The following is a 288,358-nucleotide window of genomic DNA, read 5'->3' as shown; positions in this document are numbered from 1 at the left end:
AATAGCCAATTTAAAAGCAACTTCATGAAGCCATGAATACAGCCATTAACATATTGTTTGAACTGTGTAAGCTGTTTCCCTGTAATGTGAGTTAAATTATCTTTACACTTGTCTTGGTATTGTTCATAAATTCAATGCTCGCTTGTCATTTAATTCTAGGGAAACAGTAAGGGAGTGATCATAGCATGTTGACGTATATGGAAAATCATTGATAATATTTTGAGTGGAAAAGAAATTTAACTTACCCTTCTGAATGCAACTCAGAACATAATACGAATGCAACTCAAAATATTATCTGAATTACTTTACTTTTATGTTAATATTCTGAAAAATAAAATCCATGATATGTATTTAAACAATCTGATTTTAGAAATCTGAGAAACAAGAATGCCTGCTGTTGAAATGCTTTTAAAGGTTATACTCCTTAATATTAGCCTTCCAAATATAAGGTTTTGTTTTCAGCTGTAGGTAGCACTGTAATTCTTTGTATATATGTGTCATATTATAGGCACACATATCCATATTCCTAATATAATGTTTTCAATCTTTTGATATCTAATTCATTATTCTGTGAAAAGCTGCCTCTTAGTTATGAAACTCACAGAGGTTTTTTGGATCTGAAATCATATGTCTGGTGGTATTTACCCAAAACTCCAGCAATCTGCTAAAAAGTGAAACATCCCTAAAACCCTTCTGTTCAAGTTAGAAGGGACTGGAGTGATCATCTACACTTTCTAATATAAAGAACATTCTCTTCTCCTTGGGGGAAAAAGAGTGTAAAAGAAAGACTTCTATCTTCATTCAAGCATCTGTTAACATAACACCATCTTCTACAATCAGGGATATTTATCTTCCTGATTTTATCTGCTTTAAATGTAACTTACAAGGTCCCTTTTATTTTAGTTCTTTTGACTTTAGAATTTTAGCTTTTCTGACATTATTTTGCTTCTATTATTATCTTTTTTTTTATTGCAATAAAAATCACATATGTGGCACAGTGGTGAAAGAATCTGCCTGCCAATGCAGGAGACAGGAGATGTGGGTTTGATCTCTGGGTTGGGAAGATCCTCTGGAGAAGGAAATGGCAACCCACTCCAGTATTCCTGCCTGGAAAATTCCATGGACAGAGGAGTCTGGCGGGCTACAGTCCATTGGGTGCAAAGAGTCAGACACGACTGAGGAACTGAGAACACACGAACTGTACAGTTCAGTGGTACGTTCACCATGTTATTTGATCCTCACCATCATCCATTTCCTGAATTTTTCTCTTTTCTAAACTGAAACTCTGTCCCCATTAAACACTAAGTCCCCCTGTCCTCCCTTCTTTCATCCCCCACCCGTGGCATCTGCTAATGTACTTTCTGACTCTATTAATTTGACTATTCTAGATACCCTGTATAAGTGGAATCAAACAGTATTTATCTGCATCTATTGTATGTTGAAATCCATTGTTTTTTAATTGCATTTTTCTTTGGGTACACATTTATCTTTTTATCATTTTAAAAACTTGAAAGTGAAAGTTGCTTAGTCATGTCTGACTCTTTGTGACCCCATGGTCTATACAGTCCATGGAATTCTCCAGGCCAGAAAACAGGAGTGGGTAGCTGTTCCCTTCTCCAGGGGAACTTCTCAACCCAGGGATTGAACCCAGGTCTCCCATATTGCATGCAGATTATCAGCTGAGCCACAAGGGAAGCCCAAGAATACTGGTGTGGGTAGCCTATCCCTTCTCCAGCAAATCTTCCTGACCCAGGAATTGAACTGAGTTCTCCTGCATTGCAAGTGGATTCTTTACCAACTGAGCCAGCAGGGAAACCCCTTTAAAACTTGAGTTTACCAGATAGCTTCTTTTGCAAGAAACTGGTTTCACTGGGCACTTCCTTTCCACCTTTCTCCAGAACCATTCCACTATTCAATAAATAGAATTTTACTCTCAGGTTAATCTCCTGATTCTTCTATTAAAACATAAAGGGAAGACTAAAATGGGTTTGCCTGATTTCTACAAAGTATGCTTATTATAGTTGTGTCTGGAAATATCCTGACAAAATTTGTTTTTCTTTTTTTCTGGATCATTGACATTATGCAATTATTGTTGTTGTTCAGTCACTAAGTTGTGTTCACCTCTTTGCGACCCCATGAACTGCAGCATTCCAGTCTTCCCCTGCTACTGCTAAGTCACTTCAGTCATTTCCGACTCTGTGCGACCCCATAGACGGCGGCCCACCAGGCTCCCCCGTCCCTGGGATTCTCCAGGCAAGAACACTGGAGTGGGTTGCCATTTTCTTCTCCAAAGCATGAAAGTGAAAAGTGAAAGTGAAGTCGCTCAGTCCTGTCCGACTCTTCATAAACCCATGGAAGCCCACCAGGCTCCTTCGTCCATGGGGTTTTCCAGGTTTTCCACTCCAGTGTTTTGGCCTGAAGAATTCCATGGACAGTCCCTGAAGTCACAAAGAGTCGGATACAACTGACCAACTTGCACTTTCACTTTTCACTGGTGTAGCATTATGGGAGATTTTTTCATGTTTTTTATTTTTATTTTTGCCTCTGTGTTTTCTGATTGTTCTGCAAAAGAAAAAATTAAAAATTCAATAGTCTCTGTTTTACAAAAAACAATGCATATGCATTTCACACAATTTATATATCACTAATGTTTGTCCTTATCAAACAGTCATGCTTTTAGCCCTGCTGTCTTCTACTGTGCTTTCTTCCGTCCTAAACTCAAGAACCTCATGAATTTCTTTTCTCTGAGAGCTATTTCCATAGAATGCAAAAAGAACCCATGGACACATTCATTGATTTATTTGTTTGATCTCATGTAGTTATTGAAACTTTTTTCCTAAAATTGAACGGAACTCAATTCAAACTGTTTATTTTTCCAAGATAGCCAGGAATTCTTTTTTTTTTTTTTTTACAGATTTCCTCTGATGTCCAGTTGTCATTAGCACTGCTGTCTAATCTATAACTGCTCCATCTTGGATATCCAGAGTTTTATTTTCAGGGTTATTTTGGCATCCTAAATTGCTAGAATTGGACCCCAAAAGGGATTCTAACAGTTTTTATTATTCCTTTTCCCTTCTACCTTCTTGCACTGCCATTTTTCCCTTTGTACTCTAAGGAGAGATCCTTTAGAATGGAAAACACACACACTCCAGCATTTCCTTTATTCATATTCTTGTTCAGGGCCAGACATGGAGAGTTGCAGAGGATGAGGTTGCTCTGTGGTCTTAGTTGAAATTAATACCTTTTTAAAGATGCAGTGGTGAGTAAATAAGTGAGAGCAACCTGTCAGTCATGAAAGCTGTGCCCAGTGGTCCAAGATTATGACACTGCTCCATGCTGGCTGGATCCTGCTCAGAATAATCTGTTGAGACGTGAGCATGTCCCTTTACAGAGGATGGACAGATCACAACACTTGCACACTGGACCAAACAATGCTAATGTAGCATTTTCTTGAAATCTACTGTATTTCAGCAACTTGATCAGACTTTACCTAAATTATGTCATTAAGAAATAAGTATTATTCTTGCCACTTTTTTATGGATTAAGAGACTAAGGTTTAGACACCTTACTTGGTCCAAGTCCTGTACATATAGGGTAGATGAAAGATTATTGTCGTTTAGTTGCTAAATAATGACTGACTCTTTTGCAATGCAAGATTAAAACCCTAGTTTTTCTGAGTCTGATGCCCCTGCTCAAAGCCCCACATGACACTGCTCTACAGAGTACCCTGCCCATTGAAAGGAATTAGGGCTGTGGTATACGAGAAAAGGCTATAGAAGCTGTAGGGCAGATGTGGCAGAAAGAGTACAGGGAAGAAGAAAACTTGTGGTGGGAGAAATGGAAGCTGCCATCAAACATTTTAAGGGTTATAATGTGGAAAAGAGCTTCCATTTGTTCCTTGTTTTATGACTCCAGAGGAATAAAAGGCTTTTGGGGTGGCAGTCACTGAGCCATAGAACAAAGAAAGATCTCCTTAATTCTCAGTGGTACACAGAGGAGAGTTGCTTTTGGAAGAAGCAAGATCCTGCCTTTAGAGGTGTTGCATAATTGGCAGAGATTGAGTGGGAAATATGCATTTGGTACACGATGGGCTATCTTTAAAAATTCTGTTCAGTAGTGAAATATGTATATAAACACACTCTGTAGACTACAGAAAATTGATCTGGAAACTCATCCATTTTAATAGGATTTACACTGGAAGCCGTTTTCCTAATAATAGTGAGAGCAAGCCACAGACATTGTATTCTCAGTTTCCTGAGTGTTCAGAGGTGTGAACTTTTGAGATGTTTGCCATGGTGGTTGGGGTTCTGTGGTTGGAGAAACCTAAGTGATATCTCCTAGAACAAAGTCTGTTACTCTCATTTCATGTGTTACCTGCCCAAGTCTATTTTCTATTGCATTTGCTGGATGGACAGAGTGGGCCAAAGCTGTGTTCATACTAAGTGACCCACTGTGAATGCTTGCTCTTCATTATCCTTTCTGGAGTGGAAATATTACATCAGGATGGCAAAGGTGAAAGAAGAAATTGTTGGCACATCTGCGGTGCTTTCAAACCCTGAGTAGACAGTAGTGACTCAGGACATTTCCTTTTAGCAACCAACTACCTTGGGGATACGCCACATTTTCTATGTATCTCCAGGCAGGATTTCAAGACTGGTATGCCATTTTGCTTTTCGTTTAGAGTGCATAAATTCAGAAGTGTGAATAGCTTACCAGGTAACACAGCAGTATCACAAGAGGTGATGGCTTTTGAAACTGACCACATTGAACTTGAGAAGGTAAAAGCAGGGCTTCCCACAACTGATCTTGACCAGCAACATTGCAGTAACATTGCTCTGAATCGTTTACTCAAAATGACACCTAAAACACAATGATAATATCTTTTCACCAGAAGCTTCCATGTCACTTCTTAATCACAACTAAAAAGAAATAAGAAGACCTTGAAGCTGTTTTAGTTTCAGTACTGTCTGGAATGTACTATGGGATTGAGAAAAAGGTTATGTAAAGATGACTTTGGGTGGGGGCGGTGCTTCCTCAGAATTCCAAGGGAAGAGCAGGGGCAGCATTTAACTCCTTTCAGATCAAGGCAGGTTTTTGCTGTTGTTCAGTCGCTAAGTAGTGTCCAGTCCTTTGCGACCCCATGGACTGCAGCATGCCAGGCTTTCCTATTGTTCACCATCTCCCAGAGTTTGCTCAAACTCATGTCCATTGATGACGGTGATGCCACCAACCAGCTCATCCTCTGTTCCCTCCTTTTTTCCACATGCCCTCAATCTTTCCCAGCATCAAGGTCTTTTCCAATGAGTCGGCTCTTGCCATCAGGTGGCCAAAGTATTGGAGCTTCAGCTTCAGCATCAGTCCTTCCAATGAATATTCAGGGTTGATTTCCTTTAGGATTGATGGATTTGATCTCCTTGCTGTCCAGGGACTCTCAAGAGTCTTCTCCAGTACCACAGTTTGAAAGTATCAATTCTTTGACATTCATCCTTCTTTGTGGTCCAACTCTCACATCTGTACATGACTACTGGAAAAACCATAGCATTGATTATATGGACCTTTGTCACCAAAATGATGTGACTTTAGTCTGTTGTATAGTCTCCTCTAGTATGTTGTTAATGTTTAATTTTTATTTATATTGAGGTATTTATTGTACACAGTCTTTAAAGTCAAATAACATTAAAGTTTGTTTTCTTTCTCACCATCTCATTTTCCACTCTTTGGGTCTGATCATTCTCAACTTGTTCAGCTATTGCATCCAATAATCACCCATGTATCTTTAGTGGCATGATTCCATTACTAGTCTAACATACTTTATGTATTAGATGTTAGGAAAGGCAGAGGAACCAGAGATCAAATTGCCAACATCCACTGGATCATCGAAAAAGCAAGAGAGTTCCAGAAAAACATCAATTTCTGCTTTATTGACTATGCCAAAGCCTTTGACTGTGTGGATCACAATAAACTGTGGAAAATTCTGAAAGAGATGGGAATACAAGACCATCTGACCAGCCTCTTGAGAAACCTATATGCAGGTAGGAAGTAACAATTAGAACTGGACATGGAACAACAGACTGGTTCCAAATAGGAAAGGAGTACATCAAGGCTGTATATTGTCACCCTGCTTATAGTTACATCATGAGAAACACTGGGCTGAAGAAGCACAAGCTGGAATCAAGATTGCCGGGAGAAATATCAATAACCTCAGATATGCAGATGACACCACCCTTATGGCAGAAAGTGAAGAGCAACTAAAAAGCCTCTTGATGAAAGTGAAGAGGAGAGTGAAAAAGTTGGCTTAAAGCTCAACATTCAGAAAATGAAGATCATGGTATCTGGTCCCATCACTTCATGGGAAGTAGATGGGGAAACAGTGGAAACAGTGTCAGACTTTATTTTTGGGGGCTCCAAAATCACTGCAGATGGTGACTGCAGCCATGAAATTAATACGCTTACTCCTTGGAAGGAAAGTTATGCCCAACCAAGATAGCCTGTTGAAAAGCAGAGACATTACTTTGCCAACAAAAGTCCGTCTAGTCAAGGCTATGGTTTTTCCAGTGGTCATGTATGGATGTGAGAGTTGGACTGTGAAGAAAGCTGAGCACCGAAGAATTGATGCTTTTGAACTGTGGTGTTGGAGAAGACTCTTGAGAGTCCCTTGGACCACAAGGAGATCCAACCAGTCCATCCTAAGGAGATAAGTCCTGGGTGTTCATTGGAAGGACTGATGCTGAGGCTGACTCTCCAATACTTTGGCCACCTCATGTGAAGAGTTGACTCATTGGAAAAGACTCTGATGCTGGGAGGGATTGGGGGCAGGAGGAGAAGGGGACGACAGAGGATGAGATGGCTGGATGGCATCACTGACTCAATGGACGTGAGTCTGGGTGAACTCCGGGAGTTGGTGATGGACAGGGAGGCCTGGTGTGCTGCGATTCATGGGGTTGCAAAGAGTTGGACACGACTGAGCGACTGAACTGAACTGAACTATTGATTATAGAAGATGAGAATTTTGCTTTCTTATACCCCTCTTCATGCAGACATATTTATTCTTCTTGGAAACCTGCAGAATAGCTTTATGGTTAAGTCCATATTCAGGGTTTTCATTATTTTGTATTTGTAAGTGTTCACTGCTAAGTATACTTCTGCAAACTTTTATTTTTGCTGTGAATTAGTTGCTGTTTTTTTCTTTTACTCAGCTTTCTGCAAGTTTGTGATTAAGATTCCCTACATCCTTTAACAGAAGCTCTGAAAAATAGCTTTCAATTCTCTTTCTATGCATTTTCCTTCCTGCTTAGCTACAGTCCTGGCATTTGTCTTTGCTGTCATGCAAGGAGATCTCATGTGGTACAACTTCCATTTTTTGGATATCATGCCTAGATCTTTTTGGTTTAATTCTTTGTTCCAATGGAGCATAATATCTATCAATCTCCTTTAAAAAATAAAAAAGGGTGTATAGAAGCAAGATTTTTGGAAAACTTGGGTATCTGAAAATGTGCTTACTTACTCCATTCTAATGTTTGATTAGTATTGAATTGGATTTGAAAAAATTATAGTCTCTCTAAAGGAGGACTCAAATGGTAAGAATCCATGATCCTTGATAAAATTGTGCAGTCTAGTGTGCATTTAAGAAGAAAGTGGCCCGAGGACAAACCCAGGGTCTATTGGCAGCAGCTTCTCTGAATGTCACCAGGAGAAAGTGAATTCATTTTTATTTCTTAGAGTCATTGGCTTTATTTTTTAAGATGCTAGAGTGCTATTATTTCACTGGGTAATAGTGTTGCATATCCACTGGTAGGTAACTGTCCATCTTAGGTAACTATCCATCTCTTATTAGAAGGAAATGGGCCACATCAGGCCAAGGTTTTGAGTGTTACCCAAATAAAATATGGGCCTTTCATTTAAGAAGAGAATGCTCAGGTAGAAAGACTGGGCTTCCTTGGTGGCTCAGATGGTAAAGAATCTGCCTGCAATGCAGGAGACCTGGGTTCAGTCCTTGGGTTGGGAAAATTCCCTGGAGAATATGTTCTAATTCTGAGACTTTTAACCTGAGGTTTTCTGTAGTTCATTTATGTGGGTCCTTGAATTCCCTAGATTTAGACGCAAATGTTATTTGTGTCATTTAGGTACTCTAAGCTTCAGTGACCTAATGATATGCTATGCTAAGTCACTTCAGTCGTGTCCGACTCTGTGCGACCCCAGAGACGGCAGCCCACCAGGCTCCCCCGTCCCTGGGATTCTCCAGGCAAGAACACTGGAGTGGGTTGCCATTTCCTTCTCCAATGCATGAAAGTGAAAAGTAAAAGTGAAGTCGCTCAGTCATATCTGACTCTTAGCGACCCCATGGACTGCAGCCTACCAGGCTCCTCCGTCCATGGGATTTTCCAGGCAAGAGTCCTGGAGTGGGTGCCATTGCCTTCTCCGACCTAATGATAAGGTGAAGATAATATTAATACCACCTCATATGATGGCTGTGATTTTTGGTATTTAAATATTAAAATATATAAAAATATTTAAAGAGACACGTGACACAAAAGATTGAAGAACAACTTAACTCTAATCCCCCTCTTTCCTCCATTTAATTGAAGGATAAATTACACAGAGGTTATGTTTCATGTTGATGTGACATTTCCTTTTAGCATAGCTAAGTTCAGCACACCAGTCTGCTGACTCCTTGTCTAAAATCTTCCCACCTTAGCTTTAGCCAAGTTTATATTTGAGCCTTAACTATCATTATTTCTCACATATTTTACAAGGGAAGGTGAGGTAAAAGTTCTTTGTTCTGAGATTCATTGCCTACAATTAAATGTGGCCTGAAAGATGCTTCCAAAACCAGAAAGTGTGAAGGAAGCAGCATTTAATTTTTCATTATTTATTCTTCTTACCTGGTCATGAGAAATGTGCAAATACAGATAAATTAATGTAGAGGCACTGTTTCCAGTGGTCATGTATGGATGTGAGAGTTGGACTGTGAAGAAGGCTGAGTGCCGAAGAATTGATGCTTTTTAACTGTGGTGTTGAAGACTCTTGAGAGTCCCTTGGACTGCAAGAAAATCCAACCAGTCCATTCTGAAAGAGATCAGCCCTGGGTGTTCATTGGAAGGACTGATGCTGAGGCTGAAACTCCAGTACTTTGGCCACCTCATGCGAAGAGTTGACTCATTGGAAAAGACCCTGATGCTGGGAGGGTTTGGGGGCAGGGGGAGAAGGGGACGACAGAGGATGAGATGGCTGGATGGCATCACTGACTCGGTGGATGTGAGTCTGAGTGAACTCCGGGAGTTGGTGATGGACAGGGAGGCCTGGCGTGCTGCGATTCATGGGGTCACAAAGAGTCGGACATGACTGAGCGACTGAACTGAACTAATACATGTAATATTTTATGTGTATAATATTTACAAAATGTTTTCACATGTTATTTACAAACAACTGACATAGTAAATTATCACTGCCCATGTTTACAAAGGAGAAACTGAGGACAGAGATTTAAAAAGGTTTGGCGTAAGTCACCCAGTTAATAAGGGTTAGCATTGAAACAGGAGCACTTGCCTTCTGATTCCAAGCTCAGTTCTTTCCATCATACCATGTGGCCTCCTAATCACCATTAGTCATGCTGCACTCATTCTCCAGTGATGGATACATTTCAGAGGCAAGGCTGAAACTGGAGTGGGTTTTGCTGTCCTTGAGGGTTTATAGTTATGCCCTGTGCATAAGAAATATGTTCTGTTAGCCTGCCAGGTATGACTAGACTGAGGGCATGTGGCCTCAAGAACTGGCCAGATACAGGATCCCAGGGAATTTGGGCCAATGCAGTCATTCACCAAGAGATCAACTTTACTCCTTCTATTTCAGGTAGGTGTTAATAGTAGATGAGTGTACAAAATACAAGGGACATGAGGCAAATGTGGCAGCAGAGGTTTATGAAATTACTATACTCCTCGAAAGACCCAGCATAATATGCTATAATTCATGTCCAATTTTTTGTCAGCTATATGAATCAATAACAATTTTATTTAAAATGATGTTGTGTCAAGGATTTTATCCCTTGGTTTAACCTAAGAGGTAAATACATAAAAATGTTCTTATATTAAAAATTCCTTTTTATTAATCTTATCTATTTTACTTTAATATTTTTATTAAAAAAAGTCAAAATTTTCCATTGTGGATAAATCTGCCACATACAGGACATGAAGTGATTAGCAATATGTAGTAATATGTAGTGAGCATTTCTGGCTTGCTTGAGATGGGGAAGAAAGTGTTAAATCTTTTCCTTGCTCTTGATTTAACACAGGTGGAACCTCAAAAGGTCTTCAACATGATTAGTGTTATTTTTTTTTAAGTGTGAATTGCAGCCTCAGAGGGAAGGCTGAAGCAGATCCTGATGGACAAAAGGTTTGTATTTCATTCCCATTTGGTCACGGTCATGGCCCGGACTACAGAAGTCGACACTGCTCTGGATAATTAGAGACCTTGACTTCACCAGACGTGGTCTCATTTTCTCATGAATATAGAAATGCCTCTTTAGGAAAGAGCTTGTAATTAAAATTATCCATTTTGGACAGTATTTCTGCTGGTGCCCCTGGATAATTTATCTCCTTTCCTTTTCCATAGCTGTAATTGTTTTGAACATTGTATACATCTAGACTGAAGAAACTGTTTCAAGGAAATGTCTTAGGAAACACAAATAATACTCAGCCTCATGTCCTGCATTTTTTACTTTAAATATTTAACAACTAAAATTTACCCAACCCCTAATTTCTCTCACTCCATTTTTTTTCACAATTTTCTTCAAAAATAAAAACCTCTTGAACTTTTAAATTTTCCATCTATGCTTAAGTACAGTTTTCTCTACCATTGCTTATATTGAACTATGTGGCTTTAATAAATTGAAGAAGGCTTCTTAGGGAGCACCTCCAAATTCCATCTGGTTCTTGGTTTTATGTTGCCTCTGCTCACCAACCAATCTTTGTGGTCTCTTAGAAAGAGCCCAGGCATGTGGTGGGGGTCATGAAGAGAATATGTATAAACCATAAGAATTACAAGCCCCAATTATTTGAGCAATTAAAAATTAACTTTGATTTAACCACTACTTAATCTGTATTGAATGAATGTGCGTCCATGCTCAGTCGTGTCAAGCTCTTTGTAACCTCATGGACTATGTAGCCCACCAGGCTCTTCTGTCCATGGAATTTTCCCAGGCAAGAATACTGGAGGGGTTTGCTATTTCCTACTTTGGGGGATCTTCCTTACCCAGGTATCAAACTCTCGTCTCTTGCGTCTCCTGCATTGCAAGGGGGCTTTTTTACCCCTGTGCCACATTTGTATTGGTGTTTTCCAGTTGTCTATATCTGAAAAATCCGGGTATATTTCTTCAGCATTCCACTTGCTGGAGAGATGAGAGGAGGGCCGGCAGTGTTGGCAAACAGCTAAGCAACTGCTAGACGATCTTGATGGATATGCTGTCAATCTGCTTTGCTATTTCCCCCTAGTTCTGATTGTGGTTCTGAATTCTTTGAAGACTGAGAAGAAATTCCTGTACTTCACAATTGAGCTAACAGCTCAACTAGGGGAAAAATACTGCTGAAATCTGTCAATGAATGTTGCTAACTTATGTTGCATTTATAGACAGGGAGAAAACTAAGCCTAGCAAATCCTTGGGAAGATGTGCAAGCTGGCTGACAGGTGTGACATCTCAGCACAGTAAGTTAAAGCAACACTGAGCAGTGAGTGTTCTCCAGTGAGACTTGATTGGTCACAGATGACAATTCCAGCTCCATGAGGTGTTTCTCCAATGTCTGTGATTAATATCAAATGTCAGGTAAGGCTCACTTCCAACAATAAGGTCTAAGACATACTCAGCTAAAACAACATAGGATTTTCATTTCCCATAACCCAGTGAAGCTATCCAGACATTTCCTGGGGGATTATCCCCAGGATGAATTACATAAAAAGGGCACTACAAGGGCTTTCTTCCTTAAGCAAAACCTCAAGCAGTGCACAACAGAAGCAGATCCTTATCACTTGCACGAGGAACGGTAGGACAGGCCTTTTTATTTTTTTGCCAAAGTTGTTGTGTAGTTCAAGATAGAAGATTCTGAGACAGACTTAGATAGAAAATGAATAATACATGATCATGGAACAATGACTTCAGTCAAAGCCAGAGTTTGGCTACACATATTTAGAGTGGGAAAAGAAGAGGGGTTCTTTGGCTTTTTAGTTATTGGTGCAGTATAATTGATTATAAATATGTGTGTGTATAGATGTATATACATTTTCTTGCTTTTGATGCCTACAATAGCCAAAGGTCTTAGCATCAGCATCAATAAAACGTATGTATTTATTTTGCAAAAAATATTTTTATAGGAGATGCTTCAAGTCAAAAGTATTAACTTAGCATAGTTTGTATAGAAGACATAGATGGTTTTCCATCTTTTGACTCCAGAAAGGGATTATTTTTAAGCCCTAAATTGTGGATGTGTTCCTGCTTCACATGAGCACACTTTTGGGGAGAGGTCATAAGTTGATAACAGAATTGTTTTTATCATTTAATATTTAATTCCTTAGGTTAGTATCTCCAAGGAAATCAAGAAAGTTTGACTTAAACATCCATTTTTTTTGTTGTCCCCTACCTTCTACTTATCACTTCTATTTCTACGCCTCTTTCTTTATTCATCAATAATTCCACAGGGATTTGAAATTGAATAAAGCAGGAGTGTGAAAAGCAGAGACCTTACTTTGCCAACAAAGGTCCGTCTAGTCAAGGCTATGGTTTTTCCAGTGGTCATGTATGGATGTGAGAGTTGGACTGTGAAGAAAGCTGAGTGCCGAAGAATTGATGCTTTTGAACTGTGGTGTTGGAGAAGACTCTTGAGAGTCCCTTGGACTGCAAGGAGATCCAACCAGTCCATCCTAAAGGAGATCAGCCCTGGGTCTTCTTTGGAAGGAATGATGCTGAAGCTGAAACTCCAGTACTTTAGCCACCTCATGCGAAGAATTGACTCATTGGAAAAGACCCTGATGCTGGCAGGGATTGGGGGCAGGAGGAAAAGGGACAACAGAGGGTGAGATGGCTGGATGGCATCACTGACTCAATGGACGTGAGTTTGAGTGAACTCCGGGAGTTGGTGATGGACAGGGAGGCCTGGCGTGCTGCAATTCATGGGGTTGCAAAGAGTCGGACATGACTGAGTGACTGAACTGAACTGTGAATAGTAAAATAGAAATACAAAGTCAAGAATGAATAAATCCCTATTATACATAAAGGAAAAATTGGTTTCAGGAAAGTTTAACAAGCATCCATGACTAGGGTCTGAATTTGAGAGCCTGGCAGAAGGATCTATGCTGTTCTTACTTTAGTCGGGACTGCATTTTTATGATGGAGAAGGCAATGGCACCCCACTCCAGTACTCTTGTCTGGAAAATCCCATGGACGGAGGAGTCTGGAAGGCTGCAGTCCATGGGGTCGCTGAGGGTCGAACACGACTGAGTGACTTCACTTTCATTTTTCACTTTCATGCATTGGAGAAGGAAATGGCAACCCACTCCAGTATTCTTGCCTGGAGAATCCCAGGGTCTGGGGAGCCTGGTGGGCTGCCGTCTATGGGGTCGCATAGAGTTGGACACGACTGAAGTGACTTAGCAGCAGCAGCAGCATTGTTATGATCTGTCAGTGAAATGATAATTGTATGGGATCCTTTGTTGTTGGAGGACGAGCCAATAAATGCTCTGTGATTAGAAGTGACATTGAGAGTTAGGTTGGCTTGAAACCAAGCTTACACAACACCAATATTAGAAATTAAAAAGTTTTTTAAAATGAAAGGGTTGAAGATGGAGGAAGGTCCTAAACTCACCTGTTTCCATAGGCACAATACGTCTACAATGGCACAGGGAATAATTCCCTTGGAAAGGGATCTGAAAATGGGACGAATACAGCTCCTGCAATTTCACGTTTTGCCTATTTGATAGGTAAACATTGTTGTATTGTTTTAGTTTTCATGTCTTGTGTATTTACTAGTAAGTTCGAGAATTTTTGTTTCTGAGAAAATTACGTTTACGTTCTTTACTTTTGTTTTTTCCATATTGATTTGAAGAAACTCTGTATATATTAGAGAAATTAGCTTTTGTCGATTTCAGTTTTAAAGTATTTTCATCAGTTTGATTTTTTTTCTTTGACTATATTTTTGACAACTTTGGCATAGAGAATTAAGGATTATATAGTCTTGTTTGCAATTTTTTGATTAATGGCTTTCCTTGTATGCCTTTTATTGTCTTGTTTGGAAATCCATTTTACTTGGAAAGTCCTCTAGTTGTAATTTTTTTTCCTGTATTTATTTCTAATGTTCTTTATTATTTTTTTTTAACATTTAAAACTTTAAGCAATATGAAGTTTATCTGACTATTTGGAGTGAGGTGAGTATCTAGTTTTATTTTCTTCCATTTGGATATTTTTCCTATTGCCATTAAATATCATTGAATAGTCCATTCTTTTCCCACTAATTTGAAATTCCGCATTTATTATATACTAAATATCTATGTATTTAGGGATGTTTCAAGACTGTATTTTCTTGTTTATTTCTGCATCAGAACTGTGCATCAATACATACTGTAACCTGTATGTATCTTTTGTTACTGTAGGGAAGAATAATAAAAGTATATTTTATTATTAATAAATTAAAATATTTTTAATATAACTAATAAAAATAATTTTTATTATTCGTATTTTTCATAACATTCAAGTGTTTTCTATGGTGATTATTTCTCAAGTAAGGGGCATCTATTTAAGTCATCTCTTACAGTTGTTAAAGTTGTGTCTTTTCTTATAAATTTGATTTCTTATAAATCAAATTATTTATTATTTACGTCCTATTTATTTATTTACGTCCTATTTATTTATTTATTATTTTATTTATTTATTTATTATTTTAATATTTACGTCCTATTTATTTATTTATTATTTACTTAATACTCTTAGAGTTTGCTATTTATTTTAAGAGATTTTTTGATGTGGACCATTTTTAAAGTTTTTACTGAATTTGTTACAATATTGCTTCTGTTTTGTGTTTTGGTTTTTTGGCCCTGAAGCATGTGGGCTCTTAGCTTCCTGACCAGGGATCAAACCTGAACCCTCTACATTAGACGGTGAAGTTTTAACCACTGGACAACCAGGGAAGTCCCCCTCTTATTTATTTTTATATGTTTTTAAATCCATTTTGTTGCTCTTATTACTGAGTTTTTTTTTTTTGTTTTTCTAATTAGGTATATTTGGTATAAAGGAAAGCTTTGGTTTTGAGATATTTTAGCTTAATTTAGCTTGTTAATAAACTCTATTAGATCCAATTGCTTCTAATTTATCCATACTCTTTTGAAGATTTCTTCTAGCTCGTGGCAGTATATGACTGCCTCAAGTTCTGATTCAGCCCGCAAGACTCGGCTCAGTTGTCTGCAAAACTCCTTCCCTTGTGCGAGGGGGCGGCTGTGTTATAACAAAATGAGCACCGAAGTTACACTGAGCACACAGGAGCTGGACTCTGCTTTATATGCCATATCAGCTAGGATTGGGTTCAGGTCCACATATCAGAAAACGTGGAGTCGTTTAAACATTACAAGATGGCTTTTTAATCGAAATATAATTGATTTACAACATTGTGTAGTTTCAGATGTACCCAGGAAAGTGATTCTGTTTTACATCTGAAAAGAATCTTTTTTAGATTCTTTTCCGTTTTCAGTTCAGTTCAGTAGCTCGATAAAGGACAGAAATGGTATGGACCTAACAGAAGCAGAAGATATTAAGAAGAGGTGGCAAGAATACACAGAAGAACTGTACAAAAAAGATCTTCACGACCCAGATAATCACGATGGTGTGATCACTCACCTAGAGCCAGACATCCTGGAATGTGAAGTCAAGTGGGCCTTAGAAAGCATCACTACGAGCAAAGCTAGTGGAGATGATGGAATTCCAGTTGAGCTATTTCAAATCCTGAAAGATGATGCTGTGAGAATGCTGCACTCAATATGTCAGCAAATTTGGAAGACTCAGCAGTGGTCACAGGACTGGAAAAGGTCAGTTTTCCTTCCAATCCCAAAGAAAGGCTATGTCAAAGAATGCTCAAACTACCACACAATTGCACTCATCTCACACGCTAGTAAAGTAATGCTCAAAATTCTCCAAGCCAGGCTTCAGCAATACATGAACTGTGAACTTCCAGATGTTCAAGCTGGTTTTAGAAAGGGCAGAGGAACCAGAGATCAAATTTCCAACATCCACTGGATCAAGGAAAAAGCAAGAGAGTTCCAGGAAAACATCTATTTCTGCTTTATTGACTATGCCAAAGCCTTTGACTGTGTGGATCACAATAAACTGTGGGAAATTCTGAAAGAGATGGGAATACCAGACCACCTGACCTGCTTCTTGAGAAACCTGTATGCATATAAGGAAGCAACAGTTAAATAATGAGTATAATGTGCTGTACAGTAGGCCCTTATTGGTTATCTACTTAGTGTATTGTAGTGTGTTAATCCCAAACTCCTAATTTTATTCTTGCTATGAAATCTGAAGGTGGGAGTCAAGGGCTGGTTGTGTGGTTTATGAAGTCATCTGTGACATCAAGAAAATTGTTCCTACATTCTAAGAAAATGTGCATCAGAAATTATGTCTGATTTCAGGCCAGCAGGAGGAAGAAGAGCTGAAGAAGTCCATGATGCCCCTTCTTTTAAGGCCACTTCTTTAGAATCATCCCAACTTCTTTCATGTACAACCCATAGGGTAAACCTACCCATATGGCCATGGCTAGCCAGAGAAAAGTCTGGGGAAAATGGTTGTGGCTAAACTAGTTGTTAATGAGCCCTGAAATCAGAATGTTTATTACTTAGAAAAAGTGGGTAGAGATGGATTTAACCATCTAAGTCACTAAATTCAAGAGTGAATGTAGGCCAATTCAATTTTTTTTTCCAAAAAGGTAAAAAAGCATTTTTTTTCCCCTGATGACAGAATAATATACTTCTATTGGAAACCATTCGCACAAATCAGAAAATTTGGAGACACGTAACTGATACTCTTGATTCATGGACCTGACATTTCAGGTTCCTGTGCAATATTGCTCTTTACAGCATCGGACCTTGCTTCTATCACCAGTCACATCCACAACTGGGTATTGTTTTTGCTTTGGCTCCATACCTTCACTCTTTCTGGAGTTATTTCTCCACTGATCTCCAGTAGCATATTGGGCACCTACTGACCTGGGGAGTTCCTCTTTCAGTATCCTATCATTTTGCCTTTTCATACTGTTCATGGGGTTCTCAAGGCAAGAATACTGAAGTGGTTTGCTATTCCCTTCTCCAGCGGACCACATTCTGTCAGATCTCTCCACCATGACCCGCCCATCTTGGGTTGCCCCAAGGGCATGGTTTAGTTTCATTGAGTTAGACAAGGCTGTGGTCCTAGTGTGATTAGATTGACTAGTTTCCTGTGAGTATGGTTTCAGTGTGTCTGCCCTCTGATGCCCTCTTGCAACACCTACTGTCTTACTTGGGTTTCTCTTACCTTGGGCGTGGGGTATCTCTTCACAGCTGCTCCAGCAAAGTGCAGCCGCTGCTCCTTACCTTGGACGAGGGGTATCTCCTCACCACCGCCCTTTCTGACCTTCAACGTGGGATAGCTCTCAGCCCTCCTGCGCCCGCGCAGCCACCGCTCCTTGGACGTGGGGTTGGTCCTCCCAGCTGCTGCCCCTGAAGACGCTTACTCCTTGGAAGGAAAGTTATGACCAACCTAGATAGCATATTCAAAAGCAGAGACATTCCTTTGCCAACAAGGGTCCGTCTAGTCAAGGCTATGGTTTTTCCTGTGGTCATGTATAGATGTGAGAGTTGGACTGTGAAGAAGGCTGAGCGCCGAAGAAGTGATGCTTTTGAACTGTGGTATTAAAGAAGACTCTTGAGGGTCCCTTGGACTGCAAGGAGATCCAACCAGTCCATTCTGAAGGAGATGAGCCCTGGGATTTCTTTGGAAGGAATGATGCTAAAGCTGAAACCCCAGTACTTTGGCCACCTCATGCGAAGAGTTGACTCATTGGAAAAGACTCTGATGCTGGGAGGGATTGGGGGCAGGAGGAGAAGGGGACGACAGAGGATGAGATGGCTGGATGGCATCACCGACTCGATGGATGTGAGTCTGAGTGAACTCCAGGAGTTGGTGATGGACAGGGAGGCCTGGTGTGCTGAGATTCATGGGGTCGAAAAGAGTTGGACACGACTGAGCGACTGAACTGAACTGAACTGACATTCTACCACTCAGATGAATTTCCATTGCTATCTCTGAACATTTTTTCGTATATCTCCTTGAATATACAACACATAATTTTACAGAAATGACATTATTTCATACATTCCTTGCTTTCACTAAACCTGCTGAGTGGATTGTATTTCCTTAAGGTATTTACACGTACCTTACAACTGTCTGCAATTCTCTTTCTTCAGAGGTGAGTAAGGCCGTCTTCCTCCCTTTCTCAGCATAGCCAGTTCTTTGCTCCATGGGTGTGGCTAACTTCCTTCCTTCCTGCTTCTCACTATGGCTCGCTACTTCACTTTATTTAGGGTTTTGCGCAAATGTGTTTTTCTCAGTGAAGCCTCCTGAAATCCACTCCATTTGTAACTATATCCATCACCCTCCTTTTCATATTTTAATTTTCTCCATAGAACTTATCACCTTTTAAAATGTTATATACATTTAGTGATTTTTCTATTTTCTGTTTCTTCCCAAGACAATGGAAACTCCATGAAAGTAGGGATTTTTGTCTTGTTCCCTGTTATCCAGCACATAGAATAGTGCTCAGCCCAAAGTAAGTACTCAATAAATCCTTGTTGAGTGAATAAATCCACAGTAGCTCATAACACCTGATCACATCATTAGTTGTGAGGATTAAATGAGAGAACATGGATGAGAACACAGCACAGGGACAGGAGGCAGAGGCTCAGAAGAGGGACACTGAAGCTGCTTTTATTTCCATGTTTCTCTCAGAATACCTGCCATGCTATCTTTAAATTTTTATTTAAATGTTTATTTCACCCTGAAGCTCCATGGACTCTTTAAACCATTCTCATTTGTTTCTGCATCACTGGCATTGATCATGGTCTAGTATATAGTAGGTGGTCTTTAAGTCGGAACTGACATGAATCATTTGTGGCTATTCCTAAATCTGCAAACACTGCCATACTTTCTAATTTCTAAATGCTTTCCCCTGATATCTGTACTGAAATATTTATGAAGCTATTTGGTACTCAGAGGAAATCAAGTTTTAGCACAGCTGAGGCTATCTTCTCTCTCTAGTCAATGGTTTTGTTGAAAGCTCATTTTAATAAATGCACTAGAGAGGCATTTTTGAATAGGGAAGCGTCATTCAGCTTTGTGAAAATGTCCAGGTGGAATAAGTATTAGATGCTTTTGTTATTTCTGCCACTTTGGTTAATGAAGCTGTCCCATTTATAATATAATTAGACCCAGTGCAATCCTCTCACCAAATATAAAGTGACACACACAGGGTCTTGTTATTAAAGCGTTCCCTCTGAAGAGTCACAGGAAACCATTCAAACACAGGGCTTGACATACTGGGGTAAATACATCCAATTAAGAAAATGGTAAGTAATTTCATGAGAGAAATTCTAATTCTTACTAAAGATGTTCGGTATCAAATCACCTTTAATTTTTTAAGATCCAGAGGAAGCTATTGTATAAACATGTTTTTGTTTTCCCTGGATGGGACATTTTTATAAGACTGTGGTAACAATTCTACCTCTAAATACAAATTCAGAATTCAAGGAGAGAAAAAAAGTGTGTCTATTAGTGAGCTCCTAGAGACTAAAGACAAAATTAGTCTTTGAAATTCGGTAGTCTCACTCCTAAGAGTGCAAGATAAGTCAACAAAAAACATAGAGCTCTGCAGAGACAAAATTCAGCTCCTCTTCACGGTCTATTAGGCCAGATGCTTTTCTATCAGTCAGGACTTTCTTTTGTCTCTGTTGCAGAAATCGGTGTTATACATAAAGTGGCAACTCCTCTGAGTTAACTTGCTTTACACACTGATTGCCTGACTTTTTCATCCATCCAGCTCATCCCTCAAACGCCCCTATACACATTTTCCAGAGCAAGTGTTGCTTTTCTCCAGGGCTTGATAAACGTGTACATCTTTCTTAGCCAAAAACGTCTACATACAGTCAAGAAAATGGACTCTGTAGAATTGAAACATGTTGGGCTTTAACTGAGTCACATTTATTTCATCTACTAGACTGAATACCCTGAGTTCTGTATCAATCATTTATAGCTACTGTAGTTGAAGTGTGATAACTGTTTTAAGCCATGCAACACATATTTTGGGGTTTGGCAGAGATGCACACTAAATCTTTACACAGCAAATTTCTAAAGCAGTATGAACAGGTAGGTTAAATCATACTTGAATTTGTAAACTTTTAGGATTTCAGGACTCTGATGTAGGATTTAATGCTACTTATAAGGAAGAGGCAGATATCCTAAGGGCTTCACTGGTGGCTCAGTGGCAAAAAAAAAAATCCACCTACAATGCAGGAGACCCTGGTTCGATCCTGGGTTGGGAAAATCTCCTGGAGAAGGAAATGGTAACCCACTCCAGTATTCTTGCTTGGAGAATCCCATGGACAGAGGAGCCTGGCGGGCTACAGACCGTGTGATCACTAAAAGTCGGACATGACTGAGTGATTAACCACACACCAATATCCTAATGTCATTTCTCCTTTAAAGCTTCCTCTTCTTCTGTTCGAAGATGCCAAGCACCCTTGAGAAATAGTAAGCCTAGTTGAAAAATCTGAACTTAACATCTGAGAGAACCAGATTTAAGTCTCCATCTTGTCATTTACTAGCTTTGTGACCTTTGGTCACATCTTTATCTGAGTCATACAAAATACGGCCAATAACCCCTGTTTCATTGGATGAATGTAAGGGAAAAAATGAGTTTATGTTGCTTGGTTTTTATATACAGCAGGAGCAAAGTAAATGGTAGCTGTTTATTTACCACATTTCTGGGTAAAATTTTAGTATTTCACATGGGGGATTCTCTATAGTAGATGATGTTTTAGTTGACTAAACCAAAAAAAGCTTATTGTAATTTATAGCAGGCTTTATAAATAAAAGGGCTTCCCTGGTGGCTCAGCTGGTAAAGAATCCATCTGCAATGTGGGAGACCTGGGCTCGATGACTGGGTTGGGAAGATCCACTGGAGAAGGGAACAGCTACCCACTCCAGTATTCTGGCTTGGAGAATTCCGTGGACTGTGTAGTCCACGGGGTCACAAAGAGTCAAACATGACTAAGACACTTTGGGCTTCCCTCATAGCTCAGTTGGTAAAGAATCTGCCTGCAATGCAGAAGACCCTGGTTTGCTTCCTGAGTCAGGAAGATCTGCTGAAGAAGGGATAGGCTACCCACTTCAGTATTCTTGGGCTTCCCTTGTGGCTCAACTGGTAAAGAATCTGCATGCGATGAGGGAGATCTGGGTGCGATTCCTGGGTTGGGAAGACCCCTGGAGAGGGGAACAGCTACCCATTCCAGTATTCTGGCCTGGAGAATTTCATGGACTGTATAGTCTATGGGGTTGCAAAGAGTCAGACATGACTGAGCAACTTTCACTTTCATAAATAAAACATTTTAGAGCCATTTTAGTTGTTCTTAAAGCATTATTATTAGTAATATTTACCCTAGTCACTAAATAAAGGCTATTTAATACAACAGATTATGATTCTGTGTTCTATATCTGTTGATGAACATGGCTATTCTTTCTAGAGCCATTCAGAGTGGTTTGTCACATTTGGTAAGAACATTTGTGTATATTTTGTAATAACCTTGAGTTTTTAGTTTGGGGAAGGAGGAAGATGAGAACAAAGTGTTTGGGAGTCACTTGGAAATGAACAAAGTGTGAATAACTTAGGGTGCCTAAAGGACAGAATGACTGAATTGTTTTAAAGGTTGGTATGTAGGCTGTTGAGGGACATTTGTCAAGACAAGAACCAATGTGAGGTTCATTGCACAGAGGAGGAATATGGTAGGGGTGGTTTTGACTTCAGCTGGTCAGGCTGTGGGAGGGTGAACAGACTGAAAACCCACTTTTCTTATTGACAGAAAAGCTGAAAGAAATTACACGAAAATGAGAAAAGACACTTCAGGTCATTCTGCTCTGTTTGAAGTGGAAACTTTAGAGACACAATGCAGACAAAGACTGAACTTTAAGCCTGGGTTGTTCGTTTAAGTGTGTGTGTGTGTGTGTGTGTGTGTGTTATTTTTGCCCTGAGGCATTCCTCTTTAGAGGCATGACAGTGCATCTGAGTTATTTTTTTTATTGGATTTTGTATAATTTCCCCCTCTCACTTCAGCAATGGTGTTATTGATGCAGTGGTCTTGGTTTCTAAGAGTCCTTTCTGGCTTCTATCATGACCTCACTGGCATTTCATCCACACACAGGAAGCCAGAAGAGAACTCCTGTTTTATAGGCAAAATGTCTGCAAAGTCGAGGGCACTCAGCTTTGAGCACAATGGCTGAGAATAATTTCAATTTTATGGTATGAAAACATGAAACGTATCCAGTATTTTTGTCAAAACGGTGTGGTAAAACTACAGCCTCATATCTGGCTGTGTTCAGTTACAAGTATTGTAACGGGAAGCAGAGAGGAGCAAGATGAGGTGGGGGCAGGGGGTCACAGCCCTTCTGGAACAGAGCCCCGCTGGGACTTTGGAAGTATGGGGTGGTTCTGAAACACCACCACAGTGTGTGTGGTGGGCCAGAGGGAGCAAAACAGAACAGTCACATCCTGGGAAAGAGGCAAGGCCCCGATGAAAGAGCATTCTTAGGAGACAAATGAGGGAAGGAAAAGTTAGGTTAAGGAAGCTGGGGGAACCAGCCAGCCGAACTGGTCTGGAAGGATTTGGAGGTGAAGAACTAATTCCTCTGGCGGCTCCTATGCTTTCAGCACACTGGGGAGGAAAAACTGCTTTTGAAAGAACTGGGAGGAATGATCAAAATCACTTAGTGAGCCCCTTCTCTGGTTTTGAATATGTCACCAACAAACTCCCTATATGACTTGGGGTTTATAGTTCACCTCTGAGAGGAGGGAGTCTGAAAGAATGATCATTGAAGACCTCAGGCATTTTGGTTGTCAATATTTATTCGAATTAGTGGATGACACAGACCTGGTGACTTGAAAGAAAAATTAGGAACTTGGTTAGAAAATTCTCAAAGGCCAACTTTGCATATACAATCCTCAAATATTCAGATTTAGATAGAACATGAAGGAGAACATCAGTCAGAAGCCTTCCTCTGTTTTCAAAAGTAATTTTTATTGGAGTATCATTGCTTTTTAATGTTGTGTTACTTTCTACTGTGCAGCAAAATGAATCAGCTATACATATACATATATCTCTTCTCTCTTTTGGACTTCCTCCCCATTCAGGTTGCCACAGTCCATTAAGTAGAGTTCCCTACACTATACAATATGTTCTTATTATCTATAATATTATTATCTTATTATCTATAAGATATCTAGTTATCTATTTTATACATATTGTCAATAGTATTTATGCGTTAATCCCAGTTTCCCAGCTCCTTCCATCCCCCTGCCCTTTGGGCTTCCCTTGTGGCTCAGCAGTAATGAAATCCTCTACGGTGCAGGAGCTGCAGAAGATATGGATTCTATCCCTGGGTCGGGAAGGTCCCCTGGAGGAGGGCATGGTAACCCACTTCAGTATTGCCTGGAGAATCCCATGGACAGAGAAGCCTGGCAAGGCTACAGTCCATAGGTTTACAAAGAGTTGGACACTACTGAAGCAACTTAGCACCCAGTGCCCCTGCCCTTTCCGTGAAAGTGAAAGTTGCTCAATCACATCCAACTCTTTGCCACCCTGTGGACTGTAGAGTCCTTGGAATTCTCCAGGCCAGAATACTGGAGTGGGTAGCTTTCCCTTCTTCAGGGAATCTTCCCAACCCAGGGATTGAATGCAGGTCTCCCGCAATGCAGGCGGATTCTTTACCAGCTGAACTACAAGGGAAGCCTTCCTCTTTACCCCGAAGTCCTCCTTGTTTAGGAGCTCCTTTGATAGAATGTCCATAGCTTGACTTTCTGTTTTCCCAATTCCACCATTCACTTTGGAAAGTTCAGTTTAGGGATGGTCAGAATTTGTACTAATAATGCAAGAGAGATAAGAAGTCCATGTATCTTTCTTCTTAGGAGTTGGGATCATGGGGAGTATGACATCCTTCCCTTTTTGAAAGCAGCAAGCTATCTTGGGAGTAGAGAGTCTTAATTCTGGCCCAGAAAGGCCTTCCATTTAGGAGGTTGCATTGAGCCAGTGAACTCTGAATTCCTTGCAATTAGCTTGCTGTTTGTAGAAAGATAAATGCTAGTTTAAAAAAACCACAACTTTGGACATTTATTTACTGAGAGGATCTTTCTGTTGGGGAAAATATGGCCTCAGAAGCAATTATCTGGCATTTATTGCTGTAGATAGTATGCCTTGCTTTTCAATCTTGATTTACAGGGAAATGTGGAGGAACTTTCCACTAAGCAAGAAATTTTCTTCTTGCCTATTCAATTTCTCATCTTTATTTTCAGGTATTATTAATATTTAGAACATTTTTCTTTAGGTCTATTATCATCTATGAAATTATTATAGAATATAATATAAATTAATAATTAATATATGATATAATATAAATTAGAATAATTTAAAATGAGTTAAGGATTTAAACCCAAATTCCAAGCATGGTTTGTTACTATTTTCACCTCTGAATAGCCATGTTGCCTTAGATAATTACTTCACTGAATGCAGCCTTAAGATGTGTTTTTACAACTCCAAATTCACTGTTTGTTAATGAAAAATGCAGTCAAACAGCTGGTTGGTTGTTCTGCAAAATTGCAAATCAGCAGAATACTTACTCTTAATTAACTGAATACAGAGAAGACCATGTGGTCTTTCTTCAGTGTGTTCATTGTTAAGATTCAGATTATTAAAAAGGCAAATGATACCTATTTGCTGCACTCTGCATAAGGGTGATTGATAGGGGAAAGGAGAGAATAGGAATGAAATTAGATGATTTGAACCTTTAAAAGCAGTCTTGCCTTTTCTTGCACGAAGTGTTTTTTCCCCCTCTGTTTTAAGATCTCCTTTGGAATCTCAGTGGGAATGAAAGAGCCTTCTGAATACTATCTACTTTGAGCTTACCTAGTCCTTAAAGCACCAAGTAATTTCATATAATTCTTATAACTGGGTTCATCCATTATTATTCTGGGTGGCTCACCATGGATGCTTTACCAGATTGCAAAGAAGTCTTCATTTTTCATTTACTTTTATTCAAGTTGAAAGTTTAGAGAAATGTGATGTATATTAACCATCAGCCCACCCTAGGCCTTAACTGACTTGAAAATGCATGAGCCAGGATTTTATTTGGTGGTATTTAAGCCAAGAAAATTTTTTGAAGATTGAAAATTATTCAGAAGTTAAGACATACAGACACTGACATCTAATCATGTTTTAATTTTAAACAGGATCAGAGGAACAAGGTGATATGAAATCATTCAAAATTACCTGAAAGGAGAAGGGTTTCACTCAAAGGTGGAGTGAACTCCAGATGTGTTCATATGCTGTGCCTGAGGGGTTTGGCTAACTAGAATATCCTGAGGCCAAAGTCAAGGTAGCCAAGGGAGAATGCAAATCACAGTAATGGGGAAAATGCAGAAGAACCAAAGACCAAATTGCCAACATTCTTTGGATCACAGAGAAAGCAAGGGAGTTCCAGAAAAACATCAATGTCTGCTTCACTGACTATGCTAAAGCCTTTGAGATTACAACAAACTATGGAAAATACTTGAACAGATGGGAATACCAGACCTGTCTCCTGAGAAACCTGTATGTGGGTCAAGAAGCAAGTTAGAACCAGACATGAAACAATGAACTGGTTCAAAATTGGGAAAGGAGTATGTCAAGACTGTACATTGTCACCCTGCTTATTTAACTTATATGTATAGTACATCATATGAAATGTTAGGTTGGATGAATCACAAGCTAGAATCAAGGTTGCCAGAAGAAATATCAAAGACCTCAGATATACAGATAATATCACTCTAATGGAGAAAGTAAAGAGGAACTAAAGAGCCTCTTGATGGGGGTGAGAGGGAGAGAGAAAAAGCTGGTTTAAAACTCAACATTCAAAAACCTATGATCATAGCATCTGGTTTTATCACTTCATGGAAAATAGACGGCAGTACGGGGGGGGCGGAGTGGAAGCAGTGACAGATTTTATTTTCTTGGACTCCAAAATCACTGCAGATGGTAATTGCAGCCATGAAATTAAAGACACTTGCTCCTTGGTAGGAAAGGTATGACAAACCTAGACAGCATGTTTAAAAACAGAAACATTACGCTGCTGACAAAGAACTGTATAGTTAAAGCTATGGTTTTTCCAGTAGTCATGTACAAATGTAAGAGTTGGATCATAAAGAAAGCTGAGTGCCAAAGAATTGATGGTTTCAAACTGTGGTGTTGGAGAAGTCCTTGGACTCCAAGGAGATCAACCAATCAATCCTAAAGGAAATCAATCCTGAATATTCATTGGAAGGGCTGATGCTAAAGTTGAAACTCTAATACTTTGACCACCTGATGTGAAGAGCCAACTCATTGGAAAAGACCCTGATACTGGGAAAGAGTGAAGGCATAAGGAGAAGGGGGTGGCAGAAGATGCGATGGTTAGATAGCATCACTGATTCAATAGACATGAATTTCAATAAACTCTGGAAGACAGTGGAGGACAGAAGAGCCTGGTGTGTTATAGTCCATGGTGTCACAAAGAGTCAGGCATGACTTAGGCAAACAACAGAAACCCCAGTTTGCCACATTAATGTTCTAGTGTCCTCTTAGCATCAAGCCACACAGGTGTCTATGCAGCACTGTGTGTGTGTGCTCAGTTGTGTACAACTCTTTGCAATCCTATGGAATGGAGCCCACCAGGCTCTTCTGTCCATGGAATTTCCCCAGGCAAGAATGCTGGAGTGGGTTGTCATTTCCATCTCCAGGGGATCTTCCTCACCCAGGTATTGAACTGGAATCTCCTGGTGGTTTAGACATTAAGTCGTGTCCAACTCTTGGGACCCCACGGACTGTAGCCTGCCAGGTTCCTCTGTCCATGGGATTCTCCAGGCAAGAAGACTGGATTGGGTTACCGTTTCCTTCTCCAGATGATCTTCCCAACACAGGGATCGAACCTAGGTCTCTGGCATTGCAGGCAGATTCTTTACTGATATGAGGGAAGCCCTATATATTTTTGGCTGTGCCACAGGCATGTGGGATCTTAGTTCCATGACTAGGGATTGGACCCAGGCCCCCTGCATTGGAAGCACAGAGTGCTAACCACTGGACCAACAGGGAGGTCCCATCTCTTTAAATTGGCAGGCAGATTCTTTACCACTGAGCCACCTGGGAAGCATAAACATAATTACTTCACTTCTTAAGACGATTTAATGGATTCCTATGGCAGTTGAGAAGGGCATGGCAACTTATTCCCGTATGCTTGCCTGGAGAATCCTATGGACAGAAGAGCCTGGCGGGCTACAGTTAATAGGGTCTGCACAGAGTTGGACACAACTGAAGTGACTTAGCGCATACACATGGCAGTTAAGATGGAAATTTAGTTCTTTCCATGGCCTTCAAGTCCCTGCTAATGCCCTCTGCTTTTTTCTCAGCCTCATTAAGAACATCTTGCCCTCTGCCCTCACTCCGGCCACACTGGCATTCTAGACTGTGGGAGCTGCTATGCTGCTTCCTGCCTCAGGGCCCTTGAATATGCTACTCCCACATTAGATAACTCACATCTCTTCCTCCCTTCCTGGGACACCTTTCATTTGTACCTCCAAATGAATGCTCTATTCACATAAAATTGGTTTTATTATTGTTGTTAGTCCAGGATATCATGGTACCTTCAGGGTACTTAATTCAGTTTATAATTATACATAAATATGGTAATTTGATTAATGTCCTCTTTCCTATTTTGCTGTGGAGTAAAGGCCACGACAGCTTTGCTTATCACAGCAACTGCACACTCGTATTGCACATAGATGAAGCACTTAGTAAATGTTAACTGAACGAATATCCTCCCTGTATTGCTGATGTTGTGGGCGACTTGGTTCTTTTTTCTCTTCTCAGAGAGTCTTCAGTCTTCATCTTCAGTAGACTCATTTATCTAGAACAAGTGGCAAATGGAGCTTTATGATGTAAAGAAAGTCTGATCTCAAACTACACATGCACGCACACATGAACGCATGCACACACACACACACACACACACAGACTCTACAGGAGGAAAGCACATATGGGGAAGGCAGATGTTTTCATAATTCCTCAAGTTTTAATTAAATTTGGGATTTTCTCACAGAAGGAAACCTGTTTCCTGTACCATACTTAGTTCTGAGGCATTAACTACCCACACTCCCTCTTTATGCCAAGAGGGAAAAATTCCCTTCTTTTATTTACTGTTAGCCTTGTTGATATTTTCCCCCTAAAAAGCATTTTCTAAGGAAAAAGTAAGAACTGAGATTAATCCATACCGAAGTTCAGAAGGAACAGCCAAGCTGCTGAGCCCAGGTTCACTTCAGCGTGAGGATGGCAGGTTTGTTTCTGATCACATCTCTGATCCATTGGTTGTGACTGCCGGGAGACATGTGTGAGAGGCATTCTGAGGGCACGGCTGGCATCAGAGGGAAAGTGTGCCATGACTGATTCATTCAACACATGCTTACTGAGTGCTGTGCTAGGTAATTAGCAGGGCTGCCAGGAGCGTGGGAGTACAGTCAGCAACCTTGCTAGCCTTTCTCTACACGAGAAGGGCAGATGCAGTCTCATAAGCATTTTGATTAGTCTCCCTCATCTCAAAGCTTATCCTTCTGCCACATGGTTCTCCATCATCATTTTGACTTCCTCACCCTAGAACCAGGTCTACTAATGAATTTCGCTTTGCTGCTGGACAGGAATCAAACACCCTTTCTTGTAAAACCCCCAAATTTTCATGACTTGAGCCACCCAAAACCATCATTCCTCTTTTTTTTTCCTGCTTTCTCTTTTGAGACACATGCTTTAATCCCAATCTAGTTGTACTGACAGAATCATGATGCCTATTGAGGGGCAGTGAATAATCTGACCCTCAGTTCTTGAGCTGTGGTACCTTAGCTATTTATCCAACACCTGTTTCCCTTTCTTTCTTATCAGGGTGGCCAGTAAGTGGCTATTGGGTGGGGATTTTCACACATTTTGCCCTTTCAGGCCTTCTTGCTAGAAAGTGGATGTAATGACTGGAATTTCAGGACTCATCTTGTGACTTTGAGGCTGGAAGTCATGATGGCAAAGCAGAAAGATAGATGGAACCTGGGTCCCTGTTGAACCTAGTGGAGTTACCCTTTGAGCCCTGGATTGCCTACTTTTGGGCATCATTTTATGTGAAAGAATAAAACCCTAATATGTCTAAGCTACTGTGGTCTGGTTTCTATGATTTGCAGCTGAATGCAATTCCTAGTAAAATATGGATTCTTCAGCTCTAATTTCTCCCTGATTCTTTTCTGATGGGCTTCTCCAGGTGAGACCTCACTCTTCACCCAGGAAGGACTCTTACATTCATGCACCTCTCAGTCTGTAAGTTCCATGAGGACAGGCAATATGAGGACAGGAGCTCACCAGTGACTCTTCAGTGTCTAGAACATTGCCTGACACTTAGCTGTTCGATCAAAAAATATGATGTGTGAATGAGTGAATAATGACACAAACTTTGTTCAACTACAAGGCATAAAATATTAAAAAGAATTTGGTGTGTACGTGCTCAGTTGTGTCCAACTTTTTGTGACCCCATGGACTGCAGCCCACCAGGTTCCTCTGTCCATGGGATTTTTCAGACAAGAGTACTGGAGTGGGTTGCCATTTCCTCCTCCAAGGGATCCTCCCCATCCAGGGATTGAACCTGAGTCTCCTGCAGCTAGCTCCTGCATTGGCAGGCAGATTCTTTACCTCTGAGCTACTGGGGAAGCCAAGCAATCATACAATTACCAGAGAGCCAGACTCTCAATGATTAATTGAATATTCTTCTTACCTGAGGGCCAGTAAAACTATAGGAGTTATAGGTTTTGTAAAATAAGAAAATAATAATACTTGACAGTAAAACACAATGTACTTTGACATCTAATAATTTGTAAGAAATTTGATGCTGACATTTGTATATTGTAGTTATAATAATAATGCTTCTTTAATGTATTACAGTTGAAGAACATTTCACACTCACCCTGGCTTAGAGAATAGAAAGTATATTTAAAGTTTTCCACAATATACTCCTGCACTTCGTAACTTTAATATTTGCTGAGTGCTTCCTACATGATCAGCTGAGTTATCATTGTTTCATATGCACTAACAAATTTAATCTGATGGATGAAAACCATGTTATTCCTGTTGTATAGCTGAAGAAACTGAGTTACAGAAAACTTAAGTAGCTTGCTAGTCATAAAGCTAAACAAGCTATATGGCGTTTTATTTGATGTTTTTTGGTGATGTGTACATTTACTAAGGGGCTTCCCTGGTGGCTCAGTAGTAAAGAATCTGCTTTCCAGTTCAGGAAAAGCAGGTTTGATCCCTGAGTCAGGAAGATCTCCTGGAGAAGGAAATGGCAACTCCAGTATTCTTGTCTGGGGACTCCCATGGACAGAGGAGCCTAGCAGGCCAATGTTTATCCATTAGTAAGTGGATAAACAAAAATAGTAAACAAAAATTACTGTTTGTTGATTGCTTACTTGAGTGATTGAATAGTTACTCAGTGTCAGGCAGTAGGCTAAGTTCTGGGAAAGAAAAACTATTCAGTTCCCCACATTGAGGTGCATAACGATCCATGTAGCATGAAGAGTGCTTTGATACAGAGGTGCATCTGTGCTCTTCATCCAGACAAGGTTGGATGGAGAGGAAAGGGGATATTTCTGGGAGAAAATGGCACCTTTCTAGACAGAGTTGGCCAGATAAATGGGAAGAATGGTGTTTAAGAGAAGAATATCCAGAGAAAGACAAATATATGATATTACTTATTTGTGGAATCTAAAAAAAATGATACAAGTGAACTTGTTTACAAAACAGAAACAGACTTACAGACATAGAAAACAATCTTATGGTTACCAAAGAGGAAGAGTAGGGGGAGGGATAAATAAGGAGTTTGGTATTAACATAGATACACTATATATATATATATATATATATATATATATAAAAGATAACCAACAAGGACTTTTCATATAGTACAAGGAACTATACTCAATATCTTTAATAATCTATAATGGAAAAGAATCTGAAAAACAATATATATATATGTATATATAACTGAATCACTTCACTGTACATTTGAAATTAGCACAACATTGTTAATTAACTACACTTCAATTAAAAACTATTTTCTTTCAAAGAGAGAGGGGCATGTGCAAAAGCAAAAGGTGAGGAAGTGTTGACTTATTCAGAAAATGGGAAGTCCTGAATGTGGCAGAGGCACAGTCTGGAACGAGCAGGACAGGGAGAGGTGACTCTCGACTGTGATCCACTGCCGCCAGGTCATCAAGGGTTTCTGTCTTCACCCTAGGGAGCTCAGACACTATTCTGTAAGCAGCAAGGGCCCCAAAAGACAGCAATGTAGTTACCTTTGTATTTTCACAGAATAAATTGACCGTAGTGTGGAGGATAGCACAGAGCAGAGTAACATCTGAAGACTTGGGTTAAGATGAATGAATTAGGTTTCTACCATACTGTTTGAATTCCAATTTAATTGGAATGTGATCCACTATAAAATTTGAATGCCTATCATTATGGAATGCTGGAAAGCTGCATACCTATGAGGCATCTACATGTGGTCAAACATTTCAGATAGGGTCAAATCTCTCTTTTCCACCCCAGTGAGTGAACACAGTGAGGGAACCTAGTGAAGGAGCAGAGAAATGTATAATACAAAGTGGTAAATAATGTCAATTAATTAATTCTACAGGCTTCCCTGGTGGCTCAGCAATAAAGAATCTGCCTGCAATGCAGGAGACATGAGTTTGATCCCTGGGTTGGAGAGATCCCCTGGAGGAGGGCATGGTCATCCACTCCAGTATTCTTGCCTGGAGAATTCCACGGACAGAGGAGACTGGTGGGCTATAGTCCATGGGGTCACAAAGAGTCAGACACAACTGAAGTGACGAAGCAGCAGCAGCAACAGTTAATTCTACATGTATGTGTATTGATTATATATATATGCTATTTTTGAATTTAGGAACTTCTAAAGTCTTGAAAATTCATTACCAAACAGATGACAAAGTGGTGCTAAGGAGACACCCTAGGACAGGCTCAGGAATGTTCTATTGCATGCTGATCTTGCCTTTCCCACATAGCTCCAGCCCTCATATTCAATTCTGGGAATTGCTGACTGCCTTCTCAAATGGATACAACAAAATAACTTTTTCTCAAACCTTCTATGATTGAAGCATTATATTAAAATTTTCAATCCCCCCCAGTTCTTCTCGCACAGAGCAGAGAATATGAAATGAGGAAGGGAAACAGGGCATAAAAAACAGACCAGTCGATGTTATCCATCATTGCCTTTCTCCATGAGACCAGAGTGAGACTTGCAGTTATAATTCTTTATCTGTAGCTCCAAATCCAAAAAGCTCTGAAAAACCAAAGTATTTTCATGGCTGATATGGCAGCAATACCTGACCAAACTCATGTGGTCATAAAACCTGACCCCAGCTGACTGAAGTCTATTTATAACCTGCATTTCACTTGGTGTGAATAGTCACACACTTTTCTGCATAAATATTCATGTGTTTGACATTGTTTGGAGTGTTACCTAATATTCTGAATATGTACTTTATTGCTTTCTTAATGTTTCTTTTTTTTTTAATTTTGAGACTTGTATATCTGTTTGCAGTTGTAAGAAAGAATACATGTAGTATACTCTTCACCTAACTTCCCCCAATGGTCACATTTGTAACTGTAGTATACCATCACAACCAGGAGACTAACTTTGATACAATCCATGGACTTTATTGGGCTTCCCAGGTGGCTTTGGTTGTAAAGAATCCGCCTGCCAATGCAGGAGATGCAAGAGACACGAGTTCGACCCCTAAGTGGGGAAGATCCCCTGGAGTAGGAAATGGCACCTCGCTGCAGTATTCTTGCTTGGAAAATTCCATGGACAGAGGAGCTTGGCAGGCTACAGTCCATGGGGCTGCAAAGAATCAGACATGACTGAACGACTGAGCACATATAGGCTTTATATGGATTTCATCAGTTTTACATACACTCCCTTTAGTTCCTTGCGATTCTACTATGTATAGATTTGTGTGGCTATGACCACAGTCAGATGCAACACAGCTCATCCTAAGGATCTCTTGTGCTACCCTATTATAGACACAGATACCTCCCTCACCAGCCCTCTCCCTAGCCCCTGGCAACCACGTGTATGTTTTCCACCTCTACAAGTTTGTCATTTCTAAAATGCTAGATAAATAGAATTGTACATTATGTGGTCTTTGGTGATTGGCTTTGTTCACTCAGCATAATTCCTTTGGCTATCCATACGAGTTGTTTCATGCTTACTAATATCTGAAAAATTCTAAACTGCAAAACACATATAGCCCAAAGGTTTTAGATAGGAGGCTGTGGGGCTGCACTGAGAGTCTGCTGCTGCAGTTAAACTCCAGCCTGCTCTTTGAACCACTGATGAGTTGGACTGGCAGGACCCCAGGGGCTGTGTTCTGATCAGTGAGTGGGGTCTGGAAATAGTTTGAAACAGATATTTCTGGTGTTCGGTTTGAACGCAGCTCCTGCTGCCCCTGAGACGATTGCCTCCTGTTGCAGCCTAATTATCCAGTGTTCACAGTGTCTGCCTCATTTGCCTTTGCCTGGGTTTCTCATTCTCATTGCATTTCCCTTCTAGGCCTGAATTTTAACCCTACTTTGCAATCTGCTTTCCTGAGTTTTGTTTCTATCAGCCCCTTTCTCCCGGACTGCACCTGGCTTCCTATATCACTTACATCAACTCTGCTCAGCGTGCAGATCTGTGACTCAGGGCTCAGGTTTCCGCCCTGGCCTGTCTCAGGTCTGTGTTGTGTTCTCTCTGACACTCAGATTCTGAGAGTTGGATACAGGGTCTTCCATGGAGAGCTTCTCAGTGTGGATTCTCATCATCATTAGAGTGAGTTTTGATGTCAATCAAATTAAACCTTGAAAGGAGAGTTATTGTTTATATTCTAAAGCAAAAGTTGCCCCATTTAGGCCAATATACAGTTCAAAAGATAGTTTGGTAAATTCTATAGTGGAAATCGTCACTAAATAAAATAAGATAATGTTCTGTTCTTGACAACTGACTTAAACACATCTCTGAGGGCTGTGTGTGTGCGTGTGTGTGTCAGTCAGTCTAAAATGGCTAATGATATTTAGAGAAGAGGAAACGTGGTAGAATGGCCCAGAAAGGGGACTTGATCCCGTTTGTTCTTGGATCCCACTTCTCTTTCGAGCCTGCCACAGTGGAAAACACCAAAATAGTTCCTGTTATGACGTCATTGTCTCAGTCAACTGTAATTCATTTATGTCTTCCTTTTGGAGAAAGCGAAACTCAAGAAGTCATTGTAGGATCATCAAAATTTTATTTCTAGCCCTACAACTGTTATAAAAACACACCTTCAGCTTAAAAGTGAAAAGTTCATATCTAATCATTCATAGAATTCACATAGAATGTGAAACAATTATTTGGGAAATTTTCAGATGCTTGAATGTTTTGCATTTCTACCTGGTGTCTGCCATTGTGCAGAACAGCCTAGTGTTATTCTGTGATACTTTTGGTTAGCACTGACTGGTCAAAATTTTGCTTTGAGAATATCAATAGGGTCCACAAATTTCCTGAAGAAATCAATTAGGAATGAAGAAAGAAGAAAAAAAGGTAATATCTAATTCTGACTTACTTTCTCAGAAAAAATGTTGTTAGTCCTCTTCCCCAAAAGAACAAGCAACATGGATTTGCAAAGAAAGAAAATAAGGGAAAATTAAAAACATATAAGGTAATTTGAGCAATCTTTTAAACATTTGTACAAAAGCAATGGAAAACTGAATAATAAAGTTCTGTATTTTTTTTTAGGGTGGATGGAAGAAAGGAGAAAAAAGAATAAACCAGGTTTTCCCTCTTTAAAAATGTTTTCCTTAAGTTTTTTTGTCTCAATGTTCTACTCCCTCCCAAGTTTCTGACAACTGAAAGTTGTCTCATTCTCCTTCAAAGTCTTCCAGAATACAATTGCAATGAGGTCCTGTCAGTAATTTTTACTTTCAGTTAAAACCACTTTCCTTATGCAAGTGCATTAGCACTGAAGAAAGAGCCATATTGTTAGGCCTTTACTTTTGCTTTTATGTCAAAACTACTTCCTGAGAAGTAATTTTCATTTACTTTGCAAATCGTCCACAGTTGGAAGAGTCGTAAAGTATATAAAGGGAAAAGTACACGAGTCAATACATGTGAGTTGCTGGTTACTCATGTTGGAATAGTGAGGTCGAGGTAAATGAACATGAAAAATAAAGGCTGAAATGTTTCTATTTTTAGCCTAAATTATGGACATAAATGTTTGTTGTGGTTATCATTAGTTTATATTTAAATCCCCACCTAAAGGAGACCTTAGAAGTTTCTCCCTATTGGGAGCTCAGAACAGTGGCTGGCACAGAGTGGTGTTGAATAAATAAATATTTACTGACTAAATGCATGCATGTATGAAGATCTCTGTATTTATTCTTTCTCAGTCCTTTTAAAAATATATCATATGACAGTCCCAGAACCTTGAGGAAAGCAAGTATTAATTTCTGAGTTTGGAACTGAATGTTTATTTATTTTGAAAAACGTTTGGGAATGCTTTGCTTGTGGAATGTTAGTTGCACACGATAAAACATCAGCCTACGTTTCACCCCTACAAAAGTAAAGACTTTTGCTATCTGGTTTAATTATCTAATTAGAATTCAGTAAGCTATGCAGAGGCGTCCCTTTGGGGCTCATTAAATCATCAAGGTTGAGTGTTGCAAGTGAAGGAAACACAGTTTTGAGTGGAGCCGGTTGTTGCCGAAAACTCCTTTGGTTACTACAGCGCAGTCTGGTACCCCGGGGTGGAGGAGGAGATGCGGTGCTGGGCGAGGCGGGGCGGGCGTCTAGGATCCTCTTACAGCCAGCAGGGACTAGGACGCTGCGACCCCGTGGCCAAGGCAGCGTGATGTGCAGGGTCAAACAAGCTTAATCTTTGAAGCCGGCTGACCCCAGCTTCACTGAAGAAACAGGCTGAATCACAACAGCCTCTGGTTTGAAATCCCAGCTCTGATGGAACAGGAGCTTTCCCTGTTGATGCTGCTGCAGCGTTTGCTCCTAATGCTGGGAATTCAAGCGTTTAAGTCTCCAGGGCCTTCGGTTGAAATCCTACCAGCTTGAAAGTCTCACAATTGTTAAAAAAAAAAATCTAACACACAAAGCCGCAAACCCTCTACATTTCATTTGGCCAGCCAGGGGATCATAGTCTTCTGAAAAAAGAACACACAGCCTATCTTTTATAAACTGAGACCTCTGCTATTTTTTTTTTTTCCTGTATTTTAAACTTGTGTTGATTGCCATGCCATGCGTTCATTTCTTAACCAGAAAACAAGAGATGTTTTTCACTTGATATAAAAATGCCTAAGTCTTGATAACATCACAATATGTTACTTCATTATAAAAGGCCAGTTCTTCCATGCTGAGTTATACTTACTATCCACAAAACCACTAGCTGTCAACATGTCTTGTTCCAAATGGTTGTATTTTTTTAAAAAATGCAGGACATTTGTCGTTTTGAAGCTCCTGCCTATATGATAGGTAGCTGCATGAAGGTTCTTTTCATCAGTTGAAATGGTTTTTACTGAAAGGAAATGCATTTCCATGTGAATGTATTGGAGTTTGCAGCCCCACACTGCTGCCTGCTTCCTTGATTTTGGCTCTACTCACAGTTCCTTTTATTGGTTTTTGGCAGGTTGCTGAGGGCATATGTTTTGGACTTTTCTTGCCTGATTTGTGAGATTCTGCTGACATCCAGGAAAGTGCTGCAAAAAAACCTGTTGCTCATATCCAAGCTTATGTGTTTCGTGGCAGAGCCACGAGCACTGAGCTCAAGTTTCTTGACAACAAGTCTTATTTATGGAGAAACAAACATAGGCAGTATTTCGTGGGACCATGCTGTTCTCTTTCTGTGAGTAACATTTGGCATTTCTATGCAAGAGGGCAAATAGGTTTTTAAACATCTCACATTCAAGGGTGTTATGGAGGAAGGGATGCTGTGCTGATGGTGATGATGATGATAACTGCCATTTACTGAGCAGACACCAAACACCAAGCAATTTGCATCCACTCGTCATCACAAAACTGCAAGGGGAATGCTGCTATGCCCATTTTGAAGATGAAGAAACTGAGGTTAAGCAGCATTCCCAGAATCTTATGGAGTGTTGAAGCCAGAAGCTTTGGCCTTCATGTTTCTAAAATTTATGTTTTTTCCCTAAAGAAACCTGAGAGACAAATATTGCTTTTGATTTTTTAATAAAGAAAATCTTGTCCTGAAATTGTAATTCTATTTTGATGACAGTGATTAAACATGTACCATAGGAGTTAGTGCCATGAGGATGCTAAGTCACAGCTAAGATACAGTTTCTATTCCTTAGGGACTCATAGACTAGACCAGTGGTTACTGACTGCTGGTGATTTCACCCCTCCAGGGAACTTTTCTGAAGGTCTGGAGCCATTTTTGATTGGCATGGTGGGTGAACATGTTTGGAGCTAAGTTGGGAGTAGGTTGGGGCTTTCCCTTCTCTGGCAGCTCAAACAGTGAAGATTCTGTGTGCAATGCAGGAAGATGCCCTGGAGAAGGGAATCACTACCCACTCCAGTATTCTTGCCTGGCTAAACCCATGGACAGGAACCTGGCGGGCTGCAAAGAGTTGGACATGACTGAGCAACTAACACTTTTACTTTTGGAGTAGGTTGAGGCTAAGCATGCTGCTAAATATTCTACAATGATCAGACAAATCTCACAACTAAGAATTATCTGGCCCAAATTGTTAATAGTGGTGCTGTTGAGATACTGTGGCCTAGCAGAAGAAAAACACTGAAAACATGGTGGGATTTATGTTGTACTTTAATGATAGTGTGGTAGATTGTGTTATTTGTCCAAAATATTTGCTGACACTCTCTGTTGGGACCTTCCATGTGGGAGAATTATAACTCTTGTCCCATTAATACCAGGCACAGCCATTGGACTTGCCTTGACCAATGAAATATGGGGAGAAATTTAAAGAGTCATCCCTGTTTTCCCTCTGTCCTAAGACTGTCAAGTTCCAGTCAGGGCTCCTTTATCCAGAATCTTAAATAAAGACAGGGCTTCCCTGGAGGCTCAGATGGTAAAGAAAAGTGAAAGTGAAAGTTCTGTCTGACTATGCAACCCCATAGATTATACAATCCTTGGAATTCTCTGGAATTCTCTGGAATTCTCCAGGCCAGAATACTGGAGTGGGTAGCCTTTCCCTTCTTCAGGGGATTTTCCCAACCCAGGGATTGAACGCAGGTCTCTTACTTTGCAGGTGGAATCTTTACCAGCTGAGCTAAAAGGGAAGCCCAAGAACACTGGAGTGGGTATCCTATCCCTTCTCCAGAGGATCTTCCTGACCCAGGAATTGAACCAGGGTCCTCCTGCCCTGCAGGCGGATTCTTTACCAACTGAGCTATGAGGGAAGCCCAGATGGTAAAGAATTTGCCTGAAATGCAGGAGACCTGGGTTTGATCCCTGGGTTGGGAAGATCCCCTGGAGAATGGAATGGCAACCCACTCCAGTATTCTTGTCTGGAGAATTCCATGGACAGAGGATCCTGGCAGGCTACAGTCCATGGGATCACAAAGAGCTGGACATGACTGAGTGACTAACACTTACTTACTTAAATAAAGACAGCATGGAGTAAGATGCAGTCTGCTCCAAAGACTGGAATCATAAGCAAGACCTAAACCCTTGTTGAAAGCTAGTGAGGTTTTACGATTGTTACCGTAACATAATTTTGTCCTTTCTGGCTAATACAGATGTAGTTATTATTTCAACAAGTGACAAGGATGTGGGATTGTGGTAGGAGAATAACCTAGAATAAAAGACTGGAGCCAAGGTATGCTAGATGACAAAGGGTAGATTTTAATTTTATGCATGGGAAGTTTAGTAAGAGTGAGAAAGGAGATTAATTTTGAGATCGGAGGGAAAGGTCATTCAGAAAGGGACACGTACAGGGGGACAGGAAATCAGTTAGACTATGATTATAGTTGAGAAGCAAGAGTCTGAATATGGGCAGGGTTCATGTAAATGAAAAGTTGGAGGATTATGAAGAGTAATTGAGAAGGAAAAAAATTAATGGGCATGAAAATGTATTTACCATGGACAACAAGAAGAGATTTAAAGATGATATCAAGATTTTGAGAGAGTATTTTGGAAATAGGTATCACACAAGAACATCTTTTGAGATGGATAGGATAAATTCCCACCAGAGCTTATTGAACTTGGGATGGGCTTGTCTAGTGGGAGTATTTCACAGGCAGTTGGCGGTGAGGGTCTGGACAGTAGGAATCCTGGTGTAATTTACATATCTGGGCATCATCCTTGTATAAGGATGCAATTTGGACAATATTATCTAGGGATAGTGTCTAGAACTGAAAGAGGAACTTAGGGAAAAGGGAGTTGGGGGATTGGGAAAAATAAACCTGATGGGAGGAATGTCAGATATCTAAGTAGAAAATGCTGCCACAGATGGCTGGTAAGGAGCTGTGTGAGGTGCTTGCCGAGGCAACAACAGTGTAAGGAGGCAAATTAGTGCATGTTCCAGCGTAGGTTTCCATGCCCTGCTCCAGGGAATCTTTCCAACCCAGGGACTGAGCCTGTGTCTCAATCTCCTGCATCGTCAGGTGGGTTCTTTGCCATTAGTGCCACCTGGGAAGCCCAATTAACTGCAAAGAAGTGGTTAAATGCCTATGCTATTATTCTGAAGCAGTTAAGTTTTGGAGAAAAAAAAAATAGTACACAGTTTAAGGCCAGGAATTTATAAACATTCATAATGAATGTTTGAAGTTTGTAAAATGTGGAACTTTGAAGTTTTCTTCAGTGTAAGAATGAAAACTAGAAATAACAATAGCACTTACTTGAAAAAAAATTCTTGACTTATATTGGAAATTTATAATTTTAAACTTTAATTGCTATGTCTTTGCTGTGCCTACCAGTTAGAAATGAGTTTACTATATTCTTTGTTTGGGTATTGGTTGTATTTTTAGGTAAAAATATTCTTCAATTGATTATGACACATTAATCTTTCTTCTCAGTTTTCATATTTCAGAGCAAACTAGCAGATTTTCACAAGTGAAAGGCTTAGCTTTTTGAACATGCCCTTTTCCACTCCCTTCAGAGTTTGCAGGCAATGCATCCTTTAGTTTTGAAGTTTTGCTGGATGGATCAACTAGGTTGGTGTTATGCTACATTTCTTAAGAATAGGTCAGACCACCATCTATTTCTTTTCCTCTGGCTTCACACTTCAGTATGTTAGGGTCCTGGGACATCATGGCAGAGAAATCTCACCCAATGGTCCACCACCAACCTGCTGGTGGCTGCAGGAATTACAGACAGAGTGCTTGAGAGAAGTCACAGGGATGGATGAGATTGCCCAGGGAGAAAAAGGGTGAAGCAAGCTGCTGAGAAGATTGAATCTGCCTTCTTCTGAAAGCAGCACCAACCAAAGTGATTTCATCCAGAATAATAAATAATAATTTCCTTTCATTTCTCAGCCTAATCATTCTTTCACTTGATGTTTACTGTAAATAAAAGTTTAGGGCCTTAGATATGGAGAGTTTAGTATATAGTTCTCTTTCAGGTGCTTAGCAAGTAATTAAGGCTAGTTCTTTGGGGATTCTGTAGTTTACACCAGAGAAGGTTGTTTGAGATTCTATTTTCTGTGCTAAAGCTATCTTATTATCATCATCATAATCATCATCAGTGAAGCATCCTCTCTTATTGCACAGTGAATTGGAATTATAGAGTTAAGTTTGGGAGCCTCGTGTTTCCAGGTCCTCGAGATACAACCCTTATCAGGAGTCCAGCATCCTCACGTGCCCACTGTACAACCCATATTTCATTTCATGTTTCTGACCTTTCTTTTCCAACCCTTTGAAAGTTTTGATTTGATTGGTTAATAAAATGGACTTTATTCCAGGGTTGTGCATTTTCCTGTTAATACAGACCTTCTGGAGATATGGGTTTCCCTGGTGGCTCAGATGATAAAGAGTCTGCCTGCAATACAGGAGGGCAATCCACTCCAATATTCTTGCCTGAAGAGTCCCCATGGACAGTGGAGTCCACGGGGTTGCAAAGAGTCGGACACAACTGAGCAACTAACACTTTTCTGGAGCTATAAAGCCTTAACCCATATAGCTCTCATTAACAAAACAATGTTCAGGAAAACAGAGGAGGTATTTTTTGAGAAGCCTTTAGATCTCCTTTTAATCATACTACTTTAGTGATCAGTGACTTTGCTTCTCCACTCTGTATATGTAAAGAATAGCTGAATACCATTTTGATGTGGGTTGAGCAGAGAGAAAACCAGGACCTGTGATTAACATTCTTGCATTTTAATTATTGATTAGGAGTAATCAGATGACTTAGCTCTAAGCAGATTCAAAATGTTCCATTATAATTCACACTAGAATAGCATTGAAACATGTATATTACCATATGTGAAACAGATCACCAGTCCAAGTTCGAATTACGAAACAGGGCACTCAAAGCCAGTGCACTGGGACAGCCCAGAAGGATGGGATGGGGAGTGAGGTGGGAGGAGGGGTTCGAGATGGGGGACACATGTATACCCATGGCTGATTCATGTCAATGTATGGCAAAAACCACCACAATATTGTAAAGTAATTAGCCTCCAATTAAAATAAATTAATTAATTTTAAAAAACTTTCAGAAGAAAGCAAATAATTCACATGTCTGAATCAAGATGGACAAGGAGAAGCATCAGGGCAGGTCTTGGTGAGGAGAGTGGAATCTCTAGCTTTGTGATTTGCTTAGTTGTCACTGCTCTGCTTCTCTGCCCTGGCAGCACAGTAGGGACCATATGGCAAGTTTGTGGGTAGTGGTGGAGGGATGTACCACTCTTGTGCTTAAATTAAACCAGGGAAACTAAGGAATATGAGGAAGAGAAAAATAAAGGGGCTTTGGTCCAGATATCAAATGGGTGTGCCCCTCCTGAAACCATTCAAGAATTGCTCTTGGGCTAGGAAGTAGCTGGAGCCAAGGCCTAGGAAGGGGGCTATGGTGAAAACATCCAATGTGGGGTCTGAAAGCAGGAGCCCTGAGTGACTGTGTCTGGCTGCTTCACTATTGGAGGAGATCTGCTCTTTGCCGATGATTTGAGACCTCATGAGTTTCCCCCATGAACATGCATCCTTGCAATACCCAGGCCCTGCGTATCTTTGGACATCTAATGGACTAGAAGAGGAGCTCAAATCTCCACATTTGGGAAGCCAGAACGGACAGAGGGAAGTGTAGACTCCTACTATCCACAGATGAAAAAAGAGTACTGAATAGGTTAACTTACCCAAATTCTCACAGAAAGAAAGGAGAGTTTGAGCAATGTAGTTTTTAACTTCACAGTTGGGGCTTTCCACAGTTAATCTGTTTTGTTATAATTGCAGAAAATAGCAGTGCCGCAAATACTAAAATGCAGCTCGAGATTCTCCGGCTGCGTCTCCTCTGTTCTTGGCTGTGTGTGTGTTCTGGGTCCCTCTTGTGGTGGCCGGGGTGGACTGGGCAAGGATGTTGCCCCACAGGGTTCCCAGGGAGGTCTTAAGTTTGCAGATGAGCTGCTGAGTGAAGGTGTTTTCTGGTGATGCTAACAGCATTCAGGTTGAGAGATTTGTGTCATGGTCGAGGAATAAAGCAAAGCTGTCTGAGGAAAATTGAAATAATCAAACGAGAACTTTCTCAGACTCCCACGACCCATCTAACCATGAAGAGCATCTGTACTGTCATGGGCTGCCTCCCCACCTCTTTCATAGATACACTTCTGTGCCCGAAATTAAAAGTAATTTCTCCACTTTTTTACGGGATCCCGTCAACTATCTAGCAAAAGAAATCACTGCTAATTCTCACTGTGATCAAGTTTTTACTGTCTCCTGATTCTTAGCAGCAATCACACTTTCTGTTATTGCCCACATCTTTAAAAATAATCCCCCCTTGACTTCACTTCTTATTTTAGCTACTGCCCCTTTGTAGCATGGAGAAGGCAATGGCACCTCACTCCAGTACGCTTGCCTGGAAAATCCCATGGACGGAGGAGCCTGGTAGGCTGCAGTCCATGGGGTCGCGAAGAGTCGGACATGACTGAGCGACTTCACTTTCACTTTCCACTTTCATGCATTGGAGAAGGAAACGGCAACCCACTCCAGTGTTCTTGCCTGGAGAATCCCAGGGACGGGGAAGCCTGGTGGGCTGCCGTCTCTGGGGTTGCACAGAGTCGGACACGACTGAAGCGACTTAGCAGCAGCAGCAGCCTTTGTAGCAAGCATTTTAAATTCCCTTTTCCCTATTCCTTTTTCAACCCACTCCAATTTGACTTTCCCAGACCACACTACTGAAACTGCTCTTGTCAAGGTCATTAATGCCTTCATGGTGCTAATGCCCAGGATGGATTCTCATTTTAACCTGTCAGGAGCAGTTGATACAGTTGATCACACTTATCTGCCTGAACCATCTTATTCACTTGGCTTCTAAGGCACCACATCCACCTAGTAGTTTTTCTAACATGCTAGACTCTCCTGCTTTTTTGCTTTTTTCTCTTGTCCTTGACCTCCCACAATCAGAGAGCCCCAGAGTTCAATCTTGATCCTCTTCTCTGTCTATGCTTACTTCCTTGATGCTCTAACTTAAGCTCATGACTTAAAATGCCATCTGTCTTCCAAAGACTTTTGCATTTATATGTGACATTCATCTCTCCTATATTAAACTTTCTACTTGAAATCTCCATGTGAAGTTCTAATAGACAGCTCCACCTTTGTGTATCCAAAAACTGAACTTTTGATCTTTCTCCTAAAAACTGCACCTCTCTCCCACTCTAATTCAGTCCATGGCAGCTTCATCCTTCAAGGTACTCAGGCTGAAAACCCTAATTAGTCTAAACTCCTGTCTTTTGTTCGTCTCACATCTAAACATGCAAGATGTATTGTTTGCCCTACCTTCTCGCCCCTTACATTGCCATAATGCTGATGTAACCGAATCATTACTCACCTGGAAGATTGCAATAGACTTTTAACTGGTATCTCAGCTCCTATGTTTTTCCTCTAGAATCTGTCCTTCACAAGGCAGCTAGAGAACTCCTTTAGAAATATAAGTCAGATCATGTTGCTCCTCTGCTCAAAACCCTCCAATGGGCTCCCATTTTAATTAGATGAAAACCTAAAGTCTTTACCTGCACCATTACCTTTCTAGCTTATTTCCTGCTACCCCTCCTTGTCTTATTCCCTTCTAGGCAAACCATCCTTAGAGCTTTTGCACTGGAACAGTTTTTTTCCCCTGTGTATCCCTGTGGCTATCTCCTTCACTCCTTCAAGATTTATTCAAACGCCACTTTCTCAATGAGCCCCCAACCCCCTGACAACACCACTTAGGGGTGTAGCTGCTTCCGCCTTATTCTCAGTACCCTTAATTTCTTTACACTGTTCTATTCCTTCTTTTCTTTCCATAGAATTTCTCAACTTTCAGTTTACCTTATAATTTGCTCACTTATGATATCTGTTGTTTATTGTCTGTCACTTTCTAGAACATTAGCCCCACACAGGGCTCAGGTTATTGTCTGTTTGGTTCACTGATGCTTGAAATTCTTAGAAAAGTTTCTTGGCATATAGTAGGTGATCAAAAATGTTAAATTAATGAGCGCATAAACAATTTCCTTTCCCAAGGACAAGGGCTCCCATGAGGTCAGAAGCTGGGAAAATCAGAAAGTGGAGGAGGGAAGGTGAACAGCAGGATGAGGACCAAGACAAGCCTAAGCCGGCAGGCTTTGTCTTGTGTTGTAGAGGTGGGTTTGACTGATGAAAGTTACCACGCAGCACTGAAAGCCTCATTCCTTCCCCATTCTCCACGGGCTGTGACTTGCAGAATCTCTACTACTTTGATTTTCTGCTTTACATGCATTTCAGTTTGTCGGAATCTCTTTTAAACATATGATGCCCAAAATGAAACACAATATTTCAGATACACTCAACCAGCATCCCATTAATATCATGGGTCATTATCTTGTCTGAGCCTACATGTTCAGCAGTGTAGTCAAAAAGATCTTTAACTTCCCAGGGTTGAATGACACATGACTCAGAAAGAGCCTGCTGTCAACCAAACCCACGAGTTACTTTTGTTTATTCTTTCACACAAAACATACTTCAACAAAATCTGCTTAACTCTATTCTTTTAACCTATGTGTATGACTTTCATATTTTTTTCTATTAAATTTCTCTTTTCAGTTTAGAGTCGTTATCCTAACCTATCAATATCATAATTCATATCTTAGTGAACAGTCCCAACTTTTCATCTTTGGAAATCCGACAATTGAAAAAAGTTGTTAAGGTGTTGGTAAAATGTCATGGACAGAGTTCTTGAGAAAATCTATGCCAAACTATTATAAACCTTTATTTCCATAATAACAGGATCTATTTAATACTCTGGGTATATAGGTTTAAGCTAGCTATTTCTTAATCTTACCCACAAAATTGTTACTGAATAATTTTTCAGCTGTTTTGCTGAAAATCAAATGTACTATGCCTATAGGATTCTGTTGATTTTCCAGTCTAGCATTTTGACCAAAAGAGAAAGTAAGACCAGTTTGGCATAGTTTTGTTAAATAAGCCCATGTGGGCTTTTGAGGAGCCCTTTATATGAACTCACAAACTATCTTTGATTAATTCTGTCTTGCAGTCAGGTTTGCTATTTCCAATTGAAGATTTGATCATCTCCATCACAGTGATATTTTACCTCTGTTTATTTTGCGACTTATGTGTGGAAAGAAATGTTCATATACTTCTTCTAGGTAAATGGTCCTTGTCATTTAAATTTTAATATGTTCTTTTCCATAAATGCATATATGAAATCTTATCATCCAGATTTTAGTGTCATCTTGCTTTTGCTAGTTTGCTTGACTGCTCTTTCCTCATCCCTCCTCCTCCATTCACACTGTCCATTCACTTTTGCTCCAGATACTTCATATTAGCACCTGGTATACGTCTTACAAGGAGTCTTCCTAGCTGGCTGAGTAGTAAAGAATCTGCCTGCTAATGCAGGAGACACAGGAGACGCGGGTTCGATCCCTGGTCTGGGAAGGTCCCTTGGAGTAGAAAATGGCAACCCACTCCAGTATTCTTGCTTGGAGAATTTCATGGACAGAGGAGCCTGGTGGGCTATGATTCATGGGGTCACAAAGAGTTGGACATGACTTAGCATGCATGCATGTACATCTTACATATTTCTGTATAATTGCACATTCATATAATCACAGGTAACTTCCTCAATGAACTCTTAGGCGGCCTATTTCGAAGAGAAGCAGCTTATCTATCCTTCCCTGAGACAGGATATTACCCATAAACTGTCCTAGAAGCATCTATTTTTGTATGAGACCTCATATATTTGTATGAGACCTCAACCTAAAGGTAATAGAATAATTCACTATCCTTTCACTCAATAAAATTCATGGAGCTCCTCCTGTGTCCCAGGAACTGTACTAGTTGTGTAGCAACTCTGGGCCTTGCCAAGGTGCAATCCACCTCTCTATTTTTTCTTTTATCTCTGAAGAAAAAAAAAAAATCTTTCTTGCTTAGAAGGCATTTCTTACTAATTGAATGTTTGTGTCCTCCCCAAGTTCACATGTTGAAGCCCTAACACACCTCCCCTCCCCCCTCCAGCGTTGCTCTGTTTGGAGAGAGGGCTTCTAAGGAAGCAAAGTTAATTGATGTCATAGGGTGAGGCCCTGATCTGATAGGATTAGTGTCCCTATAAGAAGAGACATCAGAGAACTTTCACCAGAGGAAGACAGAATCTGCTAATTGGGAGACACAGATTTCAGTGTGTTGGGGGAGGGTGGTGAATAAGAGTACACTCTGTGGTATACAAGGGAAAATATATTTAATAACATCAATAAAATTATAGTTATTCATTAAATGAATGTTGTTACCTATGTGTCCCACTTTCTTTCAAGACTCAAACATACAGATTTCTCCTCTAATGTTCAGCAATATTAAATATTAGTGTATTATGAGCCAGGGCTTCGCTAATAGCCCAGTTGTTAAAGAATCAGCCTGCAATGCAGGAGACTCTGGTTTAATTCCTGGGTCGGGAAGATCCCTGGAGAAGGGATAGGCTACCCACTCCAGTATTCTTGGGCTTCTCTTGTGGCTCAGCTGGTAAAGAATCCGCCTGCAATGTGGGAGACCTGGGTTTGATCCCTGGGTTGGGAAGATGCCCTGGAGAAGGGAAAGGCTACTCACTCCAGTATTCTGGCCTGGAGAATTACATGGACTACATAGTCTATGGGGTCACAAAGAGTCGGACACGACTGAGCAACTTTCACTTCACTTCATGAGCCAAATTGTGTTCCCCCACATGACTCCCCCTTACCTTGGAATGTGACTGTACTTGGAGATAAGGCCTTTAAGGGCATGATTAAGTTAAATTTGGGTCTTCAGAGTGGCCCCAATTCAATCTGATTGGTGTCCTTATAGGAAAAGGAGATTCTGATACAAAGAGATACCAGCAATGTGAGTACAGACAAAAGCCTAAGAGAGGGCCCAGGGAGAAGGGGTTCCTCTGCGAGTTAAGGAAAGCGGCCCCAGAAGAAACGAAGCCTTTAGATGTCTTTATCTTTGACTTTGGGTTTTCACAGTTGTAAGAAAAAAGTTTCAGTTGTTTAAGCCACTCAGTCTGTGGTATTGTGCTATGGAAGCCCAAGTAGACTTATACAGACTGGGTATAAGGATTGCATTTATTTTGTTTTCCTAACTCTCCCTTCTCCTAATGTTTTGTAGGTACTGCGGTTACCTTCCGGCCCCTTTGCTGTTCAGGGAGATTATTCAGGTCTGCTCTCAGATGCCCTGGGCACAGTATTATTTCTATGAGAATTAAGTACTAGCAAATTCATGTGAAGAATATGATTTTTCTCTCTTGACCAAAAAGCTGGCTATCACAGGGTTAACCAGTCATTTTGAAAAGCATGTAGTGTACAACATTCTATCTATTAAAAATCTGTTCTTCCCAAACAATGCATAACCTTGCCTAGGACACACTCTGAAAGCACTTTTCATTTATTATCATTTATTGTTCTATTTATGTGAGTTTTCCTTCCAAGTTCTGCCTGTAACATTCTCCATCTCTTTTTTATGAGGACAAAATTATAGTGTACCCATCCAGATGGTGGGAGGTTGGTAGAAACAGACCCAGAAGTGGGCCTTAAAATCTTAAACACACACTCAGTCTTCAAGGCCAAGGTGACTCAATGTATCACACAGAAAGTGAAGCCAGTGTCCAGGATGGGGCCATGTAGTACTTAATAAATAAAAATGTAAAGATGGGACCTAGAGTAGGAAATGGCAACCCACTCCTGTATTCTTGCCTGAAAAATTCCATGACAGAGGAGCCTGGCAGGCTACAGTCCATGGGGTCGCATACAGTCAGCCACGACTGAGCGACTGATCGCATAGAGATGGGAAATAGCTGGACTGACTCAGAACTTATTCTCTGGAGCCCAAATCTCCTCAGGGTTCCTGAGCTAAATTCCCACACTTAGTGTATTCTTTGAGCCAGATTCTAATCTGTTCCCTCCTTTACCCTGGAAGCCTTTGCCCCACAGCTGGGGCTCATTTGGTTTGGATTTTCATCTATAAATTGCTGTCAGCGAGGATCTTGAGGAGCTAATTGGTGAAAGTAACCTAAAAAGGGGACCCTAGAAGGGAATGAGGGAAACTGAATTTTCATCATTCCCTTCCTCCAAGAATTGTGTTACCCTTTGCCAAGAAACAACTAGCTTTGAAGCTTGAGTAATCTCTCTTGTTTGAAAGCTAAAAGCCAACTTAGATGAAATGCCATCAAACAAAAGTATGTTTCTCAGTCTTGTTGAGAAGTGTGGAGCGGATAGTGTTTGCGATTCAAAGTCCCACTTGGCCACACTTCAAAGAGGGACTCCAGGCAGAACCGCTAAAAGCTCCGCCAGCACCAGGACACACAGATTTCTAGTCGCTGGGGCCCCAGCTCAGTTCCTGCATCTGAGAAGCATCATAATTGCTGTCCTTTTAATCTTTTTTGCAGCTTATCAAATGAAGGCCACTTCACAGCAGGACACAGGTTCAAAATAATAAAAGCAAAATTTGTAGTGATTTGATTTTCCCTTAAAAAAAAAAATCTTTGCAGTGATACTGAAGCTTAACAAAAGTACAGGAATTTAAATTGGAAAAAGGGGGTTCAGGAACAGCTCAGATAATGGAAAAGCACTTCTGGCAGCTAAGAACTGGTTGTGAAACAAGCAAAGTAGATATGAATGTCAGGTCACAAGCTAAGGTGTACAACCATAAAGCTTTCCATTTTTATACAGCCACTAATTTTAATCTCTAGATTCCACTCCATGAAGGTTTTGTAACTTGATCTCAGTCTATTCAGGGTTTTCAGTGTCCAACTGTCTGTTTAAGGTCACTTGTATACATCCCTCAATTAGGCAGTTTTGAGATAGCCATTGTCCTGTTGGGATGTGGTCATTTGCTCCTATGACTTGCCGTCTTGATGTATCTTGTCCCTATGCCTGACCCATTGCCTCCAGCAGCTCTGTTTACTCCTTCCACATAGAGTCTGGAGCACAGGGACTGTCAGGCCACTTGACATGGCACATGAGAAGTCCTTCCCTAGGTATATAATCGCACTATGGAGATGTACCTGTATCCCGTCCACCTTTGTCCTTTCTTCTAAATACTAAATTTGTTCCATTTTAAATACTGCCTTCATTTCATTTTAGGGTCTTTTTTTTTTCTCTTCAAAATATAAGTGTAGAATGAGTAGAGCTACTCTATGCAAAAGGAAAATGAAACAGAGTAAAACATTTTTTAAAAAGAACATAGCTCTATTATAGTGGTCTACATTGTGAGAAGTAAGTAAAATGTGACAACATAAATAATTAGTAAGAGAAAAATGTGATGGGTTTTGTGACTTTAAAGAAAATGCATCTTGGGCAGGGTGTGATTAGCAGCGGGGCCTGGAAGGATCCTTGGGGGAGAGGAGACTTGGGCTGGCCTTGAATGAGGTATGCATTTCTGCAGGCAGATAAAAAGTGATCGCAAGGGCAATGGACATTCCAAGAAAACCTAGTGGTTTATTCTGGCTCTAGATCTCCAATTTAGATGACTTCCGAGAAGCACAGGCAGGCTTAGGGTCTACTTACAAGTTGGAAGATAACACATGGGGTTTGAGTTTCTTTGAGGTTTGAGTGTGTCAAGGTCAGTTTAGGTTTACCTCTAAAAGATCCAAAACCCTAGATTAGTTTCAGAGCTCTCCTGATCTCTTGGAAGTGCGCCTGACCACAAGACCAGTCTGTGGGTCAGAGCAGATGAGATCAGGAAGCCCTCCTCAACAAACCTCCCACCCACTCCAGATGGAGTTCATAAGTGCCCCCAGCCCAGCCCACCCACCTCTGCAACCTTTGCTTGCCTCCCTCATTGGAGTCATCACTTCGCTCATTTTGTTTACAGGGTCACTTTTCCTGCATGCTCCACTCTCTGAGAGCAATGCTATGTTTTATTCCCAGTGCCCCTTGGTGCCTTCAGCATCTAGTACTTTCCTAGGACCTAGCTTAGGAGGAACTTAGTTGAGTGGAAATGAAAAGACCCGCTGCCAAGCCTACTTCCTGCTAGTCTTTATGGAGCTCTGTATTTTTATATTGCAGAAGGCAATGGCAACATATTCCAGTACTCTTATCTGGAAAATCCCATGGATGGAGGAGCTTGGTAGGCTGTAGTCCATGGAGTTGCTAAGAGTTGGGCATGACTGAAGCAACTTAGCAGCAGCAGCAGCAGCAGTATTTTTATATAGGTTGAAGTGAATCTCATCTAGCTCTTGTGGTATAAAACTGGGTTGAGTTAGACATTCTCTGTTTTCCCCACTTATTTATTTAAAAAATTAAAAAAATTAATACAATTTTTACACGTTACTTTCATTTAGTTATTACAAAATATTGGCTGTATTTCCCATGTTGTACAATACATTCTTCCACCTAGTTGTTTGTGCCTCCCACTACCTCACCCCTGTGTTGCCCTTCTCCATCCTCCCCGCTGGTAACCATCCATTCATTCTCTATATGTGCAACAACTTCTTTTTAGTTATATTCACTAGTGTGCTGTACTTTTTAGATTCCAGACACTATTGTTTTCCTCATTTCATAGATGAAGAAACTGAGCAAATGTAGATTAAGTAACTTTACAAAGATGACAGAGTTAGTAACAACTGGCAGAGCCAGTATCCCAATCCAGTAGCCACCCAATGTCATCCAATACTTATTACGGGTCTAAGCCCTCTACTGCCATGTGTTAGGAGATAGAGCAATGGGTGAATTGGAAGAGTTTCTGTCTTTACCGAGCTTTTATTCAAGAACTGGATGACAGGCTGTACACCAGTAAATAAATATCATAAATCAGACAATAATAAAAGCAAGAAAGCTAACAGCTAGTATAATATAATGAAGTCTGACTGGGTCAAGGGAGGCCTGTGACTACTTCTAGATAATATGGCTGAGAAGTCAGTGGCAGCTGAAGTGAGATTTAAAGAACGAGAAACCACTGCCAGCAGAAGTTCTATGGGGAGAGTGCATGGAAGCTCTGCCCCCTTTCTCCACACCTTGCCCTACACCTTGCCCCGTGTGTCTCTTCCATCTGGCTGTTCCTCAGTTAGATAATATTATAATAAACTGGTTAAAAAAAAAAAGGTGGAGGGGGCTTCCCAGGTGGCACAGCCATAAAGAATCCATCTGCCAATGCAGGAGATGCAAGAGACACAGTTTCAATCCCTGGGTCAGGAATATTCCCTGGAGTAAGAAACAGCAATCTACTCCAGTATTCTTGCCTGGAAAATTCCAAGGACAGAGAAGCCTGGTGGGCTACAGCCCATGGGGTTGCAAAGAGCTGGACTTGACCGAGCAGCTGAGCACAGAACACAGTACAGCAAGTTAAAAAAGAAAAAAGTTACTTGGGCAGGGAATGGGGAAGAGCTTACTCTTTGTGACTGAAGTTTGGGAAAGAGTTGAACAATTGAAAGAGTGGAAAGGCCATGCTTTACATGTAACAGTAAGAGTTTGAATTTATTCTAAGTGCAGTGGGAAAAGTTTTTCACAGGGTAGTCAAAGGATTTATGGTTTATAAACATCACTCTATTTTAATAAGGATGATTTGTGGATGTTGTAGGTGTAGGAGTAGGGAAACCAGGCAGGAGGTCATAGCCCAGTTCTGGTCAGAGGTGACAGCTGCTGGAACCAGGATAGTGGCTCCGTATGGAGAGAAAGGAGTAGGGTGAGAAATATTTTGGAGTTTGAGCCTACAACTCACTGATGGATTGGATGTGGCAAATGGGAAAGAAAGGGAACCGATATATTCCTAGATTTTTTACTTTAGTCACTCTTTGAACATTTGTGTCATTTTATAGAGATGGGGAAAGGACTAAGGGAGGAACCAGTCTTGATAAATGAGATGAAATTCTAGAACTTTTGTTTGAACTGTGATTCTGAGCTTCTTTAAATATGCATCTGGAGTCTCAAGGAGGCAATTGTACATGGAGTCAGGAGCTCAGGGGTCGCTCATGTTAAACAGAAGCTTCTAGACAGTGAGTTTTCACATAATCATAATAAAATTTTTGTGGTTTCATCATTTCTGCTCTGGAGGAGAATCCATTTTTTCAAAAGCATGCCTTGACATAGAAAGTTTATGTTTTATCAAAACAAGTCAATTCTAATTCCCACCACCACCTCAGGGTGGCAGTAATATTAACCAGGAAGATCACAGAGTAAGCAAGCTGAAGGCAGTTGGCAAATGAAATGTGCAGATGTGTGTGCATTGCACTGTAATCAAACTATGCCATTCTTGGGAAAAGTAAGTAACAGCGAGGACTGTATATGGAAGTCAACAAAAACCTCTTAACAAAGAGATTGCTATTAAAATTGGAACATTGAGCAAATACAGAAACTATGTTGGGAGAAGGAAATGGCAACCCACTCCAATATTCTTGCCTAGAGAATCCTGTGGTGAGGAGCCTAGTGGGCTGCTGTCCATAGAGTCTCATAGAGTCGGACATGACTGAAGTGACTTAGCATGCGTGCATGCATTGGAGAAGGAAATGGCAACACACTCCAGTATTCTTGCCTGGAGAATCCCAGGGATGGATGAGCCTGGTGGGCTGCCGTCTATGGGGTTGCATAGAGTCGGACACGACTGAAGCGATTTAGCAGCAGCAGCAGCAGCGGAGACTATGTCTGGTAATGGTGCTGGTGGTGCTAAGTGGCTGCATTCGCGTCTGACTCTTTGCAACCCTATCGGCTGTAGCCCGCCAGGCTCCTCTGTCCATCGGATTCTCCAAGCAAGAATACTGGAGTGGATTGCCATTTCCTTCTCCAGGGGATCTTCCTAACCCAGGAATTGAACCAAGGTCTCTTGTCTCTTGCATTGGTAAGCAGGTTCTTTACCACTAGCGCCACCTGGGAAGCACTGATACCTGAATGCAGCCCTTTCTATGGCAGAGCGGTGTAGAACAGGAGCAGATGGCCTTGGCCAGAGAATTAACAGAATGTGACAATACAAGGTGAAGGTAAATTTAGACCAAATCAGAACAGAACCCATTCTCTCGGCTATATCCAGCAAATAATTGTCATCATATCATGGTGAGGAGGAACTAGAAATTTACATCAAAACCCCTACTATGCATCCTTTGTAATTTTTAAATTCATTTATGCCTAAATTAACTGTATAATAAGATAAATATATATCTAATTCTAGTTTCTGTTCAATCTCTTTGGACTAATCCATTTTGATTTTCTTACTCACTAAGTCCAACATAAAATTACCAGATCTTATTAATGCCATGCTGGCCGTTAAGATTCTGATGTCTCCAGGGTGGGCAGAACTAGTTGGTGAAACATTTCACATGATGCTGTCTTTGCCAGGTTAATTCCTTCCTGGGTATGCTACAAGATTCAACTAATACCTTAAAGCTAGACACAGATAAATTGGTCACATTTCCTGCCTAAAAGCTAGGCGAGAACAGTCATAAGCAAATGAACCTGGGTTGGCTGGATTTTGCCCTGAGAAGAGGGGATGTATAAATGTATATAGTACTTCTAAAGAAAAATGGGCCCAAGAGGACTATCTCAGCTGCCTGGAGAGGCAATCTCCACCTTTGCTGCTTGACATCAAATCTTATAATTAGAGAATCCAGTGATTCCCCCTTTAGACCTTACCCAAGTGGCTAAAATGCTCAGGAAGTCAAGCAGAATTATTTATCCTTGTCAGTTAATGTTTATGGCTCACTCACTGTATGCTGGCCATTTTATTGACAAGGCAACTTTCTATGAACCATGCTCCTCAGGACGTTGAGGATTAATGGAGCAAAACAGAAGATTTGGCAATTTGGCACCTAGCAGGCTGGATATTCTTCTGCATTTCCCAGGATATGGAAAACTTCTGGGACAACGACAAGCCCATTTTCCATAGAGTTCTACGTGGTTTGCATTATTTTATATCACTAATGTGCTCTGCATTTATCTGCCTACTATATATGCCTATCAACACGTGTAAGAAAATATATCATAAAGCCCATTCTACAAAGGAACAAAACTGGAACCCATGTCAGAACTTACCAAATGCATTCGTGAAAGCATGCAGACATATTTATGGGACAAGTTTGGGTATTATTGAGAACTCTTAAATGATACAGACGAAGAGATACCAAAGAGTGTTAGGACATAAAAGCCAAAGGAACCTTTTAGGTGATACAGTCAGATGTTTCTCAAATGTTTTTAAACAGTAGGACATTTTTTTTTGATTGAAAGTTGATGCAGAAGCCTGGTATACAGAGGAAAGCTTTCCCGTATGAGGGTGAAAGGAAGGCCTTGCCTTCTTAACCTCCCCTGAGTCACTTCATAGGATTGGAGACAGTTAGCAGGACCATTTGCAAATCCATCTGCCTGGCATTAGGAAGCTGAGTCTCAGAGGATCCCTGGGGTGAGTAGTCCAGGGTCACATTGTGCATAGTTTAAGGAATTACAGCTAGAACTTGGTTCTACTGACTCCAGGCCCATTACATCACATACTAGGAATCAGTTTTTCCCACATCGAATTATGTGGGATCAGTGAAGAAAGAATTGCATGCTTATTGCTGTTGCTTTTGTATAGATCTTTCTGTTTCAAGAAGGAGTTAAATGGCTAGAAGCGACCACATGCTTTTGCAACTTGGCCTTTTCTTCTGGTTTTGGGTGGAAGTCTACCTTACTTAGCTAAGAACTCAGATTCTTCTAGTCTTGTCTTAGGTAAGTCACTCATGTCTGTATGTACTGCCATGTTTCAGGGACTTGGAATGTTCAGAACAGTTGTGGATATATTGACAGGAAACTGACATGAATGAAATGTGTCAGGAGGGTTTGAACTATGGACTTCTGAACATTGTTCCAGAGAATCCCAAGATGAGGGTTAGAAAGTGGATTCTGAATTATGAGGTTAAACAAGAAACTGTGTTAAAATTTCTTCAGCCCTATTGACAACTCCACAATTCACCCACCTGACTCACCAACATCTCAGCATCCTGTGCTGACCTCCTCCCTTTCCCTGAACCTCATGTGTGTTGGCTGGGGCTGACTTGTCTATTTCAGATGCCCTCCTCCTATGTCTCTTGTCCCTGATATCTTAATATTTCAAATCTCAACTCTTCCTTAAACTTTTCAGATGCCCTTCTCAGCTCTCATGTCCCTTCTGCTATTCCTCCAGACTAGCACTTAGAGATTGCCTCTTATTAGAGTTCTTTGGTGTATATCTGTCTTTTGCCTTCTCAGCTGTGAAGGGCTAAGAAAGCTCTGGAAACGTGTCATATTCATAACATCAGGCAAAATGCTTGCCCATACCACAGGCTCCCAAATGGTTGTTCAGTTGATAAGTTGTGTCTGACTCTTTGCGACCTGATGGACTGTAGCACACCAGGCTTCCTTGTCCTTCACCATCTCCTGGAGCTTGCTCAAACTCATGTTCATTGAGTCGGTGATGGCATCCAACTATCGCATCCTCTGTCATCCCCTTCTCCTCCTGCCTTCAATCTTTCCCAGAATCAGAGTCTTTTCCAGTGAGTCAGCTCTTCACATCAGATTGCCAAAGTATTGGAGCTTGAGCTTCAGCATCAATCTTTCTAGTGAATATTCAGGGTTGATTTCCTCTAGGACTGACTGGTTAGTCAAATATAATTATGCAAAATACATAGAAATAGCCTTTTTGTCTTTTTTTGATTACAAGTGACAATGGGGTTATAAGATGGATAGTAGAGACAATCCCAATTATGGGAATGTTATAAAAATGAGATTTTGAAATTGTATATTTACAAGTAAATAATGGGGATATTCAAGGAATTGAACCTATAAAAAATGTTGCCTGAATTTTGAGTATGTAGAACTTAAGTTGTTCAGCCTGTTTCTGTGGTTCTTTATTGAATTCTCCATTTTTAGAAATTATTTTTGAACATTGCCTTCTCCAATTGATACATAATTTCTTGATTAGAGAATTTTTTTTAATTTTAAAAATTTTATCAAAATTTACTGTTTTACTGTTTCTGACTTTATTTTCCTAGGAATTATGAAGGTATCGACAGTTTATTTTACGTATCTAAATATACATGTTATATATTTTATCTATCTATCATCTGTCTTGGAGAAGGAAATGGCAGCCCACTTCAATATTCTTGCTTGAAGAATCCCATGGACAGAAAAGGCTGTAGGGTTATAGTCTATGGGGTCGCAAAGAGTCAGAAATGACTGAGTGACTTAGCACAGCATCATCTGTCTGTCTGTCTATCTGTCTGTCAATCTTTCTATTTATATGAGAAATAGTCAGCAGCAGGTTTAAAAAACTGTCATTTTGGTTCTTGCTTGATTATAGAATTTAGTAGAAGGATAGTCACTCACCTTTTTGGGCCTTCTGGAATAATTTTTCAAAATAGTATATGCTAATTTGTAACAAAAACGCATATGACATTATAATTAAGGGCATGAACTTTGGAGTTAGACTGCCTGAGTTTGAATCACAATTCCACAACTTCTCAATAGTGTGGACAAGGGCAAGTTGTTTTAACTCTCTGTTTCCTTGATTGTAAAATGGGGATAACAATAGTACTTACCTCTTAGGATTGCTGTAAAGACTAAATGAGGTAATGTTTTAACTGCTTAAAACAGTACCTGGAACTAGTTATACCATATAAGTGCTAGCTGTTATTATTCTAGAACCCTCTTTTTGACTCTCCCTTCCTACCTCTCTCCCCATGATATGCTCTTTGGTATGTTCTTGAGTATCAGTTATGTGGTTGAGATGAGCATGAGTAAATATAGGCATATGCACCTCAAAGAACACTACATATATACTTCTCTAGAGTAGGTGTTAATACTGATGAGAAAGTTCTTGTATCAAGAGTATTGTAGAAGTTTTGATGACCCTGCTCATAACTGGGAGTAGAATATATGAAGGAGTGATTAGAAATGCAGTCACTGCATTAAAGAAATGTTCTGATAACACAGTATGGGCTTTACTGTAGGCAACTTTGGTGTTTTATTAAGGTATAAGCAGAACTGCATATCTCAAACAGCCATTCTAGATTGCAAGGTTTGCTGATGCAAAAGTAGTGCAAATATATACAATTAATGGGTGAATGATAGGGAGAATTGTTTGCTGAATCAGCCTTACACTGAGTTGCATCTGATTGATCATATTTACAGCTCTCTGGAAAACAACAAGACTCCTGCATGTACTGAGATAGTTTTAATGATCCCATTGGTTGCCATCAGTCTGCATAATAAGATTCACCTTCATGGACCTTTTCCCTAAGTTTTGAAACTCTGCAGGTTTTTTCCTTACCCTTTTTATATTTCTAAAGTGTGTGTGTTTAGTAGAGAGATGCTCCAAATTGTACTTGCTGTGCTTGATTGGACATGTGGCTTTTTCACTTTGGGTTTTAAATAGATTTGCAGATTTAGGAGTCTGCAGACTACCTACTGCACTTAACCAGATAATTTAGCACCCATCAACATAACATAACATAACATAACATCCAGTTATGTTTTCTATGCTTACTCATAGATATAAATCCAAATTATATGTTTACTTTTATTTTTAATATTAATATTTACAGAAACAGAATTATGGATCCTTCATGCATAGGGTCAGCCAAGGCAAGAGAAAAGTAAGAAGAAATGGAATATATATATATATATATATATATAATATATACTTATATAATTTTCTTTTTTTTTTTGCATCATAAAATCATGCCGTGACTAAGGAGCCTGACAAGTAGTCACAGGGCAAAAATAGGCAAATGCCAAATACCTGAATAAAAAACAAAGACCTCACATAAATAGTCAGACATCCTGTCTCCATAGTATCAGATAACCAGATAGGTGAAAATATCTGCATAATGGACTGAGTATTCTAGGTTTTATCTGACATGTGATATCATTTAGGGATAAACTGGACTGTAAATAATTAAATTAGCTCTTGGAAGTCTCTGGTGCTGTCTTCTGTGTGTGGGACCCAAGAAGATAGAGGAAAGTTAGCGGATGACCTAAAAGCATTTAGCACTAGGTGGTCTCTACTTATCTACTCACCTTGATGCTACCACTTTAAAGAATGGCCCTACTAAGTTAATTTCATCTCAAAAGATAAACAATTTCTCCCAGAAAATAATTTGCTAACAATTCGCACAGAGTCGGACACGACTGAAGCGACTTAGCAGCAGCAGCATAATATAAAAATTATTATATAATAATAATATAATTATGAGATTATAATAATATAAAAATGTCTGGCAGAAATTTGGTTTTGTTTCTAGAAGAAATCAAGGATAATTTTTATTGTTACCTGGGCTTCCTATGAAAGCTGACCGTGAGTGTTTCTTAGGCGGTCTGAGCCTGGGTTCCTTCCTAAGTCATATAGGTGTAACCATACCAATTTTGGAGTTGTTATGAGGTTAAACAAGAATCTGTGTTAAAATGAGATGATTTTGACCATTATTATGTGTCTGGATCTGACACATAATAAAGGTTCAACAATGGTAGCTGCGGGGTGTGTCACACACCTGGGCCATTGACAAAGCTTTGGGCTAGTGTAGTATAACTGCGCTCAATCATACAACAGCTCTGGCATGAGCGCTTGGTGCTATTCTCGCCCACTACTGAGTCAAGTATGTTTTATTTTTAATAACTGGAACTTGAGGGTGCTCCAATCTGCAGAGTCTTCTGTTGAGAATGCTCCACTAAAGGGCTCTGTCCTTGAGGGAGCTCAATTTAACAGTTGATAGCCCTTCTGTTATTCTCTGCTGCCCAAAGGAATTTCCCTCTCTGTTCCTAGAAGAGGTAAGAGAGGCAGATGCAATGTTTTATCACATTGGGAAATGATTATTGAAGGTAATGCTTACCACTGCATGATTTAATTTTCCAACTTGCCAAGGACTTAGAGGAATTTAAACGTCTAAGTAGTTTCATGTAGTATATATTTTTTCTATTTAAATTAATGATTGGGGGGATTGAATGCCATATGTAGGTAGGTCACTTGTACCTGTATGTACTGCCATGTTTCAAGGACTCGGAATGGTCACACCAGTGGTGGATATATTGCTAGGAAACTGACATGAATGAAATGTGTTGGAAGGGTTTGAACTACTGACTTCTGAACCTTGTTCTGGAGAATCCCAAAATAAAGTTTAGAACATGGATTCCAAATTGTCTTTCCTGTTAGGAAGGAGTACAGTAAAAGAGGTCTTATTGTCACTGTGGAGACCTACTCCCATCACCCTTTCACTGCGAAGAGCAGAAGAATAGGATCTTAGCTATGCTCCAGTTTCGAGACCAAAACTAAACTGCTTGTTTTAACAGAGAAAACTTAACATGAAGAATTGCTGGGCTTCCCTGGTAGCTCAGCAGTAAAGAATCTGCCTGCCAATGCCAGGGATACAGGTTTGATCCCTGGTTTAGGAAGATCCCACATGCCTCTGATAAACTTATCCCTTGGGCTGCAATTATTGAACTTGTGCTGTAGAGCCTGGGAGCTGCAACGAGAAGCCACTGCAATGAGGAGGCCCTGTCCTGTAACTAGAGAGTAGCCTCTGCTCTCTGCAACTAGAGAAAAGCCCTCTCAGCAACAAAGACCCACACAGCCAAAAATAAATATGTAAAAATTGCTAATTTGGTATCAATGAACTAAGTGAAGTGAAGTCGCTCAGTTGTGTCTGACTCTTTGCGACCCCATGGACCTATAGCCTATCAGGCTCCTCCCTCCATGGGATTTTCCAGGCAAGAGTGCTGGAGTGGATTGCCATTTCCTTCTCCAGGGGATCTTCCCGACCCAAGAATTGAACCCGGGTCTCCCGCATTGCAGGCAGGCGCTTTACTGTCTGAGCCACCAGGGAAGCCTTAGTTCATACATCAATGAACTAAGAATGCCCCAAATGAACACTAATGCAGTCCCTGTCCATAAGGCTGGTTTCATGTGTGTGTGACCTCTGCGTTTCCATGAGGTCTTTCATTTAGAAGGGCATCATGCTTGGTGTGCTACGGTCCATGGGGTTGCAAAGAGTTGGATGTGACTTAGCGATAGAGCATGCATGCTTGGTTTAATGCTCTGCTGTTGCTATCTTGGAATTCTTAATAATTTTTAAACAAGGGTATAACATTTTCATTTTTCACTGGACTCGACAAATTATGTAATTCATCCCACCTGCAGGAAAAGGCAATGACCTTTAGGCATGGGAAACAAAGGGAAGAGGCTGAGATGATGAAACAAAAAATTTATGAGGTGTGGATGCCACTTAGCAGTGGTGTCTCTGAGTTCAGAGAATAGACCCTGAGAGTCTGGAGCATAACCTCTGAGAATGGGTGCTGGCTGCCTCACACCAGAGTCTTGGAAGGAATGCCAAGGTGGGGTCAGAATCTCTGAGGTGGCATCATGAAGCTGGTTGCGTCAACGTTAGAACTTCAGACTTCTACTGCTAGAAGGGATTGCTACCGATGGTTTGCAGAAGTATTGTTCAGTGATGCCAATAAAGCCAAAGGCCAAGAGGAGAAGGATTCAAGGAAGAATCCAAGGATTCAAGGAGAAGGAGATTCAGGAAGCAGACAAAACGAGGCAAGCCCCTCTCCCTTCCCCAGTCTTCCCATCTTCCCCTTGGCATCTTCCCCAGAGGCAGATTTTAGCAGGCATCTAGCTGGCAGAGTACCACTGTGGGCTATTGCATCCTCATTCTAGAGTCATGAATGATGTACAAAAAGGTGCGCATGGAGGGAGAGCTTAGTGGCTTTCACAAGCAGAGCAGTAAGAGACTAGGAGAGATGTACAGCATGTCTCAAGTCTCTCTGTCCTCCCAGTGGCGTTGGCAGTAGCCAACAGGATCTGTTTAGGCAGATCTTCTGATGGTCATACAAACCCTCAGAAGACTCAGCTAACATGACCTTTCCAAGTAGACTTAGAATATTTGTAGCTTCATTTTAACCCATGACCTTTATATTTACATGATACATATTTCTGGTTCAGATGTGTGAAATGTTTCGATGCACACATGTTTTTAAAGGGGAGGGAATAGCTCACTGTGCAGAATATAAACTTTCCCTATGAGTGCTTCCTGGAAGGAAACTTTTAAGTAAACATCAGACGTCAGACTTCTCTCTCTGTCTTCTCTCCAGCTTGGAGTTGTGCTTGTGTCAGTGATTGGGCAAAATTTGATAAAGTTTACATTTAGTACATTTAGTACAGTTATAAAATTTGCTCAGTTAAGATAAGGATTATTATTTCATTTCATTTATTTATTTGTTTTTTAAAGATTTTTACATGCACCAATTTTTTAAGTCTTTATTGAATTGTTACAATAGTTCTGTTTTATGTTTTGGTTTTTTGGCCTCGAGACATGTGGGATCTTTGCTCCCCAACCTGGGATGGAAACTGCACCCTCTGCATTGGAAAGTGAAGTCTTAACCATCAGGGAAATTCCTATCACTTCATTTTAAATGAAAAAAATTTTGTATGAAAGGATTCAAAATTCCCATGAGAAGGTTACCCTCCAAGGAGTGGGTGTGTATTTTTTCTTGCCACATCTCACTGAGCTGTTCCATGCCTCCCAAATTACTCTGGTGGCCCAGGCTGTAGCAATGGGAGTTCTGCTCTATAGGTTCAGTGGCAGAAAGGAAATTAGGTTCTGTGATAGCTCTTCACAGGCTTCCAGGTGGCACTAGTGGTAAAGAACTCATCTGCCAATGCAGGAGACACAGGAGACGTGGGTTCGATCCCGAATCTGGAAGATCCCCTGGAGGAGGGCAGGGCAACCCACCCTAGTATTCATGCCTGGAGAATCCATGGACAGAGGTACCTGGAGGACTATAGTCCACAGGGTCACAAAGAGATGGACATGACAGAAGTGACTTAGCATGCACATAGCTCTCTATAAGAGTGGTATCTTCCCCATCCATCCCTTTCCCTATACACTTTACCATCTGAGCCACCGGGGAAGTCTTTCCCTATATGCTTTTTAAAAAACAATGTATATATGTTTTAAGGCAAAAGAGTTTCATCATAATGATGATGTCAACCAAGGTAACTATGAATTTTAGCTTAAGCTTACCTTCATAAGGCTTGTTTCTCCATAAGGCTACCTTCCTAACAGCAGCTTTGAAAACTGGATAAGTCTATGGTTGCTAAAGGGAGAGAGGTACAACTAATATTTGAGGGATAGAAAGAGTCTGGGATAGAATTGTTTTTTCAGAGTTGTTTGCAAATGAAGAACAAGGATAGAATTCGTTCCTATATGTGCCGTCTATCATCAACCACCGTCTTCATCAGAGAGGAGTGGAAGGCACCTTAGAATAGAAGTCAATCTGCTGCCTTGAGCAATCTGATCAGGCCCAGATGACACGCTCAGCTTAGAGCTGTCATTAAGGGGACAAGCAGGAAGGCTGACAGGTTAACTTGATATGCCTGATTTCAACATCATTGTTGGATCAAGGGCAGACACTGCAAGGATGCTGAATTCAGAGAAGCCATTGCTTACAAAATGCCAAAGGTAAGGTCTGAACAAAAATATCTAGGAGAAACCCATCTGTGAAATGCATTTTCTTCATAAAGCACACAATTTACCACAAAGCACAGAAGAATAAAGCCACCCTTCCCGCTGGTTTGCTCGCTTCTCTTTCATTTACCAGCAAGGATCCCCAAATTATATAAACATGTAAAGGTTTTGGTGCTCTTCTGGAGAAGGGAAGAAAGACCCAGCTGAATCAGCTTCCTAAATGACTGCATTATTTTACCCTGATGGCTTTAATTAGAGAAAAATAACTGCATTGAGACCATCTGCATATTCATAATGTAGAACATATGACTGGTTTTCAGGATTTTTGAAAAAGAAAATGCATTAATAACCATGCTTCTTTCCATTCATTTCTCACATTCCAGGCTATTTCTTTGAAAAATAGTGTATTTGAAAAACCTGTTTACTCTTTACATGGGCCAAATGTTCTCATTCCTTTAGGCTTTGCGTGTTGTGTCTGCTACTATTATACATTTCAGCAACAAATGCTAAGACAGAATATGGTTGTTTATGAGGAAGAATGCCCCATAAGTGAGTTCATAATGCTTTGTAGATGTGTATTTATATTAACACATTGTCTTTTGTTAGGCATAACTTCTTGGGTTGTATTAATGGAAAGTCCTGCTAGAATTTCCTGAGAGTATGATGAGGACTCAAGCCAAGAAGGGTGTGTAGTGTGTGTGAATAGGGGCATGTATATGTGCTTGTGTGGATGAGGGTGTGTATATCTTAGGATATGGCAATGTACATCCAGTTTTGACCAAGTGACATAATCAGCAATCATGAAAACTAAAATAATTAAATTTACAGAAATTGTTTCAGACAATGTTATACTAGTAAGAAAATAAGAATTTTTGAAGTTTAAATTCTTAATGAAGTATAAAACAATCTCTAGTAATATCAGAGGAAAATGAAACAGCGATAAAACTTTCAGGGTTTTGTTGTCTGGCTTTTGGGTAGTCACTGGATCAATAAATCCAATTTCTACTATAAGGTAACAAACAAGAGAACAACCAAAGGAATTCACTATTTTTTAAAACAAAGCAGAAAACGGTGTAAACGGGGGGAAAAGATTAGAAAAGAAATGAAACTGTACTCCTCTGAGACCAAGATGCCATGTTTGTAAAGCGGCAGTAAGAAGAAAATAGTGAAACAAAAATTAGGTGGCAGAGTCATGTATGTTGTGAAGAATTGGAGCAAATCCACCTGCTCCCCGGGAGGCTGCTGTGAAGCACGCGTGTCCTGTGGACACGGAGCATCTTAGTTACTCTTGGTCCTCCGAAGGCTCTTTAAAGCCCCCAAGGGCTTAAAGATACAATCTCTTTCTTCTGGTTTGCCATACTTCTTCAAATTTGGCAAGAGGCCTTAGGAGCTTGCTAGCTCAGATGAAATCATTTATAACTTCTTGTCCAGTTTTCAGATAAAAAATCCAATAGTATTTGGATAAGACATTTTTCATTAAAAAGAAAATACTCCAAGGCAGTGATTGACATTAAAATAAACAAACTGCTTATATCACAGTTATACCAGAGTCTCTGTTTTGCAAGAGGAAATGATCTGACACTTCCATTTATTAGTGAGGGCATTGGAGATTTCCAGTCATTCTCAAAATCTACTGTGATGACGATCAAATTGGGAATGGTCTTGCTGTCAAGGACATAGTAAATGAGTGACTTCTTTCTCAAGGAATTGACTTAATTAGAATGAATTTTCTCTTTTTTTCCCCTTCTAGTTAGAAAATCACACTTGTGATTACACAAATATCCTGTTTTGATACAGACTGTATTAACTTAGTTCGGTTGTCATAGCTCTTTGAACAGTAAAAAGGATGTCATCTATGTTTTTATCTGTCTTCTAATTTCTAATAAAGATGATACAAAGTTAATCACTTACATATGGTTTTGAAATTTCCTTCATATTTACTGTCCTTATATCTTACTTAAAAATTCCCTTTGCTTTCCTTTTTACTGTGACTATCAAACTTTTTCACAATGAATTCCATCTGGTGTTTCTTGCACATATAGTGGTGTAATATGAGTATTCTTTTTGCTCTGGGCCCCCTATTGCTTTATTCATCCTATTCATGACTTTTCTCTCTATGAATTATCTCTCAATTATAGCTGATAAAATTATCTCCATTCTTTTTCAGGGTACAGAGTATACTTAGATGTAGCAAAGCCATGTTTTAATAAAATATGGGCAATTCAATCAGTGTGACTCTCTTCCTCTTTCTTTTTAAAAATTTGCTTTGGATTCATGCCAATCCGGAAGTAAACCTGGAAGATCTCCTAATAACTGTTTTCCTTTACTTACTGATTTGTGATAGAATGTGATATACATCTTTTGGTTCTGTGCTTTTAAGAATTCCTTAAAAACCTCCACTAAATCAACTATGAAGTGATGCAAATATTTAAAATAAAATTTCCCTGTTCTTTTATTGTGGTCAAATACTTGTAACAAACTTCACCATTTTAAGTATACAGTATTAATTAGTACATTCACATTGTTGCACCATCATTACCACCATTTATCTCCAGAACCTTGCCGTCACCCCAAACTGAAACTGTGTGCCTGTTAAACAACTCCCCATCTACCAGTCCTTGTTGTTCAGTCACTAAATTATGTCAGACTCTTTGTGACCCCATGGACTGCAGCACACTAGGCTTCCCTGTCCTTTACTATCTCCTAGAGTTTGCTCAAACTCATGTCCATTAAATCGGTGATGCCATCCAACCATCTCATCCTCTGTCACCCCCTTCTTCTCCTGCCCTCAATCTTTCCCAGCATCCAGGTCTTTTGCAATGAGTCAGCTCTTCACATCAAGTGGCCGAAGTATTGGAGCTTCAACTTCAGCATCAGTTCTTCCAATGAATATTCAGGGTTGGTTTCCTTTAGGATTGACTAGTTCGATCTCCTTGCAGTCCAAGGGACTCTCAAGAGTCTTCTCCAATACCACAATTCCAAAGCATCGATTGTTTGGTGTGAAGCCTTCTTTATGGTCCAACTCTTACATCCGTACATGACTACTGGATAAACCATAGCTTTGGTTATGCAGACCTTTGTTGGCAAAGTGATGTCTCTACTTTTAATATGCTGTCTAGGATTGTCATAGCTTTCCTTCAAAGGAGCAAATGTCTTTTAATTTCATGGCTGCAGTCACCGTCCACAGTGATTTTGGAGCCCAAGAAAATAAAATCTGTCACTGTTTCCCCCTCTCCCCAATCTCTTTGCCATGAAGTGATGGGACCAGATGCCATGATCTTAATTTTTTGAATATTGAGTTTCAATACAGCTTTTTCACTCTCGTTTTTCACCCTTATCAAGAGGCTCTTTAGTTTCTCTTCACCAAACTGTGTACCTATTAAACAACTCCCCATCTGCCCAGCCCTTGGTAACCACTATTTTACTTTCCATCTCTATGAATTTGACTATTTTGGGTGCTTCATATAGTGGAATCATATGATATATATATATATATATATTTTTTTTTTTATGTACGTTTTCCCTTTTGAATGGATTTAACAGCATTAAGTAGAAGAACTGGACTCCCCAAACTGCTCCTGCACTTATCTTCAGTTTCCAGCTCTGTCATCACGAGAGAGGTCAAACTTAATACCATCAAAATTTATTTCTGAAGGCCTTGTAAGTGGGTCAGCACTGAAAACGTAAGATGGTCTGGACAACCCATCTTTATTTAAATTAGATTCTATTCGGCAGATGTTACCCTGCCAGCCTAACCCTTGACCAACACTGAGTCAAGTTATGTAAGTTAAGGAAATCAAAATATATTGTAGTAATTAATTAACTGAAATTATTTCCTCTGTATCTTGCATGTGTGTGTGTATACACTGATAAAAGGAAATGATTTTTCATGGTAACATTAATAACTAATTTCTGTAAGTCATAGTACAGATCACAAAGACTTTTTCATACTTTCCTAACAAACATGGTTAATGTTTACTAATTAGCTTATTAATGTTTATTCCCACATTTAGATGCTATAATTCAGGCTCAGTGAGATGAACTCCGTCCCATTCACAAGGCTAGCGAGTGGTGCTACTGGGCCCCAGCGCAGTCCCACTGTGGAGGCTCCATCTCCCTCTATCTTCCTAATTACCCCCCAGTGGCACAGGAAGCTGTGCCTGGGCTGTGTGTGGTCCCAGTCTGATGCACTAATCAGCAAATGCAGTGCTCTCCTTTTAATTTGATCTTCCAAAAGACTTTTCCCTGTGTCCAACACTCTTAAGGACCAGACAATTGACCTACACATTGTGAGGCTCTGGTGAGGGTCAGAAACTTCCCATGTCCAGCAAAGAGCTCCTGGCAGGCTGCAGCAATTAAGGATCAGGAACTCTTTTTCTCTCACCAAAACTGGGTCACATTACAGATAGTGGGGAGAGATAGTGTGGAGCTAGTTCCGAGTGGCAGCTGACCAAGTTCTGCTGCTGGCAACAAACGTGGAAAACGGCTTTATGGTAAAGTCCAATGTGAAACTGCAAATGATTAAAATAATAATGAAAAATGCTGCCAACGGTGTTTATAAAAAAACACTTTCAAATGTGGGGAACATTGTGTAAAGCATATTGGGTTACTCTGTGGTCTTTGAACAGTGTCTCTGTGCCTGGTCTGTACAGGAAACACAGAGAAAGGGCAGAAGCAGAAACCTCAGCTCTGTGCTTTCTTGACTCTTGGAGCCTCACATTCCCAAGAGTATTGTCATAGTGGTTTCAAGTTTTTTGTTTTTGTTTTTGTTTTTTTAAACGGAGCTTGGCAGAGCTGTAGAAGCAACCCATGCTGGACAAGTCTGCTGGCAGAGCTGTGTTCTGCTGGTCGTGCAGGGCTGCCAGGTTGGGGAGCATGCCCAGCTGTGCAGACACCTCTCTCAGCCCCTCCTCCTGGTCTCCTATTTTCAAGAGCACTTTGATCCTCTCTCATTTCCACTCCAAATTGGTCCCTGTGTATACTGTGTCAACTGGCACACTTCTATTAAAGAAATATTTTGCTAATAATATCCTAGCTGTTTTGAATTCTCCACAGCGTCTTCTGTCCTATCTGTGCATAACGGTGATTGTTCTAAATCCTATCATTTAACCTTGCCAATATGAGCTCAACTGGTTCATTTTCTGTTCAATTTGTTTATCACCAAACATCGTGAGTCCAAAGAGTTCAAAGGCTTGCAAAAAGCTGTTTTTATTAAATACCATTTTCTGTTAACAATTTGAAAGATAATTATTAAAAAATGTTTATAGTGGTATTGTGGTATAGTGGTATTTGATAATTTATTAATGTACTAATTTGCCCAATGTGCTTAGGCAAATTGAAATAGTTTGTAATTTGAAAAAGCAAATCTTATCACAAGATACTTTATTTATTTATATTTATTGGATTATAGTTGCTTTACAATATTATGTTAGTTACCTTCATGGAATGGCTCAAAATACTCTTTGACTAGCTGTGCTCCACTGGATGAGTTGCTGGACATTTCTGGACATCTATTCTGCATCAAAAATAAAGAGTGAAGACTTTCACTTGCTTCCAGGCATTAAAATGCAGCAGTTTTATAAATTTATAAAACAAAAAGCAAACTTGAGCTATTGCCTGAGGACTCCTAGCAGTTACATTTCAGATGCTCTTGGCTGTGTGTTTCTAGAAATCAATTTTCTCTTTTGTCCTTTTTCAACTTATTTTGAAAATCAGTCTCTGGATTTCTTCTGTCTCCTTTCCACTGCAGCCCAGCTCCACTTGTTTATTTCTGGAAGCCAGCAGCTTCTAAATTAGCTTTGAAACAAAACTCTATCAGCTACCAAGATCTGCATGTGAAATTTCAGCAGGGGGATTTCATAGAAGAGTAACTTTTAAGGCAGTTAGCTTCTATCCTTTGTTTTCTTTTTTAGACCATTGAACCATTGTCAGACACAAAATTTCTGTGTTTTGTTTGAATTGGGTGACTTGGTTTACATGCATGTTTTATCATTATACATTAACTTTATCTGGAACATGATTTTATAAGAGTTCTGTTTGAGTAAGAATGTTTCTATTATGCCTAGGCCTCTTTTATTCCTATGGAAATGTGCTTTCAAATGTTATAGTGGAAGTCTCTTGGAAAATAGGATTAAAATGAAAGCATCTCATTCTGAAAGCAACTTTTCAATAATACTATGTGTAAGACTTTGATAAGGTTTTTAGGCTTTTTCTATCTCATAGGATGGTTTATAGTTTGAGAGAAAATTCTATTCCCTCGAGGCAGGATACTTTTATATTTCATAAAGGAAGATATCTAGACTTTAAATTCAGTAGCTTTGGATTTTAATCTCATGCTGCCCTTAGCTGAATGATCTTAGACAAGTCATTTGGTCTTTTTGAGCCTCAGTTTTTTACCTGTAAATTGAGGGCAGTAATAATTACTTCCCAAGATTAGAGCTAAATGACATCTAACCGACAGGAGGCATTAAAGAAATGGCTTTGGGATGAATGCTTTTCTGTTAAGAGATGAGAGAGATTTTAGTTCTGCTAGCCTCAGGGTATTATTTTTTCTTTTGTACTTGAAGTAAAAATTCACTGGCTACAATTGTGCGATTTAACTATCACTTAATAAATTTGGCTTTAAATGATATCTACCAGTGGTTTTCTTCATCCCTTTTATCACAGCCTTAGCCTTCTGTCAGCAAAGCAAGTCAGTAATGTAGCGGATACTTTTTTTTTAATCTCAAACAATACTACCAATATATAGTCTGCATTCCCTTTATATGCTCCATTTGCTTATTTGATGGTTTTCAGAACCTGAATCAAAAGCATTTCTCTCTTTTTCTCCCCCTCTCACCTCCATGTATTTCATTTTTCCTCTCATTCAACATTTATTTATTGAATGTTGTTACTGGCCAGACACTGTCCTAGGCCCTGTGGTGAAGCCCTGAACAAACTAGGAGGCCTGCTTTAAATGAGAAGTTCAGAGAGGGTGGCATTTAGGCTGAGCATTCTTGAGAATATTTAATATGACATAAATTTCTACTGAAGGCAATCATTTTTCTGGAATGTAGAGCCTGCAATATGATGTAAACTATGTACATAAACAGTTATGTAATCTCTTTTTTTCTCTGTCTCTCCGACTAGATACCTAAACAAATTCTGATTAGTAGGGGCCTTTCAGGAGGCCATGGAGAGAAGGGAAATTTAAAGATTATATTCTGGACTGATAAGGAAAAAGGAAGGGCAGAAAGTCTCAATACATGCCTATATTTATGGTGCCAGAGTTGAAATTTAAACCAGGACTTGACATTCTTATTTTGGTATAATTTCTTACAAACTGCACTGCTTCTGAAACTTTTGGAGGTCTGCCATGTTTGACTGAGCTGACCAGGGAGGTAGAAAGCATTTACATATTCTGGGAGCCATGCTAAGTGCTGCAAGCAAGAAATGATCCCCGATCTCATGGGGTTTATAGTCAAGTGGAGAAATCAAACCATTCAATTAGTCCTGGAGCCTGTCATGTTTCAGGTACAGAATGTGCTTAATAAGATTTAGTACTTGAGCATATAAACGTCAATGATCTTGTTCATTTATTCATTCTTGAAGGAGAAGGTGATAACATTGCAGGGCACTAAGATATCATTGAACTGATATTCACTGATAACCTATTATGTATCAGGTATTATACTGAAAACTAGGATATAATGCTGATGATATGGACTTGAGTCCCGCTCTCATGTAGGTTACTTCTTGCAGAAGTATAAAGATTAAGTATGTAAATATATAATTATTTGTATAAGGTATGTGAAGTACTTGTGTTTTATTTGCATATGTTATAGCAATCCTGTGAGTAACAGTCCAACACTTAGGATGGTCTCCTTCACCACAGGGTCATAAAGCTTTTACAACATTATCTTATTCTCCATAAGCATTCCAGCAGGAGTGCAACAAAACAGGCATGGCTGCCATTTTCTGCTTGTATCCTGATACCTACATGAATGGGGGCGGTGCTGCCTTCGGACCCCTTTAGCAAGGTTTCTGTAACCTCCAGTCAGATGAGCACACTGCTGCCCTTGGTAACTGCAACTTGGGTCTAAACCAACATTTTCCCTTCTGGACCAGCTGTTAGGCTGCAGAGAAGGAGACACATAAAATTTATGGACTTCATATTCTTGTAGCACATTTCTATTGAGCAATTCAAGGCACTCTGGATTTCTTATTTCCTTTAATTTAAAAATAGCCCTGAGATTTAATGTGGAAATGGTAGTTTTATTGTTTACAAAGTGGAGAAGGCTGAGCACAGGGTCCCTTCCTTCATGCTACAGCTCTGTTCCTGAAAATGGCACCTAAGCAGGTGTTCACACATCACGCAGGTGACAGTCCTGATACAACTGGCAAAGTAAAGAAATCCTATAGTGAAAGTGCTCATGAAATGTACTATTTCTCCTTTTATTTTTTAATTGAAAATTCAACTTCACGTATGCTTTGCCTAAGGAAGTATGATGTGCCTAAACTACATTTCTTAGACTAGAATCGTTGGTAGAAGTTTCAATCCAGGGCTCTTTGCTCTGGATTTTGTTGCAATGTCAGTGACAAATGGAGCTTCCCCAGTGGCTCTGTGGTAAAGAATCTGCCAGCAGTGCAGGAGTTGCAGGAGGAGCAGGTTCAATTCCTGAGTTGGGGAGATCCCCTGGAGAAGGGCATTGCAACCCACTCCACTATTCTTGCCTGGAGAATCCCCTGGATAGAGGAGCCTGGTGGGCCACAGTCCATAGGGTCACGAAGAGTCAGACACGACTGAAGCAACTTAGAATGCAAGCGTGCATGCAGTGGCAAATGAACTTTCATTTGTCTGTAGAAAAAAAATAAGCTTCTAAGGTTGGTCAACAAGACTTTTCAGAATATGGAAATCACTTATACTTCCAGTCTTATTTTTCTACTATTGGCTATTTTTCTTTAGCCAATTAAAGTATATTTATAGTTCCTCAGACCCCAGTGCAGCAGATTGACAGGTAGTTCTGAAAGGTGTGGACTCACTTGCCACCAATAAGCACAAAATGTGGCAGGTGTATAAGGAATTACTCTGCTCTTCTGAGCCTTAAGTGCCTGGGGTGGGTCCCTGGGTGCCCCTGTGACCCTAATCTCTTTGTTGCCCCCTGGGACTCTGCCCTGTAGTGTCCTGTTGGGCTTGAGCCAATTCAGAACCTGACCCTTTCCAGCCAGTCTCTTCTCCTGGCCTTTGGTTCTTATTCCTTCTTAGCTAGCAAAGCTGCTTGTGAATTGCTCTGATTACTCATCCTCTAGCAACATACAGTGCCGGGAGCCGGCATATTGCATATTGAGTGCATATTGCATATTGAGTGCAGCACTTTCCACAGCATCATCTTTCAGGATCTGGAATAGCTCAACTGGAAGTCTATCACTGCCGGGAACCAGCGTGAGGAACTCCGCCCATGACAAAGGTCATGAGGAAGGAGGCTCGGCATACGCAAAGGCGGGATCGAGCCTCAGGAGTCCCCCTGGAAATTCTCGAGCATCTACCCCCCAAACCTGAGTCTGCCTACTTTCTGCTTTGTGCTTTCACCTACACCTCTGACTTTACGGGGGGCTGTCCCCCACTACCTCTCTCTGAAAAAAGAATTAGCTTACAGCTCCAGTTAATAACTCCTGGGTGTGACAGTGTTTAACCTACAAACTCCTTTGGAAATCCTCTAGCCTGCCTGAATAGGTTTTTCCGGCCACATGTGATTGATTGTTCAGAGCCTCCCAACTGTGAGAGGCAGGAGATGTTCTAAACTGTCTAAACACAGATTCTTTTGAGTAGTTAAAAGATTGATTAGAAATTGTATTGGTGAAGGGTTTTTCACTTATTGAGCCAATGTTTGCTGCTAAGTCTCCATACTCCTTACCTACTGTGTCCTTGGCAGTGTATTGATTGATATAATGGGTGTATAGAAATGTAAAATGCAGCTTTGTCCAATGCTTTTTTGGAGGCTGGTGCCTGACTTTGGAATAATCACCTTTAGAGAAAAATAAGTTTCTTAAAATGTTAACAGGCCTCCTGGCCAGAAGATGATGTAATTCACCTGAACTTTTGCATATGATAAGTTTGAAAGCCTGGCTTTGATTAGGACCAGGAACTGCTGTCCTTGCATGACTCCACCCCTTCCCCCATTATTCTTTATGCACAACTTAAGGTATAAAAACTACTTTGGAAAATAAAGTGCGGGCCTTGTTCACCGAAACTTGGTCTCCCCATGTCGCTCTCTCTTTCAAATTCTGGCTGAGTCTCCATCTGGAGTGCGGAACCCGCCATGCTTGCTAATTATGCCTGGGCTTCTAAGATCCGACCGGGGAGGCCTCAGTGTCTCCTCTCCTTCGGGAGAACGGAAGGACGCCTGCGGCCTATGTAAGTGGTGCAAACTTCTTCTCTTGAAGTTTTATTGGTCTTCCCCGTAAACCAAGCTACTCAGCCTCTTTTCTCCACTGAATTTTCCTACTGAGCTATCCTTATTCTATTACTCTTTATATCCTTAATTAACGTTTAATTAAGCAGTTGTTTCCTGACCCTTGCCTAAGCCGTCTCTCCTTCGAATACCCTGGATCAGCTGGGGCTGGACCCCGGCAATACAGCTTCTTTTTTATACCTTCTTCTTGTCTCTAGAACTGTGCTCATAGTATACTCCTGTTTACGATGTCTTAGCCAATGGAACTTCCACATCTTAAAAGGCTCAAGTCACAGGTTGATCCCTCTAGAAATGCTCCCCCAGTCCACAGGGTAGGTAAATTTTCTTCCTTTATTCTTTTACAGGAAGTGGAATTCTAATTTCCTATTTGTATATATATTCATAATAAGATCCTACTTCTAACCCATCCCATTCCCACCCTACTAGACTTTCAGGTTCCTAAGGATAAGGTCCAAAGTATTCATCTTGGCATACCTAACATGCTAAGACATCATTAAATTCTCAATAAATGTCCCTTGGATGACAATGCTCTTTGATTACTAACTAGGATCTTTGTCAACCTGGAAAATCTCTTTGAGAACCATGACTCTTACTCACTGGTCATGAGTTCTCACCACAGATTCATCCCCCCAGATCAGACATTAGTAACACGGGCCTCTAGGAGGCCAGTGATGGACTTGGGGGAAGCTGATCTGGGCTCACAATGTCACTGAAGCTGGCCAGTGCTCCATGCCACAGAGACACTGGGAGGTCAGACACAGATTGGACTCCTCAATCCCAACCTGCTGTGTGGAGTGGGGCAATATAGGGAGAATCCAGACAGGAGGATTGTACTGTGGCTCCACTTACACAATGCAGTCCTGTGAGGAAGCCAGTCAGGCTGTTGGAGCAGGGAAGGCTCTGGCAAAATCTAGGTAGAATGGGAAGAAAGGCTGTCAGGTCAGTAGGAAATGGGGTTGGGCCTAACAGGTTGAGGCAGAAGCCCAAACCACATGATGGAGGTGAGCAAAGGGTGGTGGGAGGGAGAGAGAATGAGAGGAGAGAAGGTGGGGAGACAAAAAAGGGAAATTAAGAGGTAGCAAGGTAAGCAGAGAGAGAGAGAAGGGAGAAAGAACTGAAGAGAAGAGAAGACAGAGGAGAGAAATGGAGATGAGAGAGAGAAGAGGGAAGATAAAAGAGATTAGAAGGGAGAAAGCAGAGAGGGTAAGTGGACACCAGAAGGCTCATCCCTGTACACCAACTGCCTGAACAAAGTCCAGCCCAGGAGTCACCCTAAAGGAGTGGGTCAAATAGCATAATATACCCCTAAATTCAACAATAGCCTTCACTCTACTTTGACACAGACAAATGGGATTTTCTCAGCTCTTGTAGAGTGTAAATAAAAGTATTTTAAGAAAATTTGGCTACATTTAATTAGCATGCTAATCACGATGGTGTGATCACTGACCTAGAGCCAGACATCCTGGAATGTGAAGTCAAGTGGGCCTTAGAAAGCATCACTACGAACAAAGCTAGTGGAGGTGATGGAATTCCAGTTGAGCTATTCCAAATCCTGAAAGATGCTGCTGTGAAAGTGCTGCACTCAATATGCCAGCAAATTTGGAAAACCCAGCAGTGGCCACAGGACTGGAAAAGGTCAGTTTTCATTCCAATCCCAAAGAAAGACAATGCCAAAGAATGCTCAAACTACTGCACAATTGCAGTCATCTCACACGCTAGTAAAGTAATGCTCAAAATTCTCCAAGCCAGGCTTCAGCAATTCGTGAACCGTGAACTTCCTGATGTTCAAGCTGGTTTTAGAAAGGCAGAGGAACCAGAGATCAAATTGCCAACATCTGCTGGATCATGGAAAAAGCAAGAAAGTTCCAGAAAAACATCTATTTCTGCTTTATTGACTATGTCAAAGCCTTTGACTGCGTGGATCACAATAAACTGTGGAAAATTCTTCAAGAGATAGGAATACCAGACCACCTGACCTGCCTCTTGAGAAATCTGTGTGCAGGTCAGGAAGCAACAGTTAGAACTGGACATGGAACAACAGACTGGTTCCAAATAGGAAAAGGAGTACATCAAGGCTGTGTATTATCACCCTGCTTATTTAACTCATATGCAGAGTACATCATGAGAAACACTGGGCTGGAAGAAGCACAAGCTGGAATCAAGATTGCCTGGAGAAATATCAATCACCTCAGATATGCAGATGACACCACCCTTATGGCAGAAAGTGAAGAGGAACTCAAAAGCCTCTTGATGAAAGTGAAAGTGGAGAGTGAAAAAGTTGGCTTAAAGCTCAACGTTCAGAAAACGAAGATCATGGCATCTGGTCCCCTCACTTCATGGGAAATAGATGGGGAAACAGTGTCAGACTTTATTTTTTTGGGCTCCAAAATCACTGCAAATGGTGACTGCAGCCAAGAAATTAAAAGATGCTTACTCCTTGGAAGCAAAGTTTTGACCAACCTAGATAGCATATTCAAAAGCAGAGACATTACTTTGCCACCAAAGGTCTGTCTAGTCAAGGCTGTGGTTTTTCCTGTGGTCATGTATGGATGTGAGAGTTGGACTGTGAAGAAGGCTGAGCACCGAAGAATTGATGCTTTTGAACTGTGGTGTTGGAGAAGACTCTTGAGAGTCCCTTGGACTGCAAGGAGATCCAACCAGTCCATTCTGAAGGAGATCAGCCCTGGGATTTCTTTGGAAGGAATGATGCTAAAGCTGAAACTCCAATACTTTGGCCACCTCATGTGAAGAGTTGACTCATTGGAAAAGACTCTGATGCTGGGAGGGATTGGGGGCAGGAGGAGAAGGGGACGACAGAGGATGAGAGGGCTGGATGGCATCACTGACTCGATGGAGGTGAGTCTGAGTGAATTCCGGGAGTTGGTGATGGACAGGGAGGCCTGGCGTGCTGCGATTCATGGGGTCTCAAAGCGTCAGACACGACTGAGAGACTGAACTGAACTGATACATTATTCACTATATACATTGCATACATTATGTGTATATTATGTATGTATTCTTCAGTAGACACAAATGCAATGTGATTGTTATGCAAACAAAGCTTCAAAACTAATTTCCTAACAACACACTGTACCGCCTGATTCTGCCTTAACCATATTGCTAGATCCCCATTTACAGTTTTGGGTTGGCCAGAGTCCTAGTCACAATCAGCTTGTAGATGTGAGTCTGCAAATGCCTTTCTTGGCCTCTTGGCTTCCCAGGTGGTACCAGTGGCAAAGTACCCACTTGCCAATGCAGGAGATGGTAAGAAACATGGGTTCGATCCCTGAGTTGGGAAGATCCCCTGGAGAAGGGCATGGCAACTCACTCCAGTATTCTTGTCTGGGGAAACCCATGGACAGAGAAGCCTGGCGAGTTACAGTCCATGGGGCTACAAAGAGTCAGATACTGAAGCAACTTAGCATGCATGCTTGGGTCAAAATTTAGAAGGTGATCTTGCAGTTTTTTTAAAATAAAACACAAATTTTATTGTATTTGATGCTACGTTTCTGCTTAAAATTTTTCAGTGGCTATCCATAGCTTTCTTTCTAAAATTTTTTATAATTCATTTTTATTGGAATGTAGCTGATTTACAATATTGTGTTAGTTTTTGCTATACTGCAACATTAATCAGTTAAGCGTATATTTACTCTTTTTCAGATTATTTTGCCTTATGGGTCATTAGAGAGTATTGAATAGAATTCCTTATGCCATACAGTTAGGTCCCTGTCTATTTTATACATTGTGGAATGTATATGTCAATCCCAACCTTCCAATTTATCCTTTTCCTCCTCCTTCCCTTGGCAACCATAAGTTTGTTTTCTACATCTGTGTCTCTATTTCTGTTTTGCAAATAGATTAATTTTACCATTCTTTTAGATTCCACATATAAGCGGTATCATATACTTGTCTTTCTCTGACTGACTTCCCTCAGTATGAAAATCTTGATGCAGTTTCAACATCCAGAAGAACAGCAATGAGTCATTCATTCCTTGCACTCTCATTATTAGATACAAAATAGATCAATACAAATAAAGCTTGCCTGTATTGCAAGGCTACTGTGAAGAAGCGAGACCAGCACTGGGAGCAGTGGCTTATGCGGAGTGCTATTTAATATTGTCTATTATCACTTTTATTTTTATTTGTTTAGTGCTTATACATTATAGTGCAATACTTTACCTGGTCTTTACAAACACCTGTAAGGTAGACAGAGTCAGCGTTACAACCTGGCTGTACTAATGAGGAAACTGGAGTTTTCCCTGAGGTTATACACAGGAAGGAAAGCAGTCCCAGAAGCCCTCCAGTCACCTAGTTCAATGTTGCCTATACTCTTAGGAGCCACAGCCAATGAGACCAGCCAGGGAGAAATGATTATTTCTGAATGGGTCACAAAATAATATAGGGTATATCTCCTGACAGCTCTCTCATAAATGATTTCACAGCTGTGTATTGCTTGATATAATTTAAAAATTTTATTTTCAGCCAGGGTTTATTTCTGTGCTCTTTCTCCATTATCTTTTAAAATTGGGAGAGCAATATGAAAATGTTAAGGCTATGGGGTCACTAAGAACCGGGGTTCAAAATAAAACTGGCTTCAGAACTGCTCCCAATTATATTAGGGTGTGTAAAACTGACATTTGGGGGTGATTGTGTGGTTTTAAAATTATCTTGTGTTATCTTGTGAGCTGAAAAGACCAGGTGGTAAATCAAGGAGTGGAATGAAGACAACCAATTCCTAACTTGCTCTGTGTCTCTTGATAAGCCGTTTAATATCCATACTTCGTTGTCTTCCAAATCGGGACATCAAATCAGGGTGAACATCAGGACAGCAATGGCATGGGGCTCTGTGTTTCTAGCAGTCACCACATAAGCTGAAGCAATCTGTGCATGAGCAATTTTCACATAGACATGTGAGGAGGTTGGATTTAAGGGTTCAGCTTCCCACAGATGGATACAGTCTAAGGTACTGAGGTGGATGTGGTACATAGAGTTTCATTCACTGCTGCTTTGGGGCTTTAGGGGGTTTTCCTAGGGGTCCTGCTATGGGTGTAGCTACTTCCGCAGGTGGATACATATTAATTCTCCCTCTGCGACCTCCAAAGGATTGCTGAGAAAAAGCTTGAGAAACTGGCATCAATTCAGACACAAGGTTTTCCTACACAAGGTCCACAGCCGAGCTCTGGATGTGCCTTGTTCATCTTCTGGAAACCCTAGGAGGCCTTTCCTAAGGCATTTCTGGTGTGTTTTAAATGTGTGTAACCTGAGGGCATAAAGAAATGGAAGTCTAAAGAGACTGCATATCTCTCATAACCATATTCTTCTTCATCAAGATAACCATGATGTTTACACCCTTAAATAAGAATGTTACAAAATTCCACTGAGAGACAGGGTAGTCTCTCGACCCTCCATGATATTATAGCTCCTCAGAACAATCATTTTAGAATAAAATTTGCTCAGGGACTGATTCATATTTCAAATTTATGGTCCTGTCTTTATTGATATTCACTGCCTAGGTGATCTCATCTAGTATTGAGGTTTTAAGTACTGTCTGAGTGTTCACACGCCAATGTTTATATCTCCGGCCTGGACCTTTCTTCTAAACTTCAGATTGTATTTCCAGTCACCTGCTTTATGCCTCTAAAGCATCTCAAACCTAACATGTCCAAATAGAATTCCTGTCTTTTTCCTTCTAAACCTGTTCTTTTCAAAGCCATCTCCAACTCCATGGATGACACCTTCATTCTTAAGTTACTCAATCAAAAAACATGGGATTTTTTTTCCTTCTTTCACAACCCCTATTCAACGTCTCAGCAATTCCTATCAGATTTACTTCAAAAAAAAGGTTTCCAAAATCTGATCACTTTGTGCTAACACCACTACTTGGAGCTGGTCCAGGCCAACATTGCCCGTCAACTATATTATTGTTTTTTAATTTTTTTGTCTGGGCTGGGTCTTAGCTGCAGCATGTAGGACCTTCATCGTGGTATATGGGCTCTTAATTTAGGCATGTGGGATCTAGTTCTCTGACCAGGGATAGAACCTGGGTCCCCTGCATTGGGAGGACAGAGTCTCAGCCACTGGACCACCAGGAAGTCCCCATCTAGATTGCTGTAATTCTGTGTGATCTGTGTGGTCACCACCATTCTGTGTGGTCTGTGTGATGCTTTAAAAATGTAAATCAGAATCAAACTTTCTGGAATCTTCCCAATATATGGACATTAAAACAAAACCCTTACAATAACCTACAATAGCCTATAATATGTGCAACTTTACTCACCTCTCTGTCCTCATTTCTCATTTCTCACCCTCTGTTCTAGGTATAGAGCTACATACTCTTCCTTCACAATGCCATCTCTGTATTTTTTGCTGCCTTTCCCTGAAATGCTCCTTCACTAGATCATCTCAAAGTGACCTTCTGTATTTGTCTTTCAACTTTTAGATTCTGCTAACTGCTTTCTCCCCTCATTGCCACCTTTCGACTAGGGGTTGTAATAAAAGTCTGGAAAAATACATTATCACTTGTGGCTCTTCCTAAATCTCATTTTAGTAAATTGTCCTTTTGTAATAAGCTTCCTTTGAATTATTCTAATTTGAATGTGCTATCTCTTTCCTGTTGTGACCCTGAGTAATGCAATAATTAGTTTTACATTCTGCATTTATTGGTACTGGAAGTGGCCACTGGAAATAGACCTTCCAAATGGGATTCTGACATTAAGTTTCTCCTAAATTCATGGATCACAGGATAATCATCCTACTTGGGAAAAGTGGGTACAGAGATATTTCTATTACCCAGAGTGTCATGATGGTGGTAGAGAATGATTTACAGATGGAGAGCATTGCAGTAGGAGATCACTATGGCAACAGCAGAGATTATAAAGCATGCAGAATAAGCTGACTTCTTTCCCTCAGGGGCTTACTTAGGGAAAAAAGAAATTAAGAGATACAAATTTATATAACACATGTGGAAAACAAGAAGGCCTCAGTGGAAGCTTTGAAGGAGTTCCTCATCTCCCACTGTTGCTATTTGGCTAAGGCACAAACCCAGGATATGATTATAAAAGGTGGGAGATTGCAGCATGCATCAAATTCTCAAGTATGTCTCCAGGTTTCTCATTTGAAAAGAAGCTGGTAGAAAATCTGAGGCAGGGGATTGGGACATTTGAGCAGACGTTGGGCTGAGGATTTTGTTGTTGTTAAGTCACTCATTCATTTCTGACTCTTTGTGATCCCATGGACTGCAGCATGCTAGGCTTCCCTGAAAGACAAATATAGAAGGTCACTTTGAGATGATCTAGTGAAGGAGCATTTCAGGGAAAGGCAGCAAAAAATACAGAGATGGCATTGTGAAGGAAGAGCATGTAACCCTATACCTAGAACCTAATTTGTTCAAACTCATGTCCATTTAGTTGGTGATGCCATTCAACCATCCCATCCTCTGTTGCCCCCTTTTCCTTCTGCCCTCAATCTTTCCCAGCATCGGAGTCTTTTCCCATGAGTCAGGACTCTGATCCTCTAAATTCTCTTGAAATTCTCTTGCCTGAGGAGGTAGTCTCTGCTCTATCTCCTCCCTCTGAATAGTCTTTGCATAAAAATTTTTCAGGGATTTAACCTAAGACAGTTGACTCATAATCTGATGCTGATTTCTCTTAGGACCCAACCTTACCAACTCTCATTCCTTCTAGACCTATATAATGAGAGTTATTTTCCCACATAGCACAGTTTGAGAAATTCAAGACCTGACTCCATGAGAAAAGAGCATATAGAAAAGAAAAGAAGAGTCAACCTATCTCTGTCAGCAGATGTCTGTTTAGTCAAACCCTTTGGGAAGACCCAAAGGACACACCATTCACCAAAGGAGTAAGAAGTGCATTGATGTGGGGACAGCAGATGCTTGAGAAGTTCTATGACAGCTCCTTTTAAGAAAGAGAGGATTTGCCAAACATCAAAACGAATACGCCACAGGTATACATGTGCTCCCCATCCTGAACCCCCCTCCCTCCTCCCTCCCCACACCATCCCTCTGGGTCATCCCAGTGCACCAGCCCCAAGCATCCAGTATCGTGCATTGAACCTGGACTGGCAACTCGTTTCATACATGATATTACACAGTGTTTCAGGTTTAAAAATAAAATAAAATAAAATAAAAAAAGAAAAAGACAAAAAGGGAGTGGCAAAGACATTTTGCAGTAACTCTCCACAAATGACCTATAAACACTTGTTAATTATAATTAAAGAAAAGCAGGTGGACATTACTTTTCAAATACTGGACTGGCAATGATTACAGTGCCCAGTACTGCCGAGAGTGTAGGAAATAAACACTCCTGCACAGTTGGTGGGAGCATAAATTTGTGTGATCTTTTTTAGAAGGCAGCGTTGGCAATTATTAAAAAAAGGTAGCAAGGAATTCTCTGGTGGTCCAGTGGTTGGGACTCTGTGCTTTAACTGCCTGGGCCTGAGTTTGATTCCTGGTTAGGGAACTAAGATCCTGTGAGCTGTGTGGTGCAGCCAAAAAAAGAGAGAGTAACATATGTTTACCATTTCACCTAGAAACTTGCTTTCTAAGGTAGTCTTGCATGAGTACACAAAAATGTGCAAAAAGAATGTTTATAACATTCTTTAAACTATAACATTATTATAACAAGGTTTAAATAGTAGCACTGTTTATAATAGCAAGAAAACTGGAAATAACTTAAATACCCATCAGTAGGGTGTTGGTTCAATAAATTATGGAGCTTTGATATAAATGGAAAACTGAAAAATATTAAGAATGATGGAAACGTACAGTACTAATATGGAAAGAGTTCCAAGATATACTTTTAAATAAAAATGTAAATTGGCAGAACAGTATGTAAATTATGATCTCATTTGCCTTAAGTACATATTGTACATGCATAGATATATTCTAAATGATTTTGGAAGAAACTGTTAATAATGGCTACCTATGTAAAGTGAAACTGGGGACAGGATGGCTGGTGATAAAAAGGAAAACTTGAATTTTCTTTTTGCTATGAGTATAGCAAAATAGCTTTTAATAAACTTTTAAGAAACCTTGCTCCTTGGAAGAAAAGCTATGACCAACCCAGACAGCATATTAAAAAGCAGAGACATTACTTTACTGACAAAAGTCCATCCAGTCAAAGTTATGGTTTTTCCAGTAGTTATGTATGGATGTGAGACTTGGACTATAAAGAGAGTTGAGTGCCGAAGAACTGATGCTTTTGAACTGTGGTGTTGGAGAAGGCTCTTGAGAATCCCTTGTGTTGCAAAGAGATCAAACCAATCCATCCTAAAGGAAATCAGTCCTGAATAGTCATTGGAAGAACTGATGCTGAAGCTGAAACTCCAATACTTTGGCCACTGATGTGAAGAACTGACTCATTGGAAAAGACCCTGATGCTGGGAAAGATTGAAGGCAGGAGGAGAAGGGAATGAGAGGATGAGATGGTTGGATGGACATGAATTTGAGCAAGCTCCGGGAGTTGGTGATGGACGGGGAAGGCTGGCATGCTGCAGTCCATGGGATCACAAAGAGTCGGACATGACTAAGTGACTGAACTGAACTGAAAAAGTTATTTAATGTAAATGGTAAAAACTTATACCACACAAATACTGAATACATTTCTGCTGCTGCTGCTGCTAAGTTGCTTCAGTCATGTCCGACTCTGTATGACCCCATGGACGGCAGCCCACCCAGCTCCCCCGTCCCTGGGATTCTCCAGACAAGAACACTGGAGTGGGTTGCCATTTCCTTCTCCAATGCATGAGAGTAAAAAGTGAAAGTGAAGTCGCTCGGTCATGTCTGACTCCTAGCGATCCCATGGACTGCAGCCCTCCAGGCTCCTCCATCCATGGGATTTTCCAGGCAAGAGTACTGGAGTGGGTTGCCATTGCCTTCTCCGAAATACGTTTCTAAACTGGTACAAATTCCTAAAAAAGTTTTTCCTAAATTATAGTCTTCAAACTTCAAAAAAAAAAAAAAAAAGAAAGAGAGGATTGAGAGGGTGATGCAGTGTAAGGAGTTCACTGACTGCAGCGTGCATAGTGGAAGTCTTAGGTTTGTAGACTATGTTTAATAGCAATTAACTGTCAGAGACGAGCTGAGTGTTATAAGAAATTATAGGATTTGAACGATAAGCACAGAATTTGGACCTAAGGGGTCTGTGACAATACTTGTTTGTTGTGGGAGTTCTCTAGAAAGCATTCTATTAATGGGTTATTTGACATATATAAGTGGAAAAATTATTCGTCCAAAGCACAGAAACCTAACTTGAATCTTTGAGGTGAATTTCATGCCTTCCTATCCAGGTTCTAAATCTAAACTGATTCATACACCTAAAGTCTGTGAACTGAGGAATAGTCCAGGTTCTCCTTCTAGGGGGAGGTGCTGCATCATGCTGCATGTGGAAATTCCGCCACCAGGGGTCAAACCCACACCCCCTGCAGTTAAGGGTAGAGTCTTAACCACTGGACCACCAGGGAAGTCCTCCAGGTCTCTTTAAGGAAAGACATTGTCATATGGATTTATCAATCCCGTAAGTCTCTTCCCAAGACTTCCTTGGGAACTCTGAAACCATTTATTACGGTGACTGTGTGCTGAAAAAATGATACATGCCCACACTTTCTGGGGGTTATTAGACATTGTCTATAAACTAAAGCAATTCTCTAGGACTAAATAGCTTTGTGTCCTAGTGAGCAGGGGCTCATAGAAGCCAGTTAATAGATGCAATCTTGGCTCACATCTAATAGTAGTTCTTGAAAGACTGGGGATAAATACTACTTTTAATTCCTTATCTAGAAAGTTTAAGATGATTAATTTATTTAAGAAGAGAAAAAAAACCGTATATTGGTACCCTTACCTATGAAGTGGGCAATATTATGATAGAAAAGGTCAAGTAGAAATGCCTGAAATGGGCTCCCTGCCTCCATTAATGAGATGATTAACCAAAACCAGTATCTCATTCCTGGGGGTATTATAGAGGTTAGTGTCACTATCACAATTTTGAGAAATGAAATGGTAGTTATACTTACCATGTATTATTGAACATGTCTGTTTGGCTGGTATATATCATGGAGACTAATAAACTATAGGAGTGAGTTTGAGCAAACTCAGGGAGATAGTGAAGGACAGGGAAGCCTATATGCTGCAGTTCATGGGGTCACAAAGAGTTGGACATGACTTAGCAACTAAACAGCACCAACAATAGCAAACATAATCATGTGCTGATTTTATTTGCAGCTGTCTTATCATTCCATTTCAATCAGTGAGGAAAATCAGAAGCATCTACATGACAGGGACTATAGGATAGAGTTACTACCTGGCCCAGGTGATATGTGGACCATGCTCTATGTTATAATATAATCTAGATGGACCTTGATCATCTTGCTATTTTCACTAAATATCTCACTCATCTACTACATAAAGATGACATTGTTAACTGGGTCTAGTAAGTAGAAGCAGCAAGCAGTCTAGATATCATAAAAAGGCTGCATTCTAAAAGGCAGGAATAAAAACTATGAAATTTCAGAGTCTGAAATATGAGTGGTCCAGTAGACATAATGTGACCTTTTTTCTGAAGAAAGGCACAAGTTGCTACACCTTACATGGAACTCATCACTTAGAAAAAGATATTATACCTAGGACCAGTTAGGAATTTGCAGGCAACACATTTGTTTTGGTATAATCCAAGTTTTGGATTTAAAGTTACAAGTTTTGAGGGGGAAAACTTATAGGAAGAATGGGCTCTGTAGTGAGTCTAGACGGTAATGCAGGCTGCTCTGCTATCTGGGCCTCATGATATGGGACACTATAAATAAAGGAAGAATTTATGGCAGATGGAGATGTTCTTTAAGCCTCTGGCAAATTCAATAGGAAGATCAACAGCCTATATACCCAGGGCTCTGGAATAAGGCCATGTCCTTCTTTACTGACAACTATTTTCCATTTGAAAAGCAGCTTCTGGCTTGCTACCAGACACTAAATACTTTACCATGCAAAGTAAAATGACTATGAAATCTGAAATTTCCATTATATCTGAAGTATTATTTGATACACAGAAATTAACATTGGACATAAACAATAATAGTATACTATAAAATTGGAATAGCATATACAAGTCTAGTCCCAAGCATATTCAGTCAACTGCAGAAGTCGGTGGCTCAGACTCAATATTGTACCTGCCTCTACTGCTTTACTATCTTTTACCCATTCACATCTATGACTTCATGGAGAGTTCAAAATGACTAGTGAGTTGTGGAAGCAAAAGCATGGGTCTAATTTGTGGATAGATCCTATGCTTTGCTGGCATCAGCTGAAGGACAGACTTTGCATGACAATCACACTCAGTGGGAACCTTGAAAGACAGTATGATGGAGCTATTATCACTCCATGCAAATACATCTGCCAATGGGACTTCATGTGTCTCCTGAGATGAGAATATGTATTTTTTAGCTAGATGAAGGACAGGAATGAGTAACCGGCAAAACACATAGGCTGTGCTGAATAACTCTCATGTGAAACTGGAGATCAAATTTCCACCTTCTGAATTTCCATCTCTGCCCAGGGAGATTGATTTGTGTGGCTACATCACACGTCTCTCTGATGTTCAGTTTAATAAGGCCAACAGGGATCGTAGATAGATCAGAACTAGACGGAGGTCAATGTGTTGATTCCCTTGGCTCCTTTCTTAAAAGTTCACTTTGAACTAGCTGTGTCTCTTGACTCCACATCACTGTGTATTTCAAGGTTACTGTTTCTACATGAGTCTCTTCTTTCATAATCTGGTAACTAGTCTTTCCCTTGTCCTCGTAGGCCTGCGGGTGATAACAGCTCTCTTCTACCCAACTCTGCGTTAACGAACTCTTGTGGTTCCCATCCATCCCACCTACAGCTTTGTAAATAGAAGCTTAATTTTAAAAAATCCTCTGAAATTTTCCAATTTGAGAGTACCATCTGTTTCCTATTGGAAATATACCTCATGCAGTCATCTTTCCCTCAGCTACACACTGTTTATTATTTAGAGCTCATGCATTTGCAAGTGACAAAAATATTCCAGCTAACCTTGCTGAAGCTAAAAAGCATAGGAATTTATTAGCTTCCATCACTAGAAAGTCCAAGGGATAATGATTCTGCTTTCAGGCATGGTTGAATTCAAGAGCTCACAGGATTCTGGCAGGGCTCTCTCCTCTTGGCTCTTCTTTATTTTCCGTTTTAGGCAAGTCCTTTCCACAAGGTGACAAGTACAGACCCTCGCAGTTCTGGTTTATAGATGCTTCGCAGACTGCAATCCCAGAAAAAAAAGCCTGAGAGATACTGCAAGTGTCCTAACCCCTGTCATGATGTTACTTCAGTGGGGAACTGCTGGGTGAATCTGAGGTGACTTCCCTGGCTGTCACACAAGGCAGTCACATATTATAAATGACAAAACCAGTGAGGTTTGACCGAGGGGTGGCTGTGAATAGAAAAAAAAAAAAACATTGCCTGGCTCACAGGAGTACCATCTCCTCATCCTTAATTGGAGCTCCTTCTATTTGAAGTGGTATAGACTTGAAAACAAGGAAGGATGCTAACATAGATTGAGTAGGGCAAACTGAAGGCCAGCTTCTGTTTTAAATGGAACACTCTTCTTGCTAGAATGCAGCATCACTTGTCTGCCTCAGAACAGCTGATTTAGCAAATCCTTTTGGAATGGCCTCTCAGCCTCTGTCTGATCGCCAAGTTCAATAATATTATAAAGAGGGATTCTCTCGGGTAAACGGTGAAGTAGATCTGTTCTAAGATCTGTTCTTGTAAAAGGCAAGAAGGCCTTTTGGCAACATTACTTTTCTTCTTTGGCAGCCCATGCTGCAAATATGACTTGGAGCAGTTTGTGTGACCTGTTAGGATGAGGAGGACTGGAGGGATTGTCTGGGATGGAGCCTAAATTCCACCCTTAATAATACAGAATACAGCAGCAGAGGGAACAGATAGGTAGGGTGGAGTGAGTTCTTGAAGGGAACAGCCCCCATTAATGTAATTAGCAGAGCCATTGGAAACCTGGGGGTTTCCTATTAAAGGGGGATGTGAGAGTGGCAGGCATGGAAAATAATTTTGGCCTTGGTGTTAGTAGACTGGCGGGAACGGGAAAGAGGTTATTGCTGTCTAGGAAAAGAGTGCCTGGGGTCTAGACAAGGGAATTAACAGTTTATTAGAGAGAAAGTAAGACAAAGAGGTAAAGAAATTGCTCTATTCTGAAAACAGAGTAATATGTGCTAAGCAACGGTAGACAGAATTCATTTGCCTCTTAAATTCCTGTTTGCACACATTAAGCCAGGATCCAAGTCTTAAAGATATACACATGGCATCTTTCACTGAACCTGTCATATTTTGTGACCAGAGATTTTGGCATATTTTACTCAGCAGATGTTTGTTAAATTCTTTATTCATTACTCTGTATTTAGTACCTACTACGACTGAGCGACTTCACTTTCACTTTTCACTTTCCTGCATTGGAGAAGGAAATGGCAACTCACTCCAGTGTTCTTGCCTGGAGAATCCCAGGGACGGGGGAGCCTGGTGGGCTGCTGTCTATGGGGTTGCACAGAGTCGGACACGACTGAAGAGACTTAGCAGCCGCAGCAGCAGGACAAGTAGTATAGTGATACAAAAGAAAAATGTGAGTTTTCCTGTTTGGTAAAATGGGTCATAAATACCTATTCTGTCAATTACTAGCTTTGTGTTTTTGGCCAAATAGCTGAACTTCATGTCTTAAATGCAGAACATAATTCCTACCTCATAGGATTGCTGTGGTATTAAATTAGAGAGTGTGTACAAAGCATCTTCCCAGGTGGTGCCAGTAGTAAAGAACCCGCCTGCCAATGCAGGAGATGTAGGAGACAGGGATTCGATCCCTGGGTTGGGAAGATATCCTGGAGGAGGCCACAGCAACCTGCTCCAGTATTCTTGCCTTGAGAATCCTTATGGACAGAGGAGCTTGGCAGGCTACAATCCATAGGGTTGCAGAGTCGGACACAATTGAAGTGACTTAGCATGCATGCACAAAGCAGCTGGCACAATAATTACTCAGCAAAAGGTTGTTGATATTATTACTGATTCCTTAATGAGAAAGGACCTGCTAAAACCAGGATGTTATCATAGTTAGTTGACAGGTATATCAATATTTATTCCCATGTCTCTCCAACAACCTTAAATATGAACAAAGTGAGCCTGGTAAGGTTGACAGTTTTACTTTCGTAGCCTAGTTGGGAAAGGGGTTTGTGACTTTTCTGTGGTCTTGTTTAATCCCCCATTGGGATTAAAGGGTGGTATATGTTTTGTCTGTCAGTATGGCTCACAGACTGCAGCAGAGGGAACATACACTACCTCTGCTAAGAAATCAAGCTGTGGACTGCAACTTCTGGTTGCCAGCATGGATTTATTTGTTCCTATTTGTCCCGATAGCTCAATATGTTCATTGCATAGTTAAATACCTGTGTAACTTGACCTCTGACCTCCCTTCATCTTGCCACCAGTTAAAACTGCTGTTGCAGAACTAGTTGTTGTTTTATTGTTGCTGTTGTTATACTAGTGGATGAGAGAGACACACTTAAATGGCATATTTTTTCCCTTATTTTAATGGAAAGAGTTAGCTAGGAGGATGTGGCTACAGCAACAGGTTACACACGTATGCCAGGAGGAGGAAATGTCTGAGTTATGGGGAAGTATCTCTATTTTAACTTTTAGGCATACTGTAAAAAGTGGTTACAGCAAATCATGTTCACCCTTGGCTATTGGATATCTCTGGATAGTATTTCAGTTTAAAATTTGACTTCTTGAAATTGTATTTTGAAAGTTGGAGCTTAGAATTGAAGAAAACGTATGGATGTGAGAGTTGGGCTGTGAAGAAAGCTGAGCACTGAAGAATTGATGCTTTTGAACTGTGGTGTTGGAGAAGACTCTTGAGAGTCCCTTGGGCTTCAAGGAGATCCAACCAGTCCATTCTAAAGGAGATCAGAAGGGTGTTCTTTGAAAGGACTGATGCTGAAGCTGAAACTCCAATACTTTGGCCACCTATTGTGACGAGTTGACTCGTTGGAAAAGACCCTGATGCTGGGAAAGATTGAGGGCAGGAGGAGAAGGGGACGACAGAGGATGAGATGGCTGGATGGCATCACCAACTCAATGGACATGAGTTTGAGTGAACTCGGGGAGTTAGTGATGGACAGGGAGGCCTGGTGTGCTGCGATTCATGGGGTCGCAAAGAGTGGGATGCGACTGAGCGACTGAACTGAACTGAACTGAACTGAATGTTTTTCTTGGTCATTTAAGTGTATGGTGGCTGGTGTTTGTGGATTTATTCATTTTGGAAATGATCTGTTTGCTTTTTTGCTAATTCTATTTCAGAGTTACGAATCCTGCTTTCATTTTCTTCTCTGTTACTTTGTGCTTGCAACTTCTTTCTGATTTTCCTAGGTATGAACAAGAGAAATCTTGAGATACGCATCAAAACAACACCAAACAGAAACATAGTTGTGCAAAGCAGAAAGACCTCATTAAAGTTGTGTTTTTTTTTAAGTTACTTAAAAATCAAGAATGACCTTATAAATAATTATAGATATAATAATAAATCTAATAAAAGAATGACCTTATAAAACTCAAAGCATTTTTTGTTTTAATGAATATGTTTATTTCTTTGTTTAAAACTTCCATACTGGCCATTTTCAGGTTGCAAACAAGAGAAGCATGCTTAGTGTATCACAGATCACAGTGTTTATGGGGAAAGGATGTTGAAGTCTATGCAAAATCACTAAAAATCACTAAAAAGCTCAACTGACCTGGTCATTAGTCAGATTTTATGAGCTTGTGCCTATAAATGTTCCATTACTATGGTGTCTCAAATACCTCATCTCTATTACTATTGCTTCTGCTTCTCCTGCCAGGAGGGACCAATTGAGCCTGCGAACCTCAAGTTTTGTGAGTTTAATCCTGTAAATGGAGACAGTCACTGAGACAGACTGTGGGACAGAAACTGACAGAGGAGACGTGGTTCAATGCCCTCTGAACACCTCTTCTGCATCAAAACACCTGGTCCATTTGTGGCTCAAGTGCCATTCTTTGGCCCAATCAGCTGTGGCCAGATGAGCAGGATCACATATACAAAGCATGGAGTCACCATGCCTGAAGGTCCATCTGGTACAAATTATGGTGTGTTATGTCTATTACCTCTTTCTTAGCAGAGGACATGGTCATGGCAAACCTTCAAAGCAAAATACAGTTCTCTGCAGCATACATCATAACTCAACATGCAGAATCTAGAAACTTCCAAGAACTTAAAAACATACCCTACTTTATACCCATTAAGCTGACTTCTATTAAAAAACCAGGAAATATCAAGTGTTGGCAAGGATGTAGAGAAATTAGAACTTTTACGCATTGTGGTTGGGAATGTAAAATAAGTGCAGTTGCTATGAAAAACAATGCCATGGTTCCTCAAAATAATTAAAAATTGAACTGCCATATGATCCAGCAATAGGACTTCTGGTTATATATACAAAAAATATATATACAAAAAAAATTTTTTTCTTATATATACAAAAGAACTTAAAACAGAAGCTTAAAGATATCTGTGCACTCATGTTCATAGCAGCACTAGTCGTAATAGCCAAAAGGGGGAAGTAACCCAAGTGTTCATCAATGGATGACTGGATAAGCAAAATGTAGAATATTCAGACAATGGAATATTATTCAGTCTTCAAAAGAAAAGAATTTTGACACATGCTGTCACATGGATGAAACTTGAGGATATCTTGCTAAGTGAAATAAGCTGGTCACAAAAGAACAGTACTGTACCGTTCCATTTCTATGAGGTACCTACCGTGATCTCATTTATAGAAAGAGAGTAGGATGGTGGTGGCTGGGGTCAGAGGGAAGGGGAAAAGAATGAGAAGTCGTTATTGAATGGATGCAGTTTCAGCTTCACAAGATGAAAAGATTTCTGGAGGTGGAGGGTGGTGATGGTTGCACAGTGATATGCATATAGTTAATGCCGCTGGGCTGTGTGCTTGAAAATGGTTATGGTGGTAAATTTTTTGTAAAAATTTTTTGAACTGTCAAAGTACTCCCACATACCCATAAGGCATGCCCCCTTCCCACCCCGCCCCGACACACAATATCATACCTAGGGAAGAATTAGCCCAGAGTAGTTATAAAGTGTGAAATCTCTGTAACCTGCCTGTGTATGTGTTGGTCGCTCAGTCATGTCTAACTCCTTGTGACCCCATGGACTGTAACTCGCCAAGCCCCTCTATCCATGGAATTATCCAGGCAAGAATATTGGAGTGGGTCACCATGCCCATCTCCAGGGGGTCTTCCCAACCCAAGGATTGAATCCAAGTCTCCCTCATTGCAGGTGGATTCTTTACCACCTGAGGCACCAAGGAAGTCTGTAACCAGGCTGCCTGTGCTCAAATCCTGTCTTTAACTTCTGACAGCTGTGTGACTCCAGACAGCTTAACCTCTCTGGACTTCAGTTTCTTCATCTGTAAAGGAGGATAATAATACTATTTAACTCATAAGGGAAATCACGAGGATTACATGAATTCATACAGCACTTAGAATAAGGCCTGGAACATGCTATGCGGTCAAGAAATGATAACTGTTCTATGAAAGTGAAAGTGGAGAGTGAAAAAGCTGGCTTAAAGCTCAACATTCAGAAAACGAAGATCATGGCATCCGGTCCCATCACTTCATGGGAAATAGATGGGGAAACAGTGGAAACAGTGTCAGACTTTATTTTTCTGGGCTCCAAAATCACTACAGATGGTGACTGCAGCCATGAAATTAAAAGACGTGTACTCCTTGGAAGGAAAGTTATGACCAACCTAGATAGCATATTCAAAAGCAGAGACATTACTTTGCCAACAAAGGTCCATCTAGTCAAGGCTATGGTTTTTCCTGTGGTCATGCATGGATGTGAGAGTTGGACTGTGAAGAATGCTGAGCGCCGAAGAATTGATGCTTTTGAACTGTGGTGTTGGAGAAGACTCCTGAGAGTCCGTTGGACTGCAAGGAGATCCAACCAGTCCATTCTGAAGGAGATCAGCCCTGGGATTGCTTTGGAAGGAATGATGCTAAAGCTGAAACTCCAGTACTTTGGCCACCTCATGCGAAGAGTTGACTCATTGGAAAAGACTCTGATGCTGGGAGGGATTGGGGGCAAGAGGAGAAGGGGATGACAGAGGATGAGATGGCTGGATGGCATCACTGACTCGATAAATGTGAGTCTGAGTGAACTCCGGGAGTTGGTGATGGACAGGGAGGCCTGGCGTGCTGTGATTCATGGGGTCGCAAAGAATCAGACATGACTGAGCGACTGATCTGATCTGGTCTGAAAATGCAATAAATTCAGTTCAGTTCAGTCACTCAGTCGTATCTGACTCTTTGCAACTCCATGGACTGCAGCACGCCAGGCTTCCCTGTCCATCACCATCTCCCGGAGCTTATTCAAACTCACGTCCATCGAGACAGTGATGCCATCTAACCATCTCATACTCTGTTGTCATCTCTTTCTGCCTTCAATCTTTCCTAGCATCAGGGTCTTTTCCAATGAGTCAACTCTTCATATGAGGTGGCCAAAGTATTGGCGTTTCAGCTTCGGTATCAGTCCTTCCATGAATATTCAAGACTAATTTCCTTTAGGATTGACTGGTTGGATCTCCTTGCTGTCCACGGGAATCTCAAGAGTCTTCTCCAACACAACAGTTCAAAGCATCAGTTCTTTGGTGCTCAGCCATCTTTATGGGCCAACTCTCACATCCATACATGACTGCTGGAAAAACCATAGCCTTGATTAGACAGACCTTTTGGCAAAGTAATGTGTCTGCTTTTTAATATGTTGTCTAGGTTGGTCATAGCTTTTCTTCCAAGGAGGAATCATCTTTAATTTCATGACTGCAGTCACCATCTGCAGTGATTTTGTAGCCCCCAAAAATTAAGTCAGCCACTGTTTCCACTGTTTTCCCATCTATTTGCCATGAGGTCATAGGACTGGATACGATTATCTTAATTTTCTGAATGTTGAGCTTTAAGCCAACTTTTTCACTCTCTTCTTTCTCTTTCTTTAAGCCAACTTTTTCACTCTCCTCTTTCACTTTCATCAAGAGGCTCTTTAGTTCTTCTTTGCTTTCTGCCATAAGGGTGGTTTCATCTGCGTATCTGAGGTTATTGATATTTCTCCCAGCAATCTTGATTCCAGCTTGTTCTTCATCCAGCCTGGCATTTTGCATGATGAACTCTGCTTATAAGTTAAATAAGTGTGGTGACAATATACAGCCTTGACGTACTCCTTTCCTGATTTGGAACCAGTCTGTTGTTCCATGTCCAGTTCTAACCGTTGTTTTCTGACCTGCACACAGATTTCTCAAGAGGCAGGTCAGGTGGTCTGGTATTCCCATCTCTTTAAGAATTTTCCACAGTGTTGTGATCCACACAGTCAAAGGCTTTGGCGTAGTCAGTAAAGGAGAAGTAGATGTTTTTCTGGAATTTTCTTTCTTTATCTATGATCCAACAGATGTTGGCAATTTGATCTCCAGTTCCTCTGCCTTTTCTAAATCCAACTTGAACATCTGGAAGTTCACAGTTCATGTACTGTTTGAAGCCTTGCAATACTTTATTGAGTATATAAAGATGAATGACTTCGGTTAAGTGCAAATTGCTTTTCAACCTGAAATAAGGAATTTCTAATTTCCTTGTTTCTAAATAAGAGATTTTCTAATAATGCTAATATTTTAAATGTAAAAGAACAAAAGTTCTTTGCTTTGGGAACACAATGGGTTGGTTTCTTTAGGTCAAAAATGTCCACATATATACCTAGGTATTGTATTCTAATGTGTCTTTTGGTCATGATTATTTACAGTGTTGCCATTCTCTTGAAGAAAATGTATTTCTACATTGGATAGTTTGCTTTCTCAGCTTCAGACATTAGATTTTTTCCAGCTTTTCTCTCTCAGTAATTCTGGATTTGTATTTACTGTAGAATGATTTAGTGAGTTTCAGAAACATGGCTGGGCATATTTAATTTTGCAAACTAAACTAGGCTAGATACAGAAGGATCATATTTACATAATGGCCGCAGTACAGCTAAACTTAAAGCATTTTCCTTTGTATAACAATGACATTCAAATCATTATGACATTCAGAATATAGCCATAAACTAACTCAGTCAGGAGCCTTAGTTAAGTATAACACACTGTGATCCTTTTCTCCCTCAACATACCCGAGGAGGGTCCTGTTTTTCCAATTTTTTCATGTCACCATCCATGCAGGGCATCTCAAATGACTATGTGTGTTTGAGCTTGTTTATGTGTATGAGATTCTTATGTGAAACAAAGTAGTCCGTTTTCCTGATTTCTTTTTGCTTCATTGCAACTATTTTCTCAATCTGTATTATTATTGATGCAATTTAAATGATCTTTAAGAGCTCAGTAAATATGCATGTATAACCTGTAACAATAGTGATTTATATTAACATATACTATGGTTTTAGAACAAGTGTCATGTGATTTTAAAATTGTCTTTTTAGTTATATATATTGAGAATACAGCTATTGTCCTGGCTGTCACAGTAACATATTTTCAATAGTATATGAAAAATCTAAAATTATATGTCTATGTTGTGTTCTTTTTTCCCTTGAGTAATAGCTATAAGCATGAGATTTGGCACCTCCGTTTTCATTCCAATCCCAGAGAAAGGCAATGTCAAAGAATGCTCAAACTACCACACAATTGCCCTCATCTCACACGCTAGTAAAGAAATGCTCAAAATTCTCCAAGGCAGGCTTCAGCAATACATGAACCGTGAACTTCCAGATGTTCAAGCTGGCTATAAAAAAGGCAGAGGAACCAGAGAACAAATTGCCAACATCTGCTGGATCATTGAAAAAGCAAGAGTTCCAGAAAAACATCTATTTCTGCTTTATTGACTATGCCAAAGACTTTGACTGCGTGGATCACAACAAACTGTGGAAAATTCTTAAAGAGATGGGAATACCAGACCACCTGACCTGCCTCTTGAGAAATCTGTGTGCAGGTCAGAAAACAATGGTTAGAACTGGACATGGAACAACAGACTGGTTCCAGATCAGGAAAGGAGTACGTCAAGGCTGTATATTGTCACCCTGACTATTTAACTTATATGCAGAATAAATCATGAGAAATGCTGGGCTGGAAGAAGCACAAGCTGGAATCAAGATTGCCTGCAGAAATATCAATAACCTCAGATACGCAGATGACACCACTATTACGGCAGAGAGTGAAGAAGAACTAAAGAGACTCTTGATGAAAGTGAAAGAGGAGAGTGAAGAAGTTGGCTTAAAAATCAACATTCAGAAAACTAAGAACATGGCATTCAGTCCCATCACTTCATGGCAAATAGATGGGGAAACACTGGAAATAGTGGCTGACTTTATTTTGGGGGGGCTCCAAAATACCTGCAGATGGTGATTGCAGCCATGAAATTAAAAGACATGTACTCCTTGGAAGGAAAGTTATGACCAACGTAGACAGCATATTAAAAAGCAGAGACATTACTTTGCCAAAAGGCCCGTCTAGTCAAGGCTATGGTTTTTCCAGCAGTCATGTATGGATGTGAGAGTTGGACTATAAAGAAAGCTGAACTTTCCCCTTAGGACTGCTTTTACCGTGTCCCACAGGTTTTGGGTTGTTGTGTTTTCATTTTCATTCGTTTCTATGCAAATTTTGATTTCTTTTTTGATTTCTTCTGTGATTTGTTGGTTATTCAGCAGCGTGTTGTTCAGCCTCCATATGTTGGATTTTTTAATAGTTTTTCTCCTGTAATTGAGATCTAATCTTACTGCATTGTGGTCAGAAAAGATGCTTGGAATGATTTCTATTTTTTTGAATTTACCAAGGCTAGCTTTATGGCCCAGGATGTGATCTATCCTGGAGAAGGTTCCATGTGCGCTTGAGAAGAAGGTGAAATTCATTGTTTTGGGATGAAATGTCCTATAGATATCAATTAGGTCTAACTGGTCTATTGTATCGTTTAAAGTTTGTGTTTCCTTGTTAATTTTCTGTTTAGTTGATCTATCCATAGGTGTGAGTGGGGTATTAAAGTCTCCCACTATTATTGTGTTATTGTTAATTTCTTCTTTCATACTTGTTAGCATTTGTCTTACATACCGTGGTGCTCCCGTGTTGGGTGCATATATATTTATAATTGTTATATCTTCTTCTTGGATTGATCCTTTGATCATTATGTAGTGACCATCTTTGTCTCTTTTCACAGTCTTTGTTTTAAAGTCTATTTTATCTGATATGAGTATTGCTACTCCTGCTTTCTTTTGGTCCCTATTTGCATGGAAAATCTTTTTCCAGCCCTTCACTTTCAGTCTGTATGTGTCCCCTGTTTTGAGGTGGGTCTCTTGTAGACAACATATGTAGGGGTCTTGTTTTTGTATCCATTCAGCCAGTCTTTGTCTTTTGGTTGGGGCATTCAACCCATTTACGTTTAAGGTAATTACTGATAAGTATGACCCCGTTGCCATTTACTTTATTGTTTTGGGTTCGAATTTATACACAATTTTTGTGTTTCCTGTCTAGAGAATATCCTTTAGTATTTGTTGGAGAGCTGGTTTGGTGGTGCAGAATTCTCTCAGCTTTTGCTTGTCTGAAAAGCTTTTGATTTCTCCTTCATACTTGAATGAGATCCTTGCTGGGTACAATAATCTGGGCTGTAGGTTATTTTCTTTCATCATTTTAAGTATGGAAAGTTCATAGCAATACAGGCACATCTCAAGAAACAAGAAAAAAGTCAAATAAATAACCTAACTCTACACCTAAAGCAACTAGAAAAGGAAGAAATGAAGAACCCCAGGGTTAGTAGAAGGAAAGAAATCTTAAAAATTAAAGCAGAAATAAATGCAAAAGAAACAAAAGAGACCATAGCAAATATCAACAAAACCAAAAGCTGGTTCTTTGAAAGGATAAATAAAATTGACAAACCATTAGCCAGACTCATCAAGAAACAAAGGGAGAAAAATCAAATCAATAAAATTAGAAATGAAAATGGAGATATCACAACAGACAACACAGAAATACAAAGGATCATAAGAGACTACTATCAACAATTATATGCCAATAAAATGGACAACGAGGAAGAAATGGACAAATTCTTAGAAAAGTACAACTTTCCAAAACTCGATCAGGAAGAAATAGAAAATCTTAACAGACCCATCACAAGCATGGAAATTGAAACTGTAATAAAAAATCTTCCAGCAAACAAAAGCCCAGGTCCAGACGGCTTCACAGCTGAATTCTACCAAAAATTTAGAGAAGAGCTAACACCTATCCTGCTCAAACTCTTCCAGAAAATTGCAGAGGATGGTAAACTTCCAAACTCATTCTATGAGGCCACCATCACCCTAATACCAAAACCTGACAAAGATCCCACAAAAAAAGAAAACTACAGGCCAATATCACTGATGAACATAGATGCAAAAATCCTTAACAAAATTCTAGCAATCAGAATCCAACAACACATTAAAAAGATCATACACCATGACCAAGTGGGCTTTATCCCAGGGATGCAAGGATTCTTCAATATCCGCAAATCAATCAATGTAATACACCACATTAACAAATTGAAAAATAAAAACCATATGATTATCTCAATAGATGCAGAGAAAGCCTTTGACAAAATTCAACATCCATTTATGATCAAAACTCTCCAGAAAGCAGGAATAGAAGGAACATACCTCAACATAATCAAAGCTATATACGACAAACCCACAGCAAACATTATCCTCAATGGTGAAAAATTGAAAGCATTTCCTCTAAAGTCAGGAACAAGACAAGGGTGCCCACTTTCACCATTACTATTCAACATAGTTTTGGAAGTTTTGGCCACAGCAATCAGAACAGAAAAAGAAATAAAAGGAATCCAAATTGGAAAAGAAGAAGTAAAGCTCTCACTGTTTGCAGATGACATGATCCTCTACATAGAAAACCCTAAAGACTCCACCAGAAAATTACTAGAACTAATCAATGACTATAGTAAAGTTGCAGGATATAAAATCAACACACAGAAATCCCTTGCATTCCTATACACTAATAATGAGAAAACAGAAAGAGAAATTAAGGAAACAATTCCATTCACCATTGCAACGGAAAGAATAAAATACTTAGGAATATATCTACCTAAAGAATCTAAAGACCTATATATAGAAAACTATAAAACACCGGTGAAAGAAATCAAAGAGGACACTAACAGATGGAGAAATATACCATGTTCATGGATTGGAAGAATCAATATAGTGAAAATGAGTATACTACCCAAAGCAATCTATAGATTCAATGCAATCCCTATCAAGCTACCAACAGCATTCTTCACAGAGCTAGAACAAATCATTTCACAATTTGTATGGAAATACAAAAAACCTCGAATAGCCAAAGCGATCTTGAGAAAGAAGAATGGAACTGGAGGAATCAACCTACCTGACTTCAGGCTCTACTACAAAGCCACAGTTATCAAGACAGTATGGTACTGGCACAAAGACAGAAATATAGATCAATGGAACAAAATAGAAAGCCCAGAGATAAATCCACGCACATATGGACACCTTATCTTTGACAAAGGAGGCAAGAATATACAATGGATTCAAGACAATCTCTTTAACAAGTGGTGCTGGGAACTCTGGCCAACCACTTGTAAAAGAATGAAACTAGAACACTTTCTAACACCATACACAAAAATAAACTCAAAATGGATTAAAGATCTCAACGTAAGACCAGAAACTATAAAACTCCTAGAGGAGAACATAGGCAAAACACTCTCTGACATACATCACAGCAGGATCCTCTATGACCCACCTCCCAGAATATTGGAAATAAAAGCAAAAATAAACAAGTGGGACCTAATTAACCTTAAAAGCTTCTGCACATCAAAGGAAACTATTAGCAAGGTGAAAAGACAGCCTTCAGAATGGGAGAAGATAATAGCAAATGAAGCAACTGACAAACAACTAATCTCGAGAATATACAAGCAACTCCTACAGCTCAACTCCAGAAAAATAAATGACCCAATCAAAAAATGGGCCAAAGAACTAAATAGACATTTCTCCAAAGAAGACATCCAGATGGCTAACAAACACATGAAAAGATGCTCAACATCACTCATTATCAGAGAAATGCAAATCAAAACCACTATGAGGTACCATTTCATACCAGTCAGAATGGCTGCGATCCAAAAGTCTACAAGTAATAAATGCTGGAGAGGGTGTGGAGAAAAGGGAACCCTCTTACACTGTTGGTGGGAATGCAAACTAGTACAGCCACTATGGAGAACAGTGTGGAGATTCCTTAAAAAACTGGAAATAGACCTGCCTTATGATCCAGCAATCCCACTGCTGGGCATACACACTGAGGAAACCAGAAGGGAAAGAGACACGAGTACCCCAATGTTCATCGCAGCACTGTTTATAATAGCCAGGACATGGAAGCAACCTAGATGTCCATCAGCAGATGAATGGATAAGCAAGCTGTGGTACATATACACAATGGAGTATTATTCAGCCATTAAAAAGAATACATTTGAATCAGTTCTAATGAGGTGGATGAAACTGGAGCCTATTATACAGAGTGAAGTAAGCCAGAAAGAAAAACACCAGTACAGTATACTAATGCATATATATGGAATTTAGAAAGATGGTAACAATAACCCTGTGTACGAGACAGCAAAACAGACACTGATGTATAGAACAGTCTTATGGACTCTGTGGGAGAGGGAGAGGGTGGGAAGATTTGGGAGAATGGCATTGAAACATGTAAAATACCATGTATGAAAGGAGTTGCCAGTCCAGGTTCGATGCACGATACTGGATGCTTGGGGCTGGTGCACTGGGACGACCCAGAGGGATGGAATGGGGAGGGAGGAGGGAGGAGGGTTCAGGATGGGGAGCACATGTATACCTGTGGCGGATTCATTTTGATATTTGGCAAAACTAATACAGTTATGTAAAGTTTAAAAATAAAATAAAATTTAAAAAAATAAATAAATAAATAAAAAAAAAAATAAAGAAAGCTGAGCGCCAAAAAATTGATGCTTTAGAACTGTGGTGTTGGAGAAGACTCTTGAGAGTCCCTTGGACTGCGATGAGATCCAACCAGTCCATCCTAAAGGAAATCAGTCCTGAGTGTTCATTGGAAGGACTGATGTTGAGGCTGAAACTCCAATACTTTGGCCATCTGATGTGAAGAGCTGACGTGTTTGTAAAGACTCTGATGCTGGGAAAGATTTCAGGGAGGAGGAGAAGGGAATGACAGAGGATGAGATGGTTGGATGGCATCACCGACTCGATGGACATGAGTTTGAGTAAACTCTGGGAGTTGGTGATGGACAGGGAGGCCTGGCGTGCTGTCCATGGGGTCGCAAAGAGTCGGACACGACTGAGCGACTGAACTGAACTGAACTGAAGCAGAGGCCATGCTTTACCACATGCTAGTTACATGACTAGGAAAATGAATCTCTCTAACCCTCATTTTTCTTATCTATAAAGTGGGATAATAATATCTATCTCTTAGGATAGTTGTAAGGATTAAGTGTGAGATCATAGACTATGGCTTCCTTTCGGGATGGCTCCCCTTCACAGTGACATAAAGGCAGGACTGATATTCATTCAATTGTCTCAGATAAAATGGACAGTTCATGAAACAATCTCTATGGCCAAAAGAAAGGCACATAAGAAACGGCCAGTCTCATGCCAACTATCTTTTTAGTTTTTTTTCTTTTACACCGCACTAAAGTATAATCTACATGTGATAAAATTCACCCATTTTATTGTACCATTTGATGAGTTTCATAAATGTATACTATTATGAAACATCCCACTGCCAAATCAAGGTATAAATCATTTCATCACTCAGCAAGTTCCTCTGTGTGTCTTTTAGTCAGATCCTCAGCCCCAGCTCTTGTCCATCAGTGATATATTTTTGTCACTACTGCTTTGTCATATTCTAGAATTTCATATGAATTAAATCAAACAGTTTTCTATGTCTCCTTCATTTTATTTAGAATTCTAAATGCTTTTCAGATTAATTCATGCTGCTGCCTATGTAAGTAGTATCTTATGGAAAAAGACAAATGAACTTTTTTGCCAACCCAATAATTCCTTTCTTTCTACATCTAGGTGGTAATCCATTCTATGGATATGGCACAATTTGCTTTTCCATCAGTATTTGACAAGTTTGAAATGTTTCCAATGTTTGGCTATTATGAGTAAAGCTAGTATGAATGTCTGTGACAAGTCTTGGTTTAATGTATGGTTATTTTCATGGGGAGGGAAATAACTCAGAGTAGAATTTCTGGGTCATGTAATATGTATTTAATTTTATTTGAAACTGCTGGACTGTTTTCCAAAGTTGTTGTACCATTTTCCCTTTTAATCAGTGATATATGAGAATATAAGTTGCTGCACATCTTTGCCCATAGTACTTGGTATTGTTAATTTTCTAAAATTCAGCTATTATATTGTGTATTATATGTCTAGTTGTGGTTTCATTTGCATTTCCCTAATGACTAGTGACAAATTGCCAACATGTGTTGGATCATAGAAAAAGCAAGGGAATTCCAGAAAAACACCTACTTTTGCTTCATTGACTACACTAAAGACTTTGAGTTAATCACAACAAACTGGAAAATTCTTAAAGAGATGAGAATACCAGTCCACCTTACCTGTCTCCTGAGAAGCCTGTATGTAGGTCAAGAAACAACTGTTAGAACCAGACATGGAACAAAGGACTGGTTCAAAATTGGGAAAGGAGTACAACAAGGCTGTATATTGTCACAGTGCTTATTTAACCTCCATGGAGAGTACATCATATGAAATGCCAGACTGAATGAATCACAAGCTGGCATCAAGATTGTTGGGAGAAATATCAACAACTTCAGATATGCAGATGATACCACTCTTCCAGCAACAAGCAAAGAGGAACTAATGAGCCTCTTGATGAAGGTGAAAGAGGAGAGTGAAGAAGCTGGCTTAAAACTCAGCATTCAAAAAATGAAGATCATGGCATCCAGTCCTATCACTTCATAGCAAATATGTGGGAAAAGTAGAAACAGTGGCTGACTTTATTTTATTGGTCTCCAAAATCCCTGCAGATGGTGACTGCAGCCATGAAACTTAAAGATGCTTGCTCCTTGGAAGAAAAGCTATGACAAACCTAGGCAGCATATTAGAAAGCAGAAAGGTCTGTATAGTCAAATCTATGGTTTTTCCAGTTGTCATATACAGATGTGTGAGCTGGACCATAAAGAAGGCTGAGCGCCCTAAGAATGGATGTTTTTGAATTGTGGTGCTGAAGAAGACTCTTGAGAGTCCCTTGGAGAGCAAGGAGATCAAACCAATCCATCTTAAAGGAAATCAACCCTGAAAACTCATTGGAAGGGCTGATGCTGAAGCTGAAGTTCCAATATTTTGGCCACCTGATATGAAGAGCCTACTCATTTGAAAAGACCCTGATTCTGGGAAAGATTGAGGGCAGAAGGAGAAGTGGGCAACAGAGGATGAGATGTTTGAATGGCATCACCGACTCAATGGAGATGCGTTTGAGCAAATTCCAGGAGACAGTGGAGGACAGGGAGGCCTGGCGTGCTGCCGTCCATGGGGTCGCAAAGAGTCGTATACAACTTACCCCACTAAACAATGAGTAGTGATTGTTGGTGGGAATGCAAACTAGTACAGCCACTATGGACAACAGTGTGGAGATTCCTTAAAAAACTGGAAATAGAACTGCCTTATGATCCAGCAATCCCACTGCTGGGCATACACACTGAGGAAACCAGAATTGAAAGAGACACGTGTACCCCAATGTTCATCGCAGCACTGTTTACAATAGCCAGGACATGGAAGCAACCTAGATGTCCATTGGCAGATGAATGGATAAGAAAGCTGTGGTACATATTCACAATGGAATATTACTCAGCTATTAAAAAGAATACATTTGAATCAGTTCTAATGAGGTGGATGAAACGAGCCTATTATACAGAGCGAATTAAGTCAGAAAGAAAAACACCAATGCAGTATATTAATGCATATATATGGAATTTAGAAAGATGATAACAATGACCCTATATGTGAGACAGCAAAAGAGACACAGATGTAAAGAACAGACTTTTGGACTCTGTGGGAGAAGGCGAGGGTGGGATCATCTGAGAGAATAGCATTGAAACATGTATATTATCATATGTGAAATAGATCGCCAGTCCAGGTTCGATGCATGAGACAGGGTGCTCAGGGCTGGTGCACTGGGATGACCCTGAGGGATGGGATGGGGAGGGAGGTGGGAGGGAGGGTCGGGATGGGTAACACATGTACACTCATGGCTGAGTCATATGAATGTATGGCAAAAATCACCACAATATTGTAAAGTAATTAGTCTCCAATTAAAATTAAAAAAATAAATGAAAAAAAAGAGAAAACAATGTCCAGTGATGCTAAGCATCTAAACATTTATTTGGTGAAATTTCCTTTTAAATCTTTTCCCCTTCAAAAACTGGGTTGTATGTCTTTCAGTTATTATCTTTTAATTATTCTCTGTATATTTAAAACATAAAATCTTTATCAGATATAGATTTTGCAAATATTTTTTCCAAGTCTGTGGTTCATCTTTTCATCTTCTTAATGATGTATCTTGAGGAGGAAAAATATTTAATTTAATGATATAAGTTAACATTTAAAAATACTTCATACTTTTTACATTCTTTCAACTCTCTTCCTGTTTCAAGATCATGAAGATTTGTTTTCTATATTTTGGAAGATTAAAAATTTAATCCACTATATTTACATCTATAATTCATTTTCAGTTATATGTATATGGTGTATGATAAAGATATAGGCTCATTTTTTTGCATATAGCAATCTAGTGTTCTAAAGCAGTCTAACTCCAGCTTTTTTTAATTAGTATTAATATGCATTACATCTTATTACATATTTTTCTTATTTGTAAATGGTTTCCTGTAGGAAGCATATAGTTGGATTTGTTCATGTACAATTTGACAATCTCTATTTTAATTGCTGTTTTTATATAATTTATATTTGATCTTACTATTCCCATATTCTTGGCAGTATATCACCTGTCATATTTGAAGGTAGCAACTGTTAAAATTTCAAACTATAATTATTTCTCCTTACTATGATTCTAGGCTAAAGAAGCAAATTTATAATTTTTCATTTCACTGGTTTTCTGCAGGACTATAATGCAACCAGTAAGAACCACTATAGTCTGCCTAAGAGTTATATTTCTCATTCTCAATCTCATCATTGATATTCCTGGTTACATAGCTATCTCTGTAACCACTGCTGGCCCCAGGGAACTATTCCCTTTGAGTTGCTGATATCATTCAGCACTGAGGTTCATGTCTTTAAATATGATGATCCCACTGAAGTCCTATGACCCTTGAGGCCCTGAATGTGTGTTCCAGCTTTCCAGATAACTCTCTCTATTTTTATTCTAACTGAAACAAAGCCTGGCTCTAAATGAGTGTTCCTTAAAAAGTAGTCTATGGAGTATTTACATAAGAGTCATCTGGGGTATAGCTTATAGTGTTAGATTTCTGGACTCAAACTCAAGATATTTGAATTTATCTGTGTTTCCAGAAGCTCTCTAGGTAATTTTTGTGCATACTGAAGTTCAAAAACCATCATTCTGTATCATGAACTTTGATAATTAAAGCTATTTAGTATGTATCTATATGTGTAAAGATATTTATTAATTTTACAGTATTATTTTATTTTCAATAAAATCTTCTAATACTAATAAAAGGTTCTAATACTTTACACCTATCTTCCAGGGGTTACTTGTATCCAGTCATTTTGCAGACACCTGTTCTAAACTTGGTGGAGCTGGGTAGGCTGAGTCTATTTTCAATAATTTTATAAGAAAGAAGCAACACAAATGCTCTAAATGAATTGTTGGAGTGTCAATTCTAACCAGGGTAATACCCAGGATACACACCAGAGCAATTAAATATGAATCTGGGATGGGAGTCTGGCATAAATATTTTTAAAGTTTCCTATGCTGCGATTCATGGGGTCGCAAAGAGTCGGACATGACTGAGCGACTGATCTGATCTGATCTGATCTGATGTCATCCCAATGTGCAAAAAAGGTTGAAAATGACACTAGAGCAATGCTTCTTAAATTTTAGCATGCATGAGAATCACCTGGAGAGCTTGTGAAGGCATGCTAGGTGGGGCTGAATTTTGTGTTTTTAAAAAGCTCCCAGGTGAAGCCGATGTTATTGGTCCACAGGTTACACTCAGTAGTACTTCATTCCACTAATGGTACCGCCTCTTTAAACTTTCAGACAGGTCTTCACCTCAGATAATATTACCTAACTTTAAGTAATTAACAAGATTAGCTGATGCCTACATTAATGAAGTATTCCCTTGAGAAGAAAATATTACTTAAAAACAGTTTAACAATAAGCTCTACCTTACATAATTTGAAAAAGACCGTTATCACTAACTGTATATTAGACCATCCTTACCATATTCTGTGACCTAAATTAACATTATGGCCCTGTGATCCTGGCCACATGATGACCAAGACACATCAACAATTTGTTAACCTACATTTTCTCCTCTACTGAAGATTTTAATATCCTATATTCTTGATATAAATGGGGCCTGATTCCTGTGATTAAAGACCTTTTCTTTTTTTTTTTTTTCCTAGATTTAATCCTTTCAAACTTCACTGTATCATTTCTCCAATATCAAAAGTAGACACAGAGAGGAAACAGGAATAAGAAGATTCAGTTCTAGGCTGACTTTGCCATTAATCCCCCGTGTAAATCTGAAAAAAAAAAAAAAAAAAAAGCAAAAAACCGTTTTAAACTTACTGAGCTTCATTTTCTTCATCTATAAAATGAGTGGACAAAATGAATATTTCTAAGTTCTTTTCCAATTCTAAAATTGTCTTCCTATAATTTCACAAAATACTAGATCTAGAGCAAAAAGGTGTTTACTGTGTGAGTATGTGTTGGTTCAGTAATTCAGAACATTAAAAAAAAAAAAAACTAGCTAACATACCTAGCTTTTTGGAGTTCTAGCTTTTACGCTTTTAGAACAGAGCAAATACAATTAAAATGGGTATAGTTTCAAAGTATCTTTGCTTGGTCCATCCATGGCTAGGCAACCTCTCCACAGAATCTTCTTAAAATGATAAAAATCATCAATTTCAATATTCCCTAGTTAAACAAAAGGACTCTGTTGTGCTGGCAGAAATTGTATTCTTCTGTCTATGTGCCAAAAATAAAGTGACTTGATAACATTATTACCCGACTCAAAAATGTTCAGATCAATGATTTTTAATACCTTTATAAATTGGAATTTCTAATCTGTTAGCTCCATGTGGAGCTGCTGGGTAATAGACAGTAACCTATTTGCAAGGGAGAATTGAAATGGTGGGATTTAGTTTATCAGTGATTTTAAGAATTAACAACCTAGTAACACAGAGTGCTTAAGAAAAATTAGAAACATTTTAGATTTTTTTAAAGGTAGATTATAGAATTTGCACTTAATTACTCAATAATTCCACATCTGGATATATTTCCTAGTGAAATAATTAGAAGCATGGCAAAAACTGCATCCATAAAGATGCTGAAGGTAGGTTTATATACACATACAGTAGGAAAGTACTGGAAACAACCTGATGTCCGGTGATAGAGCAGTTAAATGAACTATTTCATCCATATGTGCTTAGTCGCTCAGTTGTATCTGACTCTTTGTAACTCCATGGACTGTAGCCTACCAGGCTCCTCTGTCCATGTGATTTTCCAGGCAAGAATACTGGAGTGAGTTGCATGTCCTCCTCCAGGGGATCTTCACAACCCAGGGATCAAACCTAGGTTTCCATCATTGCGGGCAGATTCTTTACCATCTGAGCCACCAGGGAAGCCCCATTTCATCCATCAGATCAGATCAGATCAATCACTCAGTCGTGTCCGACTCTTTGCGACCCCATGAATCACAGCACGCCAGGCCTCCCTGTCCATCACCAACTCCCGGAGTTCACCCAGACTCACGTCCATCGAGTCAGTGATGCCATCCAGCCATCTCATCCTCTGTCGTCCCCTTCTCTTCTTGCCCCAAATCCCTCCCAGCATCAAAGTCTTTTCCAATGAGTCAACTCTTTGCATGAGGTGGCCAAAGTACTGGAGTTTCAGCTTTAGCATCATTCACTCCAAAGAAATCCCAGGGCTGATCTCCTTCAGAATGGACTGGTTGGATCTCCTTGCAGTCCAAGGGACTCTCAAGAGTCTTCTCCAACACCACAGTTCAAAAGCATCAATTCTTCGGCGCTCAGCCTTCTTCACAGTCCAACTCTCACATCCATACATGGCCACAGGAAAAACCATAGCCTTGACTAGACAAACCTTTGTTGGCAAAGTAATGTCCCTGCTTTTCAATATGCTATCTAGGTTGGTCATAACTTTCCTTTCAAGGAGTAAGCATCTTTTAATTTCATGGCTGCAGTCACCATCTGTAGTGACCTTGGAGCCCAGAAAAATAAAGTCTGACACTGTTTCCACTGTTTCCCCATCTATTTCCCATGAAGTGATGGGACCAGATGCCATGATCTTTGTTTTCTGAATGTTGAGCTTTAAGCCAACTTTTTCACTCTCCACTTCACTTTCATCAAGAGGCTTTTGAGTTCCTCTTCACTTTCTGCCATAAGTGTGGTGTCATCTGCATATCTGAGGTGATTGATATTTCTCCCGGCATCTTGATTCCAGCTTGTGTTTCTTCCAGTCCAGCGTTTCTCATGATGTACTCTGCATGTAAGTTAAATAAACAGGGTGACAATATACAGCCTTGACGAACTCCTTTTCCTATTTGGAACCAGTCTGTTGTTCCTTCTAACTGTTGCTTCCTGACCTGCATACAAATTTCTCAAGAGGCAGATCACGTGGTCTGGTATTCCCATCTCTTTCAGAATTGTCCACAGTTTATTGTGATCCACACAGTCAAAGGCTTTGGCATAGTCAATAAAGCAGAAATAGATGTTTTTCTGGAACTCTCTTGCTTTTTCCATGATCCAGCGGATGTTGGCAATTTGATCTCTGGTTCCTCTGCCTTTTCTAAAACCAGCTTGAACATCAGGAAGTTCACGGTTTACGTATTGCTGAAGCCTGGCTTGGAGAATTTCGAGCATTACTTTACTACCGTGTGAGATGAGTGCAATTGTGCGGTAGTTTGAGCATTCTTTGACATTGCCTTTCTTTGGGATTGGAATGAAAACTGACCTTTTCCAGTCCTGTGGCCACTGCTGAGTTTTCCAAATTTGCTGGCATATTGAGTGCAGCACTTTCACAGCATCATCTTTCAGGATTTGGAACAGCTCAACTGGAATTCCATCACCTCCAGTAGCTTTGTTTGTAGTGATGCTTTCTAAGGCCCACTTGACTTCACATTCCAGGATGTCTGGCTCTAGGTCAGTGATCACACCATCGTGATTATCTGGGTCGTGAAGATCTTTTTTGCACAGTTCTTCTGTGTATTCTTGCCATCTCTTCTTAATATCTTCTGCTTCGGTTAGGTCCATACCATTTCTGTCCTTTATCGAGCCCATCTTTGCATGAAATGTTCCTTTGGTATCTCTGATTTTCTTGAAGAGATTTCTAGTCTTTCCCATTCTGTTGCTTTCCTCGATTTCTTTGCATTGATCGCTGAAGAAGGCTTTCTTATCTCTTCTTGCTATTCTTTGGAACTCTGCATTCAGGTATTTATATCTTTCCTTTTCTCCTTTGCTTTTCGCTTCTCTTCTTTTCACAGCTATTTGTAAGGCCTCCTCAGACAGCCATTTTGCTTTTTTGCATTTCTTTTCCATGGGGATGGTCTTGATCCCTGTCTCCTGTACAATGTCACGAACCTCATTCCATAGTTCATCAGGCACTCTATCTATCTAGGCCCTTAAATCTATTTCTCACTTCCACTGTATAATCATAAGGGATTTGATTTAGGTCATACCTGAATGGTCTAGTGGTTTTCCCTACTTTCTTCAATTTAAGTCTGAATTTGAATAATATGAATGCATAAACTTGCTCAGATGGTAAAGAATTAGCCTAAAATGCAGGAGACAAAGGTTCGATCCCTGGGTTGGGAAGATCCCCTGGAGAAGAGAATGGCTACCCACTCCTGTATTCTTGCTTGGAGAATTCCATGGACAGAGAAGCCTGGTGGGCTACAGTCCATGGGGTTGCAAAGAGTTGGACAGAACCGAGCGATTAACACTTTCACTTTCAAACTGAATTATAATTATACAAAACATTGAAAAATAGTTCTGATATGTTAACTGATGAAAACCAAGTGCAGAATATGTACTATAATAATTATGTTACAAAATCATGAGTATAGAAAAGATAGAAAGACTACAAAATATACAATAGTTATATAAGAGATTATGGATGACTTTTTCTTTTACTTTTCTAGCTTTCCATAATGTTAATGTGTTATCTTTATATCACAGTGGCTAAGAGTACAGACTTTGCAGCCATAGTCCTGTGTCCAAAGCTGGCTTCACCTCTTACCACCTGGGTGAATTTGAAAAATATTATTAACACCTCCTCTCAGTTTACTCATTTATAAAATGGGTATAATTTTAGCAACTTTTTCATACTTTGTGAATATTAATGCTGCTGCTGCTGCTAAGTCATTTCAGTCGTGTCCGACGCTCAGAGGATATGGCATGTAGAAAGCATTATACGTGTTTTCTATTTATCATTGTTTAAAATGTATCATATTTCATCTATAACATGTTCTACTGATAGAAATATACACTTTTTTTTTCTAAATAAAGAGAATATAAAAGTTCTTTTATCAGGTATCTCTAACCAATTGCCCACAATTCAGGAAAAATTACTGGTAAACATATATGTTTTATACATAATCCTCACTCTGTTCATATTCTGCATTTTATATCCTACTTCTTGGAAAGTTTCTTATAGGATATTTAGATAAACCAATTGATTTATAGCTACTCACTTAAATATAAGGCTTCAGTGATTATCACTGGGCTTACTTAGAATGAGACCCTTAACCTGTGTTTTTGCTTGAGTCTCTGAAATTACCAGAGAAACTTCAGTGTCTTTGACATATGATCCTGGTCAGCAAATAAGGAAAACATATTTTTAAAACAACAATTCATTATAGGAAATTTGATTGCAAAGAGGAATATGACTTTGCTTCTTCTAAAGCTCCCTGGAGATGTTTCCATAGTTATAAGGCAATTGTGAAGTTGCTCAGTCATGTCCGAGTCTTTGCGCTCCCATGGACTGTCGCCTACCACGCTCCTCTGTCCATGGTATTTTCCAGGCAAGAATACTGGAGTGGGTTGCTATTTCCTGGAAGGACTAAAACTCAAACTCATTAAAAAGAAGGCAACAAATTTTAAAAATCTTTTAAAATGAGAAAATATTTGAAATATCTGGCAGTAGATGATACCTAATTAATCATAAATATTAATAGTGACATATAGATATTTCCAAGCACATAGTAAAAAAAAATTTACACTGGAAGGAACTTGCTTTTTCCACTGCTTCTTAGTCCTAGTTCAGCTTTTCAGAGGCAACTAGTATGGCTTTTATTTTCAGTTCTTATTGTTATTCTACATACTTAAACAATATGCTGGTACTACTATTTCTTGATTTGTCAGTTTTTCTAATCTGACAAATTTTCTGTTTTACCTGGCAAGTTAGTGCTTTTGTATATGGAATGATTACTGATATATTTTAAATGATTTCCACAATTTTATTTTGTGTTTTCTTTTATTCCAATGCTTTTCCCTTCCTCCACTCTTTTCTGTCCTCTTCAATATATCAAGATTCAAACAATTCTCTCATTTGCTTCAACTAGTTTAGAAGTTATGAATTATATCTTTACTGGCTACTTATAAAAAATTTATATTAACTGATTTTCCAATGTTAAACCAAATTTATGATGAACATAATACCCACTTTGGTCATGATATAGTATTCCTTTGAATATTGCTGCTTCTGAGTTGAGAACTTTAGAATTTTTTGTATCTTTGCTTTTGAGTAAGATTGCCTGTCACTCTCTTCTCTTTTACTGACATTACTTGGATTTTCTTTATAGGCAATGCTAATTCTTAAAATCAGTTGAGAATTGAAACACTTTTTTAATTCTTTGGAAGAATCTATGTACATTAGATATATTCTCAGTGTTCGGTAGAACACAGCAATGAAACAGCCTGGACCTGGAGTTTTTGTGGTAGAAAGTTTCAAATTACTGACCTGAATAATTCCATATTAAAATGTTTTACAAATTATTTAAAGTGTTTTAAGAATTTATCTCTTACAAATTAAAACATTTTTTCTATAAAATCTGTAATAATGTCAGCTTTTTTCACGATGAAGTTGGTTATTTATTTCTCTCTCCATCAACCTAATTTAACAGCTTTTTCAATGACTTGTGACTTTGTAGAACCTCTCCATTATATATTTCTTTTCCATTTGTTAATATCTTCTCTTCTCTTTGTTTGAAATTATTTATCTTCCAACTTCTTGTTCTGGAGGCTTAGCTTATTTATTTAAGTCTACACAGTTTTCTCTACATGGCGATATAGTTGCATTCCGTGAAGTTTGGTATGAATTACTATCATTTAAAGAAGTGGATATGAGTGAAGCAAGAGGAATTGTGTAATGAATACTATGATGGTAAGATCAGATCAGTCGCTCAGTTGTGTCCGACTCTTTGCGACCCCATGAATCGCAGCACGCCAGGCCTCCCTGTCCATCACCAACTCCGGGAGTTCACTCAGACTCACGTCCATCGAGTCAGTGATGCCATCCAGCCATCGCATCCTCTGTCATCCCCTTCTCCTCCCGCCCTCAATCCCTCCCAGCATCAGAGTCTTTTCCAATGAGTCAACTCTTCGCATGAGGTGGCCAAAGTACTGGAGTTTCGGCTTTAGCATCATTCATTCCAAAGAAATCCCAGGGCTGATCTCCTTCAGAATGGACTGGTTGGATGTCCTTGCAGTCCAAGGGACTCTCAAGAGTCTTCTCCAACATCACAGTTCAAAAGCATCAATTCTTCAGTGCTCAGCCTTCTTCACAGTCCAACTCTCACATCCATACATGACCACTGGAAAAACCATAGCCTTGACTAGACAAACCTTTGTTGGCAAAGTAATGTCCCTGCTTTTCAATATGCTATCTAGGTTGGTCATAACTTTCCTTCCAAGGAGTAAGCGTCTTTTAATTTCATGGCTGCAGTCACCATCTGTAGTGATTTTGGAGGCCAGAAAAATAAAGTCTGACACTGTTTCCACTGTTTCCCCATCTATTTCCCATGAAGTGATGGGACCGGATGCCATGATCTTTGTTTTCTGAATGTTGAGCTTTAAGCCAACTTTTTCACTCTCCACTTCACTTTCATCAAGAGGCTTTTGAGTTCCTCTTCACTTTCTGCCATAAGGGTGGTGTCATCTGCATATCTGAGGTGATTGATATTTCTCCAGGCAATCTTGATTCCAGCTTGTGTTTCTTCCAGTCCAGTGTTTCTCATGATGTACTCTGCATGTAAGTTAAATAAACAGGGTGACAATATACAGCCTTGACGTACTCCTTTTCCTATTTGGAACCAGTCTGTTGTTCCATGTCCAGTTCTAACTGTTGCTTCCTGACCTGCATACAAATTTCTCAAGAGGCAGATCACGTGGTCTGGTATTCCCATCTCTTTCAGAATTGTCCACAGTTTATTGTGATCCACACAGTCAAAGGCTTTGGCATAGTCAATAAAGCAGAAATAGATGTTTTTCTGGAACTCTCTTCTTTTTCCATGATCCAGCAGACGTTGGCAATTTGATCTCTGGTTCCTCTGCCTTTTCTAAAACCAGCTTGAACATCAGGAAGTTCATGGTTCACATATTGCTGAAGCCTGGCTTGGAGAATTTTGAGCATTACTTTACTACCGTGTGAGATGAGTGCAATTGTGTGGTAGTTTGAGCATTCTTTGGCATTGCTTTTCTTTGGGATTGGAATGAAAACTGACCTTTTCCAGTCCTGTGGCCACTGCTGAGTTTTCCAAATTTGCTGGCATATTGAGTGCAGCACTTTCACAGCATCATCTTTCAGGATTTGGAACAGCTCAACTGGAATTCCATCACCTCCAGTAGCTTTGTTTGTAGTGATGCTTTCTAAGGCCCACTTGACTTCACATTCCAGGATGTCTGGCTCTAGGTCAGTGATCACACCATCGTGATTATCTGGGTCGTGAAGATCTTTTTTGTACAGTTCTTCTGTGTATTCTTGCCATCTCTTCTTAATATCTTCTGCTTCTGTTAGGTCCGTACCATTTCTGTTCTTTATCGAGCTCATCTTTGCATGAAATGTTCCTTTGATATCTCTGATTTTCTTGAAGAGATCCCTAGTCTTTCCCATTCTGTTGCTTTCCTCGATTTCTTTGCATTGATCGCTGAAGAAGGCTTTCTTATCTCTTCTTGCTATTCTTTGGAACTCTGCATTCAGATGTTTATATCTTTCCTTTTCTCCTTTGCTTTTTGCTTCTCTTCTTTTCACAGCTATTTGTAAGGCCTCCCCAGGCAGCCATTTTGGTTTTTTGCATTTCTTTTCTATGGGAATGGTCTTGATCTCTGTCTCCTGTACAATGTCACGAACCTCATTCCATAGTTCATCAGGCACTCTATCTATCAGATCTAGGCCCTTAAATCTATTTCTCACTTCCACTGTATAATCATAAGGGATTTGATTTAGGTCATACCTGAATGGTCTAGTGGTTTTCCCTAGTTTCTTCAATTTCAGTCTGAATTTGGCAATAAGGAGTTCATGGTCTGAGCCACAGTCAGCTCCTGGTCTTGTTTTTGCTGACCGTATAGAGCTTCTCCATCTTTGGCTGCAAAGAATATAATTAATCTAATTTCGGTGTTGACCATCTGGTGATGTCCGTGTATAGAGCAACCCCATGACCGAGGCCAGGGGTGGTGGTCAGGAGGACCAACCCCACGTCCAAGGAGCCATGGCTGTGTGGGCGCAGGAGGGCCTAGAGGAGCTATCCCACATTGAAGGTCAGGAAGGGTGGCAGTGAGGAGATACCCCTCGTCCAAGGTAAGGCCAATGGTTGCGCTTTGCTGGAGCAGCCATGACGAGATACCCCATGCCCAACATAAGAGAAACCCAAGTAAGACGGTAGGTGTTGCAAGAGGGCATCAGAGGGCAAACACACTGAAACCATACTCACAGAAAACTAGTCAGTCTAATCACACTAGGACCACAGCCTTGTCTAACTCAATGAAACTAAGCCATGCCCGTGGGGCAACCCAAGATGGGCGGGTCATGGTGGAGAGACTTGACAGAATGTAGTCCACTGGAGAAGGAAATGGCAAACCACTTCAGTATTCTTGCCTTGAGAACCCCATGAATAGTATGAAAAGGCAAAATGATAGGATACTGAAAGAGAAACTCCCCAGGTCAGTAGGTGCCCAATATGCTACTGGAGATCAGTGGAGAAATAACTCCAGAAAGAATGAAGGGATGGAGCCAAAGCAAAAACAATACCCAGCTGTGGATGTGACTGGTGATAGAAGCAAGGTCTGATGCTGTAAAGAGCAATATTGCATAGGAACCAGGAATGTCAGGTCCATGAATCAAGGTAAATTGGAAGTGGTCAAACAGGAGATGGCAAGAGTGAATGTTGACATTCTAGGAATCAGTGAACTGAAATGGACTGGAATGGGTGAATTTAACTCAGATGACCATTATATCTACTACTGCAGGCAGGTATCCCTCAGAAGAAATGGAGTGGCCATCATGGTCAACAAAAGAGTCTGAAACACAGTACTTGGATGCAATCTCAAAAATGACAGAATGATCTCTGTTTGTTTCCAAGGCAAACCATTCAATATCACAGTAATCCAAGTCTATGCCCCAACCAGTAACGCTGAAGAAGCTGAAGATGAACGGTTCTATGAAGACCTACAAGACCTTTTAGAACTAACACCCAAAAAAGATGTCGTTTTCATTATAGGGGACTGGAATGCAAAAGTAGGAAGTCAAGAAACACCTGGAGTAACAGGCAAATTTGGCCTTGGAATACGAAATGAAGCAGGGCAAAGACTAATAGAGTTTTGCCAAGAAAATGCACTGGTCATAACAAACTATGATGATGGATCCCATCAATTGCTGAGAGTCCCCCAGGCACAAAGCCCCCCTCATATACAGCCTTGACTGTTGAAAGCTGTCTCACTTAAGGTTATGCCTCTTGCCTTGGGGACTCTGTCCAGTGCCTGGTGGACCTGGGCTACAAATTCCTGACCTTCTTTCCCAGCTCAGGGCAGTACTTAAGGGTCAGCTTCAAAACTACCCCTGGAGTCAGCTTAGGTTTCTGCTGATATTTTATCATAGCTATACTTCCCCTGGGGCTTCCCAGGTGGTTCAGTGGTAAAGAACCTGCTTGTCAATGCAGGAGACACAAGAGATGTGGGTTCAATCCCTGGGTCAGGAAGATCCCCTGAAGTAGGAGATGGCAACCCACTCCAGTATCTTTGCCTGGAGAATCCCATGGACAGAGGAGCCTGGCGGGCTACAGTCCACGGGATCGCAAAGAGCTGGACAGGACTGAGCTACTGAACACAGACACACACACACACACACACACACACTTACTTAATTCCCCTTTTGTCCAATCTTGTTTTTTTCCTCTTCCTTCCATCACATATTGATCTTAAGAGTATGCTCTAAAAATCTCCTGGCAGAGTAATCTCTGTGTCATTCTTCTCAGAGTACGAAACCCATGAGAGAAAGCTTTCTGGAGGAAAGGGCAGTCAACCTGGAACTAAAACAATTCTACATAAAAATATAAAGCAATCTTGAGAAAGAAGAATGGAACTGGAGGAATCAACCTGCCTGACTTCAGGCTCTACTACAAAGCCACAGTCATCAAGACAGTATGGTACTGGCACAAAGACAGAAATATAGATCAATGGAACAAAATAGAAAGCCCAGAGATAAATCCACGCACCTAGGGACACCTTATCTTTGACAAAGGAGGCAAGAATATACAATGGAGAAGAGACAATCTCTTTAACAAGTGGTGCTGGGAAAACCAGTCAACCACTTGTAAAAGAATGAAACTAGAACACTTTCTAACACCACACACAAAAATAAACTCAAAACGGATTAAAGATCTAAATGTAAGACCAGCAACCATAAAACTCCTAGAGGAGAACAGGCAAAACACTGTCCAATATAAATCACAGCAGGATCCTCTATGACCCACCTCCCAGCATATTGGAAATAAAAGCAAAAATAAACAAATGGGGCTTAATTAAAATTAAAAGCTTCTGTACAACAAAGGAAACTATAAGCAAGGTGAAAAGACAGCCTTCAGAATGGGAGAAAATAATAGCAAATGAAGCAACTGACAAGGAACTAATCTCAAAAATATACAAGCAACTCCTGCAGCTCAATTCCAGAAAAATAAATGGCCCAATCAAAAAATGCGCCAAAGAACTAAATAGACATTTCTCCAAAGAAGACATCCAGATGGCTAACAAACACATGAAAAGATGCTCAACATCACTCATTATCAGAGAAATGCAAATCAAAACCACTATGAGGTACTATTTCACACCAGTCAGAAGGGCTGCTACCCAAAAGTCTACAAGCAATAAATGCTGGAGAGGGTGTGGAGAAAAGGGAACCCTCTTACACTGTTGGTGGGAATGCAAACTAGTACAGCCACTATGGAGAACAGTGTGGAGATTCCTTAAAAAACTGGAAATAGAACTGCCTTATGACCCAGCAATCCCACTACTGGGCATACACACCGAGGAAACCAGAATTGAAAGATACACGTGTACCCCAATGCTCATCGCAGCACTGTTTATAATAGCCAGGACATGGAAGCAACCTAGATGTCCATCAGCAGATGAATGGATAAGAAAGCTGTGCTACATATACATAATGGAGTATTACTCAGCCATTAAAAAGAATACATTTGAATCAGTTCTAATGAGGTGGATGAAACTGGAGCTTATTATACAGAGTGAAGTAAACCAGAAAGAAAAACACTAATACAGTATACTAATGCATATATATGGAATTTAGAAAGATGGTAACTACAACCCTGTATGCGAGACAGCAAAAGAGACACAGATGTATAGAACAGTCTTTTGGACTCTGTGGGAGAGGGAGAGGGTGGGATGATTTGGGAGAATGGCATTGAGACATGTATAATATCATATATGAAACAAATTGCCAGTCCAGGTTCGATGCATGATACAGGATCCTTGGGGCTAGTGCACTGGGACGACCCAGAGGGATGGTATGGGGAGGGCAGTGGGAGGGGGGTTCAGGATGGGGAACACGTGTACACCCGTGGCGGATTCATGTTGATGTATGGTAAAACCAATACAATATTGTAAAGTAATTAGCCTCCAATTAAAATAAATAAATTTATATTAAAAAAAAGAATATATTCAGTAAGTGCTCACAGCTCACAGACTTGGAGAGCAGTGTGCACATGTGTCTGTGTGCTAAAGTGGAGGGAAGCATGTGTCACGAGGGATAGAACTAGAAAGGCAAGCTTTCCCAAAATTACACAGAATCTTATCATCTACCTTGAGATGTTCAGGGCCTTAGATCCCTGCTAGTACTATAGCTGTGTGTGCTAGGCACAGCTCATTGATTAGAAGAGCTAGACGGGAATTACTGGGTAGAGTTTCATAGTATAAAGGGAACCAGATTTCCTTCAAATAGTAACGATATTATCATTTCTTGGGTGTGATAGCATTTAGCCAACAACAAATGTTTGCAGATAAAATGATCACAGAATTTCTAACGACCCAATTCCTCATTAGAAGTCCATTTCACTGTTGACTTATCCAGCAGGATTTTGGAAAATGCTTTTATTCTCTGGGGACCATGCAGCCGTTTCCTCTTATGGCTTGCAGGCAAATAGCACCCACAGGGAAAATTCTATTGCACATTGTCAGTGTTCAGATGCAGCCAGATCACTGCTGTGCTTTATTAAAGGCATAAATCTGAACTTGTGCTGAATATGTACAAAGGAAATTTGATTTGTACATCTTTATAACATCAAAGAATGACTCCAGTTTCCAAAGGCGGCCTACTTACTGTCTCATTAAAAGATCAGCACCACAGTAATATTTTCCAGTAGGTGATATCATTGACAGGCCTGCATTCCCTATGTTTTATTTTTTAATTAAAAAAAAATCATCCCCCTATGTTTTAAATGTAGTGGGGAACTCAACATAATCGTAAGTAAAATCCAAGCAAATTCTAGCTTCTTCAATTGTCAATAATTCATCAGATATAGAAAATAATGATTACAAAAACAACAGTCAAAATTAGGGCTTTTGCTAATGCTCTGGGACAACCCAGAGGGATGGGGCGAGGAGGGAGCTGGGAGGGGAGTTAAGGATGGAGGGACACATGCACCCGTGACTGATTCATGTCAATGTATGGCCAAAACCACCACAATATTGTTAAGTAATTAGCCTCCAATTAAAATAAATAAATTAAGTTTTTTTTTTTAAATTAGGGCTTTTGGTGAGAAAAAGACATTTCTGTAAGTGTTTATAGAATCCAAGTAGGGGTGGGTGACAGAAGGAGAATGAAAGAGGAGAAAGAGGAAAGTGAGGAGACATCTATGTGTGCTTGATTGAAGAGGAAAATAATGATGTTTTTTAAAGATTGGAATAAGCTCTTCAAAGATCTGCCACCAGCAGAAAAGTCAGAGCAGTCACTTTGATATAGTGAATTCAGCCGAAAGTAGCAAATCCTGTTGCATAATACAGTCCTTCAAAAGCAGTGTTGCAACTCCTGAGTGATGTAAGGTTAACCTTACCAGCTCAGTGTATCCAGGAGAAAACAATGTTTGTGTACAAAGTTTCATTAAAAAGACCTGTAGGCACAGGGATATTTTGTGGTTTCTATTAGGTTCAGAGTAGCTGCTGCAATAATTGAAAGCACCAAAATTCAGTTGCTCAGCGCAAGAGATGCTATTTCTCACACACAGAGAAATCCTGTGAGGGTTAATCATCTTCTCCCACCTACCTGCAGCGGAGGTTGGGAAATGTGATCCGTGCCTGTGAAGCCGCTTCTCAGTGTCACTTCTGTACTCAAGCAGGTTTTACTGGACAGTTAATTCCGCTCCATGTGAGCCATCACTGACCTCAGAAAATGGCAACAGATTCCCTTTTGATTTACTTTTCTGATCATTTCTGCACTGGAATGCATACGTCTGATCTATGTCTAGTCCTGTGCATCCATTTAGGAATAAATGAATGCAGTTCAATTGAACACAAATTTTTATACTAAATATTATGTGGATCTAAGATTGTAGAGTTACAATGGTCTGTGAATGTTAATAGTAAATAAGATATTATTAGGGTCCTCAGGGAACTCATAGAGGATATTAATACAACCCAATTTCAACACCACCATGTGTAAAATAGCTAGCTTGTAGGAAGCACAGTGAGCTCAACTTGGTGCTCTGGGATGACCTGGAGGAGTGGAATGGTGGGGGTGGGAGGGAGGCTCTAAAGGGATCTATGCAAACATATAGCTGATTCACTCTGTTGTACAGCAGAAACTCACACAACATTGTAAAACAATTATACTCCAACAATAAAAAAAAAATAAAAAACCAATATCAGCACAATGCAGTTAGTACTAGGTGCTTTAAAGTGTATTTTAGGTTTACTGTTTTTTTTTATATTTTAAATATATATATATATTTTTTTTTCTTTGGTGAGTTTTTTTTTTTAATTTTATTTTATTTTTAAACTTTACATAATTGTATTAGTTTTGCCAAATATCAAAATGAATCCGCCACAGGTATACATGTGTTCCCCATCCTGAACCTTCCTCTCTCCTCCCTCCCCATTCATATTTTAATGAAGCATCATTCTTTGGAGGGTTAATTGTCACAGTTGTACTGACATTTGAATTGACTTGGGTCACACGCTAATAAATGAAATAAACTTCATAAGATTTTAGTAAATCTCTAAAATATAATTATATCGAGGACTTGACATTGCACCAAAAATGTCTGATTTTAAAGAAAATGCTTTTCAATTCTCTTTCCAAAGTGGAGGAAGAGCATCAGGTAGACTCAGAGTGGCTAATGTCATTTTTAATTCCATAACACATGGGCTCAGTCTTTTACTGAAAACTAATATTTGATATTTTGTTTTAAAGCACTTTAGTTCAACAACTTCTCCCAGATTGAGGAGAATGACAAGTCACACAGTAGTACAACCACAGCACATACAATAAATAGCTCTCGGCCTATACCATTACTTTCTATGTTCTTCTGTGTTCTTCCCAGCCCAGATTTACTACTCCAAATTCCAATCTCATACTTTTTGACCAAAGATCAAAAGCATTTTGGACCTTCATATGGAATTAGAGTTTGTAATGGAAAGAAATCAAACTCAAAGTCCTCAATCTGCCATTATTTAACTATCTAGTGTCTTAGCAATTTACTTATGTGTGAAAACAGTTTCAGATTAATGAAGAAGCTTCAGTGCCGTATGTGGCCTGTAGTCTGTTATTCTAATGCATTTCTGTATAATTATGTCGTCTATGCAGGGGATACCAATGTAAAAGTCCAGTGGACATAACACATTTCAATAATAGCCCTTTTGTTATTTAGATGTAAACATAATTACTTGTTCAATTTGGAAGTCAGCTTGTTTATGCTACCTTCTGCATGTTTTTAGCTCCTTCTATGCTTTATCTTTCTTATCCTCTTGAATGCAAAGTATTGACAACCTGAAACTTATTTCATAAGCTACAGGCTTAAAACTCTGTGCAATCCTTATGTTTATCAAAACTCTGCTAAGTAAGATAATGTATTGAAAATAAATAGGGTTGGTTTTGGGAATACTTCCAACTTTGAGTCTTTGGCAGGGTTAGACTTCCACTGGAAAATAAAATTAGCCAAAGCTTTAGCTCAAAACCATTTGAAAGATAAAGCTATGGGGATTACTCTAATGTATTCAAGGTGTACATGTACTTTGAGTACAGCTAATAATAAGCTCCCTGGAAAATATGATGAAGACACTGGCAGATTATCAAAGTTCAACAAAATCAGTTTCATGTATATCTGAGACTACCATTTTCAAAATAGATTGGTGGATTTCAAGTTTACAGTTTCATTTGGAATGCTAACTTTGGGAGGCCTTTTTCATAATCACAGGGAAGGGGACAAAAAGATTTGCCCCCCACTTTCAGTGTGTGTCCTGATGCTGTTGTGTCTCAGCATCTGCTTCCCAAGCAAAAGGCCACCCAGGAGCTGGAAGGAAAGGAGCATTCGGAGGAACTTGTGTTGAAATTTGGCTGCAGTACCCGACCTTTTGCTGTACTTTTAAAGGGTGTTGACTAATATTTGAGTGCTAAGAATGGGGTAGATATTCTACCCACCAAACTCAGTCTCTGTTCTGGAGCAGTGTGCATTCTTAGAGTGATCAGTCTTCAGAAGCGACAGAAAGTTGTTACTTCATTGTTCTAAAATACAGAAAAACTAATGTTTCAGGCCATATGAATTCCCACAGTAATCTAGCCTCATCTCAGATTCATAAAAAGGGTTTAATTTTCATAACTGAATATATAAACTGCCTTTCTATTGAGAAATTATATCACTTCTAGCACCACTGACTCAACGGACATGAATTTGAGCTCACTCCGGGAGATGGTGGTGGGCAGAAGAGCCTTGTGTGCTGCAGTCCATGGGGTTACAAAGAGTTGGACACGACTTAACTACTGAACAGCAACAACAAAAGCAGTTGTTTTCAGGGGGTTACGTGAAGGTTGTATGAGTCACTGATGACACTTTTTCAACTTGCACATTCTCTCGTCTCAACAGGCCCTCTTTCTCCCTAAGATTTTGGTGCATCCCTATCCATGGACGGCGTGGCTATAATCTATCACTGTGATCAATAGTTACTTGTAGGAGTGGGTTGTGGCTCCTGGATATTGGAGTGGGAAAAAGCTTGAAAAACAGCTCCTCTGTCTTGGAATAACAGTTCTCAACAATGTCCCGAGCTCTTAATGGATTTATGAAGTTAGTAATGAAGACCTGCTGGCGGAGTTCATTGTTTTTTAAAGCTACCTTATGGAAACTGTAAGCCTACTGACAGTAAAGCTGCTTCAGCAACTGCATAAAACTTGTCTCTCATCTATGGGCTAAAATTTTATCAACTCATGTTGATAAGCTACTATCAATGAGCTATATGAAAGCTCTGATGATACTTACATGTTCCTTGGTGAACAGAAATGGAAAAAAATGAATTTTTATTTAATTAAGTCCATTTCTTTGATTGGTAGATGGTTTCAAAACATGGGGCACAAAGAAGAAAAATAATTCCAAGAGCATGAAGGAATTTAAGATTTTGTCAACCACTGACCTCAAATGAGAGAGAATTCAGCATAGGAGAAGAATCTGTTGATTTCTCTTTAATCAGTAATTTATTAATAGTTACAACTGTATGTATGTTTGGACACAGATATGTATGCTGCTGCTGATTAGTCACTTCAGTTGTGTCTGACTCTGTGAGAACCCATGGACTGCCACCTGCCAGGTACCTCAGTCCATGGGATTCTCCAGGCAAGAATACTAGAGTGGGTTCCCATGCCCTCCTCCAGGGGATCATCCTGACCCAGGGATCAAACCCAGGTCTCCTGCATTGCAGGTGGATTCTTTACCACTAAACCACCAGGAAAGCCTACAGATATGTATATTTCTTCTAAAATTGTATGTGAGAAATAACATCAAATATATTAATTAAGGGGAGAGTTCTCTATATACTGACAGCTGTAATCACTTATTAATTTTAATTATGATCTTTTAAAATTATTCATGTTTTATTTATCTTCATAAATTTGAATTCCACACACTTACTTCTCCTGGGATTGGTGCTGTGTGTGGTGGACTGTGGGAGGTCCAACTTTAGAATGCATTTTAACCAAATTACTCTTATCAGTAAATTCTGCTTCTTACATAAGGTATGTATGATTGACCTTAAAAACATGTTTACAAATGCAAAGCTTCTTACTGTTTTTTGTATAATGGTTGATAAATTAGAATCTGGATACTTGGAGCTTTCTTTCTATTATAGAATTTAGCAAGAATTTCTACCAGCAAATTATTATTAGGAAAGTTGTTGCTGAGACAAGAAAATCATAAAGCAGAGATAGGAGCCTTTGAAAGGGACCAGGCTGTTAACTTTCAGGAAACAGAAAGTTCTTTGTCCTTTTCTCTATTTTCTTCCTAGTTACAATTAGAATTGGAGGGAGAAGCACGAACAGGGCTCTGTCAAATGCAGTGAGAGACACAGGCTTGAGAAAGGTGACAAAGGTTTGAGATGAACAAACATTTGGGTGTGTTGGTTTGATCTCCAAGGTATCAGTAAGAAAACAATGAAAGGAGACCGACCTGTTGACTTTCCTTCATGGAAGAAAGGTGTCATTTAATTCTGAAACTAAAGTGTATTCCAGAAGAATTCTACTTTTTAAAACAGTAATTTACAAATTCTTGAGACTCCAACTCATCCTTTTAAGCTGCTTGAAGAGACAGCAATAATACGCTGTAAATATTAACCCTGGTCCACTCACATGTTTATTTAACAAGAGTATGGCATTCTTGGAGTGAATCTGGGCTATATCATTTTTAGTGTTCAACTGGTGGTCATAGCGACTCTTCAGTCAAATTTTAACAAGAGGAAGTTGGGCGCAGAAAGAAAGAAAAGACATGAAGCTGCCAAGCATTTGCCTTGTGAAATAATATTACAGGGATTCATCTTTTTTAAATCCCTTTCTCGTCTCTGCTTGTTTCCAGTAAAGCAGGAATAATAGTCGGGAACATGAAAGCAGTCTGACATTTGTTCCACTGCGTGTGTTTCCTACCTCTCCTCCGTCAGCATGCGCTCTATCTAAACAGCAGAGGAGAGAAGCCTAGGGCACAGCCGTCAGAGAGCCAACATAATACAGACCCTGTGTTCTGTGGTCCAGGAGTCAGAGCGCTCCTAAGTCAGGAAGGGAGTTTTTCAGATGCTCTGAGGACCTAACAAACAATTGCTAGAAAAGCCAGAGATCATTGCATTGTCCATCTGCCAACAGTTCCAAAAAGTGATCTTCCCACTGCTTTGAACTTAGTGAATTTTTTATCCTTTGTGTTCTTCTTCCCCATCACAATTCTTAATGTTGTGCTCTGTAGGCACATCGGCCTCTCAACAATTGTGGGCAGGTTGGAAATATGATTTGAAATAACAGGAAGAGGCAGGGTGAGGTACATGAAAATGCACTGCTTGGATGGATCTAACATGGGAAGTGGAATGGATGCATTGTCTCACTGCTGCCCTCCAAATCCTCCCTTGTGTTTGCACAGGGCTTGCTTTTGGCAAAGCTGTTCCTGTGATGGCAGGACTCTCCTTGTGGGTGACTTGAGCTTGCAGACTCTCTTTAGGTTTTGCCCCAGAACTTCTGGAGCTATGTTGTGGTCTTAGACCCCTCCTAGCAGAACTCCTTCATTTCCTCTCTCCTTTCACAGGGCTCAGACCTGCTATGCCCTCCTGAGGATTCCTTGGCTTCTCCAACATCCTCCCCTTTGCCCTACACAAAGGATTTTCACCAATGAACCTCTTACAGGTCTAATACTGTGTTGGCAAACTGCTCCTTAGAGGACCTGAGCTGAAACAAAAGGTAAAGAGATTTTCTTCCATGGTTTAGAGCGCTAGATTTGAATGTAAATAATGCATTAGGGAAAAATTAAGGGGATTCCCAGGTGGCACTAGTGGTAAAGAACCTGCCTGCCAGTGCAGGAGACATAAGAGATGCCAGTTCTATCCCTGGGTCAGGAAGATCCCCTGGAGGAGAACATGCAACCCACTTCAGTATTCTGGCATGGAGAATCCCATGGACAGGGGAGCCTGATGGTCTACAGTCCATGGGGTCACAAAAGAGGTAGACACAACTGAAGCAACTTAGCACACTTGCAAGGGACAAGAGGCAAACATTCAAATGGAATTTCAAAGTGGGCTTGTTCACCGTCTCACTCTCTCAACTCCTTTGCCTCTCCCAGCCCATTAGCAGAGATTGGCCAACAGTTTTTAAAGGGCAAGGTAGCAAATGTTCTGTGCTCATAGGTGACATGCTTTCTGCTCCAACCACAGAACTCTGCTATTGTACAGTAGAAGCACCCATGCTGCTGCTGCTGCTGCTGCTAAGTTGCTTCAGTCGTGTCCGACTCTGTGCGACCCCAGAGACAGCAGCCCACCAGGCTCCCCCGTCCCTGGGCTTCTCCAGGCAAGAACACTGGAGTGGGTTGCCATTTCCTTCTCCAATGCATGAAAGTGAAAAGTGAAAAGTGAAAGTGAAGTCGCTCAGGTTGTCTACTTGAAAGTTACACAGTCGTGTCCGACTCCTAGTGACCCCATGGACTGCAGTCTACCAGGCTCCTCCGTCCATGGGATTTTCCAGGCAAGAGTACTGGAGTGGGGTGCCATTGCCTTCTCCGAGAAGCACCCATGGCAACACATAAAAGAGTGGACATGGTTGTGTTCCAATAAAACTTTATTTAAAAAGCAGGTGGAAGGGCATGATTGGCCTGTGGGCCATGGTTTGTGGACCCTTGATCTTTCAGTTCATGTGAAAGATCTTCTTTGGCTTAATGAGTCATTTATTTAGGCCCCTGGAAACTGGAAAGTCCATTTCAAGTTAAAAAGCACGGGAGACTCTGTGCTCTGAATTGGTATCTTCTTTAAAGACACTTGCCCTGCCATCAGCATTCAAGGCTCTCTTTTGTGGGGATCCAGTGAGAAGGCAATGGCACCCCACTCCAGTACTCTTGTCTGGAAAATCCCATGGACAGAGGAGCCTGGTAGGCTGCAGTCCATGGGGTCGCTAAGAGTTGGACACGACTGAGCGACTTCACTTTCACTTTTCACTTTCATGCATTGGAGGAGGAAATGGCAACCCACTCCAGGGACGGTGGTGGGCTGCCATCTATGGGGTCGCACAGAGTTGGACACGACTGAAGTGACTTAGCAGCAGCAGCAGTGTCTCATGTGCCCACTCCCCAGATCTCTGCCACTTGCTTACAAATTTTACTAAGCACTTCATTTCCCATTCTAACAAAGGAAAACTTCATTGTTCATGTTGCTGGAAATTTGAAAATGGAAATGTAACAAGAGGATGACTGCATCTTGCAAAACCTTCTAGCAACTACAATGAGTCACCATGGCAACTCTCATTTTTGGATTAAGGCCTTTTGGAGTGGGAGCTGATGAGGAAAAAAAAATGTTGCATGCAGCCAGCTGAGGTTTTGACTTTAGCTAGAAAAATACCTTGAAGTTTTCCCAGATGTGTAGGAGTTGGAAAAAGGGAAGCAGAGCTGATAAAGGTCCCATGATTCTGAGAACAAACCCAGGTATGAGGTCAGTCAATCAAATGTCCGGGTATTCTACAGCTGAAGTGAGATGGTAAGATTTTACTTCCATGATGATGCTTAATTGGTGGTGAACTTCAGTATTTTGTGATTAATATTTTATGTACTTGAGGTCACTATTAATATTCTTGCCTGAACATGTATATTACACTTGATTATACTATTCTCAAAGAAAGGATTTAGACTGGACCCATTTAGATCATCTTTGGTATTTTTATTCCAAACTTCAAGAAAAAATGGCAGAAAATGGCCTTGATTCTTGAACAAGGATCTGGGACAGTGGCAATATAAACCTTGGCTCCCCCTCTTGAGAGCCATCCACGACTCAGAATGGATTTCCAAGCCATTTCTTTGTTTCTTGGCACTTGCCCTGATCCCTTTGTCCTTCTCTCTCTCTTTGTTCTTGTTGAGTGCTGAGACAGAGCCAAACCAGAGTAGTCAGTAATAGATGACAAATTGTCCTTTACACAGAGCCTCTTAAAAATAGTAACAATGTGAAATACTTTTAATGAAGAACCCATACTGTGAGTGTTAATCATCAGATTAATGATAACATATAATTAATATAATTAGTGACAATAATAATAGTTATGAAGTGGTGGATTAAGCATGATCTCAATAAGTACTAAAATAATAATGAGATTATCATCTCATTTGATCTTTAAAATATCTCATGTAAAAACTATCTAGTTGGTATTTTATAGATTAGAAAATTTAGGTTCAGAGTTTAATTCTGATTAAATGATTCTACCAAGAACATAAAGGTTTCCCAGGTGGCATGCGGTAAAGAATCCGCTTACCAAGGCAGGAGATGCAGGATGCAGGTTTGATCCCTGTGTCGGGAAGATCCCCCAGAGAAGGAAATGGTAACCCCTTCTAGTATTCTTGCCTGGAAAATCCTGTTGAAAGAGGGGCTTGGTGGGCTATAATCTATGGGGTTGCAAAGAATCAGACATAACTGAGCACACACACACAGAACACCAAGAACATCAACCTGATAATTCATAAAATTGAAATTGTTGGCTAGCCTGGCCTCTAATGACTGAGAACATGAATAGGTTCAGAACTTGAAGCCATATGATCTGGGTTTGAATCCTGGTTCTACTCTTCCATGGTAAATTACTCAACCTCTATGTCTGCCCCGTTGGACCATTGAAAGGATTAGTATTTGGGCTTGTGCTGGTTGTTTATTTTTTAATTGGAAGGTAGTTGCTTTACAGTATTGTGTTAGTTTCTGTGGTATAACAACATGAATCATCTATATGTACACATATATGTCCTCTCTCTTGAACTTCCCTCCCACTCTGACCCGTCCCGACCTTCAAGACTATCACAGAGCACCAAGCAGGGCTCTCTGTGTTAGAGAACAGTTTGCAATTAGCTATGTATTTTACACACGATAGTGTACATATCTCAATGCTACTCTCAGTTCATTCCACCCTCTCCTTTCTCTGCTGCATCCACAAGTCCATCTTCTACATCTGAGTCTTTATTTCCGCCCTACAAAGAGGTTTATCAGTACCATTTTTCTAGATTTCATATATACACATTAATATACAATATTTTTCCTTTCTGACTTATGTCACACTGTCTGAAAGATCCAGATCACTACAAATGACCCGATTTTGTCCCTTTTTATGGTTAAGTAATATTCCATTGTGGAGGCATTGCCCAAGATGGTTCAGGAGAGGGATGTGTGCTGATGACACCACTCTAATGGCAGAAAGAGAAGAGGAACTAAAGAGCCTCTTGATGAGGGCGAAAGAGGAGAGTGAAAAGGCTGGCTTAAAACTCAACATTCAAAAAACTAAGATCATGGCAACTGGTCTCATCACTTCATGGAAAACAGGGAAAAAGTGGAAACAGTGACAGATTTTATGTTCTTGGCTTCCAAAATCACTGTGGGCAGTGACTGCAGCCATGGAAGGAAGGCTATGACAAACCTATATGACAAACCTATATAGTGTATTAAAAAGCAGAGATGTCACTTCGCTGGCAAAGGGCTGTACAGTCAGAGCTATTGTTTTACCAATGGTCATGTACAGATGTAATAGTGAACCATAAAGAAGGCTGAGCACCAAGGAGCTGACGCTTTTGAATTGTGGTGTTGGAGAAGACTCTTGAGAGTCCCTTAGACAGCAATGAAATCAAACCAGTAAGTCCTAAAAGAAATAAACCCTGAATATTCATAGGAAGAACTGATGCTGAAGTTGAAGCTCCAATACTTTGGCCACTTGATGGGAAGAGCTGACTCATTGCAAAAGACCTGGATGCTGGGAAAGAGTGAGGGCAGGAGGAGAAGGAGGTGACAGAGGATAAGATGGTTGATTGGCATCACTGATTCAATGGACATGAGTTTGAGCAAACTCTAGGAGATAGTGAAGGACAGGGAAGCCTGGTGTGCTGCAGTCCATGAGGTCAGAAATAGACATAGCAACTGAACAACAACAACAATATTCCATTGTATATATGTGCTACAACTTCTTTATCCATTCATCTTCTTTATCCATTGATGAACAGCTAGGTGACTTCCATGTCCTAGCTATTGTAAATAGTGCTGCAGTGAAAAATGGGGTATGTGTGTCTTAAATGAGCATTATTTGGATAATGTTTAGAGCCACGCTCAGCATACATACTATATTCATGTTTGTAAAATAATTATACTGCATTGGTTCTGAAAATTTGAATAAACTAGCTGACATTAAGAAATCTACCTGACCTTTCTAAGCTTTAATTTCTACTCATGTGCAAAATGGAGATAATACTAGTATCTACCTTACAGTTGTTTGCAAAGCTAATTGGACTTTGTAAAGACCTTATTTCACTACCAGGGACTTACTAAGGGCTCAAATTTTGTTATTTATTGAACAAGTCTTGGTTCTCTAGAGAAACAGAACAAATTATATAAATGTAGCAAAGAATAGAATAGATTTTGACCTATAAGGAGTTGCCTTATGCAACTGTAGAGTTGCGAAATAAGTCTTTGATTTGCAGGCAGAGAGATGGATAGCCAGGGGAGCCAATGGTGTAAATTTCAACCTGAGTCTGAGTCTGAAGCAGATCGATGTGCCAGATCAAAAACAGTCAAGTAGAAAGTGTTCTTTATCAGCTTTCTATTTTATTCAGAGTGAACTGTTTTACTCAGACTACTAGCTCAAGTGTTGACATTCAGAAAGACTCTCCCAGACACACTTAGAAATAATGTTTGTAAAAGACTATTTATGTGCTTCTAAAATTAATATAGTAAGTCACCCAGAGCCAGACATTCTGGAGAGTGAAGTCAAGTGGACTTTAGGAAGCACTGCTCTCAATAAAGTGAGTGGAGGTGATGGAATTCTAGTAGAGCTAATTAAAATTGTAACATATGATGCTATCAACGTGTTGCATTCAATATGTCAGCCAATCTGGAAGATCTAGCAGTGGCCACAGGACTGGAAAAGGTCAATCCTCATCCCAGTTCCCAAGAAGGGAAGTATTAAAGAATGTGCTAACCATAGGACAAACTGCATTCATTTCCTATACTAGTAAGGTCATGCTTAAAATCTTGCATGCTAGGCTTCCGTGTTACATAAACCAAGAACTTAAAGATGTCCAAGCTGGGTTTGGAAAAGGCAGAGGCACAAAGAGATCAAATTTCCAACATTTTCTGGATCTCAGAGAAAGCAAGGGAATTCCAGAAAAGTATCTACCTCTGTTTCATTGATTACACTAAAGCCCTTGACTGTGTGGATCATAATAACCTGTGGAAAGCTCTTAAAGAGATGGGAATACCAGACCATCTTACCTGTCTTACCTGGTGAGATGGCTGGATGGCATCATTGATGCGATGTACATGAACTTGTGCAAACTCTGGGAGATGGTGAAGGACAGGGAGGCCTGGCGTGCTGCAGTCCATGGGGTCCCAAAGATTCAGACATGAATGGGCGACTGAACAAAAACAACAAAATTTATATGTGGAAATCCTAAATCTCGAGGTAATTCTATTAGGAGGTTGGGGGGGTTCTTTGAAAGATGACTAGGTTCTGAGGGTGGAGCCCTTATGGATGGGTTTAGGACACTTATAAAAGAGACCCTGGAAAGATCCCTACCTCCTTTCACTATATGAGGTAACAGGAAAAAGACGGTATCTAGGAGGCATACCCCCAAAATACACTGAATCTCCTAGTGTCTTGATCTCAGAGTTCTAGCTTTCAGAACTGTGATAAATGCATTTCTGTAGTTTATAAGCCACTCAGTTTGTGCTTTTTTGTTATAGCAACCCCAATGGACAATGTTTAACCAAATATCTAGGCACCCAGCAGCCCAGTCAAGTTGCTGTGTAAAATTAACTATCCAAGACAATATGGTTATTTTTGTTGTTATTGCATTGTCTTCTTTCATGGAGCCAAAATCTATGCAAATAAATCAATCACATCAACATTGAAATATAACCAAGTATAAATGGCTAATGTAGATGCTGTGTATAATATTTTAAATTTCTTAGGAGAACACACACCTCATTCAAAGACTAATCTGCTTGGCTGATGAAATAATTTCAACTACAATTTCAAGGAAATTTCTTCTCATAGAGAAACATCTTGTTTAGGCACCACATGACTTAAGAATAATGAGTTGACTGAAAAGACAGTACACGCAACATAGACCAACGTACAAAAAATATTAGGACCTTCTTGAAGTGCTGGAGTTTTAAGGCATCAGTTGGACAGCAGCTTTTTAAAAAGCTCAATTAAGGCAGAGTTCTTGCCAGACAAAGCACCTTTGCCTATTAGGGGAATTTGTGAAGCATCACAGAGGGTTTACTAAAAAAGACCCAGAGGAGATCCCTACAACCTACAAGCAAAGTGGCAGGTGCAGAGTGTAACTCCCCTCAAGCTGCCACTCTGAACACATAGACCCACAGCTTGGGTAACCTGGGAAGACCTGGGCCTGGGTGTGATCCAGCCCCTGCCAAAACTGGCTCTGTCTCCTCCCATCATCTCTCCTTCACTTAGGCTGGACTTAGTTCAGCCTAAGTTAGTTAGTTTATATAACTATATAAACTTAGTTAACAGGGCTAGCTACCCTTTCTGTGAAGAATACACTTTCCTGACTCCTGCCTAATTCCTTCTTGTTTTTCTGTCCTAGCCTAGGTGTCATTTCTCCAAAGCGGTTTCCATGATTCCTCAGACAAGATCAGATCTCTTTGATGTATGCTCCAAGAGCATGTGTAGTCCTGACTTGTAGGACTCAACTCTCTTAACTATTTTTCTTACCATATATTTTAATATCTGTATACTAAAATCATGTAAGCTCCTGAAGGGCAGGGCTTGCGTCCATTCCATAGTCTCTGCTCTTACTACAGTGCCCAACACATAATAGGATCTCAAATCGAAGATACATTGATTATAAGACACAATAGTATTTCATCTACCGATAGGAAGAAAAAAAACTTCCAAATAAACTGTGACATGATGCTTTTTTAACATTTAGCATGTTTATTCTATATTTAATAGAAGACATTGCTTATGCCCTCCGGAAGGAACTGGCAACCCTCTCCAGTATTCTCACCTGGAGAATCCCATGGACAGAGGAGCTACAGTCCATGGGGTTGCAAAGAATCAGACATGACTTAGTGACTGAGCATACAGTCTTGTGTACACATAGGTTTTTTTTTTTTTTAATCACATATCACTCTTCTACTTAAAGGAAAAGTGGGATAAATTGGTAAATACATTTCCTAAACCTCTTCATATTCAGAATCTCTTCTGATTATTTTATTTTTATTGTGATGAACTTTTTGCATGCATGCTAAGTCTCTTCAGTCATGTCCAACTCTGTGTGACCCCATGGACAGCAGCCCACCAAGGCTCCTCTGTCCATGGGATTCTCCAGGCAAGAATACTGGAGTGGGTTGCCATATCTTTCTCCGATGAACTATATACATCACATAAAATTTAGCATCTTAACCTTTTAAAATGTGTATTTCAGTGGCATTAAATCCATTCCCATTATTGTGAGATTTATTCTTTAACATCTAGTTTAGTTTTTTTTTCCCTCTGCCCCACCTCCCACCCCTAAAATACCCTCTGTGCTGTCAAGAGCATTGGTGATAACACATCTTAAAAACATGATCTACTATTGTCTCTGAGAATTTCTTGAAGAATTCATACTCATCCCTCAAGAGTTTGTATATACACACCCAGGCCGTAACAGCTCCATTATGACTGCTGCTGGGCCAAAGTGATTTTAAGATGCATCCTATTTCTGGGATTGTTGAAAGTGAAAAAGTGAAACAACAAGCATGGCATTAGCCAAATAAATACTGCAAAGTCTGTAAATATACATAGGTAGTTCTATGCATGTATTTATGTAGGTTGGTAGACAGCAATGAAATTTCATGCTCAATATATCTGTGAAAAATGAGGAAGCCACATCTGGCTGGGTATAGCCAGCCTTCTTGAGATCTTAGAGATCAAGGCAGGAGAGGTGTACCTTCTTCTTTATCTTGCTTCCTACCTCTGTAGGGCTGGAGGGAGGAGAGGGCTGGAGGGCTCTTCTCCATGAGGCCACTTGGCTCTACCTTTCTTTTGAGCTCTGACACGTTCCTTACCAGCCTCTTACCCTCTCGTTATAGCAGCTGACAGAATGTATACACAGTGACTTAGGATCCTGATTCTGTTGAGGCTTGAGGACCATAAATCATATCTAGTCAAATCCCTTTATTTTATAGAAGAGAAAATCTGACCTCCATAGGCAACTTGCTCAAAGTCACATGTGAACAAACAAAGATCAGAGAAAACGGAGTAGATACTCCAGTGAAAGGTCATAGGTTAAGCACCTGGGAAGCCTAAACGCATAATACTTACATTGTTTGAAAACATCTGTTATGGGCTAAAATTTTTCTTCTCAACATTCACATTTTGAAGTCCTAAGCCCCAGTACCTCAGAATGTAACTGTATTTGGAGATGAGGTCTTTAAAGAGGTAATTATAGTTAAAATGAGGCTGTTAGGTGGACCCTAGTTTAGTCTGACTAGTATCTTTAGAAAGACAGAAAGAAACAGACATGAGGGATGCAGCAAGAAATGCGATCATCTACAAGCCAAAGAGAGCAGCATCAGAGGAGACTTACCCTGTTGACACCTTCATCTTGCATGTCCAGCCTCCAAAATAGTGAGAAAATAAATTCTTGTTTAAACCACCCTGTGTGCAGTATTTTGTTATGCCAGGCCTAGCAAACTAATTCATCTTAATGAGGGAAGGAGGGGGGGGATTCAGAACATAATTACAAATGAAGGAGGAAGAGTGCACTTGGATGTTTTAATAACTTACAACAAGATTGGGCTATTAGAGTGTTGTTCAAGAAGTCCCAGGAGGAGGTAAACCCTCCTTCCAATCACAGCACTCTTCTTCCCCAGGCACCAAGGCACACACGCACCAAAGGCAAGATTGCAGCACTCTGTGGTGAGCATGGCTTGGTGTTGCATTCACTGGGGAACTCTGGTCTGCTGGGCTGGGGAACAGAAGGAGGCCTTCTTTCCTTACTGACTTCACACCAGTGTTGGCCTCCAGTTGGTTATGCAGGAGGAATGTACACAGAAGAGAAGAAATCCCATTCTTGGCAGTTTCATGTTGTTAAATTTATTCTTGAGTATATCTATGCTGTTTATATTTCCCTATAAAGTAATCAATGTCATCAAAATTTTTAAATGTATTAGTATAGAATTGTACAGATTTTTCTTTTCTCATAAAAAATAATTTTCTGTATTTATTATAGACCTTTTCTCATTCCTTGTTTAGGCTATCTTTTTGTTCCTTTTTCTTCCATATTCTTTTTTTTTTTAATTTTAAAACATTTTTAATTGAAGAATAAATGCTTTACAATGTTGTGTTGGCACTTTAATCTTCCCTACAATTTATGGCCTCAAAAGAGAATTTTAATTCCTCTATTCAATCTGGTTCCCTTGGAATCTTTAAACCACTGTGCTCACATGCTTTCATTGCCTCTTAACTGTTCAGTTACTGCTGGTTTCTTGTGTCATGGGGGACCTGCTCTTTTCCAAACTTATGCCCTGATTCTTGGGGTAAATCAGTTTCACACCTTTGCTCTCCTCTGAGTCTTATCATGTTCTATTCTCCTGTCCTGCAGCTTTTCATTTTTTTTTTTAGTTGAAGTATAATTGCTTTATAGAATTTTGTTGTTTTCTGTCAAACCTCAATATGAATCAGCCATAGGTATACATATATCCCCTCCTTTTTGAATCTCCCTCCCATTGCACTCCCCATCCTACCCCTCTAGTTTGATACAAAGACTCTGTTTGAGTTTCCTGAGGCATACAGCAAATTCTCATTGGCTATCTATTTTACATATGCTGATGTAAGTTTCCATGTTACTCTTTCCATATATCTCACCCTCTTCTCCCATGTCCATAAGTCTATTCTCTATGTCTGTTTCCCTATGGCTGACCTGCAAATAAATATTTCAGTACCATTTTTCTAGATTCTGTATATATGTGTTAGCATACAAAAATTACATTTCTCTTTCTGACTTACTTTACTCTATTTAATAGCTCTAGGTTCATCCACCTCATTATAACTGACTCAAAGGCATTTCTTTTTATGGCTGAAATTCTCCAAGCCAGGCTTCAGCAATATGTGAACAGTGAACTTCCTGATGTTCAAGCTGGTTTTAGAAAAGGCAGAGGAACCAGAGATCAAATTGCCAACATCTGCTGGATCATGGAAAAAGCAAGAGAGTTCCAGAAAAACATCAATTTCTGCTTTATTGACTATGCCAAAACCTTTGACTGTGTGGATCACAAAATTGGAAAATTCTTCCAGAGATGGGAATACCAGACCACCTGATCTGCCTTTTGAAAAATCTATATGCAGGTCAGGAAGCAACAGTTAGAACTGGACATGGAACAACAGACTGGTTCCAAATAGGAAAAGGAGTATGTCAAGGCTGTATATTGTCACCCTGCTTATTTAACTTATATGCAGAGTACATCATGAGAAACGCTGGGCTAGAAGAAGCACAAGCTGGAATCAAGATTGCCGGGAGAAACATCAATAACCTCAGATATGCAGATGACACCACCCTTATGGCAGAAAATGAAGAAGAACTAAAGAGCCTCTTGATGAAAGTGAAAGAGGAGAGTGAAAAAGTGGGCTTAAAGCTCAACATTCAGAAAACAAAGATCATGGCATCTGGTCCCCTCACTTCATGGGAAATAGACGGGGAAACTGTGGAAACAGTGTCAGACTTTATTTTTTGGGGCTCCAAAATCACTGCAGATGGTGACTGCAGCCATGAAATTAAAAGACACTTACTCCTTGGAAGGAAAGTTATGACCAACCTAGATAGCATATTCAAAAGCAGAGACATTACTTTGCCAACAAAGGTCCGTCTAGTCAAGGCTATGGTTTTTCCTGTGGTCATGTATGGCTGTGAGAGTTGGACTGTGAAGAAGGCTGAGCGCCGAAGGTTTGATGCTTTTGAACTGTGATGTTGGAGAAGACTCTTGAGAGTCCCTTGGACTGCAAGGGGATCCAACCAGTCCATTCTGAAGGAGATCAGCCCTGGGATTTCTTTGGAGGGAATGATGCTGAAGCTGAAACTCCAGTACTTTGGCCACCTCATGCGAAGAGTTGACTCATTGGAAAAGACTCTGATGCTGGGAAGGATTGGGGGAAGGAGGTGAATGGGACGACAGAGGATGAGATGGCTGGATGGCATCACTGACTCGATGGACGTGAGTCTGGGTGAACTCCGGGAGTTGGTGATGGACAGGGAGGCCTGGCGTGCTGTGATTCATGGGGTTGCAAAGAGTCGGCCACGACTGAGCGACTGAACTGAACTGAATGAAATTAAAAGACGCTTACTCCTTGGAAGGAAAGTTATGACCAACCTAGATAGCATATTCAAAAGCAGGGACATTACTTTGCCAACAAAAGTCCGTCTAGTCAAGGCTATGGTTTTTCCTGTGGTCATGTATGGATGTGAGAGTTGGACTGTGAAGAAGGCTGAGTGCCGAAGAATTGATGCTTTTGAACTGTGGTGTTGGAGAGGACTCCTGAGAGTCCCTTGGACTGCAAGGAGATCCAACCAGTCCATTCTGAAGGAGATGAGCCCTGGGATTTCTTTGGAAGAAATGATGCTAAAGCTGAAACTCCAGTACTTTGGCCACCTCATGCGAAGAGTTGACTCATTGGAAAAGACTCTGATGCTGGGAGGGATTGGGGGCAGGAGGAGAAGGGGACGACAGAGGATGAGATGGCTGGATGGCATCACCGACTCAATGGACGTGAGTCTGAGTGAACTCTGGGAGTTGGTGATGGACAGGGAGGCCTGGCGTGCTGCGATTCATAGGGTTGCAAAGTGTCGGCCACAACTGAGCGACTGAACTGAACTGAACTGAATATTTCATTGTATATAGGTAACATATTTGTTTATCCACTCATCTGCCAATGGACATCTAGGTTGCTTTTGTGTTCTAGCTATTGTAAATAGTGTAATGAACAATAGGATACATGTGTCTCTTTCAATTTTGGTTTCCTCGGGGTATATGCCTAACAGTTGGATTGTTGGGTCATATGGTAGAATTATTCCTAAGTTTTAAGGGATCTCCATACCATCTTCCATAGTGGCTGTATCAATTTACATTCCCACCAACAGTGTAAGAGGGTTTCCTTTTCTCCACACCTTCTCCAGCATTTATTGTTTGTAGACTTTTTGATGATGGCCATTCTGACCTGTGTGAAGTGATATCCCATTGTAGTTTTGATTTGCTTTACTTTAATAATGAGTGCTGTTGAGCATCTTTTCATGTGTTTGTTAGCCATCTGTAGGTCTTCTTTGGAGAAATGTCTGTTTAGATCTTTTTCCCACTTTTTGATTGGGTTGTTTTTCTGGTATCAAGTTGTATGAGCTGCTTGTATATTTTAGAAATTAATCCTTTGTCACTTGTTTTGTTTGCTATTATTTTCTCCCATTCTGAGGGTTGTCTTTTCACCTTGCTTATAGTTTTCTTTACTGTGCAAAAGGTATTAAGTTTAATCAGGTCCCACTTGTTTACTTTTCTTTTTATTCCCATTATGCTAGGAGGTGGGTCATAGAGGATCTTGCTTTGATTTATGTCACTGAGTGTTCTGCCAATGCTTTTCTCTAAGAGTTTTATAGTTTCTGGTCTTACATTTAGGTCTTTAATCCTAAAATTTGAGTTTATCTTTGTGTATGGTGTTAGGAAATGTTCTAATTTCATTCTTTTACATGTAGCTGTCCAGTTTTCCCAGCACCATTTATTGAAGAGGCTGTCTTTGCCCCATTGTGTATTCTTGCTTCCTTTGTCAAAAATATGGTACCCATAGGTGCGTGGGTTTATTTTTGGGCTTTCTATCTTGTTTCATTGGTCTGTATTTCTCTTTTTGTGCCAGTACCGTACTGTCTTGATGACTGTAGCTTTGTAGTATAATCTGAAGTCAGGAAGGTTGATTCCTCCAGCCCCATTCTTTCTCAAGGCTACTTTGGATATTCAGGGTTTTTTGTGTTTACAAATGAATTGTGAAAGTTTTTGTTCTAGTTCTGTGAAAAATGTCATTGGCAATTTGAAAGGGATCACATTGAATCTGTAGATTGCATTTGGTAGTATAGTCACTTTCACAATATTGATTCTTCTTACCCAAGAACATTCAATATCTCTCCATCTGTTTATGTCATCTTTGATTTCTTTCATCAGTGCCTATAATTTTCTGTGTACAGTTCTTTCATCTCCCTAGGTAAGTTTATTCCTAGATATTTTATTCTTTTTGTTGCAATGGTGAATGAGATTGATTTCTTAATTTCTCTTTCTGATTTTTCATTGTTAGTATATAGAAGTGCAAGTGTTTTCTGTGAATTGAGTTTTTAATCCTAAAACTTTGCTAAACTCACTGATTAGCTCCAGTAATTTTCTGATAGCATCTTTAGGGATTTCTATGTACAGTATCGTGTCATCTGCAAACAGTGAGAGCTTTACTTCTTCTTTTCCAATCTGGATTGATTTTATTTCATTTTCTTCTCTTGTTGCTGTAGCTAGGACTTCCAAAGCTATGCTGAATAATAGTAGTGAAAGTGGACACCCTTGTCTTGCTCCTGTTCTTAGGGGGGAATTCTTTCAGTTTTTCAACATTGAGAATAATGTTTGCTGTAGGCTTATCATATATGGCCTTTATTATGTTAAAGTAGGTTCCTTCTTTGCCCATTTTTTGAAGAATTTTAATCATAAATGGGTGCTGAATTTTGTCAAAGGCTTTTTCTGCATCTATTGAGATTATCATATGGTTTTTATCTTTCAATTTGTTAATATGGTATATCACATTGATTGATTTGCGTATATTGAAGAATCCTTGCATCCCTGGAATAAACTCAACTTTGATCATGGTATGTGAGCTTTTTGATGTGTTGCTGAATTCTGTTTGCTAAAATTTTGTTCAGGATTTTTGCACAATATCAGTGATATTGGCATGTAGTTTTCTTTTTTTGTTGTCTTTGTCTGGTTTTAGTATCAGGGTGATGGTGGCCTCTTAGAATGAGTTTGAAAGCATTCATTCCTCTGCAATTTTTTGAAAAAGTTTTAGAAGGCTAGGCATTAGCTCGTCTCTAAATATTTGATAGAATTCTCCTGTGAAGCCATCTGTTCCAGGGCTTTTGTTTTTGGGAAGATTTTTGATCATAGCATCAATTTCAGTGCTTGTAATTGGGTTGTTTATAATTTCTATTTCTTCCTGGGTTAATCTTGAAAATTTTAACTTTTCTAAGAATCTGTCCATTTCTTCCAGGTTATCCATTTTATTGCCACATAGTTGTTCATAATAGTCTCTTATAATCCTTTGTATTTCTGCACTGTCTTTTTCATTTCATTTCATAACCTCTCCTTTTTCATTTCTAATTTATTGATTTGATTCTTCTTTTTTTCTTAATGAGTCTGACTAAAGTTTTGTCAATTTTGTTTATCTTCTCAATGGCTTTTAATTTTATTAATCTTTACTATTGTTTATTTCATTTCTTTTTCAATTTTTCAGCTCTGATCTTTATGATTTCTTTCCTTCTGCTAATTTTGGGTTTTTTTTTTTTTTGTTCTTCTTTTTCCAAGTGTTTTAGGTGTAAAGTTAGATTGTCTATTTGATATTTTTCTTCTTTCTTGAGGTAAGATTGTATTGCTATAAACTTCTCTCTCAGAATTGCTTTTCTGCATCCCATAGGTTTTCAGTTTTCTTGTTTCCATTGTCATTTTTTTCTAGAAATTTTTTGATTTCCCTTTTGATTTCTTCAGTAACCTGTTGGTTTAGAAATGTATTGTTTAATCTTCATGTGTTTGTGTTTTTTACAGTTTTTTTTCTTGTAATTTATATCTAGTCTCTTAGTGTTGTGGTGGGAGAAGATGCTTGATATGATTTCAATTTTTTTTAATTTACTGAGGTTTGATTTGTGACCCAAGATGTGGTCTATCCTGGAGAATGTTCCATGTGCACTTGAGAATAAGATGTATTCTTCTGCATTTGGATTGAATGTCCTGAAGATATCAATGACGTCCATCTCATCTAATGTATCATTTAAGACTTGTGTTTAGTTATTAATTTTCTGTTTTGATGATCTGTCCATTGGTGTGAGTGGGGTGTTAAAGTCTCCTACTGTTATTGTGTTACTGTCAATTTCTCCTTTTATGTCTGTCAGTGTTTGTCTTATGTATTGAGGTGCTCCTATGTTAGGTGTATAGATATTTACAATTGTTATGTCTTCCTCTTGGATTGATCCCTTGATCATTATGTAGTGTCCTTCATTATCTCTTGTAATATTCTTTATTTTAAGGTCTGTTTTGTCTGATATGAGAATTGCTACTCCAGCTTTCTTTTACTTCCATGTGCATGTAAAATATTTTTCCCATCCTCTCACTTTCAGTCTGTATGTGTCTTTAGGTCTGAAGTGGATTTCTTATAGAGAGCATATATATGGGTCTTGTTTTTTGTATCCATCCAGCCAGTCTGTGTTTTTTGGTTGGAACATTTAATCCATTTACATCTAAAGTAATTATTGATATATATGTCCCTATTGCCATTTTCTTAATTTTGGGGGTTTGATTTTGTAGATCTTTTTCTTTTCTTGTATTTCTTGACTATATAAGTCCCTTTAACATTTGTTGTAAAGCTGGGTTGGTGGTACTGAATTCTCTTAATTTTTGTTTGTCTGTAAAGCTTTTTATTTCTCCATCAATTTTGAATGAGATCCTTGCTGAGTAGAGTGATCTTGGTTGTAGATTTTTCCCTTTCAGTACTTTAAATATGTCCTGTCATTTCCTTCTGGTTTTCAGAGTTTCCGATGAAAGATCAGCTGTTAAGTGTATGGGAATTCCCTTGTATGTTACTTGTTGCTTTTCCCTTGCTGCCCTTAATATTCTTTCTTTGTGTTTAATCTTTGTTAGTTTGGTTAGTATGTGTCTTGGCATATTTCTCCTTGGGTTTATCCTGTATGGGACTCTGTGCCTCTTGGACGTGATTGACTATTTCCTTTTCCATGCTGGGGAAATTTTCAACTATAATCTCTTCAAAAATGTTCTTGTACCCTTTCTTTTTCTCTTCTTCTTCTGGGACCCCTATAATTTGAATGTTGGTACATTTGATATTGTCCCAGAGGTCTCTGAGACAGTCCTCAGTTCTTTTCATTCTTTTTACTTTATTCTGCTCTTCAGAAGTTATTTCCACCATTTTATCTTCCAGTTCTTCTGCTTCAGATATTCTACTATTGATTCCTGCTAGAATATTTTTAATTTCAGCAATTGTATTGTTTGTCTCTGTATGTTTATTCCATAAGTTTTCTAGGTCTTTTTAAATTGATTTTTTGCATTTTCTCCATTCAGTTTTTTGTGTTTTCTCCATTCAGTTTGTGCATTTTCTCCATCCTCCATTTCAAGGTTTTTGATCATCTTTACTATCATTATTCTGATTTTGTTTTTCAGGTAGTTTGCCTATTTCCTCTTCATTTATTTGGACTTCTGTGTTTCTAGTTTGTTCCTTCATTTGTGCACTATTTCTCTGCCTTTTCATTTTTTTTTTAACTTATTGTGTTTATAGTCTCTTTTTACCAGGCTTTAATGTTGAATTCTTTCTTCCTTTTGGTTTCTGCCCTCCTAAGCTTGGTCCAGTGACTTGTGTAAGCTTCTTGTAGTATGAAATTTGTGCTTGTTTTTTTTGTTTGTTTGTTTATTTGCTTTTCCTCTGATAGGCAAACCTGAGTGAGGTGGTAATCCTGTCTGCTGATGATTTGGTTTGTATTTTTGTTTTTGTTGTTGTTGTTTAAATAAGGCATCCTGCACAGAGTGCTATGGTGGTTGGGTGATGCCAGGTTTTGTATTCAAGTGGTTTCCTTTGTGGGAGTTCTCACTATTTGATACTCTCTAGGGTTAGTTCTCTGATAGTCTTGGATCTTGGAATCAGTGCTCCTACTCCAAAGGCTCAGGCTTGACTTCTGGTGAGGAATGAATATTCCACAAGTTGTTTGTTGTGGCATTAAGTGAGATTAAAACAAATACCCAAAAGTGAGAAACCAAAGATAAACCCCAGATAAATAGCAGTTACAAAATCAGGCAAATAATAATTAAAATAATGGAATATACACATATACATGTACACCCATAAGCAAAATCAAAACAGTCCAACAAAAATAAAGTACAATAGATTGACCGGTGAATAAAGGAAACCAAAAATTATATCTACCAGTTAAGAACAAAATTAACTAAAGCACAGACTGGAAAACAAAACTAAACAAGGGGCCAAGTGGGGGGACTTATGCAATGAAAACAAAACTAACAAATACATTGCAAAGAAAGGAAGAAAAGAAAGAGAATAGACATGAAAAGTTAAATAGAGGTAGTTAAAGAAGATTTATATATATTAAAGATTAACTGCAAGGGGAAAAGAGCAGTAGGAAAATCAAACAAAGAAATAAATGTAGGAAAAATAATAATAAGTTTAAAAAAATTAAAATTAAAAAAAAGAGAGAAAATAAATAAGAAAAAAAAAGGGAAGGGGGAAAAGTCCACAGAACTGCAAAAGCCCAACATAGAAGCAGTGGTTTATAACAATAAAAAGTGTGACTTAAAAAAAAAAGAAACTCAGAAGTTTCATTAGGTTTCATAGTGCCAATAAAATCGACAATTGCCACAGAAGGGGAAAAAAAAAGAAGGAAAAAATAAGAAAAAGAAAAAATGAAAAAAAAAAAATCCAAAAGACTCTACAGAGCAAGTCAAAACATAAGAATAAAAAATGTTTTTCTTGAGTCAGTGCTGTCTGAGTCCTTTCCCTCACTGGGAGTCACAGTCCAACTCACCTCCCTAGGATGCCCTCCAACACGGTGCCGATCTCTAGACCTGCTGTGAGGGCAGAGAACCACCCCCTCTCTGACAGATAAGCCTGGCAGGCCACAGTCCACAGGGTCGCAAAGAGTTGAAAACGACTGAAGGGACCCTGTGTGCATAGATGTAAGACTTTTTTTTGCCTGTGGCAGCTCTGCCCCAGGGAGGGTTGAGCATCAAGATGGCGCAGCTGCTTGTGACACGGGGACCAAGGCAGCACTGAGTGTGCAGGGACATGGACTACTTAAGCTGCAGGAGTTATGGCCCCATCAGTCTTTTTTTGAGCACCTGGTAGCTGGCGATCAGAAGGCCTCTTTGGCTAAGTCTTTCTCTGTAGCTCTGCCCATTCAGGCACTTAGAGGGCCCCCTTGCCTGTGGTCCTTCTCTGCTGTTGGGCACATCAGGCACATAGAGGGGCCCCCCCGGCAAGAGTTCTAATCTGTAGATCTGCATGTCAGGCACTTAAAGGGGCACCCTGGGTGGGGTCCTACTCTGTAGTTCCATGCATCAGTCACTTAAAGGAGTATGCTGGGTGGGGGTCCTACTCTGTAGTTCCCTGTGTCAGGCACTTGATCAGCCAGCCTCTCTATTGTTCAGCTGCTGATACTGGCCTGTGGGGAGAGAGAGTCTATGCTGATGGCTCCACCCTCTATGTGTAACTCAGCAGTACCACCTTGCTTCCATGGTTTCCTGGCTTTCATCCCCAGGCATTTCCCACCACAATCTCCTCCCTCACATGCCCTTGATCCATCTCTCCACAGTCAATAGCACCCCTCATCATGGGATTGCTCCACAATCCCTAAACTTCAGCTCCCAACTACTGTGCCTTTTAGGGGACTTGCATCCCTGTCTGGGGGTATGTATGGCTGTGGCAAGGACTCTAATTTTCATTCCATTTAAGGTGCCACAGATCAGCTGTTTCACTCTCAGCCTTAAATGTTTCTTGTCTGACTCAGTTGCCCCCTTTCGCGAACTGGATCCCTGTTTCAGTTGCCCCACCTGCCCTTGGCAGGTCCAGTTCTGCTAACACTCCTGTTTTTTCCCCTAGTTCCTTCATCCTACCAAGTTTTGCGTGGTTCTAGATATTCTTTTCCTCTGGTCAGGTACTCCTGTCTGCTCTCAGCTGGTGCTCTTCATGCACTTCTGTGTCTGAAGGTGTATTCCTGATGTATCCATGGAGGGAGATGTACTCCACGGCCACCTACTTCACCATCTGTTCTCTGTCCTGCAGCTTTTCTTCATAGGCTGTATTTTACTAGCTTATGTTTACTCTTCCTTGAAGGAAATGTATCTATACCTGGGTTTTATAATCACATCCAATATATAGGCCAACTTCCTCTCACTCACCATGTACTTGAGTGTTTGTTCAATCTTCTCATGTGCATGACAAGAGAACAAACTGTTATATGGTTCCCATTTCCATTTCTGGAGTTTGGCAGCCTTCTGCCTGATGAACCCTGTTGAGGTTTAATCCTGTGACACCCTTCCTCCAGCTTCCCACTCCAAATTCCTTCTGTAATAATTTGAATCCACAAACTAGATGAAAAAGAGAAAACTCAGAAATTCCACTCCTATGACTCTTTTTATGCATGCAGTTAAGACCTGTTCCTCCTATGAAGCCTGTTGTTCTCTGAGTGTTGCAATCTCTATATGGAGAATAGGGAGGTATTACAGAAAGAGAGGCAAGATGTCTTTGGGAAGAGAAAACATGAGAATACCATCTTGCTGGCTTCAAAAAATAGAATCCACGCAGATGCAGGATTCATGCTCAGTGTTTAGTTAGGTCATATCCTCTTTTTGAGTGGGACAAGCAGTGAGGGAATAAAAATATACTTTTCTTTCCATTATCTTGCTTTTCAGAAAAACAGGTTTGCTCTCTTTTCCAGAAGCCTAATGTGTGTGGGGGACGTTTTCCAGTCCCATTTCATCATTTTAATTCTAATTTTCAGTGAATGTCTGAGTTTTATTCTTTTCTCTGACCTCTAAGTGGGCAATAACTATTTATGTCTTGCCATTTTATTTTTGACAATGTCTGGAATATCTTAGGTTCCCAATAAATAATTAATCTAAACCAAGATCATGGCATCTGGTCTCATCACTTCATGGGAAATAGATGGGGAAACAGTGGAAACAGTGTCAGACTTTATTTTGGGGGGCTCCAAAATCACTGCAGATGGTGATTGCAGCCATGAAATTAAAAGACACTTACTCCTTGGAAGGAAAGCTATAACTAACCTACAAAGCGTATTCAAAAGCAGAGACATTACTTTGCCAACAAAGGTCCGTCTAGTCAAGGCTATGGTTTTTCCTGTGGTCATGTATGGATGTGAGAGTTGGACTGTGAAGAAGGCTGAGCACTGAAGAATTGATGCTTTTGAACTGTGGTGTTGGAGAAGACTCTTGAGAGTCCCTTGGACTGCAAGGAGATCCAACCAGTCCATTCTGAAGGAGATCAGCCCTGGGATTTCTTTGGAAGGAATGATGCTAAAGCTGAAACTCCAGTACTTTGGCCACCTCATGTGAAGAGTTGACTCATTGGAAAAGACTCTGATGCTGGGAGGGATTGGGGGCAAGAGGTGAAAGGGACGACAGAGGATGAGATGGCTGGATGGCATCACTGACTCGATGGACGTGAGTCTGAGTGAACTGCGGGAGTTGGTGATGGACAGGGAGGCTTGGCGTGCTGCAATTTATGGGGTCACAAAGAGCTGGACCAGACTGAGAGACTGAACTGAACTGAACTGAATACGTGGATAGCTGTCACCATTGTTATATTACTGGGGTATTAGGAAAAAATGTATCAAGGACAATTAGCCAGGAGAAATTTTCAACTAGGTTTTCCTAACTTAATCGGAAATCTCAGGGCCAATTTTATTTCTTCCCCGCCTAGTAAGATGGCTAAAACTGTAACATAGGCTAATGACTTGACCTGGGAACTTTGATATGCCAGAAATTGTATTAAGATGAATCATTCATTCCACATGTATGCATTGGAATGCATTGTATGTGCTAATTTAGGTTGGTTCTATGCCAGGGTAGAATTCCTTCCAGTCCCATGAGGAATGAGGTTTTGGAAGTGGCTATGTATACATGATTCTTTACTGTATGAGCCATCAGGGCTTCTCAGATGGTGCAGTGGTAAAGAACCTGTTGAACAGTGCAGGAGACACAAGAGACGTGGGTTCAATCCCTGGGTCAGGAAGATTCCCTGGAGTAGGAAATGGCAACCCACTCCAGTACTCTTGACTGGAAAATTCCATGGACAGAGAGGAGCCTGGAGGCTTATAGTCCATGTGATCACGAAGAGTCAGACATGACTGAGTGACTAAACATATGTACATACATATGTAAATATGAAGAGCGCAGATTAAATATACAAATATAATTTATATTAAAATAATGGCAATCAATTTGAGATATGATAGAGCTATACAAAATGTACAATGAGACCCAGAAAGAGCAACATTTGAGTTATGTTTGGTTCTTAAGAGAATAAAGACTAAGAGTTATGGAGGATGGTGATCTAAAATAAAGAGCACTTCTGGGGAAGATAGTAAAAGCCGTGGTCTGAAATGGTCAGAGATTTGCATATAGTTAATTGCGATTGAAACAGGAGGATGGAAAATAACTGGAAGGGTTTTGAAAGTTCAGTTACCCATGCATGGGTCACTGATGATAATTTTCACCTAGGATTCATGGATGGTACTCGATTCAGACTGGTGGTAGATCATAAGCCAGAGTGATACTGACTGGAAAAGCTTTTTTGGTTTGCCTAATTTGTGCATGCACTGACAAAAGATTCATGAATTCAATGCAGATACAAAAAATTGAACACAGAACACATAGATCAATGTAAGAGGAAGCATTATCGTTTAAGAGCAAGAGAATGATAAGTCCCTGTTGATTCACAGGTGGTTGCTCTTTAGGAATTTGCAACATGCTGAGTGGGTGATAAAATTGAAAATGGTCTTACCTTGTTACTGTTGTTTAGTCACTCTTTGCAACTCCATAGACCATAGCCCACCAGGCTCCTCTCTCTGTATAACTTCCCAAGCAAGAATACTGGAGCAAGTTGCCATTTCCTCCTCCAGGGGATCTTCCCCATCCAGGGATTGAACCTGTGTCTCTTGCGGTTCCTGCATTGCAGGTGGATTCTTTACCACTGAGCCACTAGGGAAGCCCTCTCTAACTATATTCTTAGTAGTTATCTCGCTACTGATACCAAGCAGAGATATCTGCTGGGTCCACATACAAGATGTTAAACTTAAAAACCTAGTTGTAATGTTTTTTAGAAGAAAACTGAAGAATGGGAGTATCCAATAAGGCAACTGATTTATGGTTTTTCTTTAATAAAAAAATTTAACATGGTTTTCCTTTAATAAGATCATATAGACAATACTTTATTTTGAAGAACTGTATATCTTGAAAAACATTAGATTCCATCACTAAGCACTGGTTCTGAATTATTTGATATTTTACAGTTTTGCTCTGTCTCCTGGATCCCCCTGTTCAGTTTTGGGTATTAGAGTTACTAGATTTCAGGATTGGGGGCCCTAGACTCTGTTGACTTGAGCTGTTCAATATGGTAGCCATGAAACATGGTAGCTATTGAACATCTGAAATGTGGCAAGTCTTAATTGAGATGGAGTGTAAGGGTAAAATCCACACCTGATTTCAAAGACTTCATTTGAAGAAAAGAACATATTTCTTTCATAGTTAAATATATATACATATATATATATATATATGTATAAATAGCTGATTTCATCTTTTTCTAGTTTTTGATGTGACTACTAGAAAACTTTAAATAACATGACTCATATTTCTATTGAATAGTATTGCTTTAGAGTATAGAAAAACTGTCATAGGATTGTGAGTCTAGTGATATAATTTGCCTAGATGTCAGTGAATATGTGAGCTTTAATCATTCTATTAGCCCAGAACATTCTGATAATCAGTTCAGTTCAATTCAGTTGCTCAGTTGTGTCCTACTCTTTGCGACCCCATGAATCACAGCACGCCAAGCCTCCCTGTCCATCACCAACTCCTGGAATTTACCCAAACTCATGTCCATCAAGTCAGTGATGCCATCCAGCCATCTCATCCTCTGTTGTCCCCTTCTCCTCCTGTCCCCAATCCCTCCCAGCATCAGGGTCTTTTCCAATGAGTCTACTCTTCACATGAGGTGGCCAAAGTACTGGAGTTTCAGCTTTAGCATCATTTCTTCCAAAGAACACCCAGGACTGATCTCCTTTATGATAGACTGGTTGGATCTCCTTACAGTCCAAGGGACTCTCAAGAGTCTTCTCCACCACCACAGTTCAAAAGCATCAATTCTTTGACGCTCAGCTTTCTTCACAGTCCAACTCTCACATCCATACATGACCACTGGAAACCACAGCCTTGACTAGATAGACCTTTGTTGGCAAAGTAATGTTTCTGCTTTTGAATATGCTGTCTAGGTTGGTCATAACTTTCCTTCCAAGGAGTAAGTGTCTTTTAATTTCATGGCTGCAATCACCATCTGCAGTGATTTTGGAGCCCCAAAAATAAAGTCTGACACTGTTTCCACTGTTTCCCCATCTATTTCCCATGAAGTGATGGGACCAGATGCCATTTTCTTAGTTTTCTGAATGTTGAACTTTAAGCCAACTTTTTCACTCTCCTCCTTCACTTTTATCAAGAGCCTTTCTAGTTCCTCTTCACTTATACGTATCTCCAAATAAGTACCTATTACATTTGTTTTTTTTTTTTTCCCTTGTGAAGCTAAACTTTTGTTAAGAAAATTTGCTCTTTAAGTCTTTGACCAAATAACTTTTTGTTGACATAATGACAATTTTGGTAATCTAGCTGTCACAGTTACATTTCAGGCAAGGTCAGTAGGCTAACTGATCTTTCAAGTCTAGGGAAAGATAAATTTCAGCTTCTGTGATGGAAATGGCTTTGAACTAGAAGTCAGAAGATCCGGATTACCGCCAAAGCTTTCTTGGCCACTTATAAACAGATTGCATATTCTCTAATAATAAATTATTTTGCTGGGATTCGACAATGTGTTTCCATATACATAAAAAGGGGGAAGTGGTAATAGCAATCCAACTGATCTCCAAGGTTATTGTGGCAAGTTTATGTATAAGATGATAATTACAGTACAAGATGACCTTAAGTTATCATAGCTTGCACTTTCATAAGAATTTTTGCCTATAAGTAACTTTTCAGTGTTTTTTAAAGAATAATGGGAACTTCCTTCCCAAAGCCCATAAAGGGCCAGTACAGATTGTAATTGGTTATTATTGTTGTCTATTGCCTTGGGATAAAAGAAGCTTGCCATTACCCTAAAGGACATATCTAGTGACTAGTTGATCTTGATCCTGGATGAATCAATTTTAAAAAATCCACCCCCTTTAAAATGGAGGTAAAGTGGGGTGAGTTACAGTAAGTCTCAGGCCTTTGAAACAATTAAGGAGGGAGACTCAAGTGACTGAAATTTGAGAATCAAGTGTGAGTAGTAGTTGATTATTAACTAATACTGAGTCAAATAGCAAATAAAGGGGCCTTTTCTATAGATCTTTAGATTAATGTTTATATCCTAATGGTGTGAACCTTTTATCTCTTTAGTAAAATACCTTATTAATTAACTGGGCTCAGCAAGGAGAAGGTAGCCTTTCTTAATTTTTGACTGAAACTATCCCTTAAAATAAATCAAGAAAAGGAAGTATAATCTCGTGTGGTTAAATTGTGCCACTCAAAGGAGCTATTCTAAGCATCAAAACCACATATATTCTTTTGGAAATGCTTGTGACTGTGCTCTTTTCCTTCCTTTCAGCATTAAAAAATTATTTAAAAAGCAAAATAAGAAGATCTGATGCTGCATCACCCTTTAACTGTTTCTTGCCTCCCTAAGGTTCTACTTGGTTTAAATACATTTATAGTTTCTTCAGTGCCTATAGAAAGAGAGGCCAAACTTTTCCAGAAAGTGGCTTATATTTATGCTCCAGCTTCATACACTTAATTATTAGTCTGTATCCATCCTCTGCTACATTTAATCTCATTCTGTTTTGAAGTTTTTGTGCTCAATGATTTGCATGCATGATTTTGCTTAGTCTTCTCCCAAACCTTAATATCACCATCTCTGAATTGAGGGGATAACTGATGGAACCCAGCTCCCCTCGCATGCAGAGCTCATCATTTCATGCCTGTGCTCTGTGCGCAGTGTACACAGCTTGGAGAACAGGCATTGCCACATAATACTTAGTTTGCAGTTTAATCACTTCACTTCACCTGCCCATATACGTTAGCAGTAAGTCATAAAGAGCTCTCCTCTTAAGCTATGTGTATCATTTATCCAGCAGTGAGTCCCACACCTTTGTGGTACCAGGGATGGGTTATGTGGAAGATGGTTTTTCAACGGACTGGGAGGAGGGAAGGGTTTCAGGATGTTTCAAGCACATTATGTTTATTGTGCCCTTTCAGTTCAGTTCAGTTTCACTTAGTTGTGTCCGACTCTTTGCGACCCCATGGACTGCAGCACCCCAGGCCTCCCTGTCCTTCACCAACACCCAGAGTTCACTCAGACTCATGTCCATTGAGTCAGTCATGCCATCCAACCAGCTCATCCTCTGTTGTGCCCTTCTCCTCCTGCCTTTAATCTTTCCCAGCATCAGGGTCTTTTCTAAGAAGTCAGTTCTTCGAATCAGGTGGCCAAAGCATTGGAGTTTCAGCTTCAGCATCAGTCCTTCCAATGAATATTCAGGACTGATTTCCTTTAGAATGGACTGGTTGGATCTCCTTGCAGTCCAAGGGACTCTCAAGAGTCTTCTCCAACACCACAGTTCAAAAGCATCAATTCTTCAGTGCTCAGCTTTCTTTATAGCCCAACTCTCACATCCATACATGACTACTGGAAAAACCATAGCTTTAACTAGACAGACCTTTGTTGGCAAAGTCTCTGCTTTTTAATATGCTGTCCAGGTTGGTCATAACTTTTCTTCCAATAGCAAATGTCTTTTAATTTCATGGCTGCAGTCACCATCTGAAGTGATTTTGAAGCCCCCAAATATTAAGTCTGTCACTGTTCCTACTATTTCCCCATCTAGTTGCTATGAAGTGATGGGACTGGATGTCATGATCTTAATTTTCTGAATGTTGACTTTTAAGCCAATATCTTCACTCTCCTCTTTTACTTTCATCAAGAGGCTCTTTAGTTCTTCTTTGCTTTCTTCCATAAGGGTGGTGTCATCTGCATATCTGAAGTTATCGATATTTCTTCTGGCAATCTTGATTCCAGTTTGTGCTTCATCCAGCCCAGCATTTCTCATGGCATACTCTGCATATAAGTTGAATAGGCAGGGTGACAATATACAGCCTTGATGTACTCCTTTCCAGATTTGGAACAAGTCTGTTGTTCGTGTCAAGTTGTAACTGTTCCCTCCTGACCTGCATACAGATTTCTCAGGAGGCAGGTCAGGTGGTCTGGTATTCCCATCTCTTTAAGAATTTTCCACAGTTTGTTGTAATCCACACAGTCAAAGACTTTTGCATAGTCAATAAAGCAGAAGTAGGTTTGTGAGATTGTACAAGAGATAGGAATCAAGACCGTCCCCAAGAAAAAGAAATGCAAAAAAGCAAAATGGCTGTCTGAGGAGGGCTTACAAATAGCTGTGAAAAGAAGGGAAATGGAAAGCAAAGGAGAAAAGGAAAGATATACCCATTTGAAGGCAGAGTTCCAAAGAATAGCAAGGAGAGATAAGAAAGCCTTCCTCAGCAATCAATGCAAAGAAATAGAGGAAAACAATAGAATGGGAAAGACTAGAGATCTCTTCAAGAAAATTAGAGATAACAGGGGAACATTTCATGCAAAGATGGGCACAATAAAGGACAGAAATGATAGGGACCTAACAGAAGCAGAAGATATTAAGAAGAGGTGGCAAGAATACACAGAAGAACTGTACAAAAAAGATCTTCATGACCAAGATAATCACCATGGTGTGATCACTGACCTAGAGCTAGACATCCTGGAATGTGAAGTCAAGTGGGCCTTAGGAAGCATCACTACAAACAAAGCTAGTGGAGGTGAAGGAATTCCAGTTGAGCTATTTCAAATCCTTAAAGATGATGCTGTGAAAGTGCTGCACTCAATATGCCAGCAAATTTGGAAAACTTGGGAGAGCAGCACTTTTACAGCATCATCTTTTATGATTTGAAACAGCTTCATTATAATTCCATCATCTCTCCTAGCTTGTTTGTAGTGATGCTTTGTAAGACTCACTTGACTTCGATTTCCAGGATGTCTGGCTCTAGGTGAGTGATCACACCATCATGATTAATCTGGGTCATGATTGTCTTTTTTGTATAGTTCTTCTGTGTATTCTTGCCACCTCTTCTTAATATCGTCTGCTTCTGTTAGTTCCATTCCATTTTTGTCCTTTATTCTGCCCATCTTTACATGAAATATTCCCTTGGTAGCTCTAATATTCTTGAAGAGTGCTGTAGTCTTTCCCATTCTGTTGTTTTCCTCTATTTCTTTGCACTGATCACTAAGGAAGTCTTTCTTATCTCTCCTTGTTATTCTTCGGAACTCTGCATTCAAATGGGTATATCTTTCCTTTTTCTCCTTTGCCTTTCACTTCTCTTCTTTTCACAGCTATTTGTAAGCCCTCCTCAGACAACCATTTTGTCTTTTTACACTTCTTTTTCTTGGGGATGGTCTTAATCACTGCTTCCCGTTCAATGTCACGAACCTCTGTCCATAGTTCTTCCTGTACTCTATCAGATCTAATCCCTTGAATCTATTTCTCACTTACACTGTATAATCATAAGGGATTTGATTTATGTCATACCTGAATGGTCTAGTTGTTTTCCCTTCTTTCTTCAATATAAGTCTGTATTTGGCAATAAGGAGTTCATGATCTGAGCCACAGTCAGCTCCTGGTCTTTTTTTGATGACTGTATAGAGCTTCTCCATCTTTGGCTGCAAAGAATATAATCAATCTGATTTCGGTATTGACCATCTGGTGATGTCCATGTGTAGAGTCTTCTCCTGTGTTGTTGGAAGAGGGTGTTTGCTCTGACCAGTGCATTCTCTTGGCAAAACTCTAGTATCCTTTGCCCTGCTTCATTCTGTATTCCAAGGCCAAATTGCCTGTTACTCCAGGTATTTCTTGACTTCCTACTTTTGCATTCCTGTCCTTTATAATGAAAAGGACATCTTTTTTTGGGTGTTAGTTCTAGAAGTTCTTGTAGGTTCTCATTGAACTGTTCAACTTCAGAAACTGTGCACTTTATTTCTATTATTATTACATCAGCTGCACCTCATATCATCATGCATTAGATCCTGGAGTTTGGGAACCCTTCTATACAATATGCACCTAGAATTATCACTTATGGTGTCTATGGTAACTCTTGTGTCAAAAAAAGTACCTTGGACTAATAGGTGGTTAAAAAAAGCTTTATTGAGGATGATGATGATAATGATAACTATTAACATTTGGTATTAACAGGTGATTTCAATTTCTATTCTCTTCCCACACACACTTCTTAAAACTTCAACCTTTGAAATCGTCCCACATTTTTCTATCCAGGCAGTTCAACTTCATTTCTACACTTCACACCCAGAACCTCCACAGAGTGGGAAGCTCAGCTATCAGATTTTAGGAACTAGTCTTCTTTTGAAATAAAAACACATTCCAGTCTCAGGAAGTGGGTCATATCCTAGCAACAATAATGAGCTGAGACTGGGCACATCTGCCAGGGATGCCAAAGTGAAGTTCGATACTTTCCTAAACTACAGTTTTTGGATAATCCACATATTAATTAAAACCTGCCTCTTGTAACACACATATTACAAACAGTGGTACCACACTCAGCAAATAAGTGGGTTCTACTGCAAAGCCAACAAAAATCTCATCTGTGCCTCTTCTAATCAATCAAATCATCCAAGCTCTTTGAGATAATTAAATGGCATTGCAATGGGAATAGCAATGTAGTGGCTGACAGTTTTTGTTTTAAATGCTTTTATTTTAGTTTTAGTTCCAAGAAAAATGCTATAAATCCTGAACTGTACTTACATTTATAATTTAAATGAACACATTAATGCGCTGTATCATAAAAGCAGGATGAGAAGCCTTCTGATAGTATATTGCCAACACACTGAAGAAACTCTCTCCTTTATTACACACACACACACACAGACATACACACACACACAGAGACATACACACACACACAGAGACATACACACACACACACAGAGACATACACACACACACAGAGACACACACACACACAGAGACACACACACACACAGAGACATACACACACACACACAGACACACACACACAGAGACATACACACACACAGAGACATACACACACACACAGAGACATACACACACACACAGAGACACACACACACACAGACACACACATACACAGACATACACACACACAGACATACACACACACAGACACATACACACACACAGAGACACACACACACACAGAGACATACACACACACAGAGACATACACACACACAGACATACACACACACACAGAGACATACACACACACACACAGAGACATACACACACACACAGAGACATACACACACACAGAGACATACACACACACACACACAGACATACACACACACACACACAGACATACACACACACAGAGACATACACACACACACACACAGAGACATACACACAGGCCTTGAACAAGGGGGCACACAGATACCCCAAAAACCTCATACTAGAGAAGTCTGCTTAAGATAGAATCAAACTTAAAAGTTTTTGCACAACAAAGGAAATCATAAACAACTCACAGAATGGGAGAAACTATTTTCAAATGATGTGATCTACAAGGAATTTTCTCCAAAATACACAAACAGGTCAGCAGCTCAATTATAAAAAAATTTTTTTTAATGAGCAGAATACCTAAATAGACATTTATCCAAAAAAGTCATACAGATGGCCAAAAAGCACATGAAAAGATGCATAATATCGCTAATTATTAAAAATAATTAAACAATATAAAGTCTATTTTATTAAGGTATATTTTACATATAAAATACACCCATTTTAAGTCTACAGCTTGAGGTTTGGAAAATATGTATCCACATATAATCAACACCATAATCAAACTATGGAAACTTCTCTCATCTCAAAAAATTCCCTTTGTTGGCATTTCCCTTATGTTCTGGCTCAAGACAGCCGCTGATCTAATTTCTTTTCTAATGCTTTATATAAATGGAGTCATAAAGTATGCATTCTACTATATCTAGCTTCTTTTTTACAGCATAATGCATAATGTTTTTTCTGTTGCTTTTGTTGTATTAGTAAATTGTTCCATCTTATTTCTAAGTGGTATTCCTTTGTGTGACCATACCATAATTTGTTTGGAAGCTTTTGGCTATTATGAATAAATCTAATATGAACATTTGTTTACAGATCTTTGAATAGCCAGGACACATGTTTTCACTTGTCTTTGGTAAATACATATGAATAGAGATTCTGTGTCATATGAGAAGTATACGTTTAATTTTTAAACTTTCTTTCAGGAAGAGTCTGCTAAATTGTTTTCCAAATTGCTACATTCCCACTAGCAGTGTATGAGAGCTCTCGTTTCTCCATATCTCCATCAACACTTGGCATTTTCGGCCTTAGTAATTTTAGCTATTCCTTGGAGAAGGCAATGGCACCCCACTCAAGTACTCTTGCCTGGAAAATCCCATGGACAGAGGAGCCTGGTAGGCTGCAGTCCATGGGGTCGCTAAGTCGAAGACTGAGCGACTTCACTTTCACTTTTCACTTTCATACATTGGAGAAGGAAATGGCAACCCACTCCAGTGTTCTTGCCTGGAGAATCCCAGGGACGGGGGAGCCTGGTGGGCTGCCGTCTTTGGAGTCGCACAGAGTCGGACACGACTGAAGAGACTTACCTCCTTACCTCATGGATATATAGCGATATCTTACTGCAGTTTTATTTTTTAGTCATAAATCCATGAAATTTATTTTTTAGATAAAAACGATAATGAAAAAATTAATACTGTGTGATGTCACTTATATAATGAATCTGAAAATGTTGAACTCATAGAACCAGAGAGTAGAATGGTGGTTACAAAAACTATGGGGTAGGGAAAATGGGGAAATGTTGGTTAAAGGGTACAAACTTTAAGGCATAAGATGAATATATCTTGGGATCTAATATACAGCATAGTGACTATAGTTAATAATACTCTTTGTATAACTGAAATTTATTAAGAGATTACATCTTAAGTGTTTTTACCAGAAACCAAAGCGCTATATACTATACACACACACATGCATACACACACACACACATATATATCATCATATTATGCACTCTAAATATTACGTACAAATTTTATTTGTCAATTATGCCACAACAAGGCTTCCCTGATGGCTCAGTGGGTAAAGAATCTGCCTGCAATGCAGGAGACAAAGGAGACATGGCTTCAATCTCTGGGTCGGGAAGATCCCCTGGAGAAGGTAGTGGAAACCCACTTCAGTATTCTGGCCTAGAAAATCACAGGGACAGAGGAGACTGACATGCTATAGTCCATGAGGTCGAAAAGAGCTGGACACGACCGATCAGCCAACACACAAGGCTGGAAAAGAAACTATAAACGTTGTTATAATCTATTAATTTCCTTAGAGGTTACCCTCCGTACTGCTTTAGTTTCTATCCCTGGAGTTTTAAATTTGCATTTTTCTGATGATTAAATGATACTGAGTATCTTTTCCTGTGCTTATCAGAAAATAGTATTATCTTCTTTTGTGAATTGTCTTTTCAAAATTTTTTTCTGTTTCTCAGTAGATTGACTTCTTCTTCTTCTTCTTCTTTTTTTTTTTTTTGAGTGTCCTTTATGTCCTAGATATAAGCCATTTGTCAGACAAATATAAAATATAAATATTTTCTCCTATTCTTTGGCTTTGCATTTTTAGCTTATTAATGTTCATTTGAAGAGTAGAATTTTTAGTTTAGATAAAGGTTGACTTACCATATTGTCTTTAATTTGGGCCTTAGGGGCCTTGTCTAGGAAGTCTTTACCAACATTAAAGAATGCAAATGTTATAGGTCTGGATTAAATGTTTAAGGTTATGACACATTTAGAGTAGCAGTATAAGGTAAATGTTGAGCTTTGCTTTTTCTGCACATTGAATTCTAGAATAATTTGTTGAGAAGACTGTCCTTTCCCATTGAATTATTGTGGCATCCTTGTCAAAAACAGTTGACCATATTTTCATGTGTATATACGGGGAAAGCATACATTTAATTCTTTCTGTAATCTCTATTTTGTTTCATTGATTAAATTCAATTCATAGGTCAGTTCTAAACTGTCTTGATTTGAAATAAGTCTTTAAACCCAGTAGTGTGAGTCTTCCAGTTTTATGCTTTTAAAAAATATTTTAACTATTCTAAGTCCATTTTATTTATCCATATAAACATTGGAATCATCAATTTCTACAAAGAAGAAAACTAGATTTGTTCTAAAACTGTAATAAATCTTAGATAAATTTGAATAGAACATCTTAATAATATTGTCTTTTAATCCATGATTTACTATGCTTTAATTTCCCCTAGAAATTTGCCAGTTTTAAGTGTACAGCTGCTGCTGCTGTTGCTAAGTCACTTCAGTCATGTCCGACTCTGTGTGACCCCATAGATATCAGCCCACCAGGCTCTCCTGTCCCTGGGATTCTCCAGGTAAGAACACTGGAGTGGGTTGCCATTTCCTTCTCCAATGCATGAAAGCGAAAAAGTGAAAGTGAAGTTGCTCAGTCATGTCCAACTCTTAGCGACCCCATGGACTACAGCCTACCAGGCTCCTCCATCTGTGGGATTTTCCAGGTAAGAGTACTGGAGTGGGGTTCCATTGCCTTCTCCTTTAAGTGTACAGGGAGTGAACTTATTTTGTAAACTTTATCCTTCAGAGTCTTATATTTCTGGCAATGGTGTAAATGGTATATGTTAGTTTTCATTTTTTTGGCTACTAAGTAATTCAGTTGCTTCTGTATGTTGATCTTATATTCTGCAACTGTTCACAAATTAACTTCCTAATTTTGGTAGCATTTTTGGATATCTGCTGGGATTAATGCATGACTTTGTCATCTTTGTTTATAAAGGAATGATAAAGTGGCCCCTGTTTTAACTATATCTAGGAGCACAATGCTTTCACTCCTTTTATAGATAAGTAAGTTGAGATTAGAAAAACCGAGTGGTAAAGTGATGAAGAGAAAGGATTTGGGATTTAGGGTGGAATCCAAATTTTTACCGTTTACTAGTTGTACAACCTTGGGTAAGTTATTGTTCTGTCTTGGTGTCTACGTATCTAACACAAATATGATGATGCTGATAAAAAATAATAATACAAGTAATACTTAAATATTAGAAATTGTGTCTTACTACTGTTGTTCTATTACCCGAGATAATGAACGTGAAGGTTTTAGCACAGTGCCTGGACACAGTGACAGGCTTTAGCACAGTGCCTCAGACACCAACCAATGATACTTGGGTAGACTTCTGAATTCAGGTTTAGGAACGTAATATTGATGGACAAGATAGGTTTTTCCCCATTATTTATCAAAACTGTTTTTCCTTTAAAAAGTATCCAGAACAGGAAAAATGTGTATTCAAGCCCATAGGATAAATCCCCATGAAGAAAGGACAAAGTAAACTTATTCAAGGATACATGAGAAGTCTTGTTTGTGGGGAAATTTTGACTGGAAGATTTGTAGGTAATGTGTGATATATTCCCAGTTCAGGGTCTCTACTAGTTAATTAATCCCAATGATGGATATCTTTAATTCTAGGCAATAATGAACAAATTCATAGTTCTTAGACTGTCACTCAAAGCACAAGTTTTAAAAGACTTATCCACTTTTCTTTTTAGAACCCCATAAAATCTCGAATGATCACAAGAAGGGCTTTGTAGAGAAAAACTAGGAAAAGCTAGCATGTGGTTTATCATTGTCCAAAGATGATCCTCAAGATCTATCAGATTGCAAGGGGGTATTTCAGCTCAGTCAGGGGGAATTTAGAAGTCTTTCTCTGCTGGCTGATCACAACCAGGGTGTCAGCCAACAACATCCGCTTATTCTCAGATGACAGCAGTTAATTAGCTCTTGTTTCTGTTTTGACTACTGACAGACTTAAATTATATTCATATTGTCGTGCAGAACAAATGCATAGAAAGGTTTGCCTTTGATCTAAATCATATAATTAAAACACATATGGCTAAAGATAATTTTGTCTTGAAAACCAAATATCCTATTTCAACAGAAGTTCAAGCTGACTTATAAAAATGCAGACATTACCTCTGAGATTGACATTACAAAACGTCCTGAATATCTCTGCAAATTCCTCAATCCTCTTATCACTTTGACTTTTTAAAGATTTAACGCTATAGTTGTAAGTATAAATCATGTTCTTTATGTATAATTCTTGAACTAGAATAAATTTCATCCTTTCATTATGATTAAAAAGCTTTCCCTTTTCCTGATCCTTATAAACTCTCTCCCAACAATCTTTATTAAAGGTCAAGAAAATGATTTTTATAAAAGCCAGAATAACATATCACTTGTAGTAATTTAAATTGCAGGAGAATTTGTACCTTTTTGCTGAGGAGCTCTGTAAAGCATTCTAGGGGTGTTGGAATATTTTCCTTTTAAAGACAAATGCTCCATGCTTGGCATGCTCTAGCCACTGTTGCACCCATTGGAAGACTTCTAGAGTAGAGTTGAGCGTGGGCAAAGCGCCTCTCAAGGGAAAGTGTATGCATTGGAGATCTTTGCCTTTTTCTGTACTCTATTTGGCTTCCCAGGTGGCACTAGTGGTAAAGAACCCACCTGCCAGTACAGGAGACATAAGAAACACGGGTTTGATCCCTGGGTCGAGAAGATCCCTTGGAGGAGGGCATGGCAACCCACTCTGGTATTCTTGCCTGGAGAATTCCATGGACAGAGGAGCCTGGCAGGCTACAGTCCATAGAGTTGCACAGAGTCAGACACAACTGACGTGACCTAGCACACACGCATACCCTCTTGCTTTCTTTTACTTTTTTGACTTCATTTTTCTTCTCAAAGAAACATAAAGAGACACCAGTCAGAAATACAAATATGCTTTCTGATTTCCTTGATTAGAAGCTGCCCAGATATTGAGAGGTGAAAACCAAAATGATTATTTACATAATCCTTAATGCTGACCATTTTAAAATACACTGCAAAAAACTCAATTGTAAAAGGTAGGTTTAAATAGGCTCTTCTTTCTCCACTAAATTGTCCTCATATCACTAAGATAATTTAACGCTGAAGTAAGCTTGTTGTGTACTCAGTTGCTTCAGTCATGTCCAACTCTTTGTGACCCCATGGACTATAGCCCACCAGGCTCCTCTGTCCATGGGATTCTCCAGGCAAGAATATTGAGTGAGTTGCCATGTTCTCCTGCAGGGGATCCTCATCTCCTGCATTAGCAGGTGGATTCTTTACCTGCTGAGGCATTGGGAAATCAGCTTATGTAATCATAAAAGTTACAGAGCTGCCACTGTCAATTTGTGCATTCCACAGCTTTCCAAAGGACTTCAACCAACATGATGTTTCAATCCCTTGTGTCCAAGGAGTGGTCAAGGTTAATCCATCAGCTTTCAACTTTCAACTGAACAATATACCCCAATGGAATGGTAGCTATAATCATATGGTATTTTTAGGAAAGTGATACTCTGAAAAATAATATCATAATTATGTATTTATGAAATGCTGATATAAACTGGAGATTTAACAATGACTGCTAGAACAAATCATTATATTTCTAAAAGAAATAAAATATGCACAGAGAGAGTATCAATCAAATGATGTATGAAAAGTCTCAGTCTTGTTGTCTTCTTAATGAATGCAGTACAGAGTGTCATAAATGCCCTTACATCCTTGTCACATACTGTGAATTACAAAGAGAAATACCAAAGAGATGGTAAATTGACTTCCCAAGAACAGGGTGTAGTGTGTGAATCCCTTGTCCTTTTCTCACTTCTTAGATGCCTTTCATTAGTGACCTCTCATATTCTAATAATCAATCCCCAAATACTCATAATTATGGGAAGACAATACTATTGCCATTTTCACAGTCACATTATGATATTTTTAGTGTGTTGAGTACAGTAATTATTTATTAACAGCAACATATGAAAGTACAAATAAAATATCTTTATGTACAAAGTGGCAAGGCAGGATTTTGACCCAATATTTAATAATACAGTTGCAAATTTTCCCTGTGTTAACATAGTGGAAAACAATAAATACAAACATTAGGTAATATAAGAACAATGAAAAAGTAGAAAAGTCTCCGTGGATGAAAACTGTTGGTTCTGAAAACTTTAAATTGAAGGGACAGATTTCATCAGTGAAACCACCTGCTGGTCTGTCAGGTTAACTGCTCACAGATGCCCCTCCTAAAATCCACTCTCCTAGGAATATAGTATTCCTATAAAATGCGGTAATGCACTTCTTCACATCCTAAAGGATAGGGGAGCCGCATGATTCTTTCTGATTCTATTAGATTACTGCATGTCATCTGGACATCACTTCATTGGGACAGGTGACTGGCGAGCAGGATTGGCAGTCAGGATTGATTCCACAGGGCTTTCTCCCCATGGAGCATTGAAGCTGAAGAGTAAGCCTGTTGGGGGGAAACAAACAAGTTCAGATTACAAGAAAGGGAAGAAGTAGAGATGCTGGAGGAAGACCATCGCTTGGTAAGAAATGTTAGTGACCAGCTGAATTTTTCCACCCAGTAGAGTCACTGAAAGGGCTTCCCTGGTGGCTCAGACAATAAAGAATCTGCCTGCAATGTGGGAGACCTGGGTTCGACTCTGGGGTTGGGAAGGCCCCCTTGAGAAGGGAATGACAACCCATTCCAGTATTCTTGCCTGGAGAATTCCATGGACAGAGGAGGCTGGTGGGCTATAGTCCATGGGGTTGCGAAGAGTCAGACACAACTGAGCAACTAACACACACACATATAGAGTCACTGGAATGTCCCATAAGCACTTCAACCTCAACAAGTCTGAAAGGAAACCCACTAGAGCGCCTCCCAAACCTATTCCCTCTTGCTCAGTAATTCCAACCTTTTCTCTTTCCTCCACAATCCATGCAGACAATCAAGCTACAAGTGCAGCCATAATCTATACCCCTAATAGTCCTCACCCACAATGCCTACATTCACACAATCACCACCTCTGGAGAATTTGATTTTCCAGACACTTCTCTATTCCATACTGCTGCTTCATTTCCATTCCAGCTACAGACTTGGGATAGTCAGAACTGCAATAGCCCTCTGACTTCTCTGCTTCTAGTCTTATCACTCTTGAATTGATCTTCCACATTAAATACTCAGTGATATGTTTCAAGCACAAATCTCACCATATTCGTCTTCTGATTAAAACACTTTGCTGTACCCTGTCACTAACGGGACATCATTCAAGGACTGTTGCTTGGGGTAACAATGTTATGAAATTTATTGGCAACTTTCATGCTTTGCTGCTGTGTATTTATCAGGGAGAAGAATGAAGGGGCACTCTCCACCTCTCCTTCACAGGAAGACTTTAGTTTATTACTTTGGGTTTTCTCATTTGCAGTACAGAAACAACTGTCTGTGTTGGTCTGAAAAGGAACAGAAGCCTGAAGTTTCTGTGCTTTAATTGGGAAAGGGGCGCACGCCCCCCACATGGAAGGCTTAGGTGCCCTTTCATGCTGCTGGTGGCAATGCCGGTGGTTTGCTGGAATCTGGCAGGAGAATGACACGGTGGGGTTGGGGGTGGGCAGGGGGACCAGGGTGGAGACTTGCATTTTACTCCCTCGTGGCGTGGTTGATGGAGGCAGGGCCTTTGGTAGGAACCAGTGCACTGCTGCCTTGCCTGGGAGGAAGATGGACACTAGTTGCCATGGTTTGGGGGATGCTTTGAAGAGCCAAGAGTGGACAGAGGGTCCATGTCAAGCCTTAGTCTGCGGAAATGACTGTAAAGCAGGGCATTTCTAATGTCCTTCCAGAGTACTTGTGGCTGACAGATGGTCCAGCCCAGGCAAGAGCATGGTGTAATTCTAGAAGAAGTACAGTGATTACTGGGATGACTGAGAAACAGTCCCCACTCTCAGATTTTGGACTAATTTCCTGGGTGTGTTCTACATTCAAGGTCAGAGAGTCTCCCGAAATGAATAAATGGCTTCTTGATGGCATTAATAAAAAGGAAATAATCTGATTTTATTCTGCTTAGGAAAAGAAAGCATTTCATTCTCTCCATGTGGAGTCCTGTACACTGTAGCTTTAGCCAACCCCTCTTTGATCTGGTACCCTCAACTGCTTCACCCTCACTCATCAGCCCTGCTGGCACTGAGCTCTATCTTCTAGAACTGTGCTTCCCACATTATCTATGGACCAGGTTGGCTTTTTTAAATATCTCTAATCAGTTGCAAACTGGTATTTTTTAAAATAAAATCACATGAGTAAAATGTTGAAGCAATATCAGATCGCTATAACAATTTTAAATGCTTACACTCAGAGGCTGTACTTAATCTCATTGTGGAACAGAATCAACGGTTCACTGACCCTGCAGCACATACATAAAGAACAGCTCTAGGGTAAACAGTTTTCTATAAAATTTTCCATACCCCATGCAGTTTCACAATTCTTTGCATTTACACATGCTGTTCCCTGTGTCTAGAAAAACCTAGGTCACTTTTTTTCTTATCCTGTAAATCTCAACTTAAATACTAAATTCTCTGAGAAATTTATCATTAAACTTCAAGGTACTATGGTTATCTTTACATAAAGTGAAAGTTACTTAGCCATGTCTCTTTGTGACCCCATGGACTGTAGCCCACCAGGCTCCTCTGTCCGTGGGATTCTCCAGGCAAGAATACTGGAGTGGGTTGCCATTCCCTTCTCTGGGGTATCTTCCTGAGCCAGGGATTGAACCCTGGTCTCCCACACTGAGGGCAGATTCTTTACTATCTTATTTACCATATTCTGCTAAAATGATCTTATTTGTATATCTTGCCACGAGTCTAAGCTTCTTCAGGACAGCAACCATGTCATGTTCCTCTTAATATCTGGTCTAGTACTTAGCAGAGTAAGATTTCTGTCGCTTTTTTCTTCAACTGAACCATAATCCTCTGTAAGTGAGCTTCCAAGTGAAGCTAAGTGTTTGCACCATAGATCACCTAGGTAAATATTTTGATTTGTGTGAGTAGGATAATGGTCAGGATTAATGTGGCACTGATAATTTTTTCTCCTTAAAGATCAGAAATCAACAATAGGAACAAACTGGGGTTTTCATCAGAGTGTATTCCACATTGACAGTCTTTCTCAAGAAACAGATTTTGCTTGCTTCATTAATGATTTTATTCATTAGTTGATGTTCCAGTTTGAATGTCTATACAATACCAGCATAAACTTTCTTTCCAACATTATAATCCCTCTAAAACTCAGTGTACCAGCTTCAATGATAATACAAAACTTTATGGTCATGGAATCTTTCACAACCCTAAATATTGTATATTTGTGATTCTTTAAAAAGTTAATGATTGCTTTAATAATAAAGTATCATGTTAGATTCTTTAACCATATTGACACTACTTTATAAACAGAGGAGCACAATGGTTTTAGGAGAAAAGACCTTTCTGTCCTGGTTTTATAGATGTTGAACACAGTGTAAAGCATTATGAAGAAATTCGTTCAGGGCTATAGACTAGGATTGGAAAATAAATCTCTTTTTACTTGTGATGTTTTCTTTCTAGCCCTCATCATTCATTTTAAATGTAAGAAAAATAATTGAAAAACATATTAAGCTCTTCTGGAAGTTCATGAAGATGCTTTTAGATTATCAAGGGTATCATTTAGAAAATTACAAAAGTACAGTGAATTATATCTGGGAGAAAAGTAGAAACGGGTAATATTCCATTTTGTTGAGGATCTGTGGGAAGAGACTTTCATACAAGTTACTGGTCTTGCTTATTCCTGGTTCTTTATTGATCTGAGATTCCCCTCATATCTTAAATGGGTAGGTGACTCACAGCAGAATGGACAGGGGAACTACTGGCGAGGGAGTGACCAGGTGGCAGCCAGTCCCCTGCCTTCTACAGCATAGGATTGGTCTCAGAACAATTAAAAGGACTTCTGTTCAATTCTAAAATTGTTTTCCCTCTCATTTAAGATTTATCTTGGACACTGTTGCTGTTTAGTCACTCAGTAGTGTCCGACTCTTTTATGACCTCAGGGACTGTAGCCCTGCCAGGCTCCTCTGTCTATAGGATTTCCCAGACAAGAATGCTGGAGTGATTTGCCATTTCCTTCTCCAGGGGATCTTTCCAACCCAGAGATTGAACCTGTGTCTCTTGCATTGGCAGGCAGCCCTATATCTTGGACATGTTTCAGTTTGTTTCAGTTCAGTTCATTTCAGTCACTCAGTCATGTCCGACTCTTTGCAACCCCATGGACTGCAGCGTGCCAGGCTTCCCTGTCCATCACTAACTCCAGGAGTCTACTCAAACTCATGTTCATCGAGTCGGTGATGCCATCCAACCATCTCATTCTCTGTTGTCCCCTTCTCCTCCCTCCTTCAATCTTTCCCAGCATCAGGGTTTTTTCAAATGAGTCAGTTCTTCAAATCAGGAGGCCAAAGGAGTTTCGGCTTCAGCATCAGTCCTTCCAAGGAATATTCAGGACTGATTTCCTTTAGGATGGACTGGTTGGATCTCCTTGCAGTCCAAGGGACTCTCAAGAGTCCTCCAACACCACAGTTGGAAAGACATGTTTATGTGCAATTAAAAAATTACCTTGAGAGTGATTTGTTTTTGTTAGCTGTGTAATGTCATCAATAGGATGAAAAATAATTTATTTGAAATTTCCATACCATTAGACACACTGTTTCTAAACATTTGCTGCTATTCTCTGTATACTAATTTCTAATAATATTTCAATAATTTCCTTATGAGAATTTCCTAAAGTGAAGTTACTAGGTGACAAATGTGAAGATTTTAAGTCTCTTAGCTAATATTACCAAACTGCTCTTCAAAAAGATTAATCCAATTAATCCAATTTATGCTGTCAAATGCAGCATATGAAATTATCTGTTTCACCAGTATGATTTTTAAATACTGGAAAAATAAAGCTCAATTAAATTGAAGGTTATAATTTTATATTACCATTTCTATTTTCTCCTCTATGAATTGCCTGTTCATGGCCTTGGATCATTTAAAAATTTTCCAATTTGTGTAAATGTCTTTGAGTATTTAGAATATTAATTAATTGGTCTCGTATTTATGGCAAGTGTTTTCCAATTTATGGTTTTCTTTATGACATTTTTGAAAATTTTAAGTCATGATGTAGTAGAAATTTCTGTCTTGGAAATTGAATTTTCTTATATTGTTTCATGGTTTGAAAATTCTTAATCAGACACATAATAAAACCTAACTAAATTTTCTTCTACTGTCTTTCTTTTACATTAAGTTCTTTATACATTTCCCCCATATAGATAAGGCCTTCCCTGGTGGCTCAGATAGTAAAGAATCTACCTGCAGTGTCAGAGACCTGGGTTCGATCCCTGGTCAGGAAGATCCCCTGGATAAGGGAATAGCTTACCCACTCCAGTGTTCTTCCCTGGAGAATTCCATGGACAGAGGAGACTGGTGGGCTATAGTTCATGGAGTTGCAGAGTCAGACACGACTGAGCGACTAACAGCAACGTATAGATAACATTATAGCTCAGTTGGTAAAGAATCTGCCTGCAATGCAGGAGGCCCTGGTGCAATTCCTGGGTCAGGAAGATCCACTGGAGAAGGGATAGGCTACCCACTCCAGTATTCTTGGGCTTCCTTTGTGGCTCAGCTGGTAAAGAATCCGTCTGAATGTGGGAGATCTGGGTTCAATCCCTGGGTTGGGAAGATCCCCTGGAGAAGGGAAAGGCTACCCACTCCAATATTCTGGCCTGAAGAATTCCATGGACTGTATAGTCCATGGGGTCACAAAGAGTTGGACACAACTGAGCAACTTTCACTTTCATAAATAATATTAGCTAATGATCCTTCACACTCATTATTAACCAGTTTTTTTTTTCAGAGTATTTGTTGGCATCAATAAGAAAAAAGATGTTGCTTTCCTGCTCTGCATTTTTGTGTAGAAATTCTGACCTAAGTAGAAGTTCTATATAACAGCAAGTCAATTCCTTTAGCTATGTCACCCTTGTCACTCCTAATTAATCATGAGAAAATCAATCTAAGAAGAAGATAACAAAGCATATTTGCACTGTAAAAGGGCACAAATATGTATAGAAATACATATAGCTAATATATTTCTAAAATTTGAAACTTAACAAAAGTTGTTTTGCACTAATAGCCATTTTGAGGGTGGTATCAGCTAAGTAAATTATATAGGGAAAGTTTAAACTAAAATAATCATTTTCTTATTCTGAAAAATTATGATTCCTAAATGTAGCAATAAATATGCAATGAAAGGATAATATTTTTTGAAACTCTTACTGACCTTTCTCTTGCTGACATGAAGGTCTCAGATTTTAGAACTGGACTGAAGTGATGAAGTGTATCGATCATGCCATGTAGTTTTAAATCTTTTTCTCTTAATTATTTTCTTATTTCTTGTGTGTGCAGTTTATGTTCTCACTAGACAAACTTCACAGAGAGGGCAATGATCATAGATGAAAGGTATTCTGGAATTCCATTAAATATAATACTCTGCACTAAATAAATGATCATTATATGAAGCAGCAGGCTTTAAATACGTCTAGAAATTTATACTGAGATGAACATTTTTAATATGAGTTAATGTTTCCATATAAGTGTTTGCTGTTACCTACAGATCCAAAGACTTCTCAGCTTCTTTTTTCAACTTCTAGTTCAAATGCGTGTGCTAAGTTGGTTCAGTTGTGTCTGACTATTTGTGACCCTATGGACTGTAGCCCAGTCTTCCCTGGTGGCTCAGTGGTAAAGAATCTGCCTGCAATGCAAGAGCCGAAGGAGACATGTGTTCCATCCCTGGGTTGGGAAGAGCCTCTGAAGAAGGGCGGGGCAACCCACTTCAGTGTTCTTGCTTGGAGAACCCCATGGACAAGGGAGCCTAGTGGGCTACAGTCCATGGGGTCTCAAAAACTCAGACACGACTGAAGCATGTCCGTGACACGCAGCCTGCCAGGCTCCTCTGTCCACAGGATTCTGCAGGCAAGAATACTGGAGTGGATTGTTATTCCCTCCTCCAGGGGATCTTCCCAACCCAGGGATCAAACCCACGCCTCCTGTGTCTCCTGCACTGCAGGCGGATTCTTTACCCCTGAGCACAAATGTATCCTATTTATCTTGAATTTCTGAGCCGATATTTGATTTCTAGTTGATACTTTAGAAAGCAATTACTGGTTACTACATTTAAAGTTCAATGATTCAAGAGAAATAAAATGAAAAAGGGTAAGACAAATAGACAATAGAATTGACCAATGTCAAGCATGTTTCTTCCCATTACTTTCATCTTTACTCTTCAGAACATTGTTATGTAATTTCACAATTACTCAGAAAGGCAACAGAAATTATTTACCTCTGCAAATCCAAAGACAAGAGATTAGAGGCTAGGAATATTTTTAAAGTACAAAAATGGAAAGGAACAGGAATTGGGTGATAATTCATTTTGTTGAGCTCGTTTGGATCAGCACTCGTCCTTGTTTTCTGTACAGAGACTGTATTGAGGCTGCCTCCGATATAGAGACTTTTCTTTCTTTTTCTTTCCAACTGAACACTTCATCTTCTTCCAAAGTGGACAATTAGTTACCAAGATTTGAGCATGTTAATAATCTGGAAGGCATGGTTTTTCAATAGGCACAGGATTGCAAAGGAACCATAGCTGGTATGGAAGGAAGCTTTCCATGCTCTAGTGAGGGCTTGAACACATTCTCCGTGAATTTCTAACTTCTCAGCTTCTCGAATCTTGCATCTGAAAGAGCTTCCTCTCTCATCCTAACCTACCTTTTGCTGACTAGAGAAGGATGAAGTTCTAACCGTGATATATATGTCTGGATGATACTCCTTTGTGTATGTCTCCTGCTCCTAGCCAAAGAAGCATCATTTACTCAATAAACACTGGCTGAGTATCCATACAGCATTGTACTTGTGCTAGGAAGTAGACATAGGTAGTGGACGTAACAGTGATATACTCCCCTCCCCTGCACACTACCCAGAGTGACTACCATTGCGGTCAGGCCAATTCAGGGCATATACCTATAAGTCCTTTTGTTTTTTTTCACCATTAGTTACCAAAAAGTAAATTTTTCTGCAGATTCTAAAAATTATAAGACACTGTGAGGGCATGTACTTAATGTTCCTTGTGAAAACTAAAGTCAGAAGAAAATTTTCTTATGCAACTGTAGAAAGCAAAAGACCATCCTATGCTAAGCTGGAAAGGTCAACTCCAGCAGGCCTGAAATTGGCCCGAGTTGTTTTACTGCAGTAAGACATACACTTGCATTGCATGGACTCCTGGTCAAAGCATGGCTCACACAGAATGACAGTTGCTCATATCCAGAGGTTTGAGAGCTTTCAATTATTCATTGATTAACAATGAGTGTAATGAGATTGAAGACTTTGCACTGGTCTCATTGAGACATCTGGAAGGCTCTCTCACTCCTCTAGTTATGCAGCAAGAATGTGCCTTCCTGAGTACCCAGGTATAAGGACTCCCAGCTGAGAGCATGTTCTGGATCACTTGTTTGAGGTGCTTTGTGTGCACATCCATCGTTCCTAGTCCCACAGAGAAAGCACAGCTGGGTGTGGTTCTTACAGAGGAAGCACAATTGCATCTCCCATCTGGCATCTCTGGACCCCTTGTCCTGAGCCAACCTTTGACAATGATGTGCATCTTTACCTTTCGGCAGCTGAGGTGTCAATTTATTTTTTTCACAATAAATCGCAAATTTGTAAGCACAGTCATCTGGGGTCCTGCAATCCTTCCCCAGCAATAGAACCCTGTCTAACTGCCACTGGAAGTGTGCATATGCTGACCCGCACAGAGGCAAACAGCAGCTATGTGGGAGCACTACCAAAAGGCGGAAAGAATGGACTGCATTGTCCCTGAGGGAGGCAGGACAACTGGAAGAGATCTTCCACAGCCCCCAAGACATTTATTTCTCTGGCAAGTGTTCTTCGTGTTTGTTTTTAGACAAATAGAAAATGATGGTTTCACTGACACAAGCCATTAACTTTTCAGGTTATAAAAGTATAAAAATAATCTGAGCTGCAGCAGGCTAACAAAACAGATATTAATGAGTATCTCAGTGAATGAAATTAGGAAACTTACATATTTATTGCCCAGGTGTGGAGAGGATTCATCAAGCTGTCAGTTCTTGGTTTTTCCTTGTGCAGAGTGCTCCCCTAAAAACAGAAGATATGTTTTGCTCAGAGAGTGAATAAGGATGAAAATAAAAGTTTCTCAGCTTGTTTTTTTTTTTTTTTTCCCAAGGAAAGTCCAATTTCCCCTCAAGAATGTCATCAGAGCCACAATTTACCTCTTGGTATTTATTGCCTGGAAATCCTTCACCAAGATTTATAAGCTTTTTTGGCCATTGTTTATTTTTACCCTAGAGGAGTGATGCTGACTCGCTCCCTGTGGGTAGATGATGTGAGCTGAGAGGTGATAGCAAGAGGCACCTGAGAGAATGAGTTATTGAATTTTGCTTGGTCCATGAGCTGGCTTTGCCTAAGCAAAACTATGTCATATATTTAAAGTGCTATTTTATCGGAAAAACATTCAAGGTTCCTCTGTTTAAATAATTCAGTGAGAGTTTTGTGAAAATGAATTTATAGGCTTACATGAATATTTTGATGACATACAAAGCAATGCAGGGAACATTACTCAAAATAACAGTGTTTTTCCATCATCCGATATAAAGATAAATATTAACTTAGGATGATGCGAAGCTGAAAGACCATGAGCATTTTCATGTGCTCTTGGATCTGTGGTCAAAGCCTTTCACATTACCTGTGTCTTTCATGTAGATTCAAGTATCAACATCAGTCATGCTTTACAAAACCAATATCGGTCAAGGTCTCCAGCTTTGAGAATAAATGTCATTGCTTTGCTCTGGCTTTTATCTGCCAGTTAGGACCATCTTCTGGGGACTTGACTGATTCATCTCTTACCTGCACTGTCATGGGGATAATAGTACCAGAGATCTAAGAAGAACAAACCTGGGATTACCCTTCAATAGCTCCTTAAATTTTGTGTTTCAAGAAATGTCTGGCTCTGAGCAATAGCCCTCATAGCTCCCGGCCCAGCACAATGCTTCGCTCACTATTGCATATTTTACAAAAGGCACAGCACCTCCTGGAATCCATGGCTATAAAGTACAGGAATAAGAAGTAAACAAAAGAAACATTTATTGAACCCCTATCATCCACCAGAAGTCACATAAACAATTCATATGAAAATTGCTACAATTGTTAATATCTCCCTTAATAACTCCCACAGTCTGTCTAGCTGGGAATAGAAAGTGTGAAGAGATTAAATAATTATATGATTCTAATAATACTTATAATGATGACATATATGGTAAAAGCAAACAAAATACTACTATACCTAGAAAAGCACAACTGGAAGGAAATGCCAGTATTGATGCCAGGTTGTCTCTTATAAGTAATTTTTAATTTTTTCTATTCTCTATTTTCTCCATTCTACATTATGCATATTGAGGTCAAATATTAAAATGGCAATTGAAGCCATTAAGAAATATTCCAAGGCAGCAGTGCATGCTGACCTGCCAAATCAACAGTTAGTGAAAAGACCATGTACATCTGGGACAGGCAAGGAAGCCTTAGTGCAAAGGCAGTTGTTGTTCAGTCCCGAAGTCGTGTCTGACTCTTTGCAACCCCATGAACTACAGCATGCCAGGCTTCCCAGTCCTTCACTATCTCCCAGAGTTAGTTCAAACTCAGGTCCATTGAGTAAGTGATGCCAACCAACCATCTCATCTTCTGTTGCTCTCTTCTCCTCCTGCCCTCAATCTTTCCTAGTATCAGGGTTTTTCCATGAGTTGGCTCTTCACACCAGGTGGTCAAAGTATTGGAGCCTCAGCTTCAGCATCAGTCCTTCCAATGAATATTCAGGGTTGATTTCCTTTAGGCTTGACTGGTTTGATCTTGCTCTCCAAGAGACCCTCAAGAGGGTCCAAGAGGGTGCTAGTTTTCTCTGGCACCACAATTTGAAAGAATCAATTCTTTGGTGCTCAGCCTTCTTTATAGTCCAACTCTCACATTCAAACAGGACTACTGGAAAAACCATGGCTTTGACTATACAGACCTTTGTCGGCAAAGTGCTGTCTCTGCTTTTTAATACACGGTCTAGGTTTGTCATAGCTTTTCTTCCAAGAAGCAAGTGTCTTTTAATTTAGTGGCTGCAGTCACCGTCCACATTGATTTTGGAGCCCAAGAAAATGAAATCTGACACTGTTTTCACTCTTTCCTCATCTATTCCCCATGAAGTGATAGAACTGGATGCATTATCTTCCTTTTTTGAATGTTGAGTTTTAAGCCAGCTTTTTCACTCTCCTCTTTCACCTTCATCAGAGACTGAGTCAAAATTGAAGGGCTAAAAAGATAGATTTTGAATCTCTGTATGGCTTTATACATCTATGAATCTTTTGCTCATCTTTACAATTCTGTTCATTTCTACTTATAAATGAACTTTTATTTGTAAAAATAAACAGAAAAGTGTATATTTAATGAATAATTACCATAACATACTAACTAGTGCTGGTATACTAACAATATATAAATAATGTGTAATTACCACATTATTACCATGGGTAGGAGGGGCAGGTGGGAAAGACAAAGAAGACCAAGGTGCTGTCTCTCCTTAGTTCAGTGAGGAGGACAGTGGATAGGAGGTGAGTGACATCTGAAGAGTTTGTGTTATTAATATTAAATGGTTCAAAAATTGAGCAAGAGAAATCTGGCATATCATGGAAGGCATGCTGAAGCATTGGAACTTAATATAAGATAATACAAATTTATCAGTGTTTTCTAAGAAAAGTAAAATTATAATGAATTCAGATCTGCTTTTTCTCCCTTCAAAAGGTTCAAAATCAAGTAATACTTTGAAATTAAATTCAGTGTTACTGTGTTTTCTTTCTTTTGTGGAATCATGTATTCCTTAATTTAGGCAATTTTGTTCATATTTTTATAACCTTACATGTTAAAAATGAGATAACCTATGTTAACTTTCTGACATATGGTGTAAGTGGTAATCAGTTTAAAATGCCTCATGTCACATGTATATTTTGCAATCAATCATGGTGATGTTTAACTTGCCAAGATTTTTAATTAAATCTGAGAGGCATCTTGTATGTTCTTATACAGGGCTTCATGATCTGCTATGTTTGGTGCTTATTTTTTTTTCTGAAAGCACATTCTCATGTATACTCAGGCTTTTTCTTTTACAATAAAGAAAGCTCCCAATTGAAATAATCAAACTTTAAACATTTATGGACTACATTTTCAACAAAAATATCTGGTTGAGAAAGATCAGACTTAGAGGAATCATAAAATATGGATGGATAAACATCAAGACAATCAGAGGAGGAAGATTTGGGGCAAGGAACTGCTTTATCTGGAGAAAACATTCAGAACAATAACCATTAAGCATAGAGGCTTATAGAAACCCAGGAAGTTTAGTATCACTGGCATTTTCCCTGAAGGTGGGTTGCTACAGAGCTCTGTTTCCTTGGAAACATGATTTATTGACCTCTAAAATGGCAAAATTTATTTTGAGATATAAGACTGGAGCTTATAAATTGACCTTTGACTAATCCAATTAATTCTTAAGACCACTGAAGCTCAAATTTCATGTTACTAACCTTGCTGTGTTAATTAACAAATGTTTGTTGGTATGTTTCTTAGGCCATATAGCAAATACCATGAAAAGTAATAACCATAAATTCTGAATGGTGGGTAGTCACATATTTGTTCTATCAAATTCTTTTCTATATTTTTTAAATATTTAAAATTTTTTATATATGAGATAGAAATTTAGACTTTATTTTTATAATTATTTCAGACCTTATTCTAGTTATATTTTAGGAAAGATGTAACTATTAGGGAAGGGATATTTAGGTAAAAATAATTATGATACTGTAACTTCCTTTGAGTGTGGTGAGAATAATTTTATAAAGAAAGAATATTCAAATAAATCTCGAAAGATGGGAAGAGAGGGAAAGAGATTTGTTTTCAGATGTTTCAGAAGCCATCAAGTCCTGTTAATGGTGGAGAGACTTTAATCAAGTTTAATAAAAACTGTGGTAGTACAAAAAGCATTTGAAAAGCAGTATGTTTTAGATGATCAGTTCTAGGCTATTGAAATCAACTCTGAGTCACCAATTTCACTTTAGCTCTATTACCAAATATTTTCTATAATCAGCTAGGTTGAGCTTTGAGAAGTTATTTTATTGAAAGAGATGTGCTTCCTAACTTGAGATTGACAGTAATAAGAGTACCAAAGACTAGACATTTTTATTTCCATAGTAATATTTCCTCCTTAGACCTATGACCAGAAAAGCTACTTCTGAAGAAAAGGAAGTTTGGAGAGTTAAGGGCCTTCTGAACCATCCCATCATGGTTTACCCACTTATTATTGCAGTTACTATGAGAGTGGGTGATATCAGCTTATACAGAATTATCCTTGGGCATTAAAGAAGAATCAGCAAATTTGCAACCAAGAAGCACAAGGTTCTCTGGCAATTTCCCCTTCCAAAAGTCTTGATTCTGGTGTCAATTATCATTTCCCTGGTAGACCAGGTGGTCCTGATCCTAGCCCCCTCATCCCCAGAACAGCTATGGGCTTCCCTCTAGGGGCTTCTAGCTCAGAGCTTGGAGAGCCCCAGAAGTTGCTGAGCAATTTGGTTAAATTTCCCAGGAAATAAAGGAGAGTGCATGAAATTACTGTGATGCAGCTTACAAGATATAGGCAGATTCTGAGAACTTTTCTTGATAAACGGTGTGGTCACGCTCCAGATCCCCATGAGCTTACTCATGATTAGTTCACATCCAGGCTTCTGGCCTGTCCCTTCCTGACCAAGCAGAATAGGCTTGGCTACTTAGTCAAAGCTGGTGAACAGCTAGGAGAAACTGGTGAGTGGTTTCCAAGTATCCTGTGAATGAATTTTACTCTTTCACTCATTCAGATGGTTACCTTTAAGAAAGCAATGTGGGAATAAAGAACAGAAAGATACAACACTGAAAGTCTCAAGAAAATGCTCACATGAGGGATTTGACCATGTCTCTGCAGATCTTGGGTGCCCTTGCTTCTCAGTTCTTGTTTGTAATTTGTTCTAATTTGAATCCTCTACCTGAAATTGGGACCCCTATCAGTCTTTGATATCTTGCTCTTGAATTGGGACTATATTTAGTTTTGTTTTACAAAATTGTTTTCTGCAATATGTTTACAATGTTTATCATCTGATATCTTTCACTTTAACATAACATATGTATTCTGGGACTACTTTGTATAGGTAAAATTGGGGTGATTGAATATTTTAAGTATCTTGGATATAACTTGATATTTGTTAGAGCCACCTAGATTGTTTTGTAAAACTAAAATTACTTTTTATTTTTTTGTTTTGGAATATTGGAGTTTTAAATATTTGGTCTACTCAGTACAAAAAAGGAATTTGCCTTTTTTTTTTTAATTTTTAAAAGCTATCTAGCATCCCACTTTTCATTATTCTTGATACAAATATAACTCATACAAATCATATCTATATGTTGAAAAACTTTTTACATTTCAAACCAAACAAAATAAAAACCTAAGAAACTGGAAAAAGAAATATAAACTATATCAATAGAAAATTGTGTTTTGTCCTCATTGAGAAGCTCAATTAAAATGATGTGAAATGATACAAGATATGATTTACATTTTAACTGATGAATCCAAGTTCCAAGTGGTTATACACAGCCATTACCAAAAACATAACAAAATAACAATAATACTTTTAAAAGAAAACCCTGTGGCATGCTTAATGTTTTTTCTGCCACCACTGCAGGATAGAAAATGCCTCTAGTCATCACTCATTCTTTAGAATACATCTACATGCAACCTATCAAAGTCAGATAGTCTAATATCTTATCCCAAACGGTATTTCTAGGGCTCACTTTTCCTTCATAGGAGAATTTCTTTATTTCTTGGGGTTAATAATTATTTTTAAAGAAGTTATGCTTTTTTTATTGTGGTAACAAACAAATTCAAGTTAGATTTTGAAATAACCATTTTTCATCTAATCAACATATTGGGAGCTTACCAGACTCATGAGAAATTGTCTTAACAGTGAGAAGCTTCACACTCTCTTTATCGGACTGAGGTCTATTTGAAACAGAAAATATTAAGTTAACACCATAGTAATTAGTATTACATATCTGTGAAACAAAGAAAACATAATATAAACAGAGAGACAAAGATACATGTACATATATATTTTTAGGTGTTTCTATTGCAAAACTTGTGTCTCTTCATATACAGACACAAACTTATAGCACTTTCACTTCTGGAATCAAGTCAATAAATCTCTGTCATTCTGTTACAGTGATGATCATCAGATAAACTAAATGTCAAAATGGGTCATATGAAACACTTGTCTCAGAGTCCATTTTACACGTGCCTTCATTTCTGAATTGTGAGGAGGAAGACATAGAAGAGTTTCCAAACTTTTTAGACTGGTCTGAGTTCTGGGGACATTCATTTTCATGGGGTCATGGATATTGCAGTGTAGTGTCTGAACTGTCTATTTCAACAAGAGTTCCCACCTAACCCTTCTCAGTTCAAAATAGTTTCAAACCCCAGTTCCTCTCCTTGGACATTTCAAGAACCTATACTTTAAATTTGGAAGGCCAGGTGGTATAGGGACATTATTCTTAAAGTTCATGACCCAGTGAATATACAAAAACACCCACAAGTAAGGCTATAAAGACAGATCAACACAGAAAACACAGAATTTGGTTTTGACATTAAAATAGTGTGCCTCTTTGCTGCATCTTGAGGGTAGCACTTGACTGGATTGCTAAGGACTGCTTTGTTTGTTTTAATAAAGCCCAAGCAGGGTAACCATTTACTGTTAAAGTAAAGCCACTCAGAGCTCTCTCAAGGTGTAGGCATGATTTTACCTAATTGTGAGAAGCATATTGAAAATTTCTATGGGAAAGCTATTTTAAAAATCTAGATATGTTTGTCTATGATTTTTTTCCTCATGGTTGTATTCACTCCTCTATCTTCCTTTTCAACTTTTTATTTGTAATTTTACTACTTTATCCAAGCTTAAGAGGAATCTTCTCTTTTAGTTGTTGGGATTTTTCTTTTGAATAGAGAAAGCTCCCTGACAAATAGGTGGCCAAATCCCAGATATTGTACCTTCTACCCAAATGCTTTAAAAAACAAAAGTATGAGTAGAGGATCAATGCTTTTCCTTATGTAAAAAATAGAGCTTCTAGAAAAAAAAAAATGATGCAGAGTTACTTACTGTTCATTTCCATTTTCCTGTGTGCCTAGGAGACGAGGAAATTGTTATTAGAATTGCTAACAGCTTGGCTACAAAAACCCTGAGACTCCCGCCACTTTCTATGCAAAGATGCTTCTAAAGCCAATTCTGAACTTTTTAATCTCTCCCCCTATTCCTTGTCCCCCTGATCATTTCCCTGGAGATGATTACCACTCATTCCTCAGTCATAGCTAATACATTCACAGTCTAGTCTCAAACAGGCAAACTCCACTGAACTGGGTTCTGGACTGATTTTAACCTTACAGGTTCATACCACAGTGTGGAATATTATCTATTATCACACATTCCACAGACACCAAAAACTGTCTCCATTTATTTCAATATCTCTGAAAACAAATTAGCCTCAAAGTCTTGAATTACCTTTTCAGAACTGAGAATTGATTTTTTGGCTTTTCTTTGTACGTTGCTCTTTCTGGGGACCCAAGTCTCCATATCTGTTGTGAGCCATGAGGCAGATATTGCTTCTAATTGCATCTGAAGCCCATGGATTCAGCCTCTCAAAAGTACCCTGAAAAATGTCACTGAGGCTACTAACTGCAGCTAATCTTCCACCCGCTTTGCCAGGCTGGTCCACAAGCATTTGGTTAGACTGTGAACACAGGGTGATTCATTTTGCATAGGACCATAGCCTCGTAGGAGCAGGAAGTGCTGGTCAAAACTTGCATTAATCTATGGCCTATTAGTCAAAATAGTTAATGGAATTGCTTAAAGTCCCTGCTTTGTTCCTGATTTTGCTGCGATTTGTTCCATGGCTACTGGTTCTTATCTCTTGGATTTCCTTTCACATCTATAATAGCTCTGGTCATCAGGATATGCCTTTGAATATCATTCTCCTGACTTTGACCATTATTGTCTTATAAAGACCTTGATTTCCACTCAAGTTTTGGCTACTTCTATTTCTGTCACTTTGGCTAAGATACTCCAACATACGCTGTTTACCAACTAGATCTAACTTCATCTTTCCTACCATCAGTTAAATGTTTTAACAATATTTAAAAATTCCCACTATAACTGTTATATATGATATATCACCTGTAATGCTCATAGCCTTGTTGCAGGATGAACAGATATTTTCTTGTATGCTTGCTTTAATATTTTTCCTTAGAAGACTGTAATATGGGTTCACTAGCAGACAGATGCACACCAGCAGATTACTTTATGCATATATGCCATTCTCAATAGGGTTAAGGGTCACACTACGTCAGCATTATCCAGGTAAGTTTGCTGCTGCTGCTAAGTCACTTCAGTCATGTCCGACTCTGTGCGACCCCATAGACGGCAGCCCACCAGGCTTCCCCGTCCCTGGGATTCTCCAGGCAAGAACACTGGAGTGGGTTGCCATTTCCTTCTCCAATGCATGAAAGTGAAAAGTGAAAGTGAAGTCGCTCAGTCGTGTCTGACTCTTAGCAACCCCATGGGCTGCAGCCTACCAGGCTCCTCCGTCCATGGGATTTTCCAGGCAAGAGTACTGGAGTGGGGTGCCTTTGCCGTCTCCGCCAGGTAAGTTTAGTTTCATACATGTTGGCTTCCAGAGAGTAGAGTGGGTTTACGAATTTTCTGAACTTAATGAAGTCTCACCCACATACTTGAAGAGCGATTAACTGCAGGTGTTTTATGGTGCTAATTTAAGATAACAATGCTGTAAATTCTGTGTAAAAAACAAAGCTGACAACAATCAAATGGATTTGGCTAATTGTCCAACTGCCCAATTTGGTTATAAACTACTCCCTGTCTTTAGAATAATTCCATAGTGGTAGGAATCTTACACGTTTTTTTTCCTAAATGGTATGGTTCATCATCACCAACTTTTCAAATAATTTATTTACAAATCTCCCTATGCAAAGCAGTGTTTCAGTACACAGTATTTTTACAAATGTCTTTAGTCCACAGATTTTTTTCCTATTCTATATACTCAGCACTCTCTGTTTTCCACTTGATTGGTTGATTTCCTGATTGGTGGTTTAGGAACTTAGAGAAATCAAACTGGTTTATAAAAATGCTACTTCCCCTCTGGAAACTGAGTGAGGAAACAGTTCAGACATTATTAAGAAGTTTATTCACTTAACTCCCAAAGGGAAAGACATTGATTTGTTTTCTTCTTATTTTGCAGCAAGAGCTAAAACGAATGCTGCTGTTTTCATCTCATTACTTCCCTTTGCAGTGTCAGGCGCAGGCGCCAAGCTGTCCACACCCTGCAGGGCCAGGGATTGGCCTCAGGACAGCGTTCATAGTGTCCCGGGGCACACTGCCCACAGGGCGAACGAAAAAGGGCATGGCTCATATATGTTATAAAGATGAGTGACTTTTACTCTTTTAACAGTATATGAGTCTTAGGTAGAGTTCTATTAGGGAACTATTTAGAATTAAAGTGAGGAAAGGAAAGGTTTTATTTCACTACAATTTACAAGATTCAGTCAGGCTCTCTCTGCTCTGTGTTACCCACAATGCAACGTGAGTGATATGTAGTTTGTGACTTGGAGGGGCTGTCTGATGCTATGGACTGAAAGTTTGTGTCCCCCTAACATTCAGACTTCCCTGGTGGCTCAGACGGTAAAGCGCCTGTCTATAATGCAGGAGACCCGGGTTCGATCCCTGGGTCAGGAAGATCCCCTGGAGAAGGAAATGGCAATCCACTCCAGTACTATTGCCTGGAAAATCCCATGGACAGAGGAGCCTGGTAAGCTACAGTCCATGGGGTAGCAAAGAGTCGGGCACGACTGAAAGACTTAGTCTAGTCTAGTCTAACATTCATATGTTAAATCTTTTTGCCCAATATGATGGTATTAGGATGCTGGGCCTTTGGAAAGCAATTAGGTCATGAGGGAAGAGTCCTCAGGAAAGGCTTCGTGCCCTTGTTAAAAAGACCCTGAGAGTTCTGTTGTCCCTTCTCCCACGTGAAGACACAGGCAAGTATAAAAACCAGGAAGAGTGTTTTCATCAGATGTCAAATCTGATGGTGCTTTGATTGAACTTAGGCTCCAGAACTGTGAGAAATAAATTTTTGTTGTTTAAGTCATCTAGTCTAAAGCATTTTTGTTACAACAGCCTAAACAGAATAAGATGTTTGACTTGCAGAGGAAGTAGGCTTATACAGAAGTAACTACGCTATAATGTGATGAATAATATCTATAGAGTCAAATTCTATAGAGTCAAAACACTCTACTCTGCTTAAAGAGATGAGATGTTAAGAAAATATAGATTAAATCTGCTTTTAAGGTAAATCCTAATGAATAAGAAGGTGATTAGGTGTATTATAAAAGTTAAGCAGCGGGCTGGACATTCTAGGAGAAGGAATAACATGGATGAAGCAGAATACATAGAGCTCCATTATATTAATACAACCAGGAAGGTGTCTGAAATGAGAAGACAGATTAAAGTTTAACGTAACATAGGCGAGTTCCTGAGAACTGAAAGGGGATTTAGACAAGCATCCAATGAAGAGTGCTCAAGTTCCCAGAACAGAAAAAAAGACTGAATAAAGATTGAAAGTAATTTGAATAAAATGGGGACTTTAGTTAATAATATATCAATTTTGGTTAATTGTGGCAATTATATCATATTAATGTAAGAGTTTAATAATAAAGGTATTATTAATTATTATTAAGAAAACTCTCTATAACTATCTTCACAACTTTTCTGTAAACCTAAATCTATCCTTAAGTTTAAAAGTTTATTTTAAAAAACACTTTAAAATAAAATGCAATTAGGGGAGCCATAAATATTCAAGAGGCAGGGAGGAGAAGATGAAACAGCAAAAAGAAGAAAACAAACAGTGAGGATGTAAAAGAAGGCAGTGTCATTTCAAATGAAAGAAGCAAGACTTTTCATTGCTAATGGAGAGATTTAGGAGGATCACAAAGAATTGTGGAACTAGAATCCCTCTAAAAATGGCAATAGTGTTTGATCTGGAAGAACTAATTAAATTAGTAGAACACAACAGTCCTGGAAGACACTTTCATAGGAAGGAAGCTGTCTTCCCCAAGAGGGAAGTAAGACACAAAACACTCTTCTTGAAATTATGGGTCCCACAGGGAAATTATGGGTCCCAGTATTTCTCTTTATTCTGTTACATGGTAATGGAACAAGTCTTCATTATAGCTAAGGCATGTCATTTTATGCCATCTTTAATACCATACTCCCCAACCAGCCACAAAACTAGGGCTTTTTCGTTAAAAAGAACATGCCCGTATCCGATAATATCCACCATTAGTGAAAGTGTTAGTCACTCAGTCGTGTCCGACTCTGTGACCCCATGGACTGTAGGCTGCCAGGCTCTTCTGTCCGTGAAATTCCCCAGGCAAGAATAATGGAGTGGGTAGCCATTCCCTTCTCCAGTGGATCTTCCCGACCCAGGGATAGAACTCAGGTCTCTGGCATTGTAGGCAGATTTTTTTACCATCTGAGCCACCAGGGAAGCCCCCACCTGCCATTAGTAGTTAATTCCTTACATTCACCAGCACTCAATTGATTCCTACCCTTTCTCTGTATTTCTGTGATCAACCAATATAGCATTTCATTCTTGTGTAAATTTCCTCTCTCTCACTAAGAGTTTAAATTCAAGTTTAGGCTGAGCAACCATATCCTCCTTTTAGGAAAACAAAATGAAACAAAACATGGTTACCTACCTGGGTCTGTCTTCCAGCACATTCGATACAAACCCACCAGAACGAAGACTGAAAGTGTTATTACAATCAAAGCAATAACCATGGGCAAAATAATACCTAAAAAGTATTGGAGACATTGTCAGTTAGAGTGGGTATTGAATCTCATAACACATAGTTTATGAACTGAGAAAAAGCATGCATGCTTCCTTTCTTCTTTAAACACCATTCTATTAAAAACATTACATTTTAAGCAAAGAAGATATATCTGATTCATGGATTATGCTTTAGTTGTTATTTCTGATGTACCCACTTGATGTCAGTCTTGTAGCCTTTCTGAAATAAAACTCCAAATCTAAGGAAGACTCTCTTGGTGACTGAAGGAATGAGGAAATGGGAGACTGACCACACAGACGATGTCCCTTAGAACCAGACCCACATGCATGCTTTATATTCTTCGCTACTTTATATTGAGGCTACTAATGTATAGCTTGGATGAAGGGAGTCAAAAGCACAAACTTCTAATTAGAAGATGAAAAGTACTAGGGATATAATGTACAACTTGCTAAATATATTAATAATTAACACTGTTGTATGTTATATATTCACTGCTGTATGTATGAATATTCATTAGAAGGACTGATGCTGAAACTGAAGCTCCAACATTTTGGCCATCTGATGCAAAGCGCTGACGTATTAGAAAAGACCCTGATGCTGGGAAAGAGTGAAGGCAGGAGGAGAAGGGGATGACAGAGGACGAGATGGTTGGATGGCATCACTGACTCAAAGAACATGAGTTTGAGCAAGCTCTGAGAGATGGTGCAGGACAGGGAAGCCTGGCGTGCTGCAGTCCATGGGGTCACAAAGAGTCGGACACGACTAAGTGACTGAAAGACAACAACAAATGTTATATATGAAAGTTAAGAGAGTAACAAAGTCTTGAATTCTCATCACAATATTTTTATATTTCTTTAATTTTATATCTATATGAGATGATGGATGTTTACTATTGTGATAAGTTTTATGATGTAAGTACCGTTGAAGCTTATACACTGTTGTATGTCAATTGTATCTCGATAAAACTAAAAGAAAAAAAGATATATCTCTTACTGGTTCTATTGAAAATACTCTGGTCATAAAGCTGACTTCCTAAGAAAATCACAAATATCTTTCTGTAATAATATCTGAAAATTAGAACATAACTGAATATAAATGGATATTACAGTGCAACAACGTGGTCTAAGAAATATGTGTGTATTTATGAATATCTACTTGTGGGTGTGGGGCTGCTGCCATAGTAATTAGGGTGAGTTTTTCCTGTTCTTATTAATGGAGGGGTTTTGCTGTGTGTTTTAGAATTTGCCTTCTTTTCTGGCAGTGATTTCCCAGGTTAAAACAAGAGTGATGAAAGGAAAAAGCTGTCACAGGAATTTAAGCAGAGATACAGAAGTTACAGTTACTAGTCAGTTAGGTGTTCTCATCTACTTGCGTATGTAATGCTTATATTTATCAGGGGTTGAGAATAGCTCTCCAATTCATTTGTAGGGTGGGTTACACTTCACTGTTATGGTTAAATAATTGTTTTAAGCAGGTCTTGCTGGGTTCATAGTAGATCTTGCAGGCGGTCACTAGCGCTTCCTGAAATGAAGACGCCATGACACAGCAGCTCCATAAATGCGGTGCTGACTTCTTGAATGGGATGACTTTACCTAAACCTAAGACAATCTTTTTTCATCACAGCTGCATATAATATATTCATCTTATTCTTAATTTCCAGGGAAATTCATGAATATCCTCTCTATTCAGTGTTAGTATATACAGTATGTTATAAGATATATACATATATATATATATATGTTTTTGCTAAAATGGAGAATTTGTTAAAAGACTGTTTTTGACATTAAGATAAAGTTCTGTAAAGGTGAATTTTCATTTTTATGGAGATCTCTGCCTGTGCATTTTGGCTTATTTGAGGCTAGCCCCATCAATTCACCATGACCTCTGGTGGTAATTGCTTGGCACTAAGGTAAGGAAGGAGCCTGGTGGGCTGCAGTCCATGGGGTCGCTAAGAGTCGGACACGACTGAGCGACTTCACTTTCACTTTTCACTTTCATGCATTGGAGAAGGAAATGGCAACCCACTCCAGTGTTCTTGCCTGGAGAATCCCAGGGATGGGGGAGCCTGGTGGGCTGCCATCAATGGGGTCGCACAGAGTCAGGCACAACTGAAGCGACTTAGCAGCAGCAGCACAGCAGCAAAGTAAGGAAAAAAATGCTCAAAGTGTATTCTTTAAAACAAGATTCAATAGAAGAAAACTTTCAAAGCAGTTATATGGGATTATAATGGGATTGCAGATTAAGTAAAGTTGAGAAAAGGCTGTTTATAGTTGAATCCTTTCCCTTACTGGTGACATTCAAACATTCTGCAGATCTACTTACTGCATTGAATGAAGATATATGTGTTACTCACTGGAATAAGAAGGGCTGGTTATAGAAGCGCTTGCATTTTTTGCATTCTCAAGGCCTATTATTTTAAGAAAAAAAAATGTCAGCTTAGGTTAATGTGTGCCAGTCCTCATAAGCCTTCCTCACCTCCCCACTCTCTATTTAGGTAGCCTCTGTGATGGATAGGTATGAAGCTTCGAGTGAAAACATTTTATCTCATTCTGAAAGAGTCCTGTGTTATGACTCGAGATTGGTAGGGAGTTAATGTATACAGTCTGAAGAGTTTGGACACAAGCACATACCCGTGAAGCCATCCCCACAATCAAGGTAACAGACATAGCCATCCCCTCCAAAAGTCTCCTCATGCCCCCTTCCTTTCTGAGAATGTGCAGTCTGTTTTTCTATATCAGTTATATCTCAGTAGTCTGTTTTTTTAAATTGGTGACAGTTTCTTGGTGAGGAGTAGTCAACCAAAGCAAGCTTCCACTCATGCACACAGAATTCATACCTTGAGATGGGGAGATGTTTTCTGCAGTTGTAACTGATATTGAGGATAATGTAGTGGTTCTGAAAGATGATGCTTCTGGTGGTGAAGTGTTAACTGTAGGAAAACAATAAATCTAGAGTCAGAGTCAGATTATAGTATTTACTTTTCTTTCTGGATTTCTTTGCAGATTCAAAACGTTGGCATTTTGGATGATCTGTAAAAACCGTTTATCACTGAATAATGGGATACATACAACTGTACATTAAATCATGTGTTCTTCCTGTATAGATGATTAAATTTGGCATGACAAAGCCTGGGTGTTAGTATTATATCTTCAAGAACTGGCCAGAAATAAAACTTGAACAAGTTTCTCATTTTAGACTATAGCCCATATCACCTACTGTAAGAGGTGTAAGTCTCTTGAAAAGTGAAAGTTGAAAGTTAGTCACCCAGTCGTGTCCGACTCTTTGAGATCCCATGAACTGGGCCCACCAGGCTCCCCCGTCCATGGAATTCTCCAAGCAAGAGTACTGGAGTAGGTTGCCATTTCTTTCTCCAGGGGATCTTCCTGACTCAGGGATCGAACCTGGGTCTCCTGCATTGCAGGCAGATTCTTTACCATGTGAGCTACTGCTGCTGCTGCTGCTAAGTCTGAGCTACTAGGGAAGCCCTTAGTCGTGTCCAACTCTTTGTGACCCTATGGACTGTAGCCCACCAGGTTCCCTTGTCCATGGAATTCTCTAGGCAAGATACAAGATACTGGAGTAGGTTGCCCATTTCCTCCTCCAGGGGTTCTTCCTGACTGGGGAATCAAATCCCAGTCTCCTGCATTTCAGGCAGACTGTTTACTGTCTGAGCCACCAGGGGATGGGATGCAAATCAATGCAAAAGCATTCATCACATTTTAGATATTACAACTTTGAGTGATACTGATTTTTTTTTTATTATTATAAATACTTAAACTGGACAGAAATGCAGTTTATAGTGTTCTTTAGTGGTCAAGGAGAAAGACTGCAATGGAGGCTTTGACTGGAAGAACTGGGGGAAAAAATGATGGAAGATCCCTTCATTTTTATCTTGAAAGCTCAGCAGTGATTTATACTTGTTTGTTTTCTCCAGAGCGACTGCTGCTTAGATGCATGTCCACTGCTTTTTTTTTTCCATGGAAAATATTATTTTTAGATTGTTATTATTTGTTGGCTTAGGTGAGTATATGCCATCTTTCATCAGAATGACTCAAACAAAAAAATAATAAATAAAAATGTATTATTCAAAATTCATAAATCTCAATAAATTTCAAGGAAATATAGATAATTAAATGTTTTCTAAGTGTACAGCATTTATTCTCATGAATCTGTAATAAAATGTAATTTGTATCTGGAAAAGATTTTGAAAAATCATTGTATTTTTCTTCAAGTATGAAGTAGTATCTTTTAATCACACCTGTTTGCCTTGTCTCTATAGTGCATTGCACGTTCCTGGAGTGTGAGGGCCATCATTCCCACCATTCACATGGAGTTCTGACTACAGTGGGTATGCAATAAAGTATAACTGACTGCTCAGATGATGTAAGAGTCATCTAATTATGGCCCCTTAGGAATATGAAGATCATGTACAAGTACATAAAAGAAATAGATGTTGCCTGTGACTGCCTGGGATCTTTCTCTCTTTGCCACCCACAGCCCAGCACGCACTGCATGCTTATGCATTTCTGACATCCGTGGGGGAAGGAATATGAAGATCATGTACAAGTACATAAAAGAAATAGATGTTGCCTGTGACTGCCTGGGATCTTTCTCTCTTTGCCACCCACAGCCCAGCACGCACTGCATGCTTATGCATTTCTGACATCCGTGGGGGAAGAAAAATGTACAGTTCTTTCTATGCAAGAGATCTGTGGGAGGAAGCTAGATATATGCCCATAAGAACAAAGAAAAATGTCAGGCTAGTGCACTGAGCAGGCAGAAAAGGGGATTTTAAAGATAAGAGTAGGAAATAGCTGAAAGCTTGGTACTTAGCTGCTTTTACCAGTGTCAAGTGTTCTAGTAAAGATGAATGCTCTTTTGGTTGTGTTGGTAGAGAACAAGATGGCTGATTAAATAACCAAAGGCATTAATCCTCCTGGGATTTCCCAAGGATTAATTTTCAACACTCCACATTCTACCTTATTACCTTCTCATAGGCAGGCTAAGTGGTGGCTACAGTTCTGAGTATAATCTATCTGGATCAGATGAAACTCCAAGCTTTTCTACTTAAAATGTGTTGACGATCCAGTGCTGTTGGGAGAAGGCAATGGCACCCCACTCCAGTACTCTTGCCTGGAAAATCCCATGGATGGAGGAGCCTGGTGGGCTGCAGTCCATGGGGTCGCTAAGGGTTGGACACGACTGAGCGACTTCAATTTCACTTTCCACTTTCATGCATTGGAGAAGGAAATGGCAACCCACTCCAGTGTTCTTGCCTGGAGAATCCCATGGACGGAGAAGCCTGGTGGGCTGCAGTTCATGGGGTCACACAGAGTTGGACACAACTGAAGAGACTTAGTAGTAGTAGTAGTATCCAGTGCTGTTATTGCTAATGATCCACAGGTGGGCAATAGGGTTAACTCCTTTTTAAAAAATATTTATTTGGCACATGGCACAGGGGCTCAGTAGTTGCCCCACTCTGTGGCATGTGGGATTTTAGTTGGCAAACCAGGGATTAAACCCGAATCCCCTGCATTGGAAGGCAGATTCGCAACCACTAGACCATCACAGAAGTCCCTAGAATTAATATTTTTAAAAGGGGATATGTTGGCTCCTTGAATAAATATTTAATTTTTTTCTTATAACCACTACCTTTAGTTAAAAAATCAACACACACACACACACACACACACACACACACACACACATACTTCACCTATATTACACTGAATGACTTCTTGTGTTTTCTAAACTCTTACTTCTTTTTAAAAAATATTAGTCATGACCCACTTAAAGGGAATTAACTTATAATTTGAGAAACCCTGTCCATTAACATGAACACACTGATAAAATGACAGATCTTAGCTGAATTCATAAACTGTCAGTTTAATGTGATTCTTTCTGCAATTAAGACGGAGGGGGCCATGATACATGCAGAGCTGATGACTTCTGTGGATCTCACTGAGACTCTTATTATCCCACATTACTCCTAAAGCATTATCAGCACAGGAGGTACAAGAGACGTGCATTGGATGGATGAGAGCACGATTCTGAAGACTGAGTCCCTGGGCTCAAATGTGACTTGAGCACTTACTTGCTGTGGAATCTTAGGCAAGGCACTTCAACTCTGTGTCTGAGTTTCCACATCTAAAAAGTTGTTTAGGACAGACATCCTGGAATGTGAAGTCAAGTGGGCCTTAGAAAGCATCACTATGAACAAAGCTAGTGGAGGTAATGGAATTCCAGTTGAGCTATTTCAAATCCTGAAAGATGCTGCTGTGAAAGTGCTGCACTCAATATGCCAGCAAATTTGGAAAACTCAGCAGTGGCCACAGGACTGGAAAGGGTCAGTTTTCATTCCAGTCCCAAAGAAAGGCAATGCCAAAGAATGCTCAAACTACTGCACAATTGCGCTCATCTCACATGCTAGTAAAGTAATGCTCAAAATTCTCCAAGCCAGGCTTCAGCAATACATGAACCGTGAACTTCAAGATGTTCAAGCTGGTTTTAGAAAAGGCAGAGGAACCAGAGATCAAATTGCCAACATCTGCTGGATCATGGAAAAAGCAAGAGAGTTCCAGAAAAGCATCTATTTCTGCTTTATTGACTATGCCAAAGCCTTGACTGTGTGGATCAAAATAAATGTGGAAAATTCTTCAAGAGATGGGAATCCCATAGCATCTGACCTGCCCCTTGAGAAACCTATATGCAAGTCAGGAAGCAACAGTTCAAACTGGACATGGAACAACAGACTGGTTCCAAATAGGAAAAGGAATACGTCAAGGCTGTATATTGTCACCCTGCTTATTTAATTTATATGCAGAGTACATCATGAGAAACGCTGGACTGGAAGAAACACAAGCTGGAATCAAGATTGCCAGGAGAAATATCAATAACCTCAGATATGCAGATGACACCACCCTTATGGCAGAAAGTGAAGAGGAACTCAAAAGCCTCTTGATGAAAGTGAAAGAGGAGAGTGAAAAAGTTGGCTTAAAGCTCAACATTCAGAAAACGAAGATCATGGCATCCGGTCCCATCACTTCATGGGAAATAGATGGGGAAACAGTGGAAACAGTGTCAGACTTTATTTTTTTGGGCTCCAATATCACTGCAGATGGTGATTGCAGCCATGAAATTAAAAGACGCTCACTCCTTGGAAGGAAAGTTACGACCAACCTAGATAGCATATTCAAAAGCAGAGACATTACTTTGCCAACAAATGTCCGTCTAGTCAAGGCTATGGTTTTTCCTGTGGTCATGTATGGATGTGAGTGTTGGACTGTGAAGAAAGCTGAGTGCTGAAGAATTGATGCTTTTGAACTGTGGTGTTGGAGAAGACTCTCGAGAGTCCCTTGGACTGCAAGGAGATCCAACCAGTCCATTCTAAAGGCGATCAGTCCTGGGTGTTCATTGGAAGGACTGATGCTAAAGCTGAAACTCCAATACTTTGGCCACCTCATGCAATGAGTTAACTCATTGGAAAAGTCTCTGATGCTGGGAGGGATTGGGGGCAGGAGGAGAAGGGGACGACAGAGGATGAGATGGCTGGATGGCATCACCGACTCCATGGACATGAGTTTGAGTGAACTCTGCTGGTTGATGATGGACAGGGAGGCCTGGTGTGCTGCAATTCATGGGATTGCAAAGAGTTGGACACAACTGAGCTACTGAACTGAACTGACTGAAGTGAAAAAATATGAGTTTAAAAATACATGTACTCTAATCTTGCATTTGATAAAATATCAATATTAGTAATGTTACCAAAAATATAAAAATATGCAAGATATATATCAAATTGTTAAAAATTATTCTGAGAATAAGTGATAACATTTATGGAGTATTTTAACTGTTTACAATATTATATGCTTCTCTAAACCTAGGTTATTTTAAAAATATTTACTATGAGCATGTGCTATTTCTGTGATCAGAAAAATCAATAATAAAATTGGATTTCAAAATAAAACCATGGTGATTATAATTTTTCTTCATCATAGTGTTGTGAAAATTAAATGAGTAAAAATAAATTAAAATTCTTTAGAAGTGTTGATACTAATATGTTTATTATATATATAATTAATATAGAAGTCTGGGTAGCTCCTCTCGGCCGCCGTCCCTGCCTCGGAGAGAAGCTCTATACAGTCAAAAAAACAAGACCAGGAGCTGACTGTGGCTCAGATCATGAACTCCTTATTGCCAAATTCAGACTGAAATTGAAGAAAGTAGGGAAAACCACTAGACCATTCAGGTATGACCTAAATCATATCCCTTATGATTATACAGTGGAAGTGAGAAATAGATTTAAGGGCCTAGATCTGATAGATAGAGTGCCTGATGAACTATGGTTGGAGGTTCTTGACATTGTACAGGAGACAGGGTTCAAGACCATCCCCATGGAAAACAAATGCAAAAAAGCAAAATGGCTGTCTTGGGAGGCCTTACAAATAACCGTGAAAAGAAGAGAAGCGAAAAGCTAAGGAGAAAAGGAAAGATAAAATCATCTGAATGCAGAGTTCCAAAGAATAGCAAGAAGAGATAAGAAAGCCTTCCTCAGCGACCAATGCAAAGAAATAGAGGAAAACAACAGAATGGGAAAGACTAGAGATCTCGTCAAGACAATTAGAGATACCAAGGGAACATTTCATGCAAAGATGGGCTCGATAAAGGACAGAAATGGTATGGACCTAACAGAAGCAGAAGATATTAAGAAGAGGTGGCAAGAATACACAGAAGAACTATACAAAAAAGATCTTCACGACCCAGATAATCACGATGGTGTAATCACTGACCTAGAGCCAGACATCCTGGAATGTGAAGTCAAATGTACCTTAGAAAGCATCACTATGAACAAAGCTAGTGGAGGTGATAGAATTCCAGTTGAGCTATTTCAAATCCTGAAAGATGATGCTGTGAAAGTGCTGCACTCAATATGCCAGCAATTTGGAAAACTCAGCAGTGGCCACAGGACTGGAAAAGGTCAGTTTTCATTCCAGTCCCAAATAAAGGCAATGCCAAAGAATGCTCAAACTACTGCAAAATTGCACTCATCTCACATGCTAGTAAAGTAATGCTCAAAATTCTCCAAGCCAGGCTTCAGCAATAGGTGAACCGTGAACTTCCAAATGTCCAAGCTGGTTTTAGAAAAGGCAGAGGAACCAGAGATCAAAATGCCAACATCCTCTGGATCATGGAAAAAGCAAGAGAGTTCCAGAAAAACATCTATTTCTGCTTTCTTGACTATGCCAAAGCCTTTGACTGTGTGGATCACAATAAACTGTGGAAAATTCTTCAAGAGATGGGAATACCAGACCACCTGACCTGCCTCTTGAGAAATCTGAATGCAGGTCAGGAAGCAACAGTTAGAACTGGACATGGAACAACAGACTGGTTCCAAATAGGAAAAGGAGTACGTCAAGGCTGTATGTTGTCACCCTGCTTATTTAACTTATATGCAGAGTACATCATGAGAAACGCTGGACTGGAAGAAACACAAGCTGGAATCAAGATTGCCTGGAGAAATACCAATAACCTCAGATATGCAGATGACACCACCCTTATGGCAGAAAGTGAAGAGGAACTCAAAAGCCTCTTGATGAAAGTAAAAGTGGAGAGTGAAAAAATTGGCTTAAAGCTCAACATTTAGAAAACGAAGATCATGGCATCCAGTCCCATCACTTCATGGGAAATAGATGGGGAAACAGTGGAAACAGTGTCAGACTTTATTTTTGGAGGCTCCAAAATCACTGCAGATGATGATTGCAGCCATGAAATTAAAAGACGCTTACTCCTTGGAAGTAAAGTTACGACCAACCTAGATAGCATATTCAAAAGCAGAGACATTACTTTGCCAACAAAGGTCCGTCTAGTCAAGGCTATGGTTTTTCCTGTGGTCATGTATGGATGTGAGAGCTGGACTGTGAAGAAAGCTGAGCACCGAAGAATTGATGCTTTTGAACTGTGGTGTTGGAGAAGACTCTCGAGAGTCCCTTGGACTGCAAGGAGATCCAACCAGTCCATTCTGAAGGAGACCAGCCCTGGGATTTCTTTGGAAGGACTGATGCTAAAGCTGAAACTCCAGTACTTTGGCCACCTCATGCGAAGAGTTGACTCATTGGAAAAGACTCTGATGCTGGGAGGGATTGGGGGCAGGAGGAGAAGGGGACGACAGAGGATGAGATGGCTGGATGGCATCACTGACTCAATGGACATGAGTCTGAGTGAACTCCGGGAGTTGATGATGGACAGGGAGGCCTGGCGTGCTGCAATTCATGGGGTCACGAAGAGTCGGACACGACTGAGCGACTGAACTGAACTTAATATAGAAGTTTAATATACATGTTAATTTATATTATATTAATATATTACTTTATGAAAGTGAAAGTGTTAATTGCTCAGTGTTGTCCGACTCTTTGCAACCCTATGGGTTATAGTCAATAAGTCTCCTTTGTCCATGGAATTCTCCAGGCAAGAATACTGGAGTGGGTTGCCATTCTCTTCTCCAGGGTATCTTCCTGACCCAGGGATCAAACACAGGATTCTCCATTAGCAGGCAGATTCTTTACCATCTGAGCCACCAGGGAAGCCCATATTATTTTATAACAGTATAATAATATAATATTTATAGTATAAGTACAATTGTGATTAGGCACCTAGAAAGTTGTGACTTTCAAGCAAAGTCAATTTACCTAATTTTCTCAGATTTTCTAAGTATAAAAGTATATGACTCTGCAGACACTTAAATGTGAGTGTATGGTGCTCTTAGATGATATAAATTTGCTCTTAGACATTTACTTTTGTTGACTGTATTCAATATCAGATTATTGATATGTTATGACTTAAATTTAGTTTGCAAACTTCAAGCTAGAACTTGGAGCAGACTGTTTGAGGCAGAGACCCTTGGAACAAACTCTGTTGTAATAAAGAGACCTGCAAGTCTATTGTAATAATGCATATCCAAATTTACCCTATTGGCATCTGAGAATGGTACACATTTGGCTCTTGCCAGGTGGCACTAGTGGTAAAGAACCCATCTGACAATGCAGGAGACAAAAGAGATGCAGGTTCACTCCCTGGGTTGGGAAGATCCTCTGGAGGACAGCATGGCAATTCACTCCAGTATTCTCGTCTGGAGAATCCCATGGCCAGAGGAGCCTGGCGGGCTACAGTCCATATGGTTGCAAAGAGTTGGACACAACTGAAGCGACTTATTAGATAAATTATGGAAAGTTTTTAAGACAGAAGACCTTATTGCTGTCCCAGGGCTCTCTGGTGACTACGAGAATGCGCGTCATCAAAGTCGAACTACGGATAGTATAAATTTTGACTGAAGTTCTCCACTTGCTCTCTGAATTCCATCCTTGTGTTTTTACTAGTTTCATACTTCCTGCAGGCAGCTCCCAGCCAGTGATTGAGCCTGGCAAGGATATGAAAGCAATCCTCCCCCTGGGAACTGTGGACTTCTCTGAGGAGGGACTTGAGCTGGAGGAGTCCCTTATGGCTTTCTCGAACTTTTAATTTTAGTTAAGTAATGATATATAGCATAAGATGGATAAAATAGAAATAAGAAATTGAAGCAATGGCAAATGGAAGAAACAAATAAGCTCCTTCTAAGAGTTAATACCAAGCATCAATACGGTTGCTGATGTTGGCCGTAAGAATTGATTCTGAGCATCCTAACATTCAGGGAAGGAGAGCACGGTTTAGTCTAGGCTTTTGTTATAAGAGTGGAATATGATCTATTATATAAGTAAGTGGCACATCAGCAGTTCAGTCAATAAATGCTATGAGTATAGTTGGTCCCACCCTGTGTTTTGAGAGGCAGTATACTGACATGATCCCTGAGGTCACTTTTATTTTTTTAATGCTTTTCCTCTAATTTCATTTATTTATTTATGTTGACATATGTTTAATTTACAATGTTGTGTTAGTCTCAAGTGTACAGCACAGTGATTCAGTTATATACACATACAAACAAAATATATATATATATTCTTTCTCAGATTCTTTCCTATTACAGGTCATTACAAGATATTGTGTATAGTTCCCTGTGCTACACAGTAGGTCCTTGTTTCCCTATTTTATATATAGTACTGTCCAACCAGTCCATTCTGAAGGAGATCAGCCCTGGGATTTCTTTGGAAGGAATGATGCTGAAGCTGAAACTCCAGTACTTTGGCTACCTCATGCAAAGAGTTGACTCATTCAAAAAGACTCTGATGCTGGGAGGGATTGGGGGCAGGAGGAGAAGGGGACGACAGAGGATGAGATGGCTGGATGGCATCACTGACTTGATGGACGTGAGTCTGGATGAACTCCGGGAGTTGGTGATGGACAGGGAGGCCTGGTGTGCTGTGATTCATGGGGTCGCAAAGAGTCGGACACGACTGAGCGACTGAACTGAACTGAGTGTGTACATGTTAATCCCAAATTTCTAATTTACCTCTCCCCACACCCTTCATTAGTCCCTTTGGTAACCATAAGTTTGTTTCCTGTATATGTGACTCTACTTCTGTTCTGTAGATAAGTTCATTTGTATCTTTTTTTTTTTTTTTTTAGATTCTACATATACATTATACCATATGATATTTGTCTCTTTCTATCTGACTTACTTCACATAATATGATGATCCCTAGGTCCATCCATGTTTCGGTAAATGACATTGTTTCATTATTTTATGGTTGAGTAATATTCCATTGTATATATATTCCACATCTTCTGGAGCAAGCACTTCTTATACTGAAGAGCCTGACTTACTTTAAAAGAACAAAAATGTAAGCAAAGCTAAGCCTTGTTAGAGATGGGAAATATCTCTGCAACTATTCATAAATCATTAATTAGCATTTTAATAAGTTAGGATTTTGATGCTAAGAGTAGTAGGTAAAATTGGTGTGTGGTTTTGTTTTATGTCACTTATGTCAAGTTCTGATATCAGGGTTAAATTATATTCACAAAATACAGATTTCTTCTGTTCTTCTATTCTTGATTCTCTAAAATTATGTGGTACTTTTGTAGTCAGCTGTTCCTTTACCTGCATAGCCTGTATGTGATTCTCAGAAGTAACTCTTTCTCCCCTGGCCCGAGGTGACTTTTAGCTTTAAGATTTTAAGTCTCTTTTTTTCATCAGGGTTCCTTTTAAGCCAGATTTTGTCCTTGCTAGTCTGCATTTTCACCCTTAATGGAACACCTCATGTACTCAATGGGCAAAATATTTAAAGGAAACTTTCCCGCCTTTACATGATAAAAATTAATTTTTTCTCTCATCAGACCTTAACATTCTGACCTACTTGTATTCTTTAAGCTATGCAAAAACAATTTATCTCAAATTTCTTTCATTTTGCTTTGGGTCATCAGCATAACTAACCAGGGGTAACAGCACCCTGTAACCCAGTAGTAACCATGACTAGAGATTTGTTTACTTTAAGTAACCATAGAAATATATGTAGAAGGAGGACATATTTTATTTTGTGATTTAATATAGTTATTATATTCCAGAAAATTATATACATATACAAAGAATAAATGGACCATGCTAATTACTTCCATACACACTAACTTACCTTATTCTTAAACATTTTTATTCTGTACTGTAAACAGAGATACTGTGGCTCACAGAGATGAGGTAACACATCTGACAAGAAGTGGAAGAGCTAAGACATAAGGCAAGCATGACTCAAAACCCTTTCCGTTTCCTTTCCATAAAGCCATGCAACCAAGAGATTTTAAGTGAGTTGAGTTCATCTTTTACTTGCTAATGGCATAATTAGCAATGAGATTAATGAAATTTTTGCAGCATTCTGAAAGTTTTAGACTATTCTCATCTCTCTCCCCAAATATATACATTGTCTTACCTTAAATTCACAATTTGGATAATATGACCAGAAAACATCGAGAAGCTTTTTCATATGTAACTAGGAAGTCAAGAATACCTGGAGTAACAGGCAAATTTGTCCTTGGAATACAGAATGAAGCAGGGCAAAGGCTAATAGAGTTTTGCCAAGAGAATGCACTGGTCATAGCAAACACCCTCTTCCAACAATACAAGAGAAGACTCTACACATGGACATCACCAGATGGTCAACACCAAAATCAGACTGATTATATTCTTTGCATCCAAAGATGGAGAAGCTCTATACAGTCAGCAAAAACAAGACTGGGAGCTGACTGTGGCTCAGATCATGAACTCCTTATTGCCAAATTCAGACTTAAAATGAAGAAGGTAGGGAAAATCACTAGACCATTCAGGTATGACCTAAATCAAATCTTTTATGATTATACAGTGGAAGTGAGAAATAGATTTAATGGATTAGATCTGATAGACAGAGTGCCTGAAGAACTATGGATGGAGGTTTGTAACACTGTACAGGAGACAGGGATCAAGAACATCCCCAAGAAAAAGAAGGGCAAAAAAGCAAATGGCTGTCTGAGGAGGCCTTACAAATAGCTGTGAAAAGAAGAGAAGTGAAAAACAAAGGAGAAAAGTAAAGATATACCCACTTGAATGCAGATTTCCAAAGAATAGCAAGAAGAGAGAAGAAAGCCTTCCTCTGTGATCAGTGCAAAGAAACAGAGGAAGACAATAGAATGGGAAAGACTAGAGATATCTTCAAGAAAATTAGAGATACCAAGGGAACATTTCATGCAAAGATGGGCTCGATAAAGGACAGAAATGGTATGGACTTAACAGAAGCAGAAGATACTAAGAACAGGTGGCAAGAATACACAGAAGAACTGTACAAAAAAGATCTTCATGACCCAGATAATCACGATGGTGTGATCACTCACCTAGAGCCAGACATCCTGGAATGTGAAGTCAAGTGGGCCTTAGAAAGCATCACTATGAACAAAGCTAGTGGAGGTGATGGAATTCCAGTTGAGCTATTTCAAATCCTAAAAGATGATTCTGTAAAATGCTGCACTCAATATGCCAGCAAATTTGAAAAACTCAGCAGTGGCCACAGGACTGGAAAAGGTCAGTTTTCATTCCAGTACCAAAGAAAGGCAATGCCAAATAATGCTCAAACAACTGCACAATTGCACTCATTTCACATGCTAGCAAAGTAATGCTCAAAATTTTCGAGCCAGGCTTCAACAGTACGTGAAACATGAAATTCCAGATGTTCAAGCTGGTTTTAGAAAAGGCAGAGGAACCAGAGATCAAATTGCCAACATCCATTGGATCACTAAAAAAACCGAGTTCCGAAAAATATTAACTTCTGCTTTATTGACTATGCCAAAGCCTTTGACTGTGTGGATCACAACAAACTGTGGAAAATTCTCCAAGAGATGGGAATACCAGACTGCCTGACCTGCCTCTTGAGAAATCTGTATGCAGGTCAGAAAACAACGGTTAGAACTGGACATGGAACAACAGACTGGTTCCAAATAGGAAAAGGAGTATGTCAAGGCTGTATATTGTCACCCTGCTTATTTAACTTATATGCAGAATACATCATGCAAAATGAAGTACAAGCTAGAATCAAGATTGACGGGAGAAATATCAATAACCTCAGATTCACAGGTAACACCACCCTTATGGCAGAAAATGAAGAACTAAAGAGCATCTACATGAAAGTGAAAGTGGAGAGTGAAAAAGTTGGCTTAAAGCTCAACATTCAGAAAATGAAGATCATGGCATCTGGTCCTATCACTTCATGGCAAATAAATGGGGAAACAATGGAAACAGTGTCAGACTTTATTTTTGGGGGCTCCAAAATCACTGCAGATGATGACTGAAGCCATGAAATTAAAAAATGCTTGCTCCTTGGAAGAAAAGCTATTACCAGCCTAGACAGCATATTATAAAGCAGAGACATTACTTTGCCAAAAAAAGTTCATCTAGTCCATGCTATGGTTTTTCCAGTAGTGATGTATGGATGTGAGAGTTGGACTGTAAAGATGAGCGTGGAAGAATTGATGCTTTTGAACTGTGGTTGTTGGAGAAGACTCTTGAGAGTCCCTTAGACTGCAAAGATATCCAACCAGTCCATCCTAAAGGAAATTAGTCCTGAATATTCACTGGAAGGAAGGACTGATGTTGAAGCTGAAACTCCAATAATTTGGCCACCTAATGTGAAGAACTGACTCATTTTAAAAGACTCTAATGCTGGGGAAAATTGAAGGCAGGAGGAGAAGGGGACAACAAAGGATGAGATGGTTGGATGGCATCACTGACTCAATGGACATGAGTTTGAGCAAGCTCTGCGAGTTGATGATGGACAGGGAATCCTGGCATGCTGCAGTCCATGGGGTCGTGAAGAGTCAGACATGACTGAGCGACTTCACTTTCACTTTTCACTTTCATTCATTGGAGAAGGAAATGGCAACCCACTCCAGTGTTCTTGCCTGGAGAATCCCAAGGATGGCAGAGCCTGGTGGGCTGCCATCTATGGGGTCGCACAGAGTTGGACACGACTGAAGCGACTTAGCAGCAGTATCACCTATTTCAATTTATTCTCCAATCAAGAGGTTTCTTTATACCAAGAGAAACTAAACCTCTCTTTCTTCAGTGGCCAGACCAGACTCTGCAGAAACATACAAGGAGACAGAGAGAATTCTTCCTAATGTATTAATAGAGAGCACATTGTAGAGTTTAGTGGAGGAGCTCACATCCTTAGCAATATTGTTGAAAAGTGTTGGTTCTTAAAGTGAGTACTGGCTAGCCAATCAGTTGAGATTGAGGTTTTTGTTTGTTAGTTTGTTTTTCAGTTGTTCTGGGTTTTCCTTGCTGCTCTCAGACTTTCTCTAGTTGTGGTGAGAGGAGGATAATCTTTGTTGTGATGCAGAGGCTTCTGATAGAGGTGGCTTCTCTTGTTACAGAGCACAGGCTCTAGGTGCAGGCTTCCAAAGTCACGGCTCATGGGCTCCAGAGCCCAGGCTCAGTGGTTGTGGCATATGGGATTTAGTTCCTTCATAGTATGTGGAATCCTCCAGGACCAAGGATCAAACCTGTGCCCCTGCTTTGGCAGGTGGGTTCTTATTCACTGCGCCACCATGGAAGTCCAAGATTGTGAGTTTTTATGACCATTCAGTGTAGACTAGAGAGTCTCAAGAACAGGGTTGAGCACTTCTCAGAGACTTATCAGATCCTTGAACCAGAGGAGAAACCACTTAGCCATACCTAGATTTATACGTTCATATAAATTTCCCAAGTGGAAGCTTATGCCAGGCCCTAAGCTAATTTCTATTTCTCATTCCATAACTGAGTTATTTTTTCACAACTAATTTTTAAACATCATAGAATTTCCAAGTAACTAAAACAACTCAGGATATCATTTACTATGGCTATATTTCTAGTTTGAGTACATTCTAACTGAACTGTTGAGTACATTCTAACTGAACTGTTACTAACTGAACAATAGTATCAAGATTCTGTCATTCAAAGTTAGAATATTCAGGTAAGTAATCCTCTGTATAAAATAGTTCATGTTTCACATTATATGAATTTACCAGTAACCAACTCCAGGCATTGCATAAGAATGCCTGTGCTTGTTCATTCAAGCATGATGAATGAACCACGACAGAGAATCCTCCTTTCCAAAGGCCAGTAGTCAGTTTTGATGGCAGTTGTCTGTACTAGCTTCTGATTTTCCATAAAAAAGTTAATGTCTAAAAAACAACCGAGGTCCTGAAACACAGTTGAGAAATGAAAGATGTGTACAACAAGATTTTTCGCAAGCTGTGCTGGTCACAATGAGAATGCTGTGATGATTAATTTTTTGTGTTGACTTGGCTATGGGGTTCTCAGATATTTGATATGGTTGTTTAGTCACAAAGTTTTACCTGACTCTTTGTGACCCCATGGACTGTAGCCCAACAGGCTCTTCTGTCCATGGAATTTCCCAGGCAAGAATACTGGAGCAGGTTGCCATTTCCTTCTCCAGGGGATTTTTCCCAACCCAGGGATTGAACTTGCCTCTCAGGTATTGGTCAAGCATTATTCTGGGTGTGCCTGTGAATGTGTTTTTGGATGAGATTAATATTCAAATCAGTAGATGAGTGAAATATATTACCTCCATTAGGGTGGCTCTCATCCAATCAGTTGGAGGCCTGTACGGGGTCGCAAAGAGATGGACATGACTGAGCATGCACACACGCAAACCGAAAGGCTTCCCGGAGTAAGAAGGAATTCTTTCTGCCTGATTGCCTTGAGCTGGGATATCAGTGTTTCCGTGCCTTTGAACTGAGCTATTGTCTCCTCTTGGATCTTGAGCTTGCCAGCTTTCAGCCTGGAACTTACAGCATCTGCTCTTCTGGTCTCAGCACTTTGGACTGGGCCTAGAACTGCACATGCACTCTCCCTGCTTCTGGACCTCGTTTGCCAACTGAGGTCTCAAGACTTCTCAGACTCTGTAATGCGTTGAGCCAATTCTTTATAATACATCTCTTTAGAGATTTCCATATGTTTATATAAATACATATTTATATATGTATATTCTCTTTGTTCTGCTTCTCTGGAAAACCTGGACAAATATAGTTGTATTTTCAGGAAATTAAGGGCAAATGGTTTATTCCTTTCCCAATATATTGAGGCACATTGGTCCATTTTTCTTTGAGCTGAGATCTCTTACAAAGAAATCAAAAGGTTAATTTTCAAGGACAAGTTATTAGCTCTGCCTGCCTGTCGGAAAATGATAAGGCTAAAAAAAGTGAATTCTATCATTGCTTTAAATTGTTGTAATGGCCACATAATGTCTGCATATATCTCCAGGGAATAAACAGTCTTTCATCGCTTTTTAGTGGGTCTTTCAATATCCTCATTAGCTCTGAACTCAGAGCTAAAAAATCAAGTAGGCACAAAAATCTGGGAGCTAGAAGACCACTTTTTTCATGAAACCATTTCTCGTCTTTCTTAAACTGCTTTTATCTCACCCAGTGTATGCTACCACAGATAAAGGGGAAAAAAATTCTTTCCCTCCTCTGATCCTAATATAAGGTTATCTGAGGCTTATCACTGACACATCACTTTATACCTATATGACTGCTGGAGTTATTATAGTTATTTATTATATTGACTAGTCTTTAGTAACCCTTCATGGCAGGCTCCATGTATCACTCAAAATCTTAGCTAGTGCTATATGTGATGGAACAGAACAAAGATTGAATGCCTCGGTTAGCAGTGATTGGTTGAATATATCCTTCTGTATATTTAGCAGGGGATTATACTAAACTTGGAATCTTACCAGGTATGTTACAGTGGGCAGTTGAAATTTTACTCTCCCACATGTTTTAGATATTGGGTATGAATTCTTCTTCATGCTTAGCATTACTAAACACAGCTGTCCATTCATACAACCTTTGCTCTATTGAATGAAATGAATGGACATGTCTTCTGACCTTGATCAATCATGTCCATCTAACTGTGACTACCTTTCTTGTATGTTTATTATATAAAATTGAATGTCATATCTACATATAGAAAAGAAAAAGAAAGTATTAGTTGTTCAGTTGTGTCTGACTCTTTGCAACCCCATTGACTATAGCCTGCTAGGCTCCTCTGTCCATGGATTTCTCCATGTAAGAATACTGGAATGGATATACATTTCCTTCTCCAGGGAATCTTCCCAACTCAGGCATTGAACCTGGGTCCACTGCCTTGCAGGCAGATTCTTTACCATGTGAGCCAACAGAGAAGTCCATATCTACATATAATTGCTTATAATTCACATTTTATATACAGTTGCCTTATTCTGAATTCCAAAAAAAGATCCTACATAAAACAATTACCAATTTCTACACCCTTAACAATAATTTTTGAAGAGAGTGGTAAAAACATAATTTTTCATGGAAATTGAAGCCAGATGCATTATATGAAAGAAAATATCAAATGTGAGAGCTATGAATGTTCTAGTCAAAGATTAAATGTGTATTCAGTTGAGTTCAGTTCAGTTCAGTCACTCAGTCGTGTCCGACTCTTTGCAACCCCATGAATCACAGCACGCCAGGCCTCCCTGTCCATCACCAACTCCCAGAGTTCACTCAGGCTCACGTCCATTGAGTCGGTGATGCCATCCAGCCATCTCATCCTCTGTCGTCCCCTTCTCCTCCTGCCCCCAATCCCTCCCAGCATCAGAGTCTTTTCCAATGAGTCAACTCTTCGCATCAGGTGGCCAAAGTACTGGAGTTTCAGCTTTAGCATCATTCATTCCAAAGAAATCCCAGGGCTGATCTCCTTCAGAATGGACTGGTTGGATCTCCTTGCAGTCCAAAGGACTCTCAAAAGTCTTCTCCAACACCACAGTTCAAAAACATCAATTCTTCGGTGCTCAGCCTTCTTCACAGTCCAACTCTCACAGCCATACATGACCACTGGAAAAACCATAGCCTTGACTAGACAGACCTTTCTTAGCAAAGTAATGTCTCTGCTTTCCAATATGCTATCTAGGTTGGTTATAACTTTCCTTCCAAGGAGTAAGCGTCTTTTAATTTCATGTCTGCAGTCATGATCTGCAGTGATTTTGGAGCCCCAAAAAATAAAGTCAGCCACTGTTTCCACTGTTTCCCCATCTATTACCCATGAAGTTATCAGACCAGATGCCATGATCTTTGTTTTCTGAATGTTGAGCTTTAAGCCCACTTTTTCACTCTCCACTTTCACTTTCATCAAGAGGCTTTTTAGTTCTTCTTCACTTTCTGCCATAAAGGTGGTGTCATCTGCATAGCTGAGGTGATTGATATTTCTCCTGGCAATCTTGATTCCAGATAGTGCTTCTTCCAGCCCAGCGTTTCTCATGATGTACTCTGCATATAAGGTAAATAAGCAGGGTGACAATATACAGCCTTGACGTACTCCTTTTCCTATTTGGAACCAGTCTGTTGTTCCATGTCCAGTTCTAACTGTTGCTTCCTGACCTGCATTCAGATTTCTCAAGAGGCAGGTCAGGTGGTCTGGGATTTCCATCTCTTTCAGAATTTTCCACAGTTTATTGTGATCCACAAAGTCAAAGGCTTTGGCATAGTCAGTAAAGCAGAAATAGATGTTTTTCTGGAACTCTCTTGCTTTTTCCATGATCCAGCGGATGTTGACAATTTGATCTCTGGTTCCTCTGCCTTTTCTAAAACCAGCTTGAACATCAGGAAGTTCACGGTTCACATATTGCTGAAGCCTGGCTTGGAGAATTTTGAGCATTACTTTACTAGCATGTGAGATGAGTTCAATTGTGCGGTAGTTGGAGCATTCTTTGGCATTGCCTTTCTTTGGGATTGGAATGAAAACTGACCTTTTCCAGTCCTGTGGCCACTGCTGAGTTTTCCAAATTGCTGGCATATTGAATGCAGCACTTTCACAGCATCATCTTTCAGGATTTGGAATAGCTCAACTGGAATTCCATCACCTCCACTAGCTTTGTTCATAGTGATGCTTTTTAAGGCCCACTTGACTTCACATTCCAGGATGTCTGGCTCTAGGTCAGTGATCACACAATCGAGATTATCTGGGTCGTGAAGATCTTTTTTGTACAGTTCTTCTGTGTATTCTTGCCACCTCTTCTTAATATCTTCTGCTTCTGTTAAGTCCATACTATTTCTGTCCTTTATCGAGCCCATCTTTGCATGAAGTGTTCCCTTGGTATCTCTGATTTTCTTGAAGAGATTTCTAGTCTTTCCCATTCTGTTGTTTTCCTCTATTTCTTTGCATTGATCACTGAGGAAGGCTTTCTTATCTCTTCTTGCTATTCTTTGGAACTCTGCATTCAGATGTTTATATCTTTCCTTTTCTCCTTTGCTTTTCACTTCTCTTCTTTTCACAGCCATTTGTAAGGCCTCCCCAGACAGCTATTTTGCTTTTTTGCATTTCTTTTCCATGGGGATGGTCTTGATCCCTGTCTCCTGTACAATGTCACGAACCTCAGTCTATAGTTCATCAGGCACTCTATCTATCAGATCTAGGCCCTTAAATCTATTTCTCACTTCTACTGTATAATCATAAGGGATTTTATTTAGGTCATACCTGAATGGTCTAGTGGTTTTCCCTACTTTCTTCATTTTAAGTCTGAATTTGGCAATAAGGAGTTCATGATCTGAGGCACAGTCAGCTCCTGGTCTTATTTTTGCTGACTGTATAGAGCTTCTCCATCTTTGGCTGCAAAGAATATAATCAATCTGATTTTGGTGTTGACCATCTGGTGATGTTCATGTGTAGAGTCTTCTCTTGTGTTTGTTGGAAGAGGGTGTTTGCTATGACCAGTGCATTTTCTTGGCAAGACTCTATTATCCTTTGCCCTGCTTCATTCCGTATTCCAAGGCCAAATTTGCCTGTTACTCCAGGTGTTTCTTGACTGCCTACTTTTGCATTCCAGTCCCCTATAATGAAAACGACATCTTTTTTGGGTGTTAGTTCTAAAAGGTCTTGTAGGTCTTCATAGAACCGTTCAACTGCAGCTTCTTCAGCGTTACTGGTTGGGGCATAGACTTGGATTACTGTGATATCGAATGGTTTGCCTTGGAAACGAACAGAGATCATTCTGTCGTTTTTGAGATTGCATCCAAGTACTGCATTTTGGACTCTTTTGTTGACCATGATGGCTACTCCATTTCTTCTGAGGGATTCCTGCCCGCAGTAGTAGATATAATGGTCATCTGAGTTAAATTCTCCCCTTCCAGTCCATTTTAGTTTGCTGATTCCTAGAATGCCGACATTCACTCTTGCCATCTCTTGTTTGACCACTTCCAATTTGCCTTGATTCATGGACCTGACATTCCTGGTTCCTATGCAATATTGCTCTTTACAGCATCGGACCTTGCTTCTATCACCAGTCACATCCACAACTGGGTATTGTTTTTGCTTTGGCTCCATCCCTTCATTCTTTCTGGAGTTATTTCTCCACTGATCTCCAGTAGCATATTGGGCACCTACTGACCTGGGGAGTTCCTCTTTCAGTATCCTATCATTTTGCCTTTTCATACTGTTCATGGGGTTCTCAAGGCAAGAATACTGAAGTGGTTTGCCATTCCCTTCTCCAGTGGACCACAGTCTGTCAACATTACCTAAACATTTACCTCAACATTACCTAAAAGAAAAATACTAATTATTTTAAGGAAGATGGGGGATATTTGTTAATTTTTTTTGAGTGAACCTGGATTTAGGCTTTAGCCCTACCATATATCTGAAATTTAAGACTGACCTTTCTTGCAGTTGATAGAATCGGCCATATTTCTTTCTAAACCACTGTTCAAATCAATGGTTTGTCTATTATCTATTTTAGGAGAATTAGTTTCTATAATTCAAAATTAAAATCTAAATGTGCTTTTCATTACATGTAAAAATCAATTGTAGTTAAAGCTGGAATTTTGTAAATACTATCTTTTAAACAAAATAAAAGATGCTTTGGTCTCTCCTTAAAAAGAGCTGACAATTTTGGCAGCCTCCCGATTCTCCTCCATCTGTAACTCCTCCTTGATAACCAATCCATGAAACAGGGGACAGGATTTCTCCAGAACAGTGTAAAGCATCAGCCAACGCAAAGCTGCCCTCTTTGCCTGGATGCACTATTTTTATGTTTTGTTTTTCCCAAGGCTTTTTCCAATGCATTTCTAGACTGTGTAGATGGAAATAAAGGATAAAAAATACAGTGATGAGGTGAAATAGAGTTAACAATATAAAAATAACTTCCTTTATTATTTGATATATTATATAGAAGATAAATAATTTAAATTTAAAAGCATATAACTTCCATTTCTAATTCTTGATGGTAGACCATGATGACTATTTAGGACATTTGCTGTGAAAATATTAGAGTCACTCATAATTTTCATGGCTTTATTTTTCCATTTTTTAAAAAAAGTTACATGATCTCTGTATTTCCTAGCCACCTGTTCTCCTTGCTCAGCTCTGCAGTAAATCTTTCTCTGGTCCAAAAAAAAAAAAAAAAAAACAAGTTTTGTGATCTCCTAGGTTTATTTCACATATTTCTCATTTAGTATATAGCAAAGGTGGTTAATATTGATAACCTAAGAGATATGTCACTTATACATGTACCAGATGGGAGTTATGAAAATAAAAATCTCCAAATAATTACAATTTCGAAACAGTATGAAGATTCAACATGACCATTTTCCTCTGCCAATAATCTTCTCCAATTTCCGTTGCTCCATCATCCAAAATTTTTTCAGCTTAAAACTAAGGATGGCAAAGCATGAGTGCTTCTCAAAGTGATAGCATTTTAGACTGTTAACTGTGGTTTATAACATCATCTCTTTGGATGCCAGGACCAGGCTTTGTTAGAAAGTAGAGACGACAGCAAAAGCACACCCTATACTTCTGGGAGAGGGCAAGCTGACCGCACAAACAGACCAGGAACAGTAGGTTCTGGGGAGAGGAAAATTCCACAAGCTTTATGCATTTCCCAGAGCTGGTTCCGCTAACCCAAGCCCACAGCACTCAGACACACTGTTGCATATTCTCCTTGTCTGCATTTTTTTTAACACAAGGTTTCCTAACTATTTTAGTTGCCATGTAATATTTTCTTTTATACTATTTCAACCAGTCCTCTAACTGATTGATCTACTTTGTCTTCTTCTTGGGATTTTACTCAGGAATATCCTCAGAGAAAAGAAAATGAACTTACCTGGTGTTTCTGTTGCTTTGATTGAACTCTGAGTCTCAGCTTTAGAGAAAAAAAAAAGAAAGAAAATTGCTAAAATTAAACGTTGAATATCAAATATCTACTCTCACAATTGTTTCAGGTGGTAGTTGCATAGAGATTTTAGTTCATTTCTGATTTACTTTCCTCAAGTCACCAAATAATGAGGCTTCCTGAATAAAAGAAACTTCGGAGCAGGGGTCAGTCAACTCTTTCTTAAAGGGACAGATAGTATTTAAGCTTTGTGGGCCATAAGTCTCTACTAACTATTCAGCTTTTGCTATTGTAGTGTGAATACAGCCATATGTAATATCTAAAGAATAGGTACGGCAATATTCTCATTAAATTTTAATTACAAAAATAGACTGGGGCTTGGATTTGGCCTGTGATCCAAAGTTCGCTGCATCCTCCTTTGGGGCATCTGGTACAACCCCACTTCTTGAATATGCCAAGAGAATCCAGAAGACTACAGAAACTTCAGTGGGTGCTTCATGAGTGGCACTGCCATATGTCATACTCCTACTAAGATATTGCACATCTCTTGATCTGAGGAAGATTTAGGATGGTTCAGACAGATACCTTTGAAACTTAAGAAATTCCTGTAAAGGGAATAGAGCTCAGTAGAGCTTTCTACAAGTAAAATCGCTTGAGAGAATTATAAGCAAATATCATTTCAAGAAACTTGAGTGTTTGCACCACGAGTCAAGATTTTCCACATGAAAAAATATAGAAATATTTGAGATAAATAGAAGCCCAATAATGATGGTGAATCCAAACATCCACTTGCTTCCTTTGTATCTTCACCTGTCTTAACAGCATGTTAAATTTTACATGCCCAAAACAGAACCCCCTTTTTTTTTTTAAACTGAAGTAGAGTTGATATAAAATGCTGTGTTAGTTGCAGGTATACAGCACAGTGATTCAGTTTTATATCTAAATATACTGTTTTTCAGATTTTTGCCTTGTAGGTTATTACAAAATATTGAGTGCTAAGTTGCTTCAGTCGTGTCCAGCTCTTTGCAACCCCATGGACTGTAGCCTGTCAAGCTCCTCTGTTCATGGGATTTCCCAGGCAAGATACTGGAGTGGGTTGCCATGCCCTCCTCGAGGGGATCTTCCTGAGCCAGAGATCAAACCCGTGTCTCCTGTAGCTCCTGAATTGCAGGTGGAGTCTTTACTGTTGAGCCACCAGGGAAGCCCATAAGTCCCTGTGCTATACAGTAAATTTCATTATTATCTATTTTATATACAATAGTGTATATATCTTAATTCCAGACTCCTAATTTATCTCCCCCTTCTCCCCTTTTTTGGTAACCGCAGCTTTGTTTTCTATGTCTGGGGGTCTATTCCTATTTTGTAAATAAGTTCATTTGTAGCTTTTTGTTTTAGATTCCACATATAAGCAGTATCATGTGTCTTTCTCTGTCCGACTCCACTTAGCATGATATATTCTAGGTCTATCAATGTTGCTGCAAGTGGCATTATTTCATTCATTTTTATGTCTGTGAAGGAAAGTTATGTCCAACCTAGATAGCATATTCAAAAGCAGAGACATTACTTTGCTAACAAAGGTCCATCTAGTCAAGGCTATGGTTTTTCCTGTGGTCATGCATGGATGTGAGAGTTGGACTGTGAAGAAGGCTGAGCGCCGAAGAATTGATGCTTTTGAACTGTGGTGTTGGAGAAGACTCTTGAGAGTCCCTTGGACTGCAAGGAGATCCAACCAGTCCATTCTGAAGGAGATCAGCCCTAGGATTTCTTTGGAATGAATGATGCTAAAGCTGAAACTCCAGTACTTTGGCCACCTGTTGTGAAGAGTTGACTCATTGGAAAAGACTCTGATGCTGGGAGGGATTGGGGGCAGGAGGAGAAGGGGACGACAGAGGATGAGATGGCTGGATGGCATCACTGACTCGATGGATGTGAGTCTGGGTGAACTCTGGGAGTTGGTGATGGACAGGGAGGCCTGGCGTGCTGTGATTCATGGGGTTGCAAAGAGTCGGACACGACTGAGCAACTGAACTGAACTGAACTGAATGTGGTGGCACTAGTGGGAAAAATCTATCTGCCAATGCAGGAAACATGAAAGACATGTGTTTGATCCCTGGGTCAGAAAGATCCCCTGGAGGAGGGCATGACAGCCCACCCCAATATTCTTGCCTAAAGAATCTGATGGACAGAGGATCCTGGCAGGCTACAGTTCACAGGGTCACAAAGAGTTGGACACGACTGAAGTGACTTAGCACGCATGCAATATTCCATTGTATCTATACACCGCACTTCTTTATCCATTCCTAACTCTTGACTTGTGTCCTCAAACACACCTCCCCTTTCACTTTTTTGAACCAAAGTATGGAAGACTCTTGAGAGTCCCTTGGACTGCAGGTAGATCCAACCAGTCCATTCTAAAGGAGATTGGTCCTGGGTGCTCTTTGGAGGGAATGATGCTGAAGCTGAGACTCCAATACTTCGGCCATCTCATGCAAAGAGTTGACTCATTGGAAAAGACTCTGATGCTGGGAGGGATTGGGAGCAGGAGGAGAAGGGGACGACAGAGGATGAGGTGGCTGGATGGCATCACCAAGTCGATGGACATTGGGTTTGAATGAACTCCGGGAGTTGGTGATGGACAGGGAGGCCTGGCGTGCTGCGATTCATGGGGTGGCAAAGAGTCGGACACGACTGAGCGACTGAACTGAACTGAACTGAACTGATGGTACTGTTGCCTCCCAGGTGCATGAGCCAAAAAGTAGTGGCCTTTCTTCTTTTTTTTTCTTGATTCATTTTTTTCTCACCTCATCAGCCCTAGCTTCAAAATATATTTCACATACACCTCACCATTCAATTGACTACAATTCATCTAGCACCTATATCTCTCTCCTTAGTACGTGTAACAGCCACCTAGAAAAAAATTTTTTTAATTAACATTTCATTACTCCAATGGCTCCTTATTCCTCTCCTCACTACAGCTAGTGGTTCTCCATAGGACATGGCTCCTGCCTTGCTCCTCAATTCACTCCCGCTGTCACAGCCTGCTTGGCGTCTCCATGGTAGATAAATGTCCCAGGGATCCCTTGCCTCAGACGGCCTGCTGGCCCTAAGCCTGTGGGCTGTCCTCTCAGGCCTACACTGGCTCCTTCTCACCCTTCATGACTGTTCGGGTGTCACCACTCAGAAAAGTCTTCTCCAACCACCTTATTGAAAGCTGTCTTCTCATTTCCCTCTATCTCAGCCCACCATCATTCTTTGTTTGCTCACCAGTTTATCACTCCAGGGACATTTATTTTTTTTAAACTGCTTTGTTTACTGTTAGAATGTACGTCCAGGAGGACAGAGATTTCTTATTTTACTCAGGGTCATAATTTCAGCATCTACTATCCATACTGCTGTTAAGTCACTTCAGTCGTGTCTGACTGTGTGACCCCATAGACGGCAGCCCACCAGGCTCCCCCGTCCCTGGGATTCTCCAGGCAAGAACACTGGAGTGGGTTGCCATTTCCTTCTCCAATGCCTGAAAGTGAAAAGTGAAAGTGAAGTTGCTCAGTTGTGCCTGACTCTTAGCAACCCCATGGACTGCAGCGCACCAGGCTCCTCTGTCCATGGGATTTTCCAGGCAGGAGTACTGGAGTGGGGTGCCATCGCCTTCTTCATACTAGGTCTATCCACACTATCCATACTAGGTCTCTGGTAAAAACATAGGGAGTGAACAAATAATAATATAAAATAATAATTGATAATAATAATAAAAATAAAAACTAATTTTACCTACTGAATTCAATTTTTAAGGCAAAATGAATGTGTTATTAAAAATTGCTAGTTGGATAATGATAGCTACTATTTTTGAAGCAACTCTTCTGATCAATTCCATATATTAATCATTGATGTCTATGAGAAAGATGTTATTATTTTCATTTTGCAGATCTGCAAGTAATAGTTGAAAGAAGTGAAACTATGTTCTCAAAGGGAGGACTGTGATTATAATTCAGGTCCGTTGGTTCTAAGGTCCATCTTCTTTTACTAAGAGACAGCTTTTTTTTCCAATAAACTGTTCTCAGTGGAAAGCTTATGTAATTAATTTCTACTTTTCATAACTAGTTAAAATAATTTTGTACATGGCATAATGCTGTACTTGGAGGATGCAGTTAAAATATTTATCAGCTGCCAGAGGATTAGAATACAAACGAAATCAAAACCTTTGTTCTTCCTGCTTTTAATATAAGGTCATAATCTTTCTTGCTGATACACTTTATTGAGAACGAACAATTTTAAACTCATATCAGACAAAGCCTCCTGACTATTCTTTTTTGCATTTTTTTCATCCTTCAAAAATGCATAATGACTTCTCAGGGACATATTACATAAAATAAAAATGACATGCCTTAAGAAGTAGTGCAATAGTAAAAAAAAAAAAAAAAGATAGCAATTCAAAACCCTTTTCTTGAGTCTTCAGAGGTCCAGATATTTCTATATGAATGAATATATTGTTATTCTGAGAAAAAAATTCTGTAAATCTTAAATACTTAATTAGTACTGGGAAATATATACTTTTTATCCTGAAATCAAGGATGTATTATTTTGAAGATAATAAAACATCTTCATACGGCATTCTATTTTCAAATTTCGACTCAGTTTTGTGAATATAAAATCTGAATAGAGATGAATGCTATGGAATATGGCTAAAGTTGTGGAAACTAATGAAAAGTGAAGACATCTGTAATTATTCCTCTGTGTGTGTGTGTGTGTGTTTAAGTTTCATAATGCAAATATGCTATAAGAAAAGGCCAAATTCTGATCTGGAGAGGAAGCAGGTGTGCTTAGTCATTCAGTTGTGTTCGACTCTGCGACTTTTTGGGACTATAGCCTGCATGGCTCCTCTGTCCATGGGATTTCCCAGGCAAGAATACTGGAGTGGGTTGCCATTTCCTCTTCCAGTGGATTTTCCCGACCCAGGGATCAAACCTGCGTCTCCCATGTCTCCTGCATTATAGGCAGATTCTTTATCTGCTGAGTAAGTGGAAGTTAAATAGAAATGAGTGTAGTACATTCTGTTAACCTAGTCTCAAACTTAGTTGTTGAGTCAAGACCAAATCCTTAATCAGGGTGTTTGGCAACTTAAATGTCTTGGTTCAGTTTGAAACTGAAGTCTTATGAAATGCAAATGAACTTCAAAATGCTAAACTTTAATCCACAATTTAATCCCAAACTAAACCTTGCTTAAACTATCAGCTTTTAAGATAGAAAGCTTAAGCAATAATACAAGTAACTTTGCTAAATATTATCTTACAAAAGCCATTGTATTTCCAGCTATATATAGCTGTATATAATTTCCTACAGAACATGATTTATCATTAAAAGTCCCAGGAAAAAAATGTAGTTGTTCCCATATATAATTCTTTACTGATTTGCTTAAAAATAATTTACTATGACCAATTAAAATTTTCCTTCTCATTCCCCCTCATACATACCATCCCCCATCCCCCCAACAAAGCATTGACTGAGTCATCATACAAAAGATTAGTTCTGGTTTGGATAAACCATGATGTGTGACTAAGACTTTGTTATCCTGAGAATTCCTCTTTTATCTGCCCACATGAAATGATACAAACTAATTAAATAGCATGTAAGAAACATTGCAATTAAGTTCCCTGATAAATGTCATAGATAAATGGTGCCATTCACAAAAGAAATAATGAGCCTGAGTGATCAGAAAAATTAGACTTTTCCAAAGCATGAGATGCATAGCATTATATGAGAGATTCTATACTGGAAAGTGGCGTTAAATAAGATTGAAACATTCAGTGAGAAAGTAATTATTTTCAGTTTTTTTGTGTTTATTTCAATGAAGAAGTTTCAAAATTTCAATTTGATGCAAATATGTCATTAATACCTAGAATGTACTTATCTTTTTTTCCACCACACAGGGAAAAGTGCATATGCAGTCCCCCACAACCACAAATTATGCAGTCAAGTTCTGTGGGATTTGCAGGGGTCAGCACATCCGAAGTGTGATAGATAAGCCACGCTGTGTAGGGGGGGCGGTGGTGGGGGGAGGTGAAAATCACCTTCATCATCCCAGTATCTCCCCTGCCAGGTAAGTATTTGATTTATTTATTAAGCAAGGCTAAAATTCAGAGCCTTTGGTAAGCAACAAAATCTAGCGAGAATTTTATTTTATTTTGCTTACATCACAGAGACTTTCTAGCTTCTGCTTCTGCCATTTCAAACTGGGTTTTCACTCATGATGGTTTCCTTTTCAAACAAATTTAAGAATTAAAAAGTGCATCCATTTAAAGAAAGTACTAAATGAATAATAGTGCAGATGGTACATATATCTGGAAACTTCATTAAGGTGTGGGAAATACTGAGGTGATATTTTGTAGAGGTTCTTTATGGTTGTGTAGAATTTTAATAATCAGTTGGAGGAAGGACAAGGGGAAGAAAGAATGACCATACAGATGAGGAAGACAGGTTGAACAAGTCACACGGTCAGGAATAAATCTGGCATGGTTGGCAACAGCATGAGAACCACCTTGGTGAGAATCCCAGGTTTCTGGTGAGAATCCCAGGTTTCTGGTGAGAATCCCAGGTTTCTATTCAGTCGGTTGGTCAGTGTTATAGTGATTGAACTTCTGTTTGTCAAGCATATGATGCACCCAATTAAAAGCTACCTGCTTTCTAATTCCTTTAGATACTTTATGTGAAATAGTTGTAATGAGAGAAAGTGTGGTATATCGATATTTATGGAGTTTGAGGCAAGAAAAACAGGGTTTGAATTACATCTGTTAACATTGGGTGAGTCATTTCATCTTTCTGATCCTGTTTCCTTATTTGTGAAACTGATACCATAAATACCATCTTTGCTTGGCTTTTGTAAGGATTATCAGTACCGAAATAATATTAATAACTAAAATGTATTGTTTTCTTTTCAGACACTGTTTTAAGCTTCATATTATTTTATCTCTTTTAATCTTCACAAGAATCCTGTAAAAGTGTAGTCATTACAACTATTTTACAGATGAGGAAACTGAGGCACAGAGAAGTTAAACAGCTTACCAAAGGCCAAAGTCCAAATAAATGGTTGTGCTATTATTTGAATCTAAGCTATTTGATTTTAAGGGCTTCCCTGGTGGCTCAGTTGGTAAAGTGTCTGCCTGCAATGTAGGAGATCTGGGTTCAATCCCTAGGTCAGGAAGATCCCCTGGAGAAGGAAATGGCTACCCACTCCAGTATTCTTGCCTAGGGAATTCCATGGACAAAGGAGCCTGGTGGGCTACAGACCATGGGTTCAGAAAGAGTCAAACACGACTAAGTAAGTTTTCTAACACTTTCACTTTCTTTATCTGATTTCAGAATCATTGTTAGTAAACAATAAGCCAACTTCCTCTTGGCATAATTGGAGTGACCATTTCTTTTAAGAAGGGTGTGGTGCCTCGAAAAGTACAGGCTTGTGCAGAAGCCATTCTCATGTTCAACCAGTAGTATATCTGAAGTGGTTACTTGATCTTTATACAATTATATATGCTTTTTGTATTAAAAACAAACTCTATTCTAAACTAGGATAGATTATGCAAAAGGGAAACATACATGATAAATTATTTGTTACATATAAATGTTATTAACCCTTGACTAAATAACCTACTAATTTCTTATAAATGTTACTTATTTTTAATTAACAAAAGTCAGATTTTTCCCTTCAGAGTTCAAGTCTATAATATTATATCTTCTGTGGTAGCAGAGGCTCTGACACGGCAAATTGTTTAGAAGTATTTTTACCCACACACTTGAGGCTTCCTCTGCCAGCAATGTGGGAGACCCGGGTTCAATCCTGGGATCGGGAAGATCCCCTGGAGAAGAGAATGGCAACCCACTCTGGTATTCTTGCCTGGAGAATTCCACAGAGAAGCTTGTCGTGTTACAGCCCATGGGGTCACAAAGAGTTGGACATGACTGAGTGACTAACACTTTCACTTTCATTTTCCCACAGTTGCTTTAGTAGAATTAGGTACTGGTACTTGCCCATCTCGATGTCTCCTACCTATAATCTTGTTACACATATTCTCTCTAGCTAAGTCAGAATCCACCAGAAGGAGAAAGCAATAGGCTGTCTTTCCCTGTCAACAGACCTCATGACTCCTGTCTACTCTAAAATCAAGCCTGAATTTGAGATAATGTCCCCACAGTGCCTTTCTCTGAAGGTCACTATTCAAGCAACCACTGCTCATATGCTTAAGAAGGAGATGAATCATCAACTGTTACACATTTGGCAGACGCATAGTTCGCTTTTATTCTTGTTTGTATTGGGGCACTTATATTATAAAATGCATGAGGTTTTGGTTTGCCAAAGGTACTTTTCAGACATATATTGTCTACCATATAAATTCTGCTTATCAGAACCCAAAACACTGCCACAGAGAAATGTTCCTGTTATGAAGGAAAAATGACCCTTCTCTTCAAATTTCTCTACATGGCGACTAACTATATACAATTATTAGTTTACAATTATGGTGTGGAATCAGACTTCTAAATAACCTTCTTCATGTCATGTCTAAGATGATTACAATAGAAAGGGGGGAAATGGATGTTACCAACATGCTTCTAGATAAGAGTGAGCCTTGAATGTCCACAGTGCTTAGAGGTCTCCTAAGAAGAGACTTGGAGACTGAGTCACCTGTAGCGATGTCTTTTTAAGGGCTATGTGCTCAGTTGCTCAGTGGTGGCCAACTCTGCTATTCCAGGGACTGTAGCCCCCCAGGCTCCTCTGTCCATAGGGATTCTCCAAGTCAAGGATACTGGAGTGGGTAGCCATTCCCTTCTCCATTTAAGGACTCTGGTTACGCCAAAAATGCATCCAGTATGTATAATGAGTGGGATTTGATAAGGCTCTTATAGATGATTAGTAGCTTTTCTAGTTAGGATATTTTTACTAAACACACAGATTACTTCAAATCACGGAGGCCAGGATAAGGGAAGTACTTGTGGAGATACGTGTGGACTGCAACTAAAGATCTGTCAGGAATCAGAAGAGCTCCAGGTCCTGTTACTTTTTCCATGTCTCTTGAACAACTTAACCTTGCTCATGGGATCTCTCCATTTCCCCACATAGTCTATCTATAGTCAGTAGCCTTCTCTACTGACTCTGCCAACTCAAGCCTCCTGAAGCCAGAGGCAAGCGCACAAATCACCATGGCCATCTCAGATTCTCTACTAACCCTGAGCTACTCCAGTCCCCCCTGCTTTTTGGTTTGTTTGGGTTTTCTAGTCCAGTTCAGATTACCCAGGAAGGAAATTTGATTGGCCTAGATCAACATTTTCTTTTTGCTCTTAAATGAATATTTATCTGAAAACTCACCACTTAATCCACTCATTGTAAGTATACAACCCAATAATATTTTGTAAATTTATAGAGTCATTGAACCATCACTATAATCCAGTTTTAGAACATTTTCTTCAATATAAAAAACTTCCTTGAGCCTTTCTGCAGTCAGTCCCCAGGCTGGTCCTCAGGTGTAGGCAACTACTTATCTGGTTTCTGTCCCTATAAAAAATATCCTGGATATTTCACAGAAATGGAACTGTATATGTTGTAGTTTGTGAAAGGCTTCTTTCACTGCATAATGTATTTGAGATTCATGCTGTTACAGCATGCGTCAGTATTTTGTATCTTCAAACTGTTGAATGGTACTGTCTTATATGGATATCCCATGTTTTGGAACATTCCAAATGCATTTCAAATGGAAAATCCAATGAGATATTCTATTTCACCAATTAATGGACATTTGAGTTGTTTGCAGCATTTGACAATTATGAATAATGCTACTCTTAACACTCATTAACTCCATACCCTGTTTTGATTACTATAGCTTTACAGTAAGTTTTGAAGTTGGGGGTGGTTGAGTCTTCCAACATTGTTCTTTTTCAAAAGTGTTTTGGCTATACTAGGTCACTTTCATTTCCATATATATTTTGAAAGTGAAGGTGAAAGTTGCTCAGTTGTGTCTGACTCTTTGCAACCCCATGGGTTATACAGTTCACAGAATTCTCTAGGCCAGAATACTGGAGTGGGTAGCTGTGCTCTTCTCCAGGGTATCTTCCCAACCCAGGGATCAAACCCAGGTCTCCCATATTGCAGGCTGATTCTTTACCAGCTGAGCCACAAGGGAAGCCCAAGAATACTGAAGTGGGTAGCCTATCCTTTCTCCAGTGGATCTTCCCAACCCAGGAATCAAACTGGGGTCTCCTGTATTGCAGGCAGATTCTTTACCAACTGAGCTATTAGGGAAGCCCATATATATTTTGGGATTTGCTTATCAATTTCTAGAAAAAAAAAAAAACTTTCTGCTATTCTAATAGGAATTGCATTGACTATTTTATCAGTTACTGATCAACTTGAGAAGAATTGCCATCTTAAAACATCAAGTCTTCCAAACTATGAACATGTAATGTCTGTTTATTTTATATTCTTTGCAATTTTACATACATTTTTGTATTTTAATCATGAATTTATGCTGATGCCTTAAGTTTCAATCTGATAGTGCAGTGTTTAACTTTCTTTCCCCCATTCTGTATTTGTATCTCCCCTTTTCATCTTGAGAACACATTTATCTGTTTTTTCACTTATACCAAGTATTTAGAGCTAATATATTCATTTCAATAAAACAAACTCATCAAGTGAATTTCAGGGTTTCTTTTCAGTGTTTTTCTTTTCTCTCCCTCTCTTTATCCATTCTTCTGGAGAGGGTGTGCAGTTAAGACTATGTTGTTTAAAGAACTTGGATTATTTTTGCATTTTTTGTGTGCTTTATTAACAATTTACATATGATTAGGTAAAGTGTCTTCTGTTTGCATTTAATTATTTTCTATTTCTGTCTTTGTTGATGGTTATATACTTAGAAACACATATTTTTTTTTGAAAATTGATGGTAGATTATTACAGTATAAAATAAGAAAATGTTCAAAACACATATCACAGGCTTTTAAAATTTTTTAAACATACAGCAGTAACTGAAATCACATTTTACACACCCCCACCACAATTTCTTCTTTCTTTTGAACCCTGAAAATGGCTTTGTGTGGCTAAAGTCAGAGTCAAAATGATGTCATTTTTCCATCTCATTAGCACTTTCACACTGGTGGTAATGTTTCAAAATCTGATGTCTTTGCTCAAGCAGCAGATGTAATTGTACTAATGAAAATTTTTCTATTTTGATGCTTAGTGGGCTTGTCTAAATCATGAAAACGAACAAGTGGTCTTTTCACATAATGCTAAAATAAATGAATTATTTAAATCATGTGTGCGTCACAGTGAAAGCACACAAGTTGCCTTCCCCTCCCTGTCCTGCTGTGTCTGGCCTGCTGGCTCATATGTGACATGTCTCCCAGATGTACTCCGATGCCAGACTCCACAGTGTGAATATTCAGAGATTGTGATCAGAAGGGGTTCAGCTCTGCTGTGGTTTTGGGGGTCCCTTAGTCCTTTTGCTCCTCTTGCATGGAAATGATCCATGTGTCCATTTTAGAGTCCTAGAACCCACTAGAGCCCCTCCAGATGATGTGCTAGGTATCACTGACTAGCCTGACTTAGTTCAGTTCTGCTCATGTGACTATTTGCCCTACGACAAAAAACCTATGGAGATAGCAGCATGGAATAAAGAAAAGGACACAGGGCAAGGAATCAGATATGCTAAGTTGTTACTTCTGGTCTCCACTAGCCCTACTGACGGAAACAATCTTTCTTGATAATTCACTTTCAGTTACCTCATTAGATCACTAATTATAAAAGGATATACTTCAGGAACAGCCAGATGAAAGATGCACAGGGCAAGGCATGGGGAAAGGACGTGATGCTTCCATGTCCTCTCCTGTGAACAAATGTTCACATGTTCACCAGCTTGGAAATTTTTCCATTTAGATATTTAATTTCTCAGAGAAGTGTTTTCTAGTCTAGTGTACAAATATTGCATTTCTATTGTTAAATTTACTCTTAAATATTTTATTATTTCTGAGGCTACTATGAATGGAATTATTTCCTGTGGTATAGAATATAATATGAATGGTATAGAATATTCTTTATTAGTTCTAGTAGATTTATTGTGAAATCTTCAGGTTTTCTATATAGATAATGATGTAGTTTGCTGAGAAAAACACTTTTATTTCTTCCTTTCCAATCTGGATGAATGTTTCTATCTCTATCTACCTATTTATAATCTTAATAAAGAACCTCCAGTTATAATTTTGAATAGTACTGGTGAGAGTAGACATCTTTGTTGTGTTTCAGATTTTAAGAGGAAAGTATTTAGTCTTTCATTATTAAGTAAAACATTTACTGTATATTTTTCATAGATATCCTTGATCAGTTTGAGGAAGTTTTACTTATTTCTAGCTAATTGAGAGTTTTAATTGAGTGGGAATCTTATTTTGTCAAATGCTTTTTCTGCATTTGTTGATTCTACTAAGATGGTATATTACATTACTTGATTTTCATATCTTAAACCAACTTTGCATTCCTAAGTGAATCCTATTTGTTCATGTTTTTATCACTTTTCATATGTTACTGATTTTTTCTAATATTGTATTAAGGATATTTGTGTCTGTGTTCATGAAGGATATTGGTCTATAGTTTTATTTGCATTTTCTTTTCATTCTTTTCTATCTTTGGTGTTATGGTAATACTGGCCTCAGATAATTATTTGTGCCAAGTTTCCTCTATGTCACAAAAGAGTTTGAGAAAAATTAGTATTACTTCTGAGAATATTTTTATAGAATTCAGAATTTTTGCCATTCTGCTTAGAACTTTCTTTATTTAAATGTTTAATGCAGAATCTTAAATTGTTTTAGGTCTTTTCAGTCTTCCTAACTTCTTGAGTCAGTTTTAACAATTTGTTCCTTTCTAATTTTTTTTCCTATTTCATCAAAGTTGTCTGATGCTTTGGCCAATCTTACCTTTTTCTGTTAGATGATATCATAGATTATCACCCAGGCTTGACCTGATCCTCCTTGGCATCCACTTATTTGCAGCTATGGAGGGATAGAGTGTCACCATACAAAGCAAAGTTGCCAAATTGTTGTCCTATTTGTAGAGATTAGGAGAGAACACAGGCTTTCCTGGTGGCTCAGTGGTAAGGAACCCACCTGCCAGTGCAACAGATGTGGGTTTGACTCCTAGGTCAGGATTATTCTCTGAAGAAGGAAATGGCAAACCACTCCAGTGTTCTTGCCTGGGAAATCCCATGGAGAGAGGAACCTGATTGGCCACAGTCCATGGGGTCACAAAAGAGCTGGACACAACTTAGCAACTAAACAACAGCAATAACAACAAAGGAAGAATATAAGTGAGACATGGTTCTTTTGTAAGTGTGGGCTGGAAAACTTTCTGAGTTTAGTTCTATCCAATATACTAGTTTAACATTTCAGTGAAAAAGTTGACTTAAAGCTCAACATTCAGAAAACTAAGATCATGGCATCCAATCCCATCACTTCATGGCAAGTAGATGGGGAAACAAGTGGAAACAGTGGCTGACTTTATTTTTTTAGGCTCCAAAATCATTGCAGATGGTGATTGCAGCCATTAAATTAAGAGACACTTACTCCTTGGAAGGAAAGTTATGACCAACCTAGATAGCATATTAAAAAACAGAGACATTACTTTGTCCACAAAGGTCTGTCTAGTCAAGGCTATGGTTTTTCCAGTAGTCATGTATGGATGTGAGAGTTGGACTATAAAGAAAGCTGAGCACCAAAGAATTGATGCTTTTGAACTGTGGTGCTGGAGAAGACGCTTGAGAGTCCCTTGGACTGCAAGGAGATCCAACCAGTCCATCCTAAAGCAGATCAGTCCTGGGTGTTCATTGGAAGGACTGATGTTGAAGGTGAAACTCCAATACTTTGGCCACCTGATGTGAAGAGCTGACTCATTGGAAAAGACCCTGATGCTGGGAAAGATTGAGGGCAGGAGGAGAAGGGGACGACAGAGGATGAGATGGTTGGATGGCATCACTGACTCAATGGACATGGATTTGGGTGGACTCCAGGAGTTGATGATGGACAGGGAGGCCTGGCATGCTGCAGTTCATGGAGTTGCAAGGAGTAGGACATGACTGAGCAACTGAACTGAACATTTCAGCACAGATTCTTGTACTTACTCTTGGAGTCAGAGCTTTGTGATGTGGAAACAGCACTTGAAAGTGATTGATTCATCACTGTTGCTTCTGTAGTACTCAACTTGGTCTCCATGATGCTTTCGGTGCTAGCTCCTAATTATGAAAAAAGAATGAGTAGTCATCAGGGGTGTAATCAATCACTAGACTGTATCATTAATATTAATATAAACATCCAGTTACAACTTGAAGGTTAGCTACTTAAAGTCTTCTGATCAAGGTATAGAAATTCAGTGTTTTGATATCTACCTTTTGGTGAGTCAGTTAATTACATTTTTTAAAGTGAAGGGAGATTAGACTCTCCTATTTGTCTGATATAGGTTATTTAATTTGATCACATAGTAATTTTATGAATTAAGTAGTAAATATGATCATAATTTTATGTATGACTCAGAAAAGTTATAGAATTTTCCCACGGTCACAAAACGGGAGCAAGCCAAATTTTTCCTGATGTGAAACTAGTTCTCAGCTACCCTAGAAAGGGGTTGGTAAGGCAGTAGTAGCAGTTGAAAATGGTACCATGGCTCTCATGCTGTCTAGGAGAGAATTTTCAGGTACGTGGGGTAGCTTGGAGGAAAGAGATGACAGTAAGTGAATAGAATAAACTTTTTAATTATATTTAGTTCATTTTGGGGAGTGGGGGAAGGAAATTTAACAACAAAGAAACAAATAAAAATAAGCTGAGTTTTCAAAAATAGCACTGGGATATTTTAAATCATCTATATTTGCACGAATATTATAAAACAAAATGATCGATGACCTCCAGGCTTTTCAAAGTACAGCACAGGACTAGTGTTACTGTTAGCTAGATATGGTGTTGGCTGGCAATGAGGGGAATGCAGTTTAATAGATTTTTATCACAAAGAGGTCTGGAAGCCTGAACTGTGGGTACCTTCCAGAAGCGCCAATCAGGTTTCATTCTGTGGCATTAAGCATCTACAGTGTACTGCAAATTCTTACTGCACGTGAGAGATTCATGCTGGAGAAGCTGAGAGTTTGTAGAAAGACCTCACAGATGGTGGGTAAATGTGTCTTCCAACGAAAAGTGAAAAAATTTGAACATAGGCTAAGGATTAATGCTGCATATGAGAAAGAATGAGTGAAAATGGGCACAAACTTCAGAAGAATCTTAAAGTATTAAATTAAGAGGGAAATATTTGAGGAAGTAAAGAAATGTCTTATTCTTACAGCAGGAAAGCAGAAATTGATCTTTGCAATAGCATGGAAGTGGAAAGGTACAGAAACTCAATACTTGAGGATGGAGGGACATGGGGATAAAGATTTTGCTTTTCACTAGAACTACAAGAGAAGATGCTTGAAAAACATCAGAACAGGAGTTCTTCAGAGAATTCTCCTGAGCTAAAATTGGAAACCATGAAAAAGCTATCCTGATGGCCTAAAAAATTCTCTAATATGAAGCAGATTCAGTAGTCTTGGTGATGGGGGAAAAAAGAATATGTAGCTAAGAAAGATGAGAGGGGCTACCAGTTTATAAAAATACAAAGAGAAGAGCAGAAAATGGAATAGCTGTGCTACAATGCCAAAAATTTTACTTAAGAGAATTACCACTATATCTACTACTGTGGGCAAGAATCCCTTAGAAGAAATGCAATAGCCCTCATAGTCAACAAAAGAATCTGAAATTCAGTACTTGGGTGCAATCTCAAAAACAACAGGATGATCTCAGTTCATTTCCAAGGCAAACCATTCAACATCACAGTAATCAAAGTCTACTCATCAACCACTAATGCCAAAGAAGCTGAAGTTGAATGGTTCTATGAAAACCTACAAGACTATCTAGAACTAACACCAGAAAAAGATGTCCCTTTCATCATAGGGGACTGGAATGCAAAAGTAGGAAGTCAAGAGATAACCTGGAATAACAGGCAAGTTTGGCCTTGGAGTACAAAATGAAGCAGAGCAAAGGCTAACAGAGTTTTGCCAAGAGAACACACTGGTCACAGCAAACATCCTCTTCCAACAACACAAGAGATGACTCTACACATGGACATCACCAGAAGGTCAACATCGAAATCAGACTGATTATATTCTTTGCAGCCAAAGATGAAGAAGCGCTATACAGTCACCAAAAACAAGACCTAGAGCTGACAGTAGCTCAGATCATGAGCTCCTTATTGCAAAATTCAGACTTAAGATGAAGAAAGTAGGGAAAACCACTAGGCCATTCATGTTTGACCTAATCAAATCCCTTACAATTATACAATGAAAGTGACAAATAGATTCAAGGGATTAGATCTGGTAGACAGAGTGCCTGAAGAACTAAGGACAGAGGTTCATAACATTGTACAGGAGGTAGTGACCATAACTATCTCCAAGAAAAAGAAATGCAAGAAGGCAAAGTGGTTGTCTGAGAAGGCCTTATGAATAGCTGAGGAAAGAAGACAGTGAAAAGCAAAAGAGAAAGAGAAAGATATACCCAACTGAATGCAGATTTCCAGGGAAAAGCAAGGAGAGATAAGGCCTTCATAAATGAATAATACAAAGAAATAGAGGAAAATAATAGAATGGGAAAGACTAGAGAGCTCTTCAAGAAAATTGGAGATATCAAAGGAACAATCATGCATGGATGGACATGAGTAAGGAAAGAAATGGTATGGACCTAACAGAAGCAGAATAGATTAAGAACAGGTGGCAAGAACACAGAGGAACTATAGAAAAAAGATCTTGATGTCCCAGATAACCATGATGGTGTGATCACTCACCTAGAGCCAGACATCCTGGAGTCTGAAGTCAAATGGGTCTTAGAAAGCATCACTAAGAAGCTAGTGGAGGTGATGAAATTCTAGCTGAGCTATTTCAAATCCTAAAAGATGATGCTATTAAAGTGCTGCACTCAGTATGTCAGCAAATTTGGGAAACTCAGCAGTGGCCATAGGACTAGAAAAGGTCAGTTTTCATTCCAATCCCAAAGTAGGGAAATTCCAAAGAATGTCTAAACTACTATACATTTGAACTCATTTCTCATGCTAGCAAATTCATGCTTAAGCTAGGCTTCAGGAGTATGAGAACCAATAACTTCCAAATGTACAAATCTGGGTTTAGAAAAGGGAGAGGAATCAGAGAAGATCAAATTGCCAACATCTGCTGGATCATGGAGATGGAGAAAGCAAGGGAATTCCAGAAAAACAGCTACTTCTACTTCATTGACTATGAGAAAGCCTTTTGACTGTGTCTGTCACAACAAACTTGAACATTCTGAAAGAGATGGGAATACCAGACCACCTTACCTGTCTCCTGAGAAACCTGTATGAAGTCAAGAAGCAACAGTTAGAACCAGACATGGAACAACAGACTAGTTCCAAATTGGAAAAGGAATACATCAAGGTAGCATATTGTCACCCTGCTAATTTAACTTATATACAGAGTATGTCATTACAAATGCCAGGCTGGATGAATCACAAGCTGGAGTCAAGATTGCTGGGAGAAATATCAATAACCTCAGATATGCATATGATATAACTCTAATGACAGAAAGCAAGGAGAAACTAAAGGACCCCTTGATGAGAATGAAGGAGGAGAATGAAAAAAACTGGCTTAAAACTCAACTTTCAAAAAGGAAGAACACAGCCTCTGGTCCCACCACTTCATGGCAAATACAAGGGGGAAAAGTGGAAGCAGTGACAGATTTCATTTTCTTGGGTTCCAAAATCACTGCAGATGGTGACTGCAGCCATGGAATTTTAAAAACGCTTGCTTCTTGGAAGGATAACAAACTTAGACAGAGTATTAAAAAGCAGAGACATCACTTTGACGACAAAGATCCATATAGTGAAAGCTATGGTTTTCCCAGTAGTCATGTATGACTGTGAAAGTTGGACCATAAAGAAGACCAAGAGCCAAAAAATTGATGTTTTTGAATTGTGGTACTGGAGAAGATTCTTGAGAGTCCCTTGGACAGCACTATCAAACCAGTTAATCCCAAAGGAAATCAACCCTGAATATTCATTGGAGAACTGTTGCTGAAGCTTAAGCTCCAAACTTGGGCTACCTGATGCGAAGAGCCGTCTCATTGGAAAAGATCTTGATGTTGGGAAAGGTTTCAGGGAGGAAGAGAAGGGGATGATAAAAAATGAGATGGTTAGATGGCATTATTGACTCAATGGACATGAGTTTGAGCAAACTCAAGGAGATAGTGGAGGACAGAGGAGCCTGGCGTGCTGCATTCCATGGGGTTACAAAGAGTCAGAGATGACTTAGCAACTGAACAACAATAACAGCAATAGGTGGAACGCATGGAAGACAAAATATAAGAAATTTTTATACAATAATTAACTAAGGATAAAGAGAATCTAATATAACAGATACTTGAGAAAGTCTTATCTACTAGAGGGTAAGCGTAGAGAAGAGACTTTGACGCCAACCAGAGTCTTATGTTAGACCACTGATTAGAACTAAGTAGAATAAGTGTGAGGAATATGGGCTGTTTTATAATCTGTGTTGGTATTATCAATGTGAGATTCATTTTGTATGTTTTGGGAGATTAAATCTGGGGGAGTAAACAATAAATGTGGACATTAATTATATTAGGAATTTAAGGTGCGTTTATAGCAGACTGACTTGAGAGAGAGGATTTATGGAGTTAACTTGTGCAGGGAAGGGGATTAAGCAGCTTTATTCCTTTGAAATTACATAATTTGACTTACAGTATCCAATGCACATAACAAAATATTTTGTGTGGTCACATTGTCTTCAGAAATAGAATATGGGATCAGTGAATTTTTGACAGTTAACATTTACTGAAACATATGTTATAGAATACTAGTACTCTGGTATGTTTTGTTTATGTTAAAAAATACTTCCATAGTCAAACTACTAGGAGCTGCATAGATTTTTTAAAAAACATCAAATGAATGTCTTTGGATTACCAAGAATTTTTATAAATGTTATTGTACACTGTAAAACCCTAAGATGGTAGCATGTCTTCCAGTACCCACGCCAAAGGAAGAGGAACTCAGATAATGAAACTAGACTCTGATGGGTCCCCAAAGATTCCAGAGAAGCACAGAATGGTGGCAAGGAAGCAATGTATAAAGCTTCCAGGGGAATACAAGAAGAGGAGAACGTCTATTTCTATGTAAATATTATATTTCCTTTTTCTTGTCTATATTATTTAGAGGCTGGACTAAGGTAGGCATTAAGGGTCTATTGGAATGGTGTGCTTAGCATGTCTCTTGCCAAACCGTCAAATACCACCTACAGTAACCCTAGAAAAGTAGGCTGAGCAGATGGCTGAGAGATCCCTGTTGCTTAGGGCTGGCCTAATGGGGTGTTTAGGTGTCTCCAGATCTCTCTATTCTCTAATCCAATTTCCCAAGGTAAGTGCTTATAGGAACTTGAGACTGATCCTAGGTCAGGAATAAACTTATATCTGTACTTACTTAGAGTGGCTTTTTGCATTGTATGCTTCCTTGGTGGCTCAGATGGTAAAGAATCCTCCTGTAAAGAGGGAGACCTGGATTGGATCCCTGGGTTGGGAAGATCCCCTGGAGGAGGGCGTGGCAACCCACTCCAGTATTCTTGCCTGGGGAATCCCATGGACAGAAGAGCCTGGTGGGCTACAGTCCATGGGGTCACAAAGAGTCGGACACACCTGAGTGACTAAGCACACACAGCAACCACCCAAGTCAAGTGGGCTGAGATATCTGGTGACCTTGGAGCAATGTCGTAATTTTCTAATCTCTTCGTTCTTTCTTAGAGACTTCACTGATAAATGGATGTGACTTTCTATTTCCTTAAATTCTATTTTAACCGTGTTTCTTAGAGCCATAGCAAATACTGATAGGAGTTTCTTATTTATTTTTTCATATCTGTTGATCTTATTTACTCATAAGGTGTTATATATGAAAAGCAGCAATCATATTTATGAGGACATTAAAAATTTCTCAACACTTGAGCTTCCCCTTTTGAAAACTCTAATTCATGATTACCAATGAGGTCATTCCCAGGTCAGGTGATGGGTGAAAAAGAGTTGCTTTGCTTTCCAGTTGTAGAACAGATTCATTTTTTATTTTACTATAAATAGAATTTAAGTAAACAAAATAATGACTACCTCAGTAAATTTTCACTGTACCACTAAAGCCTGAAGGGCTCTGTAGGGAAGCCTTGCAGGCTGTCTTTGATGGTAAGAGAGAGAAACAACCAGCAGTACTCTGAGCTTTCCACCACTACATGGCTTCAAACTCAGCAGCTCAACTTCTATTTGTTTGATATATTCACGTTTTGGACTTTCTCAAAAGATTTTATGAGGAAATGTTTCTAATTACAAACAATTTTAGACAACTATTGCCTTAATAATGAGGGTCTTAAATTGCACTCATCTCACACGCTAGTAAAGTAATGCTCAAAATTCTCCAAGCCAGGCTTCAGCAATATGTGAACCGTGAAATTCCTGATGTTCAAGCTGGTTTTAGAAAAGGCAGAGGTACCAGAGATCAAATTGCCAACATCTGCTGGATCATGGAAAAAGCAAGAGAGTTCCAGAAAAACATCTATTTCTGCTTTATTGACTATGCCAAAGCCTTGACTGTGTGGATCACAATAAACTGTGGACAATTCTGAAGAGATGGGAATACCAGACCACCTGATCTGCCTCTTGAGAAATTTGTATGCAGGTCAGGAAGCAACAGTTAGAACTGGACATGGAACAACAGACTGGTTCCAAATAGGAAAAGGAGTACGTCAAGGCTGTATATTGTCACCCTGCTTGTTTAACTTATATGCAGAGTACATCATGAGAAACGCTGGACTGGAAGAAACACAAGCTGGAATCAAGATTGCCGGGAGAAATATCAATCACCTCAGATATGTGGATGACACCACCCTTATGACAGAAAGTGAAGAGGAACTCAAAAGCCTCTTAATGAAAGTGAAAGTGGAGAGTGAAAAAGTTGTCTTAAAGCTCAACATTCAGAAAACGAAGATCATGGCATCCGGTCCCATCACTTCATGGGAAATAGATGGGGAAACAGTGGAAACAGTGTCAGACTTTATTTTGGGGGCTCCAAAATCACTGCAGATGGTGATTGCAGCCATGAAATTAAAAGACGCTCACTCCTTGGAAGGAAAGTTATGACCAACCTAGATAGCATATTCAAAAGCAGAGACATTACTTTGCCACCAAAGGTCCAGCTAGTCAAGGCTATGGTTTTTCCTGTGGTCATGGATGGATGTGAGAGTTGGACTGTGAAGAAGGCTGAGCACCAAAGAATTGATGCTTTTGAACTGTGGTGTTGGAGAAGACTCTTGAGAGTCCCTTGGACTGCAAGGAGATCCAACCAGTCCATTCTGAAGGAGATCAGCCCTGGGATTTCTTTGGAAGGAATGATGCTAAAGCTGAAACTCCAGTACTTTGGCCACCTGATGCGAAGAGTTGACTCATTGGAAAAGACTCTGATGCTGGGAGGGATTGGGGGCAGGAGGAGAAGGGGATGACAGAGCATGAGATGGCTGGATGGCATCACTGACTCGATGGACATGAGTCTGGGTGAACTCCAGGAGTTGGTGATGGACAGGGAGGCCTGGCGTGCTGTGATTCATGGGGTTGCAAAGAGTCGGACACGACTGAGTGACTGAACTAAACTGAAAATCAGACCTTGTCTGTCCACACTAAAAGTAAGATGAACAAGATCAGAGTAGGCAGAAATAATAAGAGCTTTTGTTATTATGAAATTGATATGCTAATACTATTTCTACACAATGCCCAGGAATATCACCTTTTACTTGAACTTATTTACCCTTTTAGAAACACAATTCTAATAAATTTGTCATGTGTATTTATGTATGTATATACATGTTATCCACTTAAAGAAGCAACCTAAAATAAATAACCATTCATAGCAGGTTGGCAATCTCACCCAAAGGGAAAAGAATCCTATAAGCATAATCAGAACATGTACCAAAAACAGAAAAGAAAGGTAAAAAGTTATAAAATTATGTGACTATTTTGTGTTGTAAGAAAAATATGCTATATAAGCAGTTAATACCTGAAAGGCTCATTATTTAATATCCAAGTGTAATAGTTGAGGTTAAAATAATAACTTATTCATCAGATAATATTTGATTATGAATTAGTTCAATGGAGAAAAAAAATTGAAATTAAAAGACTAACTTTCAAATTGCAAATTGTTATTATGAATCTGAACTTTTGTGTTAAGTCATTTAACCTCTCTGAAACTCATTCTGTTTAAATAATAATTTTAAAATAATCTTTAAAAATGATAATACAACCTAAGGTGTGAACAAGATGATGGATTAGGAAGATCCTGAGCTCACCTCTGTCTACAGGTACAATGAAATTGCAACTATTTACAAAGAAACTATCTCTGAACGACGAGTAGAAAAGATTTTCCACAACTAAAGATATTAAGTGGAAATAAGTAATTTACATTACAAAGAACTCAAGGTAATGATAATTAAGATGGTCAATGAACTTGGGAGAAGAATGACAAGCTCAATGAACTTGGGAGTGAATCACAGTGAGAAGTTTAATAAAGAGCTGGAAAATATAGTGAAGAATCAAACAGAGCCGATACTTCTCTAAACAAGGTATATAAATGGTCCATGAGCATCTAAGATACTCAACATTATCAGTCCATAGGAAAGTGTGAATCAGGGCCACAGTGAGGTAGCATTTCACTCTCACTAGAATGGGTATGACAAAAAAGAGAGACAACAGTATTGGCTAGAAAATGAAGAACTGATACCCTTATTCATTCCTGGTAGGAATTAATATAATGCAGCTGCTCTGGAAAGCAGTTCCTCAGAGTTATACATAGTGTTACCATGTGACTCCACAATTACACATCAAGCTGTTCATTGTTGACCTGAAACAAATGGACTGCCAGATATTTCTCCAGCAAAGATGCATTTATTTGGGATCAGAAGAGAGCTACAATTCAGAGTCTGCGACCATGCTGAGCCACGTGCAAGTTACCGCACACCAAGGAAACAACAGTTTTATAGAGGGGAAAAAGCAGTGGGAACGGCTATAGTAAACAAAAGTGTATGGCTTTTCATTGAGTCATTGCCAGGAAAGAAGAGGGTCATTCTTCCTATTGGGCTCTGCTGTTGACCCAGAAGAGGGCCCTCTTCTGGCCCATCAACTCTATTTAAAATATTCAAGTTTTGTTTATAAAATTTGGACAATACCCGAGAAATGAAAACACATGATCACACAAAAACACGTACACAAATGTTCTTAGCATCATTATTTACAATAGGTTAAAACGTAGAAACAACCCAAATGTCCATCAACTAATAAATAAAGAAAATGTGATCTGTTTACACAGTGACATTTAATTAGTCATAAAAAAGTATGAACTACAGATACATGTTATAGCATGGATGAACCTAAGAACATTATACTAAGTGAAAGAAGCCAGACACAAAAGATCATGTGTTATATGATTCCATTTATGTGAAATTTCTAGAATAGGTAAATCTGTAAAAGTAGAAAGTAGGGTAATGGTTGCCAGGGACTAAAGGAAGGGTGGAATGGGGAGTGATTGTGATAGATGTCGAGTTTTTTTTTAGGGGTGATGAAAATGTTCCAGGTGATTACACAAGCTTATAAATATACTAAAACTCACTGAATATTATGGTATGTGAATGATAAAAGAAAACTGGTGGCAAAACAAATGGCCATTACTCACCATCACCTTTAGTGTTGGGGGTTACTGGAGACGGTGTCAACAGATGAGGCATTTGTGCGGGTTCCTTGCTGGAAGTTCCTAATTTGATAAGATAGATGACATTATTATTAGTTACAATTTCATCTCGCTGGTCAAGGAATAAATAAAAATAAGTCTAATTTGAAGGTGAAAATCTTTCTATAGATACTGGGTAAAATTTGTATAGTTCTTCTGTGTATTCTTGCCACCTCTTCTTAATATCTGCTGCTTCTGTTAGGTCCATACCATTTCTGTCCTTTATTGAGCCCATCTTTGCATGAAATGTTCCCTTGGTATCTCTAATTTTCTGAAGAGATCTCTAGTCTTTCCCATTCTATTGTTTTCCTCTATTTCTTTGCATTGATCACTAAGGAAGGCTTTCTTATCTCTCCTTGCTATTCTTTGGAACTCTGCAGTCAAATGGATATATCTTTCCTTTTCTCCTTTGCCTATTGCTTCTCTTCTTTACACAGCTATTTGTAAGGCCTCCTCAGAAAACCATCTTGCCTCCACGCCAGAGGCCAGGGGCGGCGGCCAGGAGGAGCAATCCACGCCCAAGGCCAGGGGCGGCGGCCGGGAGGATCAACCCCACATCCAAGGAGTGGTGGCTGCGTGGGCGCAGGAGGGCCTAGAGGAGCTACCCCACGTTGAAGGTCAGGAAGGGCGGTGGTGAGGAGATACGCCTTGTCCAAGGTAAGCAGCAATGGCTGCGCTTTCCTGGAGCAGCCGTGAAGAGATACCCCACGCCCAAGGTAAGAGAAACCCAAGTAAGACGGTAGGTGTTGCAAGAGGGCATTAAGAGGGCAGACACACTGAAACCATACTCACAGAAAACTAGTCAATCTAATAACACTAGGACCACAGCCTTGTCTAACTCAATGAAACTAAACCATGCCCTTGGGGCAACCCAAGATGGGCGGGTCATGGTGGAGAGATCTGACAGAATGTGGTCCACTGGAGAAGGGAATGGCAAACCACTTCAGTATTCTTGCCTTGAGAACCCCATGAACAGTATGAAAAGGCAAAATGATAGGATACTGAACGAGAAACTCCCCAGGTCAGTAGGTGCCCAGTATGCTACTGGAGATCAGTGGAGAAATAACTCCAGAAAGAATGAAGGGATGGAGCCAAAGCAAAAAGAATACCCAGCTGTGGATGTGACTGGTGATAGAAGCAAGGTCCGATGCTGTAAAGAGCAATATTGCATAGGAACCTGGAATGTCAGGTCCATGAATCAAGGCAAATTGGAAGTGGTCAAACAAGAGATGGCAAGAGTGAATGTTGACATTCTAGGAATCATCGAACTAAAATGGACTGGAATGGGTGAATTTAACTCAGATGACCGTTATATCTACTACTGTGGGCAGGAATCCCTCAGAAGAAATGGAGTAGCCATCATGGTCAACAAAAGAGTCCAAAATGCAGTACTTGGATGCAATCTCAAAAACGACAGAATGATCTCTGTTCGTTTCCAAGGCAAACCATTCGATATCACAGCAATCCAAGTCTATGCCCCAACCAGTAACACTGAAGAAGCTGCAGTTGAACGGTTCTATGAAGACCTACAAGACCTTTTAGAACTAACACCCAAAAAAGATGTCATTTTCATTATAGGGGACTGGAATGCAAAAGTAGGAAGTCAAGAAACACCTGGAGTAACAGGCAAATTTGGCCTTGGAATACGGAATGAAGCAGGGGAAAGACTAATAGAGTTTTGCCAAGAAAATGCACTGGTCATAACAAACACCCTCTTCCAACAACACAAGAGAAGACTCTATACATGGACATCACCAGATGGTCAACACCGAAATCAGATTGATTATATTCTTTGCATCCAAAGATGGAGAAGCTCTATACAGTCAGCAAAAACAAGACCAGGAGATGACTGTGGCTCAGACCATGAACTCCTGATTGCCAAATTCAGACTTAAATTGAAGAAAGTAGGGAAAACCACTAGACCATTCAGGTATGACCTAAATAAAATCCCTTATGATTATACAGTGGAAGTGGGAAATAGATTTAAGGGCCTAGATCTGATAGATAGAGTGCCTGATAAACTATGGAATGAGGTTCATGAAATTGTACAGGAGACAGGGATCAAGACCATCCCCATGGAAAAGAAATGCAAAAAAGCAAAATGGCTGTCTGGGGAGGCCTTACAAATAGCTGTGAAAAGAAGAGAAGTGAAAAGCAAAGGAGAAAAGGAAAGATATAAGCATCTGAATGCAGAGTTTCAAAGAATAGCAAGAAGAGATAAGAAAGCCTTCTTCAGCGATCAATGCAAAGAAATAGAGGAAAACAACAGAATGGGAAGGACTAGAGATCTCTTCAAGAAAATCAGAGATACCAAAGGAACATTTCATGCAAAGATGGGCTCGATAAAGGACAGAAATGGTATGGACCTAACAGAAGCAGAAGATATTAAGAAGAGATGGCAAGAATACACTGAAGAACTGTACAAAAAAGATCTTCACGACCCAGATAATCACGATGGTTACATCACTGACCTAGAGCCAGACATCCTGGAATGTGAAGTCAAGCGGGCCTTAGAAAGCATCACTACGAACAAAGCTAGTGGAGGTGACAGAATTCCAGTTCAGCTATTTCAAATCCTGAAAGATGATGCTGTGAAAGTGCTGCACTCAATATGCCAGCAAATTTGGAAAACTCAGCAGTGGTCACAGGACTGGAAAATGTCAGTTTTCATTCCAGTACCAAAGAAAGGCAATGCCAAAGAATGCTCAAACTACTGCACAATTGCAGTCATCTCACATGCTAGTAAAGTAATGCTCAAAATTCTCCAAGCCAGGCTTCAGCAATATGTGAACTTTGGCCACCTCATGCAAAGAGTTGACTCATTGGAAAAGACTTTGATGCTGGGAGGGATTGGGGGCAAGAGGAGAAGGGGATGACACGGGATGAGATGGCTGGATGGCATCACTGACTCAATGGACGTGAGTCTCAGTGAACTCCGGGAGTTGGTGATGGACAGGGAGGCCTGGCGTGCTGCGATTCATGGGGTCGCAAAGAGTCGGACACAAATGAGCGACTGTTCTGATCTGATCTGACATTCTTTTTCTTGGGGATGATCTTGATCCCTGCCTCCTGTACAATGTCATGAACCTCTGTCTATAGTTCATCAGGCACTCTATCAGATTTAATCCCTTGAATCTATTTTTCACTTCTACTGTATAATCATAAGGGATTTGATTTATGTCATACAGGAATGGTCTAATGATTTTCCCTACTTTCTTCAGTTTAAGTCTGAATTTGGCAATAAGGAGTTCATGATTGGAGCCATAGTCAACTCCTGGTCTTGTTTTTGCTGACTGTATAGAACTTCTCCGTCTTTGGCTGCAAAGAATATAATCAGTTTGATTTCGGTGTTGACCATCTGGTGATGTCCATGTGTAGAGTCTTCTCTTGTGTTGTTGGAAGAGGGTGTTTACTATGACCAGTGTATTCTCTTAGCAAAACTCTATTATCCTTTGCCCTGCTTCATTCTGAATTCCAAAGCCAAATTTACCTGTTACTCCAGGTGTTTCTTGACTTCCTACTTTTGCATTCCAGTCTTCTAATATGAAAAGGACATTTTTTGGGGGGTGTTAGTTCTAGAAGTTCTTGTAGGTCTTCATAGAACCGTTCAACTTCAGCTTCTTCAGCATTAGTGGACAGAGCATAGACTTGGATTACTGTGATATTGAACGGTTTGCCTTGGAAACAAACAGATCATTCTGTCGTTTTTGAGATTGCATCCAAGTACTGCATTTCTGACTCTTTTGTTGATTATTGGGGCTACTCAACTTCTTCTAAGGGATTCTTGCCCACAGTGGTAGATAAAATGGTTATCTGAGTTAAATTCACCCATTCCAGTCCATTTTAGTTCACTTATTCCTAAAATGTCGATGCTCAGTCTTGCTATCTCCTATTTGACCACTTCCAATTTGCCTTGATCTAACATTCCAAATTCCTATGCAATATTGTTCTTTACAGCATTGAACTTTACTTCCATCACCAGTCACATCCACAACTGTGTGTTGTTTTTGCTTTGGTTCTCTCTTCATTCTTTCTGGAGTTATTTCTCCACTGATCTCTAGTAGCATATTGGGCACCTACCAACCTGGGGCATTCATCATTCAGTGTTCTATCTTTTTGCCTTTTCTTACTGTTAATGAGGTTCTCAAGGCAAGACTACTGAAGTGGTTTGCCATTCCCTTCTACAGTGGATCACGTTTTGTCAGACCTCTCCACCATGACCCGTCCATCTTTGGTGGCCCTACATGGCATGGCTCATAGTTTCACTGAGTTAGACAAGGCAATGGTCCATGTGATCAGATTGATTAGTTTTCTGTGATTGTGGTTTTCAGTCTGCCTGCCCTTTAATGGAGAAGGGTAAGAGGCTTATGGAAGCTTCCTGAAGGGAGAGACTGACCGACTGACAGAACAAGACTGGGTCTTGTTCTGATGGGCGGGGCCATGCTCAGTAAATCTTTAATCGAATTTTCTGTTGATGGGTGGGGCTGTGTTCCCTCCCTGTTATTTACCTTGGGCCAAACTATGGTGGAGGTAATGACGATAATGGCAACCTCCTTCAAAAGGTTCCATGAATGCATTGCTACACTCAGTGCCCCCAGCCCTGCGGCAGGCCACTGCCAACCCACGCCACCACTGGAGACTCCTGGACACTCATAGGCAAGTCTGGGTCAGTCTCTTGTAGGGTCACTGCTCCTTTCTCCTGGGTCCTGGTGCCCACAAGGTTTGTGTCCCCCAAGAATCTGTTTCCCCAGTCCTGTGTAAGTTCTGGCAGCTCTATGGTGGGGTTAATGGTGGCCTCCTCCAAGAGGGCTTATGCATACCCAGGTCTGCTGCACCCAGAGTCCCTGCCCCTGCAACAGTCCACTGCTGACACATACCTCTGCAGGAGACATTCAAACACAGTTCTGTCTCAGTCTCTGTGGGGTCTGGTCCTGGTGTGTACAATGTTTGTTTGAGCCCTCTGAGCATCTCTGGTGGGTATGGGATTTGATTCTAATCACGATTTCACCACTCTTACCATCTTGCTGGAGCTTTTCCTTTGCCTTTGGACCTGGGGTATCTCCTCAAGGCAGAAGCAGAAGATAAAAGAAGAGGTAGCAATAATACACAGAACTATACAAAAAAGATCTTCACGACCCAGATAATGATGGTGTGATCACTCACCTAGAGCCAGACATCCTGGAATGTGTAGTCAAGTGGGCCTTAGGAAGCAAAACTACAAACAAAGCTAGTGGAGGTGATGGAATTCCAGTTGAGCTATTTCAAATCCTAAAAGATGATGCTGTGACAGTGTTGCACTCAATATGCCAGCAAATTTGGAAAACACAGCAGTGGCCATAGGACTGGAAAAGGTCAGTTTTCATTCCAATCCCAAAGAAAGGCAATGCCAAAGAATGTTCAAACTACCACAAAATTGCACTCACTCATCTCACATGCTAGCAAAGTAATGCTCAAAATTCTCCAAGCCAGGCTTCAACAGTATGTGAACTGAGTACTTTCAGACATTCAAGCTGGATTTAGAAAAGGCAGAGGAACCAGAGATCAAATTGCCAACATCCATTGGATCACAGAAAAAGCAAGAGAGTTCCAGAAAAACATCTACTTCTGCTTTATTGATTATGAGTGAGTGGGTGAAGTCGCTCAGTTGTGTCCGACTCTTTGCAACTCCGTGGACTGTAGCCCCCCCAGGCTCCTCCTTCCATGGGGTTCTCCAGGCAAGAATACTGGAGTAGGTTGCCATTTAAGCCTTTGGATGTGTGAGTCACAGCAAACTGTGAAAAATTCTTAAAGAGATGGGAATACCAGACCACTTTACTTGCCTCTTGAGAAATCTGTATACAGGTCAGTTCAGTTCAGTTCAGTTCAGTCCCTCAGTCATGTCCGACTCTTTGCGACCCCATGAATCGCAGCACACCAGGCCTCCCTGTCCATCACCAACTCCAGGAGTTCACTCAGACTCATGTCCATTGAGTCAGTGATGCCATCCAGCCATCTCATCCTCTGTTGTCCCCTTCTCCTCCTGCCCCCAATCCCTCTCAGCATCAGAGTCTTTTCCAATGAGTCAACTCTTCGCATCAGGTGGCCAAAGTACTGGAGTTTCAGCTTTAGCATCAGCCCTTCCAAAGAAATCCCAGGGCTGATCTCCTTCAGAATGGACTGGTTGGATCTCCTTGCAGTCTAAGGGACTCTCAAGAGTCTTCTCCAAAACCACAGTTCAAAAGCATCAATTCTTCGGCGCTCAGCCTTCTTCACAGTCCAACTCTCACATCCATACATGACCACAGGAAAAACCATAGCCTTGACTAGATGGACCTTTGTTGGCAAAGTAATGTCTCTGCTTTTGAATATGCTATCTAGGTTGGTCATAACTTTCCTTCCAAGGAGTAAGCATCTGAAAAATGTCCCTCAAAAGGAAATAGGAGAAATGTGTGTGTGTGTGTACACATGATTTCAACTGTTCTATCAAGTGTCCCTCAACAGGAGCCACCAAAGGTAAAGTTGATGTAAAGGTCTCCCCCATTATGTTTCACATGAGTAGGTATAGAATTTCTCTTTCAAGTGAAAAAGGTAAGATGAATTCTTGGTATCACAAATTACAATTCTGGATTCTTTCAGTGAAACCTCCACCTCCACCCTTTCATGATCACTTACCGTGATCACTTACATATTATTTAGACAGTGTTATTCATCATAGACCATTGTAGGCAGGCTAGGGATCTTCCCACTTAGAAAGCATATGTTCCAAGTAGTTAACAGAAAAACTGTGGAACTTTAGCTCTTTAGGACTTCATGCAACATCTGCACTTACCTTCTCTGTTTCCTGGTTCTTTGGGGGGATATTATTGATTACAAGGGCTTTCCTGGTGACTCAGATGGTAAAAAATCTGTCTGCAATGTGAGAGATGCAGGTTTGATCCCTGGGTCAGGAAGATCCCCTGGAGAAGGGAATGGCTACCCACTCCAGTATTCTAGCCTGGAGAATTCCATGGACAGAGGAACCTGGCGGGGTACAGTCCATGGCATTGCAGAGTTGGATATGACCAAGTGACTAATGTTTTCACACTGTTGCTTGCAAAAGTAATATGTTTAATCAGAATCAAACAATTTTAAGCCAAGGACTCATTTGGCAACTCAGAGAGATTGAAGGGAAATAGAGATTTTATATATATATATATATATATATATATATATATATATATATATATATAAAGGCAATGGCACCCCACTCCAGTACTCTTGCCTGGAAAATCCCATGGATGGAGGAGCCTGGTAGGCTGTAGTCTATGGGGTCGCTAAGAGTCAGACATGACTGAGTGACTTCACTTTGACTTTTCACTTTCCTGCATTGGAGAAGGAAATGGCAACCCACTCCAGTGTTCTTGCCTGGAGAATCCCAGGGATGGGGGAGCCTGGTGGGCTGCCATCTATGGGATCACACAGAGTCAGACACGACTGAAGTGACTTAGCAGCAGCATGTGTGTGTGTGTGTGTGTGTGTACATATATATATATATATATATTATATTTTATTATATATATCTTTATATAAAAATATACACATTTATATATATGGAGAGAGAGAGATATGCTTTGTAAAAATTAAAATAAAAAAATGAAATAATTCAGCCTGTGGAGTGTTGGTTGAAGGCCTCATGGTCCCTGGCTCCCTGACTGTCATTTGGAGTTTCCCTTAGTTGGTAATGCAGATTGTACCACATTTTGAGAATAAATCCCCTGTGCTGCCCTCAATGTGTAATGTAATACTTTCTCTTGGTTCGGTAAAGAAGTTCTAAGGGTTGGTTTGGTTTCACATTAGAATTAGACAGTTTGGAAACAATGAACTATATTCATAATACCCCTTTTCTCTTGAGTATCACCATCACATTCAAGTCCAGTGAACTAGCCCTTATCAATCTTCCGTATGTCTTAGAATGGAAGTTAAACGAGGAATATGAGGGCAAGAAAGACAGCAGTGGAGATTTCCGTTTATCAGGGTACATGATTTTTAGGTCTTTCTGTTACCTTAGCATGCTAACTGTATTTCTGCCCATAGGTAATCAACAAACATTTCTATTTCCCCTGCTCCACTGTTTTCTGGACCCAAATGATATGCCTCATTTTATGTTTTCTTCAGGATGGACAATGCATTATGTGCTGGGTTAATGATCTCTTGAGTTTTTAACTGAATGGTCCTAATGGCTCATTTTGTTTTTCATGGATGATAAGGTAATTTTCTTTAATACCAAGAGCCATAAAACATGATACAGGCATCACTCAGTCCAGTAACCATAACGATGCCACTGCTACTGAAATTTACTCATTACATCTATTACCATCCCAATGTAACTAACAAAACCAGTCTCTTATTAATACAGTTCCACCATGTAGGCTGTGCTGCTTACGGGGGAACTGGAATAGTTAGAAAGATATTTTTGTGACTGAGAAATGATAATTTTTCTTCTCTAAAAATAAACCTTGTATGCATAACCCTCACAATAAGACCATTCTCAAACAAGAAGTGATCTAAAGAAAGAAGTCCACTATGATCTCAGGGCTCTGTATTCAATCCAAAATAACACATACATTTTGAAATAAGGGAATAACCCAGACTTTCATACCAAAGATACAAGATTCCCAAATAATTTTCCTATGATTAAATTATATGGGTGATAATTTTATTGTTAAATTTAGAGTAAATTTCATGAAAAATTAATCCTACCTTCATTAGATAGTTCACCTGTTGATTTCTTATCATTTGGTGATGTACTTGTATCTATTGCTGGTAGAGTTGTATTTATTTCAGAAGTTGTTGATGGTGGAGTGGCTGTTGCTGTGGCGTCTGAAAAAAAAAATTGTGTTAAAGTAGTTTCATTAAAATTTACATTTATTTTGCTGAGAAACATTCTAGTATATTTAAACAAAATAAACCTGTATGTATGGTTTTGGAATTAATTTTCTAATTGTAAAAGAATTCAACCTTGAGTTCAGTATTCATTCATTCACTCCAACAGCTTCTCACCAATGGCATGAATTTTTAAGATGATTGCAGGAGCAGTCTGTGGTTCTGAAAGAAAATAATATCTTACAAAACCAGTGAGGAATACATGTGTAAGTTTGACACAAGCCAACTAAAGTAACATTGTCAGGTGAAATAATTAAACAAATACTCTCTGGGCAGTGTTCACCAAGTGTTATTATAGCAAGTTATTGTTACTAAATACTAAAAAATCTCAGTAGTAATTCATTTCTACCTGGAACATAGCATTCTCCTTTCTTTCTCTCCTCTCCCCCTTTTCTCTCTCTCTCTGTATATACATATATAGATATAGATAGATAGATGTGTGTGTGTCTAACTATATATGTAAATTGATTGTCTCTTTGGAATATATTAGTAGACAATAGATTAAAAAATTCAACAATTGCTACAAGCCTAAATTCTTGGTGATAGAGCCACCATAAATCTGCCTTTTAAAATCATTTATTTCTCTCAACTGTAATAATCAAAAGCACAGAAGTGAAGACAATACAATGTTATATATATTGTATATTCATTTTTAATAATTATTTTTGGCAATAGAAAGTCACTGTCTTATAGTAACTCTTAAAACGTCCATTGCAATATTATTTTTTAAAGTGAAGCATGTAGGGCTTCTCAGTGATCTATGGAAAGATTTGTTTCACACAATATTATTGTAATTTTTTAACATTTATACAAGCATATGGGGTTTCCCAGGTGGTGCAGTGGTAAATAATCTGCCTGCCAATGAAGGAGACACAAGAGGTGCGAGTTTGATCCCTGGGTTGTGAAGATCTCCTGGAGAGGGAAATGACAACCCACTCCAGTATTCTTGCCTGGAAAATCCCATGGGCAGAGGAGCCTGGTGGGGCTACAGTCCATGCGGTCACAAAGAGTCAGACACGAGTGAGCACACATACACACAAACATACAGTCACACAAGTGGATCCAAGTAGTTCAAACACATGTTGTTCAAAGGTCAGTTATAGAGTCAGAGAAACGAATGTTGATAAGAGGGTGGACTCTGAATAACAAAAACTTTTGTTCAAACTCCAGTCAAATTGGGTATGTCATTACAGTAAATGCATGTCCTTCGTATAACTTGTCAAATTTAAATTTCATTCAAAATTTTCCTCTTTGAATTTGAGGAAAAAGCAATAATCTTGAAAGTCAGTGAAAAGTAATATTTGAGATGTCACGAGATAAGAGTGTTCTTCCTGTTTCGTTTTGTAGATTTGAGGGGCTTGGGAGTGTTAGTGCTCAGCTCTGACTTTGTTTACAAAGAGCTCACAGAAATTGCTTGACATGTTCAGCATATACTGACAAGCTCTGTTCACACAGGAACAACAGCATTGCCTTTTCACAGGCTTTACCGAAACCAAATCAAAGCTTTTTTCACCTCTGGAGATGCATTCACACCCTTGGTCTTACTACCCTCCCCTCTTGCCTTTCAATATCTAGCAGATAAAAGGAACACAGCACATATGAAGTTACCTTTGCTCTATTAATTAGTCATTTTGTTTTTGCTATCTTTTTGTCCTAGAGTCCATGATATAATACTAATTTCTAAGTTTAAATTGAGATTGAAGAAGAAGTTATTCACAGAAGCATATACTACTTGGATGGGAATTTCATCTGTAAATAGCTTGAATGATTTCTCTCTTTGACTTGCTAAATATAAAACAACCTTAATTTCTGAGTATAATCCACAACTCCAGAGATATTTTTCATATTTCTTTTTTCCCTTCCTTACTTCATTCTTTCCTTCCTTCTTTCCTTTTTGCTTCTGCACACACTGGTAGCCAATATGAAAAGCATAGTTAAATAGTGAAAGACTTTATGTTGTACCAAACAGCATCACACTTAGGAGATTTTAATATGGTAGGGAGTATGTCTGTACACATTAAATAACAAAGAATACTCTGTTTGAGATGTGTATAACAGTGTTTCTCAAACTTTGGGTTATTAAACAGTTAAAGACAAATGCATTGCAGTCAGAGCTTTTTCCCCAAATGAAAGAGAAAAGAGACAACATTAGAGTAGTTTTGTAAATAATGAGAGCAAGTATTGTTTCATGAAGCTTTTGCTTAGGAGTGTGTGTGTGTATGTATGTGTGTGTGTGTGTGTGGTGTGTCTGAATGAAATGTGTGCCAGTGCAAAATGTATTTCTTACAGTGATTCCAGCTAAAAATTTGAAAACTGTGGGACAAGAAAAATTGAGGCCAGAATTTATAGACGATGACTACTCTTCTGGCATGAGGAAGGAATACTTCATGAGGGAGTTAACAGGGGCTGGAGCTTGAAGAGTGAGTAACATGTTCACACAGAAAGAGGAAAGAACATGAGTGAAGGTGTGAAATGGGGGAATGAGAGGGATTTGAGGGCATGCAAAGAGGTCTGTTTGGCTGAACTGCTATTGCTATGAGAAGACATGGTGGATGTATCTGGTAAAATTCTGGAGACCAGATTATAAAGGACTTTGAATACCAACCCAGAGACATGGGACTTTACCTACAAGTCTGTTTGGAGCAATGGGAAGAGACCATAAGGAAATTCAACTGTAGAAAACATGATTGGGAAATGAGGAGGGCAGAGAATGAGAAGCCACTAGTTGACCTTGAACTAAAAGCTCCCATTTCTATGTTTACCAATGTCGTTGGCCCTCTTGAAGTTGTCATGTGAAATCAGTAAGTTCACATGTATAGTTTGAAGCAAACTAGTAGAGAAATTTCTAGCCACAAATTTCTACCACATAATTAACATAGTAAGATTGAGATATTTGCTGCTGTTAAGTCACTGAGTGACTCTGTGAACCCATGGACTGCTGCATGCTAGGGTCCTCTGTCCTCCACTATCCCCTGGAATGTGCTCAAATTCATGTCCATTGAGTCGGTGATGCTATGTAACCATCTCATCATCTGCTGCCCCCTTCTCTTCCTGCTCTCAGTCTTTCCCAGAATCAGGGTGTTTTCCAATGAGTCAGCTCTTCACATCAGGTGGCCAAAGTACTGGAGCTTCATCATCAGTTCTTCCAATGAATATTTAGGGTTGATTTCCTTTAGGATTGACTGGTTTGATCTCCTGTCAAAAATCTTCTCCAGCACTCCAATTCAAAAGCATCCATTCTTCAGCCCTTAGTTTTCTTTATGGTCTAACTCTCACACCTATACGTGATTACTGGAAAAACCATAGCTTCGACTACATGGACGTTTGTTGGCAAAATGTTATCTCTGCTCTTTAAAGGAAATGGCAACCCACTCCAGTGTTCTTGCCTGGAGAATCCCAGGGATGGGGGAGCCTGGTGGGCTGCCATCTATGGGGTCGCACCGAGTCGGACACAACTAAAGCGACTTAGCAGCAGCAGCAGCAGGTTTGTCATAGCTTTCCTTCCAAGGAACAAGCATCTTTTAATTACATGGCTGGTTGACCTCACATTCCAGTTGTCCAGTTCTAGAAGAGTGACTATGCCATCATGGTTATCTGGGTCATTAAAGCCTCTTCTGTATAGTTCTTTGTATCCTTGCTACCTCTTCTTAATCTCTTCTGCTTCTGTCAAGTCCTTACGGTTTCTGTCCTTTATTATGCCCATTCTTGCATGAAATGTTCCCTTGGGATCTCCAATTTTATTGAAGAGATCTCTAACCTTTCCCATTCTATTGTTTCTCTCTTTTTTCACTGTTCATTTAGGAAGACTGAGATATAATGTAAGGCTTTTCCTCATCTTCTTCCTTCTACACGTTTGGCCACTGATTTCCCAGCACTCATTACTGTCTCCATTACCACTTCTTCAGATTGTTCAACAGAGAGCATTTCTTCTTTTGGCAAGGATTGACAAATAACCCATATAAATATGGAGCATCACTATGTTCCAGGTAGCATGTGAGTACTTTCTGTGGATTATCTCATTTAATCCTAATAAAGACCCTACAATGCTCATACTCTTATGATCACCATCTTATAGGTGAGGACACTGAAGCTCAAACATGGTACGCAGCTTGCCCATATTGTACCCTGGGAAGCAAGACAGTTGGAATTTCAGTACAGACACCCTTGACTCCAGAGAAGATACTCTTAACCATCACACATCTGGCCATGGCGTGGTGGATTCATGCCAAGCCACACTCCCCTCTACCTTCTTTCTGCCTCTGACAAGGTGTCATACTGAAAGTGTGGAAGTGAGTAGACACACTGATGTTTTGACTCCATGTGCTTAGGATGAAGAAAGAAACAAAATATCTCACTTTTTCTTTTTAATAACAAGCATTCATACTTGTTATCATACGTCATCTACATATAAATAAACAAACATATAAGATGTTTCTATATTAGACTTGAAGCTTCAAAGGATATTTCTAATCTTTTAAAGGTGTTTAAAATTGAAAAATAAAAACAAGAGATTTACTGAGTTTAAAAAAAAATTGCAAATAGAAATTTTCTCTCCTGATATGATGGAAAAGATTTATTCTACCACCATTAATGGAGAAGGAAATGGCAGCCCACTCCAGTATTCTTGCCTGGAGAATCCCACTGATGGAGGAGCTTGGTGAGCTGCCGTCCATGAGGTCACAAAGACTGAGTGACTGATACACACTGCTATTAAAGTTTTATTAACCAGGGTATGAGTAGCTATCAATTATGCTTTTACTCTATTATCTGTAAATTTATTCTAGGTCTGATTTGATCTTATACTAAACTATTGAGGGAAATGGTTTTTTCTGAAGTATTTTCTTTTCACAGGACATGGTGAGGTAGCATTTTTTCTCTCTTTACTTCCAAAATGTTTAAAGATAAATTTAACAAGGAGACCTGTGCTTCATGGCTTTGCTTGTGCCAAACCAGAGAGTGCTGCTCTTGAGAGAAACAGATGGTGCTCCATCCCCATTCCACCCTATCCAATACACTTACACTGAGAGAGCACAAGGGATGCAAAGCACCAGCTTCCTTACATTATGAAAGAATGAAGTAATATTGGGATTTTAATGACAATCACTGTTGTCATTCTCAAAGTTTGAGAATTCAGTTTATGGCTAGAAACCAGGTATCATATTTTCTCCTGTTTTCAAATGATCAAATCATTGACTCTAATCTTCTTAACATGTTTTGTAATTACATTTATAGGTAACTCACAAATAATCTCTGAGAGTTAGAATTTCATCCATCCTCATAATGAGCAACTGTAACCAAAAGTAAGGGGGTCCAGTTGCCCGCCGCTCAAAAGCCAATAAAGAGACAAGGTTGGTGGAAAGTTTGCTTTATCTTGGATGCTGACAATCCACAGTGAGGGGAAGGTGGACTCCTGTCCAAAGGTCGATTACCACCCCCCGGTTCCCTGCACACTGACAATCAATGGGCAAGCACTTTTATAGATGGAAGAAAGGCGCTACATGCAGAAACAGCACGGTTGACTCTGACAGTCATCTTGAAATTGGTCATCTGTGGTCTGACCAGTGTCATCTGGACTGTTTTAAGTACAGTTAGTCTTCAGTTCCAGGGTTGGTTTGTTCTCATTTCTTTGAGGCCAGTTCTCAAGAGTGCGGCACCTCTTGCCACACTCTTGCCACATGTCATGGCTACAATCTGGTCATAATATAATTAACTTTTTTCTACCTGGTGGGAGTTTCAGTATCTATAAGACAGCTCACAGGATATGGCTCAGAATATTATCTATGGCCCTTGAGGAGGAACTAGAGGTCCTTAACTATGCTGAATGACTAAACTATTATTATTTCATTTTATTGGACTGTTTTCCTTTGTTTCTTCATGTTCTCACTTCTCTGACTAAACTTATTGTTTGGCTAAAGTTTTTCCACAGACAAAAGGCAGGCGAGGGGGTGAGGGTGGGGGAGTAAGGACCATAGGGTTCTGCTTTGTTTCAAAACTGTTTCCCCATCTACCTTTTCCCCTACCAAGTCTGTGTCTAAAGTCCACTGAAAATCCACTACTAAAGATTGATCTCGCTTTTTCTAGATCAACACAAACACTGAATGACGGTAACTTAAAATTCTATAACTTGAAACCTGGAAAAAACTTTAAAAAAATATCCTAATGTAATAGAATCCATACATTTTACAGCTTAGAAAATGTATGAATTTAAGAGAGTTTCAAAGATCACGGCACCAATTAATTAAATTCCTTCTCTAATTCTACTATTTGTGGATGTGGAATGCACTTGTGGCAGAGACACTGCTGAAGTTTTCCTTTGAATTATCTGAGAAAATATTTTTTCTTAGCCAGTTTTAACCATAAAGACAATTTCAGAAGGTTTTAAGTTCTTTAAGGAAACAGAATGGTTTCTTTATAAACCTTCAAAATACCATTATTAGGTAATAACTTAATGAACTAGATTAATTGCTTTATGGAACTGAAGGTAAAGTAGATAACTTTATATTTCAATAACTTAGAATGTATTGCTTCTACTATTTTATATTGTCTTCATGCAATGCCACTTCCTATAAATACCACCCCTTAGACTTTTGGAAACTTTTACAGATTATATATTGAAATAAAATGATTGTCAATTTTCATTTATCACTTGCAGATGCTTCTTCACTATGTATTATAGCTTATAATGAATACAGATCCACTTCTTATATTTATATGTGATGGCAATGCATAAATCTGGATGTTTTAAATAGTGATAAGGTCCTTTTTCATAGTACTTTGTCAGTAATAGCTAGCATAATTTTTGCTCAATATTGTACCCTATATCTTCTTTGTCTGAAAAGAAGTAACAAAGAATTAACAAAGTTTAAGTGGAAAATTTCAGTTTTCCCTCACACATGAAAATATGTTAAAATATTAATTATATAACACAGTATATTATAAATTTATACATGGATAAGTAAAATATATTTGTATATTAATATAACAATAAATACATGAAATATGATACCACTTTCTATATTCTCATCAAAACAGAACCTTCATGAAAGATAAGGGACTGATTCCTTTTAATTATCAGTGTCATATCAACACATTGCCCTTTGACACAGCAAAGGTCACTTTGGCCTACTTCCAACCAAATGAAATACAGTTAATTTTTTTCCTCAATTTAAAGAAAACAATTATTACATGATGATTTCTTCTATCTGCATTGGTCTGATAATTTCAATATTTTCTAGATGAAGTGCATAAGTAAGCTACTAGCCAATGAGACTTTTACCTCAACAAACATTTGTCTATTTTAAGAAAAATTAAAAATACGTTTTTCCTAGAAGAATTTAGACTTTATTTTGATACCCAAGCTATACATATATGAAACAACTGTAAGGTTATGTTGGTTATGTCAAGGTGCTGTATAAAAATGTTGCTGGAGCTTCCCAGGTGGCTCAGTGGTAAAGAATCCACCTGGCAATGCAGGAGACACAGGTTCAGTCCCCGGTCCAGGACGATCCCACGTGCCATGGAGTAGCTAAGCCCATGTGCCGCAACTACCGAGCCTGTGCTCTGGAGCCTGGGAGTCACAACTACTGAAGCCTGTGTGCCCTAGCTCCTGTGTTCTGCAACAAAAGAGTAGCCCCTGCCCTCCGCAGCTAGAGAAAAGCCCACACAGCAATGAAGGCCTGTGCGGCCTTCATTAAAATAATGAAATAAATCAATAAAATTATTTTTTAGTGGTACTATATAATTAATACTGTGTTTAGTTTGTTGTATGCCAGTTCAGTGAAATCAAAGTAAGGCTATGTCTCTATGTATCTGGGATAAACAGAATCCTTCTCCTGGTGGAACAGATTTCAAGAGGAATCAGATAATTTTGCACAAGAAGGAAAGAAAAAAATTGTCTTATGGCAGAAAAAGAAATTAGGGTATTCAAAAAGAAGGGGAATGTCAATAGTGCCAAGTAAAAAAGAGACTATACAATATAAGGCCTGCAATGGGGCATGGAGGATATTACACACTTAAAAGTAGAATCTTTTGGTAAAAACAGGGAAATTTCATTTTAAATGAAAGCATTAGAACTAGTGGGAACTCTTAAAAAAAAGGATTTGAAGTTTAAAGTATTTTTTCTATTAAGGCTAACAAAATACTATAGTGAACGCAAAAGGTTTGAGAATGCTTATCTTTCGTAGGTGGAATGAATTTGGGGGCTAAGAAGAAAATCTCATCTCTGACAGGAAGAAAACATGCAGATAAGTGGGCGAGAGCTCTGCCCCACAGAGGAATCTCCTCAGGTGGCCAGCCATCTGTGAGGTGGGGAGGGAGCCCCAGGCCTGGCAGGTGCCGGCATGGACAGGTGTCTCAGCCACCTGGCCCCTCTGGGGAGGACAGGAAGGCAGCATTGCACTTGTGAGTTTCTTAACCAGAAAACAATAATATCTGCAAAATGGACCCACGGATCCGAGGTGCTTTGGCTGACAAACGGATGGAGGCTCCCAAGGCAAATTTTCTCCATTCATCCAGGTGTCAGGTTTGAAATTATGGGAGTTTGCAGGTATTTTTCCTTCACAAAACAACTGTGATTCTTTAAAGATCAGGCTCCATGATTGCAGACTCTATTATAAGGGGACTTTTTATATGTTGTACCAGGTTTGAGGTGTGTCAGCTCTTTGAGGTATAAAAAGGCAAAGGTTATATTTTTATATTTATAAGAATGGGAGTATTCAGGGAAAGAAGTGACCTGGCCATACTCCTGGGCTCTAAGACAACCGTCCCGAGACTCCTCCTGCCGTGCTCTGCTCTGACTCCAGAGAAGAACCGTGATTCTGTGATTCGGAAATCTTCCAGGGAAACCTGATGCTTAGGCTTCACACGCAGATTCTGGTCACCTCCAGCAAACTGTACAAGCAAGTCTCTTGGGATTGTCTAGGGAAGGGGAAAAACCACAGACCCCCTCAGTCCTGGGAGGAACAGTGCTGCTCTGTCCCAGCTCTGGGCTCCACTCAGGGGCAGCAATCACCATGGAGAGCAAAGTCCTACTCTCTCTCTCTCTAATGGCACCCCCAGCTTTCCTCTGAGCTTAGACTGTCACCACCTGAAATACTGGGTCTTTGATACAGGCCCTCCTGGCATTTCCTCAGCAACAGGGACGGTCTCGCTAGACATTTTCCTACAGCAGGTGACATTAGTTTAGAAGAGCGACTTGCAAGAAATGACACCATGGGAAGTAGAAGGACACAGGGACTCTGCAGTTGTGACATCAGCTAATGATGTCGCTGCATGAGCCACTTCGCCGCTTTGGGCCTTGGTTTCCTCTCTATGAAAAGTGTCTGCTGAATAGAGTTTCTTCAGCTACAAAATTATATTACTTCTAAGTTTAAATTATAATGCAAATATCCATTATGGCAAATAATAAAATGTAAATTGCATTACTACATACCAAGAAGGAAGCTTGTACTTCAGAAGTTATATACAAAGGCTTCATGAAGTTATAAACTCATCACCCGGGAGAAATCTAAGTCCTCAAATGATTTCTGTATTACAAGGGACAAAATGACTAACTCTATATGCAGTCTGAAAATGTTACCTGGTCAAAATATATTTCCCTTCAGGTGTTAGTCTACCTGGAAATAGAGAAAATGTGAAAGACAAAATTTGAAATAGATATTTGGATTACTTTGTGTTGGAATGTTCTTTTTTAACATAGAAGAGCAAATGATGAAATATTTTACATAGATAAAACTGATACCAACATGAATGAACAGAGCTTATATACAATAAGCTACACAACTTCTCAACAGTGTGTATGTGTAGGTCTGTGTATGTGTGTTCATGTCTACTTTCGATTAGTGACAGCTGAGTTTGTAAGAAGTCTACAGTATTGCATTTGAAGCTAGAAAATGATATTTGCCTGAATTTGAGATATCATGTTTATTATTTCATTAACTCTTACTTTTGACTTCTCTAAATGTAAAGAAAAACTCTCTAGCTGATTTTAAATGCTATTTAATTTGTATCTGTTGAGAGATGGTAATTTCAGTTATTAAGGGGTAAAATAAGAGGACAAAAGTTTATTTCTATCTTCAGAAAAATCAAGGTTGTTTGATTTTTCAAAGACAATCTTTTCTTGCCCTAAAAAGAATGATTTGAATAGACAAACAACTTTAAATAATAGACATTCCAAGAATTAAGCATGTGTAATAATAATTGCTTTCATATCACTTGATTTTAACAATTTCATAGAACAGTAGAACAGACACTACTATTATCTCCATTTTATAGATGAAGAAATCGAGGTCTGATTGTGACTTGTCAAGACTCAGAGTAGAAGGTGTTAGAGCCTAGTTTATATTCAGATGTTCTAAGCCCATCTTTCATGTTCTTTTCCTCTACATTGGCTAGTCTTAGAACTGCAATGTCATGTTTGTGGTTGCAAACTTAGCACACATACATGGGGTTGCAGAGTCAGACACATGCATGCTAATATTTAGCGGCATTCTGTTTTCTCAACTAGTGGGTGCCATTTATTATCTTATTGGGAAGGTAGTTCACAATTTTCATGCAAATGAAGGATTTACTTTCAAAACATTGGAGGACCACTACTTTGTGGATCATGGTGTATCAATAACAGTATAATCTTGTTCATTTGACTAATGGTTTTATATAAGATTACAAGCTGAGCCAGAATTTGATACCTTGTCTTATTCATTCCCTGCAAATAGTGAAGGACAGTCTTTAAACACGCGTGACATACTTTTAATCAGAAACAAATATGCAAAGACTTAACAGAGCAGGGGATTTACAGCCCTTTGTTTCCAATATGTACCAGTTCCAAGTGCTAGAATAAAAGCATATCTTTCCTCCTGTGAATCTGTTTCTCCACAGTTTTCCACACTGGAGATGGAAAAACTGCTCAGTTTGCTCAGATGGAACCACATGCCCAGTAGATGCCCATCATGTATTTATATGCGAACAGAGAAGAAGTCATGGTGTCTACTTTCTTGTTTTGGAGACTAGCTTTCTAGCTTTTATATGGTATATTTCTCCAAATTAAAAATATTTGAACACTCCTTCAGGATGCCATCAAAAGAGTCCCTTGTAGTGGGCTAATTAAATCTAACACATTTAAAAATAACTCTGCATGTTGTGGGACAGATGCAGCCTTTGGAAAGAGAGAGAGCTTACATTGAACACTGCAACAGATTTTTGTTATTTAATAGTGGGCAACAGACATGTTTACAGAATATGTTTTCAAAGCTTGGTTGGGAAGTATCTGCTTTGCTGACAATGGAAGAAATTAGGACATCCATATTTAAAGAGACGGATAGCAAGAAGTAAAGTATATATTCTTATTTCTCAGTTGACTCACATTCACCTTATAATTTAAAAGTAGTACCCTTTTGTATAATATCATTAAAATTTAATAAGAAGAATGAACCTCTCCAAATTCCTTTCCCAAATGCCAAGATGAAGACTAGGATGGAAAAGTTTTTCTGTCTTATTTGGGCTTGCCAGGTGGCACCAGTAGTAAGGAACCCACCTGCCAATGCAAGAAACATAAGGGAGGTGGGTTCAATCTCTGGGTTGAGAAGGTCCCCTGGAGGAGGAAATGGCAACCCACTCCAGTATTCTTGCCTGGAGAATCCCTTGGACAGAGAAGCCTGCCAGGCTATAGGTCCATAGGGTCACAAAGCATCAGACACGACTAAAGCGACTTAGCACTAGCACAGGAACAAATATTCACCTGTACACTTGAAAGAAGTGATTTTGGAAATTCAGAAGGATGCCCAAAACTGAAAGAGCTGTAAGTGAGAACTTAATTGCTCTTCCCAAGAAAGCAGAAATGATTTGTTCTTTTTAATCCTCGAGGGTGAGAGAGCAGAGGATGTAGAGGAAGAGAAGAGAGAAGAGGCCAAGAAAGAAGGTGAAGCATCTAAAACCTTTTAAGAACGGAGGTATTTAAAACTTATCCTTAGCTTTGCACCTCTCTGTTGTAAAGCCCCCCTCCCTATGCATAAAGTCACCTATGCATGCAGCATGCAGGCATGCACATGAAGTCTGCAAATATCCAGCAAGACTCTAGTTAAGTGGATCTTTCTGGGCATGCAGGAAAGCATGGGGAATTACATTTTGGTTGTTGCCAATGCAAAGATGAAGAAAGAGTCACAAGGAACCAAACAGAGTACAAGATTCAGTGGAAGCAGGAAGGTGGAAATAAAGATGAACATGAAAACTTAATCCTCTCTCCACGCAGAATTATTTGAGGAAATGTGGGGCAATGGACTTTTTCCCAGAGCAGCAAGTAAGTCTTTAGTCTGAGCATGTTTTTATATTAAAGGTGGATATATCCAGGAGCCATCCTTGTTATATAAAATTATTCTTATTAAGTGCTGTTTACTAGACTCAGAATCAAATTTGCTGAGTCACAATTAGGTGTTTATGGCAAAAGATAATTGTAAATTTGTTCTGTAGCAAATCAATCCAGAATTGGCTATAAATCGTTTGCTTCCCAAATATGGCAAGATGGATAATCAGAACAAATAGACTTTGGAGCTATAGAGCAAGCGCTTCAATGCAGCAGTGATAATTATTTAGATCTGAGATACCACCAGTATTAAGTATAAAGTGTTATCTAAGCACAAAAGTTACCATTAGATTACAGTTGAATTTATTGTAAACTTGTTTTTTCCAGTTTTAAAGATGAATTCATGCCAGAACAATTAAATTTTACTTTCCTAACAGCAATATTAATAGAAGAAAACCAATAGATGTATTATGTCATTATTATAAATATATAATTAGTTTCTTTTATCCAACATGCTTAAGAAATATAGTGCTCTGTATAACTAAACATTTTTTTAATTAGTGTAGAATCATTATGTGAAATATACAAGAAAAATCAATTTCCAAGCAATTCTATTAGATAACATTAACATTCATCTGTGTATCTCCTGCTACTCATACTTGACAATAGGTGCTTATTAGCAGTTTTTTATATGCAAAATTTAAGTTTTACCTGAATAGCCAGAATCTTCAGACTATTATAATTAATCTATCACTTTAAATAGATTACCATTTGCTAAAAAAGAAAATAAAAGGTGGGTTGTATTTATGTAGAACATACGATCTACTATTGAAACTTCATATTGAAATAAAATTTCTGGGTTTAAATTTATTTGGAAATCATTATTCCTTTATGCTTTATTACTATTTGTAAACATGCCTCTGCTTTTTTTGTGAATTCAACAGTGTTGAATCTATGGTTCATAAACTGGGATTTATGAGTTTTTTCTAATATAAGGTCACTTCAAAATCTGGGAAAAATTTGTGGGGCATTTTCTATGCTCTTGGCATTTTTATTATTTCCAGTGAGACTTCTGTAACATTTGAAAGTATTACACTTCCTATTCTCATGGGTGATAAAGGTTGAAGTGAAATGTGTTTGCTAAATTCAGAAGAGTCACTTACCAACTATCAAAGTATCTTCAAAACTCTTGTCCATTTTAGCAGGTTTCTAGGGAGAAAATGGAGAAGGCAATGGCACCCCACTCCGGTACTCTTGCCTGGAAAATCCCATGGACAGAGGAGCCTGGTAGGCTGCAGTCCATGGGGTCGCTAAGAGTCGGACACGACTGAGCAACTTCACTTTCACTTTTCACTTGCAAGCATTGGAGAAGGAAATGGCAACCCACTCCAGTGTTCTTGCCTGGAGAATCCCAGGGACGGGGGAGCCTGGTGGGCTGCCGTCTCTGGGGTCGCACAGAGTCAGACACGACTGAAGCGACTTAGCAGCAGGGAGAAAAAGAAACTGACAGAAGGAAATGCCATAGTTGGCTGTAGCAGTCTCCTAAGTTTTAATCTCTTGGAAAGTGTGTTCAAAATTTCATTCACTCCTGTACCACCTTTATGAGCTTATTCATATCTTTATCTACTATTACTTCTTTACTTTTTTTCTTTAAAATCAAATCATTTAAAACTTAACTATAAAAATAAATAGTATGACATAAGTCATATTCCATAAAGATATCATTGACTATGATGCTTCTATGCTTGAGTCCTGCTCTCCTTATATTGAAAAGTGGAATTTGTGAATGTAACACCAAACATACACCTAGATAACTATAAGTATCATGGAGATTTGAGTTAGTGTTGTTTAATTCCACTGATGCCTAAAATTATCTCAAGTACCTGGAAATACTGCTCTCGGTGAAAGTTTTTAAAAGCCACTAAATAAGTCTTAAATTATTTTGAATGTACTAAATTTTAGCTTTTCCATATGACAGAAAGTCAACCTTGACTCCATTTTTATCCTTCTTTTTTTTACCTCATGCCATCATGTATTATTCCCATCTTTCTTTAAGAATCAAGGTCAAAAGAGCCCAAAGCTCATTACTGATAATATAGGTATAAACGAAGGACTGAATAGGTGATCAACAATTCATTAACGACCCGAAAGCCTATGTGGAGAAAATGCTGTACGGCTGATCCTTAAACAATGAGGGGGTTAGGGGTCCTGATCCTTTGTACTGTCTGCACATAATTTATAGTCTTCCCTCCTGATCTGAAGTTCCTCCTTAACCTCTGTATTTGAGGTTCTGCAGCCACCAATTCTACTGAACTCCAATTGTGTAGGACTATGCAAGCGTTCGTGCTAAGTTGCTTCATTTGTATCTAACTCTTTGTGAGCCTATAGCGCACCAGGCTCCATGGGATTCTCCAGGCAAGAATACTGGAGTGGGTTGCCATGCCCTCTTCCAAGTAATCTTCCCAACCCAGGGATCGAACCCGCATCTCTTAAGTCTGCTCCTGCACTGGCAGGCAGATTCTTCACCACTAGAGCCACGTGAGAGGCCTTGTAGGACTATAGTACTTACTATTTTAAAAATACACATATACGTGAACCTGCATAACTCAAACCTTTGTTGTTTAAGGATCAACTGTATATAAAAAAGGAGCCATACAGCCTATCATAATCCAGTTAAAATCAAAATCAGGTTTTTAAAGGATAGTGTGTTGAGCTACATTTTTAAGATCTTGGATAATAGTAAGGAAATGTACACTGAAAAATAACTAGATAAATTATTATTCATTTATAGGACAAAGTTTAGTAGGAATAAATATAAAGTGAACAACAAAAGCAAAAAATGTACAAATTTAGTAAACAGTACAGAATAAATACATCAAGAAAAGGTGTAAAGGCAAAGGAAATCCCAAGCAAGAAGTGAATAATTCATATGATATTTTATCTTAAAATTATGCTTGCAGATAAAACTGTATGGTGAGATCATTATATACAACTCAGTGGTAACTATCGTTATTTTGCTTAAGAGTGGTTAGATTCTTATTACAACATGAATTCAATTTCCATCTCTGCAGTCTAAACAAGTAGGAGCAAAATTATCAAAGAACAGAAACTAATGTGAGTAGAGAGGTAAACTGAATTCCGGGAGGAGAAGAAAAAGGAGTTGGAATGATACACTGTTTAATCTGAGGAAACAATATCTGAAACTAACTTAATCTTTTTCAAATTTATTTCTTTAATATCATTTGTCTCTTTAACTTAATTTCCCAATATGTGAATGAAAGTTAAAAGAATTTCACCTTAAAATTTCACTTTTTTGTTTCACTAGATGAAAAAAAAAATCAGAAATTCTTTCACTAATATTCAGTTAGTAAAATGCAGTTCATTAACAAATTATTTTCATATAAGTACCTCAGGAAACACAATGATAACTATAAACCAAATTAATTAGTAAAATATATCTGCCATGAAAAAACATGATAACTTCCATAATTACAATGCATAACTTTTTATCTATGTTGGAAGAATAGAAAAAACTATATATTTATAAAATTTACGACTATTATTTTTGTTAGTAATATAGTATTGTAAAATGGTCATAAAGCATCATTTTATCTGTACCATTTATTCAATGGTAAATTAAAGCTCTGATTTAATGAATTTAATTCATTAAGGCATATAAGAGATATATGTCAAGACATATAATCCTAAACATGTTTCTGGATTTATGAAGCAAGTAAATAATGAATCATATAAATAAATGCAACCAATATTAATCAAACATTTACTGTGAATGTAGCTTAAGAGAAAAGAATTTACCTTGCTAATTGGGAAAAATTCACTTGATACAGGGTGTTCATTCTGTTCATGTAAATATCAATTAAATTTAGATCAAAAGCTTGAATTTATTACAAATTTTATTGGATAACACTTGAATTAGCTATTCATTGCTGTGCAACAAATTATTCCTAAGCACAGCTCTTAAACCACAATTATTTACTGTCTTCACAGTTTCTGCCATCAGCTCGAGGCTTGACGGATCTGGAAGATCCATTTACATGGTGGCTCACTCCCCTTGCTGACGATTTGGTGCTGGCTGTCAGTGGAAGGTCAGGTTTTCTCCACTGGGGATTTCTGCCTGGCTGTTCCCACAACACAACAAGATGGCTGGCTTCTCCCTGAGAGAGCAATCTGAGAGACCTTGGCAGAAGTCATATGTCTTTTACTTCCTTGTCCTGGAAATTACACGACATTTCCACTGATTTCCAAGAGTCACACAATTCAATTTTAAGTAAGTGTGAGAATGGGCCATCCAAGTACTTGAATACAAGAGGGAAGGATTATTGGAGGCCATCATGGAGGCTGGCTACCAAACTGCTCAAAATTTGCTGGATTACTTTCAAGTACAAAGATAACTAGGGGCTTCCCCAGTGATGCAGTGGTAAAGAATCTGCTTACAATGCAGGAGACACGGGTTTGATCCCTGGGTCATGAAGATCCCATGGAGAAGGAAATGGCAACCCACTCCAGTATTCTTGCCTGGGAAATCCCATGCACAGAGGAGCCTGGTGGGCTACAGTCCACGGGGTCCCAAAGAGTCAGACACGACTTAGTGACTAAACAACAACAAACAACAACAAAACTCTTAAGTATTTAAAATTCTGTTTATAAATTGAAAACAACATCTATCATTTTGCCTGCCTTTTAGGGTTTTATAGAGATAACGTATATAAAAAGTACTTTGTAAAATCTTAATTAATAAGCAAATATGGCATTATTGTTGTTAAGTTATATAGTCAGATGTGGTACCATGCTGAAATGATTTTATAGAAAACAAAGCACATGGTTTTACTCATAAATACTTTTATTAAATGTTTTATTAGTTTTTAAAAATGGTTAAATTTTTAAAAGTACTTCTCTTACACTGAATTAGAAGGATACAAGAGAAAGTTGAATTTGAATGAAATTAAGTCCTAAAGTGGAGAAGGCAATGGCACCCCACTCCAGTACTCTTGCCTGGAAAATCCCATGGACGAAGGAGCCTGGTAGGCTGCAGTCCAAGTGGTCGCTAAGAGTCAGACACGACTAAGCGACTTCACTTTCACTTTTCACTTTTATGCATTGGAGAAGGAAATGGCAACCCACTCCAGTGTTCTTGCCTGGAGAATCCTAGGGACGGGGGAGCCTGGTGGGCTGCCGTCTATGGGGTCACACAGAGTCGAACAGGACTGAAGCGACTTAGCAGCAGCAGCAGCAGCAAGTCCTAAAGAGGATTAAACATTGTTTCATTTCATTACAGCCTGTCTGAATCACCAAGAAGCATATACAGCAAGCTTCAATCTAGATTTCAGAAGTGCAGTTCTAGCCTCACAAAGAGGACCAGGGGAGACCAGAGATCTTGAGGTGCAATGACATGCAGGTCAAGTCAGCCTTCAGTCTAGTGGGGTAGATTTACAAATCAACTCTTATATTAAATTAAATATGATGAATGCCTCTGACTACTAAATAGTCGGTTGACCAAAAATTCCTTCAGGGTTTTCTGTAAGATATCACGGGAAAAACCTAAATGAGTTTTTTGGCCAACCTAATAATTCCAGGTAAAAACATTTTACAAAAAGCTACTTCAATGCAAGAGGACAAACCTGAGCAAAGGCAAGTCTTACTTGGAAGGCTCTGACCTTAAATAAGGAAAGGTGACTGACACCTGCATTAAGAGTGTAACAGAATGAGACCGAGAGGAAATCAATAACAGCTAAAGTAGAACTTCACGTATCCAGTGTCTTCCCTATTCATAAAGAGATGTGTTCCAGAGTTTCAGGGGAAATGGAGAACCCACAAACAGTGTATGATTAATGGCAACAGAGATTTATTTGCTAAAACAAGGTTGTGCTTGTCACAAAATGCTTCAAAAGGTTGCTGACATTTCTCTCCATAGCCTTTTTCTTGGTATTTCTTAAGGTTTTCTCTTTTTTTTCCCCCACTTAAGAATCTCTTTAGTGAACAGTAAAAGTTATTAATTATTATTTAAATACACATTTTTTATCTTTATTTGTGACAAAATGAGAAGTATTCATAAAACTCTTCAGCAGAATACCAAGTAAAATGGTGTCTCGAGGAAAAGCACTTATGCAATTTGAGTTACAAACTGAACTTTATGTTTTTTCTACAGATCACCATTTTTACTTGAAAGAATGACTTACAAAGGATAGTCTTTCTTTTGTTTATTTATTTAAATTAAAATATAATTGATTTACAATGTTGTATTAATTTCAGTGGGTTTCCCTTGTGGCTCAGCTGGTAAAGAATCTGCCTGCAATGCGGAAGACTTGGGTTCTATCCCAGGGTTGGGAAGATCCCCTAGAGAAGGGAAAGGCTACCCACTCCCGTATTCTGGCCTGAAGAATTCCAAGGAGTCGCAAAGACTCAGACACAACTGAGTGACTTTCAGTTCAATTCAATTAGTTTCAAGAGTACAGCAAAGTGATTCAAATATATTTGTGTGTATATATATATATATACACACACACACATAATAGCTGCCTTTATTTTTCTAATTATTGATTTTTATTTTTCTTATTTTACTGCACTAGCTAGCATATTTAGAACAACTTTCATAAAAGTAGCATTGCTGGACAAGATTGTTTCATTCTCATTCTCAAAGGGAAAGCTAACATTTCTCCATTGCGCATGGTAATTGTTGTAGTTTTTGAAGCTACTGTATCAGACTGAGAAAATCCCCTATAGTCTTGTTTCCTAAATGTTTTTTTTTTTTTAAATAAAGAATGAATATTGAATTCTTAAAAGTGCTTTTCCTGCACGTGTTCAGATGATCATATATTTTTTTACACACTCTGTCATTGCAGTAAATTATGTTGTTTGATGTCCTAGTGTTAAACCAATTTCATATTGTTAATATAATCCCAACTTGGGGACAGTTAAGGACTCTTTTAAATATTTTACTGGATTTTAAAATCTTTTTTAAAATAATGAAACTGGTACAGTATTCTTCTCCTATAATATTCCTAGCAGGTTTTGATGTCAGCTATGTACTTGCAAAAAATCATGGGCCTTCAATATTTTTATCAAGGGCAGGAATTTTATGTTCATCAAATAAATTGTAAAGATGGGATGGGAAATAAAATAAAGTAGCATTTTAATCACATTCTATGATTTGTGGTTTCTAAATTCTTTAAATTATTTTCTAAGTTTTATGCTTTCTGAACACTATGAAACATGAATAGCAATCAGCATTAGGTTAATTATTTACAGCATATAGTAATAAAAGCATTATTCCTTACTGAAAATTTTAAAAATGATGACCTGAATGTCTTTAAAATTCTGAGGCTGAATTGGCAAGTCTAGTTAGTTGTAGAAAATTGTCCCAGAAAAAATCCATTGAACAGCCATACACACAGTGATAACTTCACACACCTAGGACTTAGATGAAATCCTACAGGTTCAGGAAACAAGTGAAGGGATTAACCTGGTGCCCACAGGAGTTTGGCAGAGCAGTAAATGAGAGGCTCAGGGTGTAAGCGCATGTAGGTATGTAGGAATGAGACCATCTTCCAACTTAAAGGAGGCACTTGTGACTCCGGTTTAGCCGAATGCTGCTCTGAGGAAATACGAGACCCAGAGTTGCCAAAAGAGCTGAAAATAAGACTTTCTCTTTATTTCTTTGTTGTTTTGTAAAACTTGCTGATTTTTAAACAGTATCCTGTAGTCATAAAATGGACTTCCCAAGTGGTGCTAGTGGTAGAGAACACTCCTGCCAATGCGCAGACGTAAGAGAAGCGGGTTCGATCCCTGGGTTGGGAAGATCCCCTGAAGGAGGGAATGGCGACCCACTCCAGTATTCTTGCCTGGAGAATTCTGTGAACAGAGGAGCCTGGCGGGCTACAGTCCATAATGTGACAAAGATTCGGACATGACTGAAGCAATTTAGCACACATGTGTGCAGCCATAAACCATTGTGGCCAAACAACACATGTCTGCTTGTTAGATATTAGATGTTTCTAGCTTGTGAAACTCTGGAGCAGAGGCTGTTGACTTCTTCCTATCCTGATTTATAAAGTAAGAGCATGATAATGACCAGTTTACAGATTTCAGTTTGTTGTTTTCTAATGCTAGAATTTTTCCTGTAAAATTAGGCCACATTCATAACCTCACAGCTTCTCCATTTCTCTTCATTCTCCAGTGCTAGTCATTTCATCCTCCCTACTTTCTCAAACTCCTCTGGCTCTATGGATTATCAAACACATCCTGACCCCACTTGAAACTTCGATAGGATTACTCTATCTGTTTCTGTAATCAAACCATTATTCAAGGAGGCTAATTTTCTTGAGCAGCCTATTCAGCAGAAGCTCATAGTCTTTTGGTGTCAATGAAAAAGAAGGGAAATTAATAGTAGAATTGAAAGCAATAAGATCTTACAATGAATTGAGAATGAAGAGTATCTCCTTATAAAGAGATGATCTAAAAAAGCTGAAATTTGAGTCTCTGTGACTAGGGAGATCTCAATGTTTCCACTAATATTTGTCTTGGCCAAGTCAAATTTCCTGTTATCCTAAAGTAGCATAAGCAAAAAAAAAAAAAGTAGATTACACTGAATTAAAACCAAAATTTTCCCTGAAGGCACTACAGCCTAGCACTTTTCTGAAAGATAAACACTTTTGGTTATTCTGCTGGTAAGCGACAGTGAGAAGAGTTCGGATGACTAGTCATAACTTGAGTCTACTCCAGGATTTCCCGGAGTGTGTGTCAATGTATGAGTGTGCCACAATTATCTGCAGTTAATTACTGGAAACATATTTTTCTGGGTGTTACTGAAAGGGGGTGGCCTGGATATCTCTGGGAGTGAGCATTAGGAAAAAATATTTTAATAGATACTTTGGGTGATTCTTATGACTAATAAACATTGAGGTTTGAGTCACAAAATGCATGTCCTTAGGCTTTTCTCCTCTGATAATGAGCACAAATAATACTAGCTTTGTCCAATTCCCTGGGTAATGGTAAAGATTAAATGAAATATTTGATAGGTTTTGAAAAAATTCAGCATTTAAAAGAAGCAATGGATGGATGAATGAGGACCTGGCCAGAGATTTAATGATAAGAAAGAACAAAGTCTCAGGTCTTAAGAGTCGCTAGAGGGCCTATGGGAGAAGTTCTTCCCAAATCATTAAGAGTGTTTAGAATGTCTCTCCATCTCTCCATCAATCTCCCTCCCCTTCTCATTTTTTTAAACTATGTTTTATTGGAGTATAGTTGTTTTACAATGTTGTGTTAGTTTCTACTGAACAGCAAAGTGAATCAGCTATACATATACATAGTAGTTCAGTTCAGTCACTCAGTCGTGTCAGACTCTTTGCGACCCCACGGACTGCAGCATGCCAGGCTTACCTGTCCATCATCATCTCCCAGAGCTTACTCAAATTCATGTCCATTGAGTTGGTGATGCCATCCAACCATTTCATCCTCTCATCCACTTCTCCTCCTGCCTTCGATCTTTCCCAGCATCAGGGTCTTTTCAAATGAGTCAGCTCTTCAGATCAGGTGGCCAATGTATTGGAGCTTCAGCTTCAGCTTCAGTCCTTCCAATGAATATTCAGGACTGATTTCCTTTAGGATGGACTGGTTGGATCTCCTTGCAGTCTTAGGGACTCTCAAGAGTCTTCTCCAACACCACAGTTCAAAAGCATCCATTCTTTAGCACTCAGCTTTCTTTAAGGTTCAACTTTCACATCCATACATGACTACTGGGAAAATCATAGCGTAACTAGATGGACATTTGTTGGCAAAGTAATGTCTCTGCTTTTTAATATGCTGTCTAGGTTGGTCATAACTTTCCTTCCAAGGAGCAAAAATCTTTTAATTTCATGGCTGCAGTCACCATCTGCAGTGATTGTGGAGCCCAAGAAAATAAAGTCTGTCACTGTTTCTATTGTTTCCTCATCTATTTGGCATGAAGTGATGGGACCGGATACCATGATCTCCTTTTTTTGAATGTTGAGTTTTAAGCCAGCTTTTTCACTCTCCTCTTTCACTTTCATCAAGAGGCTCTTTAGTTCCTCTTCGCTTTCTGCCATAAGGGTGGTGTCATCTGCATATCTGAGGTTATTGATATTTCTCCCGGCAATCTTGATTCCAGCTTGTGTTTCATTCAGCTCAGCATTTCTCATGATGTACTCTGCATATAAGTTAAATAAACATGGTGACAATATACAGCCTTGACGTACTCCTTTCCAAGTTTGGAACCAGTCCTTTTTTCCATGTTCAATTCTAACTGTTGCTTTTTGACATGCATACAGTTTCCTCAGGAGGCAGGTAAGGTGGTCTGGTATTCCCATCTCTTTAATAATTTTCCAGTTTGTTGTAATTAACATACTTAAAGACTTTGGGGTAGTCAATAAAGCAGAAGTAGATGTTTTCACATATACATATAACTCCTCCCTTCTGAACTTCTGTCTCATTCATGTCATTCTTGACCTTTTTTCCATTCCAAGGAGAAGAGGCTCTCTTTCAAAAAGGCTCTCTCTCCAAGTCTCAATCACTTTCTAAATTTCTTTTAACCTTCTTTTTACTCTCAATCTTTTTCTGATGTTTCCCTCTCTCTTTCTCTCCTTTTTTTTTTTTTTTATATCCCTCCCTCATCCAAACCAAGTACAAATAATGCTATGTAGAAAAACATGTTGGGGATAATGTCTTTTATATTGTGCACTCTGAGAAATATTGCTCATGGCAGGGAATTGGCTCTTCTCCATGCAAAGCAGATCTGTTCTAACAGCCCTAGCTGAAAATTCCCAAAGGAGGTAAACATTAAGGAACAGAATTGGACATCTTGCTCCAGAAGGAACATATCTGGCAATAACAGAATGAAAATGAAGCAAGATAACTTGAGGCTAAATACACAGAAATTGCATGTTATAGTAAGATCATGCAATTGGAGATCTGAAAGAGAACTTCAGTATCATTTAGTGAAACTGTATCATTCTGTAGATGGAGAAATGAAAGCGTTGAGAGGTTAAAAGATTGCTTGGCTCAGTCATGCAGTGAATTCATGGTCACTGGTGACTAAAACCAATGAGTCTTGGTTCAGAGGGCGGTGCACCCCTCACGACTGCACAGAGTTGGCCTGTGACACCAGCCAGAGTTCAATGAGAAGAAAGGATAAGAACAGTATTAAATTCCAAGTATATAGACTTATATATAAAGTAGGCTTTCTTTTGCTTTCAATCTTTCCCAGTATCAGGGTCTTTTCTCATGAAGAAAGCTTCTTTTCTAAAAATTGAAGGCAAAAGAAGAAGAGGGCAACAGAGGATGAGACAGCTAGGTAGCATCACCAATTCAATGGGCATGAATCTGAGTAAATTCTGGGAGAAAGGGAAGGATAGGGAAACCTTGCATGCTTCAGTCCATGGGGTTCCAAAGAGTCAGGCATGACTGAGGGGTGGAACAACAACAACTATTTCCTTATGAAATACGCTCACAAATAGTATATACATTGTAAGATTTCTGTGTCTTTACTTGACAAAGTAAAAAGCTGTTAGTCCCATGTAAGTGCCCTCAGAGCTTTTGATTATTTATTGATCAGTGATAATTTTAAAACCTAGGAATAACTGAATTATTGGATGACTTTACTTTTAAACTGGATTAGTTAGGACAAAGTTATTTATTCAGCATTCTGAACGATGCCTTCAGAGATGGAAAGGTGAAATCTGTAACTAGTGTGTCTTGAATTTCTATAATTTTATAGTGGGGGTGAGGATAAGTCTGACCTAAATGATTCAGGAGTACCTGATGAATGGTGCCCAGAATAATAGGATATCAATTTTTTCTTGTGAGCAAGACAAAGGAATGATTCAATACTTGCATTCAGATAATCACTCCATTCTTTTGTGATTTGGACAGTCAATATAAACTAAAGGCAGGCGCTTTCTGCTATTTATACAACAAAAAGACAGCAGGTCAGCTTCATAAAGCAAATTAAACAAGTTGAGCCAATCAAGAGAGTATCCCAAAATGACACTCACAGCTTCTCCCCAACACAGGCCAAGGATAAAAAAAATACTGTCTTTCAGTCACTGAAAACAAATCCAGGAATGCCTTGGTATTTTCTTTTTTTTTTTTTTAATTTTATTTTATTTTTAAACTTTACATAACTGTATTAGTTTTGCCAAACTCTGCTGATTTTTTAAAAAATGTAGGTTTTCAAATTAAAGCAAGAACGAGTTAGTAAGCGTCACCCATGTGCCCAAAGACAGATATTCAGAAAAAAACATAATCAATAGATGCTGTCTTTGCTTCCAAGAGATCTATATTCTGTTGGGTTGTAATAAAGTCTACTAACAGGTTTTAACAGTATGGGTGTTCATTGGAAGGACTGATGCTAAAGCTGAAACTCCAATACTTTGGCCACCTCATGCGAAGAGTTGACTCATTGGAAAAGACTCTGATGCTGGGAGGGATTGGGGGCAGGAAGAGAAGGGGATGACAGAGGATGAGATGGCTGGATGGCATCACTGACTCCATGGACATGAGTTTGAATGAACTCCGGGAGTTGGTGATGGACAGGGAGGCCTGGAGTGCTGAAATTCAGGGGGTTGCAAAGAGTCGGACACGACTGAGCGACTGAACTGAACTGAACTGAACTGAACTGAACAGGTTTTTAAGTAATAGATAGCACTGTCATTTTTCTTTCTTCTATTTTGCAAATCTATAGAGTTTTAAACTTTGATATAAAACTTGTACCCAACAAATGAGGCTGTTAGAAAATGAAAAATAAGGAAAATCTTATTGACTCATATAATTTAATTATCTTCATCCCAATAATGCAATTACTATTACTAAACTTTTAAAGTAGTTGATTCTATGCATTTAAAAAGATGATTCTCACTTTTAAAACTGGATTTGCAGAGATATGAAGATGGTGGACATGGAGTACATCTCTCTCCATGGATACATCTCCTGAAGTGCATGCAGAACACCAGCTGAGAGCAGAAATGAGTACCTGACCAGTGGAAAAGAATATATAGAACCACGCAAAACTCTGTAGGACAAAGGAACTTGGGGGAAAAACAGGAGTGTTAGTAGGACTGGACCTGCCCTCGGTGGGTAGGGGAACTGAAGCAGGGGTCTGATCCTCCCAAAGAGGCAACTGTCTGAGTTAGAGGAGAAACATTAAGGCTGAAAGTGAAAAAACTGATCCGTGGCAGCCTAAATGGAATGAGAATCAGACAGTCCTTCCTGCAGCCATACATATACTGGACATGAACACTGGTCCCCTGGAAGGCGCAGCAGCTGGGAGCTGGAGTTAAGGGATTGTGGGGCAATCCCAGGGTGAGGGTTGCTGTTGACTGCAGAGAGACAGATTGAGGCGATGTGAGGGTGGAGATTGTGGTGGGAAAGGCCAGTGGAGGAAAGCCAAGCAGACATGAAAGCAAGGCAATACTGCTGAGTCACATGTAAGGGGTGGAGCCATCACCATAGCCTCTCTCTCCACACGCCAGCATTGGCAGCTGAACAACAGAGAGGCTGGCCCATCAAACACGTGATGCACTGAACTACAGAGTAGGACCCCACCCAGGGTGCCCCTTTAGGTGCCTGAAGCACTGATCTACAAAATAGGACCCCAGCCTGGAGGGTCCCTCTATGTGCCTGATGTGCCGAACAACAGAGAAGGACCTCAGGCAAGAGAGCCCTCTAAGTGCCTGAATGGGCAGAGCTACGAAGAAAGACTGGCCAAAGAGGCCTTCTGCTCACCAGCTACAAGAGGCTCAAAAAAAGACTCTGATAGGGCCATAACTCCTGTGGCAGAGTCAGTCTGTGTTCCTGCACACTTGGCGCTGCCAGGGTCCCCACAAGTCAAGCAGCTGTGCCATCTTTACTCTCAACTCTCACTGGGGCAGAGCTGCTACATAAAAAAAAAAAAAAAAAAAAGTCTTGCGTATATGTACACATGGTCGCTTTGGTCATGTCCAACTCTTTGTGATCCTGTAGACTGTGGCCTGCCAGGCTTCTCTGTCAGAGAGGGGGTTCTCCAGGCAAGAATATTGGAGTGTATTGACCAATTCTGGTCGTCATACTCTTCTGCTGCTGCTGCTGCTAAGTCACTTCAGTCGTGTCCGACTCTGTGCGACCCCATAGATGGCAGCCCACTAGGCTCCCCCATACTCTTCTAGAGCACTATATTTTCTGCTGCCCTAGCCTCCAATCCCCCTGAGTACCTGGTGCTGCCAGAACCCCTGCGACCCAAGCAGCTGCACCACCTCCACGCCTGGCCCTCACAGGAGCAAACCCAAGTCCTCCAGGTCAGCCTGAGAGCAAACCCCAGTGGATGACCCACATGCAGAGGTGGAAATACAACCACAATTGAAAACCAGGGGCAGTGTGGCTAAGGAAGAAGACCCCAAACATTCCTACCAGCTGTACAAGCTGCAGACTAAATCCACACGATCAACTAGACAGACTGTGTCTATGGAATACATAAAAGGACATTGAGAACTCCCACAAAAGAAAACACACTAGTTTTGATAGCTGCGGACATTGGCGGCAAGAACACACAGGAGTAGGACCAGATTAGAATCTGAGCTGCCCCCAGAGCAGGTCCAGAGACCAGTGCAGTTTTGGAGGGCATCCTAGGGAGGTGAGCTGGACTGTGACTCCCAGCGAGGGAGAGGACTCTGACAGCACTGAATCAAGAAAAACATTTTTTATTCTTATTTTTTTACTTATTCTGTAGATTCTTTTGGATTTGTCCCCCTTTCCCCACCCACCTCTGTTGTAGTTTTCAATTTTATTGGCACTAAGAAATCCAATTGAGCTTGCTTTGTTTTTTCCTTAGTCACAATTTTTATACTTCTTATAAACCTCTGCCTCTATGTTGGATTTTGCAGTTCTATGGCGTTTTCCCTTTTTTCTTTTTTTAATTTTAATTTTTAAACCGACTATTATTTTTTCTGCATTTGTTCCTTTGTTTTCTTTTCCTACTGTTGTTTTCCCCTTGCAGTTAATCTTTAACGTATATAAATCTTCTTTATCTACTTCTGTATAACTTTGCATATCTATTCTTTCTTTTCTTTCTCTCCTTTCCTGTCAATATATTTATTAGTTTTATTTCCATTGTTTTATTCTCCAATTGGCACCTTGCTTTAGTTTTGTTTTCCAGTTTGTGCTTTAGTTAGTTTTGTTCTTGTAGATATAATTTTTGGTTTCCTTTGTTCACTGGGTCAATCTATTGTACTTTTTTTTTGTTGGACTGTTTTGATTTTGCTTATGGGTGTATATCTATCTGTGTACATTCAGTCACACTTTTTATTGTTGTTATAAACCTCTGCTTCTATATTGCACTTTGCAGTTCTGTGGAGTTTTCCTTTTTTCTTTTCTTTTCCTTTTTTTTTTCTCTTTATAACTTAAAAATTTTTAAACCTATTTTTTTCTACATTTATTCTTTTGTTTGCCTTTCTTACTGTTCTTTCCCCCTTGCAGCTAATCTTTAATGTATATAAACCTTCTTTATCTACCTCTATTTAACTTTGGATATCTATTTCTTTCTTTTCTTTCCTCTCAGCATATTTGTTAGATTGTTTTCATTGTTTTATTCCCCACTTGGCACCTTGTTTAGTTTTCTTTTCCAGTTTGTGCTTTAGTTAGTTTTCATCTTAACTGGTAAATATAATTTTTTATTTCTTTGCCTGGTCTACCTACAGTACTTTATTTTTGTTGGACTATTTTGACTTTGCTAATGGGTGCATATGTATATGTATATATTCCATTATTTTAATTATCATTTGCCTGATTTTGTAACTGCCATTTGTCTGGGGTTCATCTTTGGTTTCTCGTTTTTAGATATTTGTTTTAATCTCACTTAATACCATAACATGGAGAAGGAAATGTCAACCCACTCCAGTGTTCTTGCCTGGAGAATCCCAGGGACAGGGGAGCCTGGTGGCTGCCATCTATGGGGTCACACAGAGTCAGACACAACTGAAGTGACTTAGCAGCAATACCATAACAAACTACTTATGGAATCTTCATTCCTGATCAGAGATCAAGCCTAAGCCTTTGGAGTAGGAGTACTGATTCCAAGATCCAAGACTACTAGAGAACTAACCCTAGGAAGTATCAGTTAGTGAGAACTCCCACAAAGGAAACTGCTTGAATACAAAACTTGGCATCATCCAACCACCAGTAGCATCCTGTGCAGGATGCCTCACCTAAACAACAAACAAAACAAAAATGCAAACCCAAACTTCAGCAGACAGGATTACAACCTCACTCAGCCTTGCACATCAGAGGAAAAACAAACAAACAAAGAAACAAACAAGAACTCAACACAAATCTCACCCTATACAAAGCTTACATAAACCACTGTGCTAACCTTAGGAGAAGTAAAGTGAAATCGCTCAGTCGTGTCCAACTCTTTGCGACCCCATGGACTGTAGCCTACCAGGTTCCTCTGTCCATGCGATTTTCCAGGCAAGAGTACTGGAGTGGGTTGCCATTTCCTTCTCCAGGGGATCTTCCCAACCCAGGGATCAAACCTGGGTCTCCCACATTGTAGACAGACGTTTACCGTCTGAGCCACCAGGGAAGTCAAGGAAGAAAGAATTCAACCTTCTTCAAGGAAAGAATTCAACTTTCCTTGAAGCCTGGGAAAAGGAGACCTCAAACACAATAAGTTAAAAAACAAATAATGAAAAGACTGAGAAATACTACACAAACGAAGGAACAAACCAGAAACACAGAATTCCAAATAAATGAAGAGGAAATAGGCAGATTATCTGAAAAATAATTCAGAATAATAATAGTAAAGATGATCAAAAACCTTGAGAGCAAAATGGAGAAAATGCAAGAATCAATTAACAAACACCTAGAAGAATTAACACCTAGAGAGTTGGACTGTGAAGAAAGCTGAGCACCGAAGAATTGATGCTTTTGAACTGTGGTGTTGGAGAAGACTCTTGAGAGTCCCTTGGACTGCAAGGAGATCCAACCAGTCTTTTCTAAAGGAGATCAGTCCTGGGTGTTCTTTGGAATGAATGATGCTAAAGCTGAAACTCCAGTACTTTGGCCACCTCATGCAAAGAGTTGACTCATTGGAAAAGACTCTGATGCTGGGAGGGATTGGGGGCAGGAGGAAAAGAGGATGACAGAGGATGAGATGGCTGGATGGCATCACCGACTTGATAGACATGAGTCTGGGTGAACTCTGGGAGTTGGTGATGGACAGGGAGGCCTGGAGTGCTGCAATTCATGGGGTCGCAAAGAGTCAGACACGACTAAGTGACTGAACTGAACTGAGAAGAATTAAAGAATAAACATACAGAGAAAAACAACATAATTACTGAAATTAAAAATATTCTAGAAGGAATTAATAGAAGAATATCTGAAGCAGAAGAACAAATCAGTGAGCTGGAAGATAAATGGTGAAAATAACTTCTGAAGAGGAGAATAAAGTAAAAAGAATGAAAAGAACTGAGGATAGTCTCAAGAGATCTCTGAGAGTATATCAAACATGTCAACATTTGAATTATAGGGCTCCCAGAAAAAGAAGAGAAGAAAGGATCCAAGAAAACTTTTGAAGAGATTATAGTTGACAATATCCCCAACATGGAAAAGGAAATAGTCAATGAGTCCAAGAGGCATAAAGAATCCCATACAGGATAAACCCAAGGAGAAACACCCCAAGACACATACTAATCAAACTAACAAAGACTAAACACAAAGAAAGATTATTAAAAGCAGCAAGGGAGAAGCAACAAGTAACATACAAGGGAAACCCCATATGCTTAACAGCTGATCTTTCAGCAGAAACTCTGCAGGCCAGAAGGGAATGGCAAGATATATTTAAAGTACTGAAAGGGAAAAATCTATAAGCAAGATTACTACACCCAGAAAGGATCTCATTAAAAATTGATGGAGAAATAAAAAGCTTTCCAGACAAGGAAAAGTTAAGAGAATTCAGTACCACCAAACCAGCTTTACAACAAATGTTAAAGGGACTTACATTGTCAAGAAATATAAAAAAAGGAAAAGATCTACAAAATCAACCCCAAACAATTAAGAAAATGGCAATAGGAAGATATATGTCAATGATTACTTTAAATGTAAACAGATTAAATGCTCCAATCAAAAGACACAGACTGACTAAATGGATACAAAAACAAGACCAATATATATGCTGTCTATAAGAAACGCACTTCAGACCTAAAGACATATTTAGACCAAAAGTGAGAGTATGGAAAATACATTCCATGCAAATGGAAAGCAAAAGAAAGCTGGAGTAGCAATCTTCATATCAGACAAAATAGACCTTAAAATAAAGAATATTTCAAGAGATAAGGAAGGACACTACATAAGGAATTAATTCTTGTGTAGATTAATTATGTAATTAATCAAGGAATTAATTCAAGAGGAAGACATAACAATTGTAAATATCTATGCAACCAACATAGGAAACCCTCAATACATAAGACAAACAGAAACAGACATAGAAGGAGAAATTGACAGTAACATAATAATTGTAGGAGACTTTAACACCGCACTCACACCAATGGACAGATCATCAAAACAGAAAACTAATAACTAAACACAAGTCTTAAATGTCTTAGATAAGACAGATCTCATTGATATCTTCAGGACATTCCAACTAAATGCAGAAGAATACACCTTCTTCTCAAGTGCACTTGGAACATTCTCAGGATAGACCATATCTTGGGTCACAAATCAAACCACAAAGTAAATTTAAGAAAATTGAAATCATATCAAGCATCTTCTCTGACCACAATGCTATGAGACTAGATAGCAATTACAAGAAAAAAAACTGTAAGAAACACAGACACATGGAGATTAAATAACACATTTCTAAATAACCAACAGGTTACTGAAGAAATAAAAAAATTTCTAGAAACAAATAACAATGGAAACATGACAACTCAAAACCTATGGGATGCAGCAAAAGTAGTTCTAAGAGCAATACAATCCTACCTCAAGAAACAAGAAAAATATTGAATAGACAACCTAACTTTACATCTAAAACAACTGGAAAAATAAGAAAAAAAATTAGTAGATGGAAAAAAATCATAAAGATCTGAGCAGAAATAAATGAAAAAGAAATAAAAGAAGCATAGTAGATTAATAAAACTAAAAGCTGGTTCTTTGAGAAGATAAACAAAATTGACTAGCCTTTAGCCAGGCTCATCAAGAAAAAAAAAGAGAGAAGAATCAAATCAACAAAATTAGAAATTAAAAAGGGGAGGCTACAACAGACAATACAGAAATACAAAGGATTATAAGAGACTATTATGAACAATTACATGGCAATAAAATAGATAACCTGGAAAAAATAGATTCTCAGAAAAGTTCAAATTTCCATGACTAAACCAGGAAGAAATAGAAATTATGAACAACCCATTTACAAGCACTGAAATTGAATCTATGATCAAAAATCTCCCAAAAAACAAAAGCCCAGGATCAGATGGCTTCACAGGAGAATTGTATCAAATATTTAGAGAAGAGCTAATGCCTATCCTTCTAAAACTCTTTTAAAAAATTGCAGAGGAATGAACATTTCCAAACTCATTCTAAAAGGCCACCATTACCCTGATACCAAAACCAGAAAAAGACACCAAAAAAAAAGAAAAGAAAACTACATGCTACTATCAATGATGAACAAAGATGTAAAAATCCTCAACAAACATTCAGCAAACACAATTCAGCAACACATTAAAAAGCTCATACACCATGATCAAGTTGAGTTTATTCCAGGGATGCAAGGATTATTCAATATACACAAATAAAACAAAGTGATACACCATATTAACAAATTGAAAGATAAAAACCATATGATAATAGATGCAGAAAAAGCCTTTGACAAAATTCAGCACCCATTTATGATTAAAACTCTTCAAAAAATGGGCATAGAAGGAACCTACCTCAACATACTAAGGGCCATATATGATAAGCCTACAGAAAACATTATTCTCAATGGTGACAAACTGAAAGTATTCCCCCTAAGATCAGGAACAAGTCAATGGTGCCCACTTTCACCACTATTATTCAACATAGCTCTGGAAGTCCTAGCTACAGCAATAAGAGATGAAAAAGAAATAAAATGAATCCAGGTTGGAAAAGTAGATGTAAAGCTCTCACTGTTTGCAGATGACATGATAGAGTACATAGGAAACCCTAAAGATACTATCAGACAATTACTAGAGCTAATCAGTGAATTTAGCAAAATTGCAGGATACAAAAATCAATACAAATAAATGACTTGCATTTCTATATACTAACAATGAAAAATCAGAAAGAGAAATTAAGGAGTAAATACCATTCAACATTGCAACAAAAAGGATTAAATATCTAGGAAGAAACTTACCTAAGGAAACAAAAGAACTGTACACAGAAAATTATCAGACCCCAATGAAAGAAATCAAAGATGACATAAACAGATAGGGAGATATATATTTCATGTTCCTGGATAGGAAGAATCAATATTGTGAAAATGACTATACTACCAAATGCAATCTACAGATTCAATGTGATCCCTATCAAATTATCAATGGCATTTCTCACAGAACTATAACAAAAAATTTCACAATTCATATAGAAACATAAAAGATCCCGAATAGCCAAAGCAGTCTTGAGAAAGAAGAATAGAACTGGAGGAATCAACCTTCCTGACTTTAGATTATACTACAAAGCTACAGTCATCAAGACAGTATGGTACTGGCACAAAGACAGAAATATAAACAAACGGTACAAGATAGAAAGCCCAGAAATAAACCCACGTACCTATGGGTACCTTATTTTTGACAAAGGTGGCAAGAATATGCAATGGGGCAAAGACAGCCTCTTCAAAAAATGGTTCTGGGAAAACTGGACAGCCATATGTAAAAGAATGAAATTAGAACACTTCCTAACACCATACACAAAATAAACTCAAAATTTAGGATTAAAGACCTAAATGTAACACCAGAAACTATAAAACTCTTAGAGGAAAACAGAGGCAGAACACTCGAGGACATAAAACAAAGCATTATTCTCTATGACCCATCTCATAATTTTTGAGTTATGGGAATAAAAACAAAAGTAAACAAGCGGAACCTGATTAAACTTAAAAGCTTTTGCACAGCAAAGAAAACTATAAGCAAGATGAAAAGACAACCCTCAGAACAGGAGAAAATAATAGCAAATGAAACAATTGACAAAGGATTAATTTCCAAAATATACAAGCAGCTCATACAACTCAATACCAGAAAAACAAACAACCCAATCAAAAAGTGAGGAAAAGACCTAAACAGACATTTCTCCAAAGAAGACATATAGATGGGTAACAAAGACATGAAAAGATGCTCAACAGTGCTCATTATTAGAGAAATGCAAGTCAAAACTACAATGAGATATCATCTCATACCAGTCAGAATGGCCATCATCAAAAAGTCTACAAACAATAAATACTGGAGAGGGTGTGGAGAAAAGAAAACACTTTTGCACTGTTGGTGGGAATGTAAATTGATACAGCTACTATGGAAGACAGAATGGAGATCCCTTAAAAAACCAGGAATAAAACCACCATATGACCCAGCAATCCCACTCCTAGGCATATACCCTGAGGAAACCAAAACTGAAATCAGGACACATATCCCATTGTTCATTGCAGCACTATTTACAATAGCTAGAACAGGGAAGCAACCTAGATGTCCATCAACAGATGAATGGATAAAGAAATGTGGTACCTATTCACAATGGAATATTACTCAGCCATAAAAAGGAACACATTTGAGTCAGTTCTAATGAGGTGGATGAACCTAGAACCTATTATACAGAGTGAAATAAGTCAGAAAGAGAAAGATAAAAATTGTATTCCAACACATATATACGGAATCTAGAAAAATGGTATGAAGAATTTATTTACAGGAAAACAATGGAGAAACTGACATACAGAACAGACTTATGGACATGGGGATAGGGGAGGAGAGGGTGAGATGTATGGAAAGTGTAACATGGAAACTTACACTACCATATGTAAAATAGATAGCCAACGGGAATTTGCTGTTTATCTCAGAAACTCAAATAGGGGCTCTGTATCAACCAGAGGGGTAGAATGGAAAGGGAGATGGGAGGGAGGTTCAAAAGGGCGGTGATATATGTATACCTATGGAGGAGAAGGGGACGACAGAGGATGAGATGGCTGGATGGCATCACTGACTCGATGGATGTGAGTCTGAGTGAACTCCGGGAGTTGGTGATGGACAGGGAGGCCTGGCGTGCTGCGATTCATGGGGTTGCAAAGAGTCGGAGACGACTGAGCGACTGAACTGAACTGAACTGATGGCTGATTCATGTTGAGGTTTGACAGAAAACAGCAAAATTCTGTAAAGCAATTATCCTTCAATAAAAAATAAATTAATTAAAAGAAAATTAAAGAAAAAGAACCCACTGGATTTTTGGAAGGAGGAATATTCAGGGGATGTCTCATTGTGGGATAGAGGGATAGTCACAATAGCCTTGAACTGACAACTGCAGGAGTGACCTCAGCTCCCCAGGGTAAGTGTCTGAGAGTTCAGTATGTATGTCCTGACACTTTCTAAATTCCCTGGAGGGCTGACTTCATGGTTCGAACCACACATATACAAACACACAAACATATACACACAAAATCATTTATTTTCCCACTTCAGTTAAAAATAAGTTCAATGTGTGATACAAATGATTTCCTGTGTTTTGTGTGTGTGATTTTTATAACTCAGGTATGATTTCAACACATGGTAATTTGAATGTGTAGCAGCCATAAACATATTTAAAGACATATGATTCAAACAGTTATAATGGGTTGGCAGTTAAAGGCCCAGCCAGTTAGAAAGAATTCTCAAATTTATGAAATGTGTTCTTCATCTGTTGATTCCATGAGTTAAATATTAGGTTGGATATTAACAACTAAATTTTAATAGTGATTTATGAGCATCTAAAATAGGTTTTACACTTAGCATTTAACACCAGTATTCTGTCAGCAATGATTGTTTTTCTCATTTTTAGATATAGAAACTGAAGATAACAAGCATATAGGATCTTGGCCGACTTTAGCATACTGAGAAGCTGGATCCAAAGTTGGTTCTCACATTAAGACCAAAGTTCCTTCCACTAACATATCCCACCTCTCAGAGTAAGCAATGCTCAATACTTCAAGACAGGAAATCATATTTGAGGAAGTTGACAATCTCAGTCTGAAAAATTAGAATTTTCATTAAATACATATACAATTTTGCTTATTAATTTGAGTGATTAGTTTATACATGGAGTTAAATAACTTACAAACCTTAAAGGGATACTAGATAATACACCAGTTTGTATATGTCAAATTGTGCCTGTATATAATGTGGTTAAGAACATAACTGGCAATCATATTCCAATTCAATATCAGTTCCATTGTGAAAATTTTTTATGTGCTGATTTTTCTCTTTGTGAGAATCCACATTGTAAATATTTAAATATTTGCTGATGCCAGATTGAAATCAACTTGGCAATGAAGTAGTTTATCTAAGGAATGGGATAATATAAAATGTAGGATTCTAAGTTCTCAAGTTCAGTGAAACATAGAGTCACTATACACTGGAATACTATTCTTGGTGTTATGTATATTACCTCACATGATCTTTCTAATGTCCCCATGAGGTAAGACTGTATTCATCCATGTTTTATAGCTGAAAAAGTTGAAGGTTAAGTAATTTGCCCAAGTTCACACAGAAAGTAAGTGGCAGAGCTGGAATTTGAATCCAGACTGTCTGGCTCCAGAAGAATTATAAATGTGACAGTAGGTAATTAATTACAAATAGTTATTTCCTTTTCACTTCTTTCCTTCTCTTTTAAGTCCTATATTAGCTTCACTGACATTTATATTAGAACAAAGAACATTTTTTTCAACCAACACAATAGTGGGTAGGTAGGGAAATGCCTAAAATTTCTTTCAACTCAATCATTAATAATTAATTGAATTCAGGATATTCAGAGGCTAATTATCACTCAGTAGAAATTCTTTCATTGCATTGCATCTTAGTTTAACGTTTACAAGTCCTGAAGGTGCTATGAGAGACAGCAGTGCTTCTAAATTCCTCAAGTAGTGAGTTTCTACCCTTAATCATTTCAGTTAGAAAAACTCAACTTATTGCAGTTCCACTACAATGGAGGACAGCAAGCTAGAAGGGAAATGCTGAAGAACAATGTTGTCTGATTTTAAGCACTATCACTCTATGATAACTTTAACTCTCTCCAAGCCTCAATGTTATAATCAGTAAAAGGGAAATAATAAAACAGGCCTTGAAATGTTGTGATAGAAGGCATGTAAAGTGCCAGCCACCACAAACAGGAGATGTCAGTAGATGTTTTGACAATATTTATCTGGGTTAACTTGGACCAGACCCAGTGTGATCACCATTCTCTGGGTTTTGACACAACTAATTTAGGTTGGGGCCAGAATATGACTGATTAAACAGAATAAAGATCATTTTACATTTCAGATGAAAGTGAAAGTGTTAGTCACTCAGTCGTGTCCAACTCTTTGTGACCCCCACAGACTGTAGCCCACCAGGCTCCTCTGTCCATGGAATTCTCCAGGCAAGAATACTGGAGTGGGTAGCCACATTTCAGATGAACTGAACATTAAGAGAAAAATCAATGTCATTGACATTTTGACTATCGACCTTACAATATAATTCATTACTGACTATACAGACAGACGATTGCCTTAGAAAAGGACCTGCTTGGAATACTGTTTAACTTATTCAACAAAAGTTTTTTAGATTTTTTTTTTTCTTGAAGTGAAGAGGAGGAAAGGTAGTGAATATCAATTAGAGTATCAGAGAAATTCTGGTGTAATTTGTATACATTATCATCCAAACCAAAATGTTCCCATCAAAAAATTATAAATCCTGGCTTCCTCAAAAAGCAGAGCCAAACAAGGGTTTGTGTACAGTTTGTAGAGGAAAGTAATCTCAGGAAGAGTAGAGAACTAAAACAGTGAAACTGGAGCAGCCATAGAAAAGGAAAGCATTCACTGGTCCCATTCACCTTTTTGGCAAAGGCTAGAGTGCTAAGGCTCTTATACGTCTAGCTCAGATACACAACCGTGCCAGGCAGAGCTCTGTAAGTGAAGCATGCCTTAGGATCAGAACAACAGCAGACAGGAAAGCAAGAGATACTAATTCATGTGAGACAAGATACTGTCAAGCTACACCTGAAAGGCTGCCATAGCAATGGTTAGACTAAACACATCCAGAGAGGATGTAGGTGGCTGCTTCTATTTAGAGACTCGTTATGATTATCCCTACTGATATGTCATGCCACAAGACACAAAATCTCTACTGATGTTTAGAAAACTACTTTTTTGTGGTTGCTGAAATTGTGGAATCATATAGTGGCCTCTCTAAATGTAACTGACATCACTAATGTTTCCTATGCTACTGCTGATGTGTGTGCAACAGTAGCAAAAAGATCTTATTTGTCAACTAAAAGAATTTCTTTAAACACTCCACAGGCATTATTATCCTAACCTGATAGAGCTATAGTGACCCACAGGAATTCGGTAACAGGAAAGGAGACATTCATTACACAGGAATTGAAAGGAATGTCGCTTAGAGTAAATTCCTGCTTTGACATTCAGTGTTTAGAAAAGCATATCTCAAATTGTTCTCAAAGTTGAAGAGGAAGTTGGAAAGTAATGACCAAGACAAAAAGAATATAAAGAACTTGGATTAGACAATTATTCGCAAATTGAAGTATTTCCTTGAAGCTTGAAATACAACTTCATCAATGAAAAGGAAAGGATGGGCAATTATCCAGTAAATTAAAAGCTCTCTGAAATCTTCAGATGTTTATCTTTTTTTCCCTCAATATATAAATAATTATGATCAGCAAGATAAAACTGCCAATTTGCCGACAACAACTGTTATGAATCTCTTGAAAATAAAAATTCTAGAATGACCACTTCTATTTTTAGACAGAGATCATTGATGGAAAAAAAAAAAGTGGAGTAAAGAAAAAATGCAAAATAAATGGCTTGGAAACTGAATACTTTTCCCATTGAATTTGTTTCCACACTGGTTCACTCTTTTTACAATAGGTCACCCATCTCAGGTAAGTTCTATTGGTAAATGTCTAAGAAGCAGTAATAAGTAAGATAATCTGGTCTTAATCTGTAAGATAATCTGAGAAGTAACTCAGATGTTACCTAAAATAACATAGGAACTAATGATATATGATATTTATTTGATTTTCTTCCAAATTCTCTTTTGTGGACTTTGCTTTAAGAAAAAAAGCCATTTTGTATTTTTGAGATGTGAGGAACAAGGTTTCTCCTTGAATATTTATAACTCTAAGAAAATATTACATAAAATATTTGACATCCAAAAAAGAGACGAAGCATTCAATTGGCCAAAAATTCATTTGGGTTTTTCTATAACGTCTTACAGAAAAATCCAAATGAAGTTTTTGGCCTACCCAACAGAATCAGCTCTATTTAGATATTCTTTCTCCCAATGATTATGGTCAGAGTAGCTTATCCTTCCAGATTTGCTATAAATTACTATCAGCTGGTACTAGGTCATCTACCTATCCCTATCATCTCCTCCGCTACAGTCTGGAAATGATTTACTTTGATAAGAAGCCCCTTTCCTTATATTTGGTGCTCACTTACATAGCCAGGAATCAAAATAATCCACTTGTTTTCATGTTATGTTCTGTGATTCATACCTGTCCATAACCTTTTCACAAGGATAAGATGTGTGGTTAGTTGCTCAGTCATGTCTGACTATGTGACCCCATAGACTGTAGCCCGCCAAGATCCTCTGTCCCTGGGGATTCTCCAGGCAAGAATACTGGAATGGGTTGCTATGCCCTCCTCCAAGGGAATGTTCCCTACCCAGGGATCAAACCTAGGTCTCCTGCATTGCAGGCAGATTCTTTACCATCTGAGCCACTGGGAAGCCCTTTCACAAAATAAGGTCGTAAACAAGTGATTATCGGATGAAGACATTAAAAATGAAAAAAAAAAAAAAGAATAATATGTCATGCATTTAGGTATTCATTCAGCTTATTATATCCTTATTATGTTTAGAACTGTTACTACACAAGTTATAATAAATATGACCTTTACTTTCAAGGTGCTTGTACTCTGGTAGAGGAGATATGCACACAAATGACTATGAAAATAAGTGCCACAAGTCAATTATAAATATCAACATTCAGAAGAGAAGCAAATTGCTTCTCTATGTTGCTAATCTTCCACTGGGCAGGACAAGACTAAAAACTCTTGGGAAACAAGTGTAAAGAACACTCATTTCTCACCATCACCTCCAGGCACAGGTGGGCAACTATGCACCAGACAAATTTAATCTATCCTTGGCCACCTCTATTTGAGTATTTTATTAGGATTTCAAACTCACCATGTCCAAAATCAGATTCACCTAAATCATTTCCTCCTATCTTTCCCCAGCCCTGGTGCCAATCTAGTTCCCTATTTCTGTTATTCAAATAACTTTCTCTTTATATCTCAGTTATTTTCTCTCATAATCAGTCAATAATGTCAAATCACAAACTGTCTACCTCCTTAAAGCTCTTCATTGACCTTTCTTTTCATTTTATTGATTTTAATACCATTTGCACCATTTTCTTTAGTTTTTATTTATCCTGACTATAATAGTCTAATCTTTATCCTGCTGACAGATTAATCTTCTCAACTGATAGCCCCAAATATATAATTCTCATGTTCAAACACATTTAGAGTCTTTAAAATAGTTAACTATCTGAGTCAATGTTTCTAACCTTGGCATTCAACATATTCTGAGACTATATTTCCAGCACTTAACCTCTGTCCAAACAGTCACCTCCTTATATTTCCAGACTAGAGCATAGTGCTTTAAAGTTCCGACTCAAGACATTTCATCCATCCAGGACCTCCAGTTTTTGAAGTTTTGTGTGAAGCTTTTGTTGATATTCCTACACTCCAAACTAAGCTAGTTGTGAATTCCCCATAAATATTATTTATTACTTAAGACTTCTAATATAATCAAACTTATAAATTGGGATTAGAGTTAGGGTTGGAGGATGAGCCAACTATTTGACTTATCCTCCTCGTCCCCCCTTCTAGGGCAAGAGTTGAGTCTTATTGATCTCTATAAACCCCAGCATCTAGCATAGGATCTGTCTTATAGTGTATTCAATCTGTTTTTTCCCTGTAAAATAGAATGTTCAACCCCTAACAAATAAATTTCAACAAGCAGTTAAATTCATCTTTAGATACCAATAATGTGATGTTTACCCTGCTTGCAAAAGCCTTGAACATTTTAATCTTTCCTAAGTTAATGCAAAGTTCAAAGAGGCAAATGACACTTGAAAAATAAATTACTTCCAGGGCCTCCTTTTTCTTGGACTCCTTCTTCATTTAATTTTTCTCATTCCTGACAGTCAAAAATTCATCGATCTAGACTTAAAAGCCAGAGGAGCTTAAAAGCCACTGTAGGGGTCTGTTCAGTTTTAAATACAATTTAGAAAATCTTGAAAAAGAATAACAGTTCCTTTTCAGGAAGCTCCCATACATATTTCAGTAGAACAGCTCTCCAAATTAGAGATTGTAAAATATTATACCACCAACAAAGTAATAGAAAAAGTCACTCACTGCCATGCAGAAAGATTTCCTTGATTTTTACGAAGAGTACAAAAAGACTATATTGTATTTATTTAAATCTGAGACTGACAAAAAAATCAGAAAGAAAAAGAAAAATAGTCAATTTCTCTGAAAGATCATTACTTAGGAATAAATTACCATGCCAAAAAAAAAAAAAAAGGCATGGACCTTCTTGACAACTTGTGAATTTAAGGCAGATGAAATGCCTCCCTCTGTACCCCTATAATCAACTCTGCTGATGAAATATGTTAAGTAATCTAAGCTTGGGGAACATATAAAGCTTTGAAATCAATGTGTTTCCGGTACAGGGGATTAGGAAAAGAACTTAATAAATCAGCTTAGGAAATGCTTCATTTCCTGTACCATATCTGGGAAGGAAAACATAAAACAGGCAGAACCAGGTGCAGCAAAATCATATACGTGGGTGGGAAAATCTCTTCCAATTCCTTCTGGACCGCACTCAGCTGGTCAATTTATGCTCTCTGGAGCTAGTGCTTCTTTTTCTAGGATAAATGGGGTAGATTTTATAGACATTTGCCTTAAATTAACAAAGACTCATTGACAGAGGCTGAAGCAGATAGTCATTATGTAACTGTTGTCTCTGCTCAAATGAAAAATTATTTCAGTTGGGTTAAAAGTTCCTTAGAAAGAAGATACTACTAACAGAGAGGTTGGTATCATTGCCAGTGAGCTAACGGACCTTGGTATTTTCTTAACATGACCATAATAGAAAAAAAAAACCAAACTGCCAGGTAATCTCTGGGTTATCCTTCACATTTCCATCTTCCTTACAGTCAGGTTTTGCAGCCTGCTTCCATGGATTCGATTCCAATTTGCTTTCAGAAATACATGTAATCCATTCACAGTTTAACAGTGCAAGGGACGTAGTGTACTTATTGATGTTTGCAGACCTGGGACGGCAAGAAGCTGAACTCAGACGTTCAGAATTTACATTGACCTGACACGTGTTTATGAGCAGTGTTTCTCATAGCACCAATTCTGATCAATCTCTCCCATGCAAACTGCAGAGTTACTTATAAGCTAGTGCGCTGATTTCTGTGTCACCTCATGAATAGTTTTTGTTCTGAAAAAATCAGAACTTTGTAAATCATCTAAGCTAACTTTTGGTCTTGATACCCACTGCAACTTAAATCTGGAAGCTCCCAGATGGGCTGTAATCAATTGTATGTGACTTTGTAGTGTTTGGGTATTTGTCCTAAATGTATACACATATGTTGAAAAATTAAAGATAAATATTGTTCAAGAAGGAGTGTGTTTATTTTTTCTTACATAATCTTTGCTAATTGGAATTTTGTAATCAGTGGACTTTTGAAAAGAGCACATGCAAAATAAAATTAAGGGCTGTGCTGGTAGCTCAGATGGTAAAGAGTCCAGCTGCAATGTGGGAGACCTGGGTTCGATCCCTGGGTTAGGAAGATCCCCTAGAGGAGGGCATGGAAAAATAAAATTAGAATTGAGTTCTTTTTTCCAGGGCTCCTCAGAGTCAGAATTAATGTGTCTCAACTGTGTTCTTTTATGATAGCATTTTGTATTATGGTTTTTGCACTTATTAAATCTATATTGTGTTAGAATTACATGTTTATTTCTCCCAGTGGTGTATTTACCACTGTGGGCAAGGACAATGTCTTACTCATTTTTGCATACATTTTACTGCTGAGTACATGGTGGGAGCCTAATAAATATTGATTAAATTTAATTACTTACAGTAAATCTCTGGAAGGGTTAAAAGTCAAATGTAATCCTTTCTTGCAACTGGTTATTAATATAGTCAGGGCTTATATAGGTGCATATATATATATATCCTTTATCTAAGTTTCAGAATCTGCAATCAGTAGGGTTTTTATGTCTATAAATTCCCTGAAATCTTATGCAAAATATTGTACATACATGTGTAGATATGTGCTATACACTTTAATCAAGTGACTCTCCTCCTTTCTCACCCTCCCCTCTCAAGATATTCACTTCCCCAGGGAGCTTTATCCAACCTCTCAATTTATCAGAGCCAGAAAACAGTTAGGACAAATAATTGGCCAGCAACTGCAACACAACATTTCTGATTATTACAGCCTTTCTCCATACATGACAACCTTCTTATATCTAGACTTACATCTGAAAAGAGTACGTTTTTGAGAAATAGCCCATTTTTAACCAGCATATGATCCTCAGATTGTGACTTTCCAAAAAGGCTACTGTACATACTCAGCACCTTTAGGATGCCATGGAACACACTGGAAGGCCGCTGCAGCAGCAAACATTTTCCTTCAGTGAAAACAAGCATCCTCTCTGTGGTGCCTTTTCCGTGCACTCTCCAGCCACACGCACACACTCAACTCAGCAAATGCACTGCTGCGTCTGCATTTCAGGGCAAACTCCCTGAAGGTAAACTGAGGCTCAGAGCGTCTGACCGGTGGTTTCTAATCCACACCATCAGAAAAACAAGAGAAACGGTACCTGGGTTTTGATCACTGCTAGCAATACTGGACAGAAGAAGACAAAAGATGGTGCCTTGAAGCAGCTTCATAGTGCCCGAGGATGGTCACAGCGGCTCCTCTCTCCAGAGTCAGGCAGGGACAATACCCTCCCAGCCTGGCAGGGCCTTAGCAAATGGAAAAGGTGTGCTAGATGTGAACAGCCACTGCCCATTCCTACTTATTTCGGAGGCTCTGATAAAGAACGGGAGGAAATGCACACACTCCCTTTGGGAGTTCAACAGAGAGGAGATTTATTGTTTCAGTCCCTTACAGGAACTCTTTTTTTTTTCCCTCTTCCTTTGGCAGCCACTTGTGTTTTTGTTACTACATTATTTTGTTCTTCTTCAACAAAAAGGTCAGGACGGGTTTTGAACAGAAAGAGATCTTTCTTGAGAATGGATCATACAGGCTTTCTAACTTTTGTTTTGAAAGTGTGTTTTGGAGTGATTATAAAGGGGTGACTCTGTTTGGATAAAGAGGCTTTAACTGCCCGAGGGTTAAATTTTAAAGCAGAATTCACAAGGAATCGACTTCTCTTTTTCCAACTTGAAAGCCAAATTAGTAAAGGCCACCTTCTGGAAAGAAAGAAAGTGAAGCCGCTCTGTTATGTCTGACTCTTTGTGACCCTGTGGACTGTAGCCCACCAGGTTCCTCCGTCCATGGGATTCTCCAGGCAAGAATACTGGAGTGGGTTGCCCATTTCCTTCTCCAAGGGATCTTCCCAACTCAGGGATCGAACCCAACCCAGGTCTCCTGCATTGCAGGCAGACACTTTAACCTCTGAGCCACCAGGGAAGCCCACCTTATGGAGATAAATGAAAAACTTTATGAAAGTAGATCATGCTCTGAGTAAGGGAAAAGACCTCTTATTTAATGGCCAAGGAAGTTTTTCAGGATATTTCTCATAGAATTAAGTAAAATCATGTGAATGCCCACTGGTCATTCCTAGTCTTATTGTTGGAATCTGATAAAGGAAAAGGAAAAATTACTTATAATACTCCACAGATACTCTTCTCTAGGAAATGTGATTGAAAAGGCACTGCTGGGGTGGGTAGAAAGCTCTTGTAACAAATCAGTGAGGTTGAGAGAGATGAAGTCCTTGGACCAGAATACCAATCAGGCAAGATCTTCAGTGTATCAGGGATCTCTTTGATGTTAGCAGCAATTGATTAAAACACGTAATGCAGCCACAGTCCTGGCTAAAATCCCTGTGTGTGCCAAGTAATTCTACACTTCTCCCCAGTCACAGGCTGCACATCTAATCTCAGCCAATCATCCTTTTATATACCTTCAGGCATGAAGCCCTGTGGACAAAAGAGTGTCAATGGATCAATACTAATTCATCTGCTCCACCAAGAAAACTATTCCCAAATTACAACTCTACCTGTTCATAAGGAGAACATACATTTCACGGCTGCACGGTGCTGGGCAGGACTCATGACAAGAGTGGTTAAACAAGTCACTGATCAAAACATCATAAAACACTAGCTTGTTTTATCCCAAGTTACGCCAAGTCCCAGAAGAGCCTCCAAGTGTCTATTTTGTGTATAAAACCTAATTTTACTCTCCCTTCTAAGTAATTTTCTAAAACAGACTGCCTTTGGAGTTGTTACTCAATTTAGCATATCCTGGACACTATAAAGATAGCAATGTATGTGAATAGATGTTACATGCATTTTCCAGAAATAAATTGGGGTGTGGCCAAGGACTCACAGTGGAGACTTCGCATTACTTCACTTCCTGCTCCTTGTTCTGTTTTAACTCTGGTGTTTTTAGCACACATGGTCACTTCTGATGTTGGTTAAAATCACTGTTGCAAGGATGCAACAATATTTTTATTTCTTTGATTTTGATGCCTGATTGCAAGGCATTTCTGTGAAAAAAAATTAGATGCCTATTAGAAGAAAGCTTGATAATAGAAAATTAGGTATATTTAAAAGATAAGTCCTGTAGTTGAGAAAAATAAAGACAAAACCCAAGAAATACTTTTTTAAATGGCTTGGCAAAAAATTGGAAAACTAGGAGTAACATGGTGAGTCAGTTTCATCTTAATTGATGAGAAGGTACTTTTAAGGTAAAACAATTTGTTGAAACAGTGGTGATTGCAACAAGTTACAGAGATCAACAGCATAAAACAGAAAGTACAAATACAATCTATATATAGCTATCTACATATATACATAGACACAGATACATTGCCCATATGTGTGTGTGTGTAGAGAGAGTAGATATAGGCTAATTTAACATATAGTAAACGTGATGAGTAGAATGGATTATTTCATTAGCAATTTTTTACAAGTTACAAGTGATCAATTCAAAGAAATAGAGGAAAATGGGAAAAAAACTTGAAGAATGGGAAAGACTCAAGATTTCTTAAAGAAAATTAGAGATATCAAGAGAACATTTCATGCAAAAGTGGGCACAATAAAGGACAGAAATGTTACGGACCTGAGAAGAAGAAGATATTAAGAAGAGGTGGCAAGAATACACAGAAAAACTATACAAAAAATATCTTCATGACCCAGATAATCATGATGGTGTGATCACTCACCTAGAACCAGACATCCTGGAATGTGAAGTCAAGTGGGCTTTAGGAAGCATCACTACAAACAAAGCTAGTGGAGGTGATGGAATTCCAGTTGAGCTATTTCAAGTCCTGAAAGATGATGCTGTGAAAGTGCTGCACTCAATATGCCAGCAAATTTGGAAAACTCAGCAGTGGCCACAGGAGTGGAAAAGGTCAGTTTTCACTCTAATCCCAAAGAAAGGCAATGCCAAAGAATGTTCATACTACCACACAATTACACTCATCTCACATGCAAGCAAAGTAATGCTCAAAATTCTCCAAGCCAGGCTTCAACAGTACATGAACTTCCGGATGTTCAAGCTGGATTTAGAAAGGGCAAAGGAACCAGAGATCAAATTGCGAACATCCACTGGATCATAGAAAAAGCAAGAGAATTCGAAAAACATCCACTTCTGCTTTACTGACTACGCCAAAGCCTTTGATTGTGTGGATCACAACAAACTGTGCAAAATTCTTAGAGCTGGGAATACCAGACCACCTTACCTACTACCTGAGAAATCTGTATGCAGGTCAAAAAGCAACTGTTAGATCCAGACATGGAACAATGAACTGGTTCCAAATTGGGAAAGGGGTATGTCAAGACCGTATATTGTCACCCTGTTTATTTAACTTCTATGTAGAGTACATCATGTGAAATGCTGGACTGGATGAAACACAAGCTAGAATCAAGATTGGCAGAAGTATCAGTAACCTCAGATACACAGATGACACCACCTTTATGGCAGAAAGTGAAGAAGAACTAAAGAGCCTCTTGATGAAAGTGAAAGAGGAGAGTGAAGAAGCTGGCTTAAAACTCCACATTCAAAAAATGAAGATCATGGCATCTGGTCCCATCACTTCATGGCAAATAGATGGGGAAACAGTAGAAACAGTAACGGACTTTATTATTTTGGCCTCCAAAAATCACTGCAGATGGTGACTGCAGCCATGAAATTAAAAGATGCTTGCTTCTTGGAAGAAAAGCTATGACCAACATAGACAGCATATTAAAAAGCAGAGACATTACTTTGCTAACAAAAGTCCATCTAGTCAAAGCTATGGTTTTTCTAGTAGTCATGTATGGATGTGAGAGTTAGACCATAAAGAAAGCTGGGTGACAAGGAATTGGTGCTTTTGAACTGCGGTGTTGGAGAAGACTCTTGAGAGTTTCTTGGACTGCAAGGAGATCCAACCAGTCAATCTTAAAGGAAATCAGTCCTGAATAGTCAGTGGAAGGACTGATACTGAAGCTGAAACTCCAATACTTCAGCCACCTGATGTGAAGAACTGACTTCTTGGAAAAAAACCCTGATGCTGGCAAAGATTGAAGGAAGGAGGAAAAGAGGATGACAGATGATGAGATGGTTGGATGGCATCACTGACTTGATGTACATGAGTTTGAGCAACCTCTGGGAATCAGTGATGGACAGGGAAGTCTGGTGTGCTGCAGTCCATGGAGTATCAAAGAGTCTGACACGACTAAGTGACTGAACAAGTTACTAACCATCTTAAAAAATCAAAGTTATCTATCTACTTCAAATACCAAAATAATATCTTATATGTTAAAATTTAAATGTAAAAATCAAAATTATAACATTCTGAAAGAGAAATAGGTGTATGTAACTAGAGTAGAGAGGCTATTTTATGCATAAAACCAAAAGAAGAGTTCTTAAAAGAAAGTTTTGATTTGTTTTCTTATATAGAAAGTAAAATATTTTTGGTTCAACACACAATAAGATGAAAAGGCAAATTTTAATGCCTATAAAAAATAATACATAATAAAGATTTTAATCCTTCATATGTAAAGACCTCTTGCTAATAAATAATAAAACAATGACTCTGCAACTTAAACACAGACAAAATAACATCAT

The 288,358-nt window shown here is 39.1% G+C and overlaps 1 protein-coding gene, 1 non-coding gene and 1 pseudogene across 4 annotated transcripts; 1 reads left to right on the top strand and 2 right to left on the bottom strand.

The window, feature by feature from the left end:
* Positions 1-161,953: 161,953 nt before the first annotated feature.
* Positions 161,954-284,154, bottom strand: EMCN (endomucin). 3 transcript variants are annotated; one of them, XM_025290383.3, is made up of 12 exons: positions 283,902-284,154; positions 240,280-240,399; positions 231,508-231,585; positions 221,822-221,932; positions 207,669-207,707; positions 185,945-186,037; positions 185,462-185,515; positions 183,016-183,111; positions 178,352-178,376; positions 177,140-177,201; positions 171,151-171,224; positions 161,954-162,480 (listed from the first exon to the last, which is right to left on the bottom strand). In XM_025290383.3, the coding sequence occupies exons 1-11, from the start codon at positions 283,969-283,971 to the stop codon at positions 171,190-171,192; spliced, it is 783 nt and encodes a 260-aa protein (XP_025146168.3). In that variant the 5' UTR covers positions 283,972-284,154; the 3' UTR covers positions 161,954-162,480; positions 171,151-171,189. The 3 variants fall into 3 exon arrangements, with proteins under 3 accessions (XP_025146168.3, XP_025146169.2, XP_025146171.3); XM_025290384.3 differs by lacking the exon at positions 283,902-284,154 and adding an exon at positions 253,921-253,969; XM_025290386.3 differs by lacking the exon at positions 185,462-185,515.
* TRNAY-AUA lies at positions 180,923-180,995 on the top strand. The gene has a single exon. It is a non-coding gene; the product is annotated as a tRNA-Tyr (tRNA).
* On the bottom strand, positions 213,602-213,782 carry LOC112586308 (annotated as a pseudogene).
* Positions 284,155-288,358: the final 4,204 nt, after the last annotated feature.

This window comes from Bubalus bubalis, chromosome 7, assembly GCF_019923935.1.
Source record: "Bubalus bubalis isolate 160015118507 breed Murrah chromosome 7, NDDB_SH_1, whole genome shotgun sequence".
Lineage (NCBI taxonomy): Eukaryota > Metazoa > Chordata > Mammalia > Artiodactyla > Bovidae > Bubalus > Bubalus bubalis.
The sequence above is the reverse complement of the archived record's forward strand: the minus strand, read 5'-3'. Positions and strand labels throughout refer to the sequence as shown.

What these genes read in the sequence shown, in the direction of transcription:
- EMCN (XM_025290383.3), bottom strand. Translation starts at nt 283,971, where the DNA reads ATGAAGCTGCTTCAAGGCACCATCTTTTGTCTTCTTCTGTCCAGTATT. An exon ending in CAAAGCAACAGAAACACCAG is followed by an intron (nt 186,038 to 207,668) that starts GTAAGTTCATTT and finishes GTTTTCCTACAG; the next exon opens with TTAACACTTCACCACCAGAA. An exon ending in GACAATTTCTCATGAGTCTG is followed by an intron (nt 171,225 to 177,139) that starts GTAAGCTCCCAA and finishes TTCTGTTTTTAG; the next exon opens with GGGAGCACTCTGCACAAGGA.